Here is a 282,048-nt window from a genome sequence, read left to right on the forward strand (position 1 = left end):
AGAGAAGTGAAGGAAGATATAAATATATATCAAAATATTCTGAGTACTTGGGCAGCAAGTTATTTCAAACTATGTGCATATATGATTTATAGGCTATTAAACATTCATTATACAGGCAGTCCTCGACTTTACGATGTTCGACTTACGACAAACAGCACATATGATGTTTCTGAATTGACACCCTGATTCGACTTCCGAGAATTGGTTTTGACTTTATGACGCTCGGTCCCTCAATGGAGTGTATTGTGGTTCCGAGTTATGATGTTTAGACTTACGACGCAATTTTCAGGAACCAATTGTGTCGTAAATCCGAGGATTGCCTGTATTTGCTTGAATATAATCTAGTTTTTCTTACTTTCTCAATGCCTGTCTAAAGATTACCAGTCTTTTTTCAGGTAAATTCTTTCTTTCTCTTTCACGCATATAGCTTGTTGTCACTCTGTGTGTCTGAGGTGTTTACTAGAGATTAATTAGTGGTCCTGGGGGAGACAGAAGATAGGGAAGCAAATGCAAAGAGAGATGGCTGCCTAGCAAAAAGACTGGGATTTTCTGCTTGGCGGGATTGGAGCACGCAAGATCATATTTTATTATAGGTAGTGTGCTATGTAAAAATTCTTATATAGACTTATAAATCACATATCATATGCATAATACATCATATTTTTATAGTATGTCAAAAGAAAAATCCCAACAATTCATTGTTTCATAGCAAAAATTAAATCAGAATAAACATTTGTAAATATATTTTATATATAGTCTGGATAAACTTTGTATTTCCCAAACAAAATTAATCAAAAGTTTTTTCATTTATTCATATGAAAAGAAGGATAATTTTCCTTATTCATAGTTTAAAAAAATTGTATATCCTCTCTTGTTTTCCTGTGAGAACACAGACAAAATAGCACTAACTTTAACAGAAATATCCTGGTAAAATAATACAGGTTTTCAGCATATATATATATAATTTGTTGTTGTATAGATATATAAATCTCAATATTTATAATTTAAAATTAATTTTTTTACTAGTTTTTGAAAGTGATTTTGTGGCTTTTTTTGAGTCTAATGGTAACAAACTGCTCAGGAGAATAGTCATTTTTGCAACTGAAATGTCAAGAATGAACTGCGGACAACAATTCTGCAAGACAAGCTATCTGCCCTAAGCATTCTGTGCATCGAAAGTGACAAACTCCATAGCTTATCATGTGAGGACATCACCAATGACTTTGTTGTCCAAAAATCACGAAAGAAAATGTTTTACATTTCAGTGTTCAAATTAACATGATGTGCAAACAGACATACTGCAGGTTGTACTGCTTCCAGTAAATAAGCTGGTCTGTGTAACTGTCACTGCTTTTGTATTGCTGTAGATATAAAGTTTTCATATCTAGTAATTAAGAAATCATAGATGAGAATATATTAATCTGAAACTATTTTATAATGCAAACAGGCATATTGCAAGACGTGTTTTAGTTAGATTATTCTATTTTTACAACTTTGCCTTTGAATATATGCAAATATAAAGCTTTCATGTTTATATATTCAATGTCATTTCCGTGAAAATAATAAATTCATTTTTTTTTATGGTATGGGGCCTCTTACACTTGACATAGCTTAGGGCCCCAGAATGTCACAATCCGGTCCTGGGTGGCAAGGCCCTTCTTCCCAGTGTCAGCCCACCCTGTTGGGGTTATGATCCCCCTCCAAGTCTGGCCTGCAAGGCCTCTTGGCTGGGGGCAACTCCTTGTGCTGGGCCCTTTGCCCAGGGTCCCCCCTCGCTCTATCCAGCTGGCTGCTCACAGCACCCGACTCCGGACTGCTCCAGCCCCATCTCCAGCTCCACCACTCTGCCTCAGCACGGCTGCTGCTCTAGCTCCAGCGCCCTGAGCTGCTTTTCTGGCCCCTCTGGATCTGGCACAGCTCTGCTCCCCAGCTCAGCTAGGGCCCCTGCTCTCTCCTTAGCTCGGCCCCACTCTGTCTGATCCAGGCAATTCCAGCTCACACGGGAGGAGGACTCCCTGATTAGCCTGCCCGCCCTTTCAATCAGGCTGACCTGGAGCGTTGGCCTCTCCCCATTGTTCCTGGGGACTGTCAGTCTCAGGGTCCTCATTTCCCATCGACCCTTCCCCTTTCTTTTGGTGCTGGGAGCTAGCCAACCAAAACACCCACACTGAGTGTTAGTAAGAGGGACAACAGTCCCCTCACATCGGCATGTTTGGGGGCGGGGGCAAAATGGGGCAGGAAGAGGTGGGCAGGGTGAATCGGGGTAGAAAGAGATAGGGCGGGGCCAGAGCAAGGGTTGGAAGAGGGGGCGGGGGTGGGGCCTTGGGGGAAGGGGTGAGTGGGGGCGGAGCTGGGGGGGGGAGCAGAGCACCCCATTGCACATTAGAAAGTCAGCACCTTTGTGCCTATCGTACCACTCCTTCTGAGCTTCCTGGCTTTCCTTCAGGTTTTGCTGAATCAAATTTGTCATACTTCGCAAATTTTTCTTAAACGGAGACACATATTCCATCACTGGTTGCTCTGTCTCCTCATCATTATCTTCCCAAGAATCACGAACCAGATCTGGGGGGTCCCCTAACGTGCCTCACATAGAGCAATTCAAAGGGAGCAAAGCCGGTAGACTCTTGGGGTACACTCCTGTCCACATACAACAGATACGGCAGTAGAATGTCCCAGTCATTCTGGCACCTGTCCACATACATTTGCAGCAAAGACTTCAATGTTCCATTGAACCTTTCCACCAGACCAGTGGCTCTCAAACTTTAGCAACCCGAGGACCCGCATTTTGATTTAAAAATTTTCACGGACCCCCGAGCCGGCTTCTAATTTTCCCTGGGGGTGCTCAGCCCCAGGCCCCACCCCCACTCCACCCCTTCCCCCAAAGCCCCACCCCTGTCTCACCTATTCCTGCCCCTGCTCCACTCTTGCCCCTCCTCTTCCCCGCCTCTTTCCGCCCCTTCCCCCAAGCACGCTCTATCCCCGCTCCTCCCCCTCCTACCCACCATCTCCTGCATGCTGCTGAACAGCTGTTCCATGGTGTGCAGAAGGCACTGGAAGGGAGGGGGAGGAGTTGATCAATGGGGCTGGTGGCCCCAGACCCGTTCCTGCCATTCCCAGTGTTCTTCCCTGGCCCAGGCTGGCTGGGGCTGGGGCTGGCTGGCCTGCCGCAGGGACTCGGGGCAGCTGGTGCTCGGGCCATGCTGCCTGCCCAGCGCTGCGGCTGTGTCACCTAGTGCACCAGGGCTGGGGCCACGGTGGGGATGCTCTGGACTCCTGCGCGGGGGCGGGGGGCAGAAGGGCAGGGGAAGGAGGGCTGAAGGGGAGGGACCCTTCAAGGAGGGGAAGGAGGGACCCTTGGGAGCTAGCCTCCCCCAACAGCTGGTTCACTGGACATGCTGTATCCATTTGTTACCATTCATTAGATACACTGTCACTGAATGATTGATAAACAAACACTCTGTACCTGCTGTAATTTTGAGATGTTCAGTTTTATGAATTTTTTGATTTAATGGCCTCCTGAACCCCCAATTAGTTAATAAAATAGGGGTTCTACTGTAATTAGGTCAGAGTGGGACCTCATGAAAGGCTTCCTGTGGGCCAGATGTGATCTGTTTTTTTCCACGTCGGTTAATTACGCACTTGAATCTTCCCACTGAACTCAACGGGAGAACACCTGGGGGATAACAGCTCACCAGTGTGAGTAATGGTGTAACAACCTGGCCTCCGATCACAATATAGCCCAGTGACTTCCTTAGGTGGAACAATAAAAAAAACCCATCATGCCATACTTTGAAAAGGTCAGGTTCTGTCATATTCACTCAGCACCTTATTCTGGGCTAGATTGGAGTTTCACTAAATGCCCTGACTAAGGGGTAATGTGTAATTGTACTGCTCTAGGAACAGAGCAGGAAAACTACGTTTTAGTACCCCTCTCTTACATAGCGCATTTCCACCCTTGATCTCAAAGCATCTTGCAAAGAAGATGAGAATTATTATCCCCATGTTAATGATGGGGAAATATCATGCTGCCTCCCAAAGAACCAGACCATGGCCTTGATTTCCCCCCCTTACTCCAGAGGCTAAATAATCTTTGCCAACCTGGTGCAGATTACTTCCCCTTCTGCACCTGCTTGGATGCCCTGGCCATCCTGGGGATGGATGGGAGGGAGCCAACATTCCACACATTCCCTTTCTGTGCCCATCTGTGTTGGAGGGGCAGTAGCAGCCCAATGGAGGCTGTTTTCCCTAGGATGCTGAGATCCATGTTATGATTAGCCTGAAAGGAAACAGGTGGGTGCTTTTATACCTCTTTACTCCTCTGCACAGATGCATAACGCAGGTGACCTCTGTGAGCAGTCCCACTGGTTTCATTCTTAAGTCATAGTCATTGGGTTGGCTATTATAATGAGATAAAATCTGACAATAACGACATTTTCTAATTGGCTGTGCTTTAACCTTCATAGCAAGAATAATACAAAGAGCAGTGCCATAAAACCCTTGATGACATTATGAGGATTATTGCCTGGTGTAATAGGGATTTTTCATTCTGAGTCTGAAGTTCAAAACACAGCTTAAAGCAGGCTGGGGCCCCCGAGCAAATTCTCGTGTCCCACGGCTTCGTAAAATGGAATGATCTGGCAACAGTACAGAACGCCTTAGGAATAGGGTAAAGGGTAAATAGCTGGATTGAGATTCGGGAGATCTGGGTTGCATCCCTGGCTCTCATAGGTGACACGTAATGGAGGCTGGAGGAGGTTAAGCCTCCCCAAACCTCGTGCCGCCGGGGCAGGGCTGGGGGCGGGGGGAGAGGAGGGAGTAGCGTATCTGGGGTCCCTGGAAAAATCTCCCCCTGCCGCAGCCCCAGGGGCACAGAACTTTTCTGGTCTCAGGGTCGCAGTGGGGTGGGGAGCTGGAAGTAGTGAGCGGGGGGTGGGGGTTCAGGGGAAGAGGCGGAATGGGGGCAGGGCCTTGGGGAAGGAGTGGAACGGGGATGGGGCTGTGGGTGGAATGGGGTGGGGCTGCAGGGAAAGGCATGGGATGGGGTGGGGCCATGGGCGGGGCTGTGGGTGGAAGGTGCAGAATGGAGGAGGGGCTCCGGGCTGTGGTCCCGGCCGAGGCTGAGAGCTCAACCCTGGCCGGGGCCAAGCTCTCAGCAACCCCACTCCACCCCAGCCTGGGATGGGGGGGGGGAGTAGGGGAGAGAGAGGAGGGGAAGGCTGTGAACAGTGAGTGGGGTGTAGTTGCGGCCAGAAGAGGGGGGTATGGGGCTAGCTTTCCCACGGGAAAGCTTCACCCTCCACCCATGCTGGCTGTTAATTCCCTGATTTCTGGCTCTCATCCTATGTGTCCCGTGGCAAGTCACTTAGGGCCAGATTTGTAGAGGTATTTAGACACCTAATGGGATTTTCAGAAGCACCATTGAAGTAAATGGGAGTTGGGTGCCTAGCCACTTTTTACATTTCTACTAGGTGTCTATCTGCATCTTTAGGCACCTAAATACCTTTAAACTCGCCCTTAATCTCTCCAGGCCTCAGTTTTCCACCTGTGAAATGGGAATTAATATTTCTTCTGTATCACATAGAGGGACTGCGAGGATAAATTCATCAATGGCTGTGAGGTACTCAGATAATAAGGTGATAGGCAGGAGAGATGGATAAATGATCTGGAGAAAGGGGTAAACAGAGAGGTGGCAAAGTTTGCAGATGATACTAAACTGCTCAAGATAGTTAAGATCAAAGCAGACTGTGAAGAACTTCAAAAAGATCTCACAAAACTAAGTGACTGGGCAACAAAATGGCAAATGAAATTTAATGTGGATAACTGTAAAGTCATGCACATTGGAAAAAATAACCCCAACTATACATACAATATGATGGGGTCTAATTTAGCTATAACTAATCAGGAAAAAGATCTTGGAGTCATCGTGGATAGTTCTTTGAAGACGTCCATGGAGTGTGCAGCAGCAGTCAAAAGAGCAAACAGGATGTTAGGGATCATTTAAAAACGGATAGAGAATAAGATGGAGACTATCTTATTGCCCTTATATAAATCCATGATACACCCACATCTTGAATACTGCGTACAAATGTGGTCACCTCATCTCAAAGAAGATATACTGGCATTAGAAAAGGTTCAGAGAAGGGCAACTAAAATGATTAGGGGTTTGAAACAGGTCCCATATGAGGAGAGATTAAAGAGGCTAGGACTTTTCAGCTTGGAAAAAAGGAGACTAAGGCGGGATATGATAGAGGTCTATAAAATCACGAGTGGTGTGGAGACAGTGAATAAGGCAAAATTATTTACTTGTTCCCATACTATAAGAACTAGGGGCCACCAAATGAAATTAATGGGCAGAAGGTTTAAAACAAATAAAAGGAAGTGCTTCTTCACACAGCACACAGTCAGCCTGTGGAACTCCTTGCCTGAGGAGGTTGTAAAGTCTAGGACTATAACAGGGTTTAAAAGAGAACTGGATAAATTCATGTAGGTTAAGTCCATTAATGGCTATTAGCCAGGATGGGTAAGGAATGGTGTCTCTAGCCTCTGTTTGTCAGAGCGGGCTGATGGATGGCAGGAGAGAGATCACTAGATCATTACCTGTTAGATTCATTCACTGTGGGGCACCTGGCATTGGCCACTGTCGGCAGACAGGATATTGGGCTGGATGGACCTTTGGTCTGACCCAGCGTGGCCATTCTTATGTTCTTATGGACTACAGCTCATGGGAGCAACCAGCAGGTATCCAAAATAGCCTGACTAGCTTTTTAAACAGGGAATAGGGGAAAAGAGGAGGAGCGTTGTTCAGAAAAACAGGGACATGTCAGAAAATGGGGAAGACAGAAGAAAAAAGGACTTGGACGGTTAAAATATATTCTGCAGACACTAGTCACACACAAGGAAAGATAACTGCACTGGGTGGATCTCTTTACACTTTTAGCAAGGGACCACCCCAAAGTCAAAAGACAGCTAATTTAAAACTGGTAAAAGGAAAAAAAAAACTTATTTACACAATGTATAATCAACCTTTGAAACTCAGTATCACAAGGCATCACTGAGGCCAACGGTTTATTGGTGTCCAAAGAGACTTTAGACATTGATATGAGTAATTAAAGTTAACCAGTTTGATAGTTACATTGGAAAACATCACTCTTCTACATGGCCATATCAAGTTACTTACATTTTCTGTCTTATTTTCCCCTTATGTAAAGTGGGAATGCTAATAGTAACCTACCAGTCAGGGGTATTTTGATGATCAGCTAATCTGACCTCTTCAGGTCCTGTCCAGTCCTCCGTTGCTATGTTTCTATAGCCATTGAGTCATTTTAAAAAATGTGACAATTTTCATTGTTATTTTGAAGCTGACAATTAAGGAATAATTTTTCATAAAAAGCATTCCATCACTTTTCACTTTTACCCCTCTGACACTTTTCACAGCAGACTTCCTCAGACACAGCACGCTGGGGGACAAATTAAACTCAGGATGGGAGGTGGGCAAGGAGGCAGCAGGGGTTGCGGGTGATGGGGTGGATGGGTGAGGGGAGGCCGCAGGGGCCAGGAGTGTTGAGGGGGTTGGTAAGCCCAAAGCCCCGCAGCTGGGGATGGAGCCTTGTAGCCCAGGGATGGAGCTCGCCGCTGTGCAGCCAAAGCCCGGAGCCGGAAGCCCTGCACTTGGAGTCCGTGGCCGGAGCCCGCTGCCATGCGGCCAGAGCCAACCCAGGCTGAAGCCGGAAGCTTGAGTTCCATCGTCCACCAGAAGGTGGGGAGCTCACCTCCTCCAGCATTTGTGGGTTCAGCGGGAGGCAGGGCCCAACCCCTCCTGGTAGCCCCAGAGGAGCGACCGCTGCTTCCCCCAATCACTGCCCAGGAGGCTGTGGCTGCAAGAAAACCCACTGGTGACCGCATTTGATAAATGCTGCTCTAGGCCTAGGTGCAGTTAGGTCAGAGGAGATGTGTGTGGGGGGGGGGGGGGGGAATGTGGGGTCACATGCCCCTCCTCCCCCTGAGATTTGCTGCTTGGCTTGTATCGAGCATGCTAACACAGACTGAGCATGCTCAGTAACACTCCTGAAGCTGGCTGCCCTCACTCTGCCCCCTTTCCCCACTATTGGCAGGCACGGGTCATCTGGGATTTGAGCACCTACCTCCCATTTGTGCTTTTGAAAATCTCCCCAACTTTCTTTTTGTCTTCTGTGAAGCACCTGGCACTTTTTTGGGGGGGCTACAAAGTAATTAAAGTGATTATTTATTATTATTTTACTAACAATAATAACAGCTCTTGTCACATTGTTTTCTTCAGTTCAGAGAATACTTAATTTTTCTGGCAAAATGTACCAGTGGGAAAGAGCTCCATGCAGCGCTCCAAAGACAAGTCCAATGCATAATGTTGAGCATGTGCACAAGTGTTTGCTGGATAAGGGCCTACACAAAATATTGGGACAGGACTGGACTCTAAAAAAGAATAATTTTCCTCTGTGGTTGAGAGGTAAATACTTTATTTAAAAAACAAAACCAAAATAAACAAACAAGCATATTTCCAGCTCTTTTCTAGTCTCTTTAACCCAAGAACAGTATTTTCTCTTGTTGCGGGTTGGCTTATTGTTTTGAGTTAATAGACAGCTGAGCAAATCTTGGTTGATGGTTGCCTTACCAGAGAACAATTTTATTTGATTCTAGTAATCTGTGGTGACTGTGGGAAAGAAAGAAAGTTTTCAAAACTGAAATTGTTCTCCAGCACACAGAAGACCTTGGCAAATCAAAACTGCTGACAGTGAAATTGCTATCTCAGTATTATTGGGATACTAGGACTTATATCTCTCTAACATAATTAGCACATGATAAGCATTCTAGTTTCTAGTCTACTTCCATTTCTGAAGCTGGTAAATACAGTGGGAGGGCGTCCGTTTCAATTCAGAGTGCATTAAATTGAAAGGAAAAATGCATTCAGGCTAGCCTCAAATTCATGGGTTCTGTGATGTTATTTGTAGAATTAATGGTGCTTCCGCATCAACTGCTATATTCACTGAAAACGTAATGTAATGTTGACGTTTGGAAGTGGATGATAGAAAAGCTGGGAAGATCCTGAAGAGCTGAAAGTACTCTAGACGCTTTTTTTGGCCAGTATTTGTCAGGTAAGTGAACTTTGTTCAGTCAAACAATATATAAATTGCTGTTTTCTATATATTCTTATATATACCCTAATGCAGATGAACTGTTGTTATTAAAGGACAATACTCCCAAGACTTTCAGGGATAAGTTATTTGGAATTTGAATATTGCATTTGAAATGTATGTACAAAGTACTATTTTAGTTCAGTTTTTCATTATATGCTAGAGATGATTATGCTGGAATAATATTTATTCTGTCTTTTGCTCTTATGCGTAGTTTATTGACATTGCATTATATCACAATATCAGTTTTCGAGCAGAAGTCCATGGTGAAATCATTGCAGAGTTCTATAAAAGGCTGCTGGTATGATATAAGCCACATGTCATCACATTCCGGTGTTAATACCTCATTTCACTCGATTGGTTATGTTTAGGTTAGGTTAGTTCTTAGGATATTTCTTTTTACTGTCTCAATAATACATTGATACCCTACCATAATGTAGTGAGAGTAGAGAAATACTTTATTTAAAACCAGTTTTCTCTTTAATAGTTTTAAACATACAGTTTTCAGCATCATGAGATCTATTTATCTTTGGTAGAAAGCGTTCCTGAAATTATGCTCATCATACACATGGGATCAGATCATTGTTCATCCTGACTATTGGTGTAAAGGGTTAAAAGATTATAAGGCATTCTATTATTCCTTTGTGTCAGTGTACAGTATGGTTACTTACTTCTAGTTGCATAGAGTAGAAGGACCTACAAAGCCGCTACAGCCTCCTCGTGCTGGAGGAGATGGGGAGTGGACACAACCTTAGCTCTGCCCTGATAATGTGGTCTGCAGCATAGCATTGAACCAGATGTAAACCTGGCATGGTTTACTCCCTCCCTGGATCATGGTGGTAGCTTGGCCTCCTGGGCTGCTCCAGGGGCAGCATGATAATACATTGCCCTTTGGCTTTGGCCCCCCCATACCCGGGGCTGCGGGCCTTGGGCTTTGGCTTCGGTCCCCCCTTCTGTGGTTGTGTAGTAGTTTTTGCTGTCAGAAGGGGGTTGAAAAATTTTCTGTGCAAGCCATTTGTCTTCGGAGCATGATGTTTTGTTGAAATAGAAATTTTCAGGAAAAATATGTGCTTTTGTAGAAATATTGGGGTTCTATGTGATTAAAAAACAAAACTTTCAAAAAAAATTTGTATTGGGCAAAAATGAAAAAAAAATTTCATAGGGAGAAAAATCAATTATTCACCAGTTCTTATCATAATGTCACAATCTAGCTTATGAGGAGCATGAGTCACTGATACATGCTATAAATTAAGTCTGTATCCCCAGGGAAACCAATAGGGTTAGAATGAACTCAGAATATACAACAGTGCAGGGTGAGTTAGGACAATAGAATCATAGAAATGTAGGGCTGGAAGGGACCTCAAGAGGTCGTCAACTCCAGCCCCCTGCACCTCTGAGGCAGGACCAAGTAAACCTAGATCGTCCCTGATGGGTATTTGTCCAAACTGTTCTTAAAAACCCCTATGATGGGGATTCCACAACCTCCCTAGGAGTAAGAATGCCAGCACTTGAAGATGTAAGGGTGCAAGATAGTTGGTTAAAACTAGACCTGGTTGAACAGTTTTCCACCAGAAAAAATTGATTCAACAAAACTGAAACATTTCACAGGAACACATCAGTTTTGTTGAAATTTTCTATGGGAAATTATTGAAACATTTCATTGTGACTTCATTGTTTTGACTTTTATGTCAATATAATATAATGAGACAAGGTGGGTGAGGTAATAATCTTTTATTGAACTAGAAGTTGGTCCTATAAAAGTTATTACCTCACTCACCTTCTCTCTCTAATATCCTGGGACCAAAATGACTACAACTACACTGTATAATATAATATAATATAATATAATATAATATAATATAATATAATATAATATAATATAATATAATATAATATAATAAAGCTGAATCAAAATATGTTGACCTTATCATCTCATTTTGTGAAAAATTCAGATTTTGTCCTTTCATCCCAATTCCTGACTCAGGATTAAACCAGAGTTTGAAATCTTGGAATTTCCGATGGGATGGAAATTTGAGTTTTAGACCAGCTTTAGTTAAACACATACAGGTAGAAAGGTCAGGATGACGACAGGCCGATATTTTCTTTCTTTCTTTCTTTCTTTCTTTCTTTCTTTCTTTCTTTCTTAACGAAGACAAGCAACATACAAAGAGTAGGGGAATGGAAGACAAACAGAATGTATACACTTTTTATAAACCTTACGTACAATTTATATTTTCAGCAAGTGACCCAGTGGTTGTGTGGTTAAGAGAGGAGTGGCAGCAGCACAGAAATTATGGAGATTAATTTGCTGGAAATCTCAAAGGGCTGGTTAGTTGATTTGATGGTGGAAGTAGGTGAGTGATATTCAAAGAGATGACGTGGAGGTCAGAGAAAGGGAACTCAGAAATATACAAACCAGAGGCAGTATTATTCTTGTATATGGAATGTCTACTTCCTAACCTTCAAACTCTAATACCCAGGGTATCTTATGTACAACTCACTGCGTTTATCTCAAATCACTGGCTTTGCACTCACTTATTTTTTTTCTCCTTTTGTCCAGTACCAGCTAAAATGAAGATGAAGCTTTTCTCTTTCTCCAAGAGCTCAGTAGGGAGCTCATCTCTGCTTGGCTACATCATTTTTTTCACTTCTCTACTTGTTCACAGGTTGGACTCAGGTAGGAATTCCTATTTGCACAGCACAGATGTTGGAGATAGCTGATACATTATAATAGCCATCCCCCGTAACTTTACAGTTGTTCACCCTAGAAACTATCTCTTTAGGTAGGGAAATTATGCTCTTTCCCTTCTTTTTGGGTGAGGCCATTGTCATTCCTCCCTCATTCTCCTTAGAAGATTTAGGCATTATGGCCCTGATACAACCCCCATATCGGATCAATGGAAGTCTTACCCATTGACTTCAGTCGGCATTGGATCAGGGTCTAGGGGCTAGAGTCACAAAAGGACTTCAGCCCCTAACTGCCACTTGAGGAACCTAAATCCCAGAATCTGCACCCTGTGGGATTCATAAACCCCCCTGCTTAGCTGTCCCTGAAGCCTGTAGGTACCTAACTCGCTCGATGCCTACATTTTTGCAGAAAAAGTTCCCTAGGCACCTATGTTTTTGCTTCTGAGCATGTGCACTGCAGTGCCATGCCAAGCGTCCAGACAGCTAGACCCCAGAGTAATACGCAACCAGTGAAAGATCGGCATCCTCTGCCTGGCTCACTTGCAGGGCCTGATCTGGTAAGCATGCTCAGAGCTCGCCTACTGGCTCTGGCCCCTATAGGCGAGCTTACCGAAAACAGCTGGGGGTGTGTGTGTGTGGGGGAAAATAAGTCATCACTGAGTTACTACCTCCCTCAGAAGTTTTAGCCCTGGGGTTACGCTACTCACTTGGGATGTGGGAGACCGCCAATTCAAGTCCCCCCTCTGCCTGAGTGGGGGGGGGAAAGGGATTTGACCTAATGTTTTCCTCTTGTCACATGAATGCCCGAGCCCCTGATCTATGGGATACTCTGGCACGTGTGGGTGGGGAGGTCCTCAATCTTTTTTGTTGAAGCTGTTCTACTGTGGATAACTAATTAAAAAAAAGGTCACTGGAGCAGCCAAACTTGCTTCTGAGTCTCCCAGGCAAGTGCGCTAACCACCGGGCTACAGAGTCATGCTTGCTCTCTCTCTAGGGCCTGATAATTCTTTCATTATTTATTCACCCTGAAACAGCTGCAGCAGGAGGGACTGAGGGTGCCCCACATCAGAATAGCCTAATGATGAGGGCAGTCACTTGAAGGGTATCCTGGTTCAAATTCCTTTGCTCCTCAGCAGGAGTGGAGACTTGAACTGTGGTTTACATCGTGCATGAGTGCTTTAACCCAAGGGTTCTCAACCTTGTTTTTTCTGAGCCCCACCCCCCCACCTCAATATGCTATAAAAACTCCAGAGCCCAGTGGCGGGGGGGATGGGACGGGGGGAGAGACTCGGGGCTCTGGGCGAGGGAGGTGGGGAGACCCTTGGGCATAAGTGTAGTTTTACTTCTATTTTGGGGGGTGCAGGGGATGGCAGGGCTCGGGCCAGCTCCGCATAGATGGGTCCATGGAGTAGGGAGAGCCACCTCCACCCCCTGATTTAGCTGCGGGGGGAGGGGGGTACTGGGGCTCCCAGCTTCAGCCCCGCACCACTCCCGGCCGGCTTCAGCCCTGTGCCACTCCCAGCTTCAGAGTGCGGGGGAGGGGGTGGCACGGGGGAGATGGACAACACATGCCTCTCAGCTTAGCGGTTCCCAGTGGCCAGTTTAGGCAAGGAACTGCCTAGCGTGCTGGCTTCTGTGACTGGCATCTTTCTCTCCCCATTCAGTGCTGTGAATCTCAGTGATTTTCCAGGTACCTAAAAGTTAGGGGTGGGGATACTAAGTGTCTCTGTGAATCCAGCCCTATATGTCCCTGTGCACGAGCCAGAACACCCGCAGCTTGGATCAGCCTTCTATGTATAGCGGGCTGAAATTTTCCAAATTTCAATTTTTTGGTGAAAAACTGTGGTATTTTTGAAATTTAACACAAAACGGGGGAAGGGGGTTATCATGACTTTTCATGATTTTTTTTTCCTTTCATTTTTCAACCAGCTACATAGGGGGTCAAAAAATGTAACATGTCAACACGTTTTTTCATCAGAATTTTGAATTTTGGTGAAAAAAACCCCTTTCGCCTCCCATTTTTTGACTCCCATGCTTCTGCTAGACAATACAAACTGCAGGAATGTCATTGCAGATTTAGACTGTATTGACTTTCTGGCAGATTCCCTGTAAATCTGAAAATCATCTCATCCTACAAGGTAACAAGGAAACAACGTAGATCAGGACACATGAACATCCCGACTGTACTGAAAGAGAATAAGAGACTCTTTTAAATTTCATGCCTATTGTGACTTATTGCTCAATTGATGTCATAGTGTCATTGTCTTCATGTGCTACTATATTTTACAGCACACTTTACAGTGATTGCGTCAGATCAAGCTGTCACTTCCTCGATAGGAGATGAAGCCATTTTACATTGTCACCTCTCCCCCAAGATGAGCACTGAGAACATGGAAGTGAGATGGTTCCGATCCAAATTCTCTTCACCTGTGCACCTGTACCGTGATCAGAAGGATCAGTATGTACAGCAGATGGCAGAATATCGAGGACGGACAGAACTTTTGAAAGACGGCATGGCTGACGGAAGAGTTGCCTTGAAAATTCGCAATATCAGATTCTCTGATGCAGGATGGTACAGCTGTTTTTTTCGGTCAAATGTCTCTTACGAGGAAGCCTTAATAGAACTGAAGTTAGCAGGTTAGTTAGTGTCTTGACTCCTTCAAAATGTAATGAATGGAGTCATGTCTATTAATCAGAGATGACACTTGGTGTTTCACCGTTGCAATATAATGACAATTACTTCAATTTTACTTCTGGTTATTTAGAGGATCACAATAGTTTTTGAACTTTAGGAGCACAGGTAAAAGTTTTGGTCAACCAGGAACGTGGGGAAGTGCCACTGGTTGGCTGGTGACAAAGTCCTTTTCTAACCACTGTTCTTCTCACCCACCATCCTGTGGAGTGCTACTCTTGGGACCCAATCTCAGTCTTCAGAATCAGGCCTTCTCTCCTGCAGAGCTTAGGGGGCATAAAGAAGTTGTAACCTGATGTATCGATTGTGTATTAATTATACTGATTACTTAAGAATTCCCAGTGATCACTCTGAGGTTTGACAGGTTCTTGTCCCAAGATCAGTATTATTAAAATTACTGCTCAGTTGGGAACCTCGGTGTGAATGGTACAACACTCACACTAAAGGAACCCTTCTGTATTTGTAACAGTTCATTAATGCATTTAGATAAGTCACAAACACTCCAACTCAGTAAGGTAGACAGAGATAACACGGACTGTCCATTTGTCCATCCACATACTCATACCATCCCTTGCAGAACAACCTGAAATGTTAGCCATCATCTTCCTCATCACCATCACCTTCCTTATGATCACCCATGGCCATCAACCTGGCACCTCCTAAGGGCTACGTCTCTCTCTCCTCTCGCATGTGGGCTGGGATACAACTTTTATAATATGTTACGCTGATGCCACCATGTCTGATGCATGTTCAACAGGGGTTTCTCCCCTCTTCCTTATGAGTATTTCCTCACCTTACTAGTGTTGGGGTGCCCATTTCCTAAACTCTGTCCATGAGTTTGATTAGGTTCTCTGCCAGCATTCCACATTCACACATATTGAGACTTAAGGGATGCAAGTCAGGCTACAGTCAGCTTTTATACCTCGAGGAATTCTGCACCACTGCACAATGCAGAATTTGCACAGAATTAACTTTCTGCACAGAATTTCCTCAACCAACCCCAGAAATGGGCTGCAGAGCTGCTGACTGCCACTAGGGGCTGCTGGACCTGGCAGAGCCAAGCTGCCCATATCACAAATGGAAGACACTGCCGGGGCGGGTGATGGGACGTGGAGGGCTCCTGGCAACTGCAGTTCCCTGCATGCTCTGAAAGAAGGAGGAAGAGTTCAGGAAACTCCACGCAAGCCTGGGACCCAGCATTAGGCTGTTTCTCCCTCTGGATCCCTGGGCTCTGGGGGATAGGGGTGTGCGTGGCTGGGCTGGTAGGTGCCCCACAGCTGGGCTCTGTGGAAGAGGGAGTGTGGGTTTCTGGTCTCATGGCTGGGCTCTGGTGTGTGTGTGTGTGGAAGGGACAGAGAAATAGGAACTGGGTTGTTGTAGGGGTTTCTCCAACTCTCTACCACAGGCATCAACTTTACACAGTGCTGGAGGGTGCTCACCTCCTGGTTCTGCCCCAGACCCCCTCCCCACTCCACCCCCTCCCCCAAGGCCCTTCCCCACCTCTTCCCGCCCGCGCTCCACCCCTCCCCACCTCTTTCTGCCACGTTCTGCCCCCCCCCCCGAGTGTGCCGCTTCCTTGCTCCTCCTCCTCCTCCCCCGCCCGCCACCTGCACACCATGAAACAGCTGATTGCAGTGGGCAGGAGGCTTGGGGAGGGAGAGGGAGGTGCTGATTGGTGGGGCTCACTGGCAGGCAGGGGAGCTGAGGTTCTGATAGGGGGACTGCTGGTGGGAGCTTAGCAAATTTTTTCCCTGTGTGTGCAACAGCCCCAGAGCACCCACAGAATTGGCACCTATGCTCTCTGCTCCAAAATAATTGAAACTCACATGATTATATAGCGTTATTTTGACAAATATAATATGCAGAATTTCAAAATATTGTGTGCAGAATTTTTAAGTTTTTGGCTTAACTGTGCAGCTCACAGGTATGGATTTTTCACACCCCTGAGCAACGTAGTTAAGCTGACTTAATTTTCTAGTGTAGACCAGGCCTGAGGGTCAGTAAAAATGTGAATGCAGCCATGCAGTAAGGTTACTGTGTGAACTTTGATTCAGTTTCCTGACTCTTGCATGTTTAAAATCTCAAACTTAATATTACTGAATATATTCATCTAGATTATAGGCATACTGCAATTTTTATTCCTTTCTCTAGCTTCCGGCTCAGATCCACTGATATCTGTTGAGGATTATCAAGATGAAGGGATCCGAATTGTTTGCCAGTCGACTGGATGGTATCCAGAGCCTGAGCTGCAGTGGAGAGATCTCAGTGGAAATCATTTGCCATCCCTTTTCGGGAAAAAATCTCAAAGTGAAAATGGGTTGTTTAGTATTCAGCATGTGCTCATTATAACAGAAAAGTCTATCAGAAACCTTTCCTGTTCTATCAGAAACAGTGTTCTGAACCAAGAAAAGGTATCAAAAGTTTATATATCAGGTGAGTTTCTTTCTAATTTACACAACAAACACAATGAAATATGGCTTACTTTAATGGGGAGTATTTATTAATATATTCTTGACATTGTCTACATGAAAAACTCAAGATGCTACAGGTAGAGGCAGTAGTTAATCAATATTTTATACAAAATTATTCTCTCAATCACCATTAACCAACTGCTTGAAGTGTTGCTATTGGATAATGTGCTTCTGGATATGCCTTATTTATGGGTGAGTTATAAAACCCAAATGTCGACCAATTATAAGCCCAGTTTTGACCAATGAAAGATTCCACCACCATTCTCAAAATAGTAAGAGGTTTTGCCTCAGTACCTTGGAAAAAATTACAATTTGGTTAATTTTATTGAGCTGTGAAAAATTGCCCATTCTTAATTTTAATTAGATACTGGATTCTTCTTCACTGCTTGTATTCTTAAAGTGTTATCAATAATACAAGAATAATCATAGGAAAAGCTGCTGCATTCAACATCAGATATAAAAGTCTGTAATAGGTAAAGTGATTCTTGTTACTGTTAAATAAATATAAATCAAATTTTGTCACAAAATCACTGTTCAGTTTAGAAGAAAATCAATTTATCCTATCAGTGTTTCCAAATTAATGAGACTTTGTTTTACAGATGTATTTTTCCCCAAAGTTTCCCCCTGGCTTGTGGCACTGCTTAACCTGGTGGCTTTTATGGTTTTTTCCATCTCTCTTGTGATTTACTTCTATTGGAATCAACACAAAGAAAACGGTAATATTAAGAAAAAGAGCAAATATATTGTACTCAGGAGATTTTTCTTCTAAACTAGAAAGTTAGGTAAAGTGATTGGCAGAGGGGTTATGATTCACTGGTTTGAAGAAGGATTAATAATGGATGCCTGGAAGTAGTGAGAAGCACAAAAGATGACTGAAACACTTCTCAGACAAAAGCTGAATGTTATAAGTTCAATTTTAGTAATAATAAGATGTCAAATAACTTAGGCTTCATTTTATTAATCAAAAACAGAACTGCACAATGCAGAAAGGTTAATACTTTACTGATCTGGGAGGCAGCAGTGCAGCAGTCAAACAGTTCCAAATTATCTGCTTCCCCTACCCCATATATATATATATATGATTTCACAATTTCACTGTATTACCACAAACCTAACACTCCTTTTTTATCTAGCTCTTTTGCATATTTTTCAAGATGTCAAGGCACTGGGGTCAAACAGACATTAGTGCAGTCCCTCCTGTAGATACCATCCTCTGCCTGATGGGCTCGGCTTCATAAGCCTCATACGTCTTAGCTTCTAACAGGTTGTTAGCGGCATGTACACAGAACTAGTTACACAAAGGCTTAGCAGAATTCAATGTTTGTTTGTTTTTATCATTTTGATGATTGATATAGATGTTTATTTTTAAAATTTCCCCCCAATGTTCCCAGTTGTACAAAATGGATTTTAAGCATGTTTTCAATTTTTATTGACTTAAATGTTCACAGTGCTTTGAAATTCAAAAAGTTAATGCTTTCTGAACATTAAAACACAAATTGGGAACATCACATGTCAAAATATACAAAGTAAAAATACTTAAATCAAAGTCTAATGATTCTCTTGCAGCACTTTTCCTACCTTGCCTCTCTGTAAAATTATCATTGATGGAAATTTTTTTGTCGGTTTGTGTGTGTACTGCAAAACCGATGTTTTCCAACATTTACTGATAAATATGTAATCCTTCCAACCCTAGTTATACAAAGGTCATAATCAGTTAGCATCAATACATTTCCAGTGTACAGTTAGCCTAAGTATTTTAAGTAATACAGTTAAAAGTTTTATACCTTAGAATGAATAAAACTATTCTAAACATATGATCTACCCTACTTACTAGCTACTTTCTTATTTTAATTGTGTAATATATTCACTGAAGGTGGGACAGGAAATAATTGGCTTAGTTTGCAGCAAGAAAGATTCAGGTTATATATTAGGAAAAACTTTCTAATTCTAAGGATAGTTAAGTGCTGGAATAGATGACCTAAGGAGACAGTGGAACCCTCTGTCACTGGAGGATTTTAAGAACAGGTTAGACAAACAATTGTCAAGGATGATCTGATATATTTAATCCTGCTTCAGTGCAGGAGGATGGACTAGAGGACCTCTTAAGGTCTCTTCTAGCTCTATATTTCTATGATTATTTACCTTAGATTCATGTCAGTTTCTTTCTTTTCAGTGAGACTTCATGAAAAAATTAGTAAGTTCAATTCTTATCCCTCATTTAAATGTTGTATGAATTTCTTCTCTCTTATGAGTGTATGGGCTCATGGTTGATGTAGCTCTGGGTATGCAGGGGTGGGTGGGGATGAAAAAGTGAATCTAAGTTGCTGTTTTGCCTTCCCCAGTCCTTGGACCAATCAGAGTCTGAAACAGACCATGACTTTGAGTAGCGTAAAGGCTTCTCTGGTGCAAACTAGAGGGTCCCCTAGGGACTACTCCACCAGCTGAAGTTTGGGCAGAGTGCTGAGTGCAGTGGCCTCACCTCTTGGATGCCTGTCCCACCCTGTGTACCTCCAGCCCTGACATGCCTCCTAAGACAAAATCAGGGGAGCCAGTGGTGTAAAGCCTGCCTGTGCTGGGAGGATTCTCGGCTGCTTGTCTGAGGCAGTTGTAAAAGCAATTTGTGCTACCGGAGTAGCACAAAAAGCATTCAGGGACAGAGTGGAAACCTTGTGAAGTCAATGGGAGTCTTTCCATTGACCTAAACAGGCTTTAGATCAGACCCTTGTTGAGGGCCAGGGGTGTTCGGATGAGTTCTCTAGCCACCTTGTGTTTATATCTGATTCTTTCTTTTCAGAGAAACTTACTGAAGAAATTAGTAAGTTCATTTTTTTCTTCCTATCAGTCTTTGTATTACATTCTATCTTCTTAATATGACGTGTTCAAAGGAGTTCTCATCTCTATATATTTATGCTCTTGGTTTCAGAGTGGAGAAAATTTCGAGGATATGCAGGTGACTAAAGCTGATGTCTTATCAATATCAAAATCCCATCTTCCCCTGAGATCTTATATGTCCTGTCCTCCTACTATCAAATATCTTAATTACAAAATTAATGGGATAAAACTAAGAATGGTAGAAAAATTCCTTTAAATTATTTTTTTCCAAGTGGAGGTTTTTCAACTAAGCTAAACTAAACACATTTTCATAGAAATGAATCTGCTTTTCTGGAAACTTTTCATTTTTTTTGTCAGAAAACTGAAAACCCAAAAACTGAATTTCTTCCATCTTTTGGCCAAAAATATTTCTGTTTTTGCCTGTTTGGGGCAAAACTTTTTTTTCTTTTGTTTTTTTTTCCAGTTTTCAGCCCCAAATATTTTGCTTCTGGCAGCTTTTGGCTGAAAGCTGATTTTTTTTCTTTCAATTTTTAGTTTTTCCAATGAAAAGCATTTCTTTCTCTGCTGAAAAAAACCCAACCAACCAACAAACCCACCCACCCCAAAACGCTTTCCACCCAGTTTGAGATAAAACTGATAATTTTCCTTGTGGGAGAGCAAATAATGAAACGTCTTTCAGGATCAGGAACTGCGTACTTTGAAAAAGTAGAGAATAATGAAAAATATTTTCTCTGGTATTACATTTTCAGGATGGCACTTGGCTTTTATTATTATTTGTTTTATAGTGGCACCTAGAGGGTCCAACCCAGATCACAGTTGTGTTGTGGTCATCATCATCATCATCATCATCATGTTCCCATTATGCCTTTGGCATTTAGGGCAGTGACGAAGCTCCTCCACACCTGTCTGTTTCTGGCAAGTCTTTCAGTGGTTTCCCAGCTATGCCCCAGGTTTTTCAGCTCGACTTCCACAGCTCTTCGCCATGTTGTTTTGGGTGGCCTCGTTTTCGCTTGCCTTCGGGTGTCCATCTTATTGCTACTCTGGTGATGGAATCAGTTTCCAGCCGAATCACATGGCCGATCCATCTCTCACGCCTTCTGGTATTGATGGTGCTCAGATCCTCTTGGCTGCACTGTGTCAATAGACCTAGGTTTGAGATTGTTCTGAGCTAAAAGATACAGAGGATTTTTCTGAGGCAGGTTGTATGGAATGGACAGTTTGGACATAGGGATTGTAAATACTTTGTCCCCAGGAGTTTGCAGTCTAAAGAGATAAACAAAGGGTGGAATGGGAAACAACATGGGCTGCACAGAAACACCCCCATTGGGGAGGCTAGTCCCCTACCCTGTCCCTTCCACTTGAGGCCCCGCCCCTTCCCAGCCCCTTCTGCCTCCTCCCCCACCAGAGCCCTGAGCCTCCCTCTTCACCATGGCTGGAGGAGCCCTGGCTAAACCACCCTGACCCCAGCCCAACCCCCAGGCTGCCAGCTGGCTGGCCCAACCCCCAGCTGCTGGTGGGCTCGCCCCTGAGTGCCAACCCGGCCCCTGGGCTGCCCCCTGGCCCAAGTGGCCCCAGGCTTCCCTTGGCTGCCAGCTGGCTGAAGTGGCCGGCTGGCCAAGCCCAAGCTCCAGGCTGCCGGCCCAAGCTGAGTCCCCTGCCAACTTCTGGGTAGAGCGGGAGCTAGGGCAGGGCCTCGGGCTGAGCCATGGGAGGGGCCAAGGTCTGGGTTAGGGGAGTCTTAGCCTTCCCTGGCCTATGATAGCCGCCGCCCATGGGAAACAACTTGTCTAAGGCTTATGTCAGCCTAACTATGTTGGTGTCTACACTACAATTGTGCTCCTCCCAATGTAAGTCACCCACTACATCAACATAATAACTCCACCTCCATGAGAGGCGTAGCTCTTATATCGATGTAGTTAGGGTGACACAGTGTCCATGTTAGGGTTGCCAGGCGTCCGTTTTTTGACTGGAACAAGTGCTCAAAAAGGGACCCTGGTGGCTCCGGTCAGCGCTAAAAGTCCGGTTGGTGGCACAGCAGGACGAAGGCAGGCTCCCTGTCTGCCCTGGCTCCGTGCTGCTCCCGGAAGTGGCTGGCATGTCCAGCTCCTAGGTGCAGGGGCCAGGGGGCTCTGCTTGCTGGCCCCGCCCCGAGTGCTGGCTCCACATCTCCCATTGGCCAGGAACCACGTGAGAGCTGCGGGGGTGGCGCATGTGGGCGTGGGGCTTACAGCTGTCCATGTCTCACGATGCTCCACTTCAGTCGGTGGAAGTGTTCCTGGTGAGGACATGCACCGCCAACAGAAGGCGCATAGTGCGGATGTGAACCACCACTGTAATTAGTGTGGTGGCTGTACGTTGACTTAATTTTGTAGCCTACACAAGCCCTTAGGTAACAGCAGATTCGTGTCAAAATTGGGATTAGCAAGAAGGTCTCCAGACTGCTAGACCAGTGTCCTGTCATGCTGCCACCTGCGGGGCACCTGGCCAATATTTCAAAACACACTTTAATTTCTTTCATATTCTCTTATAAATGCTGAGATTTCTGTAGTTAGACAAAAAGAAAAGGAGGACTTGTGGCACCTTAGAGACTAACCAATTTATTTGAGCATAAGCTTCATCAGATGCATTCAGTGGAAAATACAGTGGGGAGATTTATATACACAGAGAACATGAAACAATGGGTGTTACCATACACACTGTAAGGAGAGTGATCACCTAAGATGAGCTATTGCCAGCGGGGGTGGGGGGAACCTTTTGTAGTGATAATCAAGGTGGGCCATTTCCAGCAGTTGACAAGAACATCTGAGGAACAGTGTGTGGGGGGGGGGGGGACGGGGGGGGGGAATAAACACGGGGAAATAGTTTTACTTTGTGTAATGACCCAACCACTCCCAGGCTCTATTCAAGCCTAAGTTAATTGTATCCAGTTTGCAAATTAATTCCAATTCAGCAGTCTCTCATTGGAGTCTGTTTTTGAAGTTTTTTTGTTGAAGAATTGCCACTTTTAGGTCTGTAATCGAGTGACCAGAGAGATTGAAGTGTTCTCCGACTGGGTTTTGAATGTTATAATTCTTGACGTCTGATTTGTGTCCATTTCTTCTTTTACGTAGAGACTGTCCAGTTTGACCAATGTACATGGCAGAGGGGCATTGCTGGCACATGATGGCATATATCACATTGGTAGATGTGCAGGTGAACGAGCCTCTGATAGTGTGGCTGATGTGATTAGGCCCTATGATGGTGTCCCCTGAATAGATATGTGGACACAGTTGGCAACGGGCCTTGTTGCAAGGATAGGTTCCTGGGTTAGTGGTTCTGTTGTGTGGTGTGTGGTTGCTGGTGAGTATTTGTTTCAGGTTGGGGGCTGTCTGTAAGCAAGGACTGGCCTGTCTCCCAGGATCTGTGAGAGTGATGGGTCATCCTTCAGGATAGGTTGTAGATCCTTGATGATGCGTTGGAGAGGTTTTAGTTGGGGGCTGAAGGTGATGGCTAGTGGCGTTCTGTTATTTTCTTCGTTGGGCCTGTCATGTAGTGAGCTGTAGCTCATGAAAGCTTATGCTCAAATAAATTTGTTAGTCTCTAAGGTGCCACAAGTACTCCTTTTCTTTTTGCCAAAGTTACACTGGTTTAACTAAAAGTGTGGGGTTTTTTAGGCCTTATCTACACTGGCGGTGGCATGTAGGGTACATGTAGCCACATGTTACAGTGAAAGGCAGGTTGCATCCACACTGAGGTGTGTGACTCCATGTGGCAGTGAAGGGGCCTGGCAAGGAGAGGCAGTGGGGACACTACACTGTTAAAATAGTGTAGATGTGGGAGGCATTGCTTGGGCATATAGAGACTGTGTAGGGTCCATACCCCAGGATTCTGGCATGTCCCTTACTCCACTTGTCTCAGCAGAGCCTCACTGTCTACACTGCTGCTTATACCCATGCTAGCTGAGCAGGCAGTTTCTGTACTCTAGATGCCTCCATAAGTGTAGACGTACCCTTACATCGGTTTAGATTAATTGACACAAACTCCTGTGTTGTCACTCTTCAATCAGTTTTACGCTTAAATCAATTCGGGCACAATGATCAATCTAACAAAATATGATAATCACTCTTACCTTATTCCTAAAAGGCCAACTTTAAATTAGGGTTCCTAAATAACATGGGGTCATATTGTCCTGAACCACGCAAGGAGATGGGCTGCATGCACAGTTCTTTTCTTCGCCATGCAGCTATGGGGACTTAGCCACCTCTACAGCACTGTCCCATGTATTGGGATTGTGTGGGGCTTTCTCACCATGTCCGGGGGCAGTGCTGGAGGGGTGGGAGAAAGTTTGGTTCCGCTGCAGGAAGCAGTTAGCAGGAGGGTCGTAAGTACACAGTTCCCCCATTTTGGCCTACTGGATCTTCCCTGGAAAAGGTAATACAGAACCACGTTTTGGGCCCAATTTTCAAAGGCAGGGTTTTTTTTTAATGGAAAATGTTGAGTTTTTCTTGAAAAAACAAAAACGGATTTATTTTTATTTTAATTTTATTTTTTGGTTTTCAGATCAAAAATTCGTTATTTTTAGGAAAGCAGCCACTTTTTCTGAGAAATTTTTCATTTCATTGAAAAAAAAAAGTGTTGATGGAAAATGTTTAACCAGCCCCATCACTCATCCACCACTCTAGTGGAAGCTGCAGGTCCTCAACACCGCAAAACATCGGGCTCATTCTCTCTTTTCTTTCTCTCTCTTTAATACAAACGATTAATCCCTTCCATGGGAGTGACTGTGATTCTCTTGTTCTTCTTTCTATAGTGAATTTCACACTGGATCCAGACACAGCTCATCCAGAACTCATCCTGTCTGAGGATCAGAAAAGTGTGTATCATGGAGATATACGTCAGAATCTGCCCAACTACCCTGAGAGATTTGATTATTCTGCCATTGTGTTGGGCAGTGAGAGATTCACAGCTGGGAAACATTATTGGGAGGTTGAGGTGAAAGATAAGACTAACTGGGACTTGGGTGTTTGTCTGGAGAATGTAGATAGGAAGAAGAAGATTATAGCAAGCCCTACAAAGGGATACTGGGTAATTGTGCAGAGGGCTGGATATACGTACAAGGCCCTCACTGAAGATCGGATTTCCATAACTGTGAAAGTAAAACCAAAGCAGATAGGGATTTTCCTGGATTGTGGAGAAGGAAAAGTCTCATTTTACAATGTGACAGATGGGTCACAAATGTATACTTTCAATGCCAAGTTCACGAGACCTGTCCGACCCTTTTTCAGTCCTTGGTACAATGAAGATGGTAAAAATGCTTCTCCTCTAAAAATCCGTCATGTTAGGGACTGGGAATGAGGCAATCAGCAATTCACAATGGCAGGTCAGGGAGGCAAATGTAGTCCAGTGAATAGGGTGGGAGACAAAGTGTGAAGAGATGTAGGGGTCTATTTCTGGCTCTGCTGTGTTACTGCAAGGAAGACGCACTGGGTCCATTTCCCCTGCCTTGTCTGTGTAGATTGCAAGCTGTGAGAAACAAAAGGTTTAATTGGTGAAAGAGCCAAGTGGCTTTCAAATCCTTCAGCTAGGTTATCTCTGTTCTCAAGATTTCTTGGCTCAATTTGTTAATTTGAAACTTAAAACAGCTCTGTATATTTTTATAAGTTGTATTAAAAGCTAATAAACAAACAAACTTAAAAATCTAACAGACTTATTCATAGAATCATAGAATCATAGAATATAAGGGTTGGAAGGGACCTCAGGAGGTCATCTAGTCCAACCCCCTGCTCAAAGCAGGACCAATCCCCAACTAAATCATCCCAGCCAGGGCTTTGTCAAGCCTGACCTTAAAAACTTCAAAGGAAGGAGATTCCACCACCTCCCTAGGTAACGCATTCCAGTGCTTCACCACCCTCCTAGTGAAAAAGTTTTTCCGAATATCCAACCTAAACATCCCCCACTGCAACTTGAGACCATTACTCCTTGTTCTGTCATCTGCTACCACTGAGAACAGTCTAGATCCATCCTCTTGGGAACCCCCTTTCAGGTAGTTGAAAGCAGCTATCAAATCCCCCCTCATTCTTCTCTTCTACAGACTAAACAATCCCAGTTCCCTCAGCCTGTCCTCATAAGTCATGCGTTCCAGTCCCCTAATCATTTTTGTTGACCTCCGCTGGACTCTTTCCAATTTTTCCACATCCTTGTAGTGTGGGGCCCAAAACTGGACACAGTACTCCAGATGAGGCCTCACCAATGTCGAATAGAGGGGAACGATCACGTTCCTCGATCTGCTGGCAATGCCCCTACTTATACATCCCAAAATGCCATTGGCCTTCTTGGCAACAAGGGCACACTGTTAACTCATATCCAGCTTCTCATCCACTGTAACCCCTAGGTCCTTTTCTGCAGAACTGCTGCCGAGCCATTCGGTACCTAGTCTGTAGCGGTGCATGGGATTCTTCCATCCTAAGTGCAGGACTCTGCACTTGTCCTTGTTGAACCTCATCAGATTTCTTTTGGACCAATCCTTTAATTTGTCTAGGTCCCTCTGTATCCTATCCCTACCCTCCAGCGTATCTACCTCTCCTCCCAGTTTAGTGTCATCTGCAAACTTGCTGAGACTGCAATCCACACCATCCTCCAGATCATTTATGAAGATATTGAACAAAACTGGCCCCAGGACCGACCCTTGGGGCACTCCGCTTGATACCGGCTGCCAACTAGACATGGAGCTATTGATCACTATCCATTGAGCCCGAGGATCTAGCCAGCTTTCTATCCAACTTATAGTCCATTCATCCAGCCCATACTTCTTTAAGTTGCTGGCAAGAATACTGTGGGACACCGCATCAAAAGCTTTGCTAAAGTCAAGGAACAACACGTCCACTGCTTTCCCCTCATCCACAGAGCCAGTTATCTCATCATAGAAGGCAATTAGATTAGTTAGGCATGACTTGCCCTTCGTGAATCCATGCTGACTGTTCCTGATCACTTTCCTCTCCTCTAAGTGCTTCAGAATTGATTCCTTGAGGACCTGCTCCCTGATTTTTCCAGGGACTGCAGTGAGGCTGACGGGCCTGTAGTTCCCAGGATCCTCCTTCTTCCCTTTTTTAAAGATGGGCACTACATTAGCCTTTTTCCAGTCATCCGGGACTTCCCCCGATTGCCATGAGTTTTCAAACATAACGGCCAATGGCTCTGCAATCACATCCGCCAACTCCTTTAGTGCTCTCGGATGCAGCACATCTGGCCCCATGGACTTGTGCTCGTCCAGTTTTTCTAAATAGTCCCGAACCACTTCTTTCTCCACAGAGGGCTGGTCACCTCCTCCCCATGCTGTGCTGCCCAGTGTAGTAGTCTGGGAGCTGACCTTGTTCATGAAGACAGAGGCAAAAAAAGCATTGAGTACATTAGCTTTTTCTACATCCTCTGTCACTAGGTTGCCTCCCTCATTCAGTAAGGGGCCCACACTTTCCTTGACTTTCTTCTTGTTGCTAACATACCTGAAGAAACCCTTCTTGTTACTCTTAACATCTCTTGCTAGCTGCAACTCCAAGTGTGATTTGGCCTTCCTGATTTCACTCCTGCATGCCCGAGCAATATTTTTATACTCTTCCCTGGTCATTTGTCCAATCTTCCACTTCTTGTAAGCTTCTTTTTTGTGTTTAAGATCAGCAAGGATTTCACTGTTAAGCCAAGCTGGTCGCCTGACATATTTACTATTCTTTCTACACATCGGGATGGTTTGTCCCTGTAACCTCAATAAGGATTCTTTAAAATACAGCCAGCTCTCCTGGACTCCTTTCCCCCTCATGTTATTCTCCCAGGGGATCCTGCCCATCAGTTCCCTGAGGGAGTCAAAGTCTGCTTTTCTGAAGTCCAGGGTCTGTATTCTGCTGCTTTCCTTTCTTCCCTGTGTCAGGATCCTGAACTCGACCGTCTCATGGTCACTGCCTCCCAGGTTCCCATCCACTTTTGCTTCCCCTACTAACTCTTCCCGGTTTGTGAGCAGCAGGTCAAGAAAAGCTCTGCCCCTAGATGGTTCCTCCAGCACTTGCACCACGAAATTGTCCCCTACATTTTTCAAAAACTTCCTGGATTGTCTGTGCACCGCTGTATTGCTCTCCCAGCAGATATCAGGGTGACTGAAGTCTCCCACGAGAACCAGAGCCTGCGATCTAGTAACTTCCGTGAGTTGCCAGAAGAAAGCCTCATCCACCTCATCCCCCTGGTCCGGTGGTCTTTAGCAGATTCCCACCATGACATCACCCTTGTTGCTCACGCTTCTAAACTTAATCCAGAGACACTTAGGTTTTTCTGCAGTTTCATACTTGAGCTCTGAGCAGTCATACTGCTCTCTTACATACAATGCAACTCCCCCACCTTTTCTGCCCTGCCTGTCCTTCCTGAATAGTTTATATCCATCCATGACAGTACTCCAGTCATGTGAGTTATCCCACCAAGTCTCTGTTATTCCAACCACATCATAATTCCTTGACTGTGCTAGGACTTCCAGTTCTCCCTGCTTGTTTCCCAGGCTTCTTGCATTTGTGTAGAGGCACTTGAGATAACTCGCTGATCGTCCCTCTTTCTCAGTATGAGGCAGGAGCCCTCCCCTCTCGCGTGCTCCTGCTCATGCTTCCTCCCGGTATCCCACTTCCCCACTTACCTCAGGGCTTTGGTCTCCTTCCCCCGGTGAACCTAGTTTAAAGCCCTCCTCACTAGGTTAGCCAGCCTGCTTGCGAAGATGCTCTTCCCTCTCTTCGTTAGGTGGAGCCTGTCTCTGCCTAGCACTCCTCCTTCTTGGAACACCATCCCATGGGCAAAGAATCCAAAGCCTTCTCTCCGACACCACCTGCGTAGCCATTTGTTGACTTCCACGATTCAACGGTCTCTACCCAGGCCTTTTCCTTCCACGGGGAGGATGGATGAGAACACCACTTGCACCTCAAACTCCTTTATCCTTCTTCCCAGAGCCACTTAGTCTGCAGTGATCCGCTCAAGGTCATTCTTGGCAGTTTATCCTTCTTCCCTTATTGCTGGGGCTAACAACTATAACGTTTTACTAAACTAACTACGGCTAAAACAACAAAATTATTGAGTTAATCAATCAATGAATGAACAATGGTACTGAACTTAAAATATTCTAGTAATTTAGCCCCAAAGTATTGGTCTTGTAAAGCAAAGACTGAAGCCTATAATCTTCCTAGAATAATCAAAAGAGAGGGACTCAAAACTTCATCCCCGGTCCCCAAAACCCGAATCTTATATTAAACTAATTTTAATCAAGTCATTAAATTAAGGTTTCAGAGTAACAGCCGTGTTAGTCTGTATTCGCAAAAAGAAAAGGGTTAGTCTCTAAGGTGCCACAAGTACTCCTTTTCATTAAATTAAGACAGCTGATCATCAAATCATGATATTAATACGGCACACTGTCAATTCTTAAACATACTACCTTGAAAACTTCAAGAGGCAGTTGTCCTGTTAGTTCCAAACCTTAATTACAGGATCTTGCTCATGGCAAGGTGAATAACTGAACTGATTGAATGTTTTAGAATCAAAACCAATCTAATTCGACCCTCAGACCTGAATGAAAATTTACACTCCACTTGCAGGTCCCATATGCTTAGGGCATGTCTATGCTACAAAATTAAGTTGACTTAGCATACAGCCACCGCAGTAATTACACCGCTTGTACATGTCTACGCTTTGCTTCTTGCGTTGGCGGTGCGTGTACTCACCAGGAACACTTGTGTCAATTGCACTGTCAGTGTGGGGCACTGGGGGATGACTTCTGAAAGCCAGTAACAGTCGACTTAAGCAACACAGCATCTATGTTGAAACTGCATCGACCTTGACTCTACACCTCTCGTGGAGTTATTAAGTCGGCATTGCGGGGCAATTACATCACCAGGAGCGAAATTTTAGTGTCAACCCTTCCATAGTTAGGTTGACGTACATTGCCTTGCATCGGCCTAACTCTGTAGTGTAGATAAGGCCTTAGTGACTACCAAGTCTCTTACCAGCAAACGAGGCCAACAAAGGTTGGCTGCCACACACTGCAGACTACAGGCTTGGAAATACAAACTGCTGCTACTCGTGGTGATAAAATTGCCACTCTAGCTGAAAGACATGCAGGAACCTTCATGTTGTGGTGTACCAAGAGTCATAGATGGCTTTAATTTAGCCCAGTATTCTGCCGACTGTCCTGCACCACACTAGTTGCCTCTTGCTGGAGAATTGGAAAAACTCAGTAGAAGACCTGTACCCATCCGTTTATAACCCTTGGGACATGGGTGGTGTGTGACTCCTCCCTTTAGGGATGCTGTGCGTTCCCGGACCGTGGCCCCACCCTGAGGCCCCACTCAGCCTCCTTCCCCCGGAGCCCCACCCATGCTCCACCCCTGGCCCCACTTGGCCCCCTCCATGAGACCTGAAGAACAACTCTGTGTAAGCTTGAAAGCTTGTCTCTCTCACTAACAGAAGTAGGTCCAATGAAAGATACTACCTCACACAGCTTGTCTTTCTGATTTCCCTGGAAGCAGACAGCCCCAAAAGCAAGTCCCGAGAAAGTGCTTGTATGTTGCATACCCTCATAGATTTCTAAGGCCAGAAGGAACAATTGTGATGATCTAGTCTGACCTCCTGTATAACACAGGCCATAGGACTTCCCCATAATTCCTTTTGAGCTAGAGCATAGTCCATCACTAATTTCCATTGCTTCAGTGTCCATCTTCCCAGAGAAAATGTGAATCAAAGCTTTTGCACACCATACAGACTTTTAAGAGAAGAAGAATGACAAATCCAACCTGAATCATGGCATAAGGTATATTTTAATAGTCATATGAAGATTGATTCAACTCCTTCACTAGCACATGAATCAGTTGTGTTTTTTGCTCTTTACACAACAAACATAGTACAAAGGAATCACATGGGACCAGCAGGGTCAGAATAACTGTGTTTACTATGCAACCCTTCTGCCAGACGTTGTTGGCAGCAAAAAGGCACTCAGATATCTAGGGGTTCCTCTTAATGTTTAACAAACACATCCTCTTCAGCCCCCACACGGGAACTGGGAAAAATCCAAAGTACCTCTCCTGTCCATTAATAGACAATATTTTCCACCACACAAGCGCTGAGTCTGTGTCTAAGATAAGGATTGGGAGTGTGTGTGTGAGTGTGAGTGAACGGAACACAACATAAACTCAGGCGAACACAGCAACAATACATCAACATTCTATTTGTATAAATAATAAGTAAAGTGCTCATCCCCTTGGTATTTTCAGGAGTATCCGTCACCTCAGTTCCCCCCATGCCTGTGTGAATGTCTGCCAAACAAATGTCCCTTTAACATGTCCCTGCCACCCTCTTCCTCTCCAGTGTACCCCACTCGTGGGTTGTTGTCAGTGGTTAATAAAGTCCAGGCGTGTGCTTGGGCAGGTCTGTCTCCAGCTCCTAGGGGAAAGTGCTACCTGGCTTCCATGACCTTGAAGCTGCTTCTGTGCCATCTCTCACTGCACCTCTTTCATCTCACTGCCACCACCCTCAGGTACCACCACCTAACCCAGCTATAGTGACTTCTGCCCAAATCTCCCCTATTGAAGTTGTTCCGAGTTCATTGAATAATTGAATAATTGACTATTAAGTAGGCCAGAGACCATATGAAAGTCATTCTATACCTCAGAGGTTACGGGCACACACGTGAGATCCCTGTTCGAATCCTTTTTTTATCCCCCTCAGGCAGAGGGGTGGGTGCCCTAACCACTTGGCTAAAGGTTATAAGGGAGAATACCACCTCTTCTACCATCCCCACCCCCGCCATTTTGTGTGGAGTGAGGCAGATGCCTAACTCCATCTTGCAAAAAATGACTTAGGTGCCTAAGTTGCCCGACTCCAGGAAAGGGGTTCCCGGCTGTGGATCACAAACAGAAAGAAGCACCCCCCAGCAGCCCAGGCCCAGAAGGCGCTGAACTTGGAGAGAGGGGCAGGGGTTTTAGGACACACTACTCTGGTTGGCATCTCCTCTTGGTTAGTATAGGTGGCTCCCTTCCTAGCTTGGAAGCTTTTATGCTGTCCATTCTTAGGCACCTATCTCTCTCCCCGTTCATTGTGTAGGGATTCTGAGCGCCTAACTCAGGATTTGTGGATCCCAGTGTGGTTCCAGTGATTTTCCAGGTGCTTAAAAGTTAGAGGTTGTGATGCTTTGTTGATCTCTGGACCTTCAGCTCTGTGGGTGCTCAGCCTCAGCAGAGCTCACTCAATTCAGTTGCTGCCCTCTGAAACATCAGTGAAGGGCTAGAATCCACCACTTTCCCTTTCGCAACCCTCTGCTGCACATCTAGTAGGTCATGACAGTCTGTTGAAACTTTTCTCTCTGTGTTCAAATTAAAACAACTCCTTCTTCAAAGTGCATGTGTAATTGAGGCTGAATGGAGTGTCGCTGTGTGTCCCTGTCTATTGGCCTAAACCAGGAGTTCTCAAACTTTTTTTGCTTGGCCTCCCTTTGAAAATCTTTCAGGCTGTGACAACCCCTCTTCCCCCCCCCCCCCCTCGCTGCCTCCCCAAGATACTGGACATAGCTTTCATGGCATCCATGCAGATCCCTACAGAGCTAAGTAACCATACCATGCTACCCTTACTTCTGCGCTGCTGCTGGCGGCCTTCAGGTCTGGGCGTCCAGCCATCAACGTGCCGCTCTCCAGGCACCCAGCTCTGAAGGAAGAAAAAAGGATGAGCAAGGACCAAAAAAGAGGTCATGTCTGGGAAAACCTGGATGTATAGTAACCCTATTTTTTGTGATCTCGCGACCCCCCCCCACATAGCCTTGCGACTCCCATTTGGGTCGTGACCCCCAGTTTGAGAAATGCTGGCCTAGACCATATATAAATGTTTTTGAGTCTACTACTGCATCTTAGGTTATGTAACTAGTCCTTTGTCTCAAGCAGAGCTTGTGCTTTTAGATTCAAGTGCCTTGAAGTTCAGTCCCAAACAGGGGCATCATTACATATTGAATCCTGTTTATCCGCTTTGAATTAATGTACATGAAAAATGTCATTGATTTATTTAGCCTTGATGAAGATGTGAGGTTGGAAAATTACAGCATCTTCAAGACTCATTTCCTGACATGCAGATAAATAGAATCCCTTCAAGAAACTCACCATCAGACCTACACTTTGTGTCAATGTAATAAGAGGCAAAACTCCAGAGGAGGGATATTATTACAAAATCCCAAGGAGGAGAAGGTTTCAGGAAGGAGAGTATGATTGGTGGTGTCACAAGCAGTGGAGAAGGTGAAGACAGTAAGTAAAGAGTATAAGCAAAGCGGCTTAGAAAATGAGTTTTTCCCATGGAAAATTTTGATGGAAGCAAAAAAATATTTCATGTTCATTGATGCTTTCACCTGAAACTTACACTTTTTGTCAAAAAGATGAAAATGAGAAAACCGATTTTCCAGTTTTTTGGCAACTGAAAACCAAAAGGGTTTTGGCTCAAAATGCAAAATGAACAAACAAACAAACAAACAAACAAACAACCCAATCTTGATTTTTAATGTTGACTAATAACAAAAAAGAAAAGTACACATTTTTCCAGCTTTTAGGTGTTGAGTTTTCCAAGAATATTTTTGAGGAAAGCAGACACTTGCTGCGAAACTGGTGTTTTGTCCAAAAAAAAAAAGAAAAAAAAAAGACTAAATCCAGTGAAAAATTTTAAATGAAAAATTTTTGAGCACCTTTAGTAGATGCCCTGTGATATGACCAAGAAGAAATCCTCAGAAACTTTAGCAGAGAGAATTTAGTATGGTCAATAAAAGTCTTCAAATGTAGAAACTGGGGACGAAGATTAGAGAAAAGGAGAAGGGGCTAGAATATGAGACTGGTAAAAGAGAATGCATGATTAATCTTTTGTCAGCATATTGTGCTAATAAAACCTATGGTTTAGCCATCTCCAGGCAGCCTTGCATTTTGATATGGGATGGGCTTTTACCTTCAGACTTTTCATTAATAAAAGTCCTGCTTAGAATAGAATGTCTATTTACTATTTGCTGAAAAAACGCATCCATTTTTAATCACAACACTATACACAGGATCAGCCTGAAGGTTGGTCTTCTTTTGGGGATGGCAGAAGCTATGTTAGTGAGAGAATTCTGTGGCACATCCCTAAACTTGACTACGTTTTTATGAACCGTGGTGAAAAACCACAGGACCCCTCTCTTCACCCCTCTGCTGCAGAAGTTATGCCTGGCTGTTTGTTCTGGTGTCTCTGTGGAGTTGCCAACTTTCAGAGAAGTTTTGCAAGGAACAATTCTGCAACAAAGGTAAAGAGCTTGAGGAAAAGTAGGTCCCCAATTGCTGGAGGTCTCGTTGTACAGGGAATTTTAGTTTTGCATAGTGCTAAACAACCATTAGCTAAAAGAAAAGGAGTACTTGTGGCACCTTAGAGACTAACCAATTTATTTGAGCATAAGCTTTCGTGAGCTACAGCTCCAATGAAGTGAGCTGTAGCTCATGAAAGCTTATGCTCAGATAAATTGGTTAGTCTCTAAGGTGCCACAAATCCTCCTTTTCTTTTTGCGAATACAGACTAACACGGCTGCTACTCTGAAACCAACCATTAGCTAGTTGATCTTCACAACACTTCTGAGTGGTAGAGAAGAAATATCAGTTTTACAGATGCCAAGAGTTGATGCTAAAGCCAGGATTGGATTGCAGGAGTTTCTTGTTGTACTCACTACACTGTTTTATCCACACCGCCTCTCATGTGATTGAGCTCTTTGGGGAACTGTGTCCTGGGATCTTGGGTTTACTTAGTCCTTACTCCATAAACATTCTCTCATTGATGTCAATGGAAGTCTGGTGTACAGGAATTGCTGTACTTTATCAGAGCAGGTTTCAGAGTAACAGCCGTGTTAGTCTGTATTCGCAAAAAGAAAAGGAGGACTTGTGGCACCTTAGAGACTAACCAATTTATTTGAGCATGAGCTTTCGTGAGCTACAGCTCACTTCATCGGATGCATGCTGTGGAAATCGCACAAGACAAGAGAGTGAGTTTGTTTGTGGGAGGGCGGAGGGTGAGAAAACCTGGATTTGTGCTGGAAATGGCCCAACTTGATGATCATTTTAGATAAGCTATTACCAGCAGTAGAGTGGGGTGGGAGGAGGCATTGTTTCATGGTGTCTGTGTATAAAATGTCTTGTGCGATTTCCACAGCATGCATCCGATGAAGTGAGCTGTAGCTCACGAAAGCTCATGCTCAAATAAATTGGTTAGTCTCTAAGGTGCCACAAGTCCTCCTTTTCTTTTTATCAGAGCAGCCGTTCATCCAATCTCCTGTCTCTGAGCTGACAGTACCAGCTGCTTTGGAGGAAAAGGCAAGAAACCTTAAACAGTAGTGGACAATTCTGAAATAACTTGCCAACAGGGCACATTTCTTCCTAACCTCAGGCACTTAAGTCCAGATCTTCACAGGCATTTAGGTGCCAAATTCCCTCTGAAATTAGGATCTGGGCCTTAGTGAGTGACTGAAATATGTCTTACATATAAGAACATAAGAGAGGCCGGAAGAAGATAAGAGCAGCCATGCTGGGTCAGACCAAAGGTCTATCTAGCCCAGTATCCTATCTTCCAAAAGTGACCATTGCCAGGTGCCCAGAGGAAATGAACAGAACAGGGCAATTGTTGAGTGATCCATTCACTGTTGTCCAATCCCAGCTTCTGGCAGTCAGAGGTTTTGTCTCTGACCATCCTGGCTAATAGCCATTGATGGACCTATCCTCCATGAACTGATCTAATTCTTTTTTGAACCTAGTTATACTTTGGGCCGTGAAACAGAAAGTCCCATGTAATTTTTACCCTTGCTCTAACTCTAATTGTTTTCATTATCCATAGCAATGACTAATTCTCCTTTGACTCCAATAAACCTCTGGCCTCAGGTAATGACTGTGCCAGTTGGTTTCAAAGGTTAACTATTTGTTTGTGAAAAAGGTTTTCCTTTTATCTGTTTTTAAAATAGCTGCCCTTACATTTCATTAGTTGCTCTATTTCTCCTTCTATTATATGAGAAAGAGGAAACAGAAACTCCCAATTTGGTTCCGTATACCTGTATGCTACTAATGTTTGCAGAATGTATTTGGAAACCTCCATGAGGTCTCTGTTTTTCTTCTGCCTTCCCCATTTTTGTTAACTTACCATATATGGTCCCTGCCTTTTGAACAATCCTCCACCTTTCTTCAAAAGTTTCTAGTTTACAAGTGTAAGCAGAGTCAGAATGAACTCTACCCTGACATCTGGTGGTGAGCTGTGGAAAAGGACTTCAGGGGCTGATCTCATTTGCATGAGCACACCCACCCTGCCTAACACAATGGACTGCCTGCCCAAATGGTCACTTTGGCTGCTGTGGGATCCCCAGTCTCTTTGTTATTGGGGCAGGAGTAATAAAGGGTTGTTATTCTGGTTATGTGAATCAAAGACAGTAGAACTGTACTTGGCATTTTATGATGGAGGGACTCGCCCTCAACTAAGCAGCACTTGATAGGCAAGGGACATGGGTTCCAAAACCAGTGACTTGGGTGGGGGTTAGGGGTAGGCATATGTACCTGGTAGTATGGGTCTATTCTGAGGGACCCAAATGCTGCTTTGACTCCTCTTCTTTCCATTGTGTAATAACAGGCCTAATTTTGACTCTATTAGGAGTCTTGTTACATACTGCAGAGCTGAAATCACTGATACCTAGGTCTAAGCATTGGACCTACTTTGGGCTAGTGGTGCACCAGCACTGTGGCTCCCCTACTACCAGCTAAACTCGCTGAGAGCTGTGGTTAAGTAGGGGCTGTGGGGGACTGAAGACAAGTTGGTGAGCTGTAGGGGCTGGGAGGGACTGAAGACAAGTTGGTGAGCTGCTAGTAGGATGGCGAGCAGAGTGGATAGCAGGGCGGCTGGTGGTGAAGGTTGCAGTAGAACCCCATGGAGAGGTATGGCACTCGGCTGTCAACCTGATGCCCCCCTGCCTACCTCCCTCCACCTTCACCTGGGCTGGGAGGTAAACTCTGCAGATGACCTTCTGAACTCTGGGGCTGCCCTGACCAAGGTCAGAAACTGTGGGTGGGGTGACAGTTGGGTTGCTGGACTTAAGACCCTGAGGGGAAAAGGACACTGCCAAACTTACTTGGGGGTGAGTCATTTGCTCATGGTTTGTGTTAGGAATCTTGTTGGTGGTGTTTCCCCAACATAATGCCACATTGTTTCCCTCCTTTAGCAAAAAGCTTTTGCTACACTCAGACTCCGTGCTTGCGAGAGGGGAAGTATTGCCTCTTAGAGGCGCCCAGGGGGGTGGTATGTAATTGTCCCAGGCCACTGGGTGGGGGCTCGAGCTGGTTTTGCATTGTGTTATTGGAACAGAACCCCTAGATACTGAACCCGGCCCTTGTTGCTGCCAGCTCTGACGGGCAGAAGGGTTACACAAGGAATTCTGTGTATTATTTGGATGCCCCCATTGAAACGCAGCCTATTTGCTCTGCACAATTATGAAGTGATGTAATATTAGCTACAGCTGAATTAATACAGATAAATTTGGCATAGATGATTCTCCCCAGCAGAAAAATGAGACAGATGGTTGCCTTCTAAATACAATTTTATTTTAGCCTTGTAATGCTTGGGGGCAAGGGGAAAAAGAACATTTTCATAATTACAATGATCATCAGGCAAGCAGAGAACCTTGAAACGGCTGCCTTGGAAATACTGTTTATTATTGTGTTTTTCTTTAAGGTAGTGTCTTTATCTCTCTAATATAACCAGCACATGATAAGGATCCTGGCTGCTGATCTACTTTCACTTCTGAAGTTACTGAGCGCAGTGAAAGAACATTTCAGATCAATGCAAAACAGGTCAGGTAAAGGGGTAAAAATACAATCAGGCTAATGTAAAACTCCGATTTTATATGTAGAGGTAAAGATGCACCCTGCTCAACTGACATATTCACTAAAAATATTATGTTAACGCTAATGCCTTGAAGTGGATGTTAAGGTGGCTGAGAACACTGTGGGGAGCTTGAAAATACGCAGAAGTATTTTTGCTCCAGGATTCATCACGTAGGTGATCTTTGTTCATCTGAATACCATCTAGTCTGCTTTTTTCTAGGTTTCCCTACTCAGCCTGTGGCATTTATTCTTTCGATGAATTGTTAATGTCAAATAGACACTGGTCCTAGGACATCCACAGATAAACTGTCAGTTTCTTACTTTGCATTTAAATGATGTTAGAAATATTAGCTTATGTCAAAGGCTGGTACTTTCTTTCGTTATTATGATTAGGACACTAACATTCAGTTCTCAAGCAGAATTCTCCACTGTCATTAATGTAGAGTTCTGCAGGAGGACTGATGGGATATTATAGCTGCAGGTAATGATATTTTTATATAGTTTACCTCTTGTATATTACTGGTGGTAGGAGGATATATTTTACCTGCATGTGCTGTGTCAAGAGGGTTTTCAAAGATGGGAGCATATGGAGGGGAGGAAGCTGCTTTCTCAGCTTTTTCTCTAAGAGTGGGTGTCTAGTGCAGAGTAGGAGATTAATTCTCTCATGCCCTTTGTAGCTATATTTTCCCATATTCGGAATATGGATGTTCTGCTTCTGTAGCCTCCCACTAGCAGAGGACTGAGATGTGTAATGGAGCTATATCCATCCTTTCATTACTTCATCCATTAATTAAGAGACTGAATTCCAGAGCAAAGATATGGCGGATTTTCATCCTGGCTTCTTACTAATGATAATCATAATTTGTCTTATCATAGTGTCTAGGGGTCCCTGCATGGGCAGTGGGTATCGCAGGCCAGGGGAGATTAAGCCTCCCCAAACAGTCAGGTGTTGCCCTGCCCACGCTCCACCCCGAGGCCCCCTCCTGCCTCTTGCTCTTCCCCCATGGCTCCAGCCCAGGATTCCTCTTCCCAAAGCGGGTGGTGGCTGGGGCTGGGGCTAGGGTTGGCAGCCCAGGACTCGGGACGGCTGGGGATGGTGCTCAGGCCGCCCGGTGCTGGGGCTGCTCAGTGCTCCGGCGCTGGGGCACTGGGACTGCCCGCCCGGCACTCTGAGGCCGGGGGTGCTGGGATGGGCTGGGATGAGGGAGCTGGCAACCGGGGCCAGCCCGGGGGCCGGGACTTGAGGCAGCTGGGGAAGGGCTTCTCTGGCCACGATGGTGAGCTCAGGGCTCCAGCAGTGGAAGGGCGGGGCCTCGGGCAGAAGGGGCATGGCTGGGGGCTAGCCTCCCCAGACAGGTGGTTCATGCACTGTCCATGGGTCCCTGTCCTGGACCTGGACTCTGTTGTGCTAAGGGCTGTACAAATACAGAACATACAGTTGGCCCCTACTTCAAAAAGTTTACAAACTAAGTAATCCCAGGAGTATAAAGAGAAGCACAATCTCATTATCTTCAATTTTACATCCCGGTCAGAGTGCAGGTGGTAAGATAAATATTTGGAAGCTACTCAGGAGATATTTTTTAATGGGTCACCCAGTTTTCAACCTTCAAAGCAAATAAACTATGCAGGGTGTTTATGTAGTATTCACCATACTTGCATCAAATTCACTGGCTGACACTCACTTATTTCGCGGGGGTGGGGGGGGTTGTTTTGTTTTTTATTTTCCCCAGCACCAACCAAAATGACGATGAGACCTTTCTCTGTCTCCAAGAGCTAAGTAGGGAGCTCCTCCCTTCTTGGTTACACCATAATCTTCATTTCTCTTCTTGTTCACAAGTTGGTCTCAGGTAAGAATTCCTACTTTTGAACATACTTTCTGGCACCTCCTGGAAATAAAATATTAATTCCATGGAAAAAAATATGAAATTTCCAAGTTGTTTCTCTTTTGAAGGGTTGGAAATGGAACAATTTTCGGGAAGAATGTTCATGACATTTTTAAACATAAATGTGGCTGAATATTTTTTTTAATCAAAAATGTTCTTCGGGTTGTTCATGTACTGAAAACTCAGGCACAGACAGGTTCAGATTCCTTCTCCCAGAGCTTGCATGTCCTGCTGCTTCTCTCTTGGGCCATGTCTACACTACCCGCCGATGGGTAGTGGTCGATCTATCGGGGATCGATTTATCGCGTCTACACTAGACGCGATAAATCGATCCCCGATTGCTCTGCCGTCGACTCCGGAACTCCGCCACGGCGAGAGGTGGAAGCGGAGTCGGCGGGGGAGCGGCGGCCGTCGATCCCGCGCCGCAAGGACGCGGAGTAAGTGATTCTAAATCGATCTAAGGTACGTCGACTTCAGCTATGCTATTCTCGTAGCTGAAGTTGCGTATCTTAGATCGATTTCCCCCCCCCCCAGTGTAGACCAGGCCTCAGTCTCACATTACAGTGGGACGGTAGCCTTAAAGGGGTAGACAGTGACAGAGGTTCTCCATTCTTGTGGGACACCCTTTCTTCCCTCCTTCTCGACCTTCATGGGGTCAGGAAGGCTGCAGCTGGGGAGCCCCTGGAAGCTTAGGAAGTTGCGGGGGGAACAGGAATAAGTGAAGAGGAACAGGCACTTCATGTCAACAATGTTGTCAGCATTTTGGAAACCACAAAACCATCCCAAAAACCCAGTTACAAATTTTTAAAAAGAATCCAGTGGCAGGGTTTTTTACACATTATTCGAGCAGGTCTATTCCCAGGCATCTTGGATGAGTGGCAGGCAGGAGGGGGTGAAGTGGTGTAAGCAGCGGGCGGGGGGGCCAGGGAAGGGGTCGAAGAGGCGGGAGGCTGGGGGAGAGGGCAAAGAGGTGTGAGCGGTGGGCTGGGGGAGGGGGTGAAGAGGTGGGAGGGCGGGGAGCCGGGGAGAGGGCGGGAGGGTGCGGAGCTGGGGAAGAGGGCAAAGAGGTGTGTGAGTGGCCAGGGAAGGGGGTGAAGAGATGTGGGCCGGGGGAGGGGTCGAAGAGGTGTGTGAGTGGCTGGCAGGTGGGGGGCAGGGGCGAAGAGGCTCGGAGGCGCGGGTGCCTCAGGGTGGGGGCTGAGCGGGGCCACAGGTGAAGTGTGGACGGGGCTTCCAGGGGAAGAGGCTGAGCAGGGACGGAGCCACAGTCCGGGCACCCCCAACCTCCCCAAATGGAGGAGTCACACGCCACCCATGGCCTCACACTGTGCTTCCAGGTTGCATCTGCCTGCCTTTCTTTCTGCTTCTCTCTGTGTGCCATGTCTCCTGCTTTTCTAAGACACCCACCCAACTCCTGACCCACCTCTCTGGTCCAACAATACTCAGCAAAGCCATCCAGCTACATATTTTTAATGGATATTTGCATACTCCTCTGCCCAATGGGGAGCTGCTATGAGGGAGCCTGGCTGTTTCCCATGGCCATCCAAAATGCAGCCACACCCATTTAACCTAACCTACAACAATAATTATTCAGCCCAGCTTCTAATACATACAAGGTGGAAGGAAGGGAAAGAGAGTTGAAATCAGATGTATAATGGAAACCTATTATAAGTCATGGAAGGGCCCTGATTTTCAAGAAGTGCCAATTAAGGCATCTAAAAACTGAAGCACCAATAAAATCACTTGACACCATTTGGCCAAAATCTTGACCATTAGTGTATAAATGTTATTTCAGGGAAGGGAGTTTTTAAAATGAAACTTATCTATCAGGGTTGTTCACAAAAACACTGTTTGCATATGCAAATATTAGCTTTTTAATGTACATAGATTTGGACCTCCAATATTGTGGACCTACGATTTTGGGTGTAGAACGTTGAGTTCGAGGCTATTTTAGAAAATATGGGTCTTAAAATTATACTGGAAAATAGTCTGGCCAAATATTGCACACAGATAAATACTGCTTAGCTCTTTTCATCTGCATATCTCAAAACCCATACAAAAGAAGGTCATTCTTACAAATGAAGGAACTGAGGCATAGAGAGGGGAAGCGTATTGCCCGAGTTGCCACAAAAGCTAGCGATAGAAAGAGAGCTAGAACCCTGCATGCCAGAGTCTATAGCTAGTACCCCATTCACTGGGCCATACTACCTACAAACTATACAATGCTCATTCAAGTCACTGAGGGTTGTATGTCTGTGTATCTGAAGGCAAAATTTGATCTGCAATATTTTTCATCCATTTTTGTAATAAATTCCAATTTTAATTCTCCATTTGAATAATTTCCCATCAAATACTAGCAGGGAAGTGTATTAAAATTCACATATGAAGTCAGGACCCATGAACAACCACAATGCATTGTAAAGCTGTAAGGGATATATTTTCTATATATTGTACCTGACCAGGAAATTAAAATCCTAGTCTCAGTTCTTCTCGAATTCAATTGCTTTTATGTCCTGTTCCATTTAACAGCACGCTTTTCAGTGATTGGACCCGATTGCCCTATCACTGCTTCTGTAGCTGATGAAGTCAGATTAGCCTGCCGCCTGTCACCCAGGATGAGTGCTGAGAACATGGAAGTGAGATGGTACTGGGCTCAGTTTTCTTCAGTTGTGCACCTGTACCGTGAAGGGAAGGATCAGTATCCGAAGCAGATGTCAGAATATCGGGGAAGGACAGAGTTTCTGAAAGAGGGCCTGGCTGATGGAAGAGTTGCCTTGAGGATAGGCAATATCAGACTCTCTGATTCAGGGCTGTACGCATGTTTCTTTCTATCAGAGTTCTCATATCAAGAAGCTGCATGGGAACTACAGGTATCAGGTCAGTAAACTTGATTTTCTATATTGCCTTCCCTAGGTTGAGAGGACATCGTTATATCTCATTTCATAAGCGCTGACTTTTGGTTTTGCTGGTGGGTGCCCCACACCAGCTCCACCCCCTCCCCGAAACTCTACCCCCACTCCGCCCCCCAGAGCCCCGCTCCACCCCTCCCCGAAATCCCCTCTCCTGAGTACCTTCTGCCTGCCGCTCACTCCTTTCTGCCCCCTCCTGCCTTAAGGGCAGTGAGTGGGGGTGGGGGCAGAGAGGAGCAAGTGGCTCAACAGCTGATTGGTGGCACAGCCACTGAACAGCTGATTGGCAGCCAGCCCTAGGGCTGCCACTGCAGCTGCCCCGGGCAGGTCCATGGGTGCTGAGCACCCCCTATTTTTTCTCCATGGATGCTTGAGCCCCTGAGCACACATGGAGTCAGCGCCTATGTCTCCTTTAAATGGCAGTTACCACACTTTTCTTTCTGATATCAGCTGTCGTTTGCCAGCCTTGCTAAGTGTCTGAGATCTGAGGAGACACTCGAAAGTTTTGGTCTGTGCACTGCAGTTATATTTCTAAGCGCTGATTGCCAATCGAGATGTGTGGAAAAGCTGTTTTTTCTTCCCTCTCCTCCATATTTGTGGTTTTTGAGGAAAATATTGTATATTTATTTAAGGTGATACAAAATATCTGAAACCTATCATTGCATTCAATCGCCTGCACCACTCTGTCCGGTGAAAACTACTTTCAGCTAACATGACAGGAGAAAGATTTATACCCAGTCTTGCTGATTTTCTTTGAAATTACGGGGCTTGGTTGTCACTAGCCCTAACTTGGCCATGCAGGGGAATGGCAGAGAGTAAGTGTGGCCATGTTAGGTTTTCAGGTACCCCAGCTTTAGCATGTGGGAGCGCAGGGACCAGATGCTCACCCACCAGACCAAATACGTGACGAGTAGGCAAAGAAAAGTGAGTCATAAGCACAGCCATGTCTGCAGTCCTTTACCCCCACGTGCCCATCAACACAGCTGGCTAGGTACCCAGTGAGAATACGCTGCACCATGAAAAAGAAATGTTTTTTCTCCTCCCAGTGCAACCCGGGATGTCCCTAAAATGCACAGTCTAGTCCTATGGGATTATATAGAAGATAATCCAGTGGTTTTGTAACATGTGGTAATACACAGAGACATGCTAGACTAGAATCAGCATTTGTCAAATGTGGCCACCGGGGGCTTTTCTTGCAGCCTCCTGGGCTTTGATGGGGGTGCGGGGGAGAGCAGCCCCTCCCCCTCCCTGGTGCTCCTGGATGCACAGCCTTGGTGTTGGGGCTTCCAGTAGGGCTTGGTGCCTGCCCCTCTCTGGAGACACTTGGGCACAATGCTGGAGAAGCAGGCAGCTGGTGAGTTCCCCACCTTCCCAGGAGCGGTGGGGCTCAGATTTTGGGCTTCAGCCTGGGCATGGCGGGGTGGCAGGCTCTGGCTGAGTGGCATCAGGCTCCAGCCCCGCGCTCTGGCCACATGGTATCGGACTCTGTCCCCTAGCCACGGGGTTTCAGGCTGCAGCCCCCTGCTGCCTCTCACAGCCACCCACCCACCCCCATCGTCCCTGGCCCCTGTTCACTGTCCTAATACACCACAATTACCAAACTAGGAGACAAAGACCACCACTCTCCCTCTGAGGCCCTCTATCGCCCATTTAATTGCCAATTGGCTGTCAAATTTTCACTAAAAGAACATCCTCTGAACAGTAGAAGTTGAAGGCTTCAGTAAATAGTATAACAAAACCTACTTATGTAGAAAAAACACCCCAAACTTGTGGGGTTGGTCCATGTCTGTGATGAAACGGTGGGTGAAGTAATATCTTTTATTGGACCAACCCATCTTGTGAGAGCAACGCTGCAACCCGTTATTAGAACGAGACTTTGTACAAGTGGTCTTTATGGTCTTGCTTTCAGGGAAAAGATCAAAAAAGTCTATTTTAGTATGTTTTTAATTTTGATAAATTGTAATTGGGCTTCCACAGAAAGATCAACTTGTGTCTGTCCTTATTTCATAGGAACGTAGGCAACAGGAATGGACATACTGGATTAGATGTGTGCCCATCTAGTTCAATATCTTGTCTTTAATAGGAGAAAGATTTTCAATCTTTCTGTCTCACATTGTTTTTAATCATTTTAGCATAATTATATGAAATAACAGTAGGAATATCACCAAAAATACGACAATATGGAATCTCGTATTTCATTCTCTTCTTCCTCTAGATAAACTACGATTTCAAGTGGAGAAAGAGAAAGGTAAATTTCATTTACCTAAATGTGTCTCTAAAATGAAGAAAAAATAATAAAAGCTTATCTTTGTATCTCTGGTAGAAGAGGTGTTTTTAAGTAAACCAAAAGTGAATGTTTTCCTCATAGAGAGGAAACATTACAGAGAAAAATTAGAGATATCAAACATTCTGATTGCAGCTGGTTAAATCAATCAGATAAGCACAACTTGCAAACCCTTTTCAAGATATTTTACTGTATTAGTCAAAATTTGAGTTTTTGATGAAAAAACATCACTATAAAATCAAAAGCTGAAAAATTTCAAAGAGTTTTACATCGGACGGTATATTTAGGCTGCTGCTGCTCGGATGCGCTTTCGGAAACTGCTTATTACACGTTTGCTAACAGAGCTTTCTTTCCATAGCTGTGTACCTAAGGAAAGATAGGCTGTGACTTTAGGTTTCATTGAAGAGCCTTTTAGTTTATAAGCCAGGACATCACTGGAGTGAATATGATATAAACGTTTATAACTTTAAAAGTACCAGAGCAACTTTCCTCAAACTCAACTCAGGCCTGAGAATTCCTGAAGGCACCAGGACACCTAGAGGTTAAGCATTGCAATGAATCTGGCCATTACCTGTGTCAGTGGTATCCCCCATTTTCCGCATAGGGAATATCATTGGAACCAGTAATACCTGTAAAACCTGAATGCACTTTTTAAATGTGCGCACTGTATCTCGGCAACTGGAAATCTTAGAAGGTGAAATTGACTTCTGTGGAGAGGGGTCACCTCACAGACCCACGCACTGCTTGAAGCACGCTTAAACCTTCGTTTGATTTAAGCGATGCATAATATTGATGGCCCACTGCAAAAGGGTGAATGTATCTTTTAACCACTTATCAAGTAAATCAGAGGTTAGGTAATGTAACTAATTAAAAATGGCAGGAGACACAGTGCTAGAAGAAAGGGAGTACTTGTGGCACCTTAGAGACTAACAACTTGAAGTGAGCTGTAGCTCACGAAAGCTTATGCTCAAATAAATCTAGTCTCTAAGGTGTTAGTCTCTAAGGTGCCACAAGTACCTTTTCTTTTTGCGAATACAGACTAACACGGCTGCTACAGTGCTAGAGTGTCTTTCTTTCCAGCATTATTCATTTCAGGTCTTGTTTTCTGTTTGTTTCAGAAAAATATCTTGCAGGATTTGGTAAGTTCCATTTTCCTCTATTATTATGAAAAAGCAGCCACTCCATAGTTAAGACTGAATATTCCTGGCCATTATAAGCCTGGTTCTCTCCCCTTTTCTAATATACCAAGTGAAGGGTATTTTAGCTTTATCTCTTAGGATACATAATCTTTGGGCAGAGGAAATATGAGTGTATTTGAGGTTATTGAGAGAAGGCATTTTTGAGATAAAGTACTCAGAAAAACAGGTAGTCACCATTTACCGCTTCCCTGGTGGTCTAGTGGTTAGGATTCGATTCCCGGTCAGGGAAACAAGCTTTTCATCAACATATATTGAACAAAGGGAAACTGGTCTAGAGCCTCAGAGCAGAAGTAAGGCATGTTCCCACAGTGGACAGTTTATACAAATAGAGCTGTGCAAATCAGTTGTTGTTGTTAAAGGGGAGGGATAGCTCAGTGGTTTGAGCATTGGCCTGCTAAACCCAGGGTTGTGAGTTCAATTGTTGAGGGGCCATTTAGGGATCTGGGGCAAAAATTGGGGATTGGTCCTGCTTTGAGCAGCAGGTTGGATGAGATGACCTCCTGAGGTCCCTTCCAACCCTGATGTTCTATGATTCTATAGTTCAAAACCACAGTATTCTTGTAAGGCTTGTAGCATTCTGATTTGGGTTTAACAAATATTTTTTTCCTGGCCATAAAAGTGGTACCAAGTTGTATTATATTAAGACTGCATGTATTTGGACAAGTCTTCAGCTGTTTTTGTACCTTTGTTTCAGTGCTCAGAAAAGCCGGAAGATTTGCAGGTAACTGAAATTGACATGTTACCTATGTCAAAATACCTTTCTTTCAAAGACCTGTGCTCCCTTTCCTTCTCAAAATTAGCAGGATAAAAAAAGTATTGGCTCTCAAAAGAGATGTAAGAGGCGATCATATAAAAATGCAAGTAACTGTTTACCCCTTTTAGACCTGAGCGGTCAGCCGCATTTGGGGTCCTGCCGGTTGTTTGTTAGGAGGAAAAATTGATGTTGGAGTCAGCTATTTCTTTGATGCAATCCTGTTTATTTACAAAGACTGTAGAAAGCCATGAATCCCTGAATACAGGAAGAATCAAACAAGAGGAAATAGTTTAGTTTTGCATAGTCCCAAGCCTCTTTCAGCTAACATTCAGTCCACAAAAGTTTTGCTCTAGGCTTTTTCCCTGGGCCAAACTCCCAGTGTCTATTCAGGATGTGTCCCTCACTTTCTGCTTCTTATCTGTGTCTGTTTCTGCTTTGTTCTTCCTGCCTTTCTCTCACACATACACCTCCACTGAAACAATACCCACTGAAACCCCTCTGCCCACATACGCCTCACATGTGCCTTTCTCTTGGGCCATATTATTTGCTTGTGTTATTGCTGGAAAACACTATTGTTTCAGCTACGTGGTTACATAAAGGAGCTCAATTCCTTTCCCCATTGATACTGAATGAAAGGCAGCTGTTAGACCCACCAACTTTTATGGGTTTAGCCCAACCCATAACATTATAAACAGGACAAAGAGCTCAGAGGAACGGAAATATGAGTCAGCAGTGTAGCACTTTTGCAAAACAACCAAACATCATGCTGGGATGTATTAGCAGGAGTGTTGTAAGTAAGGCACGAGAAGTCATTCTTCCGCTCTACTTCACGCTGATTAGGCCTCAACTGAAGTATTGTGTACAGTTTTAGGTGCCACATTTCAGGAAAGAGGTGGACAAATTGGAGAAAGTCCAGAGAAGAGCAACAAAAATGATTAAGGGTCTAGAAAACATGACCTATGAGGGAAGATAGAAAAAATTGGGTTTGTTTAGTCTGGAGAAGAGGAGACTGAGGGGGGACATAACAGTTTTCAAGTACCTAAAAGGTTGTTACAAAGGGGGAGGAGGTAAATTGTTCTCGTTAACATCTGAAGATGGGACAAGAAGCAATGGGCTTAAATTGCAGCAAGGGAGGTTAAGCTGGACATTAGGAAAGGTGGTTAAGGACGTCAGGGTGGTTAAGCACTGGAATAAATTGCCTAGGAAGGCTGTGGAATCTCCATCATTGGAGGCTTTTAAAAACAGGTTAGACAAACATCTGCCAGAGGTGGTCTAGATAATATTCTTCTTAGCCTTCCCATTAGTGCAGGGGTCTGGATTAGATGACCTATTGAGTTCCCTTACAGTCCTACTCTTCTATGATTCTATGAAATCTGATGCATTGAGAGATCTGTGCTGTAGCCCCTAATTTATTCCATCGGAGTAGAGTGAGGCCTCAGAAGGGAACATGTATCTAAGTGCCTTGCTTCCATGTGGAGAATCATGCTTAAATCCATGACTTGTTAGACATAATTATTATCCACCCACATTCACTCCCAAAACACAAGCCAATCCAAATTTGAATGGGAGATCTCCTGTATCTGAAGTGTCCTGCCCCTGTGGTTCAAATATTGTCCCACCTCAGAACAAGACCATCTTGAAAGAATTGTTTTCTTATTTGGCTATGAATGTTTAGCCATCTTAACATGTAGCTTAGCACTCAAACAGTAGTTCATCTAGCCAGGATGGGCAGGGATGGTGTCCCTAGCCTCTGTTTGCCAGAATGTGGAAATGGGCAACAGGGGATGGATCACTTGATGATTACCTGTTCTGTTCATTCCCTCTGGGGCACCTGGCCTTGGCCACTGTCGGAAGACAGGATACTGGGCTAGATGGACCTTTGGTCTGACCCAATATGGCCATTCTTATGTTCTTAGTGTCAGTGCAACTAAAACACCCATGATTTAGGTGCTTTAATAAATGCTCCTCTAAGAGCTACTGCAAATATCTACAACCACCGTTCTCAACGTCTTTGATGTAAATAACATACAAAATGAGACAACTCCATATTTTATGTGGGATGGAGGTAAATCTGGGCCTTAAATGTTATCTGTAAGTTATTTTCTTCCTATCATAGCTGGAGATAACTTTATTAGTCTGGTAAAGGGAAGGGTGAGGGAAGAATAGGCTTTTCGAGGAGATGGTTATTACACCCCGTTTTGTAGGTCCTGATATGGATAACTGAGACGTTTGAGCAATGCTGCTGTGAGCCAAGGACAGAGAGATCTGATTGCAGGGATTCTGTACGATTGCTTGGATTCTCTGAATTTCCTTTAGTGATGGTCACAGGGAGACAAGGCAGGTGATTTCTGGCTTTTAGGGCTAGATTTTCAAGAGTTCATCACATTGGCTCTGGAGCTCCTTTGAAAATTTGGCCAGCTCATTCTAGCAGGTTTCTCATCCACACCTAGGACAGGAGGGTCATTATATCCTCCTATTCCCTCTTCCACTTAACACCAGGGATATCACTTTCACCTCTCTCGTTACCCTCAACCCTCTCTACATGCACAATATTAGCCATCCAAAAGGGGTAGGTCTGTCACCCCAGCTGAATGTACCCAAATAGCCCTCTTTCTCCAACTACCAGTTCTACCACAATCCCTGTAATAGAAATCTAAAGATAAAACAACACTACAAAACCAATTCCCTCCACATTGAACGAGTAGCCCCCCTTCCATCAAAGGAGCAAATACCATTCCAAATGCTCACTCCATAAATGAATAAATGCCAAACACTCCTGTCTTCTCACCATGCCCGCACCAAATACCCCACCCGCAAATAACTCCCTCCTAGAAATAGCTAATGAAAATATGCCTGATCATGTTTCCACTCGCTGTCTTTAGGAGGTGGCTGGAGGAGATGGAGGAGAAGATAGCCCATCCTGTAGGGGATAAATGGATTTAAAGACCTCTTTCTCTAGATCCAGGACAACGAAACACTATTTATGAACTTCTGGTGCACAGATGCCAACTTTCAGCTTTCCCCAGGGGTGCTCCGGCCCTGCCCCTTCCCCCAAGGCCCCACCCTCGCTCTGCCTCTTCCCACCCCTGCTCCACCCCACCCCACCTCTTCCCAGCCCCACTCCACCCCCTCTCCCGAGCATGCCCTGCCCTCGCTCCACTTCTTCCTGTTCCCGTGGCTGCTCCTCTCCCTCCCCCCAGCGCCTCCTGCATGCCACCAAACAGCTGATTGGTGGTGGGCAGGAGGTTCTGGAGGGGATGGGGGAAGAGCTGATTGGTGGGGCCTGCCAAACAGCTGATCGGCAGGTGGCCGATGGGTGCTGAGCACCCGCTATTTTTTCCCATGGGTGCTCAAGCCCCGGAGCACCCATAGAGTCGGCACCTTTGGGCTAGTGTAAGGAATCATGATGACATTCAAACCAATAACAATATGCTTATAAACTTGATAATTTAACTTGTAATTTTTCTACACAAAGATACTGAAACTCTACTACTTTTATGATAAAATGAACATGGGCTCGATAGAATGCGATGGCTTCCCAGATGTTATTAACTTAAAGGAATAACAGATTTAAAATGACTAGGTGTGAATATGTAAATATTATTAAATATGTTTTTGGATTATCTACACCAAAAGGAAAACTCTCTCTTTCTTCCTTCCAATGAATGTGACTCTGGATCGAGAAACAGCACATCCTGAACTCTGGGTGTCAAAGAACCTCAAAAGTGTGAAATGTGCAGACATAACGGGGGAACAACCTAAAGATCTGGACATTGTTGATTCTTATCGCTGTGTCCTGAGCTCTGAGAGATTTAACTCTGGGAGACATTACTGGGAAGTGGAGCTTAAGAACAAGACTATGTGGCACTTGGGGGTTTCTGCTGAATCAGAAAACAGGGAGAAGTACAAAAGTATAGCAACTGAAGATGGATAGTGGGCCATAAGGTTGTGGAATGGAGAATACAAAGCCCTCTCCACTCCTCGGACAACAATCACCTTGGAAACAAAACCCATGAGGGTTGGGATTTTTCTGGACTATGAGGCAGGAGAGCTCTCATTTTACAATTTATCTTATGACTCCACTTTCAGATACAGCTTTCAGATATAGCTTCCCTGGGACACTCCGGCCTTTCTTCAGTCCAGGTATACATGGATCTAAAGAGGATGCTCCCCTGACCATCTGCCCAGTTATAGACTGGCAGTGAAGGACACATTGTCATTCACAACTACCATTACAATTTTCTAGCTATGTTAGATGCACACAGGAAAAATTTTTGGTAAAATGTCTGATGATGGGGAAACATCTAGTCGAGCTGGTTGAAAATTGAGAGACAAAATGTTTTTTCTTCGGAAAATACCACGTCATAGATATCTGAACTTTCCATGGGAGTGTGTTGATTTCAACAAAACTTAGTTTAGAAAAAAAATTAAACACAGCATTTCATTAATGTGAAAATGCCCCTTTTGATACTTACGGAACAAAACATTTTGATTTTTTGTTTCAAAATGACCTTTGTTTAACATTTTATTGTATATAATACAATAAAAGGAATAAAGGCAATATTGAAACAAAATCTTTTATTTCAATAGATTTCTGCTAATCTTGCCAGGTCCCAGTCAACCCAGAGATTCTCCTTCTGGATCCGAGCTCTGCACATGGGACAGCACAAAGGGTCATAGTCCCCTTTTGTCCATGTGTCACAGTGCTGAGAGATGCAGCCCCGGCAGAAGTTGTGCCCACAGTCTACGCTCACCGGCTCCGTGAAATAGTTTCTGCAGATGGGACATTTGGTTTCCTCTTGGAGTCCCTGTTCAGAAGCCCCTGAAGCCATGGCAGCGAGGAGCTGGGCTTCCGTTCTCTCTGCCTTCTGCTCCAAATCAGAAGTGATTTTGCTGATAATGAAAGGTCCCTGCCTGACCGGCTATCAGCTGCTCTCCAGCACAGGAGCAGAAGGTGCAGAAAAAGGAGGGGGTGGGAGAAGGAATAGAGGAAAGATAAAAAAATAAGGAAGTTTGACCTACATGGGGTGAGGAGGAGAAGGAATGCGAGGGGAAGGGGGTAGAGAAATAAAAAGAGAATGGAAAGAAAAGGCGGGGGGAGGATAAAGTGGGTGATGAATATGAAAAGAAACAAATTTAGGCTGCTCTTCGTCTGAAACAAGAGTGTCTCAGACACATACAGATTTGCACTGAAATAACCAACGGGGGGAATTAAACCCATATAGTTGTGTCAGTGACAGATCCGGCCTGGCTGTGCTGTGTTAGATGCTGAACAGTCTAACATTCCCATCCCAGGGACTGTCAGACTTACAATCACTTCCTGGCTTAATATCAGAGGCATCCTGTGACCTGGGAACAAGTTGTGTCCTACTTGCTGTAGGCTGATTCTGTCAGTATTTTCTCCCGACTTCACCCGGAACATGAAGATTTCTGTACAGAGCGACCCTTGAACCGAAGGGTGATTTTTTTGTGTAAGTTTTATGACTTCTCTGAGTCGACAGTTCACATCCACGCCTGTTTCCAGACTCCAGTAAAGCCTCAGAAAAACGGATTTCAGTTTTAAATTGTTCAAAATGACAAGCAGAAAGGGCAAAAGCACAATTTGTGGCCCACACAGAGAAAATGTGACTAACACCACACACAGCTGTTTCAAGGGAGTCAGTGTGTTTTGCCATGACTAAGATGGAGCAGAGATGGTGACACAGCAGAGAGGAGAATGTGTTTGTTCTGGGGATGATTATTCATCTACTAATCTGACCCCATGGCTGCCCCGGGAACAAGCCTGAATTCCACAGAGATGGGCAAATCTTCCCAGTTTTAAGTGCTGACAGGGACATGTTTGCTCCAGCAGAGATGTCCTGTGCTAATGAGCACAGTAGCATGTGATCTTGTCATGAGAGATTATATCCTAATGCCAAGACACAAGGGAAAAGAAATAACTTTGCCCACACGTCCTTGATTCTGGCACTGCCTAACTGAAACTGCTTGACTTTTCAGCCTTAAGAACTACCTTTTAATGTAACAGGTTGAGGGTAATGTTAATATAAAGCCCTCCTGTTTTTTCTGTTCTTCTATATAATTAGCTAATCTGTAGCTATAATCCCCTCTGTTCTTGGCTTTTTTCTCTCCAGTATTCAAATATGGCTGCACAATCTCTCGCTATTCTCCCTTTTAGTCACATACTGAATTTTAATATAAAACCCCTACAGCTGTTGATAAAGTTTTCTGTTTAGGGATTACTAATATATTGTGTGCACAAATATTGCTTATTTTTCCTCTAAATGCCCACTATCAATACTAAACCTTTCAGATTTTGCTTTTTCCCCTGTCTCAAGATAGCCAATTTGTGTAAATCTTCTCAAAGTTTTCTTTATATTCTTTTAATTATCAAATGCTGATATAAACTTGCCTCAACAGTCACTGGTCCTATAGCCCTTCTCCTCTGAGTCACTGCAGCCCCAAACCCCTCTCCCACCCATCACCTCTGTCCCCAAATTCCCTTTCGCTCTCAACAAGCAATCGTGTGTCTAATTTATTTTATTTCTAAAAAGTAGCTTGATGACACTTCCCCAAAATAACTCCCCCAATAACAACTAGGTGGGTGAAACAAGACAATCACTACGCTCTCGAACGAACTCACACAGGAAAATGCTAAAAGACAAAAGAGGTGAACACTTTTCTCAAAGTGATCACTCCATATCTGAGCTCTCAGTCCCCATCCTCAAAGCAAACCTGCCCAACACTTTCAAAAGACAAGCCTGGGAGCTTAAATTCATAACTGCTAGACACCTAAAATCAAGGACTGAACAGACACACTGGATTTATGGCTTATTAGGCCAAGCTGTAACCCGCTACCCCTCTCTTTTTGTCCTATGCCTGCAGAGGTGGTAATGGTCTGCCTTGAATGGTCACTTAAAATATGTGCTAACTGCTTATGCTAAACAACCTGCTCCACCTTGCATTGTGCTGTGATGCTCGGAGTACCTTTCCCAGCCCTGCAGAAGAGCTCTGTGTGGCTCGAAAGCTTGTCTCTTTCATCAAGGGAAGTCGGTCCAATAAAACGTATTATCTCACCTGCTTTGTCCCCCAAAAGAGACAGATTTTAGTCCTAGATTGGATACAAGCTACCACTGGCTGAAGGTTGGGTTGAACAGTGGCAACTGCACGTGCCCTTGAGCTATTCAACTTCATGAGAAATGGTACACTCAAAAGCCTGTTGGCTGCCTTTTCTGGGCCTGCTCAGTGGAATCCGTTTAACTCATGAGTGTTAGGTCAGTGACTAACTTGAGACCTAGCTCTCTTGTCAACATCAGTTTGAAAGGGACAGTAGATGCCATGCATTAGCTGTGATACATGTGAAGTGCTAGCACCGGCACTGACTTTCATTTTTCTGATTGGGTGCTTCCACCCCCACTCTGCCCCAAGGCCCCGCCCCGCCCCTTCCCCAACACCCCACCCTCACTCCGCCTCTTCCCACCCCGCTGCGCCCCAGCTCTGCCCCCTCCCTGAGCATCTCCTCCCCGCCGCTAAATACACCCACTATTTTTTTCCCCTGGGTGCTCCAGCCCCGGAGATCCCTGTGCCCAGATCAGAGCCATGGTTTGACCCTGCGACCCAAAACATCCAGGTACACACACCCCGCCACACTATTGCAACAATCTTTACACAAAATAGCCCTTGTGAGGTATCAGTTAAAAACAAATCACTAGCTGCTCAACCCTACCATGGTGAAATGTACGTAGCAACACTATATGTAAACTTACGAGTTCCCCCGTATGATGTTACTAGAACATGTTCAAGACCAGACAGCCTTGCCTTGGTAAAGGTGTGACATAGGTCTGTCCTAAACAAAGGAATGTGTGTTTACCTCAATTTACCTATAAACGGGACTATCCAGACATCTGAGGAAAGAGATTGTAGGGAACAGAACAATTTGAATTTTAGCTAATACCAGCAGGGGGAAAAAACCCCAGCATGGAGCTTCCATCACCACATGACCCCATGTTGCCTTCCTCACATAAACTTTACTTGGAGGAGTAACATTCAGGAGAATATATTGCAAATGTTTACTGGTGTATAAAGATGGAGGGGCTGAACCTCAAGTGATAAGCAACTGAATCAACTGATTGGATATAATATTACTGTACTTATAGAAGTATATAGAGTGAGGTCTTTTCTGAAAGCTAATGACACACTGGTGATTAATAGCATTATGAAAGGTCCACATTAACACTATATGAGGAAATATGGACACCTAATGATATTATGCTTTAAAGTCTGTGGCCAGACAGGGAGAAACACGTAGGAGAGAAGGCAACTATCTACCTGGCTGCAATGAAAGGTGAAATGCAAGTAGGGTGACCAGACAGCAAGTGTGAAAAATCAGGACAGGGGTGGGGGGTAATAGGTGCCTATATAAGACAAAGCCCCAAATATCAGGACTGTCCCTATAAAATCAGGACATCTGGTCACCCTAAATGCAAGGTTTAACCAAAAACAATGGAAGCCCCATTTACATAGAAATCAGCAGGGGGTTGGGAAGTCCACAGAAAGGGAAGTAGAGCATGAGGCATCCTGCCTCTTGAAGCAAGGTCATTGAAATTTGGAAAACATAAGCAAGGACAGAAGCCGTCTTTGGGATCCCTCATTAGATAGACACAAAGGAACAGCACTCTTGCGAGCTGAGAAAGTTGCGCCCTTCAACCAAAGGGGCGGGGGTTGAAGTCTCTGGGAACTGAATATAGGTAAGAAATCAAAAGGCAAAGGTCTTTCACCCAGAAGGACAAGGGAAGCCAGTCCCTTGGGCTTCTGCGGAAGATCCTGATGGAGAGAAAGTCAGCTCTGGCTGGCAAGAAGGAAGATTGCTGAGAGAAACCATCTTGAATAAAGCCTGTACCTCGCTAGATTCAGTTTTCAACTTTTAGATACAAATTTTCACTTTCATTTGCTTGTAAACATCTCTATTTTTATTCCTTTTAGTCAGCATCACTTAACCTATGACCTTTTGTTAATAAATTTGTTTGACATTGGGCATTGCAGAGCACACAGTTCGGGGAAAATTCGGGACTGGGAGTGTGTTGGGGTCACCCTGCTGGTGGTAACCCAGGCTGGTAGAGAGCAGGGAGTGTGACTGCTGTGTTGCTGGGGTCAGAGTGGCTGGACCAGGGTGGGAGTTATACACAGACACGCAAGCTGTGACCTGCATGCTTGTTGCTGACTGTGACCGTCCCAGGCAGGGAGTTACAGTAGCAAAGCATTGTGAGGCTCTCAGAGTTACAGGGTTAGAGGTGATGCAGCCTTGAACCCTGTGACAGATCCCCAGATCTGGGCAAAAAACCATTGGTGGAACCGCTCAACTTTGCAAAAAGAAGCTGTGGTCAGGGGGCTGTATCTCAGGAACCCCATATTCAAGTGACCCCAATTTTATTTCACTAACTCTACCCCATGAACCCATGAGGTACACCAAATATCAGAGCAATCCGAGTAACCATGCAAGTTTTAGAGCACTTAGAAGAGACAAGCATTAAACAGAAAGCTAACAACAACAGAGGCTGGCAGCCCGCTACAATTTCTCTGCTGTGTGGAGTCTCTCATGTCCAATATGATGTGAATTCTGCTTGAAACATTTGCCACACAGAGGACGTTTAGGAGGTCTCTATCTTGTATGGATTTGCAGAAGCCTGTTATGATCATAGCCCGATGTGAAGAGTCACCCACATTCAGGTCCTCTTTGCTGTGTGGGTTTTCTGATGTTTAATAAGATGTGAGCTCCGCTGGAAACTTTTCCCACAGTCCAGACACTTATAGGGCCTCTCTCCTGTGTGGGTCCTCTGATGTGTAATAAGGTTTGAGTTGACACTAAAACTTTTGCCACAGTCAAAGCATTTATACGGCTTCTCTCCTGTGTGGGTTCTCTGATGTACAATAAGGTGGGAACTCCGACTGAAGGTTTTCCCACAGTCCAAGCATTTAAAAGGTTTCTCTCCCGTATGGATTCTCTGATGCACAATAAGCTGTGAGCTCTGAACGAATGTTTCCCCACAGTCAGGGCACTTACAGGGCTCCTCTCCTGTGTGAATTCCCTGGTGTCTAATAAGGTGTGACTTCTGAGTGAAATTTTTCCCACAGATGAGGCACTTATGGGGTTTCTCTCCTAAATGGAGACTCTGATGTCTAATAAGGTGTGAGCTCTGAATAAAACTTTTCCCACAGTCAAGGCATTTATAGGGTCTCTCTCCCGTGTGGAGTCTTTGATGTGAAATAAGATCGGAGCTCTGAATGAAACTTTTCCCGCAGTCCAAGCATTTATAGGGTCGCTCTCCCGTGTGGTGTCGCCGGTGTGTAAGAAGGTTTGAGCTCAGGCTGAAACTTTTTCCACAGTCCAAGCATTTATAGGGTCGCTCTCCCGTGTGGGTTCTCTGGTGGGTAAGAAGGTTTGAGCTCAGACTGAAGCTTTTCCCACAGTCCGAGCACTTGAAGGGTCTTTCCCCCATGAGCGTTCTCTGATGTCTAGGAAGATGTGAGCTGTCATTAAAACTTTTCCCAAACTCAGTGGATGTGTTTTTTCTCTCTCCCATTTGGATTCCTTGCTGGGCTGTAGTTTCCTTGAGATTCCCACAGCCACTCCCACAATAAATAGATTTATCCACCTTTTTCCTAGCTGCCTCTCTTACGACTCTGGAAGAAATTCCCTTCAGTTCTTCTTGATAACATCCCACGCAGTTACACTTGCTGAGGATTTTCTGCTGAGGATTCTCCTCCTTCGTTCTCACTCACTGTCCCATCACCTTCTGGGAGAAAGAGAGAGAGAGAGAGAGAAATAGAATCCAGAGAGCAGTCATTCCCTGGGCTGGAAAGAAAGGAGTACAGCAAAGAGCGGAAACACAATATAATAACTGTTTAGGAGACTGAGGAATTAGATTCTGCCTCCCCATCCCATCCAAACACTCAAGGGGAAACAAAGTCAGGACGGGAACTCCTGCCAGCTGTCAGTTAGGACAGGTGAGAAGCTAGGAGTATATGATGTATGCAGTGCAGTGTAGCCGTGTCGGTCCCAGGGTATTAGAGAAACAAGGTGGGTGAGGTAACATCTTTCATTGGACCAACTTCCGCTGGGGAGAGAGACAAGTTCATGAGTGCATGATGACACCTACTGGTTCAACCCTGGTTGGATGGAGGTGAAGCAGAACTGCGGGAGTCTGTTCACAAATAGAGCTGGGTTGAACTTTTTGGCCAGAGTTTATTTGCTGAAGAACATAGTTTCAGTCGACCTGAAACTATTTGTGAATTTGATTGAACTCCCCAACTAGTTTGTCCCCCCCCACACCTCTCAAAAGTGTGGAGGGGCCAAGGCACCTTTCACAAAATGGCCAGAAGAGAAGAGAGTGGTGCCTCCTTTATAACCTTTACCCCGGCGGCTAAGGCACTTGCTTGGGATGTGGAGAAGGGATTTGAATGTGGGTCTCCCAACATTGCAGGAGTACTAAAATCTTTGGCTAATAATGTTAAAAATTCGGGCCTTATTTCTAATCAGAATTTGTCTGGCTTTAATTTCCAGCCATTAGTTCTTGTTATGCCTTTCTCTGCTAGATGAAAGAAATTTTAAGTACCTGATATTTTCTCCCTGTAATCAAGTCAATAATTCATGGCAATAGTTCTGCAAAATGGAGGGAATCATCTATAATTCAATAATTAGAGGTGGCAAAACATCAGTGAATACTGAGATTTTTTTTATCAGGATTGATAAGTAAGCGAGAAAATTAGGCAAATCTATGAAAATGTACATATCTTCACTAATTAAACAAAAAAGCCAGCAAAATCTGATAGGTTTTTATATTAATAATGCATATGTAGATGAAAACAATAAGCAATATTTACACAGAGATTAATAATGTATAAATACAGAGAAACGGATCAAAATCAGATAGGATTTTATATCCAAATTCAAGAAGAGCAAAAAGCTGAAGGATGGTCCAGCAATGTTTGATTATTGGAGAGAAAAGTGGCCAGAGAAGATAATTATAAAGAGAAGCATCAGAATTGGAGGGTTTTTTTTTCTATATTACCCTCAAAAACTACATTAAGAAAATGTTATTAAGGTTGCAAAGTCCAACACTCACAGCTAGGCTGTGCCAGAATCAAGGGTATCTGGGGAATATCAATTTCGTCCAGCGCATTATACTGTAATACAATCTCTAATGCTAGAATCACATACTGCACTGTTCGTTAACACAGGACCCTGCCTCCTTGTAGCTGGGATGTATTTGCTGCAGGAAACATCCCTGTCAGCAGCTGAATAGTGAAGAGATTTCTGTGGAATTCAAGTGGGGTGGGGACCCCAGGGCTGGGAGAGCAGATGGGTGGGAAGTAATGGGTTTGATTTTTAAAGGAAGAATAACCACCCTTCCACAAACACACCCTCCCCATTCCCCTCACTGCTTTTCCTTCCTTTCTGCCTCCTTATTCACCCCCTTCCCTTTCTGACAATCCAGAAACACAAAGGGGAAAACCCAGTGGGTGGGGCCCGTTCCTGGTCTCCCCTTCCCTGTTTTCCCTCCTGAATCCCCCAGTTTGCCCCCCTGCCCCCGGAGCAGATTCCCCACAAAGGGGTGCTGCAAAGGAGAGATCAACTCCCAGGCAACTTCACACAGCTGCCAGATCCGAGTCTCCTGGGGCCCTTTGTGCAGTCACTTTCCTGCCCATCCCTCCATCACCTGGAGTCTCCGGCTCAGGAGCTGGTGTTGGCAGAGCCTGGGGATGCCCCAGGGGCTAGTTCCAAAAAATCCCCACCTGGGCTGGGCACAGAAGGAGCTTTAATGAAGGTCTCTCCCCTGCACAGACCCGGCTGGGGAGCAGCAGCTGCTGGTTCCTCCCCAGATGACAAGGGAGGAGACAGCAGCTCCTGACCCAGGAAGATAAACAAAGCCAGAGCAAACACAGCTTCCCCCTCCCGGCCCGAGCCGAGAACCAGAGCCCTCTGGATACAGCAGCTAATGAAACTCTCTGCCCCCTCACCTAGCACAGCCCTGGCCCAGGAAAGATCTGGGGCCAGAGCCCTTCTCTCTCTGCCCTTGAACTCTAGAAACCTGCAGAGGAAATAGCATACAGATCAGTGCCATTGAGAAACGCCTCCCGTGCAGCATGGGGCTATGGGCAGCCTCTCTAGGGCCAGGATCCAGGGCTTAATTTGTAATGAAAGAGGGGCTGGGGGGCTCAAGCAATTTTTTTACATTCATAACTGATGCAACAAGCATAGAGGTGCCGGGGCTCAGCCCTGGCACAAATTAAGCACTGCCTGGGCCAGGCCCCCATTACCCTGTGTCCCCTTTGATTTTGGAGACCCTCAGGAACAATCCTCAGTCCCCATAGAAATCCCCCTTGTCCGCTCTCCCTGGGATATTGAAGTCACCCCCTTTCCATCCCACATTGAGGTGGATGCTTCAATGCACAATGCGGCTGCACCCAGGGCTGTGCACAAGGGGGGGCAAGCAGGGACATGGGATCCTCCAATCTGTGGGGGCACAGAACTCCTCTGGGGCCGGCATAGGGAGATCCAGCTCCTCTGGCTGCTGGGGGGAGCGAACTCCACCGGCCCCAGGGCTGCATGCGTCAGGGAGAACCAGGCCCTCCGGCTGCGGGGGGGTGGGTGGGGAGAGCCCGCTCCCCCGGTCGCAGGGGACACAGAAAGTGCCCCTCCTGAGGGTGCAACCCCCCCCACACCTAAACAGACATCTGCTGCTCAGTGACCATGTTCCCCTCTGTTCAGACGCATTCAGATTCCATGTCTCCCTCCCAGCACAGTGCGGGGCCAAGGCACAATCAAGGAATGTTCCTCTGACAAACTAATCAAACATGATGCATCCTGATTTCACCCCCATTCCTGAATCTGACCTGATCACCCAGCTAGAACAAGGGTCAGAGCTGATGGTCCCTGATCTCCAGCGCGCTGAGGAAAGCTACGAAAGGCACTCGCACAGGCGAAGTACCAATGAAATTGATAGAGAAACCCTCTGATTAGTGCCAGATGCCTCCAGAAATGTTATGAGAGGGATTCCCCAGTTCCACCTCATCTCTCCAGGTCAGGGTTGTAACTAGCAGGTGTCATATCTTCATGGCAGATATCACACACAGTTTCACACCCATCCTGGCCGACAACTGGTTTGAACTCCCTCCCTGCCTTTGCTTCCCCTCTGATGTCTGGATGGGACATGAAGACAGACTCCAATTTCTCCACGCAATAGTTCTGGTGTTTTTCTCTCTTTTCTGTTCCTCTCTTTGTCCTCTCTCCCCAGCACAGACAATGAGTCCTGTCTGGATTCTCACTCCCTATCCCAACAGGTGATGAGACAGGCAGTGAGAACAAGGAAGAGATTCCCCAGCAGAATTTTAAAATATTGTGTGCAGAATTTGTAATTTTTTGGTGCAGAATTCCCTCCAGAGTATCTCATATTTGTGTCTATTTGAATCTCTATTCTTAAGAAGCTTTTTTTTAAAAAAAACTATCATCAGACTCCAGTGCTGCATGAGACATTTGGATGGTGGTGTATGGTGCAACTGGTAAACCAGCGTACGCTGTTGCTCTGGGAACAATAGAACTGGGACGCCTGTGGATATCCAGTGATTAAGGGCTGGATACCACCGGGGAGCACTTTGAAGGGAAGCAGGAGCTGGGGTACATCTATTGTCACCTGGAGGGCAAAGGCAGGCCTGGTGTAGCCCAGGGGAGAGAGGTATGGTGGCTGAGAGGCTGGTTGTGTTAAGGTGCTAACACCCAGCTGGGAAAGGCAAGACTCCCTAATGCTGGTGACAGCAAGGTAATACCTGGCCCTGAGTAGCATCACAGCACCTATGTCTGATTGTGAATGCACAGCTGGGAAGGAAGGCAGGTTCCTAAGCTCTTTCCTTATGGGAGCAAGTGAGTTAGACAGGCGCTTTGCTCCACCTAGCCAGAAGAGAGGAGTGTGTGGCGGGGATTCCTCCTTTAAACATTCAGCCCAGGAGTGCAAGCAGTCACCCTGCTGTGGGAAGCCCAGCTTCAATTCCTGCACTGCAGAAAGGATTTGATCAGGGTCCCCCACAGCTCTTAGGAAAGTGCTCTCACCACTGGGCCATGGGATCTTCTGGTGTGGGACTCCCTCCATGTGTCCTCCCGTGGCACTTTGGATGAGTCTTTAAAGAAGGAGACAGGGAGCCTCCCAGCCAGGTGCCCTCTGGACTACAAAGTTATTCTCTCTCTCTGGCCGAGTGAAAGGCCCCGCCTGGGCTGGGCACAGCTAATGAGCCAACTCCCCTCCTCTCCAAAACCCTAACCCTGAAGGGATCAAGTGAGGTCAAACCCAGATTAAGGCACTGGCAATCTAGGCATGAGTCTAGGGCCCAATCTGTGTGTGTATGTGGAGGGGGGTGGGGTCAGGAGGCTGTCCCACACTGCAGCGGTGAGGAGGAGCGGTGCTGGCTGCCCCACTGCTCACTCAGGTGTGACCTAGGCACTCCCCCCACGAAACAGGTGGGGCACCAGGGTGACACTGGGTGAATGGCACCGAGACCCCCCCACGCACCAGGAGTCTCCCCACATATGCCCCATCTCCCCCTCCCTGGAATCCTCTCCTGTCTGTCTGCTCATGAGTCTATTGGCTTCTTTGCATGATGCCCCCTTAATGCTGAGAGAAGCTGCCTCTGTATGGAGCCCCTGATGACAAGTGCCTGGGGCAGGGGGGGCTGCAGGGTGGTGGGTTTATCGCTAGGACCCAGGAGCAGCTGGGAGGCGGCTCTGGGGGGAGCGATCACTGGGATCAGTCCAGGTGTAGTGTAGGATTCTGCTCTGCATAGGAACGTGCTACTTATGGTGTACTGAGCATGCTCAGTTATCAGAGCAGAATCCTACACTACAGGCCTACTGCCCCCCTTCCTCTACTGCCAGGGCAGACTGACTCTGAGCCTGCCCTTCCCCCTCAGATCCTTCCCTTTTTCAGTGGGACCCTCCACCAGCCCAGGCCCCCTCCACCCCCCGCCCGCAGTCACCGCTCCTGCCCCACGCTAAAATCTAAAGGTTCATTCATAAAGGGAAAAACATATAGATGAGAGCTAGAACTGGTTAAATGAAATACATACAGTGATGGCAAAGTTCTTGGTTCAGGCTTGTAGCATAGAATAAACTGCAGGTTCAAATCAAGTCTCTGGAGTACTTCCACAGCGGGGATGGGTCATTCAGTCCTTGGTTCAGAGCTTCAGTTTGTAGCAAAGTCCCTCCAGAGGGATGAAGCAGGATTGAAGACAAGATGGAGGCGAGGCATCAGTCTTTTATAGTCTCTTGCCATGTGGTCTTTGCTTTCTTTGTCCCAAGGACACTCTATCCAGCCCGTGGCATAGAAAAACCTGAGTTCTGTCCATAGGCAGGTCCCTGCATACCTTGCTGAGTCACAAGGTGTATCTGCCTTCTCTCAATGGGTCGATTGTATAGCGGATGGTCCTTAATGGGCCATCAAGCAGGCTAGGCACAGTTGACACCAACTTGTTTGGGGTGTTCCTCGGAAGCATAGCACAAGTTTGAAATACAGACAGTATAGAGTCAGTATTCATAACGTCAACTACAAAAATGATACACATATACAGATAGCATAATGAAAATCCGCCAATCATAACCTCTCCATAGACCCCTTACGTGACAACCTTTATACAATAGTGGCTGCAAATATATAACAGTGGTCGTAACAGTGATCTATCCAATTACAGATTATGTCAATAACATCACAGGAGGGGACACGGCACCATTGAGGCTCTTATTGGAATACTGCATCCGGTTTTGGTGTCCTCATTTGAAAAAGATGTTGTGAAATTGGAGATGGGACAGCAAAGAGCCACCAAATGTTCTGAGGGCTGGAGAAAACATGCCTTCTAGTGAGCTATTGAAAGAGCTTAACCTGTTTAGCTTATCAAAAGCAGATTGAAAGGTGACTTCATTAAAGTGTTGAAGTGCCTTAATGGAGAGAAAATATCGGGTATTAAAGGGATCATTAATCTAGCAGAGAAAGGCATAACAAGACCCAATGGCTGGAAGGTGAAAAGAGAAAATTCATATTACAAATAAGGCACAAATATTCAACAGCAAGGATGATTCACCACAGGAACAAGCTACCAAGGAAAGTGGTGGATTCTCCATCGCTTGATGTCATTTATTGAAGACTAGATGCCTTTCTGGAATGTGTTTGCCCAAAAAGTAGCTATTGTGTCATACTGGAGGCCCGTGATATGCAGGGGGTCAGATTAGATGCTCTAATGGTCTCTTCTGGCCATAAAGTCTGCTCATTTCTGAAAAACTGAGTATAGCATGGGGAGCAGCGTGTGATGTTTTACTGTCTAGCCGGCTTGCTTCCTAGAACGAACACTCATTGGGTGGGGTGATCCACAGGGAGCAGCTCAAACCTCCAAAGTGTCTGTCCAGTGGCAGGACATTAGCACAGCAAGGGAGGGGTGTGGCAGTGACATCACAAAGGCCTTTTGCAGGACCTCAGACTATTGGTCAAAGGTGGTGGGGAGGTGGTGACCTCACAGAGAGATGCTGACATCAGCCAGGCAGGACAGGGGCGAGGGGCCAGGGAAACCTCGGAGACCCCTGTGGCTTTGCTTCAGCAAATCTCCTTCTCCAGGTCTCTCTTTGAGGACTGAGAGAGTATTAGGGTTCACGTACATGAGCACCAGGAGGAACCTCTTTCGAGTTTTCTCCTTTCCTTTTACTGATTTTACTAGAAAACAGACGTCCCTGTTTAGAAGGTAAGAGCCTCCTCGAGGTTTGAAACCTGTTCAGTCTGATCCATCTGGTGACAGTTAAATTCTAGGCGTGGAAAACACGAGCTTAAGGAGGCAGAATTTAATTCCACACCTAGAATTTTGTCCCTTAGAATCACTGGGGACATTAGGGTTTGTCCTTTTTGTTTCACCTTTTGCTCCCTCCCTCCCTCCCTTCTCTTCTTCTCTTGCTTCTTTTGTCCTTTCTCCTGTTCCCCTCCCAACACCAGGAGGTGTGTGTGTCTGTGTGTGTGTGTGGATAGAAGTAGTGCATAATATGAGGTGTCCTCTCACATTTACTCAGATCAGATTATGACATAATAGAATAGCTGAAATATTCTATTTTATCTGGTTTCAGAGTAGCAGCCGTATTAGTCTGTATTTGCAAAAACAAAAGGAGTACTTGTGGCACCTTGTGGCGTTCTGTTATTTTCTTTGTTGGGCCTGTCCTGTAGTAGCCACTAGCCGTCACCTTCAGCCCCCAACAAAAACCTCTCCAACGCATCTTCAAGGATCTACAACCTATCCTGAAGGACGACCCATCATTCTCACAGATCTTGGGAGACAGGCCAGTCCTTGCTTACAGACAGCCCCCCAACCTGAAGCAAATATTCACCAGCAACCACACACCACTCAACAGAACCACTAACCCAGGAACCTATCCTTGCAACAAAGCCCTTTGCCAACTGTGTCCACATATCTATTCAGGGGACACCATCATAGGGCCTAATCACATCAGCCACACTATCAGAGGCTCGTTCACCTGCACATCTACCAATGTGATATATGCCATCATGTGCCAGCAATGCCCCGTGCCATGTACGTTGGTCAGACTGGACAGTCTTTACGTAAAAGAATACATGGACACAAATCAGACATCAAGAATTATAACATTCAAAAACCAGTCGGAGAACACTTCAATCTCTTTGGTCACTTGATTACAGACCTAAAAGTTGCAACCAGAATGACAAATGTGTGTGTGTGTCTTTTTCCCACGCCTGATCATCCATGAGGCCAAAGTCTTGTGGGTCTGGGACTGGCACCAGGACAGCAGGCTCCTGGGCTACAAGAACACAGCCAAGGTGGGGGAGGTAAGGACACTCTGCCAGGGCATGACACAGCTCTGGAAGTGCGGGTGGCTGCCTCCTGGAGCCACTAGATGGAGATGCCATTCTAGTCCAGGATTTGGAGCCTGATTCTGGGCAATCTGCTGAAGCCTCACATCTGGTTGGCTTTAGGTCTTTGGAAAGTTCTTCTCGGAGGGGCAGAGAAGATTCTTCCTCCGGATGGCAGTGCTGGCCATCCATGACCCTCTGCTGCGTGTCAGCCAGGCTGGGCTGCTCCTCACCTACTCCCTCCTGAGGGAAGCCCAGCAGCTGATGGTGGACAAGGTAAGCAGCTGCATTAGACGCAGGAGATTGGAGTGAGGCCCAGGCCTCATTCCCATCCTATGGCCATTCGCCTGCCTGGCAGCAAGGAGACTGGTGGGGAATGAGAGTGAGAGCAGGTGCTACTGGGAAGGGAGATGAATTCACCTCCATGAGCAGGAGGGAACCAGCTTGTCCCCGGAGCAGCTCCAACCCAGCTCTTTAGCGAGGCTAATTAATGACAAGCTTTGCCTCATCACGGACTTATGTTCTTGGGAAGGGCAGCAGAGTCCTCTAAGTGCCCTCTGCGAGCCTCTCCTGTCACCCGAGCCACCACCCAGAGTTGCTCCCATCACTGGCAGCCTGGGAGGCCAAGGACTGATGGGTGATGGCGACTGACCAGGAAGGGCTGAGGCACATGGGCGGGGGAAGCTTGTCCTGCTGCTGGCAGGGCTGGACCCGCTCTAGAGAGAATGGGAGGATTCAGTCAGCAGGGGCTGCTGACCTGCCCCGTTCACCAGGGCTGCCATCCTGCGGCTTCAGCATTAGTGGCTGGGATGACTTGGGGAAAGGTCTCAACGTCCCCACATCCCACTTCACTGCTGCCAGAATCCCTCCTGCCCCCCTGCTAGAGCCCCCTCCCTGCCCAACCTGGGTGGGGGCGGAGGAGAGGGGCCTGAGAACTTGAGCTGTGGATTGGAGGTGGAACAGCTGTCAGGGGCACAGAGGGGGAGGTGGCAGGAGCTCACCCTACAAGGAGGGGGGTTGGCACTGGAGGTCACTAGAAAGGACAACAAGACTCCATTTGGGGGGCCAGGAGGGGGAATCCATCCCTCAGAGGTGGGAGGGTGCTGGGTGGAAATGCTGCTGGTTCCAGGTGCCCTGATTCCGCGGGGGCGTCTGAGTCTCTGACAGGTCCTCGTTCCCTTGCAGCAGGAGGACGTCACAGCCAATGTGATGCACCAGCTTCGCATCATCCGGCACTTGCGCCAGGTGCCCAAGGCGCTGCAGGGGCTCTACCTCTGAGGCCACCAGCAACTGCCACTCCCTGCTGCAGGTACTGCTCTGGCTCCCTGTAAATGGGGAGCTAGTGGAAGGGGAAATGGAGGCCCCTGGTACTCACAGAAACTCTCTCCCCTCTCTGTGGAGCTGGGTCCTTCCCTCTGTCCCACAAATTTCCTTCTTCTGGGGCAGGAGCTCTTTCCCTCACACCCATTCCCCTCCCCCCCTTTCCTTGGTCTGACCCCATCCCATTCCCCCTGTGCCCAGGCAGAGCTCTCCCTGCCCTATATGGTGCAGAAAGGCCATTGTGTTAGGGCCACTGCCCCAGCCCCACTGAAGCTCAGAAAGCTCCACTTTTGAGGAAGTGGGGGTGGGACAGAGGCTCAGGGCTAGCTTCACCTCCTGCCCTTTATTCTCCCCTTGGCCCTTCTATGGGGTCTCTGGGTGTGAAATGAAGAGGAGTCTCCTTCCCAGCTCTCTTCCAGGCCCTGGGATCTGGCACAGCCTCCCAGAGGGGTGCATCCTGTAGCTGTGGGGAGCAGTGGGGACAGGGCACCTCGTCCCATCCAAGCAAGCAACGCTGGCTCTCAAAGAGACTGAGAGGGAAGACCCCGCTCCCTCATGGAGGAAAGAGCCATTTACCCCTTGGGGCTGTGGGTCTCTTGGGGGAGAAATGGCATCCCTGATGCATAGCCTGGCTGGGAGCTTCCCCCGTCCCTGGCTCCCAGCTTTGGGACAGAGATGTCTCCATCATCGTACCACCCTGGTTTTGTTCCTAGGAAGGGGCTCCCCAGAGACGTCCTCGAACCTGGGCTCCTGAGAGCATTTCTGGCAGGAGGCTCCAGCCCCTCGGGCATGAAGAGAGCATCAGGTCGTCTCATTCACATGGCATCTCCGGTCTCCAGCTCCACTTCCCACAGCAGGGCAAACGAACCCATCATCTCCCAGAATCCCAACTCTTTGACTTCCTTCCACTCAGCATTCGGGTTTCTCCAGCCCCCTCACCACACCTGTCAGCCTCTGAATGATGAAGGGCCTGAATGTCAAAGTCACCAGAACAAGCAAACTCCAGTTCCAGGCAGTGGGGCCTCTGTATACTCAGCCCCTCTGGAAACTAGGTCTGAAATGGGGAGCAAGGACCCCAGCCGAGTAACAGTAGGAGTGGGCAGAGCAGGCCTGTAACAGGGTGCTTTCCCCTGGGCTGCACAGCCTGGGGCCTAGCCAAGCTGATTACAGAATGAGCCCTAACTGAGAGGCACCATGTACCTTCCCGTAAAGAGCCAGACTTCAGTGGTGATGCAGCCCAGCTGGGGTATCTACAGGAATGAGAACGAGGTAGTTCAGAGCAGCAAGGAAACTAGAGAGAAGAGGCAGGAAGTGCCAAGGGAAACCTGCAGCAAAGAGAAAGGAGCAGACCTAGCTGTTGGGTACAGGGCCCTGGGCTGCTACTAATGTCAGGGTGAGACTGGGTTCCCCTACTGGCCCCAAAGTAGGGCGTGTACACACACCCGGAGAGGTTACCAAGCCTAGCAAGGAGGCTGCAGGCTGAGCAAGAGCCCCAGCGATAGACTTCTAGTGGTGGACTTCTAGCCCCAGTGATGGACTTCTTTCTGTGGAGAGACCTCTTTGGACTTCTAGTGTGAGACAAGCTGGGCCCCAGACGGGTGGACTAAAGGTGGTGACCTGGCCGGAGGGCTGAGTTACCAGGCAGAGAAACTGCCATGGTGCTGGAGCGACCATGGACGGGGGATGCTAGCCCAGCGAGAGGGCTGTGATGCCATGCCTGGCCGCCGGGGCGGGGGAGGGGGCACGTAACGATGAGTAGATTCATTTATGATTGGCATAGTCAGGAGGATTGAATTCTGCCTGTGATCCATGAGGACTGATGGAAGGAAGTCTTTGTTGCTGAAGGAAGGTCTGTCTTCCCAAGCGGGTGTATTGGGGGACTGAGCCGGTCACTGGATTTCCCATTTGAGTTCCAGGGACTGGTTAAGCAGCCAAAGCAGGTCTCGGGGTTTCTCCAGCAGCTCCTAGAAAACCAACAGGAGCAGAAGGAAGTGCAGGCGGAGCTACAGACGCAGCAGCAGCAATGCCTGTGAGAGATCTTGCAAAGGGAACGCCCATGGACAAAAAGAGCAGACACGGAGAGCATGCCTGGGCTGTGCGGAGAAGGTTAGCCCAGGAGAGCAGGGCATGAGAAAGTGTACACGCGTGGCCTAATGCCAAGATGGGGACAAGAGTTCTTTGTTTTGGGTGCAGAGAAGCAGGCCATATCAAAAGACCCGGCCTGCTTAGGAAATTGCTGAGTGGCAAAAGGAGGGGCCAGGGCCCCAAGAAGTTAGAAAGAAAGGAGAAGGTTCCTCTGACAGAAACCCACATGAGGCAGGCAACGTGGAGGTGGCAGGAATGGCCATGGACTTTGCAGACCCTCCACCAATACTCCTTGTCGGGTGCTGCAGGTTGGTGAAGGACAAAATGGTTGGCCCAGAGATGAAGCAGACTGAAGTAGGGACAAACACAAGGGTGTGAACAGTCCATGATGGGCGCTCCGACCCTGATGGAAAAGGTTTTGGCGTGTGCAGTGGCAGTAGCAAAAAGGCTGCAGAAGAAGCTAAAGGCTTCAGAAGAGGCTCTGCAAGCAGCTGTTAATGGGAATGAGTGGCTGCAGGAAGAGCGTTGGGATGCTGCAAAAGAGAAGGATGGCCTCTGAGTTCTGGTGAGCGAGCTGGCTGGGGAGCGGGAGACACTGTGGGTGCAGGCTGTACAAGCGCGCAGCCGGTGACAGCAACGAGATGACGAGGGATGAAGCTTGGACAAGAATAGAACTTCCCCTTGTGTGGGCCAGTTTCTAAGGAGGAGCGTATATGACAGGGGGGCTTGGTCTGTGGGCAATAAAGCCTGGAGCTAGGCCAAATGGATTACAGAGTGAGCTCCACCGGAGAGGAAAGCCAGGGAAAACCACAGCAAAGGTACAGGAGCAGGCCTAACTGTTCAGTACAGGGGCCTTGGGGCGGGACCTAGAATCCAGGGTAGGACTGGTTCTCCCATGGTCTCTAAGGAAGGGGACGTACAAGGCCATAGAAAGGGCTACCAAGGCCAGGAAGGGCAGGCCGAGCCAAAGTCAGGCTGAGGAAGAGCCCCCAAAGGGACGGAGGACCTTGTTTCGGTTAAAGACATTTTTGGACTTTTCGTTTGGGATGAGCGCGACCCAGGAAGGAGTGAACTAAAAGACAGTCACCTGGCTGAAGGGCTGAGTTCCCAGGCAAAAAACTGCCAGAGTGCCCTAGCGACTCTTGGCAGGGGTGCAAGCCCCGCAAGAAAGCTGTGACACCAGGCCTTGCCAGGAAGGGGTACCTATCGGTGAGTGAACTCTGTTACAAGCCTGCTTCCGTTATGGAAACGGTGTGATATTGGAGAGTGGTGGGGATGGCCTATGGGAGAGGGTGGCTAGAGTGGTCATACAGAAGGGGCAGCAGGGTCCAGTGATGAGAGCAAGGAACAGGTTATACTGCAGCCCTGCCACTGAGTGGTAACGTGATCCTGGCCAGGTCACTCTCCCACCTGGTACCTCACTTTCCCTGTCTTTGAAATGGGGATCATCCTGTCCCACATTAAGAAAGTGTTTGATCCTCTGCTCTTGCTTCCAAAATCCCTGCCCTCCTTGCCCCCCACAGGCCTCTTCCCTGTTCCTCAAACTTCCATGCCCATGTTAGTGCCTGGGTCACCCTGCAACTGCAAGGTCTCATGTACAGTCTCCCACTAGCAAACTGAACCCCCTCACCCCCCCGATCCAGAATAGGAATTGCAGTTACTGTGCGATGCCCTGAATGAAGTGTAGCCCATGGGCATGGGGAAGGCCAACACTCACATCCAGGTAGATCGTCAACCTACTCCTCTGTCCCAGGAGCAGGAAGGCCTCTGGTTCTTGCTCTCTTGGTAGCTGGAGCTGCTAAGTTGCGGGTGTTGTGGGCCATTGGGTCACCTGTGGTCAGGGCAGTCAGTGCAGAGCAGTGTTTGACCAGTTACCAACCCATGAGAGGACCTTATGATGTACCTGTATGGCACAATAATTCTTCATTGAATCAGTTGATTCAATTGCTTAGTCTTTGGGGTTCAGACCCTCTGTTCTCCCCCTGAGGTGACAGAACCCTGATTGTCACATCTGCCTTTCAGGCTCTGTCCCAGCCTCTCACACAGATATATCCTGCAGCCAGCCCAGCTCAGGGAGCAGTGGGGACAGGTCATCTCGTCCTGAGAAACCAAGCAACATGGGTCCCATTGAGGCTCAGATGGAAGATCCAATGCACCTCCTGGAGGTAAGAACTGTTCACTCGTCCTGCCATTTGGGGCTCTTGCAACAAACAGGGGCCTCCTGATACATATCCTGGTTGGGAGCTTTCCCAGATCCCAGCCCTGGTAGAGAGACCTATTTCTCATTATGATATCCTCATTTTATTCTCAAAGGATGTGTCCAGGATCCTGGAGCCTGTTTCCTGCTGCAAGAGGTTTGAGCGGGGAGAGTTCACTCACTGTCACGACCCAGGGGTCTTCAACCTGGGTCTGCGGGGTTCATGGGAGAGGCCACACTCCAACCTTCCACCTGGAAGCCTGCTGAAAATTGCTTACCTAGGACCCATGAAGTTCAGCCCCAGTTTGAGGACCGTGTGCTACCTGTTTCTGCTGCCACTCCCCTGGCTTGATTTCCTGGCATCTGATTTGTGGTTGTGATCGCAAGTTTGTCTTTTGCTGCTGATCTTCCAGTATCCTGACCCAGCTGACTCTCAACTCCTGTCATGTGAGTGTGAACTCTGGCTCTGACCAGTAGGTCTGGCTGCCCTTGACCCAGCCGTGACATTGACTTTTGTACAATTTCTCCAATGCCCTTTTCTGCTCTCCAGCAAGATACACTAGTACCTTGGCTCCCAAAGTCCTAGCTGCCCACTATTCAAGGGCTGAGGGGTAGTGCTTGTATTGCCCCCACCCCCACCCCAGCTACTTTTCCTATGGGAATCTCCCTAGAGCAGAGGAGAAATCTGCTCTTCTCTTAGGATCAGTCCCAGCAGTAATTCCACCCACCCTGGCCTCAGCTCAACTACTTTGTTTACCTGGGGTCAGGGACCACTTTTGAAGCCCTTAGCGTGGGGGTGGAGGTGGGAGCAGAGGCTGAAGCTCCAGCAGTTTCCACGAGAGAACACCACCCTCTCTTTCTGTGGTCTGGCTAGGCTCACCATCCATCTTGGAGCTGAACACCAGATGGGAGCTGAAAGATTGTCCTTGGTGGGCCATGTTCTTGTGTGTAATGGAGCTGTGGGCCAGAGAGGGCCAGGAGCAGATGCACCACGCCTGGCCAGGACCGGGCTAAACAGCCTGTAATGCTAGGTGAGTCAAACCACGGCCACAATGCAGATACCCTGGGCATCCATGGGGACTGAATCTGGGCCCTTCACTACCAAGAGCACAACTCATTCCAACTTGAGTCATGACCAAGGTGACCCCTGCCAGCCCCTCTGAGGTGGGTCAGTATTATCCCTGTTAGCTGGGGCATAGGGATAGAAAGCAACTGGCTACAAGGTCACACACAATGTCACTGACAGAGGCAGGAAGGAAGTGTGGTACTGATACCAGTCCAGCTCCAACCACTAGACTCCACCCACTTCCAAAGTCAGAGAACCCAGGAGCCCTGACTCTGACAGCTAGGCCTTAAATGAAAAGACCAACCTCCCTCCCACACAGGAAGCCGTAGAAGGGACCATCTGCTGAGCTCCCCTTTGTAATGCCACTGTCAGAGACCATTGCTAGTGGGTGTCAAGTGACTGAGAAGGGAATTCCTTGAGAGCCTCCTAGAGACTCGCAGGTGTTTCACTGTGACCCTCTGGGAGCTGTGGAAAGAGTGCTGCATTGAAGAGACTCTCCTGCTCTAACAAAGGATTTCTGTTCTCCTAGACAGTCAGCCGGTGAGGCCAGTTTGTAGAATGTGGAAGAGCCCTTTGGCAATGTGTTGGAGGCTTCACCATGTAGGTGGCAGCAGCTGCAGTGCCTGGGGTCCCCATGGGCTAAGCCTCCACTCCTGACACTCCAGGCTAATCTCCCACTGCTCTCAGTGGGGCTTGGCTTTAGCTACTGGGCCTGCGTGCCTAGACAGAGGACTCAGGTACTTCCTTCAGGCTGCTCAATGGCAGATGCAGCCACCCAAAGAAGTGAAAAGAAAAGGAGTACTTGTGGCACCCTAGAGACTAACCAATTTATTTGAGCATAAGCTTTCATGAGCTACAGCTCACTTCATCGGATGCAAGCTGTAGCTCAGGAAAGCTTATGCTCAAATAAATTGGTTAGTCTCTAAGGTGCCACAAGTCCTCCTTTTCTTTTTGCGAATACAGACTAACACGGCTGTTACTCTGAAACCAAAGAAGTGAAGAAGAATGGAAGTGAAAGAGCAAAGCTGGACCATCTGCTGAGCTCCTTTCTGTCCCTCCATTGATCCTGGGGCTTCTAGGCAGGATCCCTACATAGCGCTGGGAGAAGCTGCTGGAGCCCAGGGCTCTGGGGCAGGGGGGCTGCAGCGCGATGGGTTGATCGCTAGGACCCAGGAGCAGCTGGGAGCGATCGCTGGGCTCAGGCCCCGCCGCAGGAAGTGACTCGCAGCCGCTGCGGTGACTCTGGCTCCCCGCGAGATCCCCGAGCCCCGGGGGCTGGTGCTGGGACCCTGCCGGGCCCCGCTGGGAGGGAAGGTAAGAGAGACCCGCCCCCTCACCCCGGGTGCTCCCAGCGGAGCTGGCTGCGATTCCCTGCCCCGGGCCCGGGAAAGCTGCCGCAGCTCCCGGTGTGTGCGGGGCGGGGGCTGGGACAGTGAGTGGGGGGCAGACGGGGAGCTGAAGAGGGGCGGGGGTGTAGCTAAGGGGGGGTTACAGTGACAGCACACCAGCAATCTTTACCCTCTTCTGGAATTATACTGCTTCTTTTCAAATACTGGGGGGGACAGGGATGTGGGGGGGGGGGGGGCAGGAGGGGATGGGGGCGGGGATGCGCTGAAGGGAGGATGGGTCCATGTCGGGCAATCAGGGGAAATTTATGGGGCGGATGGGAACAGGGCTGCAATAGAGGGAAACTGAGTGGGGGGCACTGCGAAGGAAAAGGGGGATGTGGGGAGGGGAGACTGGCTGGGGAAGGGAGGGAGAGGGAGAGATACAAGGGCAACTCCCCCACCCCAATGGGGCAAGAGAGGGGGAGGGCCTGCCCCACCCAGCAGCCAGAGGGGAAATCTTTTACCGCAAATAGTCCATGATGCTTTAGGGGTAGGTGGAGGCTTCTGCCCGAGGGTTCAGAAGCTACTAACCAAATATCCAGACCCCCCCCCCACACTCCCTGTGCTCCCAATTTATTTTATTTTATTATTTTCAGACACACTCATGATTTTGGGGTCCGTCTCCTGAGTGCATGGATTAAATGAGGTTCGGGGCTGCCCGGGGCCCTGGTCTGATTTCCGGGCAGAATTCAGATCTCAGCCACACCGGAGTCACTGCTGGCTCTGGCAGGGGGTGAGTGCGGATGGGCCGATGGGATCAGCCTCTGCCTGCCTGTCCCTGGGGGCTGCTGGGGCAGGACAGGGAGGCTCAGTCATTAGCTGCTGCCACCAGAGGGCTCCGATTATTGATTGCTCAGGGAGAGGAGACAGCTGGTGCCTGTCTCTCTCTGCTCCTGATATTAGAGCCCTTGAATTGAGCTCCCTGGGTCAGACACTGCTGCCTCCTCTGCCTGAGAGCCCAGAGTGTGAAACTGCTGCTCCCCAGCTGGGTCTGTGCCAGGGAGAGGCCTTCCTGAACCCCCACTCCTCCCTCTGTGCCCCGCCTGGGTGGGCACTTTCTCCAGTGGCTGGAACCAGCCCCTGGGGCAGCCCGGGGCTCTGCCCACGCCAGCCCCTGAGCCGGAGCTTGCAGGTGATGGAGAGACCTGGGGGAAAGGTCTGGGGCCCGGCAGGAAGGTGACTGCACAACGGGCCCCTTTCAGGGACCTGCTGGTGAATTTGTACCGGAGGGGGAGAGGCTCCCCCTGTGCCTGCGGAAAGTGACTCTGCACAAAGGGCTTAGAGCTGCTGCCCACAGTGACACAGACCTAGCTGCTGTAGTAGCAGATCTGTCTACTGGAGAGCAAACACCCATGAAAGTGGGGCAGTAACCAGTTCTCCCAGGCAGCGGGAAAGGGAGAGTGGAGAGACTGTAAGGGGCAGCAGGAGCAAGAAGAGAGGTTCCAAGCCTCATTCCCTGCATCACCCCTGGGCAGACAGACTCGGCTGGGAAGAAGAGTAGGAACTGACAGAGGAAAAGCCAGGTCCTCCCTCGGCCGAATCCTTGTGGCCAGTGTCGGGGGGGATCCCCCCAAATGGTTCCTTTGATTCTGCTCTTTTTCAGAATTTGTGTTAGAGACTCTGTCCGGGGGGGTTGGGTTAAAAGTGTCTTGGGAGATTCAGTGCTGCGAGGAGGGGCTGGGGCTGTGTTGTAATAAAGTGACTGAGGGTTTTCCCAGTGTGGCAGAGCCCAGAGCATCTGTCTGCAAGGGGGGGAGCCTGGGGGGAGTCGGGGTGTGAAATGGATTCAAGCCCCTTCTGAAACCTCCCCCATCACCCCTCTCACCCTGACAGGCTGAGGAATCACATCCACGTTTCGCTCCAAATCGTCCCGTCTTCCAGGGGACAGGGAAGGGAAATGGCTGTGATGGAGCCAGCTCAGGTAGGGGATTTTCAGGGAGCTGCAGGGGGTTTGTTGTGGAGCGGGAGGGGCAGGAAACCCCCAGGGGGAGACAGGGAGGGGACAGGGTGTGATAAACCTGCTGGGGCATGTTCAACTTGGAGCCTGATTTTCTGAACAGCCCATTGGCCGGGTGGGGGAAGGAGAAACATTCCCCCCATTTCTGAACCAGGAAACACCCTCCTGGGCAGGGCTGGGAAAACTGACCAGACTCCCAGTGCTGGAGCCTGACCCCACTGGCCAGAGGCTGCTATGAAATACGAAGAGAAGCTGTCGGGATTCCTCTCCCTGCCCCCGGCTCAGAGCTCTGCTTCCCGCATCAGCCTGTGGCTGGCAGGCGTGTGGGAAGCTCTCACCTTCTTCAAGGAGCTCTCACCTTCTTCCCATGCCTTAAAGCCTCCTGGCTGCTCCGAGCAGGGTGGGGGTGGGATTCTGCTACTCTGTCACCCCCAGAGCTTCCGTTTGTTTATCCTTCCTCCCCTGTGACTAGTGGGATTGTGGCTGGGGCAGCAGGCACTGAATGGGGGAGACCTGTTGTTTCAGATGTTGGTGACCTTCGAGGAGGTGGCTATGTATTTCACCGAGGGGCAGGCGGCTCTGCTGGACCCCAGTCAGAGAGCCCTCTACAGGGAAGTCATGCAGGAGAACTATGAGATGGTGACCTCGCTGGGTAAGGGATTCCTGTGCCCTCGGTTATTGGAAGCCGTGGGGTCTGCGTGTCTGAATCTGGTCAGGTTCTTCCTTCCTCAGCTGGATTAGGGGGGACTAGGTCCTAGAGTCCACAGCTGCAGCATGAGAGAGACTCATCTCCATATCCCCGCCAGTGGGATTGGGGAATCAGAAACGTAAGAACATAACAGTTCTCATACTAGGTCAGACTACCATCCTGTCTCTGACAATGGCTGGTACCAGAGGTTCATGGGGAGTGTTCAGAACACGGCAATTATGGAGTGACCCGCACCTGTCTTCCACTCCTGGCTTCTGTTAGCTAGATGTTTGCCATCACTCCAAGCATGGGGTTACATCCCTGACCATCTTGGCTAATAGCTCTAGCTGGACCTATTCTCCATGAAGTTTTCCAGTTCTTATTTGAACCCAGTTATACTTTTGGCCTTCACAACATCCATCGACAATGAGTTCCACAGGTTAACTGTGCATTGTGTGGAAAAAAGAGCTTCCTCTTGTGTGTATTAATCCAACTGCCTGTTATTTTAATCGGGTGGCCCCTTGTTTTGTATTGTATGGAAGGATAAATAACACTTCTCTATTCTGTTTTTGCACACTGCTCATGATTGTACAGACTTCTGTCAGATCCTCCCTTAGTCATCTTTTTTTGAAACTAAAGAGCCCTAATCTGTTTAGTCTCCCCTCGTATGGAAGACATTCCATACCCTTGATTATCTTTGTTGCCCTTCTCTGAACCTTTTCCAGTTCCACTATACCTTTTTTCAGGTGGGGCGACCAGAACTGGGCACAACATTCCAGGTGTGGGTGCAGTATGGATTTATATAGGAGCATTATGATATTTTCTATCCCTTTTCTAATAGTTCCTAACGTACTGTTAACTGTTGCTGCACATTGAGCAGAAGTTTTCAGAGCACTATCCACAGTGACCCCAAGATCTCTTTCTTGATTGGTAACAGGTAATTTAGAACATACCACTGGAAAAAATAATCCTAACTATACATATTCAATGTGCACTACTTGGCACTTATGAACCTTGAATTTCATCAGCCATTTTGGTGCCCAATCTCCTGGTTCAGTGAGATCCTTCTGTAACTCCTCACAGTCTGCTTTAGACTTATCTGTCTTGAACAATTTTGTATCGTCTGCAAATTTTGCCACTTCACTGTTCATCCCTTTCCCCAGATCATTAATGAATATGTTGAATAACAGAGGTCCCAGTACAGATTCTTTGGGGGCTCCGCTATTCACCTCGCTCCATTGTGAAAACTGACCATTTATTCTTACCTTTTGTTTCCTATCTTTCAACGAGTGACTGATCCATGAGACCTTCCCTCTTATTGCATGACTCTTAGTTTCCTTAATAGCCTTGTTTTCCTTGAGTCTTTGTCATATAATGGCCCCACTGCCTGTTTGGCAGGCTTCCTCCTTCAGATGTCCTTAAAAACAAGGGTTTCAGAGTAACAGCCGTGTTGGTTTGTATCCGCATAAAGAACACGAGGACTTGTGGCACCTTAGAGACTAAGAAATTTATCTGAGCATAAGCTTTCGTGGGCTACAGCCCACTTCATTGGATGCATGCAGTGGAACAAAATTACTGTTAATTTTTGCGGCTTTAGCAAGTTGTTTCTCAAATTCTTTCTTGGCCTGCCTTATTTTACTTTTAGAATTAACTTGCCAGAGTTTGTGCTCCTTCCTGTTATCCTTACCAGGAGTCCCAAAGTTTAAAGGATGCTTTTTTGCCTCCAGTGGCCTCTGTTACTCTGCTGTTTAGCCATGGCAGCATTCTTTTGGTCCTCCCACTGTCTTTTTTGATTTGGGGTAGACACTTAGTCTGAGCCTCTATTATGGTAATTTTAAGTAGTCTCCATGTTGTTTGCAGGCATTTTACCCTGGTGACTGCTCTTTTTAATTTCTAACTAGCATCCTCATTCTTGTGTAATTTCCCTTGTTAAAGTTAAATGTTACTATGGGGGGTCCGCATGCTTGTTGACTCTCAAAGAATTCTAATAGATTGGTAAGGCATGATTTCCCTTCACAAAAGTTGTGTTGATTCTTCCCCAATATATTGTGTTCATCTGTGGGTCTGATAATTCTGTTCTTTACTATAGTTTCGATCAGTTTGCCCAGAACTGAAGTTAGACTTTTCGGTGTTTTCCGTCCTGCAAGGATATCAAATTTAATACATTACAGGTCATTTTTACTGAACGGTTCAGCTATAGTTACCTCTTGGACCAGTCCTGTCCTCCACTTAGGATTAAATCAAGAATTGCCTTTCCACTGCTGGTTTCAAGGACTAGCTTCTCCAAGAAGCAGTAATTTATGGTGTCTAGAAATTTTATCTCTGAATCATTCCCTGCGGTGACATTTACCCCATTGATATGAGGATAGGTGACATCACCCGTTATTTTTGCATTTTCTACTGCTGTAGCCACTCTGACCTTCCTTAGCATATCACAGTCACTGTCACTATCCTGGTCATGTGGTCAGTAGCATATTCCTACTGCTATACTCTTAATATTCAAGCATGGAATTTCTATCCATAATTTACAGTTTGATTCATTTTAGATTTTCACCCAATTTGACTCTGTTTTTTTTTATTTATCATATAATAGCACCACTGCCCCACCAGCGTGACCTACTCTATCATGGCTATATATTCTGTACCTTGGTATTACTGTGTCCCATTGATTATCCTCATTCCACCGAGTTTCCGCAACGCCTGTTATATCAATTACCTCATTTAATCCATGCACTCAAGTTCAGCCATCTTAGTATTTGTCGACTTCTAGCATTTGTATATAAGCACTTGTACATTTTCTCAATATGCTTGCCTTCATGTGTTACGTTTCAATGGGACACTTTTTTGTGTAACTGTTCCTCTCTAGCTCCTACCTGTACTTTACCAACTCCTTCCCTAGCCTCGAAATGAGGATATAGAGCTACCCCTTTAATAAATTCATCCCTAAGGGATGTCTTCACCTGATCCAAGGCTCTCCCCCTGCCCTTAGTTTAAAAACCACTCTACAAACTTTTTAATTTTACATGCCAGCAGTCTGGTTTCATTTTGGTTTAGTGGGAGCCCATCCCTCCTATAGAGTCTCTTCCTTCCCCCAAAAGTTCTCCAGTTCCTAATAAACCTAAATATCTCCTTCCTACGCCATCATCTCGTCCATGCATTGAGACCCTACAGTTCTGCCTGTCTTCCAGGCCTTGTGCATGTAATTGGAAGCATTTCAGAGAATGCTTCCATGGAGGTCCTGGACTTCAATCTCTTACCTAGCAGACTAACTTTGGCCTCCAGGAATGCTGTCCTACCTTTCTATGTGTCATTAATACCTGCATGTACCATGACCATCAGCTCCTCCCCAGCATTACTTGTAAGGCTATCTAGATATCTTGTGAGAGCTACTACCTTTGCATCCAGTGAGCAATGCACCATGTGGTTCTCCTGGTTGTCACAAACACAACTATCTATATTTCTAATATTCAAATCCCCCATTATTGTTACCTGTTTCTTCCTAATAACTGGGGTCACCCATCAAGCAGTATCCTCAATGTCAGAGGATATCATGACATCATCTGGAAGGTAGGTCCCAACTATGGTCCCCTCTGTTCCAGTGTGATGCTTTCAAGCCCCAAGACTTTCATCTTCCTCAACAGCACAGGGACCGTTGGACAGGAGGTGGGACCACTCTACTATGTCACTAAAAGTCTCCTCTTTGTACCTCTCTGTCTCCCTTTGCTCCTCCAGTTAAGGCGTTCTAGCCTCCACACCCTGTACTTTGTCTCTAAGGGCAGTGAGTTGCTTACATCGCACACACATATACGCCATATACGCCAGCTGCCCGTGAGGCAGGTAAATAACATGTTGCACTCTAATGGCTGTGCTAATTCATCCCATCTCTCCAGCTTTCAAGGGGGCGGAAGCTGTGTATTGTCCTGCCTGTATTATTGCTCACTCACACACAGAATCCTTGTTCTCCTCCCTTCCTGGGACTAGCTCCATCCATGGGGAGGGCTCTGGGCTCTGCAGATTTGGAAATAGGCAGGGGTTTAACTCCAGAGCTGTGTGTGCGTCAGCAAGTCCCCCAGAGCGTACAGATCCTGGGAACTCCTAGTGGGAGTCAATTCCCCCCACCTCCCCACATGTCTGCCTCTCCCAAGGTGGCTCAATGACTATGTCCCCATCTGTTCAGATTCCACATCCCCCCCTCCAGCACAGCACAGGGCCAGGTTACAATCAGGGAATGCCCTTTGAGACAGATACTCTACCAATACTCCTTGCATCCTGATCTTCTCTGATTTCACCCCCTGAGCAGGATTCCCCATTCCCAAACCTGATCTGATCGCCCGGCTGCAACGAGGGGAAGAGCCGTGGGTCCCGGATCTCCAGGCTGACAAGGAAAGGGAGAGCCCGAGAGACACCCACACAGGTGAGGAGTCAGGGAAACTGAGACAGAAACATCTGGCAAGTGAAGGAAAAAGCTGGGACTCCCAAAATGTGCTGTGAGCGAGAGCCCCCAGTTCTGCCCCATCTCACCCAGGTCAGGGCTGCAGTCAGCAGGTGTTGTAGCATCAAGGCAAATATCAGTCACGGCTTCCCAGCCATCCTGTTAGCTGTTGGGAATTTCCTCCCTGACTTTATTTACCTGGGAGTGTTTGGGTGGGATGTGGAGGCAGAATCCAATGTCTCCATCTCCCCAGCAGTCACTGTGTGGTGTTTTCCCTCTTTGCTATTCCCCTTTCGGTCCTTTCTCCCCTGCACAGGCAGTGACTCCTGTCTGGATTCTCTCTCTCCCAGCAGGTGATAGGACAGTGAGTGAGAACAAGGAGGAGATTCAGCTGCAGGAAGGTCCTGAGCAAGTGGAACCGCAGGAGAGGTTTTTGAGAAGAGCTGAAGGGAATTTTTCCCAGGGCTTGGAACAGGGAAAAGATTGGGGAAATTGGTGCAGGTCAGAGAGGCAGCTGAGAAACTGCTTCATTTCTTGGGCTGATGAATCCATTCAATATGGGGGAGGATGCAAAGATCCCAAGGAAACCACAGCCCCACAGACATATCACCAGGAAGAAAAACCCTATAAACAACTAGAGAGTAGGAAAAGGTTCAGTGTGAGTAGAAAGCTTGTTAAATGTCGGAGAAACCACTCAGGCGAGAAACCCTATAAATGCTTGGACTGTGGGAAAACCTTCAGTAAGAGCTCAGACCTTATTAAGCATGGCAGAATGCACACAGGGGAGCGACCTTATAAATGTCTGGACTGTGGGAAAACCTTCACTCAGAGCTCACACCTTATTACACACCAGAGGCTGCACACAGGAGAGAGACCATATAAATGCCTTGAGTGCGGAAAAGGATTCAACGTGAGATCAAACCTTATTAAACATCAGCAAAACCACAAGGGAGGGAAACCCCATATTTGTTTGGATTGCGGGAAATGTTTCAATCACAGCTCCTACCTTATTACACATCAGAGACTGCACACGGGAGAGAGACCCTATAAGTGTCTTGAGTGTGGGAAAAGTTTCAATCAGAGCTCTAGTCTTATCACGCATCTGAGAACCCACACGGGAGATAAACCCTATCAGTGCCTCGACTGTGGGAAAAGCTTCAATGTGAGATCACAACTTATTATTCATCAGAGAATTCACACGGGAGAGAGACCTCATAAATGCTTGGACTGTGGCAAAAGCTTCAGTCACAGCTCACATCTTACTAAACATCGGCGAATTCACACAGGAGAGAGACCCTATAAATGTCTTGAGTGTGGGAAAACTTTCAATCAGAGCTCACACCTTATTATGCATCAGAGAACCCACACGGGAGAGAGACATTATAAGTGCCTCGAATGTGGGAAATGTTTTGTTCGGCGATCAGCCCTTATTACGCATCAGAGAATCCATACGGGAGAGAAACCCCATACATGTTTGGTCTGTGGGAAAAGTTTTAGTCAGAGATCAGCCCTTATTAGACATCAGAGAATCCATACGGGAGAGAAACCTCACACGTGCCTCAACTGTGGGAAAAGATTCATTCAGAGATCACACCTTATCACACATCAGACAATCCACATGGGAGAGAAAACCCATAAATGTTTGGACTGTGGGAAAAGCTTCAATAACAGCTCCTACCTCACCAAACATCGGAGAATCCACAAGGGTGAGATAGCTTAGAAACACTTCAATGGTGGGAAAAAATTCAGTGGGAGCTCTCACATTTTTATACATCGGAGAATTCCCACAAGAGAGAGCGATTTTTGACTTTTAAAAATACTTTTAATAAAATCGGTACATAAAACGCAGTGAAAACAAGAAAAAGAAATGACAGATTCGAGCCTGTAGAAGAGTTGAAAGTCACTGAGCAGACAGTGGATGCGGTTCCAGGGTTCCTAGCCAATTGCTCGTTAAAATTAAAATTGCCGCCGCCCCCACCCAACATTAAAATCTCACTTCTCCAACAATGTGCTAAAAGAGCACCCAAGCTCTGAGAAAACCCACACACCTGGTCTTTCCCTACAGGACCAGCACAGACTGTCCGGGATCTTGCTGCAGCAGGGTCCACTCACTGGGCACAGCTAACCTGGCAGAGTGTGTCTGATTGATTGCACTTCCTGACGGGTAAAGGGGTGGAGCTAGCTACTACATCACCCAGCAGCAGCCGGAGCTCGTTGGAAGCTCAATGCATTCCACTCCTGCAGCTGCATTTGGTCCTGCTTCTTGCTTTCTGCTTCTCACCAGTCTGCTCTTGGGCCCAGCTACCTGCTTCAGTTCCTTTCCTTCTCCATCTTTGCAACCCCTGGCTCAGCTTCCTGACCATACTTCTGGCCTGCCCACTCTGGCTTTCAGCTTTTTATCCCTGGTTTCACGCTTGGCTCTGAGAGATGTATGGAACAGATATGTGTTTGAATGATTAATAGCTACTGGTTCCTTCTGGCCCTCAGAAAAATAGAAAAGTCCGCCTCTGTTTATCGCAAAATAGGATCCACCTAAGAAGTAAAGACCGCAAGAAAGTGGTTCATATTATATGACACATCTTGTCTAAGAACCCATAGATCAGCCAAGGTTGGGATTTCCTCTCCCCAAGAACAGAAACTAAAATGTCTAAATGAGGGTACTGTTAATCAGCTAGGCAAGAATATCTCATAATTTGCTCATGTATAAACCTCTTTCTCCCTCCCAGCCTAGCTAAAAAGAACTCCAAGTTACCAAGCAAGGGTCACACCCTGCTTGCCTATGCAAAATGTTTTCACCCCAAAGAATAAACTATACATTGTTTTCCTTGTAAATCAAATATGCTGTGAATCATCTCTTTCCCCCCCAAATTAAAATCCGCACCTTTGTCAGCGTTGTGATTCTGAATCAGATCTACATCCTTCCGTATGTGGAAAATGTCTCTTGTTCTGTTGTACGTCCTAAATAAGGTGAAATGCTTATGTACAATCAAAGAATGTATGGAGTATGTCCTCTAAATTTAGAAGAGTATAAAGGTTTTGTTGGTTTTCATTGTAAATGTTGCTCTCTAAGAATTGTCTGGCACAAGGAAGAAGAAATGTAAAAAGATATAAACCATGGTATAACTTTGGGATATTAAGAGAAATTGCTTAGAAGGGGCTGTCCCAATCCATAGGAGGGGTTAATGATGAAATACAATCCTTGAAATGAATCAAATGTATAAAGCCTCTGATTAAAAAAAAGTATTGAAGTAAATTGTGATACACTGACGCCACCAACTGGATACCAATGGAGGCAGCAAAGAAAAAGCCTAAGCACTCATTTGACCTGAGTCCAATAGGAATGTGTGTGTGGTCCTTTCCTATGAACCCAGAAACTAGGCTATATAAACTGAAGTCACCATGTGCTAAAGAGAGTTGACTGAACCCAACAAGAAAGTGAAAAATTCCTAAGTATGACTCACTCCCGGACAAGATGTGTGGAAAGAACTCTTCCCCCAGCCCAGGGTTATATGGATAAGAAGTGGTGAGATTTCATTTCAAGGATTGCATTTCCCCTTCTGTTCTTTCATATAAATTACTGAGAGTTATCTTGCTGAGCCTGTGCTCTCTAGTGAGACGTCAAGTAATCATATTTTAACTTCTTTGTTAAGCCCAAGCAAATTGGCCTAAACGATTGAAAAGAATTGCGTTTAGCAATTGTTTTTAATACTCTAAACGTGTCTCTTTCAGACTAGTTCAGTCAAACTGTACTAACCACACTCTTCAAAGTGCCTTGCAGACAAGTGCACCCTGGGAAGTGTGATAAATGTGTTAGGAATTTAGAATTGATGGTCACAAGTCAATGTAATCAGAAATCTTGGTACTTTGTTATTTGATATAACTGCTGAGCCTCAATGCTAGCAAGACTATTGTGTGTGTTGTATACACCTAGCACTTTGGTTGTTTCTGCACTTTGGTGGTGAACTGCTGATTGTATATTGATGTGACTCTGGGTGAATTAATAAATTGTTGTTTGGTTGAGGATAAGCATGTGTCCTGATGTAAGCAACACAGTTCAACTTAAAAATGGACCTGAAAAGAACCCATCATTAAAACTAGTAAGCTAATGTTCCCTGGACTGAATACAAGGGATTCTGTTGGATTCTATTATATATAGGCCGAGTTTGTTAGGTTTCAGCTTTGAAATCTATCTGGCACCCTGGCAAATTCATAAATTGACTCCTTTTCATGCTTACGGCTCTGCTCTTGACTATGACCCCCCGTGCCCTGTGGTCCTGATTCTTGTCTCTAGCTTGATTCCACTCTCCCCTCCAGGTGCCTGGTCATCCTCATGGTTCTGACCTTTAGACACAACCACCCACAACGTGATTGTGATCCTGCCAGTTTGAGCCACCCAAGAGAGAAAACTGGAGACCTGATTGGCTGAGAAACTGGCCTCCAGTAAGGCCTTCCTCTTCTTCTCAGAGGTAATGGATACCTTTCAGAGGCTGCCACCCCAGACTGAGGCCTCACTACCCAGGGCCCAGGTCACTCAGGAACCAAAGATTCTGCTGCTGGCCAAGTTAGACAGCGACCGCAGGGAATTTCACGGCTTCCTGAATCAGGGCGGGCTCCTGTTCATGCTACGACCCTGTTCATTTCCCAGTGACTAGGCCCAAGTGGGGTTCATAATCAGCCTATTAGTGAGGGAAGCCCTAGTCTGGGTGTTCCCCCCCACTAGAACTTCCAGCTCCTTGCCGGGGCATCTTGAGGAATTCAGCTGAGACGTGGCGGCTGTCTTCAATGACCCAAATTGCACCCATTCTGCTGAGAACACACTTCAGGACTTACGCCAGTGGAATAGCCCAGTTACCAGGTTCGCTGCAGAATTCCAACCCTTAGCAGCTGGCACTAGATGGAACGAAGCAGCAGAACATTCCGATTTCCGATGCCAGATAGAGCCCCCATCCAACCCAGAGGCTGTGGCCAAGCTGTGCATCACCGTCGATCACCTGGCTGAATGCCGACTAGGAAATCCAGTTTTCAACCCGCACTGGCTGACCAGCTTCAACCCTGTTGTACTACCACAGTAAGGAACCAGTAGACCTATGCCTACATTGCGGGGAACTTGGGCACTTCATCCCAAGGTATCCCAATATGATTAATGTTCTGCCCTGATCAAGAAAGCCCCCTTCTGTCAACCAGTACCCTAGCCATGATCAGTCAGCAAGCCACCGCTGTCCAACTTCCTCTTACTTACAACATCCTGCCATGTCTGAGCCGAGGATTCCAGGAAACTCAGGGGCCTCTGATGTACTTTTGGACATAAATTTTGCTTGAACGAACAACATTCCCACACCCAGAGAGTGTCCAAGCATCAGTCCTGGGGGGCCAGCCTCAGGGACTGCGGGAGAAGCAGTGGTCCCGGGAGCGGCCGGAGCAGTGGCCCAGGGGCAGCCCCAGAAGCCATCGGGAGAATGGTCGCTGGGGGCCTTAGAGCAGTGGGCCACTCGGGCCCATCAGCCCCCACCACTGGAGCATGCCCCCCCCACAGAGTAGTGGGGCCCCAGAAGCAGAGATTTAGTCATCACGGGTATTTATAGTAAAAGTCACGGACAGGTCACAGGCTTCCATGAATTCCTATTTATTGCCCGTGACCTATCCGTGACTTTTACTAAAACTACCCGTGATTAAATATTACTCAAAGGAGATGCTCTCGCCACTGGGTCAGGGGATCGTCCAACGTCGGGCTCCCTCAATCTCTCCTGCTAAACCTGGGACACATTGGGTGTCATTACAGAGTCCTTGGGAAAGGGGACAGGGCCCACCCAGGCAGGTGCCCCGACCCCATGGCTGCTGAGTCAGTCTCTTCCTCTGGCCCAGTGAACATCTTCAGATGCTCTGGGCACAGAGGGGGCTTTGCTGAGGGTCTCTCCCCAGCACAGACCCTGCTTGGGGAGCAGCAGCTGTGCAGTTCGGGCTCCCAGATCCCGATGGAGGAGGCAGCAGCTTATGACTTAGGCTGGAAAACAAAGAGAGATGGAGAGGGGCCTCCTCTCTCTGAGCAGGGCCCAGACCCCTTTGACCACAACAGTTACTAAATCAACTCCCCCCCGCCCCCCCCAGCCCCTCTCTGCCAGACTCCTAACTCTGGAGGGATCCAGGGGAGCCAGGGCTGACCACCAAGTGGGTGCCAGGCAGTGAGTGGTGCTGAAACCCCCGTTCCCCCACGAAAAATTTTGACCCTGGAGCCAATCCTAAATGGGCAGAGAACCAAGATGACCTGAACCAGGCCGGCCGGAGCTTTGCCGCTGGCATCCAGGCTCTGGATGGAGACCAGCACTCAGTGCCCACATGGAGGAGCCAGCTGGGCGAGGGGTAGTTGGGATTCCTTGGTTTGCCTAGAGCCCCAGGGATGGGTGAATCCGGGCCTACAAATCACTGAATGAACCTGTTGCCGTGGCATTGGCAGCTCCCTGACCTGAGAGCCGGGGGAGCAGAGCTGGTAGCTCTGGCCCAGGGCTGGTAGCCGCGGATGGGGGTGTGGAGACAAGAGACCGTCTCTGGCAAAGGGCTCCGTGTGCCAGTTTTGTACTGAGGGACTCACACGCTGAGTCAGACGGTGTCACCGAGAAACGTGTCCCGGGCAGCCTCTCTAGGACCAGGACCCGAACCCATCACCCCTGTGTCCATGCAGACATTGGGGGCTCTCTGGAACAACCCCCAGCCTCCATGGAAACCCCCCTTCTCCCCCCTCCCCGGGATCTCCCGGCTTCTTTCTGTCCCCATTGATACTGGGGCTTCGAGGCAAGAGGCCTACCTAGCGCTGGGAGAAGCTGCCCATGCCCAGGGGAGGTGGGTCCCCAGGGGGCAGGGTCTGGGGCAGGCGGCTGCAGAGCGGTGGGTTGATCGCTAGGACCCGGGGGCGGCTCTGGGGGGAGGATCGCGGGGCTCAGGCCCGGCCGCAGGAAGTGACTCGCAGCCGCTGCGGGGACTCTGGCTCCCGGCGAGATCCCCGAGCCCCGGCGGCTGGTGCTGGGAGCCCGGAGCCCGGGCTGCAGCCGGGAGAGGGGAAGCTCCAGCCGGGCCCTGCCCGCTGCTCCCCGGGAGCCTCTCCCAGGGCAGAGCCCCCAGCCCGGCCAGGGCCGTCCTTACCCATAGGCAAAGCAGGCAGCTCCGTAGGGCACCAGGAGATTTGGGGCACTAAACTTCCAGGTGCCCTGCACAGCTGCGTGCCGCTCCAGCCCCTGCTCCGGCTCTTCCCCAGGGGCCCCGCCCCAGCCGCGCCCCCACTTCCAGAGCTCTGCCGCGGGGCCGGGCCTGCACTCGCCGGCGGTGGGAAGTGCAGCGACCCGGCCCCAGCCGCGCCCCTGCTGAGCGGTTCCCACCTGTCCCCAAGCCAGCCCCCCCCCCCCTCCGCAGGAGGGGCTGCGTAGGGCCCCAGAACAGCTAGGGACGGCCCCTGCCCCGGGGGGCCCCGCTCGGGGGGAAGGTAAGAGAGACCCGCCCCCCCCCCCCGTCACCCCCGGGCTGCAGGGGGCGGGTTTGGCCCCGGGCTGCTCCCCGCGGAAAGCTGCCGCCAGCCCCGGGCCCGGGAAAGCTGCCGCCAGCCCCCGGTGTGTGCGGGGCGGGGGTGCAGATAAGGTGGTATTGAGGGGGAGCAGGGATGTGTGAGGGGCAGGATGGGATGGGGGCGCTGAAGGGGGATGGGGCGATGCAGGAGAATCTGGGGCGACTTGTGGGGCGGATGGGAACAGGGCTGCAACAGAAGGAACCTCTGAGTGGGGGGGGGTCACTGCGAGGGAAACGGGGGATGTGGGGAGGGGAGGCTGGGGGGAGACTGAGAGCAAGAGCAGACTGGCTGGGGAAGGGAGGGGTCGGGGAGAAGGAGAGGGAGAGATACAAGGGCAGCTCATCCACCCCATGGGGCAGGAGAGGGGAGGGGCTGCCCCACCCAGCAGCTAGAGGGGAAATCTTTTACTGCAAATAGTCCATGATGTTTTGGGGGTCGGTGGAGGCTTCTTCCCAAAGGCTCAGAAGCACCAAGGCAAATATCCAGCCCACCCCACCCCACCCCCACAGACACACACCCTGCTCCCAATGTGTTATTGTCAGACACACCCATACTGGTGTGGGGTCTGTCTCCTGAGTGTTCAGGGCTCCCCAGGGCCCTGGTCTGATTTCCCTGCAGGATTCAGATCTCAGCCACACTGGTGTCAGACCAGAGTCACTGCTGGCTCTGGCAGGGCGTGAGTGTGGATGGACCAATGGGATCAGCCTCTGCCTGTCTGTCACTGTCACTGCCCCGTGTTGTGATAAAGTGACTGAGGGTTTTCCCAGCGTGGCAGAGCCCAGAGCGTCTGTCTGCAGGGAGAGAGCCTGGGGGGAATTGGGGTGTGACGTGAACTCAAGCCCTTTCTGTAACCTCCCCTCTTGCCCTGACAGGCTGAGGAATCATGTCCACATTTTGCTCCAGATCGTCCAGGGGACAGGGAAGAGAAATGGCTGTGATGGAGCCAGCTCAGGTAGGGGATTTTCAGGGAGCTGCAGGGGGGGTTGCTGTAGAGGGGGAGGGGCAGGAAACACGCAGGGTGAGGCGGGGGGGCCAGCATGTGACAAATCTGCTGAGAAATGATTTTCTGAACAGGCCCATGGTCAGGGGGGAACGTTCCTTCATTTCTGAAGCAGGAAACCCCCCCTGGGCAGGGCTGGGAAAACTGCCCAGACTCCCAATTCTGGACCCTGACCCTACTGGCCAAAGGGTGCTGTGAAATACGAAGGGAAGCTGTCGGGATTCCTGTCCCCAGTTCAGAGCTCTGCTTCCCGTATCTCCCTATGGCTGTTAGGCGAGTGGGAAATGAGAAGACCCTGCCCTGCTCCATCTGCTGGGGAGACAAGGAGCTCTCGCCTTCTCCCACCACCTGAAGCCTCCTGGCTGGTCTAGCAGAATCCCACCCCCACCCTGCTCACTCTGGCTTTCCCAGAGCTTCCATTTTATTGACCTTTCTCCCCCATGAATAGTGGCTGGGGCAGCAGGTGCTGAGTTGGGGACTCTTGTTTCAGATGACGGTGACCTTCGAGGAGGTGGCTGTGTATTTCACTGAGGGGCAGGGGGCTCTGCTGGACCCTGCTCAGAGAGCCCTCTACAGGGACGTCATGCAGGAGAACTACGAGACGGTGACCTCACTGGGTAAGGGATTCCTGTCCCCTAAGTTATTAGAAGCTGTGGGGTCTGCATGTCTGACTCTAGGTTCTTCCCTGGTCAGTTGGATTCGGGGGGGAGGGTCGTGTAGTCCCCAGCTCCAGTGTGAGATAGACTTTCATCTCCATACTCCCTCCAGTGGGATGGGGGTATCAGAAATGTAAGAACATAACAGTTGCCTCACTGTTCCCTCTATTTTTTCCCACTCCTGAGTGGAATGAATTTTGTTATGTGCACCAATATGGAAGAGATGTGTGACACATCACCTTCATGTTGGTGCACATACAAAATTCATGTGGTGGGGATAGGGCCAAGGGATTTGGAGTGTGGGAGGGGGCTCAGGCCTGGGGCAGAAGGTTGGGGTGCAAAGCTGTGAGGGCTCTGGCTGCGGGGGTGGGCTCTGGGGTGGGGCTGGGGATGAGGGGTTTAGGGCTGGGACAGAGGGTTGGGTTGCGAGGGGGTGAGGGCTCTGGCTGGGGGCGCAGGCTCTGGGGTAAGACCAGGAATTCTGGAGTCACCCACACCTGTCTTCCATTCCCAATTTCCATTAGCCAGGTGTTCGTCATCACTCCAAGCATGGGGTTGCGTTCCTGACCATCTTGGCTAATAGCCCTAGCTGGACCTATTCTCCGTGAGGTTTTCCAGTTCTTTTTTGAACCCCGTTATACTTTTTTGGCCATCAGAACATACATCGACAATGAGTTCCACAGGCTAACTCTGCGTTGTGTGAAAAAATACTTCCTCTTGTGTGTATTAATCTGGTACCAAGGCTGAGGCGCAGACTACAATCAGTAGCTCTGCAATTTCATATTTTAGTTCCTTGAGAACTCTTGGGCGAATACCTCCTGAGCCTGGTTCCTTATTACTGTTTAATTTATCAGTTTGGTCTAAAAGATCTTCTGTTGAAACATCAATGTGGGACAAATATGGGCTTCAAAGATGTCCCCCAAAAAGAATAGCTCTGATGTGGGTGTCTCCCTACACCTTCTGCAGTGAAGACCAATGCAAAAAATTCATTTACCTTCCCTACAGTGGCTTTGTTTTCCTAGACTCTTTGTCATCTAGTGGCCCCACTTCCTGTTTGGTAGGCTTCCTCCTTCATGTGTCCTTAAAAACAAAATTACTGTTAATTTTTGTATCTTCAGCAAGTTGTTTCTTGAATTCTTTCTTGGCCTGCCATATTGTACTTTTAGAATTAACTTGCCCAAGTTTCCTATTATCCCTACCAGGATTCCCAAATTTGGAAGGATGTTTTTTTGCCTCTAGTGGCCTCTGTTTCTCTGCTATTTAGCCATGGTGGCAGTTTTTTGGTCCTCCTACTGTGTTTTTAAGTAATCTCCATGTTGCTTGCAGGCATTTTACCCTGGGGACTGCTCTCTTTAATTTCTGCCTGTCTAGCATCCTCATTCTCTTGTCATTTCCCTTGTTAAAGTTAAATGTTACTGTGGTGGGTCCACATGCTTGTTGACTCTCTGAAAGAATTCTAATAGATTGGTGAGGCACGATTTCCTTTTACAAAAGCTGTGTTGACTCTTCCCCAACATATTGTGTTCATCTATGTGTCTGATCATTCTTTCTTTTACCATAGGTTCATAGTTTACCAATTTGCCCGTACTGATGTTAGACTTTTTGGTGTATTCTCTCCTACAAGGATATTAAATTTAATTATATTACAGGTCACTTTTACTGAGCAGTTCAGCTATAGTTACCACTTGGACCAGATCCTGTCCTCCACTTAGGACTAAATCAAGAATTGCCTCTCCTCTGGTGTGCTCGAGGTCTAGCTGCTCCAAGAAGCAATAATTTATGGCAGTGGTTCTCAAATGTTTTTTCGTGGACCATTTGAACGTTGCTGAGGATCTCGGCAGACACTTAATGATCTTTCCGAATGTTGATTGTAAAGCTACTGTAAAGCGCTTTGGATAAAAGCGCTATATAAAAAAACCCTTACTAATTAACTGTTCCTCATACATGCATATTATCTGCACAGATAGCTCAGCTTTAAGATGCTAAACAAATCTGTGAGTGAACTAGAAATAGTCATGCTCTCATCGCAAATATTAATACAATATTTTCTGATACTTGAAAGGAGAGTAAAAGGCATTTGCTCAGGCTTATGCAATTTCTCTGACATGTCCACTCTAAATTTGATTAATACTTCACGCACATAGAACATTAAAAATAAGTAACCGCATGACACAAACAGCAAAACAAAATCACAAACCAGTAACAACACTGAAAATATGAAGTGAAGTAAAATATCAAGTGGTTGGTGATGGGCAGTTTAAATGATTGTTTAGGACCCACGCTGTGCAAATGCAACAGAGCCCTGTAGAAACAGGCAAAGTTCTCCTGGTTTCACATTGTGGGTGTCACCAACTCAAAAACTCACAGTGGACTCGTTGAGTTTTTATAGGTCCTGGAGCACATTAACACATGGCTTGGAGTTTGCAGACAGATTCCTGCTTCAAAGAGCTTGCAAATGAGGTCTTTATCCTACAAAACACCTAGCAGCACCCCCACCAAACCTAGTGCTGCTTGCTACTTAAGAGTCAATGGGAATACTCTTAGGCTTAGAGCAGTGGTTCCCAAACTTTAACAACCCACAAACCTCTTCTACTAAAATGTCAAGTCTCGAAAACCCCCTCCTAAAAATGAATATTTCCAGAGATTTTCTCCCTTACCTGAGCATAAATTATAAAAGCAATGATCTTGGAAATATAAAATTTGGTTTTATTACATGCTTATTACACACTATTATTATTATTTATCATTACTGTATTTTTATTACATTATGAAAATGGAAACACTCTTCCACGATCTCACTTTTGTAGCTCGTATCACTTTGATTAAGCCTGTTATAAGACAAAGCTCCTATGTTTCATCAAGGAATATCAGATGTGAGACAGCATGAAGGGATTTAAGAAGCCAACTCAAGGAGTTCCTCCTCCACAAGCATTCAGGTCTTGAGCAGTCCAGGCAAACCATGCACATTACAACAAACCTTACACTTGTTCTTCATAAGAATTTTAAAACAATACTAGCAGCCTATTTAATTTTAAAAGCAGTTAAAAAAAAATCTACCTCCCTTTCCATTTCTTATAAGGAGTCTTGAAGTTTACATCTCAGTGTGATGGATGTGTTTGCTTTGGTCTGCTTAGCTCTTGGAAGCCCCCGAAGCTCCAGGCTGCTGGCCCCATGGTGCCCGGGGTCCCTAGGGACAGCTCTGTCCGCCATTAAGGAATTTTTCCCAGAGAACCCCCTGTAACATTGTGCAACCCCCCAGGGGTTTGCAAACCCCATTTTGGGAAACACTGGCTCAGAGGGAAGTGTCCGTGGACCACCTGAATGGAGCTCACAGTTTGAGAACCTCTGATTTATGGTGTCTAGAAATGTTGTCTCTGAATCACCCTGAGGTGACATTTATCCTGTCAATAGGAGGATGGATGAACTCACCCATTATTTTTACATTTTTTCCTGCCTCTCTGACCTCCCTTAGCATATCACAGTCACTGTCACCATCCTGGTCAGGTGGTCAGTAGCATATTCCTACTGCTATACTCCTATTTTTCAAGCTTGGAATTTCTATCCATCATTTACAGTTGGATTCATTTTAGATATTCACCCTATTTGACTCTGGGTTTTTTATTTATCATATAATAGCACCACTGCCCCACCAGTGTGACCTACTCTATTGTTCCTATATATTTTGTACCCTTGTATTACTGTGTCCCATTGATTATCCTCATTCCACCGTGTTTCCGCAACGCCTGTTATATCAATAACCTCGTTTAACCCAGGCACTCTAGTTCAGCCATCCTAGTATTTGTAGACTTCTAGCATTTGTTTGTAAGCATACGTATGTATTTGTGTGTAAGCATTTGTACATTTTCTCAATATGCTTGCCGTCATGTGTTACGTTTCAAGAGGACATTTTTTTGCATAACTGTTCCTCTCTAGCTCCTATCTGTACTTTATCAACTCCTTCCCTAGCCTCAGTACTAGGGTATAGCGTCACTTCTTTAATAAATTCATTCTTAAGAGATGCTTCTGCCTGAACCGTTTCCTCCTCAGCACTTGGCCGCTTTTCCCCAGCCCTTAGTTTGAAAAACCCTCTACAACCATTTTAATTTCACATGCCAGCAGTGTGGTTTGATTTTGGTTTAGTGGGAGCCCATCAGTCTTATAGAGTCTCTTCCTTCCCCGGTTTGTAATAAAGCTAAATCCCTCCTTCCTATCCCATCATCTCATCCATGCATTGACACCCTGCATTTCTGCCTGTCTTCCTGGCCTTGCGCGTGGAACCAGAAGCATTTCAGAGAATGAATTTTAGTCTCTTACCTATCACACTAACTTTGGCCTCCAGGAACCTTATCCTAACTTTCCTTTGTGTCATTGATACCTACGTACCATGACCATTGGCTCCTCCCCAGCACTGCTTGTAAGTCTATCTAGATGTGTTGTCCCCCAGAGGGCACAGATCCTGGGAACTCCTAGTGAGACCACGTCGGTTCCCACTATCTCCCTACATGTCTGCTGCTCCCAAGGGGGCTCAGTGACCCTGTCCCTCATCTGTTTACATTCCACATCATCACCCCTTCCAGCACAAATCGGGGTCAGGTTAAACTCAGGGAATGCCCTTTATGACAGATACCCTACCAATGCTCCATGCACCCTGATCTGGTCTGATTTCACCACCTCTGCAGGATTCCCCATTCCCAAACCTGAGCTGATCGCCCGGCTGGAAGGAGGGGAGGAGCCTTGGGTCCCGGATCTCCAGGCTGCCAAGGAAAGGGAGAGCCCAAGAGGCACCCGCACAGGTGAGGGGGCAGGGAAACCGTGACAGAAACATCTGGCGAGTGAAGGAAAAACTGGGACTCCCAAAATGTGCGGTGAGTGAGAGCCCTCAGTTCTGGTGTCATATCATCCCGGCAAATGTCAGTCACAGCTTCCCGTTCATCCTGTTAGCTCTCGGGAATTTCCTCCCTGACTTTATTTACCTGGGAGTGTTTGGTTGGGATGTGGAGGCAGAATCCAATGTCTCCAGCTCCCCAGCAGTCACTGTGTGGTGTTTTCCCTCTTTGCTATTCCCCTTTCGGTCCTTTCTCCCCGGCACAGGCAGTGACTCCTGGGTTCTCTCTCTCCCAGCAGGTGATAGGACAGTGAGTGAGAACAAGGAGGAGATTCAGCAGCAGGAAGGTCCTGAGCAAGTGGAACCGGAGGAGACGTTTTTGAGAAGAGCTGAAGGGAATTTTTCCCAGGGCTTGGAACAGGGAAAAGCCTGGGGAGTTCGACACATATCAGATATGCAGCTGGGAAATTATCCGAGGAGGAAACTGGATGAATCCATTCAATATGGGGCAGCATGCAAAGATCCCAAGGAAACCACAGCCCCACAGACATATCACAAGGAAGAGAAACCCTATACGCTTCTTGAGAGTAGGGAAAAATTCAATGTGAGTAGAAACCTTGTTACACTTCAGAGAAACCACTCAGGTGAGAAACCGTATAAATGCTTGAACTGTGGGAAAACCTTCAGTAAGAGCTCAGACCTTATTAAACATGGCAGAATGCACATGAGGGAGCGACCTTATAAATGCCTGGACTGTGGGAAAGCCTTCATTCAGAGCTCAGACCTTATTACACACCAGAGGGTGCACACAGGAGAGAGACCTTATAAATGTCTCGAGTGTGGGAAAAGATTCAACGTGAGATCAAACCTTAGTAAACATCAGCAAAATCACGTGGGAGGGAAACCCCATATTTGTTTGGATTGTGGGAAATGTTTCAATCACAGCTCCTACCTTATTACGCATCAGAGACTGCACACGGGAGAGAGACCCTATAAATGCCTTGCGTGTGGGAAAAGCTTCAGTCACAGTGCACACCTTATTAAACATCGCCGAATTCACACAGGAGAGAGACCGTATAAATGTCTTGAATGCAGGAAAAGTTTCAATCAGAGCTCACACCTTATTATACATCAGAGAACGCACACGGGACAAAAACCCCATACATGTTTGGACTGTGGGAAAAGTTTTAGTCAGAGATCGGCCCTTCTTAGACATCAGAGAATCCATACAGGAGAGAAACCCTATACGTGTTTGGACTGTGGGAAAAGTTTTAGTCAGAGATCAGCCCTTCTTAGACATCAGAAAATCCATACGGGAGAGAAACCCCATACATGTTTGGACTGTGGGAAAAGATTCATACAGAAATCACACCTTATTATGCATCAGACAATCCACATGGGAGAGAAAACCCATAAATGTTTGGACTGTGGGAAAAGCTTCAGTAACAACTCATACCTCACTAAACATCGGAGAATCCACAAGAGTGAGATACCCTAGAAATATGCCAGTGGTGAGAAAAGATTCAGTAGGAACTCATGCATCAGAGAATTCCCATAAGAAGGAGAGATTTTTGACTTTTAAAAAGAACTTTAATAAAATCGGTACACAAAACACAGTGAAAACAAGAAAAGAAAAAAATGATGGATTTGAACCTGTAAAAGAGTTGATAGTCACTGAGCAGACAGTGGATGCGGTTCCAGGATTCCTAGCTAATCGCTTGTTAGGAGTACAATTAAAATTCCCCCCTGCTATCATGAAAATCTCACTTCTCCAACAATGTGCTAAAAGAGCACCCAAGCTCTGAAAAATCCTACACACCTGGTCTTTCCCTACAGTAGCTGTGACTGTCTGTGATCCCAGTGCAGCAGGGTCCACCTCCCAGCAGCTCACTGGGCATCTGGTAGGGTGTGCCTGGTTGATTGTACTTCCTGATTGGTGAAGGGGTGGAGCTAGCTACTACATGACCCAGCACCAGCCGGAGCTTGCTGGAGGCTCAACGAGTCCCATGTCTGTAGCTGCATTTGGTCCTGCTTCTTGCTTTCTGCTTCTACTTCTCCCCACTCTGCTCCTGTGTTCAGTTGCCTGCTTCAGTTAGAATCCTAGAAAAATAGGGTTGGAAGAGACCTCGGGAGGTCATCCAGTCCAACCCCCTGCTCAAAGGAGGACCAACCCCAACTAAATCATCCCAGCCAGGGCTTTGTCAAGCCAGACTTTAAAAACCTCTAAGGATGGAGATTCCACCACCTCCCTAGATAACGCATTCCAGTGCTTCACCACCCTCCTAGTGAAATAGTGTTTCCTAATATCCAACTTGAGACCATTGCTCCTTGTTCTGTCATCTGCCATCACTGAGAACAGCCAAGCTCCATCCTTTTTGGAACCTTCCTTTAGGTACTTAAAGGTGTTACGTTGCACTCCATATTCTTTATGGAAATATGAATATGACATAACTGGAATATGCTTTATGCAAAATGTGTGATGTGACATATCATTGGAAAGGTTATAATCTGCTGCATGTGTTCATCCTGTTTGTAGGCATGTATCATTTCTATATCTGAAGTTAGAAATATGAAGTAGAAATCTAAGGTCCTGTTTTAGTTATGCTAAGTGAGGGCCATTAATGGTACTTCAGGAACTTGATGACTTTTAAGCAAGAAACAATGGGCTGTGAATGGATTTGTTTCCCTGTAAGTCTGTGGGACCTGTGAGGAGGAGGGGTGATGTGAAGACATGTGTCTGTGTCATCTGATGCTGGAATTCCATCTTGGATTTGATATTTTTCCACAAGGCTGGGGGGAATGTTTAAACAAGAACACAAAGGATTCCTTCCTTCGGCCAAATCTATATAAGGGTGTGAAGCAAGACATAGAGAGGGTCATGAGGAGACCCCTGCTTACCACCCAAGATGTCTGCTGGAACTAACAGAGACTGAACAGGGGGAAGGATTGGGCCCAGACTAAAAATGAGTCTAGTCTGTGAAAGCAGCTTACTGGAACATCTTTGAGGGTGAGATATTACATGTAACCAGTTTCTTAGTGTATTAAGCTTAGCCTGGTTTGTTTGTTTCATTTTGCTTAGTAATGTGCTTTGTTCTGTCTGTTATCTTTTTTGACCACTTAAATCCTACCTTTTATACTTAATAAAATCACTTTTGTTTATTAATAAACCTAGTGTAAGTAATTGTTACCTGGGGAGCAAACAGTCTATGCATATCTCTCTTTACCTCGAAAAAGAGGGTGAATAATGGAAACTTATACTGTATAAAACTTTATACAGTTTAAGATGGATTTTTCTGGGGTTCAGGTCCCATTGGGGCTGTACACTGGGGTGCTGAGGTAAGTCCCTTTAACTGAGTCACCCCAGAGATGAGCTCATTTCAGTGTCTGTATTCTGCAGAGGGGTGTGGCCCTATGTCTGTGTCTGTGCTGGAGGAGGCCTGGAGGGTCTGGCTCAGCAAGGCAGTGGCATGGGGTGCCCATGCTGGCAGAAGGGTTAGGCTCAGTGGTATCTTAGTGCATCAAGTGACAGACCCAAGGGGGTCCCGATGAGAGAACCCATCACAAAAGGCAGCTATCAAATCCCCCCTCACTCTTCTCTTCTGCAGACCAAATAAGCCCAGTTCCCTCAGCCTCTTCCCGTAAGTCATGTGTCCCAGCCACCTAATCATTTCTGTTGCCCTCCGCTGGCTTTCTCCAATTTGTGCACATCCTTTTTTTGTGTGTGTTTGTGGGGGGGCAAACCTGGACCCAGTACTCCAGATGTGGCCTCACCAGTGCCGAATAGAGGGGAATAATCAATTCCCTCGATCTGCTGGCAATGCTCCTACTAATGCAGCCCACTATGCTGTTAGCCTTCTTGGCAACAAGGGCACACTGTTGACTCATATCCAGCTTCTCATCCAATTTAATCCCCAGGTCCTTTTCTGCAGAACTGCCGCTTAGCCAGTTGTTCCCTAACCTTTAGCAGTGCGTGGGATTCTTCCGTCCTAAGTGCAGGACTCTGCACTTGTCCTTGTTGAACCTCCAAATTGTCTAGTTCCTGTCCTTCTCCATTGCAACCCCTGCCTCTGCTTCCTGATCATGCTTCCAGCTCACCCATTGACTCTGGCTTTCAGCTTTCACCCTTGGCTATGTGATGGATGTAGGGAACAGATATGCCTTTGAATGATTAATAGCTACTGATTCCTTCTAGCCCCCCAAAATTAGAAAAGTTGTGCACCTCTGTTTATCCCAAAATAGGATCCACCCAAGAAAAAAAAACAATAAGAAAATGGTTCATATTATGTGAGACACCTTGTCTAAGAATCCATAGATCCACCAAGGTCGGGAGTTCCTCTCCCCAGAAATAGAAACTGAAATGTCTAAATGAGACTATTGTTAATCTCCTAGACAAGAATATCTCATAATTTGCTTCTGTATAAACTTCTTTCTCCTTCCCAACCTAGCTAAAAGGAACTCCAATTTACCAAGCAAGTGTCACACCGTGCTTGTTTATGCAAAGTGTTTTCACCCGAAAGTATAAACTATACATCATTTTCCTAAATCAAATAGACTGTGAATCATCTCTTTCCCCACAAAGTAAAATCTGCACCTTTGTTAGTGTTGTGATTGTGAATCAGATCTATATCCTTCTGTATGTGGAAAATGTCTCTTGTTCTGTTGTACGTCCTAAATAAGGTGAAATGCTTATGTACAATCAAAGAATGTATGGCGTATGTCCTCTAAATTTAGAAGGGTATAAAGGTTTTTGTTGGTTTTCACTGTAAATGTTGCACTCTAGGAATTGTCTGGCACAAAGAAGAAGAAATGTAAAAAAAATATATAAACCATGGTATAACTTTGGGACATTGAGAGAAATTGCTTAAAAGGGGATGTCCCAATCGATAGGAGGGGCTAATGATGAAATACAATTCTTGAAATGAATCAGCTGTATAAAGCTGCTGATAAAAAAGGATTGAGGAAATTTGTGATACACCAATGCCATCTCCTGGATACCCATAGAAGCATCAAAGAAAAAAGCTAAGCACTCATTTGACCTGAGTGCAGGTGGAATAAGTTTTGTGTGGCCCATTTCCCAGTGGTGCTGGAACAATTTTTAGCGTGGGTGTGCTGAGCTGTACCCTCCTTACCCCTGGCTGTACCCCTTACTGCCCCAGGCTGGGGCCACAGCTGGGATAGCTGTAGAGCCCCCCGGGCAGCAGTGGGGCCCCGGGCAGCTGTGGAACCCCAGAGGTTGGTGGTAGATCCCCCAGGGCCGGTGGCCTGGACTCCAGGAGCTGGTGGAGCCCATGGGGTCAGGGGGTGGCCCCTACTTCCCATGCTTATGCCTTTTCCTAGGGGAGTGCAGAGCCGGTGCTCAGGGCGGGGGCAGCAGGCAGAGCCGTAAGCATGGAAAGGAGTCAACATATGAATTTGCCAGGGTGATAGTTAGATTTCAAAGCTGAAACCTAACAATCCAAGCAGCCCGGCTAGCTCAGTCGGTAGAGCATGAGACTCTTAATCTCAGGGTCGTGGGTTCGAGCCCCACGTTGGGCGATGCAAGTAAGTTTTTCAAAAAAAGTTAGTGGAAGGTATTTTAACCATTTCTTCTTTCCTGGAAATAAATGTATGTCTCTAAAAATGGCTGTTTCAACCCTCTTCCTGTTTTTGGAGGGAGGGATAGCTCAGTGGTTTGAGCATTGGCCTACTAAACCCAGGGTTGTGAGTTCAATCCTTGAGGGGGCCATTTAGGGATCTGGGGCAAAAATCGGGGATTGGTCCTGCTTTGAGCAGGGGGTTGGACTAGATGACCTCCTGAGGTCCCTTCCAACCCTGATAGTCTATGACTGATAGTCTATGATTCTATTAATCCCTGGGCGGCAGACATGAGGGGGGTTTGCCTAGAGCCCCAGGGATGGGTGAATCCGGGCCTACAAATCACTGAATGAACCTGTTGCCCTGGCACTGGCAGCTCCCTGACCTGAGAGCCGGGGGAGCGGAGCTGGTAGCTCCGGCCCAGGGCTGGTAGCCGCGGATGGGGGTGTGGAGACAAGAGACCGTCTCTGGCAAAGGGCTCCGTGTGCCAGTTTTGTACCAGAGCGAATCACACACAGAGACAGTGTCACCGAGCAAGGTGGCCTGGCCAGCTCTGGGCAGCCTCTCTGGGACCAAGCAGGACCCATCGCTCCTGTGTCCCTGATGCTGTGGTGGATTTACTGGAGCAATGCCCAGTCTCCATAGAACCCCCCTTCCCCGGGATCTGCCCCCCTCCTTTCAGCCCCCACATTGACCTTGCGGCTTCTAGGCAGGACGCCTACATAGGGCTGAGAGAAGCTGCAGGAGCCCAGGGGAAGTTGGGCCCCCAGGGGGCAGGGTGTGGGGCAGGGGGCTGCAGATCGGTGGGTTGATCGCTAGGACCCAGGAGCGGCTGGGAGGCGGCTCTGGCGGGGAGGATCGCGGGGCTCAGGCCCGGCCGCAGGAAGTGACTCGCAGCCGCTGCGGGGATTCTGGCTCCCGGCGAGATCCCCGAGCCCCGGCGGCTGGTGCTGGGAGCCTGGAGCCCGGAGCCCGGAGCCCGGGCTGCAGCCGGGAGAGGGGAACCTCCAGCCGGGCCCTGCCCGCTGCTCCCCGGGAGCCTCTCCCAGGGCAGAGCCCCCAGCCCGGCCAGGGCCCCTTCCCGGCCCGGCCCCGCTCCGAGGGAAGGTAAGAGACTCAGGGCTCAGAAGCTACAAGGCAAATATCCAGATCCCGCTACCCCCGGCTACCAGTGTATTATTTTCAGACACACCCATGCTGGTGGGGTCTGTGACTCCAGAGTGTTGGGGGCTGCCCGGGGCCCTGGTCTGATTTCCGGGCAGGATGCAGATCTCAGCCACACCGGAGTCAGACCGGAGTCACTGCTGGCTCTGGCAGGGGGTGAGCGCGGATGGGCCAATGGGATCAGCCTCTGCCTGCCTGTCCCCTGGGGTCTGCAGGGGCAGGACAGGGAGGTTCAGGAACTAGCTGCTGACACCAGAGGGCTCCGGTTCTGGCTAAGGGAGAGGAGGAGGCTGGTGCGTGTCTCTCTCTGCTCCTGATATTAGAGCCTTTGAATTGAGCTGCCTGGGTCAGATGCTGCCTCCTCTACCTGAGAGCCCAGAGTGTGAAACTGCTGCTTCCCAGTTGTGGCTGTGCCAGGGACAGACCTTCATTAACCCCCCTCTGTGCCCAGCACTGCTAGGGACTTTCACTCTGCCTGGAACTAGTCCCCAGGGCAGCCCCACGCTCTGCCCACACCAGCCCCTGAGCCGGTGCCTGCAGGTGCTGGGGAGCCCTGGGGGACAGGGCTGGGGCCCGGCAGGAAAGTGACTCTGCACAAAGGGCCCCTTTCAGGGACCTGCTGGTGAGTTTGTACCGAAGGGGGAGGGGGCTCCCTGTGTGTCTGCGGGTCCCAGAGGTGCTGCCCTCAGTGACGCAGCCAGTTAGTAGTTGCAGCAACCAGATCTCTACTGGAGAGCAAATACCCATGTACTGGGCCAGTAGCCAGTTTTCCCACACAGTGGGGAGGGGAGAGAGGGGTGGAGACAGTGAATAAGTCAGTAGGAACAAGGAGGGAGGGTCCCAAATCTGCCCAGATCCATTCCCTGCATCACTCTGTGGAGACAAGGTCGGTTAGGTAATATCATATATTGGAGCAACTTCTGCGAGTGAGAGAGACAAGCTTTCAAACCACACAGCTCTTCTGCAGGGCTGGGAAAGGTTCTCGGCACGTCACAGCTAAATGCAAGATGGAACAGATTGTTTACCGTAAGTAGGTAACACATAGTCTAAGGCAGGGGTAGTCAGTCGACGGACCGCACGCCAAATCCAGACCACGGGACACTTTTGAACAGACCCTGAAATCTTATTATTATCTTTATTATTACTACCATTCTTTGGGCATTTTTTTTATTATTTTCTCTGCAGTCCAGACCTCGACTGTACCTTGACCAAGAAATTTGGACCTTGACGGAGGGTAGTCAATTATTTTTTGTCTAAGGGACCCTTCAAGGTGAAGTGGCCTGTTAACAACTGTGCAGTCACAGGAGAAAAAAGGGGGGAGTTAGTGAGTTGCCGATTCTTGTAATCAGCCAATAATCCAGTGTTTTTATGAAGACTGTGATTTTTAGTGTCTGGTGGAGTTACGAATTTAAGCTCCCAGGTGTCTTTTGAAGATGTGCAGGTTTCCGTTGAGGATGAGGGCTGAGAGGTCAGATATGGAGTGATCGCTCTGTGACAAGTTTTCACCCACTGGTGTTTTTGTCTTTTATCACTTTTTAGTGTGAGTTTGTTCGAGAGCAGTGATTGGTTTCACCCACATAGTTGTTATCGGAGCATTTATGCACTGGATGAGGTGCACCCCATGTTGTGATAGGCTGTGTAGGACCCATGGGTCTTGAAAGCTGTGTTACGGGGAGATGTTGATCACTGTAGCAGCAGAGATGTGGCTGCAGGTTTTGCGTCTGTTGGTTTGGCAGGGTCTGGTGCTGCTTTGAATTGCTGCGATTGACTTCCCAGGGACTGTGGTAAGGAGGAAAGAGAGGAAAAACCAGTTTGTGTGTCTGCTGAGTTACCACTCTGCTGGGGGGATCCACTGCCTTGAAGATAAAATCATTGAATCCACCAAAGTAGCTCCTCTGTTTCTGATTTTTTTTTTTTTTTTGCGTGTTTGACTCAGAGACTCTGTACAGTCGATGGCTTGACTGTCCTTTGGTTCATGTATGCAAGAGATCAGATAACCAAGACCAGTCAGGTTGGTTGCTCTAAGCCAATGACAATATAGTACAGGGGAAAAAAGGGTTCCATACGATACCAGTCTCCGGGAAGTTGTCACCTGCAGCATTGGTACGTTCACCTTCTACACAGGGTGTGCAAAGTGACAACCCTAATGCCATCCCTTTATACATGTGTACACTGTACATCAGGGGTTCTCAACCTTTTCCTTTCTGAGCCCACACCCCATGTAAAAAACTCCACAGCCCACCTGTGCCACAAAAAGCCAGTGCCGATGCTAGTGGGTAGCAAGCCAGGCAATTACCTGGAGTCCCACCCCAGAGGGGCCCCTGCAAAGTTAAGTCATTCAGGCTTTGGCTTCAGCACTGGGTCGCGGGCCTCGGGGGCCCCAGGTTTCGGCGCCATGTGGCACAGCTTTGGTTTTCTGCCCTGGGCCCCAGCGAGTCCCTGCTTGTCGGCCCCCCTGAAACCTACTTGCGGACCCCAGGTTGAGAACTGCTGCTGTACGTCATCTGAAATGAGATTGAACCAATCAGCTTTTTACCTTGTTTTTCTGGTGCCACGGTGGACCCTTTGTCTCATGATTTCCAAGTACCACAGGGCGTGAAGGCATCTCCTAGGTTTGTAGGTAAAACCATTATATGTCTTGTCCTCATCCCTTGAGACATTCTAGTTTAGACCTGTGAGAATGACTTCCTACCTGTTGCTACTTGCTCAAAGATCAGTTTTCCAAGTACTTCAGCTAACGCAAAGTTTTCTGGGCTACTTAGATTCATAGATACTAAGGTCGGGAAGGGACCATTATGATCATCTAGTCCGACCTCCTGCACAATGCAGGCCACAGAATCTCACCCACCCACTCCTGCGATAAACCTCTCACCTATGTCTGAGCTATTGAAGTCCTCAAATTATGGTTTAAAGACTTCAAGGTGCAGAGAATCCTCCAGCAAGTGACCCGTGCCCCATGCTACAGAGGAAGGTGAAAACCCCCCAGGGCCTCTTCCAGTCTGCCCTGGAGGAAAATTCCTTCTTGACCCCAAATATGGCGATCAGCTGAACCCTGAGCATGGGGACAAGAATCACCAGCCAGATACCCAGGAAAGAATTCTCTGTAGTAACTCAGATCCCACCCCATCTAACATTCCATCACAGGCCATTGGGTCTATTTACCATGAATATTTAAAGATCAATTAATTGCCAAAATCATGTTATCCCATCATACCATCTCCTCCATAAACTTAGTGAGTTTAATCTTGACATGGGTGAACAGAACTATGGGGAGGGTGTAATAGATTCAGTGAAGATACCTTCCGGGCCTTTATTGAAATTATTCCTAGCATATGTATATTGGCTAACAAAATCCACATTGCACTTCAAATTGTCCCGTATTCCCATGGGAGAGGGAAGGGAAATGGCTGTGATGGAGCCAGCTCAGGTAGGGGATTTTCAGGGAGCTGCAGGGGGGTTGTTGTGGAGGGGGAGGGGCAGGAAATACACAGGGGGAGCCAGGGAGGGGACACGGGACATGTTTAACTTGGAGCCTGATTTTCTGAACAGGCCCATTGGCGGGAGGAGGGAACATTCCCCCCATTTCTGAACCAGGAAACACCCCCTGGGCAGGGCTGGGAAAACTGACCAGACTCCCAGTGCTGGAGCCTGACCCCACTGGCCAGAGGCTGCTGTGAAATACGAAGGGAAGCTGTTGGGATTCCTGTCCCTGTCCCCGGCTCAGAGCTCTGCTTCCCATATCTGCCTGTGGCTGGCAGGCGTGTGGGAAATGATAAGACCCCTGCCCTGCTCCGTGTGCTGCGGGGGACAAGGAGCTCTCACCTTCTCCCACCCCCTGAAGCCTCCTGGCTCCTCTGAGCAGGGTGTGGGGAGGATTCTGCTTTTCTGGGCCTCCTCCCCCATGACTAGTGGGATTGCGGCTGGGGCAGCAGGTGCTGAATGGGGGACTCTTGTTGTTTCAGATGCCGGTGACCTTCGAGGAGGTGGCTGTGTATTTCACTGAGGGGCAGGGGGCTCTGCTGGACCCTGCTCAGAGAGCCCTCTACAGGGACGTCATGCAGGAGAACTATGAGACAGTGACCTCGCTGGGTAAGGGATTCCCGTCCCCTCGGTTATTAGAAGCCGTGGGGTCTGCGTGTCTGACTCTGGTCAGGTTCTTCCCTGGTCAGTTAGATTTGAAGGGAGTGGGTTGCATAGTCCACACATCCAGTCTGAAAGAGACTTCCGTCTCCATACCCCCTGCAGACGAGTCAGGGAGTCATAAATATAATGGACATGCTAATTCATCCCCATTCCTCCCGCTTTCAAGGGAGCAGAAGCAGTGCACCCTGTTCCCTTACACCCTGTTCCCTTTTCTTCCTAGGACTTGCTCCATCCATGTGGAGGACTCTGGAGATTGAGAAATTGGCAGGGATTTAACACCAGAGCTGTTGCCGTGTTAGCAAGTCCCCATGCCATGCCTCCCCCCGGGCCCCACAGATGCTGAATGTTCCTACTGGGTTTCTGACAAATCTCTCCTACCCTGGGGACTCAGTGACCCTGTTCCCATCTGTTCAGATTCCACATCCTCCTGCAGGGCATGGGGCCAGCTTAAAATCAGGGAATGTTCTTTGTGACAGATCCTCTACCAGTGCTCCATGCACCCTGATTTTGTCTGATTTCATTCGCTGAGCAGGATTCCCCGTTCTCAAACCTGAGCTGATCACCCGGCTGGAACGAGGGGAAGAGCCATGGGTCCCATATCTCCAGGCCGCTGAGGAAAGGGAGAGCCAGAGAGGCACCCGCACAGGTGAGGAGTCAGGGAAACTGACACAGAAACTATCTGATGAATGAAGGAAAAAGCTGGGACTCCCAGAATGTCCTGTGCGCGAGAGCCCCCAGTTCTGCCCCGTCTCACCCAGGTCAGGGCTGCAGTCAGCAGGTGTTGTAGCATCAAGGCAAATATCTGTCACGGCTTCCCACCCACCCTGTTAGCTGTCGGGAATTTACTCCCTGACTTTCCTTCCCTGGGAGTGTTTGGGTGGGATGTGGAGGCAGAATCCAATGTCTCCATCTCCCCAACGGTCACTGTGTTGTGTTTCCCAATGCTGAGGAGAAAGGGGAACAGCGGTGACTCTTGTCTGGATTCTCTCTCTTCCAGCAGGCGATGAGACAGTGAGTGAGAACGAAGAGGAGAATTGTCAATCTGAAGGTCCTGAGCAAATGGAACCCCTGGGGACCGTTATGAAAACAGCTGATGGGAATTTTTCCCAATGCTTGGAACAGGGGGAAGCCTGGGGAAGTTGGCACAGGTTAGAGAGGCAGCTGGGAAACCACCCAAGGAAGAAAGGGGATGAATCCATTGAATGTGGGGGAGGATGCACAGATCCTAAGGAAACCACAGCCCAGCAGACAGATCCCAAGGAGGAGAAACTCTATAAATGCCTCGAGTGTGGGAAAAGCTTCAGTGTGAGAACCAACCTTATTACTCATCAGAGAAACCACACAGGAGAGAAGCCCTATAAATGCTGGGAGTGCGGGAAAAGCTTCCATCAGAGTTCAAGCCTCACTAAACATCGGAGAATCCACACGGGAGAGAGACCCTATGAATGCCTCGACTGCAGGAAAAGATTCAGTGTGAGAACGAACCTTATTACCCATCAGAGACTGCACACAGGAGAAAAACCCTATAAATGCTTGGATTGCGGGAAAAGCTTTAGTCAGAGCTCAAGCCTTACCAATCATCGGAGAATCCACACAGGAGAGACACCCTATAAATGCCTCGACTGTGGGAAAAGTTTCAAGGTGAAAACCAACCTGATTACTCATCAGAGAAACCACACGGGAGAGAAACCCTATACGTGTTCGGACTGTGGGAAAAGCTTCAGCCAGAGCTCAAGCCTCACGAAACACTGGAGAATCCACACGGGCGAGAGACCCCATAAATGCCCAGTGTGTGGGAAAAGTTTTAGCGAGAGCTCAACCCTTATTAAGCATGGGAGAGTCCATACGCGGGACAGACCCTATGAATAACTCCAGCGTGGGAAGAGATTGAATGAAAGATAAGCCATTGTTATGCATCAGGGAACCCACACAGGAGAGGAACCCCATAAATGCTTGGACCGTGGGGAAAGCTTTAGTTGCTCCTGAAACCTTACGAAACATCGGCGATGCACAAGAGTGGAAGACCCTAGAAATAACTGTGGGAAAAGATCCAGAGCTCACACATGATTACACATCGGAGAATTCATGAGCGAGAGAAAGACCTTCAATATGGGGGAAGCTTCAACTGGTGCTCCTACAGTATCAGGCATCATCAAGAGTCCTGTGGGAGCATTTTGAAAGCTGAAGACATATAAGTGTAGCTAATTCCATGTCGAACATCAGAGACTCCTCCACACAGCAGGGAAATTCTCTCAGGGCCCCGACTGGGGATAGCCGTAGTGACCAACCCATTTCCTCGTTCCCACACACATCAGGGGTATTTGGCTCCCAAGCATCCAGCTGCCCATCGCTGGCGTGAGGATCCAGCAGCAGCCGAGCAGCAGCTAGTCAGTGACCCTCTGGGTCTGCCTGGTCTAAGGCAGAGGAGGAGAAGCCCCCATCGGCCCCTCCTCCCTCCTGCAGCCCTGGCTGCTGAGCTAATGGGCCACAGAGGGAAAGGGAGAGAGAGAAATTCCTCCAGCCACTCCCTCTGCCTGGCTGAAGCTCCCCCCTCTCCCTTCCCCTCCCAGCCAGGATCCCCCTGCCATGGAGATGAGGAGAAGGACACTTGGGTCAGGCCCTACCTTCACTCTACACACCTGTCCCCATCCCCCATCTTCCACAAGCCCCTGGGCTGGGCTCCCCCACTTACCTGGGGCTGTTCCCTGCAGAGGGAGTGTCCCTAGGGGCCGGTAACTCCTCCCCTCTCCGAATCCCCCAGGTGTTGGGCTCTGGGGGATCAACCATTAAGGGACCAGGGCAATGGGTTATGGGGAGGAAACTGGGGATTGAATGGTTGGGGCTGGTGGAGCTGGGAAGCAGGGGGAGCTGGGTGCTGGGGCTATCGAGTGTTTGGGGATGATGGGATAAGAGGCGAGGGAGAGCACAGGGGTAGAGAGGTGCTGCCTCTCCTCATCCCCTTTGCCCCTTCTCCCTTCCCCCGCTGCATTCAGGCAGCACCACTGAGAGGGGCTGATTCCCACAGGGCCCTTTGTGGGAGGCCTGGAGATCCCACCTCTGCCTCCGCAGCATCAGCCTCTGAGCATCCGTCTGTGGTAGGAAAAACAGTCAGGATTAGCCAGCTTGTCTCCTCTGACTCTCCACCACTTTTCCTAGTCTAGACTGACCTTGAGCATCTTATTTATTCGGATCACCCCATTAGCAGAGTGATTGTTACAGTCACTTGAGTTCTCCCTTTGGGGATAAATGGCCTCATTCGCAGATTCTCACAAAATGCTCCATTGTGGGTTTCCCCACACCCCCATTTTCTCCCTTCTATACCAGAATTACATTTATTCTAAAAACGCTGGAGCAGGGACAGTAAAAGGTGGTGTTTTAGCTGCTATGTTCTTTGAGAGCGATGGGGTGAGTCCGAGGGATTCCCTCCTTCCCCGGTCACTGTCATGCTCCATCTTTGACACAGCAGCCTCTGTCCAAGCCTTGGAGGGTTTTATCCTCTCCCTATTCTACCCCTCCGCCTCCCGAAGTGTCACTTGCCACAGTGTCCTTTGCTCTCCAGGAATGGCCCATTGATTGCTTTGATCCTAAATCAGACTCCTGAAAGCAAGAGAAAAACGTGTTGCAGACCTGGAGGGGAATTCAAATGAAGGCCAAAGCGCAGCGGGAGGTTTCTGAGCTTCAGACCCTGTTTCCATCTATTGGTAAAGCGGCTTCTGGGATATCCCAGCTAAATCCAGATCATTTGCCCATGAGAAGGTTCCCCCCTCCCCCTCCTTTCTTTTGTTAGGGTAATGCAAAAACTTTTGTAAGTTACACAACCAAATAAGGAGGTGCTGAATGAAGCAGGTTTAGCCAGATGAGAAGAAAATGGGTCAATTTATTTTCCTTATTTTGAATTTGAAGATTGTCTTGATATATGCCATCATGTGCCAGCAATGCCCCTCTGCCATGTACATTGGTCAAACTGGACAGTCTCTACGTAAAATAATAAATGGATACAAATCAGATGTCAAGAATTATAACGTTCAAAAACCAGTCAGAGGACACTTCAATCTCTCTGGTCACTCTATCACAGACCTAAAAGTGGCAATTCTTCAACAAAAAAACCTTCAAAAACAGACTCCAGCGAGAGACTGCTGAATTGGAATTAATTTGCAAACTGGATACAATTAACTTAGGCTTGAATAGAGACTGGGAGTGGATGGGTCATTACACAAAATAAAACTATTTCCCCATGTTTATTCCCCCACCCCCACCCCCCACTGTTCCTCAGACATTCTTGTCAACTGCTGGAAATGGCCCACCTTGATTATCACTACAAAAGGTTTCCCCCCCATCCCCCACCGCTCTCCTGCTGGTAATAGCTCACCTTAAGTGATCACTCTGGTTACAGTGTGTATGGTAACACCCATTGTTTCATGTTCTCTGTGTATATAAATCTCCCCACTGTATTTTCCACTGAATGCATCCGATGAAGTGAGCTGTAGCTCACGAAAGCTTATGCTCAAATAAATTTGTTAGTCTCTTAGGTGCCACAAGTATTCCTTTTCTTTCTGGGATTTCACTTTATGGACGCGTGAAAGTGTTTTATAGCCTCCCCTGGGTTGTGGAGTTTTTCTGTCCTTGGTGAAGGCTGTTTGGTCACGTACTTTGATATTAGTTTACTTTGACAGGATGTAGCTCTGCTATATTGGAGACTTCACAAACAATTGATCATTTGCCAGAATAGTCCTTACGAACTTTTTTCACCCTTTTCTACCCTTCCCTCTAAAGATTTCCGGGTGGTTTGAACATTGAAAATGATCAATAGCGATCAGCACACACACTGAGTGTGAGATTTACACTCCAGGGGGATATGAGATGCAGTCAGGAGCGGGGGAGGATGGGGCTGGAAAACTGCAGGGTTTGCTCTTCAGAGCCAGACAGATGAGGCTGAGAACTGTGAACTCACTGCACTGGGGCCAGAAAGAGACAGGAATTTTCCTGCGAGTCCCTGAATTCTAAATGACAGTGAATGATGCCCCTAGAAGAATGATCCAGGGCGGGGGAACCATCTCCTGTTTGCGGAGAGGAGGAATCTGGACAGAGGCGAGAAGGAAGCCAGGGAAGTGAACTGGCCTCACCAACCCTGAAGCCAGGCAAACCTCTGTCACCAAGAGGCAGAAGTGCATCCTGACAGCCCAGTTAGTCACTCCCCCAATGTCTACCGCTGTTTCCTCTGTGCGGACAACAGAGACTGTCTGTGCTCCACTCACCCCACACTGCATCCATCTTCTAACCCGAGCTCCCTGGGTTTCCTGCTCCTTTGTGACTGGGTCCCAGCATCTCTCATGAATTGTCTGCACTTTTCCACTGGTTTTAACTTGTTCCTCTTTCCCTGGTGCCTGCAGATGCTGGGAGAATCCATGTGCTGGCCTGGGGCAGAAATGCATATTTGTGGAGTGGGTGCTAGGTGGGGAGAGGGGATGGTTAACTTGTATTTCTTGCTGGCTAAGAATAAAGGAGAATTCAGCTTCTCAAACTCCCAGCGGCCCTTGTCTTGAATAATGGGAAAAATGATCCCAGCAGCTGTCTCTCTGAGTTGTTATTTCTCCAGCCTTCACCACGGCAGACTGCAGACCAGAGCTGCCAACTCCTTGGGTTTTCAGACTCTTCTGTGGGGAAAATCCATCATCCACAGGGAAAACCCCCTCTGGCTGTCCTGATCCATTCACTTTTCTCCTGTGGAAGGAGGGTCAATGAGCCTGGGGAAGGATCTTTTTCTTTTAACTTGAATTGAACCGTTGTGGAGAGGAGCAATAATCTGTGCTGTGAAGGACTTTGCGATCTGTGGATGCAAAGCGCTCTCTAAGAGCGAGGTATGGTTTTGATTTATTTTCCCCCAAGCCATGTCAGGCCCTTCATTCAGATCAATGGCCTTTGTGTGTTCGGAGGTGATGCAATAACTTCCAATTGCTGCATCTGATCAAATCATGCGTTTCAGGCGATGTTGGAGGCAGCCAGCAGGAGATAGCTGGTGATATTTTGGTGAACATCGGAAAACTGCAAGCAGAAATGGGGCCTTTCTGGTATCTGGGCACTAGACCCCTCTGCTTCAACCAGGTCTGTAATTGTCCATAGACCAAGACCTGGGTTGTGGCAGCCACTGAGGGCTGGACAGACAAAGGGATGTCCGTGTTGCGATGCCTAACTTTTAGGCACCTAGAAAATCAGTGGAACAACATTAGGATCCAAAAGGCCTGAGTTGATCACATAAGAACAGCCAGACTGGGTCAGACCAAAGGTTCATCTTGCCCAGTATCCTGTCTTCTGACAGTGGCCAAGGCCAGTTGCCCCAGACGGAATGAACAGAACAGGCAATCATCAAGTGATCCAACCCTTGTTGCCCATTCCCAGCTTCTGGCAAAACCGAGTCTAGGGACACCCTCCCTGCCCAGCCTGGCTAATAGCCATTGATGGACCTATCGTCCAGCAACTTACCTAGTTCTTTCTTGAACCCTGTTATAGTTTTGGCCTTCACAACATCCTCTGGCAAGGAGTTCCACAGGTTGACTGTGCTTTGTGTAAAGAGCAAGCCTGCTTATACGATGCATGAAGAGAGACAAGCACCTAGGAATGGGATCCAAAAAGCCAGCACGTTAGGCCAGGAGCCACCTAAGCTAGCCAACAGGAGATGCTGAGGAGAGGGATGTGTCTAATCACCAGATCTCTCATGGAGATACCAGCCCCGATTGAGGTTGTGAATTATGAATGCACAGCTGGGAACTCCTCTCCTGGAGTCAGATACCTAAACTCTATTCTTGTGAATAGCTATGCACAAAACAGCTGGAGGAGGGAAGTGAGTCCTTCCTAAAACTTCTCACCCTGGAGTTAGAGCAGTCACCCTGATGGGGGAGATGCAGGGTCTGTTTTCCTCTCTGCCCGATGGGAAGAAAGCTGTGAGAGATCCCTGTTGAAATCCCATGAGGACAATGCTCTAACCACTGGGCCATGGGATAGTCTGATATGGGGCTCCCTCAATCTCTCCTGTTAAACCTGGTGGACTTTGGATTAGTCATTAAACAGTCATTGGAAAAGGGAATTGGACCCACCCAGGCAGGTGCCCTAAACACTAGCGTGCAGGGTCATTCTCATGCTCTCTGGCCAAGTGAAAGTCCCCTACTCGGCTGGGCACAGAGGGGGCTTTAAGGAAGGTCTCCCCACAGCACAAACCCCGCTGGGGGAGCAGCAGCTGCTCAGTTCAGGCTTCCAGATCACGGCTGGGAGGAGATTGCAGCTTCTGACAGAGGAAGAGAAACAGAAGCAGCTCGAACACAGCTTCTTCTCTCTGATGGGAGGGATATATGGAACAGAAATGCCTTGAAGGATTAATAACAGGATTCCTTCTGGCCCTCGGAAATTAGAATAGCAATCCCACCTCTGTTTATCCCAAAATAAGATCCACCTATGAAGACAGAAAGAAAATGGTTCACATTATGTGACACTGAGTTTTGTCTACACTGCAATTAGGATCCCATGAGGTGTGTGGGTCCCGGAGCTCGGATCTGAGCCGGAAGCCTACACTGGAGTGAAACAGCCCCAGTCAGCGGGCATGGGCCAGCAGTGGGTTTTAAATGCAGTGTAGACATACCCTTTGTCTAAGGACCCACAGATCAGCCAAGGTTGGGCCTTTGCCGCCCCACGAATAGAAATTCAAATGGCTAGAAGAGAGTATTATTAATCACTTTGGCAAGAATCTCTCAGGATTTGCATATAGATAAAACCTCTTTCTCCCTCCCAACCTAGCTAAATAGAACCAAGTGACCAAGTCAGGGTGCCCCCCTGCTTTCTTACCCAAAGTGTCCCATTGCATGCTGGGAGTGGATCAAGAGGCGAGTGGGGAAATCTGTAAATTAAGCAAACTAGAAAGGTAGCTGTAAGATTGAAGGTCAAATGGGGCAAATTACCTGTTACCCCCAAGAAATCCCAGCCCCATGTTTTCACCCCAAATTATAAACTGCACATTGTTTTCCTGGTAAATCAAGTATACCAGGGATAAACTGCCTTATTTCACCCGGATTGGAATCTTCACATTTGTCTGCCATGTGAGTCAAATCTACCGCCTTCTATATGTGAATAATGTCTCTTGCTCTGAGTCCTAAATCAGGGGAAATCCTTATGTATAATCAATATATATGTATATGGATGTATATCTCCTCCAAATTTAGAAGCTCGTAAGGGTTTTGTGGGTTTTCATTGTAAATAATTGTTGCACTCGTAGAAGTAATAGGAATCGTCTGGCATAAGGAAGGAGGAATGTTAAAAGATATAAACCAGGGTATAATTTTTAAATATTAAGATAAATTGCTTAAGGGGGGGGTGTTTCAATTAGTAGTAGGGGCTAATAGTTAAATACAGTCCTTAAAATGAATCAAATTTAAAAATCTTCCAATAAGAAGAGGATTAAAGAAATGTGTTATACATCAGCTCCATCTACTTGGTACCAGTGGAAGTAGCAGAGAAACTAAACTGAAATCTGCCCGCTCCCTTGGCATGTGCCAATAGGAATAAGAGGGTGGCCTCCTCCAATGAGCCCTGAAACTAGGGCATATAAACTGAGATCACCATGTGCTAAAGAGAGTTGACTGAACCCAGCACAAGGTGCTGCAGAATCCTTTAAGTGCAATGGATGCCTGGACCAGCCAGGTAGAAAGAATTCTCCCCCATCCCAGGGTTAACAGGGTGAGAAGAAGTGGTGAGAATTCATTTCAAGGGTTGTATTTCCCCTTTTATATAAATAATGGTAGATTATCTTGCTGAGTCTGCACTCTCTAGTGAGACTTCAAGTAACCATCTTTTAGAATTTTAACTCCTTTATAAGCCCAAGCAAATTGGCCTAAGAGAGAATGAAAAAAATTGCTTTTAAGCAATTGCTTTTAACAGTCTAAACTTGTCTCTTTTGGACCAATGCAGTCAAACTGCACTAACCATGCTCCTCAAAGTGCCTTTAAGACAAGTGCACCCTTGGAAGTGTGATAAATGTGTTAGGTACTAAAGAACTGAAAACTGATGGTAATAAGTAACTGGAATAAGAATTCCCTAACAACCCCTACCTTTCCCCCACTATCCCCCCAAAAGATGATGTATCAGAAGCCCAATCTACCTGGAGTCAGTTTGTAATGTTCTCATGGAAGACCAAATGTCTTCATAATTGGATCCTGTGCCTCTGTGGGTGCATGTCGGTTTTTCAGCGAATGGGGTGTTGGTTAGCTCAGTTAGGCAGCCATCGAATGAGGGAGAATCGCAGATTTCCGGTTTTGTCAAATGACTCTTTTTGGCCACCAGTAGTTGTAGCCGTGTTGGTCCCAGGATGTTAGAGAGACAAGGCAGGTGAGGTAATCTCTTTTCTTGGCCCAACATCTGTTGGTGAGAGAGACACGCTTTCGAGCCACACAGAATTCTCCTTCAGGTCTCGGAGTACCTTTCCCATTAGAATGAACCAATTTATTTTACTTTTTTGGTGCTTTAATTGTAAAGACGCATCTTGCTCTGAGCCACCTTATAACTTCTAGCCTAGTGGTTAGAGCGCTTGCTGGGGATGAGGGAGACCCACGTTGAAGTCCCCTCCTAGGCACAGTGGGAGACGGGATTTGAACAGGAGTCTCCCTCATCTCAGGTGAATGCTATGCCCTCCCACTTTTTATCTGCTTTAAGGGCGAGCAACAGGGGAGAGGAGGCGGAGAGGAGTGAGTGGGGGGCGAGGCCTTGGGGGAAGAGGCGGAGCGAGTGTGGGGCCTTGGGGGAAGAGGCAGAGCAAGGGCAAGGCCTTGGGGGGGGAAAGTGTGGCAGGGATGGAGCTGTGGGGGAAGGGGCAGAGCAGGGGCGTGGTCATGGTTTGGGCACCAGTGGCCCTCCAACTTCTAGGGAGCTTCCAGCACTCCTGCTCTCACCGATGTAACCCGCCCGCTACACCGACTTAATAACTCCACCTCTGTGAGAGGCGTAGCGCTTAGGTCAACACAGGATCAGCATAGACACTGCGTTGCTTACATTGACTGTTGCCGCCTTTCAGAAAGCATCCCACAATGCCCCACACTGGCAGTTGGATCGGTGCAAGTGCTCCTGGTGAGGACGCGCAACGCCGACACAGGGAGCATACTGTGGACGTGTAAAACCGATTCAGTTACTGCGGCGGCTGTACATCGATGTAACGTAGGTTGCCTTAATTTTGCGGCATAGAATTGCCCTGAGTGTTTTCAGAGTAGCAGCCCTGTGAGTCTGTGTAGGAGGACTTGTGGCACCTTAGAGACTAACAAATTTAATTGAGCATAAGCTTTCGTGAGCTACAGCTCACTTCATCGGATGCATTCAGTGGAAAATACAGTGGGGAGATTTATATACACAGAGAACATGAAACAATGGGTGTTACCATACAGACTGTAACCAGAGTGATCACTTAAGGTGAGCTATTACCAGCAGGAGAGCGGTGGGGGATGGGGGGGAAACCTTTTGTAGTGATAATCAAGGTGGGCCATTTCCAGCAGTTGACAAGAATGTCTGAGGAACAGTGGGAGGTGGGGGGAGGAATAAACATGGGGAAATAGTTTTACTTTGTGTAATGACCCATCCACTCCCAGTCTCTATTCAAGCCTAAGTTAATTGTATCCAGTTTGCAAATTAATTCCAATTCAGCAGTCTCTCGTTGGAGTCTGTTTTTGAAGATTTTTTGTTGAAGAATTGCCACTTTTAGGTCTGTAATCGAGTGACCAGAGAGATTGAAGTGTTCTCCGACTGGTTTTTGAATGTTATAATTCTTGATGTCTGATTTGTGTCCATTTATTCTTTTACGTAGAGACTGTCCAGTTTGACCAATGTATATGGCAGAGGGACATTGTCCTTTTTTAATCTAGCCCTTGGGCCTTTTCCTCACTGCTAAAGATGATTCCTTTTGTTTTGTTTTACATTGGGGGTAACTAAGATGTGAGAGCTTTTCTGAAGTAAAAACAGCCTGGACAGGGCACTTCAGTTTGTAGCAGTGAGGAAAAGGGCTGAGAAAATGATGTCTCTGAAATGACACATGCCTGTGCCAAAGTACAGAATTTGGTGTTGACAACTTGTTTGATATGAGCAACAGAGATGGGGGGAGGGGGGCAGTCTGTATGAGGAACAATGCTAGATATTTCACCAATCATTTGTGTTTACAAGAGATTCATAAGTATTCCAAATCCTGTTCCCAATTCTTTACATTATTTTTGTGGGCATTAGAAGTCTGTTCACTCTAAAAACTGTACGGCCTGATCGACAGTGGAAAGAGACTAAGAAAGAAATCCCACCACCTTCTTGGGGAGCATGGATCAGCGTACGCGTCTCAGTCTGCGTTAGTACCCAGCCTGGGCCGGGGAAGCTAATGATCCAACTAGCGGACCAAATTCAATGATGAATCCTGCTCACGTGCCACCCATGGCCATAGGTATCAAAGGCTAGGGCAGGCTAAGCCTCCCCTAACCCAGGCCGTGGCCCCACCATGTTCCACCCTGAGGTCCCGCCTTCCTCCCCCTCTTCCCTGAAGCTGGTGGGGGCTCAGTGCCAGCCGGCAACCTGGAGCTCAGGCCCGCCAGCAGCCAGGGGCTGGAGCCATCCTGGGTGCCTCGGGTCGGCCTAGGGGTCAGGCCAGCGGCCCGGGGTGGTGCGGGGCCCGCCCAGTGGCTCGGGTGGCTGGGATAGGTGGGGCGGGGCTCCTCTGACCACAGAGGGGAGGCCTCAGGGCTCTGGCCATTTTGGGGGAGATGTGGGTGGAAGGGGAGGGGCCTGTGGGTTAGCCTCCCCGAAGGGGGGGTTCACTTACCTCCTGTGCACGAGGCATGTTGTGTGTATGCTAAGAAGAAGACTGCCTTCGTGCCAGGTTTTACGTACAATAGCCCTGAGGTTTAACTCAACAGAATGCTTCTCCAAATTGGAAAAATACCTTTCTTTTTTGTGTGCCCAAATTTAACAGAGATTCCCGAATGGGAGCAAAATATGACAGACCGTGGTCCCCCTCCATTACAACTTCCTAGCCCTGCACTGACTGGAGCAGTGCTTCTCAAGCTATCTGATGTGGGGGACCGGCGATTTTTTTTTCTAATGTGCGCGCAGACTGGCAGCTGATGGCTCGCGGACTGGCACCGATCTGCGGACCACCACTTTGAGTAGCACTGCTTAGAGGATGGGGAAAGGCAGAGGCAGCAAATTGCAACAGAGCAGCAAAAGAGACCAGCTAAGATGTCAGGAATTGCTCTGCACAGCAGATTGCGCCTGCAGCAGTTTGTAACGTTGCACTGGCCCAGAGAGGGGCAGTGGGGGTGCCCTGGAGGTGGGGTGGATGTGAGGGGTTAGTCTAGCCCTACAAATAACTGAACCAACCTGGTGGCACAGCACTGACAATCCATGACCTGGCTTAGGGGAGCAGACTTTTGTAGCCCAGAGAACTGGCTTTAGCATTTATTTTATTCAGCAGTAACGCAAGGAACCTCCAGGCCTGTATCCTATAAGTAGGGCCCTACCAAATTCACAGCCGTGAAAAACGCGTCACGGACCATGAAACCTGGTCTTTTGTGTGCTTTTACCCTATACTATACAGAGTTCGTGGGGGAGACCAGTGTTTCTCAAACTGGGGGTCCCAGTCCAAAAGGGGGTCATGGGGAGCGGTTGCAAGGTTATTGTAGGGGGCTCGTGGTATTGCCACCCTTACTTCTGCTCTGCCTTCAGAGCTGGGCTCCTGGCCAGCAGCCCCCACTCTCCAGCTGCCCAGCTCTGAAGGCAGCGCTGCTGCCAACAGCTGCGCAGAAGTAAGGGTGGCAATGCCATGACCCCCCTTAAATAACCTTGCGACCCCCCCACAATCCCCTTTTGGGTCAGGACCCCTACAGTTACAACAGGTGAAATTTCAGATTTAAATAGCTGAAATCATGAAATTTACAATTTTGTTAATCCTCTGACTGTGAAATTGACCTAAATAGACCATGAATTTGGTAGGGCCCTACCTGTAAGACGCTGGCTTCAGCAGTTAGCATAAGGTTTGAAGCCTATGACCTTTGGCACAGATAAATGGCCCAATGCCCCCCGCCCTCAGTTTTGGGGAGCTGGGAAGAGAGTGTTTAAGGGGGAAGTTTGTCCATGACAACACCAGCCAACCACAGGAACATGAGCTAACACCAGCTTTGGGATAGCTTAGGATGGGAACATCCGCAGATGTCTGACCATGGCAACGGATTGACGTATAGGATAATAAGCTGAGATCATTAATATACTAACCTATAGGATAAGGGCACCCCAACGTTAGTAGGGTGAGGAAATCAACATAAGAAAGAGGAGAGAAACCCCCACTCAATATGCATCAGGCACAGTAGTGTCAGCATAACACATTATAAACGTACCCCAGCCCGCATGCGGGAGGATAGGGAGCCGTAGCCCTCGGGAGGTGCCAGGTTGATGGCTGTGGGTGACAATGAGGAAGGTGATGGTGATGATGAAGAGGATGGCTAACATTTCAGGTTGTTCTGCAAGGGACGGTGTGAGTATGTGGACGGACGGATGGACAGTCTGTGTTATCTCTGTCTACCTTACTGTGTTGGAATGTTTGTGACTTATCTAAATGTACAGTATTAATAAACTGGTACAAATACAGAAGGGTTCCTATAGTGTGAGTGTTGCAACCGTGCACATCGGGATTCCCAACTGATCGAACAGTAATTTTAATACTACGGGGCCTGATCTTGGGACAAGAACCTATCAAACCTCAAAGTGATAACTTCAGTATCATTAATATAGGATTCATCGATCAGGCTAAACCTTGTAGTGCCAGCCCAGGGCTAGTAGCCAGGGAGCATGATATGGAGACAAGATGCCAGCGCTGACCAACTGCTCCCTGGTCCAATCTTTCACCAGAGAGAATCACACATGGAGTCAGTGTCACTGGGAAATGTGTCTGATGTGGGCTGCCTCTCTAGGACCAGGACCCTATCACGCCTGGGTACTCCTTGTTGGGGACTCTCTGAAACAATCCACAATCTTCATAAAAATCCCCCCTCCCCAGGATCGTGGCCTTTCTGTCCTCCTATTGATCCTGTGGCTTCTAGGCAGGACGCCTGCATAGGGCTGAGAGAAGCTGCCCGTACCCAGGGCAGGTGAGGCCCCCAGGGGGCAGGGTCTGGGGCAGGCGGCTGCACATCGGTGGGTTGATCGCTAGGACCCAGGAGCGGCTGGGAGGCGGCTCTGGGGGGAGGATCGCGGGGCTCAGGCCCGGCCGCAGGAAGTGACTCGCAGCCGCTGCGGAGACTCTGGCTCCCGGCGAGATCCCCGAGCCCCGGCGGCTGGTGCTGGGAGCCCGGAGCCCGGGCTGCAGCCGGGAGAGGGGAACCTCCAGCCGGGCCCTGCCCGCTGCTCCCCGGGAGCCTCTCCCAGGGCAGAGCCCCCAGCCTGGCCAAGGCCCCTTCCCGGCCCGGCCCCTGTCCCTGCCCCGGCGGCCCCGCCCGGAGGGAAGGTAAGAGAGACCCGCCCCCCCCGTCACCCCCGGGCTGCAGGGGGCGGGTTTGGCCCCGGGCTGCTCCCCGCGGAGCTGGCTGCGATTCCCTGCCCCGGGCCCGGGCAAGCTGCCGCAGCTCCCGGTGTGTACAGGGGGCACAGAAGGGGGGTAGGAGACGGGAGGGGGCTGAAGAGGGGGCAGGAGGGGTGTCACTGGGGGAGAGCTTGGGAGGGGGCATAGAGCGGCTACACAAGCGAGCTTACAGCGGGGCAGCTGCATCGGTCCGGCTGCAAGCTCACTCTTGTACAGGCTTGGCCAGAGTCAGGGGTTCTCATTCTGAGCAAAGAGTGTGATGAACCTGAAATCCCAGGGAAATGCCATGGTGGGGCTTTGAAACTTTGCAAGGCCTGCTCCTGCCCGAGTTCCTATGGCAGAGCGGGGGTGGTCTCTGAGAAGTTATTACCCTGCATCTAGGTTCTTTTATTGTGTTGAATATGTTTGGGTTTTTTCCTGTAGTGCTTTTACCATCAGAGTGAAATAAACCTAGGAAGAGCTGTGTCATAAATATAAAAGGAAGGGTAAACCCCTTTAAAATCCCTCCTGGCCAGAGGAAATCTCCTCTCACCTGTAAAGGGTTAAGAAGCTAAAGGTAACCTCGCTGGCACCTGACCAAAATGACCAATGAGGAGACAAGATACTTTCAAAAGCTGGGAGGAGGGAGAGAAACAAAGGGTATGTGTGTCGGTCTATATTTTGTCTTTGCCGGGGATAGACCAGGAATGAAGCCTTAGAACTTTTAGTAAGTAATCTAGCTAGGTACGTGTTAGATTATGATTTCTTTAAATGGCTGAGAAAAGAATTGTGCTGAATAGAATAACTATTTCTGTCTGTGTATCTTTTTTGTAACTTAAGGTTTTGCCTAGAGGGGTTCTCTATGTTTTGAATCTAATTACCCTGTAAGGTATCTACCATCCTGATTTTACAGGGGGGATTTCTTATTTCTAATTACTTCTATTTCTATTAAAAGTCTTCTTGTAAGAAAACTGAATGCTTTTTCATTATTCTCAGATCCAAGGGTTTGGGTCTGTGGTCACCTATGCAAATTGGTGAGGCTTTTTATCCAACATTTCCCTGGAAAGGGGGGGGGGGGGGTGCAAGTGTTGGGAGGATTGTTCATTGTTTTTAAGATCCAAGGGTCTGGGTCTGTAGTCACCTAGGCAAATTGGTGAGGCATTTTTACCAAACCTTGTCCAGGAAGTGGGGTGCAAGGTTTTGGGAAGTATTTTGGGGGGAAAGACGTGTCCAAACAGCTCTTCCCCAGTAACCAGTATTTGTTTGGTGGTGGTAGCGGCCAATCCAAGGACAAAGGGTGGAATATTTTGTACCTTGGGGAAGTTTTGACCTAAGCTGGTAAAGATAAGCTTAGGAGGTTTTTCATGCAGGTCCCCACATCTGTACCCTAGAGTTCAGAGTGGGGGAGGAACCTTGACAAGCTGTGTGGAAAATTATCCCTGGGGGAATTACTCTGTACCATGTCAGAGCCGAGGAGTAAAGCAGGCCTCCTTACACACTCAGGGAACAGCCTAGAAATACCCCGGTCAGAAGGGAGAGAGACCTGGGACTCCATTCACAAGAGACGATAGCTGGGGCGCTGCCCAGTGGGTGCCCTTGATGGATCACCGAGTGTAAATACAGGAGCAGTTGCCCTGAACTGTGGCAGCTCTGTTGCTGGGAGGATTTAGAAGTGTTGGTGGGTTTAGCTTGCAAGGAGAGGCCGGGTCTGTGTTGTAAGGCCTGGTCTAGAGTTAACAATCAGATCCATCTACTGCATAACTCAGGGCTAGGAAGAGTTTTAAGCCCTGAGCCAGATAGGTTGACCTGAGCATAAGAATGGCCCTACTGGGTCAGACCAAAGGTCCCATCTAGCCCAGTGACCTGTCTTCCAACAGTGGCCAATGCCAGGTGCCCCAGAGGGAATGAACAGAACAGGTGATCATCAAGTGATCCATCCCCTGTCGCCCATTCCCAGCTTCTGGCAAACAGAGGCTAGGGACACCATCCCTGCCCATCCTGGCTAATAGCAGTTGATGGACCTGTCCTCCATGAACTTATCTAGTTCTTTTTTGAACCCTTTTATGGTCTTGGCCTCCATAACATCCTCTGGCAAAGAGTTCCACAGGGTGACTGTGCGTTGTGTGAAGAAACACTTCCTTTTGTTTGTTTTAAACCTGACCTACATTATGGACGCAGCTTAATAGGTGAGATAATTCTTCCATTGAGCGAGCTACAGCCAGCTGGAGAGGTGGTTTATCCACACAGATGCACAAACCCCTTTCATTGCTGAGGGCACTCTCCACATTACAGAGCTGTAGCAGTCTGCCTGTAGCGCATGTAGTGTGGACATAACCTGAGTATATTCCCACCATGGCAAAGTCTAGAGTGTCTGTCTGCAGGGAGAGAGGCTGGGGGGAACTGGGATGCAAAATGAACTCAAGTCCAGACTGAGCAGCTGGTGCTCCCCCAGTGGGATCTGTTCTGGGGAGAGACCTTCATTAATCCCCTTCTGTGCCCAGCCCAGGTGGGGACTTTCTCTGGTGGCTGGAACCAGCCGCGGTGGAAGCCCCGAGCTCTGCCCTCACCAAATCCTGAGCTGGAGCCTGCAGGACCAGTCTGTCTGCAGGGAGAGAGCCAGGGGGAATCAGGGTGTGAAATAGACTCAAGCCCCTTCTGAAACCTCCCCATTGCCCCTCTCATCACGACAGGCTGAAGAATCACGTCCACGTTTCACTCCAGATCGTCCCGTCTTCCAGGGGACAGGCAAGAGAAATGGCTGTTGGATTGTCATACTCTGGCCCTCGCAGAGCTTTCTCTTTATTGACTTTCTCCCCCCCCCCCCCACCCCCAATAAACAGTGGGATTGTGGCTGGGGCAGCAGGTGCTGAGTTGGGGACTCTTGTTTCAGATGCCGGTGACCTTCGAGGAGGTGGCTGTGTATTTCACTGAGGGGCAGGGGGCTCTGCTGGACCCTGCTCAGAGAGCTCTCTACAGGGACGTCATGCAGGAGAACTACGAGACGGTGACCTCACTGGGTAAGGGATTCCTGTCCCCTAAGTTATTAGAAGCTGTGGGGTCTGCATGTATGAAACTGGTCAGTTCTTCCCTGCTCAGTTAGATTAGAGGCAAATATATCCCAGAGTCCATAGATCTAGTGTAAGAGAGACTTTCATCTCCATGCCACCTCCAATGGGATCTGGGAATCATAAACCTAATGGACACGCTAATTCACCCCATCCATCCAGCTTTTAAAGGGGAAGAAGCCCCGTATTGTCTTGTGTGTATTATTTCTCACTTGTTTGTGCAGTTGGTGTGGCCCTGTTCATCCCATGATAGACTCAAGGTGGGGAAGGCAGTACCTTTGATTTGACCAAATTTGGTTGATGAAAGAGAGAAGATTTTGAAGCTTGTTTTTTATTGTTTTGGAACATTTAATGATCACCTGTTCTGTTCATTCCCTCTGAAGCAGCTGGCATTGGCCGCTGTTGGAAGACAGGATACTGGGCTAGATGGACCATTGGTCTGACCCAGAGAGGCTGTTCTTATGTTCACCCACAGGAGTTGGCCCAAGAAAAGATATTACGTCACCCACCTTGTGTCTCTTATTTTACACTCTCCATCCTTGTGATCCTCCATTCCTGGGACTGGCTACAGCCCTGTGGAGGGTTCTGGAACTTATGGAGTTCTAGAACTAGGTAGGGGTTTAACACCGGAGCTGTGTCTGCATCAACAAGTCCCCCAGAGTGCACAGATCTTGGAAACCCCCAGCAATGCTGTGACAGCTCCTCCCCCGACAGACATCTGCCTCTCCCTGGGGGCTCAAAGGCCATGTCCCAATTTGTTAAGATTCCACATCTGCATAATTACATTGACCATGTTCCCATCCTTTTGGATTCCACAATCTCCCAGCTCAGCACAGGGCAGGTTAAACTCAGGGAATGTTGTTTGTGACAAATACTCTCTCAATACTCCATGCACCTTCATCTTCCTGATTTCCCTCCGTCTCTCCTCCCCTCCCGCCCCCTCCAGCAGGATTTCCCATTCCCAAACCTGACCTGATCGCCCGGCTTGAACAAGGGGAAGAGCCCTGGGTCCCGGATCTCCAGGCTCCGGAGGAATCGGAGGTCCCAAGAGGAATTTGTGAAACTGACACACAAACCATCTGGAGAGTGAATGAAAAAGCTGAGACTCCCAAAGGTGGGCTGCTACCGATCTCCTCGAGGTGTGTCTCACCCCACCCAGTCAGGCTGTAGCCAGCTGGTATGGTATCATCATGGCAGATATCACCATGGCTTCCCACCCATCCTTTAGCTGTATGAAGTTTCCTCCTCAACTTTTCTTCCCTAAGAGGGTTTGGGTAGGAGATGGAGGCAGAATCCAATTTTTCCGTCTCCCCATCAGTTACTGTGTAGTGTTTTCCCCACTTTGCTGCTCCCTGTTCTGTCCTTTCTCCCTGGCACAGGGAATGACTCCTGTCCGGATTCTCTCTCTCTCCCAACAGGTGATGAGATGATGATGAGTGAGAATAAGAATAAGAATCCACAACAGGAAGATCCCGAGCAAGTGGAGCTGCAGAGGAACTTTCTGAGAGGAGCGGAAAGGAATTTTTCCCAATCCTTGGAACAGGGAAAAGCTTGGAGAAGTCGACAGAGATCAGAGAGGCAGCGGGGAAACCACCCAATGAAGAAAGAGGATAAATCCATTGAATGTGGGGTAGGATGCAAAAATCCCAAGGAAACCACAGCCTCACAGACAAATCCCAAGGAAGAGACACCCTATAAATGTCTCAACTGTGGGAAAAACTTCAGTCAGAAATCGAACCTTATCACTCATCAGAGAATCCACACAGGTGAAAAAACCCATAAGTGCTTGGACTGTGGGAAAAGCTTCAACCAGAGATCATCCCTCATTATACATCAGAGAAAACACACAGGTGAGAGACCGTATAAATGCGATGAGTGTGGGAAAAGTTTTACCAAGAGCTCATCCCTAATGAAACATGGGAGAATCCACACAGGAGAGAGACCTTATAAATGCCTAGAGTGTGGGAAAAGATTCAATTTGATATCAGCCCTTACTACACATCAGAGAACCCACACTGGAGAGAAACCCCATAAATGCTTGGACTGTGGGAAAACCTTCAGTGACAGGTCACAGCTTATTAAACATGGGAGAATCCACACGGGAGAGAGACCTTATAAATGCCTGGACTGTGGGAAAAGCTTCAGTCAGAGCTCACACCTTATTACGCATCAGAGAGTGCACACAGGAGAGAGACCCTATAAGTGTCTCAGCTGTGGGAACAGTTTCGCTCAGAGATCCATCCTTCTGAGACATCAGAGAATCCACACTGGAGATAAACCTCACAAATGCCTCGACTGTGGGAAAAGTTTCTCCCACAGATCAACCCTTACTTCACATGAGAAAACTCACACAGGAGAGAAACCCCACAAGTGCTTGGACTGTGGGAAAAGCTTCATTCAGCGATCAGCCCTTACTACACACCAGAAAATCCACACAGGAGAGAAACTCTATAAATGCTTGGACTGTGGGAAAAGTTTCACGCAGCGATCAAACCTGATTTCACATGAGATGATCCACAAAGGAGAGAAACCCCATAAATGCTTGGAGTGCAGGAAAGGCTTCCGTCACAGCTCAGACCTTCTTAAACATCAGAGAATCCACACGGGAGAGAGAATCTACAAATGCCTTGATTGTGGGAAAAGTTTCACTCACAGATCAACCCTTACGAGACATCAAAAAATCCATACTGGAGATAAACCCCACAAACGCGTCGACTGTGGGGGAAAGTTTCCTGAGGGTTATATGAGACGATGCAGAAGAGAGAAGACACCCATAAATACTTGGACTGTGGGAAAAGCTTCAAGAACAGCTCAAAGCTTGCTAAACATCGGAGACTCCACACAGGAGATAGCTCTTAGGAATACCTTCACTTCAGGAAAAAATTCAGTCAGAGCTCATCCATTGTCATATATTGTAGAATCCACATTAGAGGGAGACTTTGAATGTGGGGGAAGCTTCATCTGGTGCTCCAGGGAGTATAAAGCATCAGCAAACCCACTCAGGGTAGAGACCTCTCAGGGTCTGTCTGCACAGCAAAGAAAAACCTGCAGCTGACCCATGACAGCCGACTCAGGCTCCTGAGGCTGGGGCTGCAGGGCTGGTTCATTCCTACGTGAACTTCGGGGCATGGGCTGGAGCCTGGACTCTGGGACCCTCCCACCTCACAGGTCCTAGAGAGAAGGCTCCAGAATAACCCTGGAAATCTATATGCAATGAAAGAGCCCCGTGAGCCCAAGTGGGCTGGCAAAGTCCAGCCGCAGCAGGTGCCTAGTTGCTGTGTAGACACCCTGATTTGCTTCCTTTAGCATGGAAAATGCTCCAAGTGGAGCTACCACCACATTGGACATGGGAGACTCCTCCACACATGGGGGAAATTCTCTCAGGGCCCTGACTGGGGCCGGCCATTGTGACAAACCCATTTCCTCGTTCCCACACACATCCGGGGTGTTTGGCTCCTAAGGTTCCAGCTGTCCATCGCTGGGGTGAGGATCCAGCAGCAGCCGAGCAACAGCTGGTCAGTGACCCTCTGGGTCTGCCTGGTCTAAGCAAACCCCAAGCAGAGGAGGAGAAGCCCCCATCAGCCCCTCCTCCCTCCTGCAGCCCTGGTTGCTGTGCTGGTGGGGGAAGGGAGAGAGAGAAACTCCAGCCAGGCAGAGGGAGCGGCTGGAGAAGTTCCCCCTTCTCCCTTCCCCTCCCAGACAGGATCCCCCTGCCATGGAGATGAGGAGAAGGACATTTGGGCCAGGCCCCACCTTCACTCTACACACCTGTCCCCATCCCCCATCTTCCACCAGCCGGTGGGCTGGGCTCCCCAGCTGACCTGGAACTGTTCCCTGCAGGGGGAGTGTCCCTGGGGGCTGGTAACTCCAGAGTCACCCCAACTCGCCCCCCAAACCTGAGTCTCCCCAAAGCCAGCTGCCCTGTAGTGTCAGATCCTCCTGAGCATAGCACTCACGAACTTTAGTAACTTTGCTGCTCTCTTAAAGAGACAGCGCACAGCCCCACCCTGTTAGGTTAGCTGACGACTTGCACTTCACTGTGATCTGCAGCACTGAGATGGTTTGTTTTAAAACTAAAAATAAGTTTATTCCCATTGACCATAGGGTTAAGGGATGTCTGGTAAGAGTGAAAGGGCCAGGGAGGTTACAAACAAAATGTGCTTTCTAGTGACTACATTTATCTTCAGTGAGGCCGTGTCTTGGTCTCAGCAGGTGTCTTGCCTACATTCAGTGTCTGGGGACTTTCGACCCCCTTGGCTGGAAAGTTCCACTTTTCTCAGATGTACAGGAGCTCGGCCTAGTGGTATCTGCCCAGTAATGGATGCCAAGCTGGCTTTGCGTCCTGGTTATATCTAAGGTTCACATTTTGTCATGGCTATTTTTAGTAAAACTCATGGACACGTCATGGGCAATAAACAAAAAATCACGGAAACCTGTCTGTGACTTTTACTAAAAGTAATGGGGGGAGGCTTACGGGGTGATGAATGAAGGTCGAGGGTTTTTTTGGGGGGGGGGCGGGGTGATGAGAGCCCAATCCTCCCTGCTGCGGGGTGGCTGACAGCTCCAGGTGCCCCACTGCAGCTGAGAGCTCCAGGGGACCCTCCGCCTCTGAAATGGAAAATCTCGTGGAGGTCTCTGTCATGGAATCTGTAACTTCCATGAAATAATCTTATCCGTCCTTATTGCTTCCAGAGTTCAATGACTTCGCTTCAGGAGGCAGGAAGTTTTTCTGCAGTTGCGGCTTCCATCTCCCATGAGAGTGGGAAGTGGCGTCTTCCACACTGGTTTGCCTGCTGGCTTTGTCTGCCCTTCATGTAAATGTCATTTCATTGTCCTCGCTCCATTTACATTGCAGACACATGCAAGCAGGGGGAAGAACCACATTCCTTTGCCTGGGGGAGAGAGGTGATGTTAGCCTTGCCTGACAACACATTTTAAGAACATCTTGCAGCAGGTGTTTCTAATGCTTCATGTATTGCCAGTAGGTATATCAGGCCAGAATCTGGCTGATCAGTGAGTTGTTAGTTTCCAGTGACAACTTTTAGGTACTGATCATGGCCGCAGTGAGTTGGGCTGGTCAAGGCAGCTGAAACTCACTGCCAGCTCCCAGGGAGCCTCTGGCATTGGGGTGCTCTCAGGGTTGGAGAGGTGCACTGGTTCTTGGGGAGCTGCAGATCAGGGATTTCTGTGGGTATCCAGGGATAGGGGCTGGATACCCCAGGGACACACTTTGAAGGGACTCGGGCTGGGAGCTGTTGTCATCCTGCAGGGCAAAGGCAGGGCTGGTGTAGCCCAGGGGAGAGCACTCCAGTGGCTGAGGCTGGTAGGGGGCCAATACCCAGTGGTAGGGGGCTAACACCCAGCTGGCACAGATGAGTCCCTCGCACCAGAGGCTGGTGGAAGCCGGGTGAATCCCAGCCCTGGGTGCTCTGAGCAGCCTCCCAGCACCTCTCTCTGCCTGCAAATGCACCACTGGGAACCCCTCTGCTGGAGTGTTGGGGCCCAGATGCTTGTGCTTTTGTGAGAATAATGTCAAATGCCACCCAGAAACACCAGCAGAAGGGAGCATGGGGTGATTCCTCCTGTAAACTCTTGGCCCAGGAGTCAGAGCAGCCCACCTGATGTAGGAGACCCAGGTTCAGGGGATACCCACAGCTCTCAGGGCAGTGCTCTCACCATGGGGTCTCCCAATGTCAGGCTTCCCCCATTTCCTGTTTTACTTTGGATTTCATTGCAGAGTCCTTGGGAAAGGGGACGGGGACCTCCCAGACGGTGCCCCAACCCCCAGACTGCAGAGTCAGTCTCTCGCTCTGGTCTGGCCTAGTGAATGTCCCACCCTGGCTGGGCACAGAGGGGGCTTTGATGAAGATCTCTTCCCAGCACAGACCCTGTTGGGGGAGCAGCAGCTGCTCAGTCCAAGCTCCCAGATCCCAATGGAACTTGTGACCCAGGACAAAAAACAGAGACAGATTGAGAGCAGCCTCCTCTGTCTCTCTTTCCCACCTCTGGATACAACAGCTACTGAATCAACTCCCCCCACTCCCCTTCCCTCCAGACCCCCAACCCTGGAGGGATCCAGTGCAGTCAGGGCTGGATTAAGGGACAGGCCATATAGGCAGGTACCTAAAACCCTATTCCTGTGTGTGTTGGGGGTTGCACAGGAGCCTGCTCCTTGGGGAGAAGGAGCAGTGCTGGCTGCCCCACTGCCCACTCTGGAATGTCCCAGGCCAGCCCCCATTTCAGAAGAGGGGGCACCAGGGGAAACTCGAGTGAGTGCTGTCAGCACCTGGTGGGGGCCAGGGTCGAAATGGAGTGAGTTGTGCTGTGATCCCCGTGCACCAGGGCACGAGTAGGCAGAGCACCAGTCCCTGAACCAGACCTGCTGGAGTTTGCTGGTGATGTGCAGGTGTGTGAGAGGGAGCTGCAGTCAGTGCCCACATGGGGGAGCCAGCCAGGAGAGGAGCAGAAGGGATCCCTGGTCAGAGGTGTGTGTGTGTGTGGGGGGGGGGCAGACATGAGAAGGTTTGGCCTAGAACCTAGGGATGGGTTAATCCAGCCCTACAAATAACTCCAGGAACCTGGTGGCAAAGCTCTGAAACCTCCATGACCCGAGCTGGTATCTCTGGCCCAGGGCTGGTAGCCAGTGAGCCTGGTGTGGAGAGAAGAGACCAGCTCTGATCAGCTGCTCCCTGTGCCAGTCTGTTACCAGAGTGGATCACAGACAGAGTCAGTGTCATCGAGAAACGTGTCGCCTGCAGCTCTAGGTCTGGACTGCATCTGAAGAAGTGTTTTGCCCACGAAAAATCTGTTAGTCTCTAAGGTGCCACCAGACTTCTTCTTAGCTCTGGACTGTCTCTCTAGGACCAGGACCCCCATCACCCCTGTGTTCCTGTAGATCAGTGGTTCCCGAACTTGGTTTGTGGCTTGTTCTGGGTAAGCCCCTGGCGGGCCGCGAGACACTTTGTTCTGCAGGTACGGCCACTTGCAGTTCCCAGTGGCCGTGGTTCACCATTCCCGGCCAATGGGAGCTGCGGGAAGCGGCGCGGGCTTGGGGACACTCTGGAACAATGGCCAGTCCCCACAGAACCCCCCGCCCCCAGGATCTGGGTCTCCTGTCTGTCCTCCCACAGCCTCATTGGCCTCTGTGCAGGATGCCTCCTTGATGCGGAGAGAAGCTGCGGGAGCCAAGGGGAGGTGGGGCCCCCAAGAGGCAGGGTCTGTGGCGGGGGGGGGGGCTGCAGGGCGGTGGAATCCGCTTGTCGCTAGGACCCAGGAGGAGCTGTCTGCGAGCCAGCAAGTGAATCGGATTCGGATTTCGTTGCCCCTGCGGTGGCTCTGGCTCCCAGGCTCCCGGCGAGATCCCCCAGCCCCGGCGGCTGGTGCTGGGAGCCCGGAGCCCGGGCTGCAGCCGGGAGAGGGGAACCTCCCGCCGGGCCCTGCCCGCTGCTCCCCGGGAGCCTCTCCCAGGGCAGAGCCCCCAGCCTGGCCAGGGCCCCTTCCCGGCCCGGCCCCTGCCCCGGGGGGCCCCGCTCGGAGGGAAGGTAAGAGAGACTCGCCCCCCCCCGTCACCCCCGGGCTGCAGGGGGCGGGTTTGACCCCAGGCTGCTCCCCGCGGAGCTGGCTGCGATTCCCTGCCCCGGGCCCGGGCAAGCTGCCGCCAGCCCCCGGTGTGTGCGGGGCGGGGGGAGCCAGGGGCTGGGACAGCCACACGTGGGAGGGAGCCGGGAGCGGGCTGAAGAGGGACTGGAGGTGGGAGGACAGGAGGGGATGTGTGAGCGGGCAGGGGGCGGGAGGGGGCAGCGGGGGCGCTGCATGGAGAATGAGGCAACGCAGGGGGGTCACTGTATGGGGGAGAATTGTGGAGCCCACAGGACACAGGGCTGGAATAGAGGGAAACCTGGGTGGTGGGATCTAGTGAAGGAAAAGGGGGCGATGTGGGGAGAGGGGACTGGGGAGGCCGGAGGGGGAATGGGAGAGCAAGAGGAGGCTGGCTGGGGAAGGGAGAGAGAGGCCAGTGAAAAGGGTGAGCGGTGGTGAGAGGGACAACGGCAGCTTCCCCGTGCCATGGATTCAGATCTCAGCCACACCGGTGTCAGACCGGAGTCACTGCTGGCTCTGGCAGGGGGTGAGTCCAGTTGGGCCGATGAGATCAGCTGTCCCTGGTGGCTGCCGGGGGAGTCCAGGGCAGCTCATTCATCAGGTGTTGTCACCAAACTAGAGGGCTCTGGCTATTGCTAAGGGAGAGGAGGAGGCTGGTATGTCTCTGTCTGCTCCTGATATTAGAGCCCTGGAGTTGAGCTTTCTGGGGCAGATGCTGCTGCCTCCTCCATTGTGATCTGGGAGTCCAGACTGAGCAGCTGCTGCTCCCCCAGTGGGGTCAGTTCTGGGGAGAGACCTTCATTAATCCCCCTCTGTGCCCAGCCCAGGAGGGGACTTTCTCCGGTGGCTGGAACCAGCCCCAGGGGGGCCCGAGCTCTGCCCTCACCAAATCCTGAGCTGGAGCTTGCGGGACCAGTCTGTCTGCAGGAAGAGAGCCAGGGGGGAATCGGGGTGTGAAATGGACTCAAGCCCCTTCTGAAACCTCCCCCCGTCGTCGCCCCTCTCGCCCTGACAGGCTGAAGAATCACGTCCACGTTTCGCTCCAGATCGTCCCGTCTTCCAGGGGACAGGGAAGGGAAATGGCTGTGATGGAGCCAGCTCAGGTAGGGGATTTTCAGGGAGCTGCAGGGGGGGGGTTGCTGTAGAGGAGGAGGGGCAGGAAAGACACAGGGTGAGGCAGGGAGGGGCGAGGGTGTGATAAACCTGCTGGGAAATGTTCAACCTGGGCCTGATTTTCTGAACAGGCCCATGGTCAGGGGGGAACATTCCCCCATTTCTGAATCAGGAAACACCCCCCTGGGCAGGGCTGGGAAAAGTGACCAGACTCCCAGTGCTGGAGCCTGACCCCACTGGCCAGAGGCTGCTGTGAAATACGAAGGGAAGCTGTCGGGATTCCTGACCCTGTCCCTGGCTCAGAGCTCTGCTTCCCGTATCTGCCTGTGGCTGGCAGGCGAGTGGGAAATGAGAAGACCCTGCCCTGCTCCGTGTGCTGGGGAGACAAGGCGCTCTCACCTTATCCCACCCCCTGAAGCCTCCTGGCTCCTCTGAGCAGGGTGCGGGTGGGATTCTGCTCCTCTGGGCCTCCTCCCCCTGACTAGTGGATTGCAGCTGGGGCAGCAGGCGCTGAATGGGGGACTCTTGTTGTTCCAGATGCCGGTGACCTTCGAGGAGGTGGCTGTGTATTTCACCGAGGGGCAGGGGGCTCTGCTGGACCCTGCTCAGAGAGCCCTCTACAGGGACGTCATGCAGGAGAACTACGAGATGGTGACCTCGCTGGGTAAGGGATTCCTGTGCCCTTAATTATTACAAGCTGGGAGGTCTGCATGTATGAAACTGGTCAGTTCTTCTCTGCTCAGTTAGATTAGAGGCAAATGGATCCCAAAGTCCATAGATCTAGTGTAAGAGAGACTTTCATCTCCATGCCACCTCCAATGGGATCTGGGAATCATAAACCTAATGGACACTCTAATTCACCCCATCCATCCAGTTTTCAAAGGGGCAGAAGCAGGGTATGGTCCTGTGTGTATTATTTCTCACTCGTTTGTACTGTTGGTGTGGGCCTGTTCGTCCCATGACAGACAGACACAAAGCGGGGAAGGCAGTACCTTTGATTGGACCAAATTTGGTTGATGAAAGAGAGAAGCTTTTGAAGCTTGTTTTTTATTGTTTTGGATCATTTAATGATCACCTGTTCTGTTCATTCCCTCTGAAGCAGCTGGCATTGGCCACTGTTGGTAGACAGGATACTGGGCAAGATGGACCTTTGGTCTGACCCAGAGAGGCTGTTCTTATGATCACCCACAGGAGTTGGCCCAAGAAAAGATACTTTGGGTTTGGAGTGTTGAGGAGTGTTATGTCACCCACCTTGTGTCTCTTATTTTACACTCACCATCCCCTATGATCCCCCATAGCTGGAACTGGCTGCAGCCAGAGGGCTCTGGAGGTTTAGAACTAGGCAGGGGTTTAACATCATAACTGTGTCTGAATCAGCAAGTCCCCCAGAGTGCACAGATCCTGGAAACCCCCAGCGATGCTCTGACAGCTCCTCCCCGACAGACATCTGCCTCTCCCTGGGGGCTCAGAGGCCATGTCCCAATTTGTTAACATTGCACATCTGCGTAATTACATCGACCATATTCCCGTCCTTTTGGATTCCACAATCCCCCAGCTCAGCACGGGGCAGGTTAATATTCAGGGATGTTCTTTGTGAAAAATACACTATCAATACTCGAAATACACCCTCATCTTCCTGATTTCTCTCCCTGAGCAGGATTTCCCATTCTCAAACCTGACCTGATCACCCGGCTGGAACAAGGGGAAGAGCCATGGGTCCCGGATATTCAGACCTCTGAGGAATCAGAGATCCCAAGAGGCAGCCGCACAGGTGAGGAATTGGTGAAACTGACTCACAAACCATCTGGCAAGTGAATGAAAAAGCTGGGACTCCCAAAGGTGGGCTGTTAGCCAGCTCCCTGGGGTGTGTTTCACCTCACCCAGTCAGGCTGTAGCCAGCCAGTATGGTATCATCACGGCAGAGATCACCTATGGCTTCCCACCCTTTAGCTGTAGGGAGTTTCCTCCCTGACTTTTCTTACCTGGCAGTGTGTAGATGGGTTGTGGAGGCAGAATCCAATTTCTCCATCTCCCCTACAGTTACTGTGTAGTGTTTTTCCCTCTGTGCTCTTCCCCGTTCTATCCTTTCTCCCCGCCACAGGGAATGACTCTTGTCCGGATTCTCTCTCTCCCCTAGCAGTTGATGAGACGATGATGAGTGAGAACAAGGGGAAGAATCCACAACAGGAAGATCCCGAGCAAGTGGAACTGCAGGGGAACTTTTTGAGAGGAGCTGAAGGGAATTTTTCCCAAACCTTGGAACAGGGAGAAGCTTGGAGGAGCCAGCAGAGATCAGAGAGGCAGCGGGGAAACCACCCAGTGAAGAAAGAGGATGAATCCGTTGAATATGGGGTAGGATGCAAGGACCCCAGGAAAAACACAGCCCCGCAGATAAATCCCAAGGAAGAGAAACCCTATAAGTGTGTCAACTGTGGGAAAAGCTTCAATCAGAAATCGAACCTTATCACTCATCAGAGAATCCACACAGGAGAGAGACCTTATAAATGCCTGGACTGTGGGAAAAGCTTCAGTCAGAGCTCACACCTTATTACACATCAGAGAGTGCACACAGGAGAGAGACCCTATAAGTGTCTCAACTGTGGGAACAGTTTCGCTCAGAGATCCATCCTTCTGAGACATCAGAGAATCCACACTGGAGATAAACCTCACAAATGCCTCAACTGTGGGAAAAGTTTCACCCACAGATCAACCCTTAGTTCACATGAGAAAATCCACACAGGAGAGAAACCCCACAAGTGCTTGGACTGTGGGAAAAGCTTCATTCGGAGATCTGCCCTTGCTACACACCAGAAAATCCACACAGGAGAGAAACTCTATAAATGCTTGGACTGTGGGGAAAGTTTCACTCAGCGATCAAACCTGATTTCACATGAGATGATCCACAAAGGAGAGAAACCCCATAAATGCTTGGATTGTGGGAAAAGCTTCCGTGACAGCTCAGACCTTCTTAAACATCAGAGAATCCACACGGGAGAGAGAATCTACAAATGCCTCGACTGTGGGAAAAGTTTCACTCACAGATCAACTCTTACGAGACATCAAAAAATCCATACTGGAGATAAACCCCACAAATGCCTCGACTGTGGGAAAAGTTTCATTCAGAGATCAGCCCTTACTACACACCAGAAAATCCACACAGGAGAGAAACTCTATGAATGCTTGGACTGTGGGGAAAGTTTCACTCAGCGATCAAACCTGATTTCACATGAGATGATCCACAAAGGAGAGAAACCCCATAAATGCTTGGATTGTGGGAAAAACTTCCGTGACAGCTCAGACCTTCTTAAACATCAGAGAATCCACACGGGAGAGAGAATCTACAAATGCCTCGACTGTGGGAAAAGTTTCACTCAGAGATCAACTCTTACCAGACATCAGAAAATCCATACTGGAGATAAACCCCACAAATGCCTCAACTGTGGGAAAAGTTTCATTCAGAGATCAGCCCTTACTACACACCAGAAAATCCACTCAGGAAAGAAACTCTATAAATGCTTGGACTGTGGGGAAAGTTTCATTCAGCGATCAAACCTGATTTCACATGAAATGATCCACAAAAGAGAGAAACCCCATAAATGGTTGGATTGTGGAAAAAGTTTCATTCAGAGTTCAAACCTGATTTCACATGATATGAGTCACAAAAGAGAGAAACCCCATAAATGCTTGGATTGTGGGAAAAGCTTCCGTGACAGCTCAGACCTTCTTAAACATCAGAGAATCCACACAGGAGAGAGAATCTACAAATGCCTCGACTGTGGGAAAAGTTTCACTCAGAGGTCAACTCTTACGAGACATCACAAAATCCATACTGGAGATAAACCCCACAAATGCCTCGACTGTGGGAAAAGTTTCACTCAGAGATCAACCCATACCAGACATCAGAAAATCCATACTGGAGACAAACCTCACAAATGCCTCAACTACATGGAAAAGTTTGATGTGGAGATCAAACCTGATTTCACGTGAGATGATCCACAAAAGAGAGGAAACCCGAAAAGGCTTGGACTGCAGGAAAAGCTTCAAGAACAGCTCAACGCTCACTGAAACATCAGTGGCTCCACACGGGGGAAAGCTCTTAGAAATACCTTGACTGTGGGAAAGATTCAGTCAGAGCTCACCCATTATCATATATTGAAGAGTCCCCACAAGAGGGAGACCTTGAATGTGGGGGAAGCTTCATCTGGTGTTCCGGGGAGTATAAAGCATCAGCAAACCCACTCAGGGTAGAGACCTCTCAGGGTCTGTCTGCACAGCAAAGAAAAACCTGCAGCTGACCCATGACAGCCGACTCAGGCTCCTGAGGCTGGGGCTGCAAGGCTTGTTCATTCCTACGTGAACTTCTGGGCATGGGCTGGAGCCTGGACTCTGGGACCCTCCCACCTCGCAAGTCCTAGAGAGAAGGCTCCAGAATAAGCCTGGAAATCAATATAGCAATGAAAGAGCCCTGTGAGCCCAAGTCAGCTGGTACGGACCAACCACAGTAGGTGCCTATTTGCTGTGTAGACAGACCCTGAGATGCTTCCTTTAGCATGGAAAATGCTCCAAGTGGATTTACCACCACACTGGACATGGGAGACTCCTCCACACATGGGGGAAATTCTCTCAGGGCCCTGACTGGGGCTGGCCATGGTGACAAACCCATTTTGTCATTCCCACACACATCCAGGTTTGGCTCCCAAGGATCCAGCTGCCCATCACTGGGGTGAGGATCCAGCAGCAGCCAAGCAGCAGCTGGTCAATGACCCTCTGGGTCTGCCTGGTCTAAGCAAACCCCAAGCAGAGGAGGAGAAGCCCCCACCAGCCCCTCCTCCCTGCTGCAGCCCTGGTTGCTGAGCTGATGAGCCACAAGTGGGGGAAGGGAGAGAGAGAAACTCCTCCAGCTGCTCCCTCTGCCTGGCTGAAGTTCCCCCTTCTCCCTTCCCCTCCCAGACAGGATCCCCCTGTCATGGTGATGAGGAGAAGGACACTTGTGCCAGGCCCCACCTTCACTCTACACACCTGTCCCCACCCCCAATCTTCCACCAGCCCCTGGGCTGGGCTCCCCCAATTACCTGGAGCTGTTCCCTGCAGGAGGAGTGTCCCTTGGGGCTGGTAACTCCTCCCCTCCCCAAATCCCCTAGGGCGCTGGTTTCTGGGGGATCAACCATTAAGGGACCAGGCCGATGGGTTGTGGGGAGGAAACTGGGGATGGAATGGCTGGGGCTGGTGGAGGTGGGAAGCAGGGAAACCTGAATGCTGGGCTGTTGAGTGTTTGGGGATGATGGGATAAGAGGCGAGGGAGAGCACAGGGGTAGAGAGGTGCTGCCTCTCCTCACTCACCCTCTCTGCCCCTTCTCCCTGCCCCCACTGCATTCAGACAGCACCACTGAGAGGGGCTGATTCCCACTGGGCCTTTTGTGGGGGGAGAAGTGGTGGGGATTAGCTAGCACATGTCCTCTGCCGCTCCCCCACTCTTCGTAGTCAAACTGACCCTGAGCATCTTATTGATTCTGAGCCCCCATTAGCAAAGTGATTGTCTGAGTCACTGAGTTCTCCTGCGGGGATCCCTTGTCCCCTTCCCAGATGGTCTCACTTTGCTTCAGGGTGGTTTGGGGAAGGCTGGGGCCCGGCTCCTTGGGGCTAGCATTCCCTGTGACAGACTGAACTTTGGGGTGAGGATCTGTTTGATCTGATAGAAAAGGGAACTTCTAATGAGGGTAGGCCCTAGTTCAACCTTTCTGATTTTGGTTTTGCACGTGACCATGTGACTCCATCCTTCCTCTTGTTTCTGTTTAGATCTCTTGTCTCTCTTCCAATAAATTTCCTTTTGTTTTGCTGTCAGCAAATTCCAGTGCTGTGTGTGATACCGGCGCGGTGGTCTCCAGTCAAACTGGTCTAGTGATGTGATGCTGTGGGGTTCAACCCAGACCAGTGTCTCCGCCTGCCCTGTAATCCTGGGCGTCTCTCTCTGTTGTGCAGTCGTGGTTCAGAGCCTTCACACCAGCAGCCTGTGCACAGCACCAGCGCCTCTCACTGGCTTCCACCAGCTTCGGTTCCTCTTTTCAGAGTCAGCCCAACTCGCCCCCCAAACCTGAGTCTCCCCAAAGCCATCTGCCCTGTAGTGTCAGATCCCCCTGAGCGTAGCACTCACAGTAACTTTGCAGCTCTCTTAAAGAGACAGCGCACAGCCCCACCTTTAAGTTGGTTAGCTGAGGACTCACATGGCACTGAGATGGTTTGGGTTTGTGTGTGTGTGTGTTTTGGGGGGAGGTGAGAAAACCTGGATTTGTGCTGGAAATGGCCCAACTTGATTATCATACACATTGTAAGGAGAGTGATCACTTTAGATAAGCTATTACCAGCAGGAGAGTGGGGTGGGAGGAGGTATTTTTTCATGCTTTGTGTGTATATAAAAAGATCTTCTACACTTTCCACAGTATGCATCAGATGAAGTGAGCTGTAGCTCATGAAAGCTTATGCTCAAATAAATTGGTTAGTCTCTAAGGTGCCACAAGTACTCCTTTTCTTTTTGCTAATACAGACTAACATGGCTGCTACTCTGAAACCTGTTGTAAAACTAAAACTGAATTTATTCCCATGGAACCTAGGATTAAGGGATGTCTAATAAGGGTGAAAGCAAAACAAAAGGTTACAGACAAAACATGCTTTGAAACATACATTTAACTGCAGTAAGTTACCATCTTGGTCGACGCAGGTGTCTTGCCTAGATTCAGTGTCTGGGGACTTTCAGCCCCCTTGGCTGGAAGGTTCCACTTTTCTCAGACATACAGGCCCTGTGGTATCTGCTCAGTAATGGATGCCAAGCTGGCTTTGCGTCCTGGTTATAGTTTCTAAAGTTCAATGACCTCGCTTCAGGAGGTGGGAAGTTTTTTTGCAGCTGCTGCTTCCATCTCCCATTGAGAGTGGGAAGTGGCATCTTCCACTGTGCTTGCCTGCTGGCTTTGTCTGCCCTTGGTTTAAATGTAATTTCATTGTCCTCGCTCCATTTACATTGGAGACAGGTTCCAGCAAGTGGAAGAACCACATTCTTTTGTTTAGGGCAGGGGTGACATAAGTCTTGCCCGACAAACACATTTTAAGAACAATTTCCAGCCTGTGTTTCTAATTCTTTGTGTATGGCCCATATGTATCTCATGCAAGCATATGAGTGATCAGTGAGTTATTAGTTTCCAATGACACCTTTTTAGATACAGATTATGGCACCAGTGAGTTGGGTTTGTCAAGCCAGCTGAAACTGACTTCCAGCTCTCAGGGAGCCCCTGGCCGTCTGGCATTGGGATGCTCTCAGGGTCAGAGCGGTACACTAGTCCTCGGGGAACGGCTCATTGGGGATTTTCGTGGGTATCCAGTGATAGGTGGCACAGTGCCCACTCAAGATTGTCCCAGGCCTGGCCCCCATTTTGGGAGAGGGGGCATCAGGCCAAATCTGATTGCTGTTGACACCTGGTGGAGGCCAGGGCCAAATTGGAGTGAATTGTGCTGCAATCACCATGCACCAGGGCACAAGTGGGCAAAGCACCAGTCCCTGAACCAGACCAGCTGGAGTTTGCTGGTGATGTGCAGGTGTGTGAGAGGGAGCTGCAGTCAGTGCCCACGTGGGGGAGCCAGTTGGGAGAAGGGCAAAGGCAATCCCTGGTGGGTGGGGACGGGGGGGCGGCACACAAGGGGGTTTGGCCTAGAACCAGGGATGGGTTAATTCAGCCCTACAAACGCTTCCAGGAATCTGGTGACAAAGCACTGACAGCTCCATGAGCCAAGTGAGGGGAGCAGAGCTTGTGGCTGCGGCCCAGGGCTGGTAGCTAGTGAGTCTGGGGTGCAGACAAGACACCAGCTCTGACCAACTGCTCACTGTGCCCGTCTGTTACCAGAGCAAATCGCACACAGAGTGTCCCCCGTGTGTCCCTGGGTACTGGGACTCTCTAGAGCAATCCCAAGTCTGCACAGAAACCCCCCTTTTCCACGATCTGGCCGCCTCCTGTCTGTCCTCCCACGGGTACTTTGGCCTCTGTGCACGATGCCCCCTTAATGCGGAGAGAAGCTGCCCGTGCCCAGGGCAGGTGGGGCCCCCAGGGGGCAGGGTCTGGGGCAGGGGGCTGCAACGTGGTGCGTTGATCGCTAGGACCCAGGAGCGGCTGGGAGGCGGCTTGGAGCGAGCGCTGGGGCCAGTCCCGGCAACAGGAAGTGACTCGCAGCCGCTGCGGGGACCCCGGCGGCTGGTGCTGGGAGCCCGGAGCCCGGGCTGCAGCCGGGAGAGGGGAACCTCCAGCCGGGCCCTGCCCGCTGCTCCCCGGGAGCCTCTCCCCGGGCAGAGCCCCCAGCCCGGCCAGGGCCCCTTCCCGGCCCGGCCCCTGCCCCTGCCCCGGGGGGCCCAGCTCGGAAGGAAGGTAAGAGAGACCCGCCCCCCCCCCGTCACCCCCGGGCTGCTCCCCGCGGAGCTGGCTGCGATTCCCTGCCCCGGGCCCGGGAAAGCTGCCGCCAGCCCCCGGTGTGTGCGGGCCGGGGGGAGCCCGGCCGGGCGGGGCTGGGACAGACACACGGGGGGTGCCGCCGTCCGCTGCCCCCACCATCTGCTGGTTTGCAGCTGGTGTAGGTGCTCATGTGAAGGGTGCCGCTCACTCACCTCTCCTGCATGGGAGGCCAAGGGGTCTCTGCTGGCCGTAGGGGGAAGGGGGGCAAAGGAGTCAAATGTGGGGGACAGAATCCGTGCAGGGGCCAAACTGATGTGCAGGAGGGTGAAAGCGCTGGAGGTAGGGGAAGGAGATGGGGAAAATCAGAGACCGGGGTAGGAAGCAGGGTTAAGAATGTGGCTAAGGCCCGGCCAGACAGTATCAGTGGGGAAACCCCAGGGTGTAGAGGGGTTAAAAGCGACAGCCATGGGGGTGAGCAATCTGCAGTGGTTGCAGAAAAGGATGTTGAGGTGTAAAGGGGCTCCCCTCCCTCTTGGGGGATGCTACACCTCAGCACCCGCTCCCAGGGCTGGGTTCTCACACAGTTGCATCCCAAGGCCCAGAGGCATGGAGCTGCTCAAGGAGACCTGATTCTGCACATTTCACATACCCCCTCCCCTCCCAAAGTTTTAGTGTTTAAAATAATCCCTGATCAGTGGCTAGCTCTGCATAATGCCTCACAGGTGCACCAAGGTGCCTGGTCTGCCTAGGGATCCATGAATGGGAACCCTTCTGCTGGCGTCTAAGTGGGCTGGGATGTAGGAGCCCCAGGTTCAATGCCCCCCTCAAGCAGAGGGGGAAAGGAGGTTTGAACAGGGGTCTCCCACATCTCAGGTGAGTGCTGAAAGATAGAAGGGGAGTACCACAACCACTACCTCTGGCTGTTTCGGGTGGTATTCGGCTCCTGCCTAGCTCAAGGAACAGTTGAGGGGCCTGAGCCACCTGACTCCAGGAGCTGGGCTCCCATCCGTGGAGCGCTAGGCAGGGCTAGGTGCCTTCCTGCCACTGAGAGTTAGGCGCCGAAGTCTGTGAGAGCCGAGGCAGGTCTTAGGGCGGCATTTCCCATGGGCAGGCTGAGGTGGCTCCTCGCCTTTGTGGATCTCATTCTCCGGCGCCTGCCTCTCCGCAGAGTCTGTATAGGGAGCCTAGAGACCTAACTCAGCTTTGTGGATCACAGGATTGTTCCTGTGACTTGTTAGGGGCCTAAAAGATAGTCCTTGCAATGCTCAGCATCCCGATGGCGCCATCCCATTGTGAGCCCAACCCCCCCGGCCTTTTCCTCACTGCTAAAAAGCGTGATTTTAGTTTTTATTGTTTAGGGTTTGTTTGTTTTTTACCATGGGGTAACTAAAGTACAGGATTATTTTGAGGTAAAAATACAGTCATGAGAGAGCAGTTGAGTTTCAGCAGTGAGGAAAAGGGCTGAGAAAATGTCTCTGAAATAAGATCAGAACGCAGGGAGGTCCCCTGTATTCTCTTTTTTCCCTCCTGGACCACGGTGCACTTTGTTTACACCCACCCGCATGTGCCGAAGTACAGCAGTGCAAATGTTGTGTCGGAAACTTGTTCAGGGCGCGTAACAGTGACAATGGGGGATAAGTCGGTAAAAGGGACAGTGGTAGATTTTCTGCCTAATAGCTTGCGCTTAAAAAGTGTTTGTAAGTATTTTAAATACTGTTTATAGGGTTTGGCGGTGTACTCAGTGTTTTGTGTGCATTCAGTGTTTGTTTACTATCGAAACCGTGCAGCCTGATCTACACATGGGCTGCACCTGAACCCTGCATTTGAGGAGTCTAGCCCCCAACCCTGCCCCTTCTGCCCGAGGCCCTCCCCTCCTTGCCTGCCGGAGCCTTGAGCCCCCTACTGCAGCTGGAGGAGCCCTGGCCTGCCCACCCCAGCCTCGCTGAGTCATGGGCTGCCAGCTGGCCCGAATCCCAGCCTGCTGTCTGGCCCAAGCACCAGCCTGCCCACCTCAGCTGCCCCAAGCTTCAGCCCACCAGCCGGCCCGAGCCCCAGCATGCCTGCCTCAGCCAGCCTGAGTTCTGGGCCACCGGGCACAGCACAGCAAAGCCCCTGCTGGCTTTGGGGAAGAAGCAGAGCAAGGGCGAGAGGAGGAGCAATGTGGGTGGGGCCACGGGGGAAGAGCGGGACATAGGACCAGGGCCTTGGGGCGACGCATGGGCAGGGCCACAGCCTAGCTGGGGAGGTTTAGCCTCCCCAGGCCTATTCTACCCGCTGCCCAACGATCTACAGTGGAAAGAGACTAATAAAGAAATAACACCACCTTCATTCCGGGATTTACATACAAAGCCCTGAGGTTTAGCTCTGTACAATGCTTTTCTGGATTACCGAGACAGCTTTCTTCGTGCCCAAATTTAAAATAGTGATTTCACAATGGTAGCAAATTGTGACAGGCATGCCCCCCTCCATCACAAGTTCCTACCTCTGGACCAGAGGCTGGGGAAAGGAAGCAGAGTTCCTTTCCAGTCCATCATTCTTTGCTGTTCTGGGACCAGGAGATGCAGAAAAGTAGAGGATGAGGAAAGGTGAGAGATAGCCGATTGTGAGGGGAATACACCCCCCCTCCATCCCAGCTTGCGACCCCTCCACCAGAGCTTGGGGAAAGGCAGAGGCAGCAAAATTGTGAAAGGGCAGCAAAAGAGAACAGCTAGGTGTCAGTAGCTGCTACCCAGTAGCAAATTGTACCAGCCAGGAAAGGGGCGGCAGAGATCCCTGCAGGAGTGGACATGAGGGCCCCTTGATCGGTTATTCTTAGGAGCAGATGAACCCACCAAGCCTGGTGGCCTAGCACAGCTCCATGACCCGAGTTAGGGAAGCTCAGGCCCAGGGCTGGTAGCCAGCGAGTGTGGTGTGGAGACAAGAGACCGTCCCTGGCCAACAGCTCCCTGTGCCAATTACTTCCCCGAGTGAATCACACCTGGAGTCAGTGTCACTGAGAAAGGTGTCCCCTGCAGCTCCAGCCTCTGGGTAGCCTCTCTAGGACCCCATCTCCCCCCATCTCTCTTTATATTGTGGACTCTCTGGAATCATCCTGAGTCTTGATAGAAATCCCCCTTCTCCTGCCTCCCAGGGACTGGTACATCTCCTTTCTGTCCTCCCATTGACATGGTGGCTGCTTTGTACGATGACCCCTTAATGCTGAGAGAAGCTGCCTGCGCCCAGGGGACATGGGGTCCCTGAGGGGCAGGGTGGCGACAATGCAATAGGTTTATCGCTGGGACCTAGAAAAAGCTGGTGTGGGAGTGACCACTGGGTCCCGGCATCAGAATCTGTGCAGTAAGGGCTTGTCTACACTGCAAAATTAGGACAACTTAATTTAGGTTGACATACAGTCAGCCTTGTAATTGAGTGGGCTGTTGGGGTCCACACTGCCCTCCTTCTGCTGGTGGAGCGCATCCTCACCAGGCGCATTTGCACCAACTGATGTGGGACACTGACATCCGGATGTGGGGCACTGACAGCTGCACAGGGCTCACAGCTGGAGCCCCCCCATGCCTCTGGGGTGAGAGCTCAAGCTGTGAGCCCAGGGCTCAATTTCACAGTAGAGAGCCTATCAGGAATGAAATTGACATCCTGGCTCAGAGCAGCAGAGGGCTCACAGCTGGAGCTGTAGGCTCTCTGCTGTGAAATTGAGCCCAGTGGGCGGTGGGGTGGCTCACAGCTTCTGCTATCACCCTGGGGTGAGGGGTGGTGGCTCCAGGTGTGAGCCTGTCGCCTGGCTGACAGTTGGGTGGGGAGGTGCTAGCTGTGAGCCCAGCCCCTGGCTGAATTTCACAGCAGGGAGCCTACCAGCTGTGAAATTGACATTCTTGTCAATTTCACGGCTCCAGCTGTGAGCTGTGGCTGCAGAGGGGAGAGAATAGCAGGCCTGAAACTGACAAGCAGCAGCATTGTGGTGGAGACACTGACATAATTAGGTCCAGGTTCTCTGTAGTGTAGACCAGGCTTTTTTGTTGCTGACCACTGTGAGATCCATGCTTCTTGCAAGATCCAGAGCCCCAACAGCTGCTGCTGGCAACCCCAGAGTCCTGGCTGCAGATGGGAGAGGTTAATATAGAGAGAGTAACATTCCTGCTGCTCCCCAAGAGACTTATCAGTCCAGACACCCCAGCCTGCCCAGGACATCGCTTAAGGGGAAACCTGACCTCTGCTCCCAGGGATGGCACCGCTTGGAGGGAAGGTAAGAGAGACCCTCCCATCCGTCCCCCCAGGGAGCGGTGCCCCCCGCCGTCACACCCAGGCTGCAGCGGGAGGGTTTGGCCCCAGGCTGCTCCCAGCGGGGCTGGCTGCGATTCCCTGCCCTGTGCCCAGAAAAGCTGCCGCCAGCTCCGTGTGTGCACTGGGGTCTGAGACAACCACATGTGGGGGGACAAAGGGAGGTGGGAGCCCCAAGATGTGTGAAGAGGGTGTGTGCAAGAGGGGATTTACAGATGAACAGGGATGTGTGATGAGTGCAGAGGCTGAAGGGCGATGCAGGGGCAGGGGACGGGGGGGGCGCTCCATGGAGGATGAGGCAACGCAGGGGGATCACTGTATGGGGGAGAATTGTGGAGCCCACAGGACACAGGGCTGGAATAGAGGGAAATCTGGGTGGTGGGATCTAGTGAAGGAAAAGGGGGCAATGAGGGGAGAGGGGACTGGGGAGGCCAGAGGGGGAATGGGAGAGCAATTGGAGGCTGGCTGGGGAAGGGAGAGGCAGAGGCAGTAAAAAGGAAGAGGGGTGGTGAGAGAGACAATGGCAGCTTCCCTGTGCCATGGATTCAGATCTCAGCCAGACCGGTGTCAGACCAGAGTCACTGCTGGCTCTGGCAGGGGATGAGTGTGGATGGGCCAGTGAGATCAGCCTCTACCTGCCTGTCCTTGGGGGCTGCAGGGGGAGTCCGGGGCAGCTCGTTCATTAGGTGTTGCCATCAGACTAGAGGGCTCTGGTTATTGCTGAGGGAGAAGAGGAGGCTGGTATCTGGAGAAGTTGCTCTCTCTTGCCCCAGAGGGCAGGATAAGAGGCAATGGGATCAAACTACAGCATAACCGATTTACAATAAATCTCGGGAAAAATCTCAGGAGGACAATGGAACAGACGCCTCGGGGGGTCATGGAAGCTCCTTCAACGGTGGTTTTCCAAAGGAGGCTGGATAGCCCTCTGCCTTGGGTGGCTTAGACACAACAAATCCTGCATCTTGGCAGGGGTTAGAGTAGATGATCCTTGTGGTCCCTCTGACCCTATGGTTCTGTGACTCTAATCCGTATTGAATTAAGTGTAAGCATTTTGGGAGTCCCTTGTATTGACAATGCTACTGCTTGTGGGCTGCTGTGCGGTTGTATGGGAGTCCTTTGGGGGGAAGACGGGACTGATGCCATCTCTGGGAGATATTAGGGATTTCAAAGGCCTTTTGGGAACAGTACGAGTGCGATGGATTTCCTTGGGCCATGTCTGCACTTACAAACTGGGAGCTGCACAGGTGTGCCGCTCTGAGACCGCTCGTGTGGCCACGTTACGCTGACAGGAGAGAGCTGTCCCGTCTACACAATAAAACCAGCTCAGTGAGCGGCAGTCGCTGTGTCGGCGGGAGAGCTTTCTTTACCCCCCTGAGCGACAGAAGTTTTGCTTGCATAAGTGCTCGTGTAGACATGGCCTAGGAAAGACTTGGTCTCCACGCATGAGAGGCGATTGCTGGGGCGGGGCCCAGCGGGTGCCCTGGCTGGACCACTGAGCAGAAATACAGGAGCAGTTGCCCTGAACTGTGCCCAGCTCTGATGCTGGGGGGGTTTAGAAGTGTTGGTGGGTGGAGCCTGCTGGGAGGGGCCGGGTCTGTGTTGTAAGGCCTGGGCTATAGCGAACAATCAGGTCCATCTACTGCTTCACTCAGGGCAAGGCAAAGTTTTGAGCCCTGAGCGCCATAGTTAAGTCGACCTGACCCCCATTGTGGACGCAGCTTGACAGACGGGAGAATTCGTCCCCCGAACGAGCTCCTTCCGATTGGAGAGGTGGATTCTCTGATGGGCAGCCCCCTGCCGCTGCTGTAGGAGCGTCCACGCTGCGGGGCTGTAGCCGTGTTCCTGCCGCGCAGTCCTGTGCCGCTGTAGCCCTGGTAGCGTGGACGTAGCCTGAGGGTATTCCCCAGCCTGGCAGCGTCTAGAGCAGCCGTTTCTCAATGCGGCCACAACAGCCTCCTGGGCAGAGAGGGGGGAGGGGGCAAAGCAGTGGCCCCTCCCTGCAGTGCCCAAGGGATCCAGGGGAGGGCTTCAGTCCCCGTCCCCAGCTTCAGCTGCGGGGCTCCAGGGGAGGACTTAATCCCCCTCACCCCATTCAGCCTTGGGGCTCTGGCTCCAGGCCCTCTACCCCAGCTTCAGCTGTGGGGCTCTGGGCTTCAGCTGCCCCACACCCCCCAGTTCCAGCCAGGGGGCTCTGGCTCTGGGCTTCGGCTCTGGGCTTCAGCTCAGGGTGGTGTGGCTTCTTCAGGGCCGGCCTTACTGGCAGCCGTGGTCAAGAGGCAAGCAGCGGGGTGAGAGGCTGCAGAAGGGAATTTGGGGGGAAGCAGTGGGGCCCAGGGGGTGATGGGGAGCCCAGGGGGGCAGTGGAGGGCTGGGAGAGGCAGTGGTGGTCAGGGGAGATCCGTGTGGGGCAGAGGGAGGCAGTGGAGGCCGGAGGGTATGGGGTTGGGGGGCACGCCAGGGAAGGCAGCGAGGGCCAGGAGCACCAAAATACAACTGTACATTAGCAAGACACAAGAAGTTATTCTTCCGCTCTATTCTGCACTGATTAAGTCTCAACTGGCGTATTGTGTCCAGTTCTGGGTGCCACATTTCAGGAAAGATGTGGACAAATTGGAGAAAGTCCAGAGAAGAACAACAAAAATTATTAAAGGTGTAGAAAATATGACCTGTGAGGGAAGATTGAAAAAATTGGGTTTGTTTAGTCTGGAAATGAGAAGATTGAGAGGGGACATAACAGTTTTCAGGTATGTAAAAGTTGATTAGAAAGAGGAGGGAGAAAAATTGTTGTTCTTAACTGACAAGAAGCAATGGGTTTAAATTGCAGCAAGGGAGGTTTAGGTTGGACATTAGGAAAAACTTCCTAGCTGTCAGGGTGGTGAAGCCCTGGAATAAATTGCCTAGGGAGGTTGTGGAATCTCCATCACTGGAGACTTTTAAGAGCAGGTTAGACAAACACCTGTCAGGGATGGTCTAGATAATACTCAGTCCTGTCATGAGGGCAGGGGACTGGACTAGATGACCTCTCAGGGTCCCTTCCAGTCCTATGATTATTTTTTCTAGTTAATCTGGGGCGGAGGGGAGGGGTGGAGAAGAACCCTACATAAATAAATTACAAGGATTTGGACAGGGATATGTGCATATTTATTAGGGCTGTCAAGTTATTAAAAATTTGCAATTAATTGCACTGTTAAACAAAACTAGAATACCATTTATTTAAATATTTTTGGATATTTTCTACATTTTCAAATATATTAATTTCAATTACAACAATACAAAGCGTACAGTGCTCTATATTTATTTTTATTACAAATATTTGCACTGTAAAATACAAAAGAAATAGTATTTTTCAGATCTAGTACAAGTACTGTACAGCAATCTCTTTATGATGAAAGTTGAACTTACAAATGTAGAATTAAGTACCAAAAAAATGCGTTCAAAAACAAAACAATGTAAAACTTTAGAGCCTACAAGTCCACTCAGTCCTACTTCTTGTTCAGCCAATCACTCGAACAAGTTTGTTTACATTTGCAGGAGATAATACTGCCCAGTTCTTGTTTACAATGTCACCTGACAGTGAGAACAGGTGTTCACATGGCACTGGTGTAGCCGGCATCGCAAGATATTTACATTCCAGATGCACTAAAGATTCATATGTCCCTTCGTGCTTCAACCATCATTCCAGAAGACGTGTGTCAATGCTGATGATGGGTTCTGCTCAATAACAATAGAAAGCAGTGCTGAGAGATGCATGTTCTTTTTCATCATCTGAGTCAGATGCCACCAGTAGAAGGTTGATTTCCTTTTTTGGTGGTTCGGGTTGTGTAGTTTCCACGTGGGAGTGTTGCTCTTTTAAGATTTATGAAAACATGCGCCACACCTCATCCCTCTCAGATTTGGAAGGCACTTCAGATTCTTAAACCTTGGGTCGAGTGCTGTAGCTATCTTTAGAGATCTCACATTGGTACCTTCTTTGCGTTTTGTCAAATCTGCAGCAAAAGTGTTCTTAAAATGAACAACATGTGCTGAGTCATCATCTGAGACTGCTATAACATGGAATATATGGCAGAATGCGGATAAAATAGGGTCAGATACATACAATTCTCCCCCAAGGAGTTCAGTCACAAATTTCATTAATGTATGGTTTTTTTTTTAAATGAGCGTCATCAGCATGGAAGCTTGTCCTCTGGAATGGTGGCCGAAGCATGAGGGGCATACAAATGTTTAGCATATCTGGCACATAAATACCTTGCAATACCAGTTACAAAACTGCCATGTGAACATCTGTTCTCACTTTCAGGTGACATTGTAAATAAGAAGAGGGCAGCATTATCTCCCATAAATGTAAACAAACTGGTTTATCTTAGCGAATCGCTGAACGAAAAGTAGGACTGAGTGGACTTGTAGGCTTTAAAGTTTTGCATTGTTTTGTTTTTGAGTGCAATTATTTAACAAACAAAAAAACCCTACATTTGTAAGGTGTACTTTCACGATAGAGAGATTTCACTACAATACTTGTATGAGGTGAATTGAAAGATATGGTTACTTTTCTTGATCATTTTTACAGTGCAAATATTTGTAATAAAAATATAAAGTGAGCATTGTACACTTTGTATTCTGTGTTGTAATTAATATAGTTGAAAATGTAGAAAAACATCCAAAAATATTTCATAAATTTAAATTGGTATTCTATTGGATATATAGAACAAATGGATATAAACTGGCCACTAGAAATTAGACGAAGGTTTCTAACCATCAGAGGAGTGAAGTTTTGGAATAGCCTTCCAAGGGAAGCAGTGGGGGCAAAAGATCTATCTGGCTTTAAGATTAAACTCGATAAGTTTATGGAGGAGATGGTATGATGGGATAACATGGTTTTGGTAATTAAATATTCATGGTAAATAAGCCCAATGGCCTGTGATGGGATATTAGATGGGGTGGGATCCGAGTTACCCAGGAAAGAATTTTCTGTAGTATCTGGCTGATGAATCTTGCCCATATGCTCAGGGTTTAGCTGATCGCCATATTTGGGGTCAGGAAGGAATTTTCCTCCAGGGCAGATTGGAAGAGGCCCTGGAGGTTTTTCGCCTTCCTCTGTAGCATGGGGCACGGGTCACTTGCTGGAGGATTCTCTGCTCCTTGAAGTCTTTAAACTACGATTTGAGGACTTCAATAGCACAGATATAGGTGTGAGGTTTTTTGCAGGAGTGGTGGGTGAAATTCTATGGCCTGCGTTGTGCAGGAGGTCAGACTAGATGATCATAATGGTCCCTTCTGACCTAAATATCTATGAATCTATTGTTTAACAGTGCAATTAACTGATTAGTCACAATTAATTTTTTTTAATTGCAGTTAATTTGAGTTAACTGCAATTAATTGACAGCCCTGATATTTGTTTGTTTTTCCTAAAGTTAACTAAGTATTTTAGGAAAATTTGTCAGAGTGGCCACGAGCAAGATTTGGTGGCCGCACTCTAAGGCCACCAAACAATCTGTTGTGAGAACCCCCTGGTCTAGAGCAGTGGCTCTCAAACTTTTTTACTGGTGACCCCTTCCACATAGCAAGCCTCTGAGTGCAACCCCCCCTTATAAATTAAAAACACTTTTTTGTATATTTAACACCATTATAAATGCTTGAAGCAAAGTAGGGTTTGGGGTGGAGGCTGACAGCTCACAACCCCCCATGTAATAACCTTGTGACCCCATGAGGGGTCCCAAACCCCATTTTGAGAACCCCTAGTTTAGAGCATCTGTCTGCAGGAAGAGAGCCTGCGGAGGCAATCAAAGTCTGAAATGGACTCAAGCCCCTCCTGAAACCTTCCCCCATCGCCCCGACAGGCTGAGGAATCACGTCCACGTTTCACTCCAGATCGTCCCGTCTTCCAGGGGACAGGGAAGGGAAATGGCTGTGATGGAGCCAGCTCAGGTAGGGGATTTTCAGGGAGCTAGAGGGGGAGGGGCAGGAAAGACACAGGGTGAGGCAGGGAGGGGCGAGGGTGTGATAAACCTGCTGGGAAATGTTCAACCTGGGCCTGATTTTCTGAACAGGCCCATGGTCAGGGGGGAACATTCCCCCATTTCTGAACTAGGAAACACCCCCCTGGGCAGGGCTGGGAAAAGTGACCAGACTCCCAGTGCTGGAGCCTGACCCCACTGGCCAGAGGCTGCTGTGAAATACGAAGGGAAGCTATCGGGATTCCTGACCCTGTCCCCGGCTCAGAGCTCTGCTTCCCGTATCTGCCTGTGGCTGGCAGGCGAGTGGGAAATGAGAAGACCCTGCCCTGCTCCGTCTGCTGGGGGGGACAAGCAGCTCTCACCTTCTCCTATCCCCTGAAGCCTCCTGGCTGCTCTGAGCAGGGTGGGGGTGGGATTCTGCTTTTCTGGGCCTCCTCCCCTGTGACTAGTGGAATTGTGGCTGGGGCAGCAGACGCTGAGTTGGGGACTCTTGTTTCAGATGCCGGTGACCTTCGAGGAGGTGGCTGTGTATTTCACTGAGGGGCAGGGGGCTCTGCTGGACCCTGGTCAGAGAGCCCTCTACAGGGACGTCATGCAGGAGAACTACGAGATGGTGATCTCACTGGGTAAGGGATTCCTGTCCCCTCAACCATTAGAAGCCGTGGGGTCTGCATGTCTGAATCTGTTCAGTTCTTCCCCTCTAATCTAACTGATCAGGGAATGGACCCGAGTCCACACATGCAAATTTCTTGGTCAAAGTATAGTCAAGATCCAGATTCAAGAAAATAAATATAAGTAAATACAAAGATTTTGGGGTCCATTCAAAAATGTCCAGCAGTCCAGATTTAGCCCACAGTCTGCCTGTTGACTACAACTGCCATACCCCCTCCAATGGAATCAGGGAGTCATAAACCTGCTGATTCATCCCCATCCCTCCAGCTTTCAAAGGAGAAGAAGCAGCGTATGGCCCTGTCTGTATTATTTCTCACTAATTTATAGTGTTGGTGTAGCCCTGTTAGTCCCAGGATGGACAGACACAAGGTGGGGGAGGCACTACCTTTGACTGGACCAACTTTGGTTAATGAAAGACACATGCTTTCAAGAAAAAGACCCAAGAAAAGACATTACATCACCCTCCTGGTGTCTCTTTACACCCTCCGTCCCTGTGATCCTCCATTCCTGGGACTAACTCCAGCCATGGGGAGGGTTCTGGAGGTTTAGGACTAGGCAGGGGTTTGTGTCTACATCAGCAAGTCCCACAGAGTGCACAGATCCTGGAAACCCCCAGCGATGCTGTGACAGCTCTTCCTCGCACAGACATTTGCCTCTCCCGCTGGGGCCCAGTGGCCATGTCTACATTTGTTCAGATTCCACATCCGCATAGTTAGAGTGACCATGTTCCCGTCCTTTGGGATTCCACAATCCCCCAGCTCAGCATGGGGCAGGTGGAACTCAGGGAATGTTCTTTGTGACAAATACTGTCAATACTTGAGATACACGCTCATCTTCCTGATTCCCCCTTCCCCTTCCAAGCAGGATTTCCTGTTCCCAAACCGGAGCTGATCACCCAGCTGGAACGAGGGGAAGAGCCGTGGGTCCCTGATCTCCAGGGCTCCGAGGAATGGGAGGTCCACAGAGGCACCCGCACAGGTGAGGAATCAGTGACACTGACACAGAAACCATCTGGCGAGTGAATGAAAAAGCTGGGACACCCAAAGATGTGCTATTAGCAAGCTCCCCGGGTTGTGTTTACCCCACCTCGTCAGGCTGTAGCCCTCTGGTATTGTTTCATCATGGTGGATATCACCTATGGCTTCCCAACCATCCTTTAGTGTTACCCGCACACTCTATGGCGCTCACCTTTACCCTGTTCCTAGGACTCAAGGCATAGCACAATTCATTTAGGCCCCCTGCCCTGTTCCTAGGGGTCAGGGCGTAATCTTCTGTGTGCTTACAGGACCTTTTACCAGTGAAAGAGCCTTACACAGTAATATCCTTAACCTCTATTTATTTACACAGTTACCAAGACAGAATACACACAGTAAGCATACAATGCTCACCACTCCCAATAAGGCAGATGAGCTTTTCCTGGTGGCCAGTCAGGATTGGTTTGCCTGGGGACTCCAGCTTCTGCATGATAGAGTCAGAAGGGGGTTGAGGTCTGGCAGCTCTGATCTTGGGCTATTTCCAGGCTGCACCTCTGTAGCCCCAGTACCTGCTTTGGCCTTTAGCAAGGCCTCAGCCTGGGGATTTGCCAGGCTTGAGCTGAGCTCAGCTGCTCTGCTCTGCTCTGCTCTCAGGCAGCCAGGTCCTGTCCTGTCCTGTCCTGTCCTGCTCTGCTCTGCTCTGCTCTGCTCTGCGCAGCCAGGTCCTTCTCTCTCCACAGGTAGAGAGAGACTCCTCTGGCTCTTGGCCCCACAGCCCTTTTATCAGGGCAAGCTGGGCCCTGATTGGCATGGCCCCAGCTGTGGCTGCTTCCCCAATCAGCCTAGCTTGGCTGCTTTTAACCCCTGTTCTCCAGGAGTGGGGCAGCTGCCGCACTACAATCAGACAGAAACAAGCAAAGAACCAGACAGAGACCATACAGATAAACAATAGCAAAGCAGGGACCATAAAGACAAAGAGTAAAGAAGTACGGATTTCACAATCACAACTGTTGATAAGTGATTCCTTGCCAGACAGAATGCTGTCAAACTAAGTTTTCTGTAAACATCTTAAGATCTGTTTCTTTATCTGGTGGTGGTGGGTGCTATTAGGACAGGATCTACTTCTTAGCAGCCCAATATTTCATTGTTTTGATATAATTTAGAGGGAATGTGACTTTCTGCTTCTTGGCTCATGGCTCCTGCTGTCCTAATGGGGCTGCAGAAAAAGGCATCAGACCTTACATTAACTGTAAGGAGATTCCTCCCCGACTTTACTTCCCTGGGAGTATTTGGATGGGATATGGAGGCAGAGTCCAATTTCTGAAGGCATATCTACACTACAATCTTAAGTCGACCTATGTTAGGTCAACTTACAGCCACCACAGTAATTACTGCTGTGGCTGATGTCCACGCTCCCCTCTTTCTGTCGGTGGTTTGCGTCTTCACCAGAATGCTTCCACTGTCTGAAGAGGGGCAGCTTGGGGACCTGAGAGCCATGAGCCGGGGGAAGCTGCCTGGGGCTTCTCGCCTCCGGTGGGGAGATCTGTGCCCGGAGTCCAGTTGGCTGCTGTGCTCTCGGTGGGGAGCCGAGAGTCAGGAGGGCAGCCAGGCTGCCAGCAGGGAACATGGCACCTGGACTGCGGGGGGCAGCAGGGCTTTTAGTGGCGAGTGGAGAGCATGGGGGCGGTAGCCCAAGCCAGAAGCCCAGGTGGTAGCCCGACTTGGAGCAGAGAGCTGGCAGCAGCCCAGCTGTGGAGCCAGGAGTCTGGCTTTCTTGTCCATTTCAAAGCTCCAGCAGAGCCGTCAAATTGACAAGACAGCCAACAGCCCATGTAAGGAACGCAGTGTCTACACAGACAGTGCGTCTCCCTCACTACACCGACATAAGCCCTACACCTCTCCTGGAGGTGGAGTTGTTATGTGGGTGTAGTAGGGCACTTCCACTGGCAGGACAAGGTTCTAGTGTGTACGCTGACATAATTAGGTCGATGTAAGCTGCCGTACGTCAACCTAACTGTGTAGTGTAGACCAGCCCTCGGTCTCCCCAACAGTTACCGTGTTGTGTTTTCCCCTCTGTGCTGTTCCCTGTTCTGTCCTTTCTTCCCATCACAGGGAATTATTTTTGTCTGGATTCTCTCTCTCTCCCAGCAGTTCATGAGGCTAGGATGAGTGAGAACAAGGAGAAGAATTCACAGCAGGAAGATCCTGATCAAGTGGAACTGCAGGGGAACTTTTGGAGAAGAGCCGAAGGGAATTTTTCCCAGTCCTTGGACCAGGGCAAAGCTTGGAGAAGTCAGCAGAGGTCAGAGAGGCAGCTGGGAAACGACCCAATAAAGAAAGAGAAACAATCCATTGAATGTGGGGTAGGATGCAAGGACCCCAAGAAAACCACAGACCCACAGACAAATCGCAAGGAAGAAAAACGCTATAAATGTCTCAGCTGTGGGAAAAGCTTCAATCAGAAATCAAACCTTATCACTCATCAGAGAATCCACACAGGCGAAAAACCCCATAAGTGCTTGGACTGTGGGAAAAGCTTCAGCCAGAAATCATCCCTTATTATACATGGGAGAAAGCACACAGGAGAGAGGCCTTATAAATGCTTTGAGTGTGGGAAATGTTTCAATCAGATCTCAAACCTCACTACACATCAGAGAATTCATACAGGGGAGAAACCTCATAAATGCTTGAAATGTGGCAAAAGGTTTAGTCAGAGATCAGCCCTGATTACACATCAGAGAATCCATACGGGAGAGAAACCCCATAAGTGCTTGGACTGTGGGAAAAGTTTTAGTCAGAGATCAGCCCTTATTACACATCAGAGAATCCATATGGCGGATAAAATGTATAAATGTCTCAAATGTGGGAAAAGTTTCAGTGTGAAATCAGCCCTTATCATGCATCACACAATCCATGCAGGAAAGAAACTCCATAAATGTTTGGATTGTGGGAAAAGTTTCCGTGACAGCTCAAACCTCACTAAACATCGGAGAATCCACACAGGAGAGAGAATGTATCAGTGCCTCGACTGTGGGAAAAGCTTCAATCGGAAATCGAACCTTCTTACCCATCGGAGAACCCACACAGGAGAGAAACCCCATAAATGCTGGGAATGTGGGAAAAGCTTCAGTCAGAGATCATCCCTTATGAAACATGTGAAAATCCACACAGGAGAGCGGCCGTATAAATGTCTTGAGTGTGGGAAATGTTTCAATCAGAACATAAACCTTATTACGCATCAGAGAACCCACACGGGAGAGAGACCCTACAAGTGCCTGTACTGTGAAAAAAGTTTTACTGTGAGATCAGCCCTGATTACACATCAGAGAATCCATACAGGAGAGAAACCCCATAAGTGCTTGGACTGCGGGAAAAGTTTTAGTCAGAGACCAGCCCTTATTACACATCAGAGAATGCATACAGGAGAGAAACCCTTTAAATGTCTCAATTGCGGGAAAAGTTTCACTGTGAGATCAACCCTTATTACGCATCAGGCAATCCACACAGGAAAGAAATCCCATAAATGTTTGGACTGTGGGAAGAGCTTCAGTCAGAGTTCATCCCTTATTAAACATGGGAGAATGCACACGGGAGAGAAACCCTACATATGTCTTGAGTGTGGGAAAAGCTTTAGTCAGAGATCATCTCTTATTATACATGGCAGAATGCACACGGGAGAGAAACCCTATAAATGTCTTGAGTGTGGGAAATGTTTCATTCAGAGGTCAAACCTTGTTACACATCAGAGATCCCACTCGGGAGAGAGACCACATGAGTGCCTTGACTGTGGGAAAAGTTTCAAAGTAAGATCAGCCCTTGTTACACATCAGAGAATCCATACGGGAGAGAAACCCCATAAATGCGTGGACTGCGGGAAAACTTTTAGTCGCAGATCAGCCCTTATTACACATCAGATAATTCACACTGGAGAGAAGCCCCATAAATGCTTGGAATGTGAGAAAAGCTTCAATAACAGCTCAAATCTTACTAAACACCGGAGAATTCACACAAGAGGGAGAGACTCTAGAAATACCTCAGATGCAGGAAAAGATTCAATCCGAGCTCACACATTATTACCCATCAGCAATCCACAGAAGAGAGAGAACTTGAATGTGGGGGAATCTTCAGTTGGTGCTCCCACAGAATCAAGCATTGTCAGCTCCACTCAACTTCAAGCGGAGCTAACGCCGTGTTGGACATCGGAGACTCCTCCACAAAGCAGGGAAATTCTCTCAGGGCCCTGACTGGGGCTGGCCATGTGACAAACCCACTTCCTCATTCCCACACACATCAGGGATATTTGGCTCCCAAGGATCCAGCTGCCCATCGCTGGGGTGAGGATCCAGCAGCAGCCGAGCATCAGCTTGTCAGTGACCCTCTGGGTCTGCCTGGTCTAAGCAAACCCCAGGCAGAGGAGGAGAAGCCCTGATCAGCCCCTCCTCCCTGCTGCAGCCCTGGCTGCTGAGCTGATGGGCCACAGGTGAGGGAAGAGAAAGAGAGAAACTCCTTCAGCTGCTCCCTCTGCCTGGCTGAAGTTCCCCCCTTCTTCCTTCCCCTCCCAGTTGGGATGCCCCTGCCATGGAGTTGAGGAGAAGGACACTTGGGCCAGGCCCCACCTTCACTCCACACACCTGTCCCCATCCCCCATCTTCCACCAGCCCCTGCACTGGGCTCCCCCACTTACCTGGAGCTGTTCCTTAACTCCTCCCCTCCCCGAATCCCCCAGCGCGCTGGGCTCTCTGGGATCAACCGTTAAGGGACCAGGCCGATGGGTTATGCGGAGGACACTGCGGATTGAATGGTTGAGGCTGGTGGCGCTGGGAAGCAGGGGGAGCTGGGTGCTGGGGCTGTCGAGTGTTTGGGGATGATGGGATAAGAGGTGAGGGAGAGGACAGGGGTAGAGAGGTGCTGCCTCTCCTCACTCACCCCCTCTGCCCCTTCTCCCTGCCCCCACTGCATTCAGACAGCACCACTGAGAGAGGCTGATTCCCACAGACTGGGGCAGGTTCTCAACCTATTTACCATTGTAGGCTGCATATGTGGCCCATAATGCATTATGTGGACCGCATCCAATACTACCTGTATGGCCCTGAGGATGTCATGTGGGCTGCAGCTGTGTGCTGATCGGGCCGCAGGTTGAGAACCACTGCCACAGGGCCTTTCGTGGGAGGCCTGGAGATCCCACCTCTGCCTCCGCAGCATCAGCCTCCGAGGGCCTGTCTACGGTAGGAAACGTGGTCAGCATCAGCCAGCTCGTCTCCTCTGACCCTCCCCCACTCATCCTACCCTAGACTGAGCCTGAGCATCTAATTCATTCGGACCCCACCATTAGCAGAGTGATTGCTAGAGTCACTGAGTTCCCCCTCTGGGGATGCTGGACCAGTCTGTCCAGTGGGGGTGATGAGAGCCATTGAACCAAACTGTAAACCCTGGAAATGGTGGCAACCACTTCAAGCCAGGGGGTGTGGCAGCATCCCTCGTTCTGGCACCTGTGCCTGGGGTAGGTTCTCTCATTCCTAGGTAGTCTATCATTACTCCAGGCCCTGCTGAAAAGCATTTAGTGTTTGTACATTTTCTTCCTTATGGGCCAGAATTAAACAGATGCTACAAAAGTGGGAGCAGGGACAGTGAAATGTGGTGTTTTAGCTTCTGTTTTATTTGTGAGCGACGGGGAGAGTCTGAGGGATTCCCTCCTTCCCCCATCACCCTCGCACTCCACCGGGACACAGCAGCCTCTGTCCAAACCTTGCAGAGTTTATCCCAGGGCTGGACAAACTACCGCCCATGGGCCGGATCTGGCCTGCTGGTGAGCAGGGGCTCGGGCTTGTCCCCCTCTGGAGCTCTCGCTGGGGAGTAGTGTTCGGTGCTGCTCCACATGGCTCCCAGAAGCAGCGGCATGGCCCCCCTGCAGCTCCTGCACGTAGTGGCAGCCAGGGGGCTCCACTCTGCACATTGCCCCTGCCCCAATTGCCGCCCCTGCAGCTCCCATTGGCCAGGAACCGCAGCCAATGGGAGCTGCGGGGGCAGTGCCTGCAGACAGGGCAGCATACAGAGCTGCCTGGCCGCGTCTCTATATAGGAGCCGGAGAAGGGATATGCCACTGCTTCCAGGAGCTGCTTGAGGTAAGCGCTGCTTGAAGCCTGCACCCCATAGCCTCTCCCTAATCCCCTGTCCCAGCCCTGATCCCCCTCCCACCCTCCAAACCCCTCGATCCCAGCTCAGAGCACCCTCCTGCACTCCAAACCTCTCATCCCCAGCCTCACCCCAGAGCCTGCACCCCTAGCCAGAGCCTTCATCCGCCCTGTGCCCCAACCCCCTGTCCTAGCCCTGATCCCCCTCCGAACCCCTTTGTCCCAGCCCAGAGCATCCTCCTATACCCCAAACGCCTCATCCCCAACCCCACCCCAGAGCCTGCACCCCCAGGCGGAGCCCTCACCCCCCCACACACCCCACCCTCCCACCCTAGCCTGGAGCCCCCTCCCACACCTTGAATTCCTCATTTCTAGCCCCACACTGGAACCCACGCTCCCACCCAGAGCCCTCACCCCCTCCCATACCCCAACCCCAATTGTGTGAGCATTCAAGGCCTGCTGTACAATTTCTATTCCCAGATGTGGCCCTTGGGCCAAAACGTTTGCCCACCCCTGGTTTATCCTCCTCATTCTGCCCCTCCACCTCCCAAAGTGTCATTTGCCGCAGTGTTCTTAGTTCTCCGTGCTTAGGAATGACCATTTGATTTCCCTGATCCTAAATCAGACTTCTGAGGGCTGGAGAAGAAAGCACAGATTGAGCTTTCTGTGTTTATTGCTGTTTCCATGTATTGGTAAAAATTCCTTCCAGGCTTTTTCTAGGCTAGTTCAGGTCATTTGTAGATGGGAGGTTGGGCTTTCTTTCTTTCTTTCTTTCTTTCTTTCTTTCTTTCTTTCTTTCTTTCTTTCTTTCTTTCTTTCCTATCTATCTATCTATCTATCTATCTATCTATCTATCTATCTATCTATCTATCTATCTATCTATCTATCTATCTATCTATCTATCTATCTATCTATCTATCTATCTATCTATCTATCTATCTATCTATCTATCTATCTATCTATCTATCTATCTAAAACTTTTGTAACTAACAACCACAAGGTGTGAAATAAAGCAGGCTTAGCCAGTTCAGAGGGAAATGGGTAAATTTATTTTCCTGATATAGAGTCTTAAGATTCTCTGGGATTTCACTTTATGAATGTGAAAGTGTTTTATAGACACCCTGGACTGTGGGTTATTCTCTGTCCCTACAGGCTGTTTGGTCACATACTTTGATATTAGTTTAGCTTGACAGGATGTAGCTCAGATTTATTGAGGAAATCACAAGACAAACGATTGTTTGTCAGAATAGTCTTTTGTATATTTCATTTTAACCTTGTCATGGGATTTTTGTGTGGTTTGAACAATGACAATGATCAATATCTATCCCACAGACACTGAGGGTGAGCGCTAGATTTAAACTCTGAGATGCAGACTGAAATGGGGAAAGAATTTACTGCCTGATCCCTGCAGTGATGTGAGATCCAGTCAGTAGGGGGAGAGGATGGGAGATGGGGGGAACAGAGCTGGTAAACTGCTGGGTTTACTCTTGAGAGCCAGACAGCTGAGGCTGAGAACTGTGAACTCACTACACCAGTGCCAGAGAGAGACAGGAATTGTCCTACCAGTGCTGGGCAAAGCTGTCCCTGAAGTCTAAAGGGCTACAGATGACACCCCAAGAGGTGTGATGGGAAAGGGGCAGGGTCTCCTGCTTGCTGAGAGGATGAGGCTGGGCAGAAGGGAGAAGGAAGCCAGGGAAATGAACAGGTCTGGCCAGCCCTAAAGTCAGACCAACCCAAAGAGAGCCTGTTGGCCCCGCTGGTCTTCTCCTCACCTACCGCAGTCTACTGTATGTGGACTATAGACACACACTGGGCTCCACGCACCCTGCATGGCTTCCCTCAAACCTGAACTCCCCGTGTTTCCTGCTCTGGAACATTTGCTTTTGTGACTGGGTCCCAGCATCTCTTGTGGACTGTCTGTGCTTTTCTACCAGCTTTAACTCATTCCTCTCTCCCTGGTGCCCATGGGAGCTGGGAGCAGCGCTGGGCTGGGCTGTGCCGAACCTTGGGATGGGTGGGGATGGTTAACTTTTCTTTCTTGCTTTCAAATAATAAAGTAGAAATTAGCTTCTCAAATTCCCAGTGTCCTTTGTCTCGACTAAAGGATCCCAGCTGCCGTCTGGGAAGCCACTAGCCCCAGCCTTCACCACCTCAGACTACAGATGCTAGAACTGTCAACTCGTTGGTTTTCTGACTCTTGTATGGGTCAGTGGGGAAAATCCATCTGCAGGGGCAGTCCCCTCTGGCCAGCATTTCCCATTCGCCCACCTCCTGCAGGAGGGGAGTTAATCAGCGTGGGGAGGTGGGTGTTTTTTAATCTGGGTGGAGCAGTTGTGGAGAGGAATGATAAATTTTGTAAAGGACTTCTCGAGCTGCTATCAAAAGTGCTGTTGAGAGCTAGGTATGTTTTCATTTAGTTGTAGCCGAGCAAAGGGAGGCCGTACACCCAACATAATGGTTTTTGTCTCTTGGATGCGATGTCATGGGCGGTGGGTATCAAAGGCCAGGGCAGGCTAAACCTCCCCTAATCCAGGGTGTGGTCCCACCCATGTTCACCGGAAGGCCCCGCCTCCCTCCCCCTCTTCCCTGAAGCCGGGGTGGGGCTCAGCTCCAACTGATGGCCTGGAGCTTGGGCCCACCAGCTGCCAGGGGCTGGTGCTGCCCTGGGCGGCTTGGGCCAGCCCGGGGCGGGGGTCAGTCCAGTGGCTCAGCTCAGAACTCAGGCCAGCCGGTGGCTTGGGGCGGCTGGGGCTCCTCCAGCAGTGGGGGGGCTTGGAGCTCCACCTTGGGGGGCACCACTGGTAGAAGGGGTGGGCTGGCGGATTAGCCTCCCCAAAGGGGGTGTTCTCCCGCCACCTATGCATAATGTAATAATTTTGCTGCAACTGGTGAATTAAAAAAAAAAAAAAAAAAGTCAGGGAGTGTTCTAGGTACCCCTCAGGAGAAGGCTGGTTTATTGGGTGAACATCAGAAACCTCTAAAGGGACATGGGATGGCATTTGGTAACTAGACCCTTCTGCTTCAGCCTGGTCTGCAATTGTCTAGAGACCAAAGACCCGGCTGATGGCAACTACTAAGGCCTGGATCCACAAAGAGACTAGAAAAATCAATCAACATAATCTAGAAAGCCTGACTCAGTCACCCAGTCTCCCTATACAAAGCATGGGGAGAGAGAGGGGCCTATGAATGGGATCCACAAAAGCCAGCGTGCTAGGCAGGGAGCTGCCTAAGACAGCCAACGGGAGATGCTGAGGAGAGGGTACGACTTAATCCTTGCTCCTTTAATGGAGATAAACCTCTCCCTGCAGCCCAGGTTTCGGGGCTTTGTAACACACCGTTCAGTACAAGCAACTCCTGTCCCACACCTGACAAACTCACTACACTTAATATTTTCCTGGTATTTATCCATAAGGGGTAGCATGTGAGATCTCCCCTGAAAGCTTATAATGTGTTGTTTCAGAGTAGCAGTATGTGTTGATACTCATAAATATTGCAAGATGCATGTATGGGTGATAGAGAAGTAATAACGTAACTATATTGAAAGTTATCCCTTTATGGTGTTGGAGTGGAAGAGAGTCACCAGGGAATCCCTCGTTTTGGTGACAGCCCATTTAAATTGGAGGGAGTTTTTCCTGGCTAGCCCATTATGCAATGGGTTGACTGACTGTCCACCATTGCGCCTATTCAGAAAATGAATGGAAAAGCATCAAAGCTGAACTATAAACACTGAAAGGTTGTGACAGTGACAAGGAGGATCTGACAGCGAGGGGATCACCCTGCCTGGGAAGAAAGAGAAAAGACTGATTCAGTATGTCACAAGACACTCTGCATCCAGTCACAGAAACGGGATACTTCCTGGATGACTGGGGGCTGGCTCCTTGGCCCTAGCAAACACTGTGAAAGACTGACCTTTCAGGTGACGATCTGTTTTATCAGGTAGAAAATGTAACTTTTAGTGAGTGTAGGCCCTTGTCCCAGTCAGTTGAAACTGGTCTAGTGCCACTGTGATGCTGTGGGGTTCAACCCAGACCAGTGAGGGGTTGTCACCACCTGTGTAGGGTCAGATCCTCCTGAGTGTAGCACTCACAGAACTTTAGTAAGTCTGCTGCTCTCTTAAAGAGATAGTGCACAGCCCCACCCTGTTAGTTAGCTGAGGACTCACATGGCACTGAAATGGTTTGTTGTAAAACTAAAACTGCATTTATTCCCAGGGAACCTAGGATTAAGGGATGTCCGGTAAGTGTGAAAGAGCCAGGAGAGGTTACACGCAAAACGTGCTTTCTAGTGTGTACATTTATCTTCAGTGAATCTGAGCCTTGTGTCTCAGCATGTTTCTCGCCTAGATTCAGTATCTGGGGACCTTCAGACCCCTTGGCTGGAAGATTCCACCTTTCACAGGTGTACAGGAGCTCGGCCCGCTTGGATCTGCCCAGCAATGTGTGCCAAGCTGGCTTTGTGGCCTGGTTATAGCTTCCAGAGTTCAATGACCTCGCCTCAGGAAGCTGGAAGGTTTCTTGGAGCTGTGGCTTCCATCTCCCATTGAGAGTGGGAAGTGGCATCTTCCACTTTGGTTGACATTGTCTCCCCTTGGTGTAAATGTAATTTCATTGTCCTCCCTCCATTTACATTGCAGCCAGGTTCAGGCAGGCCGAAGAACCACATTCCTTTATCTGGGGCAAGGTGACTTAAGCCTGACAGCCAGGTTTTTAAGAACATATTCCTGCTCATGTATATGCACGTACCTCATGCAAGAATATCACTGAGCAGTGAGTTCGTAGTTTTCCAATGCTATACGGCACAGCACCTTTTAGATCCACATTATGGCAACAGTGAGTTGGGCTGATTAAGCCAGCTAAAACTGCTAAATACCAGGGAGCCCCTTGGCCTCTGGCATTGGGATGCTCTCAGGGTCAAAGGGATCCTCCAGGGGCTGTAGGGGGTCTATTCTTAGCTTGCAGGGCTTGTATAGCCCAGGGGAGAGCGCTCCAGTGGCTGAGAGGCTGGTTGTGGTTGGGACTAACACCCAGCTGGCACAGGCAAGATTCCTGGCATCGGAGGCAGCTGGAAGTGAGGTGAATCCCAGCCCTGGGCGCACTGAGCAGCCTCCCAGCACCTCTTTCTGCCTGCGAATGTACCGCTGGGAACCCCTCTGCTGGAGTCAGGTGGCCTAGGTGCCTGCCTGTGAGAATTAGTTAGGCAGATGTCAAGCTGCACAAAACAGCCAGAGGAGTGGGGTGTGTGTGTGTGTGTGATCCCTCCCTTAAGCATGTAGCCCAGGGGTCAGAGTAATCACCCAGATGTGGGAGGCCCAGGTTCAATTCCCTCCTCTGCCTGATGGGGAGAAAGGATTTGAACAGGGGGCTCCCAGTGCTCTCACCTCTGGGCCATGGGATCTTCTGATGTGGGGGTCCCTTAATCTCTCCTGCTGAACCTGTGACACTTTGGAGGAGTCGTTACAGAGTCCTTGGAAAAGAGGACTGGACCCCCCCAGGTGGGTGCCCCACCACTGGCCTGCCAGAGTTGTTCTCTCCCCAGCACGCATCCTGCTGGGGGAGCAGCAGTTGCTCAGTTCAGGCTCCCAGATCTCAAGGGAGGAGGCAGCAGCATGTGACCCCGGATGAAAAACTGAGACACAGATCCTGCCATGGATCTACCAATCCAGTGCTCTGGAACAGGCCCCGCGAGGACCTCTGCAGTGTGCCAGCCCCGCTCTGCGGGTCTCACTCTTTCCTGACTGCAAGCCACTTAGTTTCACCAAACCCTCAGCTCCCTTCCCACCCAGCAAGTCCCCCTGAGTTGGACACCCGAGGGAGACTTGTACACCCAAAGGGAGCGACACACCCCCACCTTCAGCATCTGACTGGACTCTCAGCCAGCATCGTGAAAGCAGGAGGGGTTATAGATTTCTGGAGGACATAGAGCATCTGTGGTTAGCACAGAGATCAGAAAGTTACAGCATGGTCCATCTTGGCCAGCCTAGAGCACACAGTCCTCCGGCCTCTCTCTTGTCCTGGTTCCGGAAAGTCTTAAGCCTCCAGCAGCCCACACTTAACAACACCTGACATGGCCCCTCCTCAGTCCTTTGTTCTTGTCCCTGGGCAGACCTTGTTCCCTGTCCTCCTCCTCAGCCCTTTGTTCTCCAGCTGGTCAAACAGGGCTGGCTTACTGCGGAGGGGAGGAGGGCCATCCATGGTTGTTAGGTGCTAGGTACCAAATGTCTGGGCAATTCAAGTGGCCAATGTGTTCTCAGACTCTCCATGGACATGGAGCGCAGACATCTAGGCATCAGTCACAGCTGGATCTCTGCAGAGAGTAAACAACCTTTTCCGGACACCTAGTTAACAATGCCACGTATAGGGGAAACTGAGGAACACACACTATTCATACAAAAATATTACAGAAAATTCCCACTGTGTCACACCTCTTCCCCCTTCAAAGCCAAACTGAGTGGGGATCACTTTAGCCAGTGAGCTGGGGAAGAACAGGTACCCCTTTCTGGGACAAAGCATCCACTATACGAGCGCAGCCTTCTCTCTTTGAACAGGGACCAGACCCCTCTGGACATAACAGTGACTGAATAACTCCCCTGCAGGCCCCCAGCCTGGGACAGATCAAGTGCAGTTAGGGCTGAATTAAGGCATAGGCAACCTAAGTATATGCCCAGGGCCCAAGGCCTGCACCCCATTTTGGGGGGGGAGGGTGCATGAGGCCAAAGTTGAACGAGTGGCAATGTGACCTCCCATGCACCAGGTCACAACATAGCTCACTCCATTTTGTCCCCCATGCCATGCTCCCTGTCCTATTTGGGGGGGAGGGGATGTTAAATGGGGCCAAAGCCGAGTGGGCAGAGCACCAGCCTCTGAGCCAGATTAGCTAGAGCTTCACTGCTGATATGCAGGTGTGCGACAGGGAGCTGCTGTCAGTGTCCACAGCGGGGAGCCAGCCTGGATAGGGGCAGAGGGGATCCCTAGTGTAGGGGGGAAGACATGAAGGGCTTTTGCCTAGAGCCCAGGGATGGATTAATCCGGCCCCACAAATAACTCCAGGAAACCTGGTGGCAAAGCTCTGACAGCTCCATGGAGTGAAGGGAGCAGAGCCGGTAGCTCCGGCCCAGGACTGGTAGCCAGTGACCGTGGGGTGCAGACAAGAAACCAGCTCTGGCCAACTGCTCCCTGTGCCCGTCTGTTACCAGAGAGAATCGCACACAGTGTCAGTGTCACTGAGAAACGCGGTCTACAGGTCTATCTCTGGGCTGCCTCTCCAGGACCAGGCCCCCCATCATCCCTGTGTCCATGTAGACATTGGGGACTCTCTGGAACAATCCCCAGTCTCTGTAGAAACGCCCCCTTCTCCCCGCTCTCTGGGATCGTCTCTTGTCTGTTTGCCCAATGGTACATTGGCTTCTATGCATGACGCTCCCTTAATGCGGGGAGAAGCTGCCCGTGCCCAGGGGAGGTGGGTCCCCAGGGGGCAGGGTCTGGGGCAGGGGGCTGCAGAGCGGTGGGTTGATCGCTAGGACCCAGGAGCAACTGGGAGGCGGCTCTGGGGGAGGATCGCGGGGCTCAGGCCCAGCCGCAGGAAGTGACTCGCAGCCGCTGCGGGGACTCTGGCTCCCGGCGAGATCCCCGAGCCCCGGCGGCTGGTGCTGGGAGCCCGGAGCCCGGGCTGCAGCCGGGAGAGGGGAATCTCCAGCCGGGCCCTGCCCGCTGCTCCCCGGGAGCCTCTCCCAGGGCAGAGCCCCCAGCCTGGCCAGCGCCCCTTCCCGGCCCCTGCCCCGGGGGGCCCCGCTCGAAGGGAAGGTAAGAGAGACCCGCCCCTCCACCGTCACCCCCGGGCTGCAGGGGGCGGGTTTGGCCCCGGGCTGCTCCCCGCGGAGCTGGCTGCGATTCCCTGCCCCGGGCCCGGGAAAGCTGCCGCAGCTCCCGGTGTGCGCGGGGCGGGGGGAGCCCGGCCGGGCCCTGCTGGGGGTGGGACAGTGACACCTGAGGGGTGGGGCAGAGGAGGGGGGAGCCGGGAGGGGGCAGAAGATGGCAGGGAGGTCAGATCAGGGGGTATTGAGGGGGGAACAGGGATGTGTGAGGCCGGGGGCAGGAGGGGGATGGGATGGGGGCAGGGGGAGGTGGCTCTAAGAGGGGGCAGGAGGGGGATGGGATGGGGGCGGGGGGAGGTGGCTCTAAGAGGGGGCAGGAGGAGGATGCAAGGGGCAGGATGAGACGGGGGCTGGGCTGTTGTTCCACTGAAGGGAGGTTGGGACGATTCAGGGTGATCAGGGGGCGGGGGGAGGGATTATGGGGCTAAGGGGAAAGAGGCTGGAATGGAGGGAAGACATAGGGGGGCTCTGGGAGGGAAAGGGGGGGATGTGGGGAGGGGAGGCTGGGGGGAGACAGAGAACAAGAGCAGACTGGCTGGGGAAGGGAGAGCCCTGGGGGCAGGGAGAGGGCTGCAGGCAGAGGGGTGGGGAGCGATACAAGGCAGCTCCTCTGCCCCGTGGGGTAAGGGAGGGTGAGGGGGCTGCCCTGCCCAGCGGCCAGTGGGGATTTGTTCCCCTACAAATGGTCAAACCAGCAGTGGGGGATGGGCAGGGTGACCGTCCCTCCCGAACTGGGCAGGACAGTCCTGAAGTGCAGAGTTCAAGTCCCGGTCCTGGGCTGAAGGACTCCCGGACACCATTTGTCCCGGATTCCCTGCGCCAGGGCTCTGCGCCTGCCCGAGGCTCCGGGGCAGCGCCAGCCTGTTCCCCGTGGGTGGGCCTCGAGCCCCTGCTCCTCCTCTTCCTTGGCCAGCTAGAAGCTAGATCCAGGCCATAATAAGAGCTGCCCCGTCTGCAGTGGGGAGTCCCAGGCTCTCCGCCTGCCCTGGGGGGCCGGCAGATGGGCCGGGGGATGCTAGGGGCACTGGGGTTGCCGGCTTGCTAAGTCCAGAGAACTGAACACCTTTGTCCCGCCCCTACCCCCGCAATTTTCGTTGAGGCCACGCCCCGTCCCACCTCTTCCCTAGGCCCCGCCCCCCGCTCACTCCATCCCCCCTCCCTCCTTTGGTCACTCTCTCCTTTTCACTGCAAGGCCCAAACGGGCACCAGGAGAAGGCCAGGAGTGCAACGGTTTGAATGTGGGAGATGCGCACACTTGCCTACACAGAGACTCTTTCTCCACACACTTTCTCGGGGCCCTACGGGGGAGGTGGGGCAGGAGTCCCCACAGGGCCCGGTGATAGGCAGTCTCGTGTCAGGGCCGGCCTCAGGGAAAATGGCACCCTGGGCGAACTTGCATTTTGCTGCCCCTGGCCCCCATGGGCATGGAGCACCCTCACCCCAATTGCCTCCCTACCCTCCCTTCACCCCAACCCCTGCAGTGAGCCCCCTTTGTCCCTAACCCTGCCCCCTCCTGCATGCTAACCCCTACGTTGTGCCCCCTTCACCCCAACTCCTACCCCCAAGCTTTGCATCCCCTTCCTGCACCCACATGGGGAAACTGACCTGGATGCAGGGATGGAGCAGCTGGCATTGCTGCTCGCTCCCCCACTGGACTGATGCTTGTCTGCCCAATGCACCCCTAGGGGGCTGTGAGGGGGGCAGCGAGGTCGGGGCGCCCTGCATCCAGATCCTGTTCCCCGCCTGGGCTGTGTAAGGAGAGGGCAGGAGAGCAGCAGCTCCTGATGCTGACGTCATCACACGGTCTCTTTAAGAAAGCACCCAGGGTCGGTCAGGCACCTGAAGGCTTGTTCAGACACAAACTGCGGGCCCCAGAGAGGCAGCAGCACACACAGATTCCCCCTGTCCCGTCACCCCAGCTTAGTGGAAATCGGGTACATGGGAGCGGGACAGCACGATCGGAGCTGACTGGAGCCTCCAGGATCTCTTTTCGACCGGGTGTTCCAGTCCAAAATCAGAGACCCGGTCACCCTAATTAGCACTCCAGCCCCCTGCCAAGGGCAGGTGGAGGGTCCAGGGCTCTCTGCAGTGGCCTAGGCTCCCTGTGCAGATATTATCACAGCCCAGCTTCCAGTATGGCCAGGGGGCAGGACCTCAGGGGGAAGAGGTGGAGTAGGGGGCGTGGCCGTGGGGAGGGGGGGGGCGGGGCTCCTGCTTGTGTCCCACTTTTGCCTTTAGAAAAGGTGGTCACCCAGAGATAGGGGCAGGCAGGAGATTTACCCCAAATGGCTGAGAATTTACTAGGCAAATGTCCACCCAGAATCCCCCCAAACTCACACCCTGCTTCCAATTTCATATTTGTGTTTACAGACTATCTCCTTATTTCGGGGGGTCTGACTCCTGGGTTGACAGGACTGAACAGGGGCTGGTCTGATTTCTGCTCAGGATTCGGTGTCCAACCAGAGTCACTGCTAGCCGCAAGGAGTGGAATTGGGGTTTGGTTTGGGTTCAGTGGCAGAAGGGGGAGGGGGTTGGGAGTGAGCCCTGTGGCTTGCTTCAGTGGGGAACTGAAATTGGGGCCTGGGGCCTGCCTCAGGTGGGGCAATTGGAGGGAGGAGCTGTCCCAAGGGGTGGGGACGAGTGAGAGGAGGCCTGTCCAAGGGGAAGAAGAATTGAGCAGCCTTTTCCCTTGGGCTTGAAGAGTTAATGTTAACTTCTGGGACAGGGAGCCCCACTTCTCTCCCCCCTCCCTCCCTGCTCCTGTGGGCTGCCCCCCTCTCTTCTCCTACTGGGACAGGCCGTTCCAGTAGCGATCACATGCCTGAGTGTTGTTTTGTTGTCTTGTTTTATCATGAGTGAGATCAGAGTAGGTTTTATTTTATTTTGTCAAATATTGAGCTGAAAAATTGCTGAAACTTTATTTCAACAGGAAGCCATTTTTTTTCCAAGTTCAATTCAGATTCAGGTTCACTGAGGAAGAGGGAAAATGATGGTTTGAGTCTGGTTCCAGTTCAGTTAAGCATATCGGTTCAGCCTGGTTCTCTGGTTCTGTTCTGGTGTGAGTCCAGGTGGGCCAATGAAATCCGCAGCTGCTGAACTGTCCTCATTTGGGGCTGGTTACTGCTAAGGCAGAGGAGGCTGGTGTCTGTCTCTGCTCATGATTAAGGCTGCGAGTTTGTCTCGGAGGTCATGGAAGCTAGAAGCTTAGGGAGGGAGATGTCGCTGCTTCTGAGAAGCCAGGTAGGGAGCCTGGGAGCCCTGCCAGCCCCACCCCACAGCACCAGCACGGGGGTCCAGGTCTGCTCCCACCTGAGCACCCACAGCGACCCCTAGACTGCCCCCCCAATCTCCCGCGGAGCCCCCTGGGCTGCTAACTCCCAGCACCCACGGTGCACCCGAGGCCACTCCCCTGACTAGCCACCCCCCCCCCCCCCCCCCCCGCAAGCACCCACAGCACTCCCAAGATTTTGTCCGGGTTATAGTACAAGTCATGGACAGATCATGTGCCGTGAAATTTTGTTTACAGCCCGTGACCTGTCCCTGAGTTTTACTAAAAATATCCGTTACTCTAAGGAGCCTTACCCATGATATTGGGTTGATGCTGCCTCCTGCAGTGTGATCTGGGGCCCAGACTGAGCAGCTGCAGCTTCCCCAGCGGGGTCTTTGCCAAGGAGAGACCTTCATTAACCCCCCTCTGTGTCCAACCAGGGGAGGGGGGAGAAGGGGGATGGGATGAGCGGACAACTTCCGGTGGTTTCCAGCCACCGGGGCAGTCCTGGGCTCTGCCAACACCAGCCCCTGAGCCGGAGCCTGCAGGTGAGGGGAGAGACCCGGGGGAAAGGGCTGGGGCCAGGCAGGAAAGTGACTCTACACAACAGGCCCCTTTCAGGGACCTGCTGGTGAGTTTGTACCTAAGAGGGAGGGGCTCCCCCATACCTGCGGGTCCCCGAACTGCTGCCCTCAGTGACACAACCAAGCTCACACTGGAGAGCGAATGCCCCTGTGAATGGGACAGTCCCCAGTTCTCCCAGGCAGAGGGGAGAGGGAAGGAAACAGGAAGGGGAATGGTGAGACGGAAAGGGGCAGCAGGAGCAAGAAGGGAGGGAGGTTCCCAGCTCCCAGACCTGCTGGATCCATTCCCTGCATCACCTCTGGGCAGCCTGACTCTCCTGGGAACAAGGAGAGGAGCTGACAGAGGAAAAGCCAGGCTCTGCCCCAGCCCAGTCCCAGCAGTGCCCTGCCCTGGGGCCAATGTCAGGGGGAATTCCCCAAAGTGGTTCCTTTGATTCTGCTCTTTTTTAGCCTTTGTCTTAGTGAATCTGTCCCTGGGAGGGTTTAAAAGTGTCTCAGGTGTTCAGTGCTGGTGGGAGGGGCAAGGTCTGTGTTGGAATAAAGTGACTGAGGGTTTTCCCAGCATGGCAGAGCCCAGAGCGTCTGTCTGCAGGGGAGGAGCCTGGGGGGAATCGGAGTGTGAAATGGACTCAAGCCCCTTCTGAAACCTCCCCCATCACTCCTCTCACCCTGACAGGCTGAGGAATCACGTCCACGTTTCGCTCCAGATCGTCCCGTCTTCCAGGGGACAGGGAAGGGAAATGGCTGTGATGGAGCCAGCTCAGGGAGAGGATTTTCAGGGAGCTGCAGGGGGATTTGCTGTACAGGGGGAGGGGCAGGACAGGTGTGACACATTCAACTTGGAGCCTGATTTTCTGAACAGGCCCATTGGCCGGGTTGGGGGAGGGGGGAACATTCCCCCCATCTCTGGACCAGGAAACACGCCCCTGGGCAGGGCTGGGAAAACTGACCAGACTCCCAGTGCTGGAGCCTGACCCCACTGGCCAGAGGCTGCTGTGAAATACAAAGGGAAGCTGTCGGGATTCCTGTCCCTGCCCCCGGCTTAAGCTCTGCTTCCCGTCTCGGCCTGTGGCTGGCAGGTGTGTGGGAAATGAGAAGACCCTGCCCTGCTTCGTCTGCTTGGGGGGACAAGGAGCTCTCACCTTCTCCCCATGCCTTAAAGCCTCCCGGCTGCTCTGAGCAGGGTGCGGGTGGGATTCTGCTTCTCTGGGCCTCCTCCCCTGTGACTAGAGGGATTGTGGCTGGGGCAGGAGGTGCTGAGTGGGGGAACTGATGTTTCAGATGCTGGTGACCTTCGAGGAGGTGGCTGTGTATTTCACCGAGGGGCAGGGGGCTCTGCTGGACCCTGCTCAGAGAGCCCTCTACAGGGACGTCATGCAGGAGAACCATGAGACGGTGACCTCGCTGGGTAAGGGATTCCTGTGGCCTCAGCTAATGGAAGCCGTGGGGTCTGTGTGTCTGAATCTGGTCAGGTTCTTCCCTGGTCTGTTAGATTGGAGGAGGAGGGTCGCATAGTCCACAGCTCCAGTGCGCATAGGCGCCGACTCCGTGGGTGCTCCCGGGCTGGAGCCGCCACGGGGAAAAATTAGTGGGTGGTCTGCACCCTGTGGCAGCCAAGCTCCCCTGCCCTACCTCCTACTCTCCCCCGAGCGCGCCGCGTCCCCACCACTCCGCCCGTCTCCCAGCGTTTCCCGCCTGGCTGCTGCCAAACAGGTGTTTGCACGCTCTGGGAGGGGGGGAAGAGCACGAATGTGGCGCGCTCAGGGGAGGAGGTGGGGAAGAGGCGGGGCCAGGGTGGGGATTTGGGGAAGGAGTTAGAATAGGGGAGGGGTGGAGTTTGGGCGGGGACTTTGGGGAAGGGGTTGAAATGGGGGCGAGGAAGGGGTGGAAAGGGGCGGGGCCTCATGGAAGAGGTGGAGTGGGGATGGGGACAGAGGCAGAGGGGGGTGTCGAGCACCCACGGAAAAGAGGGGAAGTCGGCGCCTATGCCAATGTCAGAGAGACTTGTGTCTCCAGACCCCATTCAAGGGAACAGGGGAGTCAGAAATGGACAGGCTAACTCATTCCCATCTCTCCAGCTGTCCAGGGGCCAGAAGCAGGGTACTGCCCTGTCTGTAATATTTCTCCTTCACACACCGTTCACCTTGCTCCATCTGTGGGGAGGGCTCTAGGTTCTGCAGGCTTGGAAATAGGCAGGAGTTTAACACCCGAGCTGTGTCTGTGTGTCAGGAAGTCCCCCAGAGCGCATCTACCCTGAGACCTCCTAGTGGGGGGTAAAAAGATCCCTCACCCCCAAATGTCTGCTGCTCTCAACGGGTCTGAGTTACCACAATCCCATGTAGCGTCAGGTTAATCTCAGGGAATGTTCCTTGTGAGAAATACTCTACCAATGCTCCATGCACCCTGAGCTTCCCTGATTTCACTCCCTGAGCAGGATTTCCCATTCCCAAACCTGACCTGATCACCCGGCTGGAACGAGGGGAAGAGCCGTGGGTCCCGGATCTCCAGGCCTCTGAGGAAAGTGGGAGCCCGAGAGGCACCCACACAGGTGAGGAGTCAGGGAAACTGAGACAGAACCCTCTGGCGAGTGAAGGAAAAAGCTGGGACTCCCAAAACGTGCCGTGAGCGAGAGCCCCCAGTTCTGCCCCATCTCACCCAGGTCAGGGCTGCAGTCAGCAGGTGTTGTATCATCAAGGCAAATATCAGTCATGGCTTCCCACCCATCTTGTTAACTGTCGGGAATTTCCTCCCTGACTCTACTTCCCTGGGAGCATTTGGGTGGGATGTGGAGGCAGAATCCAATGTCTCCATCTCCCCAGCAGTCACTGTGTGGTGTTTTCCCTCTTTGCTATTCCCCTTTCGGTCCTTTCTCCCCGGCACAGGCAGTGACTCCTGTCTGGGTTCTCTCTCTCCCAGCAGGTGATAGGACAGTGAGTGAGAACAAGGAGGAGAATCAACAGCAGGAAGGTCCTGAGCAAGTGGAACCACAGGAGAGGTTTTTGAGAAAAGCTGATGGGAATTTTTCCCAGGGCTTGGAACAGGGAAATACTTGGGGAGATCGACACAGCTCAGAGATGCAGCTGGGAAACCATGCCACGAAGAAACTGGATAAATCCACTGAACATGGCGGAGGATGCAAGGATCCCAAGGAAACCACAGTCCAGCAGACAAGTCACAATGAAGAGAAACCCTACAAATGCCTTGACTGTGGGAAAAGATTCCGTTTCAGTGCAAACCTTCTTAGACATTGGAGAACCCACACAGGAGAGAAGTCCTATGAATGCTTGGACTGTGGGAAAAGCTTCCGTGAGAAGTCAAACTTTATTACACACCAGAGTCTGCACACAGGAGAGAAACCCTATAAATGCCTTGAGTGTGGGAAAAGTTTTAGTCAGAGGTCATATCTTATGGCACATCACAGAACCCACACAGGAGAGAAGCCCTATAAATGCTTGGACTGTGGGAAAAGCTTCAGTAGGAAGCTATGTCTTATTGTACACCAGAGACTGCACACAGGAGAGAAACCCTATAAATGCCTTGAGTGTGGGAAAAGTTTTAGGCAGTGGTCACAGCTTATGTCACATCACAGAACCCACACAGGAGAGAAGTCCTATAAATGCTTGGACTGTGGGAAAAGCTTCAGTAGGAAGCTATGTCTTATTGTACACCAGAGAGTACACACAGGAGAGAAACCCTTTAAATGCCTTGAGTGTGGGAAAACTTTCCGTCACCGCTCAAACCTTATTAAGCATCAGAGAATCCACACCAGCGACAAACCCTATAAATGCCTCGACTGTGGGAAAAGTTTCATTGACAGAATAAAACTTACTAATCATCACAGAATCCACACAGGAGAGAGACCCCATAAGTGCTTTGACTGCGGGAAAAGCTTCATACACAAGTCAAGGCTTATTGTACATCAGAGAGTGCACACAGGAGAGAGACCCTTTATATGCTGTGAGTGTGGGAAAAGTTTTATTCGGAGCGCAGAGCTTATTAGACATCAGATCACCCACACAGGAGAGAGACCCTTTAAATGCCGTGAGTGTGGGAAAAGTTTTAATCATAACTCAGCGCTTATTACACATCAGCGAACCCACTCAGGAGAGAGACCCTATGGATGCCTTGAGTGTGGGAAAGGTTTTATTGAGAACTCAGCGCTTACTAGACATAGGAGAATCCACACAGGAGAAAGACCCTATAAATGCCAGGAGTGTGGGAAAAGTTTCAGTGTGAAATCAACCCTTAATACACATCAGAAAACCCACACAGGAGAGAAACCGCATAAATGCTTGGACTGTGGGAAAAGCTTCATTCAGAAGTCAAAACTTAGTATACACCAGAGAGAACATACAGGAGAGAGATCATATAAGTGCCTTGACTGTGGGAAAACTTTCATTAAGTGCTCAGACCTTATTAAGCATCAGAGTATCCACACAAGTGACAAATCCTATAAATGCCTCGACTGTGGGAAAAGTTTCACTGACAGAATAAAACTTAGTAGTCATCAGAGAATCCATACAGGAGAGAGCCCCCATAAATGCTTTGACTGTGGGAAAAGATTCATACACAAATCCAGGCTTATTGTACACCAGAGAGTGCACACAGGAGAGAGACCCTTTAAATGCCGTGAGTGTGGGAAAAGTTTTAGTCAGAGTGCAACGCTTATTACGCATCAGCGAACCCACACAGGAGAGAGACCCTATGGATGCCTTGAGTGTGGGAAAAGTTTTATCGCAAGTTCAGCCCTTACTAACCATAGGAGAATCCACACGGGAGAAAGACCCTATAAATGCCACGAGTGTGGGAAAACTTTCAGATACCGCTCAAACCTTACTAAACATGGGAGAATCCACATCGGAGAGACACATTATAAATGCCTTGAGTGTGGGAAACGTTTTGCTGACAGAACAAAACTTACTGTTCATCAGAGAATCCACACAGGAGAGAGACCGCATAAATGCTTAGACTGTGGGAAAAGCTTCATTCAGAAGTCAAAACTTATTCTACACCAGAGAGTGCACACAGGAGAGAGACCGTATAAATGCCTTGAGTGTGGGAAAAGCTTCATTGAGCAGTCACAACTTATTCTACACCAGAGAGTGCACACAGGAGAGAGACCCTTTATATGCTGTAAATGTGGGAAAAGTTTTATTCGGAGCACAGCGCTTATTACACACCAGAGAACCCACTCAGGAGAGAGACCCTATAAATGCCTTGAATGTGGCAAAAGTTTTAGTCAGAGCTCAAATCTTATTGCACATAAGAGAACCCACACAGGAGAAAGACCGTATAAATGCTTGGACTGTGGGAAAACTTTCAGTCAGCGCCCACACCTTACTAAACATGGGAGAATCCACACAGGAGAGAGACCTTCTAAATGCCTTGACTGTGGGAAAAGCTTCAGTAAGACCTCAGAGCTGACCAAACATCAGAGAATGCACAAGGGTGAGAGACCCTAGGAATAGCTTGGCTGCAGGAAAAGATTCAATTTGACTTCATACTTCAGTGACCCACACAACAGAGAGACCTTGAATGTGGGGGAAGGTTCATTTGGTGCTCCTGGAGTATCAGACATCTGCAAATCTGCGCAGGGAAGAAATTTCTGAGATGTTCTCAGTGTGGAAAATGCTCCAAGTGGAATTAACACCATGTTGAACATCAGAGACTCCTCCACACAGCCGGGAAATTCTCTGAGGGCCCTGACTGTGGCTGGCTATGGTGACAAACCCATTTCCTCGTTCCCACACACACCTAAGGTATTTGGCTCCCAAGGACCCAACTGCCCATTGCTGGGGTGAGGATCCAGCAGCAGCCGAGCATCAGCTGGTCAGTGACCCTTTGGGTCTGCCTGGTCTAAGCAAACCCCAGGCAGAGGAGGAGAAGCCCTGATCAGCCCCTCCTCCCTGCTGCAGCCCTGGCTGCTGAGCTGATGGGCCACAGGGCGGGTAAGGGAGAGAGAGAGAGAAACTCCTCTGGCCACTCCCTCTGCCTGGCTGAAGTTCCCCCCCTCTCCCTTCCCCTCCCAGATGGGATCCCCCTGCCATGGAGATGAAGAGAAGGACACTTGGTCCAGGACCCACCTTCACTCTAGACCCCTGTCCCCATCCCACAGCCGCTTCACTCTAGACCCCAGTCCCTATTCCACCAGCCGCTGGTCTGGGCTCCACCATTTACTTGGGGCTGTTCCCTGCAGGGGGAGTGTCCCTGGGGGCTGGTAACTCCTCCCTCCCCAAATCCCCCAGGGTGCTGGGCTCCGGGGATCAACCATTAAGGGACCAGGGTGATGGGTTATGGGGAGGACACTGGGGACTGAATGGTTGGGGCTGGTGGAACTGGGAAGCAGGGGGAGCTGGGTGCTGGGCTGTCGAGTGTTTGGGGAAGATGGGATAAGAGGCGAGGGAGAGCACAGGGGTAGAGAGGTGCTGCCTCTCCTCACTCTCCCCTTCTGCCCCTTCTCCCTGCCCCCGCTGCATTCAGACAGCACCATTAGCAGAGACTGATTCCCACAGGGCCTTTTGTTGGAAGTCTGGATTTGCCACCTCTGCTACAGCAGCATCAGCCTCTGAGGGGGAAGCAGCGTTGCCTAGTGGATAGAGCAGTGGCCTGGGGCTCAGGAGACCTGAGCTCTGGCCCCACCTCTGCCAGCAGCTTGCGCGGTGACCTGAGACAAATCTGTGCCTTCCAGAGAGGGAATAAATGGGGAGTGATGATATCAGCCTCCGAGTGGTTGGGATTAGCTAGTGCGTCTCCTTTGTTCCTCCTCCCCTTTTTCTAGTCTAGACTGACCCTGAGCAGTTTATTCCAATCCTTCATTAGCAAAGTGATTGTTAGAGTCACTTAGTGGCCCCTTTGGAGTGAGATTGTCTCATTCCCAGACATCCTCACATTGCTCCATGTTATGCTGAAAAACATTTAATTTTTTGTGCTGTTTCTCCCTTATACACCAGAATTCAATAGATTCTATAAGAGCTGGAGCAGGGCTAGTAAAATAATGTGGTGTTTTAACTTCTCTGTTATATGAGGGGGACGGGGTGAGTCTGGGGGATTCCCTCCTGCCCCCATCAACCTCACACATCTTCTCTCACAGAGCAGCCTCTGCCCAAGCCGTGGAGAGTTTATCCTTTTCCCTTTCTACCCCTCCACCTTCATGTGTGTCATTTACCAGTGTCCTTTGCCCACTATGCTTAGGAATCAGGCTTTGATTTCTTTGATCCTCAATCAGGCCCCTGGGCGCTGGAGAAGAAAATGTCACATTCCTGAAGGGGGAATTCAAATGAACCCCAAAGCACAGTTTGAGCTGCAAGCCCAGCCTCCAGGTATTGGTAAAGTGGCATCTGGAGTTTTTCCAGCTAAATCCAGATCATTTGCAGATAGGAAGTTTTTGATTGTTTGTCTTTTTTTCCTCTTTTATGACAATGATGCTAAATCTTTTGTCAATAACAGAGCCAAATAATGCAGTGGTGCTGAGTAAAGCAGCTTCAGGCTGTTCAGAAGGAAATGGGTAAATTTGTTCTCCAGATTTTGAGTCTTAAGATTCTCTGGATTTCACCTCATGAATTTGGGAAAGTGGTTTGTAGCCCACCCTGCATTGTGGGTTTCTTTCTTTCCCGAAGGCTGTTCTGTCACATATTTTGATATTAAATTAGTTTGGCAGGTATGGGCTGCGGGTGACCCCCCACTTTGGGGAAGCTAGCATGCTGGCCCCACCCCTCCCCCCGAAGCTCTGCTCCTCCTGCACACTAGAGCCCCCAAACCAAACCCCCCGATACCAGCAGGAGCCATGACACACACACACCCATGACCAGAGGAGCCCCGGCTTGCCCACCCCAGGCCAGCCCCCGAAGGCCCAGCACCGGGCTGAGCGCCACACCAGGGGGCTCCCCCACACCGGGCCACGGCGGCCTAAGCACCTTTGCAAGCCGCTCCCCAACGAGCGCCAGGTTGAGCCGCTCCCACCCACCCCCCACCCGAGCAAGCACCAGGTCAAGCCGTTCCCCCGCACCCACCCGAGCATGGGACCATTCCACCCCCTGCCCGAGTGCCAGGCAGAGCCGGTACCCTCCTCCCCCATCTGAGCCAGTGGCCTCAGTGCCCAGCCGAGCCGCCTCACCCCCCCCCCCCCCAGACTCCCATTCCCGCCGCTTGCTCACAGCGTCCCTCCTCACTGCCCCGCCCCTGAGGAGAAGCGACATGGTGAGCAGGAGGGACCTGTGGGGGGAGAGGTGGAGTGCAGGCAGGCAGGTGGCAGCAGCAGGTGGGGGGTGGGTGAGTGGGGCCTCACGTCCCTCGGGGGTGCCTGCGCCAGGGAAGGGACTTCAAAAGACAAATGAGCACTTGCCAGAATAGTCCTTTTGATTTTCTTTTCACGTTTTCCTAGCCTTTGTCATGAGATTTTCTTGTTTTTTGAACAAAGAAAATGATCAGTATCCACAAAAACACTGAGGGCGAGTGCTGGATACGCACTCCGAGAGGCAGGGACTGAAACGGGGAAGGAAGTTGCTGCCTGATCCCTGCAGAGATGTAAGATACACTCAGGAGGGTGGGGGGATGAGGGGGTTGGACAGGGCCTTGTGTGACGTTACACCCCATATTCTTCATAGAAGTATTGTTATGATATGACTAGGGCATAGCTAAGATATGTTTTATGCAAGATGGGTCATGTGCGGTATCATTGAACGGGTTATGATCTACTGAATGTGTTTATCCAGTTGGAAACATGTATCGTTTCTGTATCTGAAGTTAGGAATATTGACTATGTAACAATTACAACTGCGTGTGTATTTGGGGGAACACCCACCAGACAGTCGGCTGTCAGCCTGGATGGGCCATTAAGGACAATAGAACTTTCAAGACACTAATCTCCCGCCTTCCAGAGAAGCTTCCTGGGATGCTGCTTTGACCCTGCAAGGTCAGGTGATGATGTCACCTGGTAAGGAGTCCCACCTTGGACACTGCTGGTACTTTTCCACTAGAAACAAGGGATTCCTGCCTTATGTAAATTCTATTTAAGGCTGGGAAGTAAGGCAATCTGGGGTCTTCTCCACTGCCTGCCCGCCCAAGAAGGAAGACTGCTAAAAACACCTGGAGAAACAAAGGAACTAAGCAGGGGAAAGGCAAGGGCTGAGTCCAGGCTGAGACAGGGGTCTAGCCTGTAAAGAGACATAACTGGACCTCTGAGCTGCAGGAACTCTGCAACCTGCCTAAAACAACATTTAGGGTGAGAAGGTGGAAGTGGCCTATTCTCAACAGTTGCCAAGAAGGGGTGAATGTCAACAGGGGGGAAATTATTGTTTGTGGTGCTAACCTAATCACCTTGATTTGGCCTCGTTAGCACTACATACAGTAATTTCCCCTCTGTTGACATTCACCCCTTCTTGGCAACTGTTGAGAATAGGCCACTTCTACCTTGATTCAATGGACCTCGTTAGCACTGACCCCCCACTTGGTAAGGCAACTCCCATCTTTTCATGTGCTGTAATATATATTCTGCTTACTGTATTTTTCACTCCATGCATCAGATGAAGTGGGTTTTAGACCATGGAAGCTTATGCCCAAATAAATGTGTTAGTCTCTAAGGTGCCACAAGGACTCCTTGTTGTTTTCGCTGATACAGACTAACACAGCTGCCACTCTGAAACCTAAGCTTAGTTTGTGTGTTTTTTTTCATTTGTTTCATTTGCTCAGTAATCTGCTTTGTTCTGTTTGCTATGCTTTCTAATCACTTAAAATTTACCTTTTGTAGTTAATCAACTTATTTCTTGTTTATACCAAAACCCAGTTTGTGCAATTCAGAATGGGGGTGGGGGGGGGGGGGGAGAAAGCCGTGCATGTCTTCCTGCACATTGAGGGAGCGGGTGAATTTCATGGCTTATGCTATATGGATTTCTATACAGCGTAAGGTAATATAATTTTGGGTTTACACTCCAGAGGGGGTGAGCACAGGAGTGCTGGCCATTGCCCAAGCTGAGTCCTCCCACCAAGAGGTGTTGCAGACTCTGTGAGCTGGGTGTTGGGTGGGGGTGGGGGTGGAGGATTTAGCTTTTATTTCTTGCTTTGAAAAGAATAAAGTTGAATTTAGTTTCTCAAACTCCCAGTGTCCCTTGTCTTGAATAATGGGGGGGAGGGAGAATGGTCTTTAATGGTCTCACTCAGACGCTGTCTGGCTGTCACCCATTGACGCAGCTGGGGAAAAGGCTGGTATCATTCTGGGGTGTATTAACGTGAGTGTTGTAGGTAAGTTGTGGGAGGTCGTTGTCCTGCTCTGCTGGGCACTGGGGAGGGCGCAGCTGGAGTCCTGTGTCCAGTTCTGGGTGCCACACGTTAGGAAAGATGAGGACAAATGGGATTGAGTCCCGAGGAGAGCAACAAAAGATGATCAAAGGTTTTTCCCAACCAGTGGGGGAAGGTTAAAAGAGGTGGGTCTATTAGTCTTGAGAAAAGCAGACTGGTGATGGTCTGCAGCCATGTTAAGGGCTGTTATACAGAGTTATACATATTATAAAATGAGGTAAATATCTAGATGAGTTGATGTACCCCCTGGAAGACCTTTGTGTACCCCCAGGGGTGCAACTACCCCTGGTTGAGAAGCACTGCTATATGTAAACAGGGCTTACAATGTTTAACCTACATGTTAGCGTTAAGGGGGGAGAGAGATGGCTAGTGTGACAGACCCAGACCAGTGGGGTACAGGAGTCTGGTCAAAGGCAAATATACTGCCCACTGGATGAATAGTTTTCTGTTCCCTGAGTGACCAGAGCAGGGGCTGCCCTAAAGCAATCAGGAAGCTGCCAGAACCAATTAAGACAGGCAAGCTAATCAAGACACCTGGAGCCAATTAAGAACTTTCTAGATTCAATTATGGCAGGCAGGCTAATCAGGACACCTGGTTTAAAGAGGACCTCCCATCAGTTAGTAGGGGGGTGTGCCCAGGAGCAGGGAGTGAGAAGGTATGCTGCTGGAGGAGTGAAGAGGTCAAGTGTGATCAGGCTTCAGCAGGAAGATCCTCCAGTGAGGATAAAGAAGGGGAGAAGGCCATGGGGAAGTAGCCCAGGGAGTTGTAGCTGTCATGCAGCTGATACAGCGAACATTGTGGACAGCTGCTATCCACAGGGCCCTGGGCTGGAACCTGGTGTAGAGGGTGGGCCCAAGTTTCCCCCCATCCCCTCAACTCCTGATCAGACACAGGAGGAGCTGACCTGGCCTGTGAGAAACACCAGAAGGGAAGGTCTAAATTGGAAAGGGATCTGCCCTGTCCCTGACCCACTAGGTGGGACACAGAGACTGTGGGGATTGTTCTCTGTTTCCCCCGTGCTGGCCAGTGATGAGGCTAGCTGAGTGGATGGCAGGTTTGAGCCACTACCAAGAGCGGCCAAACTGAGAGCTGCTGTGAATCTCTGAGGTGAGCAAATTTGCCAATAAGTGCAGGACCGACCGAGGCAGAGAAGGAACTTTGTCACACTAGATATCCCTTTGTCTGGCAAACCTTGTTTGTCAACCCTGCCTGGATTCAGACTTTAAAACAGTTTCTCATATATAAACGTATTTTCTTAAAGATTGTCTTCCCCATGCTTCTTGCAATGATCCTTGGGAACAGTGTGACATGAGCCTTTATTAGCGACCTCCCATGACCCATTGTGGATAAATACTACGAATGCAATGCATGAGGATGAGTGAGTTTGTCAGGCCTGATAGGGTTGCCATCACAGAACAATGCACCCTTTCCCGGTCAACACTGGGCCCACCCCTTCCGCCTGAGGTCCCGCACCTTCCACCCCTCCTCACCTGCTGAAGCCCCGAGTCCCCCCACTCCCACCGCAGCTGGAGGAGCACCAGACCAAGCGCCAGCTCGACTCCCAAGCTGGCTTGAGCACCAGCCTGAGCCGTCTGCCTGAGCCACCCGCAAGAGGGACACAGCAAGCGGTGGGAACCTCGGGGAGGGGGAGTGGAGGAGAGGAGAGGAGGGACTCACCAGGCAGTGGGGGCCTTGGGGAAGGGGCAAAGCAGAGGGGAGAAGAGGTGCAGCGCAGGTGGGACCACCACAGCCCAGGTGTCCGGTGGCGACTGTGCCAGGGGATGTTTAGCCTCCCCTGGTCTATTATACCTGCTGCCCATGCTCATACCAGAGCAGGGATTTCCCTACACCCCCCTGAATTTCCCCAACGCTCCCCCCTCCCCCCGGTTATATGCAGTGTTGCCAATTTAGTCATTGGCTGGAATTTTAAATTTAAATTGAAACATTAATACACATTTTAAAAGCATATACAGTATATGAGAAAATACGTGTACCTGAGAAAGCACAATGGGTTTGAAAAGTCTGAACAAAGACTGGCTTCCTCACACAGCTGTTATTTATGACAATGTCAGTGCATTTGTTTTGGCTATATTGGGCTACCTAATCATTTCAAATTATGATTTGTAAGCAAGGTCTGAATGAGATCTCCCCTAACAGCTAGTGAGGAGCCAGGGGTGGGTGGAAAGGCTTTAGGACCAGACTGTATTTACATGAACACACCTACTCTGCCTAGGTATCTGCCCAAGTGATCAGTGTTGGCTTGTGTTGTTTTACATATCGGCTGCCACTGGACATGGTGCGAGGAACACCAGGAGCTGGGAGTCCTAGTGCCGCAGGTGAAGAACACGGAGCACACCATCATCACTCCGAGAGCCAGAACCACACCGGAGAACACCCTGAAGGATGCCGTCCACTGCTAGTATGTGGAAAACCTGAAGTGGAAGCTGGACCAGGGCAAGGTGTTCGAAGTGACATGCAAGTGGAATGCCAGCAACCACTTCCTCCCAGGGACAGCCTCACCCCATTTGCTGACTGGAGGTTCATTCCCAGGGCCCAACTCAACTGTGTCCCACTGAATGGAGCCGTCTGCCACGGGAATCGGGACAAGCGATGCAGGAAGTGCAGTTATGCCAACAAGACACTACCCCACGTCCTGCATAGCTGCAAGCCCCATTCCAGAGCCTGGCATCTGCGACACAACGCCATCCAAGATTGCCTGGTCAGAGCCATCCCGCCACCTGTGAGGAAGGTTGCCGTAAACTCCGCCATCCCCGGTACCGACAGCCAACTGTGACCGGACATCGTCATCACCAACGAGGATCGGAAGAAGATCATGGTGGATGTCAAAATGCCATTTGAGAACAGGATCCTGGCCTTCCACGATGCCGATCTCGAAAGCTGGAGAAATATGCCCCTCTAGCCGACCCCTTGAGAGCTAGGGGCTACCAGGTTCAAACTCAGATGCTAATCATCGGAGCCTGGGGCTCATGGGACCCTGGTAATGAGCAAGTGCTGAGAGAATGTGGAGTCGGTAAACGCTACACTCGGCTGATGTGGCAACTCATGATGTTGACGCCATCAGGTGGTCGAGGGACATCTACCTAGAACACATCAGGGGACATCAGCAATACCAGGAGGAATGAGCTGGAGTGCCGATGAGAAGCGCAGTGGGGAAAGTAACTCAAATACTTTCCTGATGAACTGTTTTTTTTTTTTTTTTCCTAAATGGACAACCTATCCGAAATTCTCAATTACTGAGGGACAATCTTCACTCGTTGATATATTGTGCTTTCCACAACCAACTCTACATAACTTTTCATGAGTAAAGTACTTGAATTTGTACTTGAATGGTAATATCTAAACTGTATTCTTAAATTCATTCACCTAAATTTGGGTTATTGTTGATTATGCACTATATGTATTTTATGGCTTTAAAAACAAACTTTGTATTTGTGGATAATCTAAGCACTATTATTGTATGAGTAAAGGGCAGGAGAACTGTACTTAGCCTGCCTGAATGAGGGGGTCTCCCTCAGTGCTTAATTTATGCTAGGGCTTGCCAGGGCTGGGGACGGAGCAGCGGAGTGAACAGTGGCACGACAAACAACAGAGGCCAGAGCATTTGTTTGTTGGACTGTGTTTTAGTGACTTCACTCCAGAATGCTACATTTGTGACTGGGAAACTTACATAAATATACGTTTCCTAGTAGGCCCAGATTTTTTAAATGCATTATTTGCCCAGGTCATTATCTCACATCATCACTATCTCAAGAGGTCATTGTCTTGGAGTTTCTGTACTAAACTTTTTTATTATAATAATTCATTTTTATGTAAGAATGGGCATAACAGATCAGACCAATGATCCATTTACCCCAGTATCCTGTCTTCCAACAGTGTCCAATGCCAGGTGCTTCAGAGGCAATGAACAGAACAGGGTGATCAAGTGATCCATCCCCTTTCATTCACTCCCAGCTTCTGGCAAACAGAAGCTAGGGACACTCAGAGCATGGGGTTGCATCCCTACCCATCCTGGCTAATTGTCATTGATGGACCTATCCTCCATGAACTTATCTAGTTCTTTTTTGAACCCTGTTATGGTCTTGGCCTCCATAACATCCTCTGGCAAAGAGTTCCACAGGGTGACTGTGCGTTGTGTGAAGAAATACTTCCTTTTGTTTTGTTTTAAACTTGCTGCCTATTAATTTCATTGGGCAGCTCCTGGTTCTTGTGTTCAGTGAAAGGGTAACACTTCCTTATTCATTTTCTCCACAGTCGTCTCTTTCCCAAGCTGAAAAGTCCCACTCTTTTTAATCTCTGCTCATATGGAATCTGTTCCAGGCTTGTAACCATTTTTGTTGCCCTTCTCTTTACCTTTTCCAATTCCAATATATCTTTTTTGAGATTGGGTGACCAGAACTGCATGCACTATTCAAGATGTGGGCATATCATGGATTTATGTAGTAAAAATGGAGAACTTGGTTTGCCAGACTGATCAGCCAAGCCAATACTGATAGCCTATATGAAAAGGCTACAAAACACCGTGCCTGTGGACTGCATCAACATGCAGAAAGCCTTATAAGCCTGTCATGGTCAAAGCCAATTTTAGAAGAACTTAATGAGGCTGCTAAGAATGCTGGAGACACAACTCAGGGTGACCAGGTGTCCGGTTTTCAACCAGAACACCCGGTCAAAAAGGGATCCTGGCAGCTCCGGTGAGCACTGCTGACCGGGCCGTAGACTGTCCAGTTGACGGCACCGTGCAGCGGGGCTGGTAGGCTCCCTGCTAACCTCTGTGCTGCGGCTCCTGGGAAGCAGCTGGCATGTCCGGCTCCTAGGCTTGGGGGCAGCCGTGTGCTGCCCCATCCCCCACAGGTGTAGCTCCCATTGGCCAGGGCAGGGCAGGGGACGAACTAGCACGCCTAGCTGGTGGCTGTTGATGGGTCGCGTGGTGGGCGCTTCTCCTGCTGCTGCCCGGCCCGCTTCTCCTCGTGCTCCCCCTGTGGCTGGGCTGGCACTCTGGCATGGGGCCTGAGGCGATGTGTGGTCTGTCGCCCCGTCGCCGTCACCCAGGAGTTGGAGGTGTGTATCCCCGTCTCAGCATGCTGGGAACGGGCCTGCACCCCCATCCCCCTCACTGCATCCCTCCCCGTCCCAACCTCCCCAATCCCCCTCACTGCATCCCTCCCTGCCCCAACCCCCCCAACCCCATCAGTGCATCCCTACCCATCTCAGTTTTGTACCCCTTACAGCGCTCTCCCACCCATCCTCTCCATCTCCCAGAGCCGCCACCCCCATGTCCCTCACCCGCCACAGCCCTGCACCCCATTCACCTCCATACACTGCTGCGCTCCCATTAGGTCCCTATTGTTACCATTTTTGCCCGTTACTTTGGGTTACGCTCGTTTATTACGGTTACTCTTCTGGTGGGGGGTCTTTAATTCTGTCAATGTACTGCTTGTGTCCCTTGTGTTTTCATATGGAGCTCTACTTCTCCCTTCTGCAAGTCCCCTCCCAATGGAGCTATCCTGCAGGACCCCCCACCCCCAACACACACACAAACACAAGTCTGAGCAGACTGGGTCAATCAGCGCTTTCAAGCTGAGCCTGGACTCAGTGGGTTGGGTGAAGCAGCACCTCCAGGCTGCCACCCTCGTATGTCACAGGTTCAGCACGTCCCTATCCCCACTTTCATATCACAATTGTACGGGTAGTAACCCACTTGATGAGCAAACCCCACAGTATTTTTGGGTGCTGCAGGGATCTTTAGCTTAGGTAAAAGAAGCGTTGCTGCACAGTAAATAGGGAAGCTAAAAACACAAAAGAGTAAAGTTCAGAGAGAGAGAAGCAACCAGCTTAACCATAAAAGTTATTTATTGAATAATAGTGATAACTACACAAGGAGAGCCTAAACAAACATAACAGTTACAAGTATCAGGGGGTAGCCGTGTTAGTCTGTATCCACAAAAACAACAAGGAGTCCGGTGGCACCTTAAAGACTAACAGATTTATTTGGGCATAAGCTTTTGTGGGTAAAAAAAACACTTCTTCAGATGCCAGATCTGAAGAAGTGGTTTTTTACCCACAAAAGCTTATGCCCAAATAAATCTGTTAGTCTTTAAGATGTCACCAGACTTCTTCTTGTTTTTATAACAGTTATATTATTAAGGGTTAATACCTGAGGTAGAAGAGAAAACAGAGAGAGGGATCTCACCCACTCCATGAGGCTTGAACTGGTCGGGGTTTCCAGGTGATGGTGGTAGCTCAGGGTCCTGAGTGCTGGAGACAGGCAGAGCCCCCAGCATGATCAGTCAGGAGATGGAGTCCCAGTGGAGCTGATTCAGAGTTTGGGTCCATGCATCAGAACACTTACTTGGGCATAGGTAGGAGTTTTTGTAGAGAAACAACAATGGTTCAAGGGAGAACACTAGATTTCTTTATGGGTAAACTGATGACTCAAGGGTTTTCTTTAGGCTAGCCAATAGGAGCTGGTCACTCTTGGCTATGGGTGGTATTTTCTTCCAGGGAGCTCACAGTGCAAGTAGGCTGCTTTAGTATTTTGCATATCGATCAAGGATTCATTATTAGAATTGGTCTGATAACTGCTGAGCTGGGTGTGTACAGGCATAGGTTCATTAGCATCTGGAGCAGAGATCCCCCATGATGCAGTGCTTCCCGGCTTTTCTGGTTCCAGAGTTTAGTGCGGTTCTCTGTTCTCCATTCTGTATGCTAATGGAGATGTCTTAAGCTTGTCACCCTTGTCAGGAGGAGTCTAGGTGTGTCTCCCATCCGCCTTTCATTGCTCTCTGCAAGCCTTTTCTCTGATTGGTTTTGGTTCAAGCAGAGACTGGGGTGTGTGTGTGTGTGTGGGGGGGTTGTCTTTCATGAGTCAGACAGGCTAGCTACTGCTCCCTGGTTCCCCAAAAACACAGAGCTGACTGGTATCACTGTACACCCCTGTGCCCCCCACATCCTCATGCACCTGTAGCCTTCTGCCTCCCCATCCCACATACCCCCAGGTAGTACCCCTACTACCCTGGAGCCCTGATCTTAGTTGGGGTCTCTAGACACTAAACAACAATTGTAATAATAAATAATGTGGAAGTATATGTGTCAGTGCATGCTAGATGTGTACACATGAATACACGTGTGTATCTACATGTAGCTGTGGGAGTCAATTTCTACAGATTTATTTATATAGATATCTGGACAGGTGCATTTCTATGGTTGTGCTCTACGGATTTGTATTTGGACTTCAGGAGCGGGCCTTTAGTGGGCCTTTAATGTGTGGGCCACACATAAAATTACAATCACTTTTAGTGAACAAAAAACATGGAGCTGGTTATCAAAAATGGGAAAAGCGGAGGGAAAGAATCATGAAAACCTTTGTGAAATTTCATTCTTTTAAAAATGACACTTTTTGACTATTTTGCTGCCAACTCTAGTGTCCTGTAACAAATAAAACCTGAAATTCGCATAATACATCTGTCAAAACAATAAATGTGCCTGTTTGGGCCTTGCAGTGAAAATGAGCACATGAGCGAGGGTGGGGGAGAGCAAGCGACAGAGGGAGGGGGAAGGTAGTGAATGGGAGGGAAGTGGGGCTCAGGAAGGGGTGGGGCCTTGGGAAGGGGCAGGGCAGTGGGTGGGGCAAGGGTCTTTGGTTTTATGGAATTAGAACATTGGCAACCCTAATTGGGGGTGGATTGATTAGCTCTCCCGCCGGCTTAGAGCAGGTACATGAGAGCAGCATTTCTCAAATGTGGCAACCAGGGGCTTTTCTTGAGGCCACAGCCTCCTGGGCAGTGATGGGGAGGAGAAGCAGTGGCCCCTCCCCTGGGCTGCCAGCTGGGGTTGGGCTCTGTCCCCTTTTGGAGCTACAAAGGCAGGAAGAGCAGGCAGCTGGTGTGAGTTCCCATGTTGTCGGGGGCGGTGGGGCTCAGGTTTCCAGCTTCAGCCCTGGAGTGGTAGGTGGCAGGCTCCAGCCATGGGGCTTCGGGCTCCAGTCCCTACCACAGACTCAACCCCACCCCATCACCCCTGACCCCTGCTGTCTCCTCTAGTCCTGGACTCTGGCCATGTGGCAGCAGGCTCCAGTCCTTGGCTGCAGGACTTTGGGCCTCAACACCATCCCCATTGCCACTGGCCCCCACTGCCGCCCTGCCCACCTGTCAGAGCGGCCACAAGCAAGACAAGATCTGGTGGCCGTGCTCTAAGGCCACCAGAAAATTTATTGCGAGAACCCCTGCACTAGAGCGCTTACAGGGGTGCAGCTGCATCAGTAGCTCTAATATCTTGATTTATTTTTGGCCTAGCAAAATGAGGCCCTGTGTTTTCCCCAGGAATTGAAATGGGGGGGTGGTGGTGTTCAAATTTACGGGGGGGGGGGGGGTCAGGGCCGATGTGGGGTGAGACCCTGAGGGTGAAGATGGGCTGTATGGCACCATAGTAAAAACTGAAAAATGTTTCTTGACCATTTTATTAGATTTTAAAATCATCACACAAATTAAAGTTGGCTACTCAAGCCTTCTATGAAATACTACATCTACATCCTTCTTGGCTTCTTGTTATAATTTTGCACAACTCTGTTAATGAACTTCTTGAATGCAATGTGTTCATCTTTGGTGGCTTCTCGTGTGTCCAGTACTTCCATTCCTTCAAGTGATATGCTCATTAGTTCATTCACATGATCAGGCAGAAGGCGACTTCTTTCAAAACACAAAATTCTATTCAACGATGAAAAAGAACACTCAACTGTAGCTGTTGTGACTGGGAGTAGCAAGAGATGAATTCCTACTTCTTTCAGCCCAGGAAACACAGCACAAAGATCAGGTCGAGCCACTAGTGATGATAAAAAAGAAGTTTAAGTCAAATCTTCATACATTTGTCGTATGATATTCCACTCTGTGTTCAAATTCTCTATTCTGTCCTGATCCCACGGCAGCCCCGTTGCTGGGAGTGCCTCACTCCACTCAAATGTCAGTGTTTTATAAGACAGGGATCTATAAAAGCTACGTAGAGGTTGAGTAGAATCTAGAAGTCACTGTTGTAGATTTTTAAGAATCAAGTCTGTGTACTTTTTCAGTTGTCTTAACAAACACTTCTTGTCCTCTTCACTTAAGGATTCAATATACATGCCTTCATTAGTCAACTTCTGGACTGAAGTCTTTGCTTCTTCCAGTACTTTTCCAATGGATAGCTCTCTGGTTGATCCAAATGTAGCTTCTATTGCAAGACAAAGATTTACGACTGTTGTAGTATATGCCTGGATGGCATTGTTTAATGACCCAAGTGGTTTCAACAGTAGACTTACAAGACAAGAGTATGGCAGTAGTTTTCTCTGAACATAGTAGCAAAAGTAATCCACCAGCCTCATTACTTAGATCCATCCCATCTTGGTAGATACTTTCCAAAGCCAGTAATAATGGCTGGAGTAATTTTAAGACAACAGCCAAGGATCGCTCATGAGAAAGCCAGAGGGTTTTCCCATTGAACTTCAGTCCCAGTGTATCTTCTACATTTTCCAAGATATTCAGTCTTTTTGGACTCTTGCTGAAAAAAGAATATAATGAAGACATTACATTTATAGCTTTTTAAATGTCTTTTGAAGAGTCTGCAGCTTGTACTAATGCTAGTTGGAATAGATGACCTCTGCAGTTTGTATAGGAGAAATTAGGGCTACAGTTTTCTCTGAGCAAAGCTTGTGCTCCACCATGTCTTCCAGAGAAGTTTGCAGCTCCATCAAATGCACATGCAGCCATCTGTTTGGGGTCCAACTGACAAGCATTCAACTCTTCTAAGATGTGGGTTGTCACAGATGCAGCCAATCTGTCTTCTATAACTTGAACATCTAGAAATGCATCTACTGGCCTACCACTGACATCAAGATAACGTACACAGTGACTTAATACTTGATGCTCATTTGCATTGGTGCATTCATCAGCCATGTATGCAAATTTTTTGAATGTGATGAGAGAGTTCTTCACTTCTTCAACTGTTGAGTCTTTCACTGTTGCACCACCTGCGTCTAGCCAGTCAGTTGAGTTTCTTGCAGAAAGATAGTGAGCATTTGCTGGTCTTGTTTGGAACCAGTGTTCAACTTCAGGATGAGCAAGTGACCATGCACTTATCATTGGCCTCCAGTTTGTAGTGTGTGGTATCTCTTGCTTAAATAGAAAGTATGATGCTATGGCCATGTTTGTTCGCATGAACTGTGTTGTGTCTCCAGCATTCTTAACAGCCTCATTAACACTCACCGGTGTTGTCCTTGGTCAGTGGAGACTCAGAGTTCAGAGGTGCTTTCACATGAGTTCACCTCCCAGGTGGGGGGCAAGAAGGTACCTTGTTCGTTCCTCCAACTGCTCACTGTTCGCTGTGGCCACTGTTGTTCATTGTGCCACCGTTCACTCCATCGCTCTGTTGCCAATGGCCCTGCACCATCACCTTCTGCTGCCACCTGCCACTGTGACCTCTGTGAGTTGGTCTCTTGAGGTTCCTCCCAGCTCTCAGTGATTTCAGCTGAGCTCTCAGCAGGGGAACCTCGCTGCTAGTGCAGACTGGGCCGTCTCTTCCACAGAAACACTGTCCCACAGCAGGTCTAAGCACTTACACCTGATTATCAGTGATTTCAGCTGCAGTGATCACTTAACAAAACAAAAGACTATCTGTGGAGCCTAAAGAGCTCTGTCTTTAAACAATGGAGAGGGGCAGGTCAAATAGTACTTGTGACTCAGGCAGACCATCAAGCAAAACACCTGTCCCCGCCCTCTCTCTTGATGTCCGAAATCGGCACAGGCTAAGTACAGTTCTACTGCCCTTTACTTAGACAATAAGAACAACAAAATTTCTTTACCCCCCCGCACATTCAAGTGATATGTAACCCAATCCCAGCCAAAATCTATCACTTGGGCAACACAGCCCTATTTGCTGGATACCTAGGTAGATTAGATGTGAATGTAAATGCAATCTGGTTCTGAAGCCTTTCCCCCCAGCCTCCAGCTCATCACTCGCTGTCAGGGAGAGCTCATTTAGACTTTGCTTATAAATCATCATTTGAAATTATTAGGTTGGCCAACATCACCGAAATGAATGCATTGACATTGTCACAAAAAACAACAGCTGTATAAGGAAGCTAGTCTATGTTCATATTTTTCAAATCTATTATACTTTTTCAGATACATGTATTTTATTATACACTTTATATGCTTTTAAAGTGTGTATTAATGTTTCAATTTTAATTCAAATTTCCAAACAATCACTAAATTGGCAACAACGTATGTAACTAGTTCACAAAATTCGGGGGAGGGGTTGGGGAAATTCAGGGGGGCAAACACCCCTATGGGGGGATGTAGGGAAACCCCTGGGCCCTGCACTTAACCTGATGACACTGGTCTGTTTCGATGGCTGCATCTGATCAATTCCAACATTTCAGTGGATTTTCTAGGCAGCCATCAGGAAAAGGGGGATGATTTTGGTGACAATTGGAAAATGAGGAGGGGGGAAAAGGAGACAATCCTGAGTGGGTAGAGCACCAGTTCCTGACCCAGAGCAACAGGAGCTTTGCTGCTGACATCCAGGTGCCCGATGGGGAGCTGCAGTCAGTGCCCACATGGGGGAGCCAGCTGGGAGATGGGCAGAGGGGATCCCTAGGAGGGGGGCAGACATGAAGGGGTTTAAATAGAGCCCAGGGTGGGTTCATCTGGACCAACAGGTAACCGGCAGAACCCAGGGGCAAAGCTCTGACAGCTCCATGACCAGAGCTAGGGGAGCAGAGCTGGTAGCTCCAGCCCAGGGCTGGTAGCCAGTGACTGCAGTGTGGAGACTAGAGTCCAGCTCTGACCACCTGCTCCCTGTGCCAGTCTGTTACCAGAATGAATCACACACAGAGTGTCCCCGGCTCCCGTCATCCCTAGATCATCTGGAACAACCCCAAGCCTCCATAGAAACCCCCCTTCTCCCCCCACCCCGAGATCTGCACGTCTCCTTTCTGTCCCCCCCATTGACCCTGTGGTGTGGCTTCTAGGCAGGACACCTGCATAGGGCTGAGAGAAGCTGCCCGTGCCCAGGGCAGGTGGGGGCCCCAGGGGGCAGGCGGCTGCAGCGCGGTGGGTTTATCGCTAGGACCCAGGAGCAGCTGGGTGGGAACAATGACCGGGCTCCCTGCGTCCCGGCCGCAGGAAGTGACTCGCAGCCGCTGCGGGGACTCTGGCTCCCGGCGAGATCCCCGAGCCCCGGCGGCTGGTGCTGGGAGCCCGGAGCCCGGGCTGCAGCCGGGAGAGGGGATCCTCCAGCCGGGCCCTGCCCGCTGCTCCCCGGGAGCCTCTCCCAGGGCAGAGCCCCCAGCCTGGCCAGGGCCCCTTCCCGGCCCGGCCCCTGCCCCGGGGGGCCCCGCTCGGAGGGAAGGTAAGAGAGACCCGCCCCCCCCCCGTCACCCTCGGGCTGCAGGGGGCGGGTTTGGCCCCGGGCTGCTCCCCGCGGAGCTGGCTGCGATTCCCTGCCCCGGCCCGGGAAAGCTGCCGCCAGCTCCGTGTGTGTGCTGGGGTCTGGGACAGCCACACGTGGGGGGATAAAGGGGGGTGGGAGTCCCAAGATGTGTGAAGAGGGTGTGTGCAAGAGGGGATTTACAGGTGAACAGGGATGTGTGACGAGTGCAGAGGCTGAAGGGCGATGCAGGGGGCGGGAGGGGGCGGGGGGGCGCTGCATGGAGGATGAGGCAACGCAGGGGGATCACTGTATGGGGGAGAATTGTGGAGCCCACAGGACACAGGGCTGGAATAGAGGGAAATCTGTCTGGTGGGATCTAGTGAAGTGATGCATCCGATGAAGTGAGCTGTAGCTCACGAAAGCTTATGCTCAAATAAACTGGTTAGTCTCTAAGGTGCCACAAGTCCTCCTTTTCTTTTTGCGAATACAGACTAACACGGCTGTTACTCTGAAACCTGAAGGAAAGGGGGTGATGTGGGGAGAGGGGACTGGGGAGGCCGGAGGGGGAATGGGAGAGCAAGAGGAGGCTGGCTGGGGAAGGGAGAGACAGAGGCAGTAAAAAGGAAGAGGGGTGGTGAGAGAGACAATGGCAGCTTCCCTGTGCCATGGATTCGGATCTCACCCACACCGGTGTCAGACCAGAGTCACTGCTGGCTCTGGCAGGGGGTGAGTGCGGATGGGCCAGTGAGATCAGCCTCTACTTGCCTGTCCCTGGGGGCTGCAGGGGGAGTCCGGGGCAGCTCGTTCATTAGGTGTTGCCATCAGACTAGAGGGCTCTGGTTATTGCTAAGGGAGAAGAGAAGGCCGGTATCTGGAGAAGTTGCTCTCTCTTGCCCCCGAGGGCAGGACAAGAGGCAATGGGATCAAACTACAGCATAACCGATTTACAATAAATCTCGGGAAAAATCTCAGGAGGACAATGGAACAGATGCCTCGGGGGGTCGTGGAAGCTCCTTCACTGGAGGATTTCCAAAGGAGGCTGGATAGCCCTCTGCCTTGGGTGGCTTAGACACAACAAATCCTGCATCTTGGCAGGGAGTTAGAGTAGATGATCCTTGTGGTCTGTTCTGACCCTATGGTTCTGTGATTCTAATCCGTATTGAATTAAGTGTAAGCATTTTGGGAGTCCCTTGTATTGACAATGCTACTGCTTGTGGGCTGCTGTGCGGTTGTATGGGAGTCCTTTGGGGGGAAGACAGGACTGATGCCATCTCTGGGAGATATTATGGATTTCAAAGGCCTTTTGGGAACAGTACGAGTGCGATGGATTTCCTTGGGCCATGTCTGCACTTACAAACTGGGAGCTGCACAGGTGTGCCGCTCTGAGACCGCTCGTGTGGTCATGTTACGCCGACAGGAGAGAGCTCTCCCGTCTACACAATAAAACCAGCTCAGTGAGCGGCAGTCGCTGTGTCGGCGGGAGAGCTTTCTTCACCCCCCTGAGCGACAGAAGTTTTGCCTGCATAAGTGCTCGTGTAGACATGGCCTAGGGAAGACTTCGTCTCCACGCATGAGAGGCGATCGCTGTGGCGGGGCCCAGCGGGTGCCCTGGCTGGACCACTGAGCGGAAATACAGGAGCAGTTGCCCTGAACTGTGCCCAGCTCTGATGCTGGGGGGGTTTAGAAGTGTTGGTGGGTGGAGCCTGCTGGGAGGGGCCGGGTCTGTGTTGTAAGGCCTGGGCTACAGTGAACAATCAGATCCATCTACTGCTTCACTCAGGGCAAGGCAAAGTTTTGAGCCCTGAGCGCCATAGTTAAGTCGATCTGAGCCCCATTGTGGACGCAGCTTGACAGACGGCTTCATTGATAGCTTGATTGACAGCTTCAATCAGAAATCAAACCTTATCACTCATCAGAGAATCCACACAGGCGAAAAACCCACTAAGTGCTTGGACTGTGGGAAAACTTTTAGTTGCAGATCAGCCCTTATTACACATCAGATAATTCACACTGGAGAGAAGCCCCATAAATGCTTGGAATGTGAGAAAAGCTTCAATAACAGCCAGGGCCGGTGAAACCACTAGGCAAACTAGGCGGCCGCCTAGGGCTCCAAGTGGTTGGGGGCAGCCAAAAGCGCGCTCCGGGGAGGCGGTGGAGCAGAGGTGAGCTGGGGCACGGGGGCGCGGGGAGGGCCGCCTGCAGCAAGTAATGGGGGCGGGGCACGCAGGGGAACCGCTCTCCGCCCCAGCTCACCTCTGCTCCACCTCCTCCCCTGAGCGCGCCGCCCTGCTCTGCTTCTCTCCCTCCCAGGCTTGTGGCGCCAATCAGCTGAGTGGTGCTGCAAGCCTGGGAGGCGGGAGAAGTGGAACGGCGGCAGCGTGCTCGGGGAGGAGGTGGAGCAAAGGTGAGCTGGGGTGGGGAGCTGCCGCACGGCTCCCCGGGCCGAGGGGAGGGAGTGGGAGCTGTCGCACGGTGTTACATTTTCATTTAGTTGTAGCCGACCAAAGGGAGGCGGTACGCCCAACGCAATGGTGTTTGTCTCTTGGATGTGGTGTCATGGGCAGCGGGTATCAAAGGCCAGGGCAGGCTAAACCTCCCCTAATCCAGGCTGTGGCCCTGCCCATGTTCCACAAAGGCCCATGTTCCACAAAGGCAAAAGGCTCATTCTTCAATACAAGCAACTCCTGTCTCACACCTGACAAACTCACTACGCTTAATGCACTGTTTTCCTGGTACTTATCCTTAAGAAGTCGCATGTGAGATCTCTTCTGAAAGCTTATAACGTGTTGATACTCATAAATATTGCGAGAGGCGTGTATGGGTGATATAGAAGTAATAACGTAAATGTCTTGAAAGTTATCCCCTTAAGGTGTTGGAGTGAAAGTGAGTCACCAGGGAATCACTGGTTTTGGTGACAGCCCATTTAAATTGGAGGGAGTTTTTCCTGGCTAGCCCATTATGCAATGGGTTGATCGACTGTCCACCATAGCGCCTATTCAGAAAATGAATGGAAAACCGTCAAAGCTGAACTATAAACACTGAAAGGTTGTGACAGTGAGAAGGAGGATCTGACAGCGAGGGGATCGCCCTGCCTGGGAAGAAAGACAAAAGACTGATTCAGTGTGTCACAGGTTTCAGAGTAGCAGCCGTGTTAGTCTGTATTCGCAAAAAGAAAAGGAGTACTTGTGGCACCTTAGAGACTAACCAATTTATTTGAGCATAAGCTTTCGTCCGATGAAGTGAGCTGTAGCTCATGAAAGCTTATGCTCAAATAAATTGTTAGTCTCTAAGGTGCCACAAGTCCTCCTTTTCTTTTTAATGTGTCACAGGACACTCTGCATCCAATCACTGAAGCAGGATACTTCCTGGAAGACTGGGGGCTGGCTCCTTGGGCCTAGCAGATGCTGTGAAAGACTGACCTTTCGGGTGAGGATCTTTTTTATCAGGTAGAAAATGTAACTTCTAATCGGTGTAGGCCCTTGTCCCAGTTTTCTGAATTTTTTGTTTCCATCCCTCCCCGTTGATTCTATTTAAAGCTCTCCTCTCTCTCAGAATAAACTTCGTTTTGTTTTACTATCAGCAAATTCAAGCTTGATACGGGAGCGGTGGTCTCAGGTGAAACTGGTCTAGTGCCATTGTGATGCTGTGGGGTTCAACCCAGACCAGTGAGGGGTTGTCACCACCTGTGTAGGGTCAGATCCTCCTGAGTGTAGCACTCACAGAACTTTAGTAAGTCTGCTGCTCTCTTAAAGAGATAGTGCACAGCCCCACCCTGTTAGTTAGCTGAGGACTCACACGGCACTGAAATGGTTTGTTGTAAAACTAAAACTGCATTTATTCCCAGGGAACCTAGGATTAAGGGATGTCCAGTAAGTGTGAAAGAGCCAGGAGAGGTTACACGCAAAACGTGCTTTCTAGTGTGTACATTTATCTTCAGTGAATCTGAGCCTTGTGTCTCAGCAGGTTTCTCGCCTAGATTCAGTATCTGGGGACCTTCAGACCCCTTGGCTGGAAGATTCCACCTTTCACAGGTGTACAGGAGCTCGGCCCGCTTGGATCTGCCCAGCAATGTGTGCCAAGCTGGCTTTGTGGCCTGGTTATAGCTTCCAGAGTTCAATGACCTTGCCTCAGGAGGCTGGAAGGTTTCTTGGAGCTGTGGCTTCCATCTCCCATTGAGAGTGGGAAGTGGCATCTTCCACTTTGGTTGACATTGTCTCCCCTTGGTGTAAATGTAATTTCATTGTCCTCCCTCCATTTACGTTGCAGCCAGGTTCAGGCAGGCGGAAGAACCACATTCCTTTATCTGGGGCAAGGTGACTTAAGCCTGACAGCCAGGTTTTTAAGAACATATTCCTGCTCATGTATATGCACGTACCTCATGCAAGAATATCACTGAGCAGTGAGTTCGTAGTTTTCCAATGCTATACGGCACAGCACCTTTTAGATCCACATTATGGCAACAGTGAGTTGGGCTGATTAAGCCAGCTAAAACTGCTAAATACCAGGGAGCCCCTTGGCCTCTGGCATTGGGATGCTCTCAGGGTCAAAGGGATCCTCCAGGGGCTGTAGGGGGTCTATTCTTAGCTTGCAGGGCTTGTATAGCCCAGGGGAGAGCGCTCCAGTGGCTGAGAGGCTGGTTGTGGTTGGGACTAACACCCAGCTGGCACAGGCAAGATTCCTGGCATCGGAGGCAGCTGGAAGTGAGGTGAATCCCAGCCCTGGGCGCACTGAGCAGCCTCCCAGCACCTCTTTCTGCCTGCGAATGTACCGCTGGGAACCCCTCTGCTGGAGTCAGGTGGCCTAGGTGCCTGCCTGTGAGAATTAGTTAGGCAGATGTCAAGCTGCACAAAACAGCCAGAGAAGTGGGGTGTGTGTGTGTGTGTGATCCCTCCCTTAAGCATGTAGCCCAGGGGTCAGAGTAATCACCCAGATGTGGGAGGCCCAGGTTCAATTCCCTCCTCTGCCTGATGGGGAGAAAGGATTTGAACAGGGGGCTCCCAGTGCTCTAACCTCTGAGCCATGGGATCTTCTGATGTGGGGGTCCCTTAATCTCTCCTGCTGAACCTGTGACACTTTGGAGGAGTCGTTACAGAGTTCTTGGAAAAGAGGACTGGACCCCCCCAGGTGGGTGCCCCACCATTGGCCTGCAGAGTTGTTCTCTCCCCAGCACGGACCCTGTGGGGGAGCAGCAGCTGCTCAGTTCAGGCTCCCAGATCTCAAGGGAGGAGGCAGCAGCATGTGACCCCGGATGAAAAACTGAGACACAGATCCTGCCATGGATCTACCAATCCAGTGCTCTGGAACAGGCCCCGCGAGGACCTCTGCAGTGTGCCAGCCCCGCTCTGCGGGTCTCACTCTTTCCTGACCGCAAGCCACTTAGTTTCACCAAACCCTCAGCTCCCTTCCCACCCAGCAAGTCCACCTGAGTTGGACACCCGAGGGAGAGTTGTACACACAAAGGGAGCGACGCACCCCCACCTGCAGCATCGGACTGGACTCTCAGCCAGCGTCGTGAAAGCAGGAGGGGTTATAGATTTCTGGAGGACATAGAGCATCTGTGGTTAGCACAGAGATCAGAAAGTTACAGCATGGTCCATCTTGGCCAGCCTAGAGCACACAGTCCTCCGGCCTCTCTCTTGTCCTGGTTCCGGAAAGTCTTAAGCCTCCAACAGCCCACACTTAACAACACCTGACATGGCCCCTCCTCAGTCCTTTGTTCTTGTCCCTGGGCAGACCTTGTTCCCTGTCCTCCTCCTCAGCCCTTTGTTCTCCAGCTGGTCAAACAGGGCTGGCTTACTGCGGAGGGGAGGAGGGCCATCCATGGTTGTTAGGTGCTAGGTACCAAATGTCTGGGCAATTCAAGTGGCCAATGTGTTCTCAGACTCTCCATGGACATGGAGCGCAGACATCTAGGCATCAGTCACAGCTGGATCTCTGCAGAGAGTAAACAACCTTTTCCGGACACCTAGTTAACAATGCCACGTATAGGGGAAACTGAGGCACGCACACTATTCATACAAAAATATTACAGAAAATTCTCACTGTGTCACACCTCTTCCCCCTTCGAAGCCAAACTGAGTGGGGATCACTTTAGCCAGTGAGCTGGGGAAGAACAGGTACCCCTTTCTGGGACAAAGCATCCACTATACGAGCGCAGCCTCCTCTCTTTGAACAGGGACCAGACCCCTCTGGACATAACAGCAACTGAATAACTCCCCTGCAGGCCCCCAGCCTGGGACAGATCAAGTGCAGTTAGGGCTGAATTAAGGCATAGGCAACCTAAGTATATGCTTAGGGCCCAAGGCCTGCACCCCATTTTGGAGGGGGTTTGCATGAGGCCAAAATTGAGCGAGTGGCAATGTGACCTCCCATGCACCAGGTCACAACACAGCTCACTCCATTTTGTCCCCCATGCCATGCTCCCTGTCCTATTTTGGGGGGAGGGGATGTTAATGGGGCCAAAGCCGAGTGGGCAGAGCACCAGCCTCTGAGCCAGATTAGCTAGAGCTTCACTGCTGATATGCAGGTGTGCGACAGGGAGCTGCTGTCAGTGTCCACAGCGGGGAGCCAGCCGGGAGAGGGGCAGAGGGGATCCCTAGTGTAGGGGGGAAGACATGAAGGGCTTTTGCCTAGAGCCCAGGGATGGATTAATCCGGCCCCACAAATAACTCCAGGAAACCTGGTGGCAAAGCTCTGACAGCTCCATGGAGTGAAGGGAGCAGAGCCGGTAGCTCCGGCCCAGGACTGGTAGCCAGTGAGCGTGGGGTGCAGACAAGAAACCAGCTCTGGCCAACTGCTCCCTGTGCCCGTCTGTTACCAGAGAGAATCGCACACAGTGTCAGTGTCACTGAGAAACGCGGTCTACAGGTCTATCTCTGGGCTGCCTCTCCAGGACCAGGACCCCCATCATCCCTGTGTCCATGTAGACATTGGGGACTCTCTGGAACAATCCCCAGTCTCTGTAGAAACCCCCCTTCCCCCCGCTCTCTGGGATTGTCTCTTGTCTGTTTGCCCAATGCTACATTGGCTTCTATGCATGACGCTCCCTTAATGCGGGGAGAAGCTGCCCGTGCCCAGGGGAGGTGGGTCCCCAGGGGGCAGGGTCTGGGGCAGGGGCCTGCAGCGCGGTGGGTTGATCGCTAGGACCCAGGAGCAGCTGGGGGGCGGCTCTGGGGGCGGGGGGGGGGATCGCGGGGCTCAGGCCCGGCCCAGGAAGTGAGTCGCAGCCGCTGCGGGGACTCTGGCTCCCGGCGAGATCCCCGAGCCCCGGCGGCTGGTGCTGGGAGCCCGGAGCCCGGGCTGCAGCCGGGAGAGGGGAACCTCCAGCCGGGCCCTGCCCGCTGCTCCCCGGGAGCCTCTCCCAGGGCAGAGCCCCCAGCCCGGCCAGGGCCCCTTCCCGGCCCGGCCCCTGCCCCGAGGGGGCCCCGCTCGGAGGGAAGGTAAGAGAGACTCGCCCCCCCCCGTCACCCCCGGGCTGCAGGGGGAGGAGGCTAGAGAAGTGCAGGGGGGCGGGTGGGGGGAGTGGAGGACGGGTCGACACAGGGGAATCAGGCTGCAGTGGGAGAATTATGGGGCTGAGGGGAAGGAGGTGTCTCAGTCCAACCGGGGTAACTGTTACCCGCTCAGCCCGGGGTTTTGCCCTCTGTCACCCTCTGGCAGTGCCTCACCCCTGGGCTTAACCCCCGATTTTGCCCCTCAGCCCCTATCCTAACCCTGCCCCCAGCTTCTTGACCCCCCGACCAGTCAGTTTTTGCCCCCTGCTCCAACCCTGGCCACCCTCCTCCTCCGATTTGCCCCCTTTGCCCCTTTTTAACCCCTGTAAAAAGCAATCCACAGCATCTTATGCCCAGTAAGGGCAGTGGCTTCAGCAGATGTTACTGACCATGCTCAGTTTGTTTGCGCCTGCTGAGTGCACCCCAAGTAGCAAATTCCTAGAAACAGCAGTTTCTCGCACTGCACCAGAAGGGCTCTAAAGAGGGGTGGAGGTGGGTTTGTGTGTGTAGATAAGAGGGGATTGAGGGGGGAACAGGGATGTAAGAAGGGCAGGAGTGGGATGCAGGGGGCAGGAGTGGGATGCAGCGGGCATGATGGGATGGGGGCTGGGAATGCGCTGAGGGGAGGATGTGGCGTTGCAGGGCAATCGGGAAACTTATGGGGCGGATGGGAACAGGCTGCAACAAGGAAACTCTGAGTGGGGGGGGCACTGCGAAGGAAAGGGGGGGATGTGGGGAGGGGAGGCTGGGGAGAGACTGTGACAGCAAGAGCAGACTGGCTGGGGAAGGGAGACAAACAGGGCAGGGGTCTGGGAGAGATACAAGGGCAGCTCCCCCACCCCATGGGGCAGGAGAGGGTGCGGGGCTGCCCCACGCAGAAGTCAGGGGGGAAATCTTTTACCGCAAATATTCCATGATCCTTTGGGAGTAGATGGAGCCTTCCGCCTAAGGGCTCAGAAGCTACAAGGCAAATATCCAGACCCCTCGCCCCCACACACATCCCCTGCTCCCAGTTTATTATTTTCAGACACACTCATGATTTTGGGGTCTGTCTCCTGAGTGTTTGGGGCTGCCCAGGGCCCTGGCCTGATTTCCGGGCAGGATTCAGATCTCAGCCACACGGGTGTGAGACCAGAGTCACTGCTGGCTCTGGCAGGGGGTGAGTGTGGATGGGCCCATGGGATCAGCCTCTGCCTGCCTGTCCCTGGGGCTCTGTCTGCTGCCACCAGAGGGCTCCGATTATTGCTCAGGGAGAGGAGGCAGCTGGTGCGTGTCTCTTTCTGCTCCTGATGTCAGAGCCCTTGAATTGAGCTGCCTGGGTCAGATGCTGCCTCCTCTACCTGAGAGCCCAGAGTGTGAAACTGCTGCTCCCCAGCTGGGTCTGTGCCAGGGAGAGGCCTTCATTAACCCCCACTCTGGGCTCAGCCGGGGTGGGGACTTTCACCATGGCTGGAACCAGCCCCCGCAGCAGCCCTGGGCTCTGCCCATATCAGCTCCTGAGCCAGAGCCTCCAAGTGAGGGGAGAGACCTGGGGGAAAGGGCTGGGGCCAGGCAGGACAGGGACCTGCTGCTGAGTTTGTACCGGAGCGGGAGGGGCTTCCCCTGTGCCTGCGGGTCCCAGAGCTGCTGCCCTCAGTGACACAGCCAGGCTCACACTGGAGAGCGAGCGCCCATGGGAACGGGACAGTCCCCAGTTCTCCCAGGCAGAGGCAGGAGGGACGGAGACAGAAAGGGGAATGGTGAGACCGAAAGCGGCAGCAGGAGCAAGAAGTGGGGAGGGAGGTTCCCAGCTCCCAGGCCTGCCTGGATCCATTCCCTGCATCCCCCTGGGCAGCCTGACTCTCCTGGGAACAAGGGGAGGAACTGACAGAGGAAAAAACAGGTTCCGCCTCTGCCCAGTCCCCGCGCTGCTGGGGGACGCGCTGGCCTCGTGGCCGATATCAGGGGAAATCCCCCAAAGTGGCTCCTTTGATTCTGCTCTTTTCTAGCATTTGTCTCAGAGACTCTGTCCCTGGTGGGGTTTAAAAGTGTCTCAGGGCTTCAGTGCTGAAGGGAGGGGCCGGGTCTGTGTTGTAATAAAGTGACTGAGGGTTTTCCCAGTGTGGCAGAGCCCAGAGCGTCTGTCTGCAGGGAGGGAGCCTGGGGGAAGTCGGGGTGTGAAATGGACTCAAGCCCCTTCTGAAACCTCCCCCGTCGCCCCTCTCGCCCTGACAGGCTGAGGAATCACGTCCACGTTTCGCTCCACATCGACCCGTCTTCCAGGGGACAGGGAAGGGAAATGGCTGTGATGGAGCCAGCTCAGGTAGGGGATTTTCAGGGAGCTGCAGGGGGATTTGCTGTACAGGGGGAGGGGCAGGAAACACACAGGGGGAGGGGCAGGCTGTGATAAACCTGCTGGGACCTGATCAACCTGGGATCTGATTTTCTGAACAGGCCCATTGGCGGGTGGAGGAGGCAGGGACATTCCCTCCATTTCTGAAACAGGAAACAGCCCCCTGGGCAGGACTGGGAAAAGTGACCAGACTCCCAGTGCTGGAGCCTGACCCCACTGGCCAGAGGCTGCTGTGAAATACGAAGGGAAGCTGTCGGGATTCCTGTCCCTGTCGCCGGCTCAAAGCTCTGCTTCCCGTATCAGCCTGTGGCTGGCAGGCGTGTGGGAAATGAGAAGACTCTGCCCTGCTCCGTCTGCTGGTGGGACAAGGAGCTCTCACCTTCTCCCATCCCCTGAAGCCTCCTGGCTGCTCTGAGCAGGGTGCGGGTGGGATTCTGCTTCTCTGGGCCTCCTCCCCCTGACTAGTGGGATTGCGACTGGGGCAGCAGGTGCTGAATGCGGGAACTGATATTTCAGATGCCGGTGACCTTCGAGGAGGTGGCTGTGTATTTCACAGAGGGGCAGGGGGCTCTGCTAGACCCTGCTCAGAGAGCCCTCTACAGGGACGTCATGCAGGAGATCTATGAGACGGTGACCTCACTGGGTAAGGGATTCCTGTGTTGCTAGCTATTAGAAGCTGTGGGGTCTGCCTGTCTAACTCTGGTCCCTTGGATTGGTGGGGAGGGTCGCAAGGTCCACAGCTCCAGTGTGAGGGATACTGTCATCTCCGTACCCCGCTCAAGGGAACAAGGGAGTCAGAAACCTAATGGACATACTAATTCATCCCCATCTCTCCCGCTTTCAAGAGGCCAGAAGCAGGGTATTGTTCTGCCTATATTATTTCTCTTTCCCACACCGTTCACCTTCCTTCCTGGGACCAGCTCCATCCATGGGGAGGGCTCTAGGTTCTGCAGCTTAGGAAATAGGCAAGAGTTCAATACCCAAGCTGTGTGTGCCAGCAAGTCCCCCAGAGCACATCTACCCTGAGAACTCCTAGTGAGGGCGTGACAACACCCCCTCCCCCGATGTCGTCTGCTCCCAAGGGGTCTGAGTTTCCACAGTCCCATGTAGGGTCAGGTTAAACTCAGGCAATGTTCCTTGTGACAAATACTCTACCAAGACTCCATGCTCCCTGACCTTGCCTCATTTACCAAATGCAATTAATAGGCAGCAGGTTTAAAACAAACAAAATGAAGCGTTTCTTCACACAACGCACAGTCAACCTGTGGAACTCTTTGCCAGAGGATGTTGTGAAGCCCAAGACTATAACAGGGTTCAAAAAAGAACTAGATAAGTTTATGGAGGACAGGTCCATCAATGGCTATTAGCCAGGATGGGCAGGGATGGTGTCCCTAGCCTATGTCTGCCAGAAGCTGGGAATGGGTGACAGGGGATGGATCACTTGGTGATTGCCTGTTCTGTTCATTCCCTCTGGGGGCCCCTGGCATTGGCCACTGTCGGCAGACAGGATACTGGGCTAGATGGATCTTTGGTCTGACCAAGTATGGCCATTCTTATTTTCACCCCCTGAGCAGGATTTCCCGTTCCCAAACCTGACCTGATCACCCAGCTGGAAAGAGGGGAAGAGCCGTGGGTCCCAGATCTCCAGGCCGACGAGGAAAGGGAGAGCCCGAGAGGCACCCACACAGGTGAGGAGTCAGGGAAACTGAGACAGAAACATTTGGTGAGTAAAGGAAAAAGCTGGACCTCCCAAAACGTGCCGTGAGCGAGAGCCCTCAGTTCTGCCCCATCTCACCCAGGTCAGGGCTGCAGTCAGCAGGTGTCGTAGCATCAAGGCAAATACCAGTCACGGCTTCCCACCCATCCTGTTTGCTGTCGGGAATTTCCTCCCTGACTTTACTTCCCTGGAAATGTTTGGATGGGATGTGGAGGCAGAATCCAATGTCTCCATCTCCCCAGCAGTCACTGTGTTGTGTTTTCCCTCTTTGCTATTCCCCTTTCGGTCCCTTTCCCCGGCAGAGGCAGTGACTCCTGTCTGGGTTCTCTCTCTCCCAGCAGGTGATAGGACAGTGAGTGAGAACAAGGAGGAGATTCAGCAGCAGGAAGGTCCTGGGAAAGTGGAACCGCAGGAGACATTTTTGAGAAAAGCTGAAGGGAATTTCTCCAAGTGCTTGGAACAGGGAGAAGCCTGGGGAGATCGACACAGATCAGAGATGCAGCTAGGAAACAAACTGGATGAATCCATTCAACATGGTGGAGGATGCAAAGATCCCAAGGAAACCACAGTCCAGCAGACAAGTCACAATGAAGAGAGACCCTACAAATGCCTTGACTGTGGGAAAAGATTCCGTTTCAGTGGAAACCTTCTTACACATTGGAGAACCCTCACAGGAGAGAAGTCCTATGAATGCTTGGACTGTGGGAAAAGCTTCAGTGAGAAGTCATTTCTCATTATACAGCAGAGACTGCACACGGGAGAGAAACCCTATAAATGCCTTGAGTGTGCAAAAGTTTTCAGTGTGTTATCGGCCCTTATTAGACATGAGAGGACCCACACGGGGGAGAAACCCTATAAATGCATGGACTGTGGGAAAACTTTCGGTCAGAGCTCAGACCTTATTAAACATAGGAGAATCCACACTGGAGAGAGACCTTATAAATGCCTTGAGTGTGGGAAAAATTTCATTCGCCGTTCACACCTTATTAAGCATCAGAGAGTCCACACAGGCGACAAACCATATAAATGCCTCAACTGTGGGAAAAATTTTGTTGACAGAACAAAACTTACTCGACATCAGGCAATTCACACAGGAGAGAGACCCCATAAATGCTTGGACTGTGGGAAAAGCTTCATTCAGAAGTCACAATTTATTATACACCAGAGAGTGCACACAGGAGAGAGACCCTTTATATGCCTTGAATGTGGGAAAAGTTTTATTCAGAATTCACAGCTTATTACACATCAACGAACCCACACAGGAGAGAGACCTTATAAATGCCTTGAGTGTGGGAAAAGTTTTATTCAAAGTTCATCTCTTATTCAACATAGGAGAATCCACAAAGGAGAGAGACCTTATAAATGCCTTGAGTGTGGGAAAAGATTCATGGAACGTTCATCCCTTATTAAACATAGGAGAATCCACACAGGAGAAAGACCCTATAAATGCCTTGAGTGTGGGAAAAGTTTTATGGAAAGTTCATCCCTTAATAAACATAAGAGAATCCACACAGGAGAAAGACCATGTAAATGCCTTGAGTGTGGGAAAGATTTCATTCGTCGCTCACACCTTATTAAGCATCAGAGAACACACAGAGGTGACAAACCTTATAAATGCCTCGATTGTGGGAAAAGTTTAGTTGACAAAACAAACCTTACTAGACATCAGGCAATCCACACAGGAGAGAGACCCCATAAATGCTTGGACTGTGGGAAAAGCTTCATTCAGAAGTCACAACTTATTCTACACCAGAGAGTGCACACAGGAGAGAGACCATTTAAATGCCTTGAATGTGGGAAAAGTTTTAGTGAGAGCTCAAAGCTTACTAGACATCAGAGAACCCACACAAGAGAGAGAACCTATGGATGCCTTGAGTGTGGGAAAAGATTTATGCAAAGTTCATCACTTATTAAACATGGACGAATCCACACGGGAGAAAGACCCTATAAATGCCTCGACTGTGGGAAAGGTTTTATCGCAAGTTCAGCCCTTACTAAACATAGGAGAATCCACACGGGAGAAAAACCCTATAAATGCCTTGAGTGTGGGAAAACTTTCAGTCAGCGCTCCCATCTTACTCAACATGGGAGAACGCACACAGGAGAGAGACCCTACAAATGCCCTGAGTGTGGGAAAAGTTTCAGTTTCAAATCAGGCCTTAATATGCATCAGAAAACCCACACAGGAGAGAAATCCCATAAATGCTTGGACTGTGGGAAAACTTTCAGTCAGCGCTCATACCTTACTAAACACAGGAGAATCCACACAGGAGAGACACCTTCTAAATGCCTTGACTGTGGAAAAAGCTTCAGTAAGAGGTCAGAGCTGACCAAACATCAGAGAAGCCACAAGGCTGAGAGACCCTAGGTATACCTTGACTGCAGGAAAAAGATTCAATTTGACTTCACGCTTCAGTGACCCACACAACAGAGAGACCTGGAATGTGGGGGAAGGTTCATTTGGTGCTCCCGGAGTATCAGGCATCCACAAATCCACACAGGGAAGAAACCTCTGAGATGTTCTCAGTGTGGAAAATGCTCCAAGTGGAGCTAACACCATGTTGGACATCAGAGATACCTCCACACAGTCAGGAAATTATCTCATGGCCCTGACTGGGGCCGACCATGGTGACAAACCCATTTCCTCATTCCCACACATCAGGGGCATTTGGCTCCCAAGGATCCAGCTGCCCATTGCTGGGGTGAGGATCCAACAGCAGCCGAACATCAGCTGGTCAGTGACCCTCTGGCTCTGGCTGGTCTAAGCAAACCCCAGGCAGAGGTGGAGAAGCCCCCATCAGTCCCTCCTCCCTGCTGCAGCCCTGGCTGCTGAGCTGATGGGCCACAGGTGGGGGAAGGGAGAGAGAGAAACTCCTCCAGATGCTCCCTCTGCCTGGCTGAAGTTCCCCGTCTCCATGGATGGTGGGTGAACGTGCCCTTGGGGGGAGGCTAGCCCCTGGCCCCTCACCCTCTGCCTGAGGCCCTATCCCTTCTGCTCCAGCAGGCCAGAGGGGGCCTGGTGGAGTGTGGGCAGGGCCACGCTAAAGTGTTTCAGGAGGCGTGGTTTCCCGCAGCCTACTATACCCGCCGCCCATGCCCCTCTCTGTTCCCTTCCCAGCCGGGATCCCCCTGCCATGGAGATGAGGAGAAGGACACTTGAGCCAGGCCCCACCTTCACTCTAGATACCTGTGTCCACCCCCCAACTTCCACCAGCCCCTGGGCTGGGCTCCCCCACTTACCTGGAGCTGTTCTCTGCAGCGGGAGTGTCCATAGGGGCTGGTAACACCTCCCCTCTCCGAATCCCCCAGGCCGCTGGACTCTGGGGGATCAACCGTTAAGGGACCAGGGGATGGGAGAGCACAGGGGTAGAGAGGTGCTGCCTCTCCTCACTCTACCCCTCTGCCCCGTCTCCCTGCCCCCTCTGCATTCAGACAGTACCATTAGGAGAAACTCCCACAGGCTCTTTTGTTGGAAGTCTGGATTTGCCACCTCTGCTACAGCACCATCAGCCTCTGAGAGGGAAGCAGCGTTGCCTAGTGGATAGAGCACTAGCCTGGGACTCAGCAGACCTAAGCTCTTTTCCCAACTCTGCCAGCAGCTTGCTCGGTGACCTCAGAGAAATCTGTGCCTTCCAGAGAGGGAATAAATGGGGAGGGATGATATCAGCCTCCAAGTGTCTGTCTAGGGCAGGAAAAGTGGTTGGGATTAGCTAGTGCGTCTCCTTTGTTCCTCCTCCCCTTTTTCTTGTCGAGATTGACCCTGAGCAGTTTATTCCAATCCCCCATTAGCAAAGTGATTGTTTGAGTAAAAGTACCCCCTTTGCAGTGAGATTGTCTCATTCCCAGACATCCTCACACTGCTCCAGGTTCTGCTGAAAAGCATTTAATTTTTTGTGCTGTTTCTCCCTTATACACCAGCATTCAATAGATTCTAAAAAAGCGGGAGCAGGGATAGTAAAATAATGTGGTGTTTTAACTTGTGTTATTTGAGGGGATGGGGTGGGTCCGGGGGATTCCCTCCTGCCCCCATCAACCTCACACGTCTTCTCTCACAGAGCAACCTCTGCCCAAGTCATGGAGAGCTTATCCTTTTCCCATTCTACCCCTCCACCTTCATGTGTGTCATTTACCACAGTGTCCTTTTCCCACCATGTTTAGGAATCAGGCTTTGATTTCTTTGATCCTCAATCAGGCCCCTGGGTGCTGGAGAAGAAAATGTCACATTCCTGAAGGGGGAATTCAAATGAACCCCAAAGCACAGTTTGAGCTTCAAGCCCAGCCTCCATCTATTGGTAAAGTGGCATCTGGAGTTTTTCCAGCCTAATCCAGATGATTTGTACACAGAAGTTTTTGGTTAGGTTTGTCTTTTTTCCTCTTTCTTTTATGATGATGATGCTAAAACTTTTGTCAATAACCCAGGCAAATAATGCGGCCGTGCTGAGTAAATCAGCTTTCGCCTGTTCAGAAGGAAATGGGAAAGTGGTTTGTAGCTCACCCTGGAGCGTGGGTTTTTCTCTTTTTGGTGAAGGCTGTTCTGTCATGTATTTTGATATTAAATTAGTTTGACGGGATATAGCTCAGTTTTCTTGGGGACTTCAAAAGACTAATGATAATTGCCAAAATAGTCCTTACTGATTTTCCTTTGACATCAGATTTGCTTCTTCTCTGAACAATGAAAATGACCAGTACCTGTCAGCAAAACAATGAGGACTACAAATGAAGCCCCAAGAGGACTGATGTGGAGAGGGGTCAGCGTCTTCCCCATTCCTGAGAGGAGGAGGCTAGGCAAATGCCTCTCTCGTGGATTGTTAGTGCTTTTCTACCAGCTTTAACTTGTTCCTCTTTCCCTGGGGTGCGTGCGTGGCTGGAGCAGCAATGTACTGAGCTAGGGCTGAAATGCACCGTGCCTGGCTGGGCCTTGCATGTGGGGGGTGAAGGGAAATTGAGCTTTTATTTCTTGGTTTGCAAAGAATAAAGTCGAATTTAGTTTCTCAAACTCCCAGTGTCCCTTGTCTTGAATAATGGGGTGGGGTTGGGAGGGAGAATGGTCTTTAATGGACTCACTCAGACACTGTGTGCCTGTCACCCATTGACGCAGCTGGGGAAAAGGCTGGTATCATTCTATTGTAGGTAAGTTGCGGGAGGTTGTTGTCCCGCTCTGCTCAGCGCTGGGAAGGCCTCAGCTGGAGTCCTGTGTCCAGTACTGGGCACTACACTTTAGGAAAGTTGAGGACAAATTGGATTGAGTCCTGAGGAGAGCAACAGAACATGATCAAAGAAAACCAGACCTGTGGGGAATAGTTAAAAAAAGCGGGTCTATGAGCCTTGAGAAAGGCAGACTGGCCACGGTCTGCAGCCGTGCTACGGGCTGTTATACAGAGACTGGGGATCAGTTGTGCTCCATGGCCACCGAAGGGAGGACGAGCAGTAAAAGTGTTAAACTGCAGCAAGAGTGATTTACATTCGAGGTTAGAAAAATTTTCTAACCATGCAGGTATTTAAGCTCTGGAATAGCTTCCAAGGGAGCTTGTGGAATCCCCAGCATTGGACTTGGGTTTTTTTGTTTTTGTTTTTGTTTTTTTAAGCCCCTTGGAGGTGTTATTTCCCCATCCCTGAGCTCCACAGGCTGCAGGTTCCGGCTGTGACATTTTCTCAGGGTGCCCAGGACTGTGAATCTCCTTGTTACCCCACTGCCTCGGCGCGAGGGGGACGTGCTGCTGCTGAACTGAGTGTCTGTTCCCTGTCACCTCCAGCCTTTAGCTCCCCACACAAACTCCCCAGGGCTCTGCCAGTCCTTACTTTGCCTGGCAGGTTAACACTGGGCACAACCTCTTCCTTGAGCTCCTCTGAAGTGTCCTTGGGATGGGGTGCACAAACCCCACACTGAGCAACAAGGGTTTAAGGGCTCATTCTGGGCTCAGCCAACCCCGCCCCGCCACACCTGCAGCAAAACCTCCATCTGCTGGAGGAATTAAAAGGCAGCGAATTAGCTCAGTTGGGAGCAGTGCTGAAGATGAGTGGACCTGCAGCCTGCAGCAGAGCAGAGTGAAACCTAAAGGCTCTGATGCAGCTGCCCAAAGGGGCCCTCTGTGAGAAAAGGGAGGACCCTCTGCATATACAAGCAGAGAGGGAAGTATTCTATGGCCCTGAACAGTGGCGACTCCCTCTTGCTTCCTTGGGATTTGGCTTTTCCCATCAGCCAACGGCCTTGGACTGAGGTGACCCCAGGGTGGGAGACGAGAGAAAGAGGCACAGGGAGGACAGACTTAAGTAGTCTCGGTTGCCAGGTTACTGGTAGCTAAAAGTACCCTGGGTCGGAGCCCAGTCGAGTGGGAGGGCCCGGGCTCCCCTTCCCTTGCCCCCTTGGCAGTGCGGGGTTGTGGCCATGACGACAAGGCCACGCTTCCCAACCTGACCCTGAGTGGAAATCATTATTGTCCTTCTATACTGTCCAGCCCCTCTCCACTGGACACTCGGAAATTCCCAGGTAAGCTGTCCCCAAAGGGACAATGCCAGCTTGTTTGATTCAATTGGGGATCAGCGTCAATATAACATCACAGCACTGAGATATATTTTTAGTGAAAACAAACAGGAGTTTATCAACAAAAACTAAGATTTAACCGTGTGACTTTATCTGATAAAATATGACTATGTAGATCATTGTTGCTACTACTGTTATATAATTGCAACACATCTTGTACAAAGTGTGTCAAGGAAGGTGTCAATAGACTGCAAGAGAAGCAAGGCTTGGCCCAGCTGGAAAAAGAAGCCAAAGCGAGAGCCAAGCAAGTTGAAGAAAGAGCCAGAGAAGCTGACAGGAGGCGTATGGAATGGCTGGCTGCTGAGTAGAGGGTTCACCAGATGCAACAAGAAACAGCCAGACGTGAACTCCAAATCAGGAGAGCAATGGATGAACAGCAGAAACTGTATCACGTTGGAAGTCCAGTTTATAACAATGTTGGTATGCTGTTTGATCAGGACAGATATGTTTACTCAGGGTTATGTCATAACCCAGTCCCAAAGCAAGTATGAATGTGACTCTTCTGTGTTATCTGTAACTAACAGGGAGATATGTGGATACCAGAGCGCTCGGTCATCGCTCCCACGGCCCGCCATGAATATTGGTTGGAGGCTCCTTCATGAAGCCATGAGCACGGGTGTGTACCTGATACGGTTCACCCCAATTCCTGCCACATGCCCATTTTGCGGCGTGAGGGAGAACCGGGTGCATGCCTATCTAGAATGTGCCAGGTTGCAGCCCCTATTCCGACTCCTCCAGAACCTCCTTTCGAGGTTCTGGCTGCACTTTTCCCACACCTCTTCATATATGCACACCCTGTCTGTTTCCCCATGAAGTCACGAGACCTCGTCAACGTTCTCCTGGCACTGGCCAAAGTGTCCATTTACAATACCAGGAGGAAGATGCTGGACGAGAGGGCGCTCTGCGACTGTGGGGCCTATTTCAGTTCCTTCCTTGTCTCAAGCATCCGGGCAGAGTTCTTGTGGGCATCGCCTGCTGGCTCGCTAGACAGCTTTGAGGAACAGTGGATGCTGTCCAGGGTTCTCTCCTCTGTGTCCCCCTCTGGATCCCTAGTTCTGAAGTTATGATCTCCACTCCCATCCCTGTTATCCCTTAGTTGTCCCCCGAATTCAGTTGGGTTCCAGGGATCCAGTGGTTCCTCCTGCAAGGCTGGGGGAGGCACCCGCCCACTGTGATGGGTTAGATCACAGAAACCCCCTGGGAGCTGCCACCTGATGTGTCAAGACTACTTCTGCTCCTGCTTTCCTGCCCTGGCAACTTAGGACTCCAGCACCCTGTCTTGTTGAGCCAGACAGGCCAGTCTGCTCCAACACAGACCCAAAGTCTAACCACGTGCCCAAAAGCTGCAACTTACAGAAGTGTTCCTGTCTTGAACACTCAGATGCCCAACTCCCAATGGGGTCCAATCCCCAAATAAATCCGTTTTACCCTGTATAAAGCTTATACAGGGTAAATTAATAAATTGTCCACCCTCTCTAACACTGATAGAGAGATATGCACAGCTGTTTGCCCTCCCACCCCTCCCCCTGCTATCAATACATCCACTGGGTTAATTAATAAGTAAAAAGTGATTTTATTAAATATAGAAAGTAGGGTTTAAGTGGTTCCAAGTAGTAACAGACAGAACAAAGAGAATTACCAAGCAAAATAAAATAAAACATGCAAGTCTAAAGTCTAGTACAGTAATAAAAACTGAATACAGATGAAATCTCACCCTCAGAGATGTTTCAATAAGTTTCTTTCACAGACTGGGCATCTTTCTAGTCTCGGCACAATCGTTTCCCCTGGTACAGCCCTTGTTCCAGCTCAGGTGGTAGCTAGGGGATTTCTCATGATGGCTGCCTCCCTTTGTTCTGTTCCACCCACTTTTACATCTTTTGCATAAGGTGGGAATCCTTTGTACCGCTCTGGGTTCCCACCCCTCCTTCTCAATGGAAAAGCACCAGGTTAAAGATGGATTCCAGTTCAGGTGACATGATCACATGTCACTGTAAGACTTCATTACCCACTTGCCAGCACACAGGTATAGAGGAAGACTTACAAGTAAACAGAGCCATGTGCAGACAATTTGTCCTGGTTCATGGGAGCCATCAAGATTCCAAACCAGCATTAATGGCCCACACTTTGCATAATTACAATAGGCTCAGAGTTATATTTTATATTTTTAGTTTCAGATACAAGAGTGATACATTTATACAAAAAGGATGACCATACTCAGTAGATTATAAGCTTTGTCATGATACCTCACAAGAGACCTTTTGCATGAAGCATATTCCAGTTACATTATATTCACACTCATTAGCATATTTTTATAAAATCATATAGAGTGTGTCATCTCCTGGAATTTCCAATAAGGCCAGCCCGAGCCGCCTGCCCAGGCCATCTAGAGGAGGAACACAGTGTGCAGTGGGAACCTGCAGCAGATGGAGGTGGAGTGGAGGAGGGACTCACCAGGCAGCATGCAGCCAGTGGAGGTCTCAGGGAAGGATCCCGAAGCAGGGAGAGGAAGAGGTGGAGTGCTGGCAGGACCACCACATCCCAGGCCTCCCCTGGCCTATTATACCTTCTGCCCAGGCTCAGACCAGAGCTGCCAGAGCTTCCAGGGGGCTGGGGGAGGCTTTTTTTTTTTTTTTTTTTTTTTGAGCTTCTCCCACTGACATAGATGCTGCCAAGCAGATACACTAGAGCAGCATTTCTCAGATTTGGCCACCAGGGGCTTTTCTTGCTGCCACAGAAACCTGGGCTGTGATTGGGGGGGGGGGGGGGGGCACAAAGCAGCTGCCCCCTCCCCCGGGGCCACCAGCAGGGGTTCAGCCCCTGCCTCTTTCTCGAGCAACGAATGCTGGAGGAGCAGGCAGCCGGTGTGAGTTCAAATCTTGTCGGGGGCCGTGGGGCTCGGGTTTCCGGCTTCAGCCCTGGGGTGGCAGGTGGCAGGCTCCAGCCATGGGGCTTTGGGCTCCAGCCCCGGGCTCAACCCTCCCCTGCCCACCTATTGCTCCTGGCTCCCGCGGCCACCTCCAGCCCCAGGCTCCGGCCGTACGGCAGCAGGCTCTGGCCCTCTGCTGCAGGGCTTTGGGCCCTGGTTTCACCACTACCCCCATTGCTACTGGCCCCTGCTGCCGCTCTACCCACTTCCCATCCTGGGCTTAATTTGTCCCCCGATTTGCTGGGTCTGTGTAAGTCTGCTGTGCAAAGTGATATTTGTATGTTTGTTAATCACTTTTTTCGCCGCCTCCCAACTCGCTAGCAAGTCTGCTGCTGTGAAATGTGATATTAACAAAAGTATGAACCTCACTTTTCACAGAAGCAGACTTACTAGCTCGCAAATCTTTTTTTTTTTTTAAATGCAGCCAAAAAAGCAAAAGAAATAACAATTAAAAAAAGACAAGAACATGCAAAGCACCTTACTTGTGTTTCTATTCGGGGTAGGTCCAGTAAAGAATAGAGGCAACGGTACATTACTTTTATTATGGAGTCCGCAAAAAAACCCAAGTTAATAAATTACCAGGATATGGGCCTGGATATGTGCATATTTATTTGTTTTTCCTAAAGTTAAATAAGTATTTTAGGAAGAATTCTCAGAGTGGCAACCAGCAAGAGTTGGTGGCCATGCTCTGAGGCTACCAAAATATTATAGTGAGAGCCCCTGCCCTAGAGAGCTCACAGTTTGCAGTTGCATCAGAAGCCATAACCTAAGAGTGCTGTCTAATCTCTTGATCTGTTTTTGACCTAGCAAAATGAGGCCCTGCACTTAACTCAGTGGCACTGGTCTGTTTTGATGGCTGCATCTGTTCAATTCCAACATTTCAGGGGATTGTCTGAGCAGCCATCTGGAGAAGGCGGATGATCTTCGTGACAATTAGAAAACAATGAGGGGGGAAATAGGGGAGTATCCTGAGTGGGCAGAGCACCAGTCCCTGACCCAGAGCAACAGGAGCTTTGCTGCTGACATCCACGTGCCCGACGGGGAGCTGCAGTCAGTGCCCACATGGGGAAGCCAGCTGGGAGAGCGTATCCCTGGGAAGAACCCAGGGACAAAACACAGACAGCACAATGACCCGAGTGAGGGGAGCCAGAGCTGGTAGCTTCAGCTCAGGGCTGGTAGCCAGTGAGCCTGGTGAGGAGACAAGAGACCAGCTCTGACCCGTCTCTTACCAGAGCGTCCCTGACTCCCCATCACCCCTGAATTCTCTGGAATAACCCGAGTCTCCCTAGAAACCCCGCTTCTGCCCGGGATCTGCTCGTCTCCTTTTTGTCCCCCCATTGACCCTGTGGTTTCTAGGCAGGATGCCTGCATAGGGCTGGGAGAAGCTGCTGGGGCCCCAGGGGGCAGGGTCTGGGGTAGGGGGTTGCCTCGCCATGGGTTTATCGCTAAGACCCAGGAGCAGCTGGGGGGCGGCTCTGAGGGGAGCGATCGATGGGCTCAGGCCCGGCAGCAGGAAGTGACTCGCAGCCACTGCAGTGACTCTGGCTCCCAGGCTCCCGGCGAGATCCCCGAGTCCTGGTGGCTGGTGCTGGGAGCCCGGAGACCTGGCTGCAGGCAGAAGAGGGGAATCTCCAGCCGTGCCCTTCCCGCTGCTCCCCGGGAGCCTCTCCCAGGGCAGAGCCCCCAGCTTGGCCAGGGCCCCCTTCCCGGACCGGCCTCTGCCCCAGGGGGGCCCCGCTCGGAGGGAAGGTAAGAGAGACCCCCCCCACGTCACCCCCGGGCTGCAGGGGGCGGGTTTGGCCCCAGGCTGCTCCTTGCCCTGGGCCCAGGAAAGCTGCCACCAGCTCCCAGTGTGTCGGGTGGGGAGAGCCAGCCTGAGCCGTGCTGGAGCTGGGACAGACACACGTGAGGTGTGGGGACAGAGGAGGGTGCTGAAGATGGGTGGGGGGGTACAGATAAGGGGGGGGGAACAGGGTTATGTGAGGCCGGGGGCAGGAGGGGGATGCAGGGGCAGGATGGGATGAGGGCAGGGCGGTGGTTGCACTGAAGGGAGGTTGGGGTGATCAGGGGGCAGGGGGGGAATTATGGGGCTGACGGGAGCGAGGCTGGAATGGAGGGAACACGGGGGGGGCCTCTGGGAGGGAAAGGGGGCGATGTGGGGAGGGGAGGCTAGGGGGGAGATGGTGGGAGCTAGAGCAGACCATCAGGGGAAGTGAGAGCCCGGGAGCAGGGAGATGGCGGTGGGGTGGGGAGAGATACAAGGCAGGTCCCTCACTTCGTGGGGTAAGAGAGGTTGAGGGGGCTGCCCTGCCCAGTAGGATGCTCAGTGCTTATTACACATCAGCATCACTATTCACAGAAGCAGACTTACTAGCTAGCAAGTCTTTTAAAAGAAATGCAGCCAAAAAAGCAAAAGAAACAACAATTAACAAAAGACAAGAATATGCAAAGCACCTTTTTTGTTTTTATATTCTGTGTAGGTGCAGTAAAGAATTGAGACAACTGTACATTGTTGTTATTATTGAGTCTGCAATAATAGAAAGAAACCTACATAAATAAATTGCAATGACTGGACATGGATATGTACATATTTATTTGTTGTACATAACCATGTACTTACAGTTTGCAGTTGCATCAGAAGCCATAACCTAAGAGTGCTGTCTAATCTCTTGATCTGTTTTTGGCCTAGCAAAATGAGGCCCTGCACTTAACTCCTCACCACTGGTCTGTTTCAATGGCTGCATCTGGTCAATTCTAACATTTCAGGGGATTTTCTAGGCGTCCATCAGGAGAAGGTGGATGATTTTGGTGACAACTGGAAAACAATTAGGGGGGAAATAGGGGACATTCTGAGCGGGCAGAGCACCAGTCCCTGACCCAGAGCAACTGGAGCTTTGCTGCCGACATCCAGGTGCCCAGGGGTGAGCTGCAGTCAGTGCCCACATGGGGGAGGCAGCTGGGAGAGAGGATCCCTGGGAGGGGGGCAGACATGAAGGGGTTTTAAATAGAGCCCAGGGCTCGATTCATCTGGACCTATAAGTAAGCAGAAGAACCCAGTGGCAAAGCTCTGACAAGTCCATGACCTGAGCGAGGGGAGCAGAGCTGAAAGGGAATGTGGTGTGGAGACAAGAGTCCAGCTCTGACCAACTGCTCCCTGTGCCAGTCTGTTACCAGCACATCCCTGACTCCCCGTCACCCCTGGATTCTCTGGAATAACCGGAGTCTCTCTAGAAACCCCCCTTCTCCCCCCTCCCCGGGATCTGCTCGTCTCCTTTCTGTCCCCCCATTGATCCTGTGATTTCTAGGCAGGATGCCTGCATAGGGCTGGGAGAAGCTGCCGGGGCCCTAGAGGCAGGGTCTGGGGCAGGGGGCTTCCTCGCGATGGGTTGATCGCTAGGACCCAGGAGCGGCTGGGAGGCGGCTCTGGGGGCGGGGGGGGGGGGATCGCGGGGCTCAGGCCCGGCCGCAGGAAGTGACTCGCAGCCGCTGCGGGGACTCTGGCTCCCGGCGAGATCCCCGACCCCGGCGGCTGGTGCTGGGAGCCCGGAGCCCGGGCTGCAGCCGGGAGAGGGGAATCTCCAGCCGGGCCCTGCCCGCTGCTCCCCGGGAGCCTCTCCCAGGGCAGAGCCCCCAGCCCGGCCAGGGCCCCTTCCCGGCCCGGCCCCGCGGGGGGGGCCCGCTCGGAGGGAAAGTAAGAGAGACCCGCCCCCCCCGTCACCCCCGGGCTGCAGGGGGCGGGTTTGGCCCCGGGCTGCTCCCCGCGGAGCCGGCTGCGATTCCCTGCCCCGGGCCCGGGAAAGCTGCCGCAGCTCCCGGTGTGCGCGGGGCGGGGGGAGCCCGGCCGGGCCCTGCTGGGGGCTGGGACAGTGACACCTGAGGGGTGGGGCAGAGGAGGGGGCAGAAGATGGCGGGGGGGGCAGTTAAGGGGGTATTGAGAGGGGGGCAGGGGGAGGTGGCTCTAAGAGGGGGCAGGAGGGGGATGCAGGGGGCAGGATGGGATGGGGGCTGTTGTTCCACTGAAGGGAGGTTGGGACGATTCAGGGTGATCGGGGGGGAATTACGGGGCTGTGGGGAAGGAGGCTGGAATGGAGGGAAGACGTGTGTGTGTGGGGGGGTGTTACCCAAAATTGGGCCAGCTAGTAAGCTTAGGGAGGACTAATGACCCACCAGAGTTTGGCAGAAAGCAGCATGTTTATTATACTGATAGCTAAGCTCAAAAGAAAGGGGAGGGGGGTCACACTCACACGCTCCCAGGACAGGCACAGCACTGGCGAGGTCAGGATTCTTCAGGGTAAGCGTATGACAGTCAGTCTTCCCAAGGCACGATGGCCTGCAACGCGGGGAACCACTGGCCAGGCAGTCCCGGCGAAGGGCCTTCACAGGGAGGTACAAGCTTGTGAGTGCACTCCTGAGCAGGTGGCCGCTTCCCCTTTTAAGGACCTGCTCCTCATGGCCTGCGACTAGAGATGACGTGGCTGCGTCTTGTTATGAATTACACCTGGTAGGACACGCACACAAGTGCTGCGAATTATACCTGATAGGACACGCACACCAATGCTGCGAATTATACCTGATAGGTCACGCACAGTTCGAATCTAGGCTGAGGCACAGAAATAAAGTCCACAACTGCAGAGTTCCCAAAAGACACTAAGTTTATTACGCTCGAGCGTGGTGCCCCCCTGCTAGCCAGGAGGGGACCCTGAATGCAGATTATACAAAGGTTATATACCTTTTAGCAAAGCATGTTGCCCTCGTGCATCGGAAGCCTTAGCCAATAAACAAACCCTTGTCTTATCTACCACCTATCCCTGCTTGGTGCATTCCTGGTGCTATACCAGTATGTTAATTACACAGCATGGTCCTAAAGCCATGCATCAGTAACTTTTATTATCAGGATGGGAGGCGTCACATCAAGGCCAAGAGACAGGGAGTTAGAGACTGACAAAAACCAGATACTGGGAATCAAGGCAGGCTGGAGACAAGGAGGAGGATTTTCACAGGGATTCAGTATCTAAGGATTACTCCTCCTGGTGTATGATGTGCTGGCATTTAAACAATGGTGGGCCCCAAACCAAAATGGAGTCACATGTGCTAACTTTTTCTTAACAGTCTGGTTGGTCACACTCCACCTCAGCCAGTGTCCATGCAGTGGTGGGGGGGTGTGATCGCTGCCTAATCAGAGTCCCAGACACCTTGTCTGCCTGGGAGCTCTTCCGATCTTCCAGCTGCTCAACCAGCCCATTCATCCCACAAGCATTCCAGGAGGGAGGGGGAGGGGGAAAGCCACTTCACAGGTGTTCAAAGAAGGAGAGGAGACAAAAGGGGGGAGGGGGGAAGTGTAACAGACCTTTTGAGCATACAGGTTATACATAGCATAGTCATACAGAGCATACAGATCACTGCTGCTCCTACAAGGGGGGGGCTCAGGGAGGGAAAGGGGGGGGGATGTGGGGAGGGGAGGCTGTGAGGAGACTGCCTGGGGAAAGGAGAGCCGGGGGGCAGGGGGAAGGCAGAGGGGTGGGGAGAGATACAAGGCAGCTACCTTCACCCCAGTTGCCCCCCCCACCTTCCGTTCACCCCAGCACCTGCACTGAGCCCCCTTTGTCCCTAACCCCTGCCCCCTCCTGCACATTAACCCCTACATTGTGCTCCCTTCACCCCAACTCCTACCCCCACTCAAGTGCCCCATATCTCTGCATCCCCTTCCCGCACCCCCATGGGGAAACTGACCTGGATGCAGTGATGGAGCAGCTGGCATTGCTGCTCCCTCCCCCGCTGGGAGCCTGCCAATTGAACAGTCAACGGCCCGGTTAGCGTGCGGACTGGAGCCTCCAGGATCCCTTTTTGACCCCGTGTTCCAGTCCAAAATCAGACTCCTGGTCACCCTAATCAGCACTGCGGCTCCCTGTGCAGGTGGTATCGCAGCCTGGCTTCCAGTCTGGCCACTGGGCAGGGCCTCGGGGGAAGAGGAGGAGCTGGGGCGTGGCCTCAGGGAGAGGAGGGGCGGGGCTCCTGCATGTGTCCCACTTTTGCCTTTAGAAAAGGTGGGTCATCCAGAGATAGGGGGTGAGTGGGAGATTTATCTCGAAGGGTTGAGAATTTACTGGGCAAATGTCCACCCAGAAACCCTCCTGCACACACCCTGCTTCCAATTTCATATTTGTGTTTAAAGACAATGTCCTTATTTGGGGGGGTCTGACTCCTGGGTTGACAGGACTGAACAGGGGCTGGTCTGATTTCTGCACAGGATTCGGTGTCCAACCAGAGTCACTGCTAGATGCAAGGAGTGGAATTGGGGTTTGGTTTGGGTTCAGTGGCAATCGGTGTGTTCGGTTGTAGTTCGGTAATGACACTCCAAAATGGTTCAGTTACCAGGCAGTGCCCCAGAAGGGGTGAGGGGGGTGGGAGTGAGCCCTGTGGCTTGCTTCAGTGGAGAACTGAAATTGGGGCCTGGGGCCTCCCTCAGGTGGGGCAATTGGAGGGAGGAGCTGCCCTAAGGGGTGGGGACGGGTGAGAGGAGGCCTGTCCAAGGGGAAGAAGAATTGAGCAGCCTTTTCCCTTGCGCTTGAAGAGTTAATGTTAACTTCTGGGACAGGGAGCCCCACTTCTCTCCCCCCTCCCTCCCTGCTCCTGTGGGCTGCCCCCTTCTCTTCTCCTACTGGGACAGGCCGTTCCGGTAGCGATCACATGCCTGGGTGTTGTTTTGTTGTCTTGTTTTATCATGAGTGAGATCAGAGTAGGTTTTATTTTATTTTGTCAAATATTAAGCTGAAAAATTGCTGAAACTTTATTTTAACTGGAAGCCATTTTTCCCTGAGTTCGATTCAGATTCACCGAGTAAGAGGAAAAATGCTGGTTTAAGTCTGGTTCCAGTTCAGTTAAACATATCGGTTCAACCTGGTTCTCTGATTCTGTTCTGGTGTGAGACCAGTTGGGCAAATGCAGCTGAACTGACCTCATAAGGAAGGCTGGGGGGCTGGTTACTGCTAAGGCAGAGGAGGCTGGTGTCTGTCTCTGCTCATGATTAAGGCTGTGAGTTTGTCACGGAGGTCATGGAAGCTAGAAGCTTAGGGAGGGAGATGTCGCCGCTTCTGAGAAGCCGGGCAGGGAGGCTGCAAGCCCTGTCAACCCCGCCCCTCAGCACCAGCGGGGATCCTGGGCTGCTCCCACCCGAGCACCCACAGTGCCCCCCAGGCCCACTCCCCGAGCCCCCGCGGAGCTCCCTGGGCCGCTAACTCCCAACACCCATGATGCCCCCCTAGCCATACCACAACCACCCGCATCCCCCCGCCCCCCATCCATGGCCTCTCTGTGGCACAACCCACCCGTGGCACTCCCAAGTGTTAGTCCAGGATACAGTACAAGTCATGGACAGGTCACGAGCCATGAACTTTTGTTTACAGCCCGTGACCTGTCCCTGAGTTTTACTAAAAATACCCGTGACTCTAAAAGAGCCTTACCCATGATATTAGCGCCTGGGAGTTAATTGATCTTCCTGGGTCAGTTGATGCTCCCTCCTGCATTGTGATCTGGGGCCCAGATTGAGCAGCTACTGCTCCCACAGCGGGATCTGTGCCAAGGAGAGACCTTCAATAACCCCCCTCTGTGTCCAACTGGGAGAGGGGGAGGGCTTTCTCCGGTGGGTGGAAACAACCCCTGGGGCAATTCCGGGCTCTGCCGACACCAGCCCCTGAGTCGGAGCCTGCAGGTGAGGGGAGAGATCTGGGGGAAAGGGCTGAGGTCGGGCAGGAAAGTGACTGCACAAAGGGCCCCTTTCAGGGACCTGCTGGTGAGTTTGTACCGAAGAGGGAGGGGGCTCCTCGTGGGTCTGCAGGTCCCAGAGCTGCTGCCCTCAGTGACACAGCCAGGCTCACACTGGAGAGCGAGCGCCCACGGGAATGGGACAGTCCCCCGTTCTCCCAGGCAGAGGGGAGAGGGAAGGAGACAGGAAGGGGAATGGTGAGACCGAAAGGGGTAGCAGGAGCAAGAGGTGGGGAGGGAGGATCCCAGCTCCCAGACCCACCCGGATCCATTCCCTGCATCCCCCTGGGCAGCCTGACTCTCCTAGGAACAAGGGGAGAAGCTGACAGAGGAAAAACCAGGCTCTGCCTCTGCCTAGTCCTAGCTGCTGTGGGGACACACTGCCCTCGGGGCCAATATCAGGGGAAATCCCCCAAAGTGGTTCCTTTGATTCTGCTCTTTTCTAGCATTTGTCTCAGAGACTCTGTCCCTGGGGAGGTTTAAAAGTGTCCTGGGGGTTCAGTGCTGGAGGGAGGGGCCGGGTCTGTGTTGTGCTAAAGTATCTGTGAGTTTTCCTAGCGTAGCAGAGCCCAGAGCGTCTGTCTGCAGGGAGGGAGCCTGGGGGGAATCAGGGTGTGAAATGGACTCAAGCCCCTTCTGAAACCTCCCCCGTCGCCCCTCTCGTCCTGACAGGCTGAGGAATCACGTCCACGTTTCACTCCAGATCCTCCCGTCTTCCAGGGGACAGGGAAGGGAAATGGCTGTGATGGAGCCAGCTCAGGCAGGGGATTTTCAGGGAGCTGCGGGAGGTTGGTGTAGATGGGGAGGGGCAGGAAACACACAGGATGAGACAGAGAGGGGACAGGGTGTGATAAACCTGCTGGGGCACATTCAATATGGAGCCTGATTTTTTGAACAGGCCCATTGGCGGGAGGGGGGAACATTCCCCAATTTCTGATACAGGAAACACCCCCCTGGGCAGGGCTGGGAAAAGTGACCAGACTCCCAGTGCTGGAGCCTGACCCCACTGGCTAGAGGCTGCTGTGAAATACGAAGGGTAGCTGTCGGGATTCCTGTCCCTGTCCCCGGCTCAGAGCTCTGCTTCCCGTCTCAGCCTGTGGCTGGCAGGCGTGTGGGAAATGAGAAGACCCTGCCCTGCTTCGTCTGCTGGGGGGGACAAGGAGCTCTCACCTTCTCCCCATGCCTTAAAGCCTCCCGGCTGCTCTGAGCAGAGTGGGGGTGGGATTCTGCTTCTCTGGGCCTCCTCCCCTGTGACTAGAGGGACTGTGGCTGGGGCAGCAGGTGCTGAATGGGGGAGACTTGTTGTTTCAGATGCCGGTGACCTTCGAGGAGGTAGCTGTGTATTTCACCGAGGGGCAGGGGGCTCTGTTGGACCCTGCTCAGAGAGCCCTCTACAGGGACGTCATGCAGGAGAACTATGAGACGGTGACCTCGCTAGGTAAGGGATTCCTGTGGCCTCAGCTAATGGAAGCCATGGGGTCTGCGTGTCTGAATCTGGTCAGGTTCTTCCCTGGTCAGTTAGATTGGAGGAGGAGGGTCGCATAGTCCACATCTCCAGTGTGAGAGAGACTTGCATCTCTATACCCCATTCAAGGGAACAGGGGAGCCAGAAAACTAATGGGCAGGCTAATTCATCCCCATCTCTCCAGCTGTCCAGGGGTCAGAAGCAGGGTATTGCCCTGTCTGTATTATTTCTCCTTCACACACCATTCACCTTGCTCCATCTGTGGGGAGGGCTCTATGTTCTGCAGGCTTGGAAATAGGCAGGAGTTTAACACCCGAGCTGTGTGTGTGTCAGCAAGTCCCCCAGAGCACATCTACCCTGAGACCTCCTAGTGAGAGGGTAGCAACACCTCTGCACCCTCAGATCTCTGCTGCTCCCACGGGGTCTGAGTTACCACGGTCCCATGTAGGGTCAGGTTAATCTCAGGGAATGTTCCTTGTGACAAATACTCTATCAATGTTCCATGCGCCCTGACCTTGCCTGATTTCACCCCCTGTCCAGGATTCCCCGCTCCCAAACCTGACCTGATCGCCCGGCTGGAACGAGGGGAAGAGCCGTGGGTCCCAGATCTCCAGGCCTCTGAGGAAAGAGGGAGCCCAAGAGGCACCTGCACAGGTGAGGAGTCAGGGAAACTGAGACAGAACCGTCTGGCGAGTGAAGGAAAAAGCTGAGACTCCCGAAATGTGCTGTGAGCGAGAGCCCCCAGTTCTGCCCCATCTCACCCAGATCAGGGCTGCAGTCAGCAGGTGTTGTAGCATCAAGGCAAATATCAGTCACGGCTTCCCAGCCATCCTGTTAGCTGTCGGGAATTTCCTCCCTGACTTTACTTCCCTGGAAATGTTTGGGTGGGATGTGGAGGCAGAATCCAATGTCTCCATCTCCCCAGCAGTCACTGTGTTGTGTTTTCCCTCTTTGCTATTCCCCTTTCGGTCCCTTCTCCCCGGCACAGGCATTGACTCCTGTCTGGATTCTCTCTCTCCAAGCAGGTGATAGGACAGTGAGTGAGAACAAGGAGGAGATTCAGCAGCAGGAAGGTCCTGGGAAAGTGGAACCGCAGGAGATGTTTTTGAGAAGAGCTGAAGGGAATTTTTCCCAGTGCTTGGAGCAGAGAAATGCCTGGGGAGATCGACACAGATCAGAGATGCAGCTGGAAAACTATACCAGGAAGAAACTGGATGAATCCACTGAACGTGGCAGAAGATGTAAAGATCACAAGGAAACCACAGTCCAGCAGACAAGTCACAATGAAGAGAAACCCTACAAATGCCTTGACTGTGGGAAAAGATTCCGATTCAGTGCAAACCTTCTTACACATTGGAGAACCCACACAGGAGAGAAGTCCTATGAATGCTTGGACTGTGGGAAAAGCTTCCCTGAGAAGTCAAACTTTATTACACACCAGAGACTGCACACAAGAGAGAAACCCTATAAATGCCTTGAGTGTGGGAAAAGCTTTAGTCAGAGGTCACAGCTTATGGCACATCACAGAACCCACACAGGAGAGAAGCCCTATAAATGCTTAGACTGTGGGAAAAGCTTCAGTAGGAAGCAATCTCTTATTGTACACCAGAGACTGCACACAGGAGAGAAACCCCATAAATGCCTTGAGTGTGGGAAAAGTTTTAGTCAGAGCTCACATCTTATTTCACACCACAGAACCCACACAGGAGAGAAGCCCTATAAATGCGTAGACTGTGGGAAAAGCTTCAGTTGGAAGTCACTCCTTATTATACACCAGAGAGTACACACAGGAGAGAGACCCTTTAAATGTCTTGAGTGTGGGAAAAGTTTCAGCAAAAGTTCATCCCTTACTAAACATGGAAGAATTCACACAGGAGAAAGACCCTATAAATGCCTTGAGTGTGGGAAAAGTTTCAGTGTGAAATCAACCCTTAATACACATCAGAAAACCCACACAGGAGAGAAACCACATAAATGCTTGGAGTGTGGGAAAAGCTTCATTCAGAAATCAAAACTTAGTATACACCAGAGAGTGCACACAGGAGAGAGACCGTATTAATGCCTTGACTGTGGGAAAACTTTCATAAAGTGCTCACACCTTATTAAGCGTCAGAGAATTCACACAAGCAACAAACCCTATAAATGCCTCAACTGCAGGAAAAGTTTCATTGACAGAATAAAACTTACTAATCATCAGGCAATCCACACAGGAGGGAGACCCCTTAAATGCTTGGACTGTGAGAAAAGCTTCATACACAAATCAAAATTTACTGCACACCAGAGAGTGCACACAGAAAGAGACGCTATAAATGCCTTAAGTGTGGGAAAACATTCAGTCGCGCTCATACCTTATGAAACATGGGAGAATCCCCATTGTAGAGACGCATTATAAATGCCTTGACTGTGGGAAAAGCTTCAATAAGAGCTCAGCACTTACCAAACATGAGAGAATCCACAAGGCTGAGAGACCCTAGGAATAGCTTGACTGTGGGAAAAGATACAGTTTGACTTCACGCTTCAGTGAGCCACACAACAGAGAGACCTGGAATGTGGGGGAAGGTTCATTTGGTGCTCCCAGAGTGTCAGGCATCTGCAAATCCGCACAGGGAAGAAACTTCTGAGAAGTTGTCAGCGTGGAAAATGCTCCAAGTGGAGCTAACGCCATGCTGGACATCAGAGACTCCTCCACACAGCAGGGAAATTCTCTGAGTGCCCTGACTGGAGCCAGCCATGGTGACAAGCCCATTTCCTCGTTCCCGCACACATCAGGGGGATTTCGCTCTCAAGGACCCAACTGCCCATTGCTGGGGTGAGGATCCAGGAGCAGTGGAGCAGCAGCTGGTCAGTGACCCTCTGGGTCTGCCTGGTCTAAGCAAACCCCAGGCAGAGGAGGAGAAGCCCCCATCTGCCCGTGCTCCAGCCCTGACTGCTGAGCTGATGGGCCACAGGGTGGGGAAGGGAGAGAGAGAAACTCCTCCAGCTGCTCCCTCTGCCTGGCTGAAGTCCCCCCCTCCGTCCCTTCCCCTCCCAGCCAGGATCCACCTGCCATGGAGATGAAGAGAAGGACACTTGGGCCAGGCTGCACCTTCACTCTAGACCCCTGTCTCCACCCCCATCTTCCACCAGTCCCTGGGCTGGGCTCCCCCACTTACCTGGAGCTGTTCCCTGCAGGTGAAGTGTCCCTGGGGGCTGGTAACTTCTCCCTCCCCAAATTCCCCAGGGTGCTGGGCTCCAGGGTATCAATTGTTAAGGGACCAGGGTGATGGGTTATGGGGAGGACACTGGGGATTGAACGGTTGGGGCTGGTGGCGCCGGGAAGCAGGAGGAGCTGGGTGCTGGGGCTGTCGAGTGTTTGGGGATGATGGGATAAGAGGCGAGGGAGAGCACAGGGGTAGAGAGGTGCTGCCTCTTCTCACTCACCCCCTCTGCCCCTTCTCCCTGCCCCCGCTGCATTCAGACAGCACCATTAGCAGAGACTGATTCCCACAGGGCCTTTTGTTGCAAGCTTGGATTTCCCACCTCTGCTACAGCAGCATTGGCCTCTGAGAGGGAAGCAGCGTTGCCTAGTGGATAGAGCACTGGCCTGGGACTCAGGAGACCTCGCTCTGTTCCCAACTCTGTCAGCAGCTTGCAGGGTGACCTGAGACAAATCTGTGCCTTCCAGAGAGGGAATAAATGGGGAGGGATGATATCAGCCTCCGAGTGTCTGTCTAGGGCGGGAAAAGTGGTTGGGATTAGCTAGTGCGTCTCCTTTGTTCCTTCTCCCCTTTTTCTAATCTAGACTGACCCTGAGCAGTTTATTCCAATCCCCCATTAGCAAAGTGATTGTCAGAGTCACTAAGTGCCCCCTTTGCAGTGAGATTGTCTCATTCCCAGACATCCTCACACTGCTCCAGGTTATGCTGAAAAGCATTTAATTTTTTGTGCTGTTTCTCCCTTATACACCAGCATTCAATAGATTCTAAAAAAGCGGGAGCAGGGATAGTAAAATAATGTGGTGTTTTAACTTCTGTGTTATTTGAGAGGGATAGGGTGAATCTGGGGGATTTCCTCCTTCCCCATCAACCTCACACATCTTCTCTCACAGAGCAGCCTCAGTTTGAACCATGGAGAGTTTATCCTTTTCCCTTTCAACCCCTCCACCTTCATGTGTATCATTTATCACAGTGTCCTTTTCCCACCATGCTTAGGAATCAGGCTTTGATTTCTTTGAACCTCAGTTAGGCCCCTGAGGGCTGGAGAAGAAAATGTCACATTCCTGAAGGGGGAATTCAGATGAACCCCAAAGCACAGTTTGAGCTTCAATCTCAGCCTCCATCTATTGGTACAGTGGCATCTGGAGTTTTTCCAGCCAAATACAGATCATTTGTAGATAGGAGGTTTTTGGTTGTTTGTCTTTTTCCCCTTCTTTCTTTTATGACAACAATGCTAAAACTTTTGTCAATAACCCAGCCAAATAATGCAGCCGTGCTGAGTAAAGCAGTTTTAGCCTGCTCAGCAGGAAATGGGAAAATTTGTTCCCAAGATTTTGAGTTTTAGGATTCTCTGGGATTTCACTTCATGAACGGGAAAGTGGTTTGTAGCCCACCCTGGACTATGTTTTTTTCTCTTTTTGATGAAGGTTGTTTTGTCATGTATTTTGATATTAAATTAGTTTGACAGGATGTAGTTCAGATTTCTTGGGGACTGCAAAAGACAAATGATAATTTGCCAAAATAGTCCTTACTGATTTTCCTTTCACATCCGATTTGCTTCTTCTTTGAACAAGGAAAATAATCAGTATCTGTCAGCAAAAACTATGAGGGCAAGTTCTGGATACGGACTCCAAGAATCAGAAACTGAAATAGGGAACGAAGTTACTTTCTGATCACTGTACGGTGACCAGATCGCAAGAGTGAAATATCAGGACACATTGGGCGAGGGGGGCTGGGGGGGGGGTGAACAGACGACAGACACAGGTGCACAGCCCCGACCGGAGCCATGAGAGAGGGCACACAGCCCTAGGAAGCTGCAAGAGGGGTGTACGGCACCTGCTGCAGCCCGCTCCACAAGCCACAGGGCAAGGACTCATGGCCCCAGCTCCAGCCCCCAATAGAAGTCACGGGGCCAGGGGACAATGGGACATGCATGGCATGGCCAGAGGCACACTGGTCTGCCTGGCCCTGTGCTACCAGCGTGCCCCTTCCTGTTGGGGGTGGGCCCATGCTGCGCCACACAGCTCCCCTGCCCAGTGCCCCCTGGATCCGCTAGGCCTTGCACCCCCTGAGCAAATGCACAGTGTTGTGCATGCCACCACCCCTACCCAGCGCCCCCCTGCCCACAGCCCCACCACACCTGCCCAGCACCCCACACAGAACCCCCACTTGCTAGTTTCCCAATACACACAGATTTCCCCGTGCCCTTCCCCACAGCCCCACCACCACAACTACACAATGCCCCACACAGACCCCCACTGCCCAGGACCCCTCAACAGGGCCCCACTGCCTAGCACCCCAAAACACACAAACCTCCCCCACTGCCCAGCACCCTCCACACCCTCACAGCCCAGTGCCCCTCACACACCTCCCAGACACTCACCATCGCACCCTGCCCCCTTCCCTGGCCGCACTCACCAGCCCTGCTGGGAGGTCTCTGGCTCCTAGGGTGAGAGCGGCGAGGGGGGTCTCCAGACTCTCCATGTGCTGCACCAGCCAAAAGCGCGAGCTCCGTGGTTCCCATTGGCCGGGGAAAGTGCCAATGGGAGCTGCTGGAGCCGCGGAGCGGGGCTTGCAGGCGCCGGCAGCAAGCAGAGCCCCCCCACCCTAAGAGTCAGAGGGACCTGCCAGGGGGTGAGGTGGGGAGTCTCAGCAGTGCTTACCTGGCGCGGATCCCGTCCCGGGAAGCATCCGGCAGGCAGATCCCTCTGGCTCCTAGGGTTGCGGGTCGGGTAGGCGGGAGCAGAGGGTTCTCTGCCCTCTGCCGGCGCCTGCAAGCCCTGCCCCTGCAGCACGCAGGAGAGCCCTCCTCGCTGCCTCTGTGCCTTGGGCCGCACTTCCGGCTCCTGCCAGCGGGCGGGCGCCGGGAGCTGCCCCAGGAAGAAGCGGTGAGCGGCGCCGGCGGCTGTGGTCCGGACAGTCCCCGATATCGGGACAAAGGGCATCCCGACCGATATAAGGTCGGGACACGGGACAAGTCCCCTAAAATTGGGACTGTCCCAATAATATCGGGATGTCTGCTCACCCTAGATCACTGCAGTGATGTGAGATACAGCCATGAGGGGGAGAGGGTGGTTTGGTGGGTGGCCAGGGCCTTGAAAGGACACTGTTTGCTCTTGCGAGCCAGAGAGCTGAGTCTGAGAACTGTGAACTCACTGCAGAAGTCCCAGAGAGAGAGGAAATGTTCTATGAGTGCTGGGTAAAGTCGTCCTTGAACTCTAAAGGGCTATCAGTGAAGCCCCAAGAGGATTGATGTGAAGAGGGGTCATCCTCTTCCCCATTGCTGAGAGGAGGAGGCTGGGAAAATGCCTCTCTCATGGATTGTTAGCACTTTTCTACCAGCTTTAACTTGTTCCTCTTTCCCTGGGGCGCATGTGTGGCAGGAGCAGCAATGTGCTGAGCTGGGGCTCAAAAGCACCATGCTGAGCTGGGCATTCGATTATTGGGGGGGAATTAGCTTTTATTTCTTGGTTTGAAAAGAATAAAGTAGAATTTAGTTTCTCAAACTCCCAGTGTCCCTTGTCTTGAATAATGTGGCGGGGGGGAGGAGAAGAGAAAGAATGGTCTTTAATGGACTCACTCAGATGCTGTCTGCCTTTCACCCATTGACGGAGCTGAGAATAAGGCTGGTATCATTCTGGGGTGTATTAATGTGAGAGTTGTAGGTAAGTTGCGGGAGGTCATTGTCCCGCTCTGCTCAGCAGTGGGAAGGCCTCAGCTGGAGTCCTGTGTCCAGTTCTGGGCGCCACACTTTACAAAAGATGAAGACAAATTGGATTGAGTCCAGAGGAGAGGAACAGAAAACGATCAAAGATTTAGAAAACCAGAGCTGTGGGGAATGGTTAAAAAAAGTGGGTCTATTAGTCTTGAGAAAAGCAAACTGGTGATGGTCTGCAGACATGTTAAGGGCTGTTATACAGAGACTGGGGATCAGTTGTGCCCCATGGCCACTGAAGGAAGGATGAGAGGTAAAAGTGTTAATATGCGGGGAGGAAGATTTAGATTAGAGATGAGGAAAACTTTCTAACCATGTGGGTATTTAAACTCTGGAATAGCTTCCAAGGGAGCTTGTGGAATCCCCAGCATTGGACTTGGGTTTTCTTGTTTGTTTGTTTTTTCTTTTTAAGCCCCTTGGAGGTGTTATTTCACCAACCCTGAGCTCCACAGACTGCAGGTTCCGGCTGTGACGTTTTCTCAGGGTGCCCAGGACTGTGAATCTCCTTGTTACCCCACTGCCTCGGCGCGAGGGGGACGTGCTGCTGCTGACCTGGGTGTCTGTTCCCTGTCACCTCCAGCCTTTAGCTCCCCACACAAACTCCCCAGGGCTCTGCCAGTCCTTACTTTGCCTGGCAGGTTAACACTGGGCACAACCTTTTCCTTGAGCTCCTCTGAAGTGTCCTTGGGATGGGGTGTACAAACCCCAGACTGAGCAACAAGGGTTTAAGGGCTTGTTTTGGGCTCAGCCAGCCCTGTCCTGCCACACCTGCAGCAAAACCTCCATCTGCTGGAGGAATTGAAAGGCAGCGAATTAGCTCAGTTGGGAGCAGGTGAGCAGACCTACAGTCCACAGCTCCAGTAGAGCAGAGCACAGTGAAACCTAAAGGCTCTGATACAGCTGCCGAAAAGAGCCCTCCGTGATAAAAGGGAGGACTCTCCGCATAGACAAGCAGAGAGGGAAGTATTCTGTGGCCCTGGACGGTGGCGACTCCCTTTTGCTTCTTTGGGATTTGGATTTTCCCATCAGGTGAAGGCCTTGGACTGTGGTGACCCCTGGGTGGGAGAGGAGAGGAAGATGCACCAGGGAGGACAGACTTAAGTAGTCTTGGTTGCCAGATTACTGGTAGCTAAAAGGGCCCTGGGTCAGAGTCCAGTCGAGTGGGAAGGCCTGGGCTCCCCTTCCCTTGAACCTCTTGGCAGGGCTGTGGCTGTGACCACTAGTCCACGCTTCCCAACAAGACTCTGAGTGGAAACCATTATTGTCCTTCCGTACTGTGCAGCCCCTCTCCACTGGACACTTGGAAATTCCCAGGTAAGCCGTCCCCAAAGGGACAATGCCAGTTTGGTTGATTCAATTGGGGATCAGCGTCAATATAACATCACAGCACTGAGATATATTTTTAGTGAAAACAAACAGGAGTTTATCAACAAAGACTAAGATTTAACCGTGTGACTTTATCTGATAAAATATGACTATGTAGATCACTGTTGCTACTACTGTTATATAATTGCAACATATCTTGTACAAAGTGTGTCAAAGAAGGTGTCAATAGACTGCAAGAGAAGCAAGGCTTGGCCCAGCTTGAAAAAGAAGCCAAAGCGAGAGCCAAGCAAGTTGAAGAAAGAGCCAGAGAAGCTGACAGGAGGCGTATGGAATGGCTGGCTGCTGAGTAGAGGGTTCACCAGATGCAACAAGAAACGGCCAGACGTGAACTCCAAATCAGGAGAGCAATGGATGAACAGCAGAAACTGTATCACATTGGAAGTCCAGTTTATAACAATGTTGGTATGCTGTTTGATCAGGACAGATATGTTTACTCAGGGTCATGTCATAACCCAGTCCCAAAGCAAGTATGAATGTGACTCTTCTGTGTGATCTGTAATTAACAGGGAAATATGTGGATACCAGAGCTCTCGGTCATCGCATGTAGCTCTCCACACTTCAGACCCCCCTGCGCGTACTCATGGAGGTGGGGGCAGTCTTATGACCCACCTCTTGGGTATTCCTTGAGAGGGTCCTGGGAGAGGGTGCTCCCCACTCACCCTAGGGCCTCCGGACCTTTTCATGGGGTCCCTGTCCTGTGAGCCCCCTCCCCTCCATAACCCTATCCGTCTGCTTGTCCTGCAGCCGGCTCAATTCCGAACAACACCGAGGTAACAACTTTACAAGCTTGTGCTCCGCGAGTTTCACTTCCTCACCCCTCATGTCCTGCCCCGCTACCAGGTGGAGGGGCTTTCTACCACCTGTAGAGGGTGAGGAACCCCGGTGGGCCAGCCTATATTCCTGCCTGCTCCCACGGCCCACCATGAATATCGGTTGGAGGCTCCTTTATGAAGCCGTGAGCATGGGTGTGTACCTGACATGGTTCACCCCCATTCCCGACGCCTGCCCATTTTGGGGCATGAGGGAGAAACTGGTGCACACCTATCTAGAATGTGCCTATTCCGACTCCTCCAGAACCCCCTCTTGAGGTTCTGGCTGCACTTTTCCCCACACCTCTTCATATATTCACACCCTGTCTGTTTCCCCACAAAGTCACATGACTTCATCAACGTTCTCCTGGCACTGGCCAAAGTGTCCATTTACAATACCAGGAGGAAGATACTGGACGAGAGGGCGCTCTGCGACTGTGGGGCCTATTTCAGTTCCTCCCTTGTCTCATGCATCCGGGCAGAGTTCCTCTGGGCATCGCCTGCTGGCTCGCTAGACAGCTTTGAGGAGCAGTGGATGCTGTCCAGGGTTCTCTCCTCTGTGTCCCCCTCTGGATCCCTAGTTCTGAAGCTATGATCCCCACTCCCATCCCTGTTATCCCTTAGTTGTCCCCTGAATTCAGTTGGGTTCCGGGGGTCCAGTGGTTCCTCCCGCAAGGCTGGGGGAGGCACCCGCCCACTGTGACGGGTTAGATCACAGAAACCCCCTGGGAGCTGCCAGCTGATGTGCCAAGACTACTTCTGCCCCTGCTTTCCTGCCCTGGCAACTTAGGACTCCAGCACCCTGTCTTGTTGAGCCAGACAGGCCAGTCTGCTCCAACACAGACCCAAAGTCTGAACCACGTGCCCAAAAGCTGCAGACTTACAGAAGTGTTCCTGTCTTGAACACTCAGATGCCCAACTCCCAATGGGGTCCAATCCCCAAATAAATCCGTTTTACCCTGTATAAATCCGTTTTACCCTGTATGTATGCTTATACAGCATAAATTCATAAATTGTCCACCTTCTCTAACACTGATAGAGAGATATGCACAGCTGTTTGCCCTCCCTCCCCACCCGGTATCTATACATCCTCTGGGTTAATTAATAAGTAAAAAGTGATTTTATTAAATACAGAAAGTAGGGTTTAAGTGGTTCCAAGTAGTAACAGACAGAACAAAGAGAATTACCAAGCAAAATAAAATAAAACACGCATGTCTAAGTCTAGTACAGTAATAAAAACTGAATACAGATAAAATCTCACCCTCAGAGATGTTTCAATAAGTTTCTTTCACAGATTGGACGCCTTCCTAGTCTGGGCACAATCCTTTCCCTTGGTACAGCCCTTGTTTCAGCTCAGGTGGTAGCTAGGGGATTTCTCTTGATGGCTGCCTCCCTTTGTTCTGTTCCACCCACTTATATATCTTTTGCATAAGATATATAATCCTTGCATCCTTTGTACCGCTCTGGGTTCCCACCCCTCCTTCTCAATGGAAAAGCACCAGGTTAAAGATGGATTCCAGTTCAGGTGACATGATCACATGTCACTGTATGACTTCATTACCCACTTGCCAACACACAGGTATGGAGGAAGATTTACAAGGAAAACAGAGCCATCTACAGACCATTGTCCTGTTAATGGGAGCCAACAAGATTCCAAACCACCATTAATGGCCCACACTTTGCATAATTACAATAGGCCCTCAGAGTTATATTTTATATTTCTAGTTTCAGATACAAGAGTGATACATTTATACAAATAGGATGACCACACTAAGTAGATTATAAGCTTTGTCATGATACCTCACAAGAGACCTTTTGCATGAAGCATATTCCAGTTACATTATATTCACACTCATTAGCATATTTTTATAAATCATATAGAGTGTGTCATCTCCTGGAATTTCCAATTTTTAAGACCAGCCCAAGCCATCCCGAGCTGCCTGCCCAGGCCGTCCCGAGGAGGAACACAGTGAGCGGTGGGAACCTCCGGCAAGGGGAGGTGGAGTGGAGGAGGGACTCACCAGGCTGCATGACTGGTGGGGGTCTCAGGGGAGGAGAAGATGCAGAGCATAGGTAGGACCACCACAGCCCAGGCCTCCCCTGGCCTATTATACCTTCTGCCTAGGATCAGACCAGAGCTTGCAGGGGGCTGGGGGAGGCTTTTTTTTTTTTTTTGAGCTTCTCCCACTGACGTAGATGCTGCCGAGCAGATACACTAGAGCAGCATTTCTCAGATTTGGCCACCAGGGGCTTTTCTTGCTGCCACAGCCTCCTGGGCCATGATTGGGGCGGCACAAAGCAGCTGCCTTCTCCTGCAGGGCCGCCAGCAGGGGTTCAGCCCCTGCCTCTTTCTGGAGCCTCAAATGCTGGAGGAGCAGGCAGCCAGTGTGAGTTCCCATCTTGTAGGGGGCGGTGGGGTTCGGGTTTCCGGCTTCAGCCCTGGGATGGCAGGTGACAGGCTCCAGCCATGGGGCTTTGGGCTCCAGCCCCCGGCTCAATCCTCCCCTGCCCACCCATTGCTCCTGGCCCCCGCTGCCACCTCCAGCACCAGGCTCCAGCCGTACGGCAGCAGGCTCTGGCCCTCTGCTGCAGGGCTTTGAGCCCTGGTTTCACCACTACCCCCATCGCTACTGGCCCCTGCTGCCGCTCTACCCACTTCCCATCCCGGGCTTAATTTGTTCCCCGGTTTGCTGGGTCTGTGTAAGTCTGCTGTGCAAAGTGGTATTTGTATGTTTGTTAATCACTTTTTGCTGCCTCCCAACTCGCTAGCAAGTCTGCTGCTATGAAACTTGATATTAACAAAAGTACGAACCTCACTTTTCAGAGAAGCAGACTTACTAGCTAGCAAATCTTTTAAATAAAAAGCAACTAAAAAAGCAAAAGAAACAACAAACAAAAGACAAGAACATGCGAAGCACCTTATTTGTGGCAGGTTTCAGAGTGGTAGCCATGTTAGTCTGTATCAGCAAAAACAACAAGGGGTCCTTGTGGCACCTTAGAGACTAACAAATTTATTTCGGCATAAACTTTCGTGGGCTAGAACCCACTTAATCGGATGCATGGAGTGAAAATACAGGAGCAGGTATAAGTATATGAAAGGATGGGGGGTTGCTTTACCAAGTGTGAGGTCAGGCTAATGACATAAATCAGTTAACAGCAGGATACCAAGAGAGGAAAAATAACTTTTGGAGTGGTAAGAAAGTGGGCCATTACAGACAGTTGACGAGAAGGTGTGAGTAACAAGCAGGAGAAATTAGTATTGGCGAAGTTAAGTTTAGGTTTTGTAATGACCCAATCACTCCCAGTCTCTATTCAGGTCTAATCTGATGGTATCCAGTTTGCAAATTCATTCCAGTTCTGCAGCTTCACGTTGGAGTCTGATTTTGGAGTTTTTTTGTTGAAGAATTGCCACTTGTAGGTCTGTTATTGAGTGACCAGAGAGATTGAAGTGTTCTCCTACTGGTTTTTGAATGTTATGATTCCTGATGTCAGATTTGTGTCCATTTATTCTTTTGCGTAGAGACTGTCCGGTCTGGCCAATGTACATGGCAGAGGGGCATTGCTGGCACATTTGGGCATCTGTCACATTAACTGTTACTCAAAGTGCTCTGAGGCTACCAAAAAATTGTAGTGCGAACCTCTACACTAGAGAGCTTACAGTGGTGCAGCTGCATCAGTAGCCATAACCTAAGAGTGATGAAGTGAGCTGTAGCTCACGAAAGCTTATGCTCAAATAATTTGGTTAGTCTCTGAGGTGTCACAAGTACTCCTTTTCTTTTTGAGAATACAGACTAACACGGCTGCGACTCTATAACCTAAGAGTGCTATCTAATATCTTGATCTGTTTTTGGCCTTGCAAAGTGAGGCCCTGCACTTAACTCCGTGGCACTGGTCTGTTTCGATGGCTGCATCTGGTCAATTCCAGCATTTCAGGGGATTGTCTGGGCGGCCATCAGGAGAAGGCGGATGATTTTGATGACAATTGAAAACGATGAGGGGGAAATAGGGGACAATCCTGAATGGGCAAAGCACTAGTCCCTGACCCAGAGCAACAGGAGCTTTACTGTTGACATCCAGGTGTCTGAGGGGGAGCTGGAGTCTGTGCCCACATGGGGGAGCCAGCTGGGAGAGGGGTAGAGGGGATCCCTAGGAAGAACCCAGAGACAAAACACAGACAGCTTCATGACCCGAGTGAGGGGAGCAGAGCTGGTAGCTCCAGCCCAGGGCTGGTAGCCAGGGAATGTGGTGTGGAGACAAGAGACCAGCTCTGACCAACTGCTCCCTGTGCCAGCCTGTTACCTGCGCATCCCTGACTCCCCATCCCTGACACCCCTGGATTCTCTGAAACAACCCCATCTCTCTAGAAACCCCCCTTCTTCCCCCCTCCCCGGGATCTGCAGGTCTCTTTTCTGTGCCCCCAGTGACCCTGTGGCTTCTAGGCAGGACACCTACATAGGGCTGAGAGAAGCTGCCCGTGCCCAAGGGAGGTGGGGCCCCAGGGGGCAGGGTCTGGGGCAGGGGGGCCGCAGCACGGTGGGTTTATTGCTAGGACCCAGGAGCACCTAGGTGGGAGGATCGCTGGGGTCAGTCCAGCCAGCAGGAAGTGAATCGCAGCCTCTGCGGTGATTGTGCGTCCAAAATCCCCGAGCCCCGGCGGCTGGTGCTGGGAGCCCGGAGCCCGGGCTGCAGCCGGGAGAGGGGAACCTCCAGCCGGGCCCTGCCCGCTGCTCCCCGGGAGCCTCTCCCAGGGCAGAGCCCTCAGCCTGGCCAGGGCCCCTTCCCGGCCCGGCCCCTGCCCCGGGGGGCCCCGCTCGGAGGGAAGGTAAGAGAGACCCGCCCCCCCCCCGTCACCCCCGGGCTGCAGGGGGCGGGTTTGGCCCCGGGCTGCTCCCAGCGGAGCTGGCTGCGATTCCCTGCCCCGGGCCCGGGAAAGCTGCCGCAGCTCCCGGTGTGCGCGGGGCTGGACAGCCGGGCCGGGCTGGGGCTGGGACAGTGACACCTGGGTTCAGGGGGGGGGGGAGCCGAGAAGGGGCTGAAAATGGCGGGGGGTGCGGATAACGGGGGGGTAGAGCGGGGAACAGGGATGTGTGAGGCCGGGGGCAGGAGGGCGATGCGGGGGCAGGATGCGGCGGGGGCAGGGGCGGTGGTTGCACTGAAGGGGGGTTGGGGCGATGCAGGGTGATCGGGGGACAGAGCGGGGATTATGGGGCTGACGGGAGCGAGGCTGGCATGGAGGGAAGACGTGTTGGGGGGGGGCTCTGGGAGGGAAAGGGGGGGGATGTGGGGAGGGGAGTCTGTGTAAAGAGCTGCCCGGTGAAGGGAGAGCCCGGGGGCAGGGAGACGGCGGAGGGGTGGGGAGAGATACAAGGCAGCTCCCCTGCCCCGTGGGGTAAGGGAGGGTGAGGGGGCTGCCCTGCCCAGCGGCCAGTGGGGATTGTTCCCCTACAAATGGTCAGACCAGCAGTGGGGGATGGGCAGGGTGACCGTCCCTCTCGAACTGGGCAGGACAGTCCTGAAGTGCAGAGTTCAAGTCCTGGTCCTGGGCTGAAGGACTCCCGACACCATTTGTCCCGGATTCCCTGCGCCAGGGCTCTGCGCCTGCCCGAGGCTCCGGGGCAGCGCCAGCCTGTTCCCCATGGGTGGGATTGAGGTGGGACCCCCCTTGGCCTCGAGCCCTCGCCCCCTGCTCCTCCTCTTCCCTGCCCCCTGGCCAACCAGAAGCTAGATCCAGGCCATAATAAGAGCTGCCCCGTCTGCAGTGGGGAGTCCCAGACTCTCCGCCTGCCCTGGGGGGCCGGCAGATGGGCCGGGGGATGCTGTGGGCACTGGGGTTGCCAGCTTGCTAATTCCAGCCCCCCCCCCCCCTTCCGATGATGCATCCGATGAAGTGAGCTGTAGCTCACGAAAGCTTGTGCTCAAATATATTGGTTAGTCTCTAAGGTGCCACAAGTACTCCTTTTCTTCTTGCGAATACAGACTAACATGGCTGCTACTCTGAAATCTTTCTCCACACACTTTCTCAGGCCCGACGGGGGAGGTGCTGGCACAGGAGTCGCCACAGGGCCCCGAGATAGGCAGTCTTGTGTCAGGGCCGGCCTCAGGGAAAATGGCACCCTGGGTGAACTTGCATTTTGGTGCCTCTGACCCCCGTGGGCATGGAGCACCCTCACCCCAGTTGCCTCCCTAACCTCCCTTCACCCCAATCCCTGCACTGAGCCCCCTTTGTCCCTAACCCTGCCCCCTCCTGCACGCTAACCTCTACATTGTGCCCCCTTCACCCCAACTCCTACCCCCCTCCTTGCCCCTAAGCTCTGCATCCCCTTCCTGCACCCACATGGGGAAACTGACCTGGATGCAGGGATGGAGCAGCTGGCATTGCTGCTCGCTCCCCCACTGGACTGATGCTCCTTTGCCCCGCACCCCCCTAGGGGGCTGTGAGCAGGGGGAGCGAGGTCGGGGCTCCCTGCACGCACGTCACGTTCCCTGCCTGGGCTGTGTCAGGAGAGCAGGAGCTCCTGATGCTGATCTCATCGCACTCTCTTTAAGAAAGCACCCAGGGTCGGTCACGCACCTGAAGTGCTGCCCTTCCCTCCAGCAGCCCCATTCCCAGCACTCGGAGACGAAGATCTATACCTCAAACTCCTGGTGCTGGTGATGGGACGACAGACTGCGAGGTCGCTGCATGGCACATGCCGCAACTGGAGCCCAGCCACACGAGGAGAAGATGCCCGGCAGCGGAGGCAGAAGTGCGTGCCGTGACCCCTCAACAGCCGCCTGCTGAGTGCTTGCGAGTGGGGCTAGTTCGTCCCTTGCCCTGACCCAGCCGGCCACTGGGAGCTGCGTCTGCGGGCGGGAGCTGGGGGCAGCACGCAGAACCCCCTGGCCGCCCCTAAGCCTAGGAGCCAGACATACCAGGTGCTTCCCCTGAGCCGCATGTCGCGGAGGCTAGCAGGGAGCCAGCCAGCCCTGCTGCGCAGCACCAGTCTACGGCCCGGTTAGCGGTGCTGACTAGAGCCTCCAAGATCCCTTTTCAAGCGGGTGTTCCAGTCCAAAATCAGACATCTGGTCACCCTAATCGGCCCTCCAGCCCCCTGCCAAGGGCAGGTGGAGGGTCTGGGGCTCCCTGCAGTAGCCCAGGCTCCCTGTGCAGGTGTTATTACAGCTGGACTTCTGGCCTGGCCAGGAGACAGGGTCTCAGAGGAAAGAGGTGGAGCAGGGGGCGTAGCCTCAGGGAGAGGAGGGGCGGGGCTCCTGCATGTTTCCCACTTTTGCCTTTAGAAAAGCTGATCACCCAGAGATAGGGGGCGGGCAGAAGATTTACCTAGGAGGGCTGAGAATTTACCAGGCAAATGTCCACCCAGAATCGCCACACACACCCCGCTCCCAATTTCATGTTTGTGTTTAAAAACAATCTTCTTATTTGAGGGGTCTGTCTCCTGGGTTGACAGCACTGAACAGGGGCTGGTCTGATTTCTGCTCAGGATTCGGTGTCCAACCAGAGTCACTGCGAGCCACAAGGAGTGGAATTGGGGTTTGGTTCGGGTTCAGTGGCAGAAGGGGGAGGGGGTTGGGAGTGAGCCCTGTGGCTTGCTTCAGTGGGGAACTGAATTTGGGGCCTGGGGCCTGCCTCAGCTGGGGCAGTTGGAGGGAGGAGCTGCCCCAAGGGGTGGGGACAGGTGAGAGGAGGCCTGTCTAAGGGGAAGAAGAATTGAGCAGCCTTTTCCCTTGGGCTTGAAGAGTTAATGTTAACTTCTGGGACAGGGAGCCCCACTTCTCTCCCCCCTCCCTCCCTGCTCCTGTGGGCTGCCCCCTTCTCTTCTCCTACTGGGACAGGCCGTACCGGTAGCGATCACATGCCTGGGTGTTGTTTTGTTGTCTTGTTTTACCCTGAGTGAGATCAGAGTAGGTTTTATTTTATTTTGTCAAATATTGAGCTGAAAAACTGCTGAAACTTCATTTCAACAGGTAGCCATTTTTTTTCCAAGTTCAATTCAGATTCACTGAGGAAGAGGGGAAATACTGGTTTGAGTCTGGTTCCAGGTCAGTTGAGCATATCGGTTCAACCTGGTTCTGTTCTGTTCTGGTGTGAGTCCAGGTGGGCCAATGAAATCCGCAGCTGCTGAATTGTCTCAGAAGGAGGGTTGGGGGACTGGTTACTGCTAAGGCAGAGAAGGCTGGTGTCTATTTCTGTCTGCTCATGATTAAGGCTGCGAGTTTGTCACGGAGGTCATGGAAGCTAGAAGCTTAGGGAGGGAAGATGTCGCTGCTTCTGAGAAGCCAGGTAGGAAGCCTGCGAGCCCTGTCAACCCCGCCCTCCAGCACCAGCGGGGATCCTGGGCTGCTCCCACCCGAGCACCCACAGCGCCCCCTAGACCATCCCCCTGAGCACCCGCGGAGCCCCCCACCGCCACTAACTCCCAGCACCCGTGGTGCCCCCCGGGCCACTCCCGCCCACAAGCACCTGCGGCACTCCCAAGAGTTAGTGAGCAGTACAGTACAAGTCATGGACAGGTCACGAGCCATGAAGTTTTGTTTACAGCATGTGACCTGTCCCTGAGTTTTACTAAAAATATCCATGACTCTGCAGTGTGATCTGGGGCCCAGACTGAGCAGCAGCTGCTTCCCCAGCGGGGTCTGTGCCAAGGAGAGACCTTCATTAACCCCCCTCTGTGTCCAAGACGGGGTACGGGACGGACTGACAACTTTCTCCGGTGGCTGGAACCAGCTCCTAGGGTAGCCCCGGGCTCTGCTGGCACCAGCCCCTGAGCCAGAACATGCAGGTGACTGGGAGAGACCCCGGGGGAAAGGGCTGGGGCCGGGCAGGAAGGTGACTCTGCACAACAGGCCCCTTTCAGGGACCTGCTGGTGAGTTTGTACCAGATGGGGAGGGGGCTCCCCCATGCCTGCGGATTCCAGAGCTGCTGCCCTCAGTGACACAGCCAGGCTCACACTGGAAAGTGAACGCGCATGGGAACGGGACAGTCCCCAGTTCTCCCAGGCAGAGGGAAGGGGACAGGAAGGGGAATGAAAGCGAAAGCGGCAGCAGGAGCAAGAAGTGGAGAGGGAGGTTCCCAGACCCGCCCGGATCCATTCCCTGCATCCCCCTGGGCAGCCTGACTCTCCTGGGAACAAGGGGAGGAACTGACAGAGGAAAATCCAGATCCTGCCCCGGCCGAATCCCCGCGCTGCTGGGGGGACGCGCTGCCCTCGGGGCCGATATCAGGGGAAATCCCCCAAAGTGGCTCATTTTATTCTGATCTTCTCTAGCATTTGTCTCAGAGACTATGTCCCGGGGGTGGGGGTGGGGCGTTAAGTTGCTGGTGGGAGGGGCCGGGTCTGTGTTGTAATAAAGTGACTGAGGGTTTTCCTAGTGTAGCAGAGCCCAGAGTGTCTGTCTGCAGGGAGGGAGCCTGGGGGGAATCGGGGTGTGAAATGGACTCAAGCCCCTTCTGAAACCTCCCCCGTCGCCCCTCTCGCCCTGACAGGCTGAGGAATCACGTCCACGTTTTGCTCCAGATCCTCCCGTCTTCCAGGGGACAGGGAAGGGAAATGGCTGTGAAGGAGCCAGCTCAGGTAGGGGATTTTCAGGGAGCTGCAGGGGGGATTTGCTGCAGAGGGGGAGGGGAGGAAACACACAGGGGGAGGCAGGGAGGGGACAACGTTTGACAAACCTGCTGGGGCACGTTCAACTTGGAGCCTGATTTTCTGAACAGGCCCATTGGCGGGTGGGGGGAGGGGGGAACATTCCCCCCATTTCTGAAATGGGAAACATCCCCCTGGGCAGAGCTGGGAAAAGTGACCAGACTCCCAGTGCTGGAGCCTGACCCCACTGGCCAGAGGCTGCTGTGAAATACGAAGGGAAGCTGTCGGGATTCCTGTCCCTGTCCCCGGCTCAGAGCTCTGCTTCCCGTATCAGCCTGTGGCTGGCAGGCGGGTGGGAAATGAGAAGACCCTGCCCTGCTCCGTGTGCTGTGGGGGACAAGGAGCTCTCACCTTCTCCCATCCCCTGAAGCCTCCTGGCTGCTCTAAATGGGGGTGGGATTCTGCTCCTCTGGGCCTCCTCCCCCATCACTAGTGGATTTGCGGCTGGGGCAGCAGGTGCTGAATGCGGGAACTGATGTTCCAGATGCCGGTGACCTTCGAGGAGGTGGCTGTGTATTTCACCCAGGGGCAGGGGGCTCTGCTGGACCGCGGTCAGAGAGCCCTCTACTGGGACGTCATGCAGGAGAACTATGTGATGGTGACCTCGCTGGGTAAGGGATTCCTGTGGCCTCACTAATGGAAGCCGTGGGATCTCCATGTCTGAATCTGGTCAGGTTCTTCCCTGGTCAGTTAGATTGGAGGAGGAGGGTCGCATAGTCCACAGCTCCAGTGTGCATCAGTGCCGACTCCGTGGGTGCTCCCCTGCCCTACCTTTTCTTCTTCCCCCCGAGCACATGCGTCCACACTCCTGCGCCTGTCTCCCAGCATTTCCCACTCGGCCGCTGCCAAACAGCTATTTGCATGCTCAGGGAGGGGGAGAGGAGTAGGAACGTGGCACACTCCGGGGAAGAGGCAGGGCTGGGGCAGGGATTTGGGGAAGGAATTAGAATATGGGCAGGAAGGGGGAGGAGTTGGGGTGGGGACTTTGGGAAAGGGGTTGAAATGGGGGTGAGGAAGGGGTGGGAAGAGATGGGGAAGGGGCAGGGCCTCATGAATGGGTGGAGTGGGGGCAGGGCTGGGGACAGAGGGGGGATCAAGCACCCATGAAAAAGAGGGGAAGTCGGCGCCTATGCCAGTGTGAGAGAGACTTGCATCTCCATACCCCATTCAAGGGAACACTGGAGTCAGAAATGGACAGGCTAACTCATCCCCATCTCTCCAGCTGTCAAGGGGTCAGAAGCAGGGTATTGCCCTGTCTGTATTATTTCTCCTTCACACACCATTCACCTTGCTCCATCTGTGGGGAGGGCTCTAGGTTCTGCAGGCTTGGAAATAGGCACTAAACTGGGAGGAGAGGTAGATACGCTGGAGGGTAGGGATAGGATACAGAGGGCCCTAGACAAATTAGAGGATTGGGCCAAAAGAAATCTGATGAGGTTCAACAAGGACAAGTGCAGAGTCCTGCACTTAGGACGGAAGAACCCCATGTACCACTACAGACTAGGGACCGAATGGCTAGGCAGCAGTTCTGCAGAAAAGGACCTAGGGGTTACAGTGGATGAGAAGCTGGATATGAGTCAACAGTGTGCCCTTGTTGCCATGAAGGCCAATTGCATTTTGGGCTGTATACGTAGGGGCATTGCCAGCAGATCGAGGGACGTGATCGTTCCCCTCTATTCGACATTGGTGAGGCCTCATCTGGAGTACTGTGTCCAGTTTTGGGCCCCACACTACAAGAAGGACGTGGAAAAATTGGAAAACGTCCAGCAGAGGGCAACAAAAATGATTAGGGGACTGGAAAGCATGACTTATGAGGAGAGGCTGAGGGAACTGGGATTGTTTAGTCTACGGAAGAGAAGAATGAGGGGGGATTTGATACCTGAAAGGGGGTTCCAAAGAGGATGGATCTAGACTGTTCTCAGTGGTAGCTGATGACAGAACAAGGAGTAATGGATTTGTATTTTATTCTTTTGAAATTGTGAAGAGCAGCAACGACTTAGCTCAGACTGAAGCATCTCATCTAATTTACTAGATCATAGTGTCTCCCCTTTGTGTACGACGAGACAGTTTAATGCACTGTGATGAACAGGAGATGCTCTTGTTTTCGAACAAATATTTTTGCAAAGAATTTTCATCCTACTTGCTATGATTTCAGGAAACAAAGTGGTTTCATCTGAATGGATTTTCAGACAGAAAACGGTTTCCATGAAAATGTTCATACCTGATTTCCTGGGCTTTATCCCTGCCTCCGGGTGGGGGGATTGTTGTCTGTTAGTTAGAACAGGAGTCAGGAGTGTTGTCTTCTCTTTCTGGCTCTTTCACCGCTTTGCTGTGTGACACCTTGGGTAGGTCCAATGGGAATAGGGTCAATTCTCTAACTCCAGGCAGCAGGGAGCCTGGGTGCGATAAGGGATGTTAAGGCCGTCTGCGAAGGAGAAAGGGATGTTTCCAGGTGTTGAATGTCAAGAATTCTAAACTTTGCTAAAATGGCTAGTCTCGAGAAACAAGAACTAGTTGGGGCCAAACTTTAACCATTGTCTTTTTTAAAGCCCATTCAGGGATGTGAGTCCCAGAGAGCCATAGAAAGGGGGAGCAACTTGCCCAAAGTCCCACAGATCAATAGGCAGCAATGGAAGCAGGAGTGACACTCCCTCTCAAAGGCAGGGGGACCAGACATTAGTGCCTGGTTGCAATTGCCAGCTGCGGGAGGGAGTGTGCGGCAGTGGTTAGTGAAGGGGGCCATCCATGGCTCTGACACTCGGTGTGACCCTGAGCTGGTAGCTGAGGCCCGTTTGTCATCAGTAGGGTTGGGGTCCCATCGCTACAGCCCAGTGGGTTTGGGAGGCTCCAGGAAGGTGTGTAAAGTGCTGGGATGTCAGGATCCTGGAGGCGCTGTCACCTCCGCCCTAGGGCAGTGTTCTGCACCCCCCTGCTGCTGGCTGAGTTTCTCCGTCCCTTGGCAATCAGACAGACTCTTGTTTTCACAGCTAGTCAATCGCCCGAGTGTCATCACCCTGCCTGCTGGCTGGGCAGGGTAACTCCTGAGGTCACCACCCTCTCCAGCCTGCCTTGGGCTTGGAGAGTGAGGAGGAGGGTGAGGGACGTCTGCTGACCCTGAACATCCGCCATCCATCATCCCATCACCGAGAGCAAGTGAGTGGCATTCGGGTTCCTCGGTGTCTTCCCCTGTCTGTCTGGGGAGAGGCAGAAACAGGGGGAGAGAATATCTCCAAAGGGGGATTTCCTTTGCAAACAGCCCCCAAGAGCTCCTCACTCTCCGACCGGGCAGGGGCTTCTCCAGAGCCATCTCCAGTGTTTTTGGAAAGGTTCCAGCAATGGGGCTCCCAGCTCTTCCCTTGTGGGACACTGTTCCCCAGGCTGAGAGTCTCTGAGCTGGGCCAGACCCTGTGAGCTGCTGAGCCTGGAAATCTATGGGGAACGAGGAGGGCCCTGCTCATGGTTCTGCTCTGAACCCTCCTGCTTCTCAGCGTCCTCTGGAACTGGTCGCTCACTCAGCACCGGTCAGAGATGGCAAAGCGCCGGTGTCACTGCTCCAGCCGAGCACCCCACTGACCCCACCCCACCCTATGGACACGTTTCCCAGATCTCAACGCCCGGTCTGAGCTCTCTCCCTCCCCCGCCTCCAGGGTTTCACACCGAGCAGGTTCACGTGGGTTGCGCTCTGAACGGCCAGGCCCTCGTGGACCCGAGGTTCCAGTACGCCTACGATGGGAGGGACTTCATCAGCTTTGATGATCAGACGGGGACGTGGGTCGCGGCCGAACAGGCGGCCTTCCCTCAGAAGCAGAGCTGGGAGATGGGCAAGACGCGGGCTCAGTACGTCCGGTGGTACCTGAAACAAGAGTGTCTGGACACCCTGCAGAGCCTGGTGCAGCAGGGGAGTGGGGTCCTGCGGCAGCAGGGTGAGTGAGCCTGCAAGGAGCTAGCAGGGGGTGCGGGAGGGGCACAGTCACACCAATGGGACTTAGGTACAGAGGTGCCGACTTCCCAATGCTCCAGGGGATGCTCGACCCCCACTCTGACCCAGGCCCTCCCCCCACTCCACCCCTTCCTGCCTCACCTCTTCCCACACCCACTCCGCCCCCCACTCCAACCCCTCTGCCTCTCCCCACCCTGTTCCACCCCTTCCCCCTCGTGCGCCGCCCCCTCGCTCCTCCCCCTCCCCCTGTGAGCCTCCTGCATAACACAGAACAGCTGATCGTGGCGGGCAGACGGCGTTGCAGGGGAGGGGGAGGCGCTGATCGGGAGGGGGCTGAGCCCCGGAGCACCCACGGAGCCGACGCCTATGCTTGGGTATCTCCGGAAAGGGTGGTGTGGCTGGGCAGATGGACTGTGATGAAGCGCGCCTGCGTTCTATTCCAGCTCTGTCCCTGCAGAGTGACCTTGGGCCAGTCACAACCCCTCTCTGTGCCTCAGTTTCCTCATCTGTACAATGGGGATAATGAAGCTGACCGTTTTTTGTAAAGTGCATGGAGATCGAGCAATGGCGAGCTTGCCGAGAGCTGCCGGTTGTTCTCAATTGTTACCAGTGCAGACAGATTATTAGCTGGTGCTAGCAGTTCTGGCTGCCTGGGCACCTCCATTCTGCAAGCCCTTTCCTGTTGGCTTCCAGCTCCCTCCAACGTCTCCTTTTTGGGCTGAAACGTTTCAGCCCTGCGTTGTGAGTTGATTAATTTTGGCAAGTTTGAGCCGGAAAAGGCCCAGCCCTCTATGCATGTGAAGGCAGCAGACTGGGAATGGGGCCGGGGGATGCATTTTGTCATTCGACAAAGAAAAACCACTTGCCTTGAGCTTCTTTTGCCCAGTGCTAGCACCTCCTCAGTCGAGCGCAGAGGCGTGGAAAGGGCCAGGGACTCGGGGCAGTGTGGCAGCGGGATTGAAGTGCCTGAGGATGCAGAGAGGGGCCTGCTGGGATTTCCAAAGGGAGGCGCCTGACTCCCTGTGAAATCACCGGGGTTAGGCACCGAGGGGGGTTGGAAATCCGACTGGCCCTTAGCCCCCTAAATTGCACACGCGTGTTTGGAGGACCCAGTGAAAACCTGCCTGGATGTTCCTTCTGTCTCAGCGCTGCTGCTGCTGGTGCTGCTCTGCCTCCAGCCCAGCTCAGGCTGCTACTCTCCCCTTAGCTCTGCCCTTCTCTGGTAGGCAGCTCCAGCTCACACAGAGGACGGACTCCTGACTCCCTCATTGGCCAGCCTGTGCTGTCAATGAGGCTAACTTAGAGTGTTAGCCTCTCCCCATTGGCCCTGGGGACGAGTCTCAGGGTCTTCATTTCTCATTGGCCTTCCTCCTGTCTTTTGGTACTGGGAGAGGGCCAACCATGTTGGATCATATTAAAGAAGTTCTGTATTAAAATCACAAATGAGTTTGATTCCCCATAGTTTAAATTCCAGGGTATTACTAATTAAGAGGTCTCTTGGTTTTTGGTACTGTTTCTCTCCCTCTGTGTGTGAAACTTGCAAGCTGCTAATTGTGTTAGTACATTCTATGACAGAGTCTGTTCTCAAAGCAATTCACAGAGACTCAAAGCAATACTCTAACAATAGAAACAGCACCCAGAGACTCCCCGCCCTTTTGTTGTATTAACAATTGTGATTAAAATAGAGATAGAGGATGTATGTGGATGGATGCTTGGTGTGGATAATAACTGAATGATCAGGGAGGTGCCAGCCTAAGAATCCAGTGTCCATCGGCTGAAGAAGGCGTCAAGTGGAAATAACTGGAGGACCCCCGGAGGGCAGACTGGAATCCACCCAACAGCCTCAAGAATGGGAGAACCAAAGAACAAGATAACATCTTGGAGCCGTCAGGAATGTGCTATCTGCTGATTGATTCAGCAACAGCATGATGAAGCAATTCCCATAGACTGGCATAGGAAGAAATTCCTATAAAAACAGACTCTAAAAAGTGAGAACTTTGGGGTCTGATTCTGCAAAGCAACTTCCAGGAGCATCAGATGAGCATCTGACAAGGCCCTGCTCCCTCCTCATGTCCAGGCCACCTGGCCAGCGGCTTGGCATGAGCAACTCTAAGGCTGGTAACTATGATAACAACCTCGCAGAACCTGTGTGTGTGTGTGAATGTGTGAATAAATATGAGATTGAATGGAATGTTAAAGCTATAACTAACTGCTTACTATGATTTTTTTTGTATTCACAATAAATGTGGTATTTTGCCTTTTTCCCTTTAATAGATCCTGCTGGTTTTTAATTTATTGGTACAACAACCAAAGCCCCTCCCAACACCCCACTAAGTTTCAGTAAGGGGCCAACAGTCCCCTTACCCATAGACACATCAAAATCGTGGTGATTTATTGATTTTTATCTAGTAGGTCTGCTGCTGTGAAAAGTAATAATATTTTTCACAGCCTTTCAGCCAGTGAGTTGGGTTGCCAACTTGGTAATTTTTAAGAACTAGGTAGTCCAGCAGGAGTGCCAGAATCTCCCCTGCCCTGCCTTTTCCCCCAAAGTCCCACGCCTGCCCCGCCTCTTCCCCTGAGGCCCCACCCCTGCCTTGCCTCTTCCCCCGAGGCTCTGCTCCCGTCCACGCCCTGTCAAGGGGGACTTGCCTATGGAGCTGGGGCTGGGAGCTGCTGCCACCCAATGCAGGTAGGAGGCAGCCCCGGCTGAGTAGGGGCTGGTGAGGGTGATGACCCAGTGCCTCCCTGCCCGCAGTAACTAGACTTTGGGTGTCCAGTCAGTAGATCTGACCAGACTCTGTCAGGTCTGGCATACGTGAGCTCCAAACTGTCCTACAGATGAACTGAACATTTCATTTTCCCCCCTTCTTCCTATTGGTGGACGGCCAGATAATAGTTTTAACACCGACAGTCAGTCCTTTGTCGTCTCTGAGGAGCTAGTCTGTGGGGGTTCCCCAGAACTATGACATATTTCAGTAACAAATAGGGTTACCATATATCCAGATTTTCCCGGACAGAGCCTCACTTTTGAGCCTGCCGAGTGGGGTTTTCCTATCACAGCAAATATCCAGGGGTTTTGCAGAGCAGAGGGGCTGCAGCTCAGAAACAGCCCTGATTGGTCAGCTTTCCAATTGGTCCATTCCCCTGCCCCCACAGCTGATTGGTCCATTCCCTTGCATCTGCAGCTGATTGCTGCCAGCTCCCTGCCCACCCAGACCCTGGCACCCCCGCACCTAGGTGCTGACTGACGGCTGCTGCTGCATTCTGGGCTTGTGCCAGTGCCCTGCCACTATGACAGCAACTGGCACTGCCCTCACTGTGACATTGCACCCCATAATGCTTTACGGACATGTGCTTATGAATGTATATGTGACATAACTGGACTATGTTTCATGCTATGCATGCCATGTAACATACCCCTGTAAAGGTTATGATCTGCTGAATATATTCATCCTATTTGTATGCATGTATCATTTTTGTATTTGAAGCGATGAATCTTGGTGGTGTATTTGTTTGATTTTAAGTAGCCTTAGTAAGGCATTTGGTCAGCTTCTTAAGAAAGGAATTTGTAAGGTAAGTGCCCACTCAAGAAACACTTAACAGACAATAAAAAGAAAAGGAGGACTTGTGGCACCTTAGAGACTAACAAATTTATTTGAGCATAAGCTTTCGTGAGCTCCAGCTCACTTCATCGGATGTTGCATCCGATGAAGTGAGCTGTAGCTCATGCTCTAATAAATTTGTTAGTCTCTAAGGCGCCACAAGTCCTCCTTTTCTTTTTACGGATACAGACTAACACGCCTGCTACTCTGAAACTTAACAGACAATGGAACCTTGGAAGACTCCAATCCACATAAGAAGTCTACCTGGGGACTTTCAAGGTAGCATGTGAGCAATGGCTGCCACCTGTAAAGTTCTGAATCATGCATGGACATGTGACTTGCCCATGTGACTCCAAAACTCCAGCTTGCCGCTGGCTTCTGTGTAGGAGAGAGGAGGGGGGGCTCCACCCACAAGAGAAAGTCTATTTAAGCCCCTGGGAGACCCCCTCCATTTTGTCTTCAGCTGGCTCAAGAGATCACCTCGCCACCCCCAAAAGATACATGAAAGAAACTGGAACAAAGGACAGTAACTACAGGGGGTGTGAGTGATTGCTGGACCCAGACTAGAAGGAGGCTAGTCTGTAAAAGAAACTTGTTGGAACATCTCTGACGGTCAGATTTCATCTGTAATCACTTTCTTACTGTATTAGGCTTAGACTTGCCTGTTTTATTTTATTTTGTTTGGTAATTTACTTTGTTCTGTCTGTTATTACTTAGATCCACTTAAATCCTACTTTTTGTATTTAATAAAATCACTTTTTACTTATTAATTAACCTAGAGCATGTATTAATACCGGGGGGGGGGGGGGAACGACATCTGTGCAGATCTCTAACAGTGTTATAGAGGGCAAACAATTTATGAGTTTACCCTTTATAAGCTTTATACAAGGTAACGTGGATTTATTTGGGGTTTGGACCCTATTGGGAGCTGGGTACCTGAGCGTTGGAGACAGGAACACTTCTTAAGCTCTTTTCAGTTAAGCCTGCAGCTTTTGAGGGATGTGGTTCAGACCTGGGGCTGTGTTTGTAGCAGGCAGGCGTGTCTGGCACAACCAGGCAGGGTTCTGAAGTCCCAAGCTGCCAGGGAAAATGGGCTTCAAGGTAGTCTTGGCATATCAGTTGGCAGTTCCAAAGGGGTTTTCTGTGATCCAACCCATCACACTCACCTCATGAGTGCACCCCCTGCAATACCCCCTAATTTTACCCCCAGATTCCCCACCACAGCTGCCTCCCCTCATCAGTGTGCTCTTTTTGGGCACCTGGAATATGGTCACCCTAGCAACAAACATACAGGCAAATCTCACCGTTCTATATGCACTGGTGTCACATGCATTTCAATGGCACAGCATTCAGCAGATCATGAGTTTTCCAAAGATCCCTCACCAGGCATCCATTGTACACAGTATATCAGAACCATATGCAAGTGGTGAACATAGGGCACAGGGGGTTAGTAACAAGAGGCATGCAGTGTGGGGTGAGTGGGGCAAAGAAAATCTCTGTCATCCCGACACAGGACACTGTGGTGAGTGGGAGGCGGAGACCAGGTGGGCTGTCAGGTTCCTCATCCTCCTCTGACCACAGTGATGGGGGTCAGCCTGGCTTCAAGGCTGCCCAAGTGTGTTGACATCCCCGGATCCCTTCTTCCCTGTGCCCAACCTCAGCATCTCAGCAATATGGAAATGCTGCCCACGTCCCCTATCCTTCTTTGGTCCTTTAAATTTCAGGGGCAGCTTCACATGACACTCACTGGCCCCGTCTAGTTGCTCTCTGGCTCTGATGCAGCGAGTTCACAGTTCGCAGCCTCAGCCACTTGGCTCTGAGGAGCAAGCCCAGCAGTTTCCCAGCTCTGTTCCCCCCACCTTGTCCCCCTCCCAACGTATCTCACATCTCTGCAGGGAGCAGGAAATAACTTCATTCCCCATTTCAGTCTCTGCCCCTCGGCGTCTGGATCTAGTCTGCACCATCAGCGTTTGTGCTGAGAGATACTGACCACTCTCATTGTTCAAACCACACACAAAAAAATCTCATGACGAAAGGTTAGATAAAGATTAAAATAAAATAAAATCTATAAAAAGACGATTCTGGCAAATGATCATTTGTCTCGTGAAATCCTCAATAAATCTGAGTTACATGCTGTCAAACTCAACTAATATCAATGCATGTGACCAAACGGCCTTCACAAAGAGGGAAAAACCTACAGTCCAGGGTGGGCTATAAAACACATTCATGTTCTCAGATTTCAGATCCTTTAAAATTAAAAACCCAGAAAATAAATATACCTTTAGTGGCAAAACCGGCTTCACTTCTCGCCTCATTTTTCGGTTGTATTAGTTGCAAAAGTTTTAGCAGCAGTATACTAAAAGAGAAAGAAAGACAAAAAAAACCCCTTCCCATCTACAAATGATCTGGACTAAGCCTAGAAAAAGCCGGGAAGCAATTTTACCAATAGGTGGAAACAGGGCTATAAGATGTGAAATGTCAAATTCTGCTTTGAGGTTCATTGGGATTTCCCCACCCACTCCCAGGTCTGTGACACTTCCTTCTCCAGCCCTCCTGAGTCTGACTAAGACCATAGACATCAAAACTGTGATTCCTAAGCATGGAGAGCCAGGGTCACGTTGGTATGTGACACCTTGAGAGGCAGAGGGGTAGAATGAGGAGAAGGTAAAACTGTCCATTGCTAGGACAGATGTTATCGTGTTGAGAGTGGAGCATGACGGTGATGGGGGAAGGAGGGAATCCCTCGGACTCACCCCATCATCCTCAAAGAGCACAGAAGCTAAAACACCACATTTTACTGTCCCTGCTCCCCATTTATTTAGCATCTAGTTAATTCTGCTCCCTAAGGCAGAAAATGTACAAACACTAAATGCTTTTTAGCAGGGCCTGGAGTAATCTGAGACTATCTGGGAATGAGACAATCCAGCCCCAAAGGGGGAATTTAGGGACTAACAATCACTCTGTTAATTGATAGGGCGTCAGAACACATAAGTAAGGCTAAAATTGTGTTATGGAAGTCACAGAATCTGTGAGTTCCAGAGACCTCCGTGACTTCACCCCGTTTTGGCTCAGAGCTGTGGAGTGCCCACGCAGCCCACGGTGGCTGAGAGCTGCCCCCTTGATCATTGAGCCTGTGACTTGTCCATGACTTTTACTAAACATATCCATGACAAAATCTTAGCCTTACACATAAGATGCTCAGGATGAGGTTACACTAGGAAACCTGGTGGAGGGTCACAGAGATGCGCTGGCTAATCCCGACCACATTTCCTACCATAGACAGATGCTCAAAGGCAGAGGTGGGATCTCTCTGTCTCCCACAAAGGGTCCTGTGGGAATCAGCCCTTCTCAGTGGTGCTGTCTGAATGCAGAGGGGTCAGGGAGAAGGGGCAGAGAGGGTGAGTGAGGAGAGGCAGCACCTCTCTACCCCTGTGCTCTCCCTTGCCTCTTATCCCATCATCCCCAAACAGTCGATACCCCAGGACCCAGCTCCCCCTGCTTCCCAGCTCCACCAGCCCCAACCATTCAATGCCCAGTGTCCTTCCCAGAACTCATTGGCCTGGTCTCTTAACATTTGATCCCCCATAGCCCAGCGCCCTGGGGGATTCGGGGAAGTGAGGAGTTACCAGCCCCCAGGGACACTCCCCCTGCAGGGACAGCTCCAGGTAAGTGGGGGAGCCCAGCCCAGGGGCTGGTGGAAGATGTGGGGTGGGGACAGGTGTGTAGAGTGAAGGTGGGGCCTGGCCCAAGTGTCCTTGTTAGGGTTTCTTCCCCACTCTGAACTCTGGGGTACAGATGTGGGGACCTGCATGAAAGACCCCATAAGCTTATTTCTATCAGCTCAGGTTAAACTTTCCCAAGCACAAATTTTGTGTGTGTGTTTGGGATTCGGTACACTGCCACCACCAAGTGATTTAACAAAGGATCAGGGAAAGGACCACTTGGAGTTCCTGTTCCCCCAAAATATCCCCCCAAGCCTTACACCCCCTTTCCTGGGGAGGCTTGAGAATAAACAAGATGAGCACAGACCAGCCTTGGGTTTTTAGGACCCTAAAAACCCCAATCAGATTTTAAAAAAAACACAGAACTTTATTACAAGAACAAAAAAAGATAAAAGAACTAGCCTTGTAAGATTAGGATGGACGATAATCTCACAGGCAATTAGCTTCAAAACATAGAGAATCCCACTCTGGGCAAAACCTTAAAGTTACAAAAAGAAACAAAAACAGGAATATACATTCCCTCCAAAATTTCACAAGCCAAAAACAAAAGAAAATCGAACGCATTTTTTAGCTCGATTACTTACAAACTCTATAGGAGTTGGATTGCTTGCTTCCTTGAGCTGTCTCCAGCAGAGGCATCACACAGACAGACAGACAAAAAAGCCTTCTCCCCCTCAGATTTGAAAGTATCTTCTCCCCTTATTGTTTTTTTTTGGTCAGGTGCCAGCCAGGTTACTTAAGCTTTTTAACCCCTTACAGGTAAGGAGGAATTCTAGGCTACCCTTAGCTGTATGGTTATGACACGCCCCCCCCCCCAAATCACAGATAGTGTGAAACACTGGCTGTGATTTCTTCCTGGAGCTCTCGGAGAAAACAGAATTAATAAGACACATGCATTTGTAGATATACTACTTGACAATATAAAGACTAACAATATATTTTACATTTTAAGGACGATTTTAACCACTTGTTTCTGGGAAACTTTTATGGGAGAGTGCATTAGCCACTTTGTTAGAAGCTTCTGAAATGTGTTGTATTTTAAAATTAAAATCTTGGAGAGCTAAACTTTACCGAAGACGTTTTTTGTTATTTCCCTTGGCGGTATGAAGCCATGTTAGCACAGCATGGTCAGTTTGCAGGTGGAAACGCCGTCCCGAAATGTATGGGCGTAGGTTTTCCAGAGTGTAGACAATGGCGTAACATTCCTTTTTGCTGATTGACCAGTAGCTTTCCCTCTCAGACAACTTCTTGCTGAGAAACATGACAGGATGGAATTTCTGATCCGGTTCTTTCTGCATTAAGACTACTCCCACACCACGCTCGGACGCATCTGTGGTTACTAGGAACGGTTTGTCAAAGTCTGGGGCCCTTAGCACAGGGTCAGACATGAGTGTTGCTTTAAGCTGGTTAAAGGCCTTTTGACACCCATCAATCCACTGAACTGCATTTGGCTGTTTCTTTTTGGTTAGGTTTGTCAGGGTATGTCTACACTACGGATTAAGGTCGAATTTATAGAAGTCGGTTTTTTAGAAATCGGTTTTATATATTCGAGTGTGTCCCCCCCCACAGAAGTGCATTAAGTGCATTAACTCGGCGGAGTGCTTCCACAGTACCGAGGCTAGAGTTGACTTCCGGAGCGTTGCACTGTGGGTAGCTATCCCACAGTTCCCGCAGTCTCCGCTGCCCATTGGAATTCTGGGTTGAGATCCCAATGCCTGATGGGGCTGAAACATTGTCGCGGGTGATTCTGGGTACATATCGTCAGTCCCCCCTTCCCTCCCTCCCTCCCTCCCTCCGTGAAAGCAAGGGCAGACAATCGTTTCGCGCCTTTTTTCCTGAGTTACCTGTGCGGACGCCATACCACCGCAAGCATGGAGCCCGCTCAGGTAACCGTCACCGTATGTCTCCTGGGTGCTGGCGGACGCGGTTCTGCATTGCTACACAGTAGCAGCAACCCCTTGCCTTGTGGCAGCAGACGGTACAATACGACTGGTAGCCGTCCTCGTCATGTCCGAGGTGCTCCTGGCCACGTCGGCTGGGAGCGCCTGGGCAGACATGGGCGCAGGGACTAAATTTTTGGTGACTTGACCAGGTCATTCTCTTAAGTCCGGCAGTCAGTCCTATTGAACCGTCTTATGGTGAGCAGGTAGGCAATATGTCCTTCTGCACCGTCTGCTGCGAGCCAAAGATGTAAAAGATAGATGGAGTGGATCAAAACAAGAAATAGACCAGATTTGTTTTGTACTCATTTGCCTCCTCTCCTGTCTAGGGGACTCATTCCTCTAGGTCACACTGCAGTCACTCACAGAGAAGGTGCAGCGAGGTAAATCTAGCCATGTATCAATCAGAGGCCAGGCTAACCTCCTTGTTCCAATAAGAACAATAACTTAGGTGCACCATTTCTTATTGGAACCCTCCGTGAAGTCAACCCTGTAAGCCGTGTCCTCAGTCGCCCCTCCCTGCGTCAGAGCAACGGCAAACAATTGTGCATCTGAGTTGAGAGTGCTGTCCAGAGCAGTCACAATGGAGCACTCTGATTGGGCTAAAACATTGTCGCGGGTGGTTCTGGGTACATATTGTCCGGCCCCCGTTCCCTCCCTCCCTCCGTGAAGGCAAGGGCAGACAATCGTTTCGCGCCTTTTTTCCTGAGTTACCTGTGCAGACGCCATACCACCGCAAGCATGGAGCCCGCTCAGGTAACCGTCACCGTATGTCTCCTGGGTGCTGGAAGACGTGGTACGGCATTGCTACACAGTAGCAGCAACCCATTGCCTTGTGGCAGCAGACGGTACAATATGACTGGTAGCCGTTCTCGTCATGTCCGAGGTGCTCCTGGCCGCCTCTGTGAGGTCAATCAGGAGCGCCTGGGCAGACATGGGCGCAGGGACTAAATTTTTAGTGACTTGACCAGGTCATTCTCTTAAGTCCGGCAGTCAGTCCTATTGAACCGTCTTATGGTGAGCAGCCATGGGATGTGGATGGCATGCAGTCCTTCTGCACCGTCTGCTGCCAGCCAAAGATGTAAAAGATAGATGGAGTGGATCAAAACAAGAAATAGACCAGATTTGTTTTGTACTCATTTGCCTCTTCCCCTGTCTAGGGGACTCATTCCTCTAGGTCACACTGCAGTCACTCACAGAGAAGGTGCAGCATGCTAAATCTAGCCATGTATCAATCAGAGGCCAGGCTAACCTCCTTGTTCCAATAAGAACAGTAACTTAGGTGCACCATTTCTTATTGGAACCCTCCATGAACTCCTGCCTGAAATACTCCTTGATTTAAAGCCACCCCCTTTGTGGATTTTAGCTCCCTGAAGCCAACCCTGTAAGCCGTGTCGTCAGTCGCCCCCCCTCCGTCAGAGCAACGGCAGACAATCATTCCGCGCCTTTTTTCTGTGCGGACGCCATACCAAGGCAAGCATGGAGGCCGCTCAGCTCACTTTGGCAATTAGGAGCACATTAAACACCACACGCATTATCCAGCAGTATATGCAGCACCAGAACCTGGCAAAGCGCTACCGGGCGAGGAGGCGACGTCAGTGCGGTCATGTGAGTGATCAGGACATGGACACAGATTTCTCTGAAAGCATGGGCCCTGCCAATGCATGCATCATGGTGCTAATGGGGCAGGTTCATGCTGTGGAACGCCGATTCTGGGCTCGGGAAACAAGCACAGACTGGTGGGACCGCATAGTGTTGCAGGTCTGGGACGATTCCCAGTGGCTGCGAAACTTTCGCATGCGTAAGGGCACTTTCATGGAACTCTGTGACTTGCTTTCCCCTGCCCTGAAGCGCATGAATACCAAGATGAGAGCAGCCCTCACAGTTGAGAAGCGAGTGGCGATAGCCCTGTGGAAGCTTGCAACGCCAGACAGCTACCGGTCAGTTGGGAATCAATTTGGAGTGGGCAAATCTACTGTTGGGGCTGCTGTGATGCAAGTAGCCCACGCAATCAAAGATCTGCTGATATCAAGGGTAGTGACCCTGGGAAATGTGCAGGTCATAGTGGATGGCTTTGCTGCAATGGGATTCCCTAACTGTGGTGGGGCCATAGACGGAACCCATCTCCCTATCTTGGCACCGGAGCACCAAGCCGGCGAGTACATAAACCGCAAGGGGTACTTTTCAATAGTGCTGCAAGCTCTGGTGGATCACAAGGGACGTTTCACCAACATCAAGGTGGGATGGCCGGGAAAGGTACATGACGCTCGCATCTTCAGGAACTCTGGTCTGTTTCAAAAGCTGCAAGAAGGGACTTTATTCCCAGACCAGAAAATAACTGTTGGGGATGTTGAAATGCCTATATGTATCCTTGGGGACCCAGCCTACCCCTTAATGCCATGGCTCATGAAGCCATACACAGGCAGCCTGGACAGTAGTTAGGAGCTGTTCAACTACAGGCTGAGCAAGTGCAGAATGGTGGTAGAATGTGCATTTGGACGTTTAAAGGCGCGCTGGCGCAGTTTACTGACTCGCTTAGACCTCAGCGAAACCAATATTCCCACTGTTATTACTGCTTGCTGTGTGCTCCACAATATCTGTGAGAGTAAGGGGGAGACGTTTATGGCGGGGTGGGAGGTTGAGGCAAATCGCCTGGCTGCTGCTTATGCGCAGCCAGACACCAGGGCGGTTAGAAGAGCACAGAAGGGCGCAGTACGCATCAGAGAGGCTTTGAAAACCAGTTTCATGACTGGCCAGGCTACGGTGTGAAAGTTCTGTTTGTTTCTCCTTGATGAAACCCCCTGCCCCTTGGTTCACTCTACTTCCCTGTAAGCTAACCACCCTCTCCTCCTCCCTTCGATCACCGCTTGCAGAGGCAATAAAGTCATTGTTGCTTCACATTCATGCATTCTTCATTCATTCATCACACAAACAGGGGGATGACTACCAAGGTAGCCCAGGAGGGGTGGTGGAGGAGGGAAGGAAAATGCCACACAGCACTTTAAAAGTTTGCAACTTTAAAATTTATTGAATGACAGCCTTCTTTTTTTTGGGCAATCCTCTGTGGTGGAGTGGCTGGTTGGCCGGAGGCCCCCCCACCGCGTTCTTGGGCGTCTGGGTGTGGAGGCTATGGAACTTGGGGAGGAGGGCGGTTGGTTACACAGGGGCTGTAGTGGCAGTCTGTACTCCAGCTGCCTTTGCTGCAGCTCAACCATACACTGGAGCATACTGGTTTGGTCCTCCAGCAGCCTCAGCATTGAATCCTGCCTCCTCTCATCACGCTGCCGCCACATTCGAGCTTCAGCCCTCTCTTCAGCCCGCCACTTACTCTCTTCAGCCCGCCACCTCTCCTCCCGGTCATTTTGTGCTTTCCTGCAGTCTGACATTATTTGCCTCCACGCATTCGTCTGTGCTCTGTCAGTGTGGGAGGACAGCATCAGCTCGGAGAACATTTCATCTCGAGTGTGTTTTTTTTTCTTTCTAATCTTCACTAGCCTCTGGGAAGGAGAAGATCCTGTGATCATTGAAACACATGCAGCTGGTGGAGAAAAAAAAAGGGACAGCGGTATTTAAAAAGACACATTTTATAAAACACTGGCTACACTCTTTCAGGGTAAACCTTGCTGTTAACATTACATACATAGCACATGTCCTTTCGTTACAAGGTCGCATTTTGCCTCCCCCCACCGCGTGGCTACCCCCTCAACCCTCCCCCCTCCCTGTGGCTAACAGCGGGGAACATTTCTGTTCAGCCGCAGGCAAACAGCCCAGCAGGAATGGGCTCCTCTGAGTGTCCCCTGAAGAAAAGCACCCTATTTCAACCAGGTGACCATGGATTATATCTCACTCTCCTGAGGATAACACAGAAAGATAAAAAACGGATGTTGCTTGAACGCCAGCAAACATACACTGCAATGCTTTGTTGTACAATGATTCCCGAGTACGTGTTACTGGCCTGGAGTGGTAAAGTGTCCTACCATGAAGGACGCAATAAGTCTGCCCTCCCCAGAAACCTTTTGCAAAGGCTTTGGGAGTATATCCAGGAGAGCCGCGAATGCCAGGGCAAAGTAATCCTTTCACATGCTTGCTTTTACACCATGTATAGTATTTTAAAAGGTACACTCACCGGAGGTCCCTTCTCCGCCTGCTGGGTCCAGGAGGCAGCCTTGGGTGGGTTCGGGGGGTACTGGCTCCAGGTCCAGGGTGAGAAACAGTTCCTGGCTGTCGGGAAAACCGGTTTGTCCGCTTGCTTGCTGTGAGCTATCTACAACCTCCTCCTCCTCATCATCTTCTTCGTCCCCAAAACCTGCTTCCGTATTGCCTCCATCTCCATTGAAGGAGTCAAACAACACGGCTGGGGTAGTGGTGGCTGAACCCCCTAAAATGGCATGCAGCTCATTATAGAAGTGGCATGTTTGGGGCTCTGACCCGGAGCGGCCGTTCGCCTCTCTGGTTTTCTGGTAGGCTTGCCTCAGCTCCTTCAGTTTCACGCGGCACTGCTTCGGGTCCCTGTTATGGCCTCTGTCCTTCATGCCCTGGGAGATTTTGACAAAGGTTTTGGCATTTCGAAAACTGGAACGGAGTTCTGATAGCACGGATTCTTCTCCCCATACAGCGATCAGATCCCGTACCTCCCGTTCGGTCCATGCTGGAGCTCTTTTGCGATTCTGAGACTCCATCATGGTCACCTCTGCTGATGAGCTCTGCATGGTCACCTGCAGCTTGCCACGCTGGCCAAACAGGAAATGAGATTCAAAAGTTCGCGGTTCTTTTCCTGTCTACCTGGCCAGTGCATCTGAGTTGAGAGTGCTGTCCAGAGCGGTCAAAATGGAGCACTCTGGGATAGCTCCCGGAGGCCAATACCATTGAATTGTGTCCACAGTACCCCAAATTCGACCCGGCAAGGCCGATTTAAGCGCTAATCCACTTGTCAGGGGTGGAGTAAGGAAATCGATTTTAAGAGCCCTTTAAGTCGAAATAAATGGCTTCATCGTGTGGACAGGTACGGGTTTACATCGATTTAACACTGCTAAATTCGACCTAAAGTCCTAGTGTAGACCAGGGCTCAGTGGAGCGGCGATTCGGCTGTATTGCGATACAAATCGCCTGTAATATCCAGCTAAGCCTAAGAAGGATTGGACCTGCTTCTTTGACTTTGGGACAGGCCAATTTTGGATAGCATCCACCTTGGCCTGTAGGGGGTTGGTAGTTTCTTGACCCACCTGGTGTTCAAGGTAAGTCACTCTGTTTAAGCCTATCTGACAGTTCTTAGCCTTAACAGTTAGTTCTGCCTCCCTGATGCGCTTGAAAACTTGTTGTAGATGCTCCAGGTGTTCTGCCCACAAATCAGAAAATATAGCCACATTGTCCAGATAGGCGACTGCATATTCTCCCAATTCCACTAGGAGACCCTCTACAAGTCTTTGGAAGGCGGAGGGTGCATTTTGCAGCCCGAAACGGAGCACATTGCATGTATACAGCCCGACACAGGTGTGAAGGCTGACCTTTCCTTGGCGGATTCATCTAGCGGTACCTGCCAGTACCCCTTGGTTAAATTTAACGTAGAGATGAACTGGGCCCGTCCCAATTTCTCCAATAGTTCATCTGCGCGTGGCATTGGATAGTTGTTGGGGCGAGTTACAGCATTTAGCTTATGATAGTCCAAGCAAAAACGTATCTCCCCATCTGGTTTGGGAACTAGAACCACTGGAGATGCCCATGCACTGTCAGAGGGACGGATTACACCCATCTGTAGCATATCCTGCATCTCCCGTTCTATAGCAGTTTTAGCTTGAGGAGACACCTGGTAAGGTTGGACTTTAATTGGGTGAGCATTACTTGAGTCAATGGAGTGGTATGCCCGTTCAGTCAGTCCTGGGGTGGCTGAGAACGTCGGCGCGTAGCTAGCATACAGCTCCTGGACCTGCTGTCACTGCATACGCCCAAGGGTCATGGAGAGGTTCATCTCTTCCATGCCACCATCACTTTTCCCTTTGTAGCAGACACCTTCAGGACACTCAGCGTCATCTCCTCCCTGGGCTGTAAACTGACAAACCTTTAATGCTCTGGGAATAAAAGGCTTTAGAGAATTAATATGGTACACCTTAGGCTTTCGGTTGGAGATGGGGAAGGCTATGAGATAATTAACAGCTCCCAGGCACTCTTGGACCATGAATGGCCCTTCCCACGACGCTTCCATTTTATGAGCCTGGAGCGCCTTTAAGACCATGACCTCGTCCCCTACTTCGAAGGAATGCTTTTTGGCATGTGTATTATACCAGGCTTTTTGCTCTTTTTGAGCAACTTTTAGGTTTTCTTTAGCAAGGGCTAAAGAGGTTCAGAGGGTGTTTTGTAGGTTGGTTACAAAGTTCAGAATGTTAGGTCCTGGAGAAGGCGTAAACCCCTCCCATTTTGCTGCTTTACCAACTGTAATGGCCCCTTAACCTTGCGGCCATATACAAGTTTAACTGGTGAAAACCCTAAACTGGGATGTGGTACAGCTCTGTAGGCAAAGAGCAACTGTTACAACACTAGGTCCCAATCATTGGAGTGCTCATTTACAAATGTACGTATTATGGCCCCCAAAGTTTCACTAAACTTCTCCATCAGGCCATTCGTTTGATGGTGGTAAGGGATGGCAACCAAGTGGTTCACCGCATGAGCTTCCCAAAGGTTTTTCATGGTTCCTGCCAGGAAATTAGTTCCCGAATCTGTAAGGATGTTGGAGGGCCAACCTACCCTGGCAAAGATGTCTGCTAGTGCCTGGCACACACTTTTAGCCCTGGTGTTGCTTAGAGCTACTGCTTCCGGCCATCGGGTGGCAAAATTCATGAAAGTCAGTATGTACTGCTTTCCTCTGGGTGTCTTTTTTGGGAAAGGACCCAGAATATGCACAGCTACTTGCTGACATGGAACCTTAATTATGGGGAGTGGCTGGAGAGGGGCTTTGACCTGGTCTTGAGGTTTTTCCACTCTTTGGCACACCTCACAAGACCGGACATAGGCAGAAACATCCTTGCCCATTCCCTCCCAGTAGAAGGACTTTCCCAAACGGTCTTTGGTTCTGTTCACCCCAACATGGCCACTAGGATGATCGTGGGCTAAGCTCAAGAGCTTTACCTGGTACTTAGTTGGAACTACCAACTGTCTTTGAGGATGCCAGTTTTCCTGGTGTCCACCAGAAAGAGTTTTCTGGTATAAAAGTCTTTTTTCTACAACAAACCGGGATTGATTAGAAGAGCTGAGAGGCAGTGGGTTGCTCCGTGCCGCCATCCTGGCTCCCTGGAGGCTTTCATCTGCTTCCTGTTCGGCCTGGAACTGTTCCCTTGATGCTGGAGACATCAGTTCCTCACTGGATTGTGGACCTGGGCTTGATCCCTCTGGAAGTGATGCAGGTGATGGGGCTGTTTCCACTGACTGTGGACCGCTCTCCGCTGGTGCACTATGTTGGTGTTCAGGCTCTGGCTGAGCCTCTTGTGTAGGGTTACCTGCTTCGGCTGCCAGTGCAGGCTTGGTGGTGCCCTCTGGTGTTGGGGTTGCTAGTACTGGATTCAGTGCTGGCAATGGTTCTAGTGCGGTTGGCTTTGCCGGTTCCAGTTCTGGCTCCGTTTGGGTCTTTGGTAACACGGACTGGGCCCTTGTAGAAGTCTGAGGAACAGAGCTAGGTGTGACAGCTTGCTTAGCCCTGGCTGTGGGTGACCATTCCCACCCTCTTGGCTAGCTTCACGTGACTGGCCAAGTCTTCCCCCAGCAGCATGGGAACGGGATAATCATCATAGACTGCAAAAGTCCACATTCCTGACCAGCCCTTGTACTGGACAGGCAACTTGGCTGTAGGCAAGTCAAAAAAGTTTGACTTGAAGGGTTGAACTGTTACTTGGGTCTCTGGGTCGATTAAGTTGGGGTCCACTAAGGATTGGTGGATAGCCGACACTTGTGCTCCAGTGTCCCTTCACACTGTAACCTTCTTCCCGCCCACACTCACAGTTTTCCTTTGCTCTGAGGGTATCTGGGAGGCATCTGGGCCTGAGGACCTTTGCTGTGACTGGTGCAATGAACAGTAGTCTGTTGGGGTTCTTGGGGCAGTTGGCCTTTACATGCCCCGGCTCGTTAACTTTAAACCATCGCCCAGCTGACTGGTCACTGGGGTGAGGTGGGTTGCTGAAGAATGGTGTGGTTGGATGATAAGGTGTCTGGGGTTTTCCTTGGGGTATAGCTGGGGCCTTGGGTGGCCCCTGGTAGTAGGGTGTGGTCTGAGGGTGTCCCTTCTGGTGTTCGCTTAAACTGCGACCAGGGTTGTTCCTTTCTGCTCCCTCCACCTGGATTTTTCAGTTTGCCCCGCCTCTTTGGCGGTCTGGGACTGCTCGTATTGGTCAGCATACGAAGCAAGACTTTCTGCTGAGTCCATTTTCTTATCCCACTGTTTTATATTATCATTGGTCATATTTAGGAATTGTTTCTGAGTCATCAAATCACACACTCCTTCAAAGTTAGTTATACCCCTTCCTTTGACCCATTTATCTAACAGATCCTTTATCTGGTTTACATAAGCCACATTACTTAGTCCAGGCCCTCTCTTAAGGGCTTTAAATTTACTCTGTAAGTTTCAGGTGTAACTTAAAATTGTTTCAAAACCAAATCCTTGAATTTATTATAGTCAGAAGCCTCATCAATAGGCATCTTGTTGAATACATCCAGAGCTCTTCCAGTCAATTTTGCTACCAATGTGGTCATCTTGTGAGCGTCAGGAATTGCAATAGTCTCTCAAAGGTGAGGAAATATTCCGCAATATTACTGGATTCATTATACTGTGGACATAGTCGCTCCCATTTGTGAATTTTTGGGGAAGGATTGTTAGGGTTATCCAGTGGACCCATCTTAGCGCTTTCCAGATCTAAGCATTTCACCTCCATCTCCGCCTCCAAGTGTTTCACCACCGCCTCCTGTGGGCAGCCTTTTTGGCTTTCTTTTTTCTTTCAGCAGCGTCTTTCTCGAGTTGTTTTAATTCGATCAGTCTTTTATGTTCCTTTTCTTTCTTTTCTGCTTTCAGTTTGGCTAAATCCAGGTTTTGTTCGACATTGCTTTTTGTCACCCTGGCCTTTTTGTGTTTAACCGAGCTATACCCGAGAGTTAGAAAGAAAAAAAAAGCCAGCTTGTGAATTCCCTGGCTGTAATCGAATACCTCTGCTTCCAGGCAAAGAGACAGAACCTGTAGCTGTTTTCAGCTAACAGAAAACCTCTTCAGTCTCTGCTTTTGGTTCAAAATGATCCCACCTCTCCCACCATGTCAGGGTTCCTTCCCCACTCTGAACTCTTGGGTACAGATGTGGGGACCTGCATGAAAGACCCCCTGAGCTTATTTCTACCAGCTCAGGTTAAACTTTCCCAAGCACAAATTTTGTGTTGTGTGTGTGTTTGAGATTCGGCACGCTGCCACCACCGAGTGATTTAACAAAGGATCAGGGAAAGGACCACTTGGAATTCCTGTTCCCCCAAAATATCCCCCCAAGCCTTACACCCCCTTTCCTGGGGAGGCTTGAGAATAAACAAGATGAGCACTGACCAGCCTTGGGTTTTTAGGACCCTAAAAACCCCAATCCGATTTTAAAAAAAACCACAGAACTTTATTAGAAGAACAAAAAAGATAAAAGAACTAGCCTTGTAAGATTAGGATGGAAGATAATCTCACAGGCAATTAGCTTCAAAACATAAAGAATCCCCCTCAAGGCAAAACCTTAAAGTTACAAAAAAAAACCCCCAAAACAGGAATGCACATTCCCTCCAGCACAGAGAATTTCACAAGCCAAAAACAAAAGAAAATCGAACGCATTTTCTAGCTCAATTACTTACAAACTCTATAGGAGTTGGATTGCTTGCTTCCTTGATCTGTCTCCAGCAGAGGCATCACACAGACAAAAAAGCCTTCTCCCTCTCAGATTTGAAAGTATCTTCTCCCCTTATTGTTTTTTCTTGGTCAGGTGCCAGCCAGGTTACTTAAGCTTTTTAACCCTTACAGGTAAGGAGGAATTCTAGGCTACCCTTAGCTGTATGGTTATGACAGTCCTTCTCTTCATCTCCATGGCAGGGGGATCCCGGCTGGGAGGGGAAGGAAGAGGGGGGAACTTCAGCCAGGCACAGGGAGCCTCTGGAGAAGTTTCTCTCTCTCCCTTCTCCCACCTGTGGCCCATCAGCTCAGCAGCCAGGGCTGCAGCAGGGAGGAAGGGCTGATCGGGGCTTCTACTCCTTTGTCTGTGGTTTGTTAGGCCAGGCAGAGCCAGAGGGTCACTGACCAGCTGATGCTCGGCTGCTGCTGGATCCTTACCCGAGTGATGGGCAGCTGGGTCCTTGGGAGCCAAATGCCCCTGATGTGTGTGGGAATGAGGAAATGGAGGCGTCTCTGATGCCCACTGTGGGGTTACTTTCTTTTGGAGCATTTTCCACACTGAGAACATCTCAGAGGTTACTTCCCTGTGCAGATTTGCAGATGCCTGATACTCCGGGAGCAGCACGCTGAACTTGATCAATTAGGACAAACTGCAAAGCATGGGGCAGACAATCCCCCGAACTGGTGGATATTCCAATACTTAGATTCACCAAACCAGCAACAAAACACCTTCTATGCCTATCTTACTGGTTACCCAGAAGCCAAAACACAGTTCCCTGAAAGCACAGGTAGTCAATTCTTTTTTTCAAGGTCAAAATTTCCTTGTCAAGCTATAGACAAAGTCCACACTCCAGAGAAGAAAATAATAAAGAAACCACAACAGTAATGATAATAGATAAATAAAAACATTTCAGGGTTCCATTTGAAAGCACCTGGTTGTCTAGATTTGGCCCATGTCTGCCTATTGACTACCCCTGCATTAAAGACACCCAGCCTTGGGCTCCCGCCCAGACAGCCCAGTTAAATATAATGCGGATTACTGAAAATCTTGTTCATCATCTAAAAAGTTCAGCCAACCCCAAACGATTGGATATATTACCCAAGAAGTTAAGGAATACTTCAGTTCTTACCCAAATACATGCTTACAGCCAATTCTTATTAACTAAAGTAACACTTATTAAAAGAAGAAAAGAGAGAGTCTTGATCATTATACACACAGACATGAATAGAGTCCTTAGGGCAGTTTCACAGCAGAGATGGTGCTTTAGAATTGAAGGGTCCTTTTTCGCATCATTTCATCAGGTTCTTGTCCAGATGTGGGCAAACCTTGGCCCGCGGGACAATCCTGCCAGGCCCCCAAGCTCCCGGCCGGGGAAGTAGCCCCCGGCCCCTCTCCTGCAGCCCCGCTCCCTCACAGCAACAGCGCGCCCCGCGGGCAGCGAGCTCCTGCTGCTTTGAGCGCCATGGTAATGGAGCAATGGTGGGGGCAACAGACGTTCGGAGGGGGCGGTCAGGGGACAGGGAACGGTTGGATGGGGTGGAGGTTCTGGGGTGGGGCGGTCAGGGGTCGAGGAATGGGGGGGTTGGATAGGCATGGGAGTCCCAGGGGGCCTGTCAGGGGGTGGAGGTGTGGATAGGAATCAGGGTAGTCTGGGGACAGGGAGCGGGGGGGGGGGGTTGGATAGGGGGTGGGGTCCCGGGGGGCTTGTCAGGGGGTGCGGTTGTGGATAGGGCTCGGGGGGGGGGGGGGAGTCAGGGGACAGGGAGCAGGGGGGTTGCATAGGGGGTGAGGTCCGGGGGAGGGCGGTTTGGGGCAGGGGTCCTGGAACAGGGTGGTCAGGGGACAAGGAGCAGGGTGGGGTGGATGGGTCGGGGGTTCTGAGGCCGGCAGTCAGGGGGCGGGAAGTGGGAAGGGGCGGATGCCAGGCTGTTTGGGGGGCACAGCCTTCCCTACCCAGCCATCGATACAGTTTGACACCGCAGATGAAAAAGTTTGCCCACCCCCGTTCTAGTCTAATGTCAAAATCAGGGCAGTTCACTATCAGGGCAGTCCAGATGGGACTGGAGATCTCAGTCTTATGACTCAAGCTACTCCCAAATAAAGCTTAAGAAGATCTGAGAGAAAAGGATCAGGTCCCAAGAGTTTTTATACAGATTTTTGCAGCCTCTCGATGGCACGCAGTCCTGGGGTGAAAAATAGGCTTTTGAAATAACCTTGAATTTCCTCAGCATCACCGGCAATTAACTACAGGGATTAACAGAAGGTGATTATCCATTAAGCAGATCATGGACTGTTTACCACAAACTTTAGAGAGACATGCAGACAAGGACATTATTACACCTAACTTTTATCTAAATGTTAATAGTTCCTTTTGATCTCCACGTTAACAGAATACAGCCCTAGAGAGGAACTGTCTGATTACATTGTTAACCTCTAACAAGACCTAGGTAAACAGAGACTACTACGGTTACCATCTTCCAATTCTTTAGGAATACAAGTTTACATTTCAAAGCTCAAGCCTATAGAACATGCAATGGCCCTAAATACCATTTACAGACTTAGGGTATGTCTACACTACGAAATTAGGTCGAATTTATAGAAGTAGGTTTTTTAGAAATCAGTTTTATATATTCGAGTGTGTGTGTCCCCACAGAAAATGCTCTAAGTGCATTAAGTGCATTAACTCAGCGGAGTGCTTCCACAGTACCGAGGCTAGAGTCGACTTCCGGAGCGTTGCACTGTGGGTAGCTATCCCACAGTTCCCGCAGTCTCCGCTGCCCATTGGAATTCTGGGTTGAGATCCCAATGCCTGTTGGGGCTAAAACATTGTCGCGGGTGGTTCTGGGTACATATCGTCAGGCCCCCGTTCCCTCCCTCCCTCCGTGAAAGCAGAATCAGACAATCGTTTCGCGCCTTTTTTCCTGAGTTACCTGTGCAGACGCCATACCATGGCAAGCATGGAGCCCGCTCAGGTAACCGTCACCGTATGTCTCCTGGGTGCTGGCAGACACGGTACTGCATTGCTACACAGCAGCAGCAACCCATTGCCTTGTGGCAGCAGACAGTGCAATAGGACTGGTAGCCGTCATCGTCATGTCTGAGGTGCTCCTGGTCGCCTGTGTGAGGTCGATCAGTAGCGCCTGGGCAGACATGGGCGCAGCGACTAAATTTGGAGTGACTTGATCAAGTCATTCTCTTTAGTCCTGCCGTCAGTCCTATTGAACCATCTTATGGTGAGCAGGCAGGTGATACGGATTGCTAGCAGTCCTAGTGCATCATCTTCTGCCGGGCAGGCAAGAGATGAGGATGGCTAGCAGTCCTATTGTACCATCTTCTGCCGAGCAGCCATGAGATGTGGATGGCATGCAGTCCTTCTGCACCGTCTGCTGCCAGCCAAAGATGTAAAAGATAGATGGAGTGGTTCAAAACAAGAAATAACCAGATTTGTTTTGTACTCATTTGCAAACCCCCTCCCCCCCGGCCCCCGTCTAGGAGACTCATTCCTCTAGGTCACACTGCAGTCACTCACAGAGAAGGTGCAGTGAGATAAATCTAGCCATGTATCAATCAGAGGCCAGACTAACCTCCTTGTTCCAATAAGAACAATAACTTAGGTGCACCATTTCTTATTGGAACCCTCCGTGAAGTCCTGCCTGAAATACTCCTTGATGTCAAGCCACCCCCTTTGTTGATTTTAGCTCCCTGTAAGCCAACCCTGTAAGCCGTGTTGTCAGTTGCCCCTCCCTGTGTCAGAGCAACGGCAAACAATCGTGCATCTGAGTTGAGAGTGCTGTCCAGAGCAGTCACAATGGAGCACTCTGGGATAGCTCCCGGAGGCCAATACCGTCGAATTGTGTCCACAGTACCCCAAATTTGACCCGGCAAGGCCGATTTAAGCGCTAATCCACTTGTCAGGGGTGGAGTAAGGAAATCGATTTTAAGAGCCCTTTAAGTTGAAATAAAGGGCTTCATCGTGTGGACAGCTGCAGGTTTACATCGATTTAATGCTGCTAAATTCGACCTAAAGTCCTAGTGTAGACCAGGGCTTAGAAGCATGTCTCGAAAGGCTGAATCTAGATCAATTAGCCTGCAAGTTGCTTCACTCTTTCTGGCCATGGGTCACAGAAGTTTAAATGCTGTGTGGATTCTACCATGTTTAAAGAGGTGTGATCTCCCGTGGATTCTCCCATGTTTAATGAGGTGTGATCTCAGTGTGAAACTTTTCCCACAGTCCAAGCACTTATAGGGTCTCTCTCCCGTGTGGATTCTCTGATGTCTTATAAGGTCTGATCTCAACGTGAAACTTTTGCCACAGTCCAAGCACTTATGGGGTCTCTCTCCCGTGTGGATTCTCCGATGTTTAAAGAGGCCTGACCTCCATATGAAACTTTTCCCACAGTCTAAGCACTTATGGGGTCTCTCTCCCGTGTGGATTCTCTGATGTCTTACAAGGTCTGATCTCAATGTGAAACTTTTCCCACAGTCCAAGCACTTATGGGGTCTCTCTCCTGTGTGGATTCTCTGATGTTTAAAGAGGCCTGACCGCCATATGAAACTCTTCCCACAGTCTAAGCACTTATGGGGTCTCCCTCCTGTGTGGATTCTCCCATGTTTAACAAGGCCTGATTTATCCTTGAAACTTTTCCCACAGTCCAAGCACTTATGGGGTCTCTCTCCTGTGTGGGTTCTCTGATGTGTAACAAGGACTGATTTCTGTGTGAAACTTTTCCCACAGTTTAAGCACTTATGGGGTCTCTCGCCTGTGTGGATTCTCTGATGTCGTATAAGGTCTGACTTCCAAAGGAAACCATTTCCGCAGTAGAGGCATTTATAAGGTCTCTCTCCTGTGTGGGTTGCCTGATGTGAAAAAAGGGCAGATCTCTGTATGAAGCTTTTCCCACAGTCCAAGCACTTATGGGGTTTCTCTCCTGTGTGGGTTCTCTGATGTGAAACAAGGGCAGATCTCCATGTGAAACTTTTCCCACAGTGTAAACACTTATAGGGAACCTCTCCTGTGTGGACTGCCTGATGTGAAACAAGGGCAGATCTCTGTATGAAACTTTTCCCACAGTCCAAGCACTTATGGGGTCTCTCTCCTGTGTGGATTGCCTGATGTGAAACAAGGGAAGATCTCTGTATGAAACTTTTCCCACAGTCCAAGCACTTATGGGGTCTCTCTCCTGTGTGGATTCTCCCATGTTTAACAAGGCCTGATTTCTCCGTGAAACTTTTCCCACAGTCCAAGCACTTATGGGGTCTCTCTCCTGTGTGGATTCTCTGATGTGTAACAAGGCCTGTTTTGTGTGCAAAACTTTTCCCACAGTCTAAGCACTTATGGGGGCTCTCTCCTGTGTGGGTTCTCTGATGTGTAACAAGGCCTGTTTTCTGTGTGAAACTTTTCCCACAGTCCAAGCACTTATGGGGTCTCTCTCCTGTGTGGATTCTCTGATGTGTAATAAGGCCTGATTTCTGTGTGAAACTTTTCCCACAGTCTGAGCACTTATGTGGTCTCTCTCCTGTGTGGATTCTCCGATGTGTAACAAGGCCTGATTTCTGTGTGAAACTTTTCCCACAGTCTAAGCACTTATGGGGTCTCTCTCCTGTGTGGATTCTCCCATGTGTAACAAGGCCTGATTTCTGTGTGAAACTTTTCCCACAGTCTAAGCACATATGGGGTCTCTCTCCTGTGTGGGTTCTCTGATGTCTCATTAGTGCTGACTTTGAGTAGAAAGATTTCCAGCACTTGAGGCACTGAGAGGGTTTCTCGCCTGTGTGGCTTCTCCCATGGTTATTCAGGTCTGAGCAATTACTGAAGCTTTCGCCACGGTCCAAGCATTGAAGGGGTTTCTCTCCAGTGTGGATGCTCTGATGTGTCACAAGGTGTGAGCTCAGAATGAATCCTTTCCCATAGTCGAGGCACCAATAGGGTTTCTCTTCATTGGGATTTCTCTGCTGGGCTGTGGGATCCTTGTGTCCTCCACCACCTATAATAGATTCATCAACTTCCCCAGGAACGTCCTCATGATTCCCATCCTCACTCTCACTCACTCTCTTAGCACCTGCTGGGAGAGAGACAATCTAGACAGGAGTCATCGTGCTGGGGAGAAAGAGGAATAGCACAGAGGGAAAACCCAATACACTAAAGTTGTGAAGAATCAGCAATTGCATTTTGACTCCACATCCCACCCAAACACTCACAGGGAAGGAAAGTTGGGAAGGAAGCTCCAGCAGCTCACAGGGTGGGTGGAATGGCGTGAGCGATATCTGCTGACTACGGCCCTGCCCTGGCTGAGATGAGGAAGAACAGAGGGCGCTTACTCACACCACACATTTGGGATTCTCAACTTTTTCCTTCATTCACCACATGGTTTCTGTGTCAGTCCTCACCTGTGCGGGTGCCTCTCGGGATCTCTCTTTCCTCACAGGCCTGGAGATCCGGGACCCACAACTCTTCCCCTCGTTCCATCTGGGTGATCAGCTCAGGTTTGGGAATGGGAAACCCTGCGCAGGGGGTGAAATCAGACCAGATCAGGGTGCATGGAGGATTGAGAGAGTCTGTCACAAAGGGCATTCCATGTCCCGGTGCTGTGCTGGGGGAACGTGGAATCCAAGGGGACGGGAACATGGTCACTGAGCCCCCTTGGGAGAGGCAGACATCTGGGGAGGTGAGGGGAATTGTCACGCCCTCACTAGGAGTTTGCAGGATCTGTGCATTCTGCGGACCCTGCTGACGAACACACAGCTCTAGAGTTAAACCCCTGCCTCCTTCTAAACCTGCAGAACCCAGAGCCCTCCCCATGGCGAGAGCTAGACCCACGGAGGGAGGAGAACAGAGATGCTGTGTGTGAATGAGAAATAACAGACAGGACACTTCATGAGTTCTGCCCCACTGAAAGCTGGAGGTGGGTGGGAATGGTTTCGCGTGTCCATTAGGTTTTGACACTGTGGTCCCATTGGAGAGGGTACAGAGATGCAAGTCTCTCTCGCCGCAGCTGTGGACTATGGGACAAATTCTCCTCCAATCTAACTGACCAGGGAAGAACGTAACCAGAGTCAGAAATGCAGGCCCTACACTTTCTAATAACCGAGGGGACGGGAATCGCTTACCCAGGGAGGTCACCGTCTCGTAGTTATCCTGCATGACGTCCCTGTAGAGGGCTCTCTGACCGGGGTCCAGCAGAGCCCCCTGCCCCTGGGTGAAATACACAGCCACCTCCTCGAAGGTCACCGGCATCTGGAATAACAAGAGTCCCCCACTCAGCACCTGCTGCTCCAGCCACAAACCCACTAGTCACGGGAAAGGAAGAAAAAAAAAAAAAAAAAAAAAAAAGCTCTGGGAGGGCCAGAGAAGCAGAATCCCTCTCCCACCCTGCAGCAGCCATGTGGCTTCAGGGGGTGGGGAGAATGCGAGAGCTCCTTGTCCCCCCAGCACACAGAACAGGGCAGGGTCTTCTCATTTCCCACCCGCCTGCCAGCCACAGGCAGATACGGGAAGCAGAGCTCTGAGCCGGGGACAGGGACAGGAATCCCGACAGCTTCCCTTCGTATTTCACAGCAGCCTCTGGCCAGTGGGGTCAGGCTCCAGCACTGGGAGTCTGGATAATGTTCGAAGCCCTGTTTCCTGTTTCATAAATGAGGAAAGTTCCCCTGCTGCCAATGGGCCTATTCAGAAAAGCAGCAGGTGTGAGGATGGAGACATGCAGGCCTGGCTGTAAAGGCCGAAACGCTAAGAATTTAGGTGTATTCTTATCACTTGGCTAGTTCTAGCGGTGTAAAAGAAAGAATCAAAATCACTGTCTGCGGGTGGAAGGGCCTTCTCTTACTGTGACAGTCTGAGGCCCTGTGCTTAGGCTAAGGCCTTTGGCTAAGCAGCAGAGGCAGCCATAAGCCGGGAAGCGACCGGTCACATCCTCACATTCCAACCTAGTCACATTGAAATAAGGTGCTATTGAGCTGTTAGGAATACAGTCCTCTCCTGATAGTGCCCATCGCCTCCAGAGAAAGGGAAGTGCCTAGAAAATGTAAAAGGAAACTTAGTTTGATAGCATCCTGTCTGGCAAGAACTCACTTATCAATAGCTGGGATGTGAAATCCTCACTTCTGTATTGTTTTGTCATTATAGTTCCCACTCTGCTTTTGTTTATTTGCATGGTCTCTGTCTGGTTCTGTGATTGTTCCTGTCTGCTGTATAATTAACTTTGCTGGGTGTAAACTAAGGTGGCGCGATATAATTGGTTACATAATCATGTTACAATATGTTAGGATCGGTTAGTTAAATTTCAGGAAAATGATTGGTTAAGGTATAGCTAAGCAGAACTCAAGTTTTACTATCTAGTCTGCAGCCAATCAGGAAGTGAGTGTGTGGGGGGGGTGGGGAAATGGGAACAGGGAATGGGGGTGGGGAAACTGGAATCATGTTTTGCTAAGGGGAGAAATGGCAACAGGGAATGGGGGTGGGGAAATTGGAATCATGTTTGGCTAAGGGCAGGAATGGGAACAGGGACACAGGTAAGGCTCTGTGGTGTCAGAGCTGGGAAGGGGGACACTAAGGAAGGAAACTGGAATCATGCTTGCTGGAAGTTCACCCCAATAATCATCAAATCGTTTGCACCTTTGGACTTCGGGTATTGTGGCTCTCTGTTCATGCGAGAAGGACCAGGGAAGTAAGTGGGTGAAGGAATAAGCCCCCTAACAGCAGGTTTATCACACCCTGTTTCCTCCCTGCCTCTCCCTTTCTCCCCTCCCCCCAGCAGCTCCCTTAAAATCCCCTACCTGAGCTGGCTCCATCACAGCCATTTCCCTTCCCTTTCTCCTGGAAGATGGGTTGATCTGGAGCGAAATCTGGACGTGATTCCTCAGCCTGTCGGGGTGAGAGGGGCGATGGGGGAGGTTTCAGAAGGGGCTTGAGTCCATTTCGCACCCCGATTCCCCCCCAGGCTCTTTCCCTTGAGTCAGACGCTCTGGACTTTGCCATGCTGGGAAGAAACCCAGTTAGGTTATTACCACCCAGGCCAGCCCCCTCCCAGCAGAACTGAACCCACCGGGACACTTTGAAACTCTCCCTGTAACAGTGTCTCTGAGCCAAATGCTGCAAAAAGAGCAGAACCAGAGAAGCCACTTTTGGGGATTCCCTCTGACACTGTCCCCAAAGGCAGCACCTGTCCCTCCACTCTACAAGCAGTGCAGCGATTCCAGGCAGTCAGCAACTGGCTTTTCCTCTCTCAGCTCCTCTCCTTGTGCCCAGGAGAGTCAGTCTGCCCGGGATAATGCAGGGAATGGATCTGGGCAGGTCTGGGAACTTCTCTTCCTGCTGCTCCTTCCAGTCTCTCCACTCTCCCTTTTTATCATCTTCCCTCTCCCTGGAGAACTGGTGACTGCTTCACTGACGTGGGCCTTTGCTCTCCTTAGGGAGATCAGCCACTGACACTGCTTACAGGGGTTTGAACCGTAGCAGTATCCATGAGGACAGCAGCTCTGGGACTCACAGACACACGGGGAGCCCCTCCCTCCTGTACTTCAAACTCGCCAGCAGGTCCCTGAAAGGGGCCCTTTGTGCAGAGTCACTTTCCTGCCATGTGGAGGAGCAGAAACTGCTCCCTGTAGGAATTTGCCACTTAGGGTGCACTGAGCAGGCTGACGTGAACTGAGCACACTCAGTAACATCTGCTGAAGTCACTGCCCTTCACCCTGCCCTTATTACCCATAAGATTCTGCAGACTGTTTTTACAGGGGTTAAAAAGGAGGAAAGGGGGCAAATCGGAGGAGGGAGGTGTTGGCCAGATTCTGAGCAGGGGGCAAAAATTCATTGGTCAGGGGGGTCAAGCAGCTGGAAGTAGGGTTAGGATAGGGGCTGAAGGGCAAAATCAGGGATGGGGGGGAAGGAGCTGGGGTTAAGCCCAGGGGTAAGGCGCTGCCAGAAGGTAACAGAGGGTAAAACCCTGGCAGAGGCAGGGGCAGACGGGGTAAGAGTTACCCCGGTGGACTGAGACACCAGTGTTTCCAAAAATAGGGTGTGGGGGAGGGAGAGGGTCTTTTTTATTTCTCCTCTCACAGACAGCTCCTGTCAGCATGGGCTTCCCAGGGCTGGGTTCTTAAAGGCATCCCAATGACTAGCCACTAGAGCTCCTCTCTGTCTGATGTAACCTACTAAGGTGCTGCAGGAGACTTAATTCAGTGAAACAGGGACTTCCCTCTCCCCCCCGCCCCATCCTTTCCCCGCCCCGCAGTGATCAACCTGTTACCCGCAGTGTTGCCAATTTAGTCATTGATTGGAAATTGGAATAGAAATTGAAACATTAATGCACACTTTAAAATACACATACAGTGTATGATCAAATACTTGTACCTGAAAGTATAATAGGTTTGAAAAGTCTGAACAAAGACTGGCTTCCTCACACAGCCGTTGCTTTTTCTGACAACGTCGGCACATTGGTTTCGGCGATGTTGGCCAACCTTATCATTTAAAATGATGATTTGTAAGCAAGGTGTGAATGAGCTCTCCCCTGACAGCTCGTGATGAGCCAGGTGTAGGGGGAAGGCTTCAGGACCAGACTGTATTTACATGAACTCACCTACTCTGCCGAGGTATCCAGCAGACAGAGCTCTGAGGCCCAAGTGATCGATTTTGGCTGGTGTCGGGAGTTTCTGTACTAAACATTTTTATTATATTATAATTAATTTTTGCACAAGAACTTAAGATCGGCCAGACTGGGTCAGACCAAGGGTCCATCTAGCCCAGTACTCGGTCTTCTGACAGTGGCCAAGGCCAGAGGCTTCAAACGGAATGAACAGAACAAGCAATTATTGAGTGACCATCCCCTGCCGTCCACTCCCAATTTCTGGAAAACAAGAGGCTCTCAGAGCGTGGGGTTGCATCCTGCCCATCCTGGCTAATAGCCATTGATGGACACATCCTCCATGAACTGATCTCGGTCTCTTTTGAATCCTGTTCTAGTTTTGGCCTTCACAACCTCTCTCCCCACCCCCCTGGCAAACAGTTCCAGAGGCTGACTGTGCATTGTGTGAAGAAGTCCTTCCTTTTGTTTGTTTTAAACCTGCTGCCTATTAATGTCATTGGTGACCCCTTGTTCTTGGTTACGTGAGGGAGCTTATTCACTTTCTCCATTTTATAGATTTTATAGACCTCTATCATATTCCCTCTTAGTCCTCTCTTTTTCAGGCTGAAAAGTCCCAGTCTTTTTAATCTCTCCTCCTGTGGAAGCTGTTCCACACCCCTCATCATTTTAGTTACCTTCTCTGTACCTTTGCACACAGTATTCAAGATGTGAGCGTTCCACGGATTTATAAAGTAAAAGTGGAGGAGCTTGGTTTGCCTGACCAGCAAAGCCAATGCTGACAAACTATGTGAAAAGGCTGCTAAACACCAATCCTCTGGACTGCATCGACATGCAGAAAGCCTCATAAGCCAGTCATTGCCAAAGCTAATTTGAGAAGAATTTAGTGAGGTGTTAAGAATGCTGGAGACACACCACAGTTTATGCGAACAAACATGGCTGTCACATCACACTCTCTCTTTAAGCAAGAGTTACCACATGCTACAAACTGGGGGCCAATGTTAAGTGCACTGTCCAGCTGACAAGTACAGTACATTGACTTGATTCTTACATCTCTACAACAACTTTTGGACTCTATCAACCTCTACATTGCTTTTACAGATGTCTGTCTTATAAAACACCGACAGTTGAGTGGAGTAAGGCACTCCCAGCAACGGGGCTGCCATGTGATCAGGACAGAATAGAGAATATGAACACAGAGTGGAATATCACATGATGAACAAATGAAGATTTGATTTCAACTTCTTCATCATCATCACTAATGGTTCGACCCAATTTTTGTGCTGTGTTTCCTGGGATGAAAGAAGTAGGAATTCACCTCTTCCTACTCTCAGTCACAACAGCTACAGCTGAGTGTTCTTGTTCCTCATTGAATAGAATTGTGTGTTCTGAAAGAAGTCGTCTTCTGCCTGATCATGAGCATATCTTGAAGGAAGGAAGTATCTGACACATGAGAAGCCTCCAAAAATGAATGCCCTGCATTCGAGAAGTTCATTAACAGAGTTTGCACAGTAGGCTTGTATAGCAAACTTTAATTTGTGTGAGGATTTAAAAATGAGCTAAATCTAATAAAATGGTTGTGAAACATTTTTCAGTTTTTACTATGGGGCCATACAGCCCACCTTCACCCTAACAATCTCACCGGTCATCGGTCTTCCCCCCTCCCTCCGGAGGAGGAGAAGGTGATACATCTTCGAGCAATGGTGGTAGGTGCGGTGTTTGTGCTGGTGGAAGCCAGGGGAAGCCCTGGGGCCACCAGGAGCACTGGGGAGTGAGGGTTGCCCTCACCAGTACAGAATAGGTGTAGCAGCATACACTCCACACAGTGCATGGCTCCTCTGGGCTGCTCAGGACAGCTGGCAGTGCCTTCTGCCCCCACCCGTTTGCCATCAGGGTATTTCGGCAGCAGCAACATTGCGGCTTCCACATGCATGGGAGTGTTTGGGGAGGGAAAGGACTTCTTGGCCCTCTTCTCACCTCCACCACCACTAATGGCTCTGTGTGATGGCAGCCATATTTTGACCCTGTAACAAACAGATAGGAATTTTTTCTGCCAGGAAAAATGTCAGGGGAGCATAGATTGTCCTCAGTAAGGGAAACAGGAAATCCAACATACTTCTCTCTCCTTTCTACCCAACCCCCAGAGACTAAAATACACCTGCACGAAGACAAACCCATCCGGCTCATCTTTACCCTACAGATTTCAAAATCTCTGTCTGAACAAGCCCTTTCATCGCCAGTGAGACATTACCCCAGGAGCTGGCTGGAATCTACCCTCCCTTGGATCAGAACCTTTCTCAGTCAAGGCACCAGGACAAGGGCATTGCTGCCTGGGCCTGCCCGCTGAGCTTATGAACGGTCACGGTCAGAGATCGCACCAGCCCAGAGTTTAAATTATCCTCCATGTGTCCCACGTCCCACCAAAGGTCACTTGCACGGAAATATCAATATCAGGATGCTACATTGTTAGCACAGTAAGTGACACTGCAAAACAAGTGATGTTTCAATGACCTCACTATTTTTGATACACCTGTACACCAGGCAGGGTCGTTTGGAAGCCGACGACTTTATGCTTCCATCCCTTGCCACTGTCAAGTTTTAGCAAATTACGACAAGTCAGCCCATAAGAACAATGTTCTTAGGTATGAGTAACTGCTACTGTTAACAAATTGCTACCTCTGTCCCAGAAGACAGGAAAGGTGAGTAGTAGCAAATTTCTACAGATAGCAGTTTCTCACACTATAGGGTGTGAGAAACTGGTATCTGTAGAAATTAGCTAAGTCAGCTAGCAGTTTTTAGCAAAGTAGGACTTGTCTGCTACATGTAGCAAATTCCTACAGGGAGCAGTTTCTCATACTACACCCACCCCAGCACTTTGCCCCAGGTCTCTCCCCTCACCTGCAGGCTCCGGCTCAGGGGCTGGTAGCAGAGCCTGGGGCTGCCTCGGGGCTGGTTCCAGGCACCGGAGAAAGTCCCCACCCGAGATGGGCACTGAGGGGGCTTTAACAAAGGTCGCTCCTCTGCTGGATAAGCAGCAGCTTCTCAGTTTGGGTTCCCAGGTCAAAATGCAGGAGGCAGCTTCTGATCCAGGCAGCTCAACTCCAGAGCTGTATCCTGAGCAGAGAGAGACACACACCAGCCTCCTTCTCCCGCTTAGCAAGAGCCGGAGTCTTCTGGTGGCAAGCCTGATGAATGAGTTCCCCTGGACTCCCCCTGCACCAGGGCCGGCTCTAGTTTTTTTGCCACCCCAAGGGGGAGGAAAAAAAAAAAAAAAAGGAGTGCCATCCCTTCAGAAGTGCCGCCCCGCCCTGGACCGTGCGGCCCCAAGCACATGCTTGGTTGGCTGGTGCCTAGAGCCGGCCCTGCCTGCACCGCCCTGGGACAGGCAGGCAGAGACTGATCTCACTGGCCCTCTGCACTCACCCCCTGCCAGAGCCAGCAGTGACTCCGGTCTGACTCCGGTGTGGCCGAGATCTGAATCCTGCATGGAAATCAGACCAGCGCCCTGGGCAGCCCCGAACTCCCAGGAGACAGACCCCAAAATCATGATTATCTCGAAAAAAAAAAACCGAATACTACCTTGGGAGCACCGTGTGTGGGGGGAGGAGGGGGGTTGCCTGTGGATATTTGCTTTGTAGTTTCTGAGCGGTGAGGGGTTAGATCCCTGCCCAGCCACCCCCCAATGCTTCTGTGACCAGCTCAGGAAAAAAATTCCCACCCACCGGCTGCTGGAAGGGGCAGCCCCGCCCCCCCTCCTACTCCATGGGGCGGGGAGCTGCCTTGTGTCCCTCCCCACCCCCTCCTTGCTCTCTGGCTCTTCCTTCTCCCCCCAGCCAGTCTCCCCTTGCTCTCACATTCTCCCTCCAGCCTCCCCGCCCCACATCCCCCCTTTCCCTCGCAGTGACCGCCCCCCATCTTCTCCCTAGTCCCGCCTCGTTCCCCTCAGCCCCATAATTCCCCCCCCACACACCCTGATTCCCTTCAACAGCCCATCCCCCCTTCAGTGCAGCCACTGCCACTGCCCCCCATCTCATCCTGCCCCCGGATCCCCTTTAACCCGCCTCCTGCCCCCGCACACACCCCTGCCCCCCTTCAATGCCCCTTTCCTACACCCCACAAAGCCCCTCTCCAGACCCCTCCCGGCTGCCCCCACGTGTTGCCCCCAGCGCGGCCCGGCCGGGCTCCCCCCGCCCCGCACACACCGGGGGCTGGCGGCAGCTTGCCCGGGCCCGGGGCAGGGAATCGCAGCCAGCTCCGCGGGGAGCAGCCCGGGGCCAAACCCGCCCCCTGCAGCCCGGAGGTGACGGGGGGGGGAGCGGGTCTCTCTTACCTTCCCTCCGAGCGGGGCCCCCGGGGCAGGGGCCGGGCCGGGAAGGGGCCCTGGCCGGGCTGGGGGCTCTGCCCTGGGAGAGGCTCCCGGGGAGCAGCGGGCAGGGCCCGGCTGGAGGTTCCCCTCTCCCGGCTGCAGCCCGGGCTCCGGGCTCCCAGCACCAGCCGCCGGGGTCGGGGATCTCGCCGGGAGCCAGAGTCCCCGCGGCGGCTGCGAGTCACTTCCTGCGGCCGGGCCTGAGCCCCGCGATCCTCCCCCCAGAGCCGCCCCCCAGCCGCTCCTGGGTCCTAGCGATCAACGCATCGCTCTGCAGGCCCCTGCCCCAGACCCTGCCCCCTGGGGGCCTCACCTGCCCTGGGTACGGGCAGCTTCTCTCAGCCCTATGTAGGCGTCCTGCCTAGAAGCCACAGGATCACTGGGGGGACAGAAAGGAGACGTGCAGATAGAATCATAGAATATCAGGGTTGGAAGGGACCCCAGAAGGTCATCTAGTCCAACCCCCTGCTCGAAGCAGGACCAAGTCCCAGTTAAATCATCCCAGCCAGGGCTGTGTCAAGCCTGACCTTAAAAACCTCTAAGGAAGGAGATTCTACCACCTCCCTAGGTAACGCATTCCAGTGTTTCACCACCCTCTTAGTGAAAAAGTTTTTCCTAATATCCAATCTAAACCTCCCCCATTGCAACTTGAGACCATTACTCCTCGTTCTGTCATCTGCTACCATTGAGAACAGTCTAGAGCCATCCTCTTTGGAACCCCCTTTCAGGTAGTTGAAAGCAGCTATCAAATCCCCCCTCATTCTTCTCTTCTGCAGACTAAACAATCCCAGCTCCCTCAGCCTCTCCTCATAAGTCATGTGCTCTAGACCCCTAATCATTTTTGTTGCCCTTCGCTGGACTCTCTCCAATTTATCCACATCCTTCTTGTAGTGTGGGGCCCAAAACTGGACACAGTACTCCAGATGAGGCCTCACCAGTGTCGAATAGAGGGGAACGATCACGTCCCTCGATCTGCTGGCAATGCCCCTACTTATACATCCCAAAATGCCATTGGCATTCTTGGCAACAAGGGCACAGTGCTGACTCATATCCAGCTTCTCGTCCACTGTCACCCCTAGGTCCTTTTCTGCAGAACTGCTGCCTAGCCATTCGGTCCCTAGTCTGTAGCGGTGCATTGGATTCTTCCATCCTAAGTGCAGGACCCTGCACTTATCCTTATTAAACCTCATCAGATTTCTTTTGGCCCAATCCTCCAATTTGTCTAGGTCCTTCTGTATCCTATCCCTCCCCTCCAGCATATCTACCACTCCTCCCAGTTTAGTATCATCCGCAAATTTGCTGAGAGTGCAATCCACACCATCCTCCAGATCATTTATAAAGATATTGAACAAAACCGGCCCCAGGACCGACCCCTGGGGCACTCCACTTGACACCGGCTGCCAACTAGACATGGAGCCATTGATCACTACCCGTTGAGCCCGACAATCTAGCCAGCTTTCTACCCACCGTATAGTGCATTCATCCAGCCCATACTTCCTTAACTTGCTGACAAGAATACTGTGGGAGACCGTGTCAAAAGCTTTGCTAAAGTCAAGAAACAATACATCCACTGCTTTCCCTTCATCCACAGAACCAGTAATCTCATCATAAAAGGCGATTAGATTAGTCAGGCATGACCTTCCCTTGGTGAATCCATGCTGACTGTTCCTGATCACTTTCCTCTCATGTAAGTGCTTCAGGATTGATTCTTTGAGGACCTGCTCCATGATTTTTCCAGGGACTGAGGTGAGGCTGACTGGCCTGTAGTTCCCAGGATCCTCCTTCTTCCCTTTCTTAAAGATTGGCACTACATTAGCCTTTTTCCAGTCATCCGGGACTTCCCCCGTTCGCCACGAGTTTTCAAAGATAATGGCCAAGGGCTCTGCAATCACAGCCGCCAACTCCTTCAGCACTCTCGGATGCAACTCGTCCGGCCCCATGGACTTGTGCACGTCCAGCTTTTCTAAATAGTCCCTAACCACCTCTATCTCCACAGAGGGCTGGCCATCTCTTCCCCATTCTGTGATGCCCAGCGCAGCAGTCTGGGAGCTGACCTTGTTAGTGAAAACAGAGGCAAAAAAAGCATTGAGCACATTAGCTTTTTCCACATCCTCTGTCACTAGGTTG

The 282,048-nt window shown here is 50.4% G+C and overlaps 8 protein-coding genes, 4 long non-coding RNA genes and 1 other non-coding gene across 45 annotated transcripts; 9 read left to right on the forward strand and 4 right to left on the reverse strand.

The window, feature by feature from the left end:
• Positions 1–11,738: 11,738 nt before the first annotated feature.
• Positions 11,739–25,353, forward strand: LOC102943671 (butyrophilin subfamily 1 member A1). Its single transcript, XM_043528223.1, has 7 exons — positions 11,739–11,844; positions 14,145–14,492; positions 16,699–16,980; positions 17,618–17,734; positions 19,813–19,833; positions 19,942–19,968; positions 24,640–25,353. The coding sequence occupies exons 1-7, from the start codon at positions 11,739–11,741 to the stop codon at positions 25,182–25,184; spliced, it is 1,446 nt and encodes a 481-aa protein (XP_043384158.1). The 3' UTR covers positions 25,185–25,353.
• Positions 25,354–44,749: 19,396 nt separating this feature from the next.
• Positions 44,750–49,806, forward strand: LOC122462887. Its single transcript, XR_006285768.1, has 4 exons — positions 44,750–44,778; positions 45,933–45,953; positions 46,708–46,734; positions 49,650–49,806. It is a non-coding gene; the product is annotated as an uncharacterized LOC122462887 (long non-coding RNA).
• Positions 49,807–56,171: 6,365 nt separating this feature from the next.
• Positions 56,172–59,660, reverse strand: LOC102943894 (zinc finger protein 436). Of its 3 annotated transcripts, none has more exons than XR_006285723.1 (2): positions 59,557–59,660; positions 56,172–57,557 (listed from the first exon to the last, which is right to left on the reverse strand). XR_006285723.1 is itself a non-coding variant. In XM_037914967.2 (2 exons), exon 2 carries the CDS (start codon positions 57,342–57,344, stop codon positions 56,487–56,489), a length of 858 nt encoding a protein of 285 aa, XP_037770895.1. In that variant the 5' UTR covers positions 57,345–57,554; positions 59,481–59,658; the 3' UTR covers positions 56,172–56,486. The 3 variants fall into 3 exon arrangements, 1 of the variants encoding a protein (XP_037770895.1); XR_006285722.1 differs by having other exon boundaries at positions 59,481–59,658; XM_037914967.2 differs by having other exon boundaries at positions 56,172–57,554; positions 59,481–59,658.
• A 9,737-nt stretch (positions 59,661–69,397) lies between these two features.
• LOC122462875 lies at positions 69,398–72,097 on the forward strand. The gene is made up of 3 exons (XR_006285756.1): positions 69,398–70,280; positions 71,094–71,236; positions 71,385–72,097. It is a non-coding gene; the product is annotated as an uncharacterized LOC122462875 (long non-coding RNA).
• A 1,229-nt stretch (positions 72,098–73,326) lies between these two features.
• Positions 73,327–230,180, forward strand: LOC102944114 (zinc finger protein 436). Of its 6 annotated transcripts, none has more exons than XM_043528129.1 (6): positions 73,327–73,648; positions 74,319–74,455; positions 75,556–75,643; positions 76,205–76,331; positions 80,668–80,781; positions 224,170–225,442. In XM_043528129.1, the coding sequence occupies exons 2-6, from the start codon at positions 74,364–74,366 to the stop codon at positions 225,204–225,206; spliced, it is 1,458 nt and encodes a 485-aa protein (XP_043384064.1). In that variant the 5' UTR covers positions 73,327–73,648; positions 74,319–74,363; the 3' UTR covers positions 225,207–225,442. The 6 variants fall into 6 exon arrangements, with proteins under 6 accessions (XP_043384064.1, XP_037770698.1, XP_037770697.1 ...); XM_037914770.2 differs by lacking the exon at positions 224,170–225,442 and adding an exon at positions 81,153–84,825 and having other exon boundaries at positions 73,507–73,648; XM_037914769.2 differs by lacking the exon at positions 224,170–225,442 and adding an exon at positions 81,150–84,825 and having other exon boundaries at positions 73,508–73,648.
• LOC102944787 (zinc finger protein 501) lies at positions 87,705–137,885 on the forward strand. Of its 15 annotated transcripts, none has more exons than XM_043528061.1 (5): positions 87,705–88,270; positions 89,224–89,303; positions 89,842–89,968; positions 94,687–94,800; positions 95,132–99,477. In XM_043528061.1, exons 2-5 carry the CDS (start codon positions 89,235–89,237, stop codon positions 96,328–96,330), a joined length of 1,509 nt encoding a protein of 502 aa, XP_043383996.1. In that variant the 5' UTR covers positions 87,705–88,270; positions 89,224–89,234; the 3' UTR covers positions 96,331–99,477. The 15 variants fall into 15 exon arrangements, with proteins under 15 accessions (XP_043383996.1, XP_043383995.1, XP_043383997.1 ...); XM_043528060.1 differs by having other exon boundaries at positions 87,722–88,270; positions 95,129–99,477; XM_043528062.1 differs by having other exon boundaries at positions 87,741–87,993; positions 95,132–96,463.
• TRNAK-CUU lies at positions 100,295–100,367 on the forward strand. The gene has a single exon. It is a non-coding gene; the product is annotated as a tRNA-Lys (tRNA).
• Positions 150,632–179,264, forward strand: LOC114018224 (zinc finger protein 850-like). Of its 3 annotated transcripts, none has more exons than XM_037914694.2 (4): positions 150,632–150,670; positions 171,480–171,606; positions 172,633–172,746; positions 173,115–179,264. In XM_037914694.2, exons 1-4 carry the CDS (start codon positions 150,647–150,649, stop codon positions 175,658–175,660), a joined length of 2,811 nt encoding a protein of 936 aa, XP_037770622.2. In that variant the 5' UTR covers positions 150,632–150,646; the 3' UTR covers positions 175,661–179,264. The 3 variants fall into 3 exon arrangements, with proteins under 3 accessions (XP_037770622.2, XP_043383940.1, XP_043383939.1); XM_043528005.1 differs by lacking the exon at positions 150,632–150,670 and adding an exon at positions 169,792–170,962 and having other exon boundaries at positions 173,118–179,264; XM_043528004.1 differs by lacking the exon at positions 150,632–150,670 and adding an exon at positions 170,924–170,962.
• LOC114018213 (zinc finger protein 624) lies at positions 192,870–209,450 on the forward strand. Of its 6 annotated transcripts, none has more exons than XM_043528047.1 (6): positions 192,870–192,891; positions 196,242–196,338; positions 202,620–202,707; positions 203,254–203,380; positions 204,312–204,425; positions 204,793–209,450. In XM_043528047.1, exons 3-6 carry the CDS (start codon positions 202,684–202,686, stop codon positions 206,820–206,822), a joined length of 2,295 nt encoding a protein of 764 aa, XP_043383982.1. In that variant the 5' UTR covers positions 192,870–192,891; positions 196,242–196,338; positions 202,620–202,683; the 3' UTR covers positions 206,823–209,450. The 6 variants fall into 6 exon arrangements, 5 of the variants coding, with proteins under 5 accessions (XP_043383982.1, XP_043383984.1, XP_037770660.1 ...); XM_043528049.1 differs by having other exon boundaries at positions 204,796–209,450; XM_037914732.2 differs by having other exon boundaries at positions 209,107–209,450.
• LOC119567762 lies at positions 216,495–219,944 on the reverse strand. Its single transcript, XR_006285753.1, has 3 exons — positions 219,652–219,944; positions 218,166–218,419; positions 216,495–216,736 (listed from the first exon to the last, which is right to left on the reverse strand). It is a non-coding gene; the product is annotated as an uncharacterized LOC119567762 (long non-coding RNA).
• Positions 230,181–236,807: 6,627 nt separating the features above from the next.
• Positions 236,808–250,203, forward strand: LOC119567746. Of its 4 annotated transcripts, none has more exons than XR_006285731.1 (5): positions 236,808–237,073; positions 238,847–241,824; positions 244,881–245,046; positions 245,541–245,816; positions 249,625–250,203. It is a non-coding gene; the product is annotated as an uncharacterized LOC119567746 (long non-coding RNA). The 4 variants fall into 4 exon arrangements; XR_006285733.1 differs by lacking the exons at positions 236,808–237,073; positions 249,625–250,203 and having other exon boundaries at positions 237,582–240,291; positions 240,839–241,116; positions 241,737–241,824; positions 245,541–246,045; XR_006285732.1 differs by lacking the exons at positions 236,808–237,073; positions 249,625–250,203 and having other exon boundaries at positions 237,588–241,116; positions 241,737–241,824; positions 245,541–246,042.
• An 18,703-nt stretch (positions 250,204–268,906) lies between these two features.
• On the reverse strand, positions 268,907–271,059 carry LOC102936765 (zinc finger protein 850; the record flags this gene model as incomplete). Its single annotated transcript, XM_043528221.1, has 1 exon — positions 268,907–271,059. A coding segment is annotated over one exon (1,959 nt), but the record flags the coding sequence as incomplete, so codon positions are not given.
• LOC122461340 (zinc finger protein 251-like) lies at positions 271,056–274,385 on the reverse strand. Of its 2 annotated transcripts, none has more exons than XM_043528322.1 (4): positions 273,754–274,381; positions 272,089–272,215; positions 271,369–271,482; positions 271,056–271,078 (listed from the first exon to the last, which is right to left on the reverse strand). In XM_043528322.1, exons 1-4 carry the CDS (start codon positions 273,775–273,777, stop codon positions 271,071–271,073), a joined length of 273 nt encoding a protein of 90 aa, XP_043384257.1. In that variant the 5' UTR covers positions 273,778–274,381; the 3' UTR covers positions 271,056–271,070. The 2 variants fall into 2 exon arrangements, with proteins under 2 accessions (XP_043384257.1, XP_043384256.1); XM_043528321.1 differs by lacking the exon at positions 271,056–271,078 and adding an exon at positions 271,102–271,269 and having other exon boundaries at positions 273,754–274,385.
• Positions 274,386–282,048: the final 7,663 nt, after the last annotated feature.

This window comes from Chelonia mydas, chromosome 14 (genome assembly GCF_015237465.2).
Source record: "Chelonia mydas isolate rCheMyd1 chromosome 14, rCheMyd1.pri.v2, whole genome shotgun sequence".
Taxonomy (NCBI): domain Eukaryota; kingdom Metazoa; phylum Chordata; order Testudines; family Cheloniidae; genus Chelonia; species Chelonia mydas.

Excerpts from the sequence above, each read along its gene's own strand:
- LOC102943671 (XM_043528223.1), top strand. The coding sequence starts at position 11,739 with ATGAAGATGAAGCTTTTCTCTTTCTCCAAGAGCTCAGTAGGGAGCTCA. Across the intron at positions 16,981-17,617 it reads ATCAAAAGTTTATATATCAG|ATGTATTTTTCCCCAAAGTT; the intron begins GTGAGTTTCTTT and ends TTTGTTTTACAG. Across the intron at positions 17,735-19,812 it reads GAATCAACACAAAGAAAACG|AGAAACTTACTGAAGAAATT; the intron begins GTAATATTAAGA and ends CTTTCTTTTCAG.
- LOC102943894 (XM_037914967.2), bottom strand. The coding sequence starts at position 57,344 with ATGGGAGAGAGAAAAAACACATCCACTGAGTTTGGGAAAAGTTTTAAT.
- LOC102944114 (XM_037914769.2), top strand. The coding sequence starts at position 74,364 with ATGAGGTTCGGGGCTGCCCGGGGCCCTGGTCTGATTTCCGGGCAGAAT. Across the intron at positions 74,456-75,555 it reads ACTGCTGGCTCTGGCAGGGG|GCTGAGGAATCACATCCACG; the intron begins GTGAGTGCGGAT and ends TCACCCTGACAG. Across the intron at positions 80,782-81,149 it reads CCCGAGAGACACCCACACAG|CAGGTGATAGGACAGTGAGT; the intron begins GTGAGGAGTCAG and ends TCTCTCTCCCAG.
- LOC102944787 (XM_043528052.1), top strand. The coding sequence starts at position 128,031 with ATGACTTCGCTTCAGGAGGCAGGAAGTTTTTCTGCAGTTGCGGCTTCC. Across the intron at positions 128,147-131,946 it reads TGGCTTTGTCTGCCCTTCAT|GCTGAAGAATCACGTCCACG; the intron begins GTAAATGTCATT and ends TCGCCCTGACAG. Across the intron at positions 132,035-132,581 it reads CTGTGATGGAGCCAGCTCAG|ATGCCGGTGACCTTCGAGGA; the intron begins GTAGGGGATTTT and ends TTGTTGTTCCAG.
- LOC114018224 (XM_037914694.2), top strand. The coding sequence starts at position 150,647 with ATGGCTGTGATGGAGCCAGCTCAG. Across the intron at positions 150,671-171,479 it reads CTGTGATGGAGCCAGCTCAG|ATGCTGGTGACCTTCGAGGA; the intron begins GTAGGGGATTTT and ends CTGATGTTTCAG. Across the intron at positions 171,607-172,632 it reads TGAGACGGTGACCTCGCTGG|GATTTCCCATTCCCAAACCT; the intron begins GTAAGGGATTCC and ends CTCCCTGAGCAG.
- LOC114018213 (XM_043528047.1), top strand. The coding sequence starts at position 202,684 with ATGGCTGTGATGGAGCCAGCTCAG. Across the intron at positions 203,381-204,311 it reads TGAGACGGTGACCTCACTGG|GATTTCCCGTTCCCAAACCT; the intron begins GTAAGGGATTCC and ends CCCCCTGAGCAG. Across the intron at positions 204,426-204,792 it reads CCCGAGAGGCACCCACACAG|CAGGTGATAGGACAGTGAGT; the intron begins GTGAGGAGTCAG and ends TCTCTCTCCCAG.
- LOC122461340 (XM_043528321.1), bottom strand. The coding sequence starts at position 273,777 with ATGGCTGTGATGGAGCCAGCTCAG. Across the intron at positions 272,216-273,753 it reads CTGTGATGGAGCCAGCTCAG|ATGCCGGTGACCTTCGAGGA; the intron begins GTAGGGGATTTT and ends TTGTTATTCCAG. Across the intron at positions 271,483-272,088 it reads CGAGACGGTGACCTCCCTGG|GGTTTCCCATTCCCAAACCT; the intron begins GTAAGCGATTCC and ends CCCCCTGCGCAG.